General features: G+C 42.4%; 1 protein-coding gene and 2 non-coding genes across 5 annotated transcripts; all 3 read left to right on the top strand.

The window, feature by feature from the left end:
* The first annotated feature begins 84,312 nt into the window (after window positions 1-84,312).
* On the top strand, window positions 84,313-245,138 carry NLGN4X (neuroligin 4 X-linked). 3 transcript variants are annotated; one of them, XM_029079791.2, is made up of 8 exons: window positions 84,313-84,705; window positions 113,023-113,110; window positions 132,586-133,420; window positions 166,149-166,208; window positions 169,969-170,121; window positions 223,153-223,338; window positions 226,840-227,629; window positions 241,471-245,138. In XM_029079791.2, exons 3-8 carry the CDS (start codon window positions 132,949-132,951, stop codon window positions 242,318-242,320), a joined length of 2,511 nt encoding a protein of 836 aa, XP_028935624.1. In that variant the 5' UTR covers window positions 84,313-84,705; window positions 113,023-113,110; window positions 132,586-132,948; the 3' UTR covers window positions 242,321-245,138. The 3 variants fall into 3 exon arrangements, with proteins under 3 accessions (XP_028935624.1, XP_001516372.1, XP_028935625.1); XM_029079792.2 differs by lacking the exon at window positions 84,313-84,705 and adding an exon at window positions 110,455-110,525; XM_001516322.4 differs by lacking the exon at window positions 166,149-166,208.
* On the top strand, window positions 146,520-146,627 carry MIR1398 (microRNA mir-1398). The gene has a single exon (NR_034865.1). It is a non-coding gene; the product is annotated as a microRNA mir-1398 (primary transcript).
* MIR1397 (microRNA mir-1397) lies at window positions 147,436-147,551 on the top strand. The gene has a single exon (NR_034864.1). It is a non-coding gene; the product is annotated as a microRNA mir-1397 (primary transcript).
* Window positions 245,139-288,358: the final 43,220 nt, after the last annotated feature.

The raw sequence follows: 288,358 nt of genomic DNA, 5'->3' as shown, positions 1-288,358 counted from the left end.
GCAGAACCCAGAGAGACAAAGCGCTTCAGAAATCCCCGGCTCCTAGGCTGCTCTAGGCTCTGATGAAGAATGTACTCTTCAACAGCAACTCTGAAGAAGAGCAGTTACTTCTCATGTTGGATTCGAGTGTCAGTAACTCAGATCTTCCCCAGACGAATACAGAGGATGGTTTTGAAAACTCTCATTTACCCTCTTGCCATTCTTAAAAATCTTTAGTCTGTGTTCTGAATCCCTTCAGTACTCTTAGGTCTCAGACGAAGGTGGAGGGAGGGGGAAGCGTATTTGTTCTCCACTTGTCAGGATGAGAGAGAGAGTTATAGTCACAGGAAATTAGCTTAAGTCTGTGAACCGAAAGGACCTAGAGTGGAAACTTCTTTTTTTTTTTTTTTTTCCCCTGAGGCAGTTTTATACCTTTATCAGGCCTGGCACTTCCACCCACTTTTGATAAGTATAATTTGCCATTAATATTCCAATTCATTTGGACCCTTTTCTTTGTTACCGGGCAAGGAGAGAGGGCAATTATAAAATGTATGAAACACGGGAACCATACTGAAAGCACTCATCTTGCAAAACCTGATCTCGTTTGTATAGTCCCAGTGTTTATTGAAAGGATTTTTCTGGTTGAAATATCTATTTCTGTCCACAGTCTGCCCAGGGAGTAACTCTCCTTCCAGTGCCAAATCAGCAGTCTGGAAGGAGACAGCAGACAAACCTAACGGTTTTTGCTTTTATGGCAGGCACATTGCCTTTCCTCAGAAACTTCTGCAGGGACACCCGGTAGTAACACCTGCCTGATTATTTTTCTTTTTACACTCTACCTCACTGTCAGTGCCCATTGTGGTTGATCACATCCTGAGAACCAGCATGGCCTAATGGAAAAAGCGAACGATTGGGAGTTAGACCTGGTCTCTAATAATGATAATAATAATGATGGTATGTGTTAAGCACTTATTGTGTGCCAAGCACTGGTTTAAGCACTGGGGTAGATACAAGGTAGTCAGATTGTCCCACGTGGGGCTCATAGTCTTAATCCCCATTTTCCAGATTCAGGATTTCTCTCTCTCGAACCCCAACCCCTGCCAACCCTAGCTGGGTTGCATCCACACTTAAGAACTTGGCTTCTCTGAATATGTGACAGGCAGTATTTTTTAAATTTGCCTTGTTCCTTAATTGCAGGGTGGCAAAACGTTTGAGATAAATACAAGTCGTAGTCAAAAACTATCCTTTGGGGCTGCTTCACATGTTTCCTGAGCCCAAAATAATGGTACCATTGAAAAATGAAAAATCCCAATGCTTGATGGGATTTTTAAAGTATCGAAGGGAATGTGGAAATGCATGGATAGAAATTTACTCAAATCCTAGCAAGCCAGATCCATAAACCCCCCCAAAAATAGTTATTATATCATAAAGTCACCAATGACTTGAACATTTCAAGGACAGAGATATTAATACTGATTAGAGAAAAACACTCCAAACAACTCATTAATGCATATGAAAATTAGATTACAAACCTAAGGGTAAATTTTGCACATGACACTTAAGAATTTTCAGGATGTAATTTCCTTGAAGAAAAAGAAAGATTTTTGTCATGTCCAATTCTCTGCTCACTGAACTAAAAATTTACCCCTAAAACCTCTCTAAAATGGTAATTATATTTTCATTTTAATCTGTGATACTAAAATGGCCTTTTTCATTATCTAGTTATTCCATTTGTTATTCCCTTCTGAAGCTAGTGTATGATAGAAAATATACAGTAGTTTTCTGTGATCCATTTTACAGGTACAAATGCTTAATATATAATGGTTTTATAATTTTCCCTTTTATAATTGTCCTACCCTGATGGAATAGGTCACATTATTTTAAGTAGTAGTTATTCTATCCAATGTAAGAACTTTAACATCTTGAGTAGAAATGTGTTTCATTGAACTGATTCCTTTTCTCTCTCTGCTGAATGATGAAACCAAGTCCTTTGCAAGTGTTGCCTCATTCTTTCATTTATTCACTTGTATTTATTGAGCGCTTCCTGTGCGAAGAGCACTATACTTTGGAAAGTACAATTCAGCAACAAATAGAGACAATCCCTGCCCACAGCGGGCTCACAGTCTAGAGGTTGGTCTAAAAGTTCTGAAGCAGAGATGTCATGGTCACCTAGTTTATATTGATTTTCTTGCTTATCACACCAAATATACGAGAACTATAAATAGAATTTGTTCTCAGTGCCTCAGTTACCTCATCTGTAAAATGGGGATTAAGACTGTGAGCCCCTCTGGGACAACCTGATTCCCCTGTGTCTACCCCAGCGCTTAGAACAGTGCTCGGCACATAGTAAGTGCTTAACAAATACCAACATTATTATTATTATTAGTCACTGAGGGCTTACCTTGTGCACACCACGCTAAGCACTTGGGAGAGTTGGTAGATGCGTTCCCTTCCCACAACGGGCTTATAGCCTGGAGAGGGGGAGACACACAACTAATATGAACGCATTCATTATGGATATGGACATAATAATAATGTTGGTATTTGTTAAGCGCTTACTATGTGCCGAGCACTGTTCTAAGCGCTGGGGTAGACACAAGGGAATCAGGTTGTCCCACGTGGGGCTCACAGTCTTAATCCCCATTTTACAGATGAGGTAACTGAGGCACAGAGAAGTTAAGTGACTTGCCCACAGTCACACAGCTGACAAGTGGCGGAGCTGGGATTCAAACTCATGACCTCTGACTCCAAAGCCCCTGCTCTTTCCACTGAGCCACCGTGGGACCGAGAGTGGGGTGAATACCGAGTTCTTAAAGGGTACCTCTTAAATGCAGAGGTGCCGCAGAAATGAGGGCTTAGTCAGGGAAGGCCTCTTGGAGGAGGGGTGATTTCCATAAGACTTTGGAGGGGGGAAAAGTGTCATTCTGTCTCATATGAAGGTGGAGGAAGTTCCAGGCCAGAGGGAGGGTGTGGTCTTTCAGAATATAAATGTCTTCATCACTGGAGTGAAGAATGACAAAGGTGTTGAGAAAGCTTCAAAGGAGTTCCCATGTCAGGCGTTACTAAAGTATTCGGTGCCGTCAAGCTAATCAATTTACAGAACAGGGTAAAGAATGTTGAAGGGGTGGGAAACAATGAAAGCACATACTAAAATATAGTAAAAAAAAAATTCCATGTGTGTAGCACTGATGTGCAATTATCAGAACATTCATTCCATTGTATTTATTAAGTGCTTACTGTGTGCAGAGCACTATACTAAGCGCTGAGGGCAGTCAGAAGGAGCAGCAGCTGCCCTCAGCAAAAGCCTACAGCACCCGGTATTCCCAGGTGATCTCCCATTCAAGTACTGACCAAGCCCGACCCTGCTTAACTTGCGAGATCAGGCGCGTTCAGGGTGGTATGGCGCTTAACAAATACCATAAAAATTAATATAGCTGTCAACTTGGTTTGTCAACATAATACTATTAAAATCAGGCTTCCTGCCACTTTTCCCTAGTCAACCATAGTTCCCAATTTTTTAAAAATGTTACTGGCTAATAGAGGCTTTTATTTTTTAACAATTTTATTTCAAAGAAAAGAAAGGAATAATTTAACTTGATGAGTACCCATAGCAACCACTTCAAAATTGGCGGCAATGTCAGGCCCTAATAAAAAGGCTAGAAAATACAGCGGGGGTTTGATCTAATACGCACCTGCATTCTTTGGTCCTCTGACCCTGCTCTGTAGATCCTGCATTTTCTCCCCCAGAAAACAGTTGTGGAGTTGCTTTGCTGCTGGTTGCCCAGAGGATACCATCACGTTAATGTGGAGTGTTAGAAATCTAAGCATTGTTACCATGGGGAACAGGTACTTCATTCTGATGGGTCACCATCTACTCTTTGTTCTAATGGGAATGAAGAAGCATGTTGTTTCCTGATTTAACCTTGAGAATTCAGCTCCCATTGGAATTTTCTTTTTCATTTGCTCTTGCCAAATCCTTGGGCTTTATTTTTATTTTAGGCCTGGCTACCTCAGGACCCAGCTGAGTTCATGCGTTCTTTTCTTATTTTTTTCCTCCTATTAATCCCTTTCACTTCCAGAGCTTTTTGCTCCAACTTTATGACATTCGTATTGAAAACCTGGCAGTCCAGTGTTGTCTCACTGGGGAACCAGCAATGGAAACCATATCAGCTCTGCAATTGGCCTGCTGTGTGACCCTGGGCAAATCACTTAACTTTTCTGGGCCTCTGTTATGCAGCTGTAAAATGGGGATAAAATAGATTCGGAGCCATGTGGGACAGGACTGTCTCCAATGTGGTAATCATACCTCTCCCCCAGCATTTAGGTAATAACAAATAGTAAGAAATTAATAATATAAAATAAAAATTTTATAACACGAAAGACCAGGAGAGGCACAAGATGTTGTAGGAGTTGGAAACTTTGCTGGGGGAATATTTTTGTTTTTACTAATTCATGACAACTTGACTAGAGAGAAGTCTCTTCTGGGTGGGATTTACCTGTATCATGGCTGTGATGTTTGAACTAAGCAGCCGTCTCAAATTCATTTGCGATAAGGGGTGGAGCTAATCCTCTTCAACTCCTCAGCTGCCTTTGACACTGTCGACCACTCCCTTCTCCCGGAAACATTATTCAACCTCGATTTCACTGACACTGTGTTCTTCTGTTTCTCCTCCTATCTCTGTGGTCGTCTCTTTTGCAGGCTCCTCTTCTGCCTCCCATCCGCTAACCGTGGGTGTCCCTCAAGTTTCAGTTCGGGGCCGTCTTCTACACTCACTCCCTTGGAGAACTTGCTCACTCTCCCATGGCTTCAACTACCTTGTCTATGGGGATGATTCCCAAATCTGCATCTCCATCCCCGATCTCTCTCCCTCTCTGCGTTCTCTCATTTATTCCTGCCTTCAGGACATCTCTACTTTCTGTCCAGATTTCCCTTCTCCTCAAGAACCTCCAGTGGTTGCCATCCACCTCTGAATCAAACAGAAACTCCTTACTGTCGGTTTTAAATCACTCAACCACCTTGCTCCTTCCTACGTCACCTTGTACAGCCCACCACAACCCAGCCCAGACACTTCACTCCTCTAATGCCAATCGACTCACTGTACCTCGATCTCATCTATCTCGCTGCCGACCTCTCGCCACATCCTGTGTCTGGCCTGGAATGCCCTCCCGCTTCATCTCCAATAGGCAATTTCTCTCCCCGCCTTAAAAATCTTGTTGTGTGCTTTGTAACCCTGGGCAGGTCGCTTCACTTCTCTGCGCCTCGGGTCCCTCATCTGTAAAATGGGGATTAAGACTGTGAACCCCATGTGGGATGTAGACTGGTTGCAACCTGACTAGCTTGTATCTACCCCAGTGCTTAGGACGGTGTCTGGGACATAGTAAGAGCTTATGTGTGCCATCAAAAAATCTAAGAAATGATGCTTATTGGTGTATACCTACTTATGCATTTTATCCATCATCTGATGAAGAAGCAACCCGAGAGTATTTAAAATGTGAATTCTGTAAATTCTGAGAAATGTTGATTTGAAGACATAGTGCCAGAGTAAAAACAATAGTACCAAGCTGTGAGGGTGTATCAACATTTTTTCATGAGTCACAGCCACTGATCCTAAGTGGATGGGGATAGATTAAGAATACTCCTATTCATGAAACAGTGGAGAAGTACTGTGCATTTCAGAATTTCAAAGTACACATTGAAAACTTCTAATTAAATGAGTTAGCATTTTGCGTCAAAGTGTACTTACAGATAGACGTTTCAGTACCTTGAATTTAGTTTAAATGCTTTTGCCTTGAAATTTCAGTCTCCCCATTCACTCTAATAAAGACTGTTCCTTTCCTACATAGACAGGAGCAAGCTGCATTTTAAGTGGTCGCCCTTTATTTGGGAATGATCATATCTCTCTCTCCAATGTTTTTCACCTTAGAAAATTCAGCTCTCCAAGTGACGGCTTGAAGCCCAAGGCTTCAGTTGATGTTTCAATGATTGAGCATACATGCGCAGGATAGGGTATAAAAGATCACATTAATATTAAGAATATTAACACAGCAGAAGTCACATTTTTCTAAGAGGATCCTAAAAAGTTCATTCTGAATCTCTCATTAATACCAAAGTCCCTATAAATCTGTACCTGAGTAATATAATGCAAGCTAATTGTACGGAAACCTGAAAAACATTTCAGTCACTGAGGTAATCATGTTATGTTCTGTTATGATCACTCAGATTTGCAAACCCTGAACAGGTTCGTGAAGGCTAAGTCCTTAAAAATGGCTCTTGTAACTAAAAGGGTCTAGGGAGGTTCAGAAATGTACTGACATTTCCGTGTAAACGGACCCACTGAATCATTTTACTTTCATGATCTGACGAAAACATGAAACCGCCTTTTATGTACCAGGTAGACACGCCACAGCAGGGCTTATGTGAGGCGTTTCCTAGTTCATTCTAACTTTTAGAAAAATATAATGCAGAAGGAACTGAAGTGGCTGGACAGAACATGGTTCTAGGACCCTAGGTGAGATGCGAATCAATCAGTTAATGGTGTTTATTGAATGCTTACTGTGTTCAGAGTACTATACTAAGCACTTGGGAGAGTCCAGTATGACATGTTCCCTGCCAGCAATGAGCTTACAGTCTACAGAGGGAGAGAGAGACTAATATAAATAAATTAGAGATAAGTACATCAGTGCTGATGAGGTTGGGGTGGGAGTGGTGAATACAGGAATCGTCGTTATTCTCGAATGAGAATTTGGCACTCAGTTCACTTCTTCAGGAGGTTGCAATCACTTTCTGTACACACTAGACTCTTATCCACTAGCCTGTATCTGCAGTGTTCCTGGGGTTTGTGGGCCAGCCGTGCAGATCGGGACCTGAACTAACGTTGTGGAGGGATATAACTTCTGAGCCACCTTCAAGAAGAAATGAGGTGATGGAAGTAAAACTTCCCTTCTTTTCCGGTAGAAACTCTGCAACCCTCTCTGCCATCTGAAACCAGTGGATTTCCCCTCCAAAACACACACGCACACAGTCATGGTAGTCGTTAAGCACTTACTGCGTGAAGTGCTTTTCTAAACTCTGAGTAGATACACACTAATCAGGGTGGACAGAGTCCCTGTCCTCCATGGGACTCACAGTCTTAATCCCTATTTTACTGAGGAGGTAACAGAGGCACAGTGAAGCTAAGTGATTTGCGCAAGGTCACACAGCAGACAAGTGGCAGAGCCAGGATTAGAAGTCAGGTTCTTCTGACTCCTATATGTAAAAATATTTTAACAGATAGAGTTTGATATATGAGGGTAGCCCCAAGGTGACCTACTTAGAGCTCACTTCAACCAGGTTTCAGTGGATTCTTTAAGACAGCTCCGTGTGCCTTGGTGACTGCTCCCTGGCTCTGCCTCTAGCTAACACATCTCCCTAGGGGACAAGAAGAAACAACGCACTCACAGGCATCAGGGGTTGAACACAGTGAACCATACGATCAGCGGCAGGACAGCACTCTTTGAGCAGAAGGCCGAGCCAGGCCGGCAATAGCCCTGCTTAGAAAACTATTTGGGAAAAGCCCACTGAATTTTAAAAGAGGCTGGTCAATGACCAACGTTCTGACACATACATAAAAATACCAAGTGTCTGAAGAGGTGCAGGCTATCTTTCATCCCAGATGTGCTTCTGTAATACATTATACAGTAAACCAAATTCTCCAAAATCCAAGTTACTCCAGAAAAGCACATTAATAATAATAATGGTATTTGTTAAGCGTTTACTATGTGCCAAGCACTTTTCTAAGCACTGGGGTAGATCCAAGTTAGGTTGTCCCATGTGGGGCTCACAGTCTTTAATCCCCATTTTCCAGATGTGGTAACTGAGCACGTAACTTAACTTCTCTGTGCCTCAAAGTCACAGCAGACAAGTGACAGAGCTGGGATTAGAACCCATGACCTCTGATTCCTAAGCCCGGGCTCTTTCCACTTAGCCATGCAGAAGCACTATGGCTCAGTGGAAAGAGTCCAGGCTTGGGAGTCAGAGATCATGGGTTTGAATCCCGGGTCTGCCACTTGTCAGCTGTGTGACTGTGGGCAGGTCACTTCACTTCTCTGGGCCTCAGTTACCTCATCTGGACAATGGGGATGAAGACTGTGAGCCTCATGTGGGACAACCTGATGGCCCTGTATCTCCGCCACTGGTTAGAACAGTGCTCTGCACATAGTAAGTGCTTAACAAATACCAACATTATTATTCTCTAGCAAATCTGGGAGTTGGGTTAACTCTTCAGAGCAATTGAAGTGTCTTCGGTCATAGTGCTCAGAAAGAGATAATGTTACTCCAAAAATACTTAACATACCACCAAAGAGTCATTTACATAGCGAGAAAAATGGCCTTCAGAGTAATGATCTTTTGGAGATTTGTTACGTTTTCCTTTGCCCACTTAGAGAAAGATATAGTTACAGATGGCAAGGTGATGATATGTGTACTGTATATATGTAATATGTTCATATTGTTTTCAGCTTTCTTTTCAATTGTAAGTTCCCCAGGCAACTATTCCACAATGGCCACTTCAGTATATGCTGTTTGTAATTTGTGAATTGTGAAAATATTTTAATAAGCTTATTTTTCAGTGAAAGATATCACATATGAAAATATCACATATTAGGGAGAGTCTTAAAATGAATGACCTCAGATTTTTTCCAAAGCCTATAACTTTGATTCACCTGTAAATTTTGAGATGTGATCAGTAATATTTAAACCAAGTAATAGGGTAAATGAGTAATATTTAGACCTCCTGATAATTTCACCTCAAAATAGTTACACTTTAATCTCATCCTGATGACAGTATTGATAAGAATATTGAAGTTTTCAAAACTTGGGTAGCTCATTAAATAAACTACTACAAATAGATGGTTATGGCACTTTTTAACTTCTACCTAAATAATGGACACTATTAAAATAATATTTTTGGCACAATGTCACTCAAGCCATATGTCCTAGTACACTGAAGCCTAGAGTCTATTTAAAAGTTTTACTATTTTGGTATCCACTTTTACAAAAAGTCTTGCCTTGTATATTCACTTCACTGAGAGTTATTTGAAACTACATTTGATTCCAGTTCAATTCCAAAGTATGTTATTATTAGACTAATCAGATACAACATTCACACTTATATTGGTATGGATACGTTGACCCACGTGTAGCTAAATGTAAGTATACATTTACCATGTATGCGGGTATATCAATGAAAAGAGACAGGGAAAATGCAGATAACTTCCTTTTCCACCGGATCCGTACTGCAGTGCAGCTGATGCTTAATGGAATTAAGTTCATCTGGGACCTTTGGGTCTAACTGCTGTTTGGGTCAGTGGCTGGCAGAGGCAGAAATGCCTCAGATAAATTTCAGTTTTAAATATGCAATTGCATGAGCTCTAACACTCGATGCCTACAAATCATGGTATCCAAACCCTGCTGACACATGAACAGGTAGCATTTAAAAAAGAATTTGAAGTAGGTAGTGAGAAAGTTAGATGCATAATTACTTCCAGAGTAGAAACAGTCTAATGACAAGTCTAAGTAAAAATACATTCATTTGAGTAGCTGGATAATTTGAATTTCTCTGACAGAGATTTTTGCATTTATAATTGAAAAATTAATTAATTTGGCTTTCAATTTCCCCAGGGAGTAACAAAAAGCTTAGATTCTTGAAGAAAAGAAATCTCATTACAGTGTGATTATAGACAAGTAGTGAAAACAATCTCCCTAAAATGTTGTTTAATTATTTGGGATTCTAGACTTTTAATTAATTGACCGATTAATATAATGCATTGATGATGTCGTTTTATTTCTTCAAAGGGGATTTCCATACCATATTGAATATACTACACACATGAAACCAAAATCAATAACTGTCCCTCACTTTGACTTTTCTTGATTTACTGTCAGCTTCTTAGCTGCTCTGTAACTCAAGAAAATTTCAGTCAATTTTTTTTTTTCCCCAACAGTTACGTACATTTTCCACGAGCCCAGAATTTGCCCTTTTTGATTTCTTATTTGGGAGAATCTTAACAAATCATTTCCTGAAAAATGTCTTTCTAAATGAAAAAGAGAATGACTAAAAGTTCTGAGGTGGCATCTCCTCCAAACAGCTATATGTGTTACTAAAGTTCCAGGCAAGGCCCTCTCCTCTTTATCTTCCAACCATTTCATTGAAAAATGAGATCGTCATTGTCATCAATGGTATTTATTGAGCACTTACTTTGTGCAGCGCATTGTACTGAGCACTTAGGAGAGTACAGTACCTCCTAGTTGACAGACACTTTCCCTTCCCAAAGTGAATTTCCAGTCTAGAGGGGGAGACAGACATTAATATATGAGACTTGAAACCTGTGAATGTTACGAGAACTAATTTGTCAGCTGATTTGATCATCTTCCATGAATTTTCCTTAGATTCTCATATAAATGGCATTTTTTACTACACATCTTGGATTGAACACTGAGCGAGAGTAGTAATTGTGATATTCGTTAAGCGCTTACTTTGTGCCAAACACTCTACTAAGATAATCAGGTCCCATATGGGGCTTATAGTGTGAGTAGGAGGGAGAACAAGGATTAGAAAAGAGGAGAAGTTCCAGGTGTTAAATGGTACATGAGCTCGTTGTGGGCAGGGATATGTCTACCAACCCCAATACCGTAATTATTAAATACCATCATTATTATTGATAGGGTATGAGACAGAACTCAAAATGCCTAGCACAGTAAGTGCCACTGATGAATACTGGGTACCAGTCACAGAGGAAAGTTTAAAGTGACCAAGATGGCAGGCGGAGAAGAGAAACTGTTTTTATTGTGGCACAATTGCTCTGTCTTCTTGGTGGGAGACACTAAGTGAGAGCGTCCTACTGTTTACTTGCAGGAAGGAACTGAAAAGCAAGGCAAATCAGGCCATCTTCCCTGGCAGCAGAAATTCCCTGCAGGAATGGAGCCATTTTACAAAGCTTTAGTGGCAAAGAAATAAACTACGGAGTCCTCCCCTTTTTACATAGCAGCTAAGGATATAATCCCAGTAACTTTTTTTCCCCAAGAAAGCTCTATGGATATACTACCAGAACGATCGCAGATGGAGGAGGGGTGTCCTGGGAGAGATGTGTCCATGTTGTCACTATGGGTCGGAGACGACTCGACGGCATAAGAGAAGACCAGACCTTTTTCTCCTGGACTTCCATAAAGAAAAGTACATTTTCGTATAATTAAAGAGCTGATTCCAGGATTGCAGATCTTGAGTTAAAAGAAGGAAGGGTAAACATCCTCTGCATATCAAGGTCCAGTTTTCTGATAATTTTTCTGTTTGCTGGGGATAAAATCATGAAGTGAGTGTTCAGAAATGGTTCAGAGAGCAAAGGTACAGGCTAGGAAGACTGAGGCGAGAGGAGTTTTTGAACCCCCTCTATCCCAGGACCACCAAGAGCAGTTCAGGGCTGTGCACTTTGGGGCTTCATTATCAACATGATTGAGGAATCCTAATCTCTACTGAGCACCCCTGATTTCTCAGCCAAAGGTGGGAGATGTCAATTGTCACAACACTTTTTTTGGGACCATAGAAAATAAGTTGGATGAGACAAACTAAAAGACGGATTAATTTAGAACTGAGGAGGATCTAGAGAAGGATAGCCAAGATGATCAGCTGAATGGGTATGTCCTCTAGGCAGAGAGACCAGCGAGGTGAATACTGAAAGGGAACTTGATTGACTCCCAACTACATGCTCTACCCACTGAGATATGCTGCTCCTGGGGTAGATACAAGATAATCAAGTTGGACAGTTCTTGGCCCACATGGGTCTCACAGTCTAAGTAGGAGGGAGAACAGCGTGGCCTAGTGAATAGGCCATGGGCCCCGGAGTCAGAAAGTCATGGGTTCTAATTCCTCCTCCGTCACTTTGTCTGCTGTGTGACCTTGGGCAAGTCACTTAACTTCTCTGTGTCTTAGTTACCTCATCTGTAAGATGGGGATTCAGACTGTGAGCCCTATGTGGGAGAGGGGCGGTGTCCAGTCATATTTCCTTGAATTCCCTCCCAGCGCTTAGTTCAGTGCCCGAAAGTAAGCTCTTAACAAATGCAACAAGGAATTAAAAGGTATTGACTCCCCGTTTTAAAGATGAGGAAGCCGAGGCTCAGAGAAATTAAGCGACTTGCCCCAGATCACTCAGCAGGTGACTGGCAAAGCTGGTCCTCTGATTCTCAAGTTTGTGTTCCTTCCTCTAGGCCAGGCTGCTTCTCACCCTGTGCCTTTAGTTGATCTGCATCCCTTTCTGTTAAGGTTATTATGGGGGCTTTTTTAAGTTTGATTTTCATGTACTTAGCAGCAGTGTCTTTGTATAAGCTCATTTCCATCTCAATGATGTTTACTCTACATGCTAATTCCTGTATTTTCACACCTTTTCATCCGGGCAATTTAGATAGTGTGGGCAAGTTCCAAATCTATCAGGAAGATCACTGTACCACCCTGTGTCCTTTTTCAATCTTTGTGGAACTCAGATTGTTAAACCTGAAGCCAGCTCACCCCATTTACTACCTTTAGATAGTAGACTGTGAGCCCGTTGTTGGGTAGGGATTGTCTCTATCTGTGGCCGAACTGTACTTTCCAAGCACTTAATACACTGCTCTGCACACAGTAAGGGCTCGATAAATATGATTGAATGAATCAAAACTGCTTTGATGCACAAGACCCCGTAGTCTTTAAGAATTTCTTCCCTTGGATCTCTTAAAATCAGTCAATCACTTGTATTTATTGAGTGCTTACCATATGCAGAGTGCAGTATGACAGAGTTGGTAGACACATTCCCTGCCCACAAGGAGCTAGTCTAGAGGGGGAGGTAGACATTAATATAAAGAAATTACGGATATGGACGTAAGTGCTGTGAGATCCTCAGAAGATTCGCATCACTAACTGGTATTTGGTATATTGCCGTGGAAGGACGGTTTTAATGGTGAGATTCCTGGTTTCTCCTCACGTGTTATATTGTACTCTTCCAAGCATTAGGTACAGTGCTTTACACACAGTAAGCACTCAATAAGTAGAATTGACTGGCTGACTGATAACCCCTTGTGACATGAGACCACAGAAATTTTGCTTGTGTGGAATTTTACAGAGCTGATTTCCTGTTCTCTAACACTACTGCTCAGAAAATTAAGTTCTCAGGGCCCAGTTTGTATCCTCTGGCTGTGTGAGAACTCCCCTGACTGAGCTCATTGAAGTGAAGTGATTGAAATAAGGGTGACGGAAAATGGGAGCGTTTTCAAGGGAATGCAGTAAGCGCTCCTCTACTTGGGAGATGTTAAGGCGCTGAGGAATCTAGATATTAAGGATTCCCCCACTTTCTTGGGTGGCGGGGTGTCTAGAAAGCCAAACTCGCTCCTCACTCCACCCCCAAAATAAGTAAAGCTGATAAAGGGGCTTCTAATAACTAAAACATAGACCAAACCAGATTTTAGACTCTCGCTTGCTTCATTGTGTATATTGAGCGCTTACTGTGTCCCGAACACTGTACGAAACACTTGGGAGAGTACCGTACCGCAATAGACAGACACATTCCCTTGCCCACAGGGAGATTCTCCATCTTTTTCCCCCTACAATCAGCTTTGAAATTCAAGTATTCCCTTTGGAAATGGAGCCTCTCTGGTTTTCTTTAACCTGAGGCAGAGATATTAATTCGTTTGGCTATTTTGGAAGTAAATACCCAGAGACTGTAGTGGATTCAGTTCATCTAGGAGAGGACGTGTTTTATTTGCATGAGGAGGCTGGCGTTTCTTCTAGAAAGAAACAGATGTGGTTGTGTTTACAAGCCACTGCTTGCTCAAAGCAAGGCTTGAAATGGAGGTAAAATCCTCTCCCCTGGTGCCATGGGTAATTTCTCAGCAATTAGGTCTCTGGTCCCAGACTAGCAGCTACATGAAAATACTGCCATCCCAATCACACATTTGACTGCACTCTGACCTTATTTTTTCCATCACTTTAATCCCTGAACTCGGACCGTGGTGGCAGTGGGATACCGATGCCAGCTTTTCTAATGGGTTTAAATGTGATTTGCAGTCAGGATGCAGTTCTGATAATGGCTTCCATCTAGCACGTTCTGAGGTACCCTCTGGACTCGTAACAGACCCCATCCACGGTGCCGGCATCCTCAAAGGAATGGGACATATAGGGATTTAGCCCCGGCGGTCAAGATTCCCATCTGGGAAAGGAGTGAGCATTTCAAAATACATAGCGAAAAAGTATTTTAAAGGTACGTGCCACCTCAGGTCATCCGCTTGAAAGACGGAGAACAGATATAAAGAATGGTCAGCTCCCTGATATAGGCATGTGTTAAGATATATTTTTTAGAAACGGTAGGCCAAAACTACATTAGTGGCACATCTGTGTTTTTTTAATGGGCAAGTAGTAGCCTTGGGTTCTGTCTCTTTATGGGGGCAAAGCCCTAATTCCGAGGAGCGTGGGGCTGTGGAGCATCTAGTACAGTGCTCGTCACATAGTAAGCTCTTAACGAATACCATTAGTATTACTGTTGTTATTATTGAAGGGAGGGAAGTTCGCAGGGATAATAGGCCTGCAACCGATTAGAGTGGAGAAATCGGACCCAGATAATTCCCTAAGTGAATACAACACTCACTGCACTGGAGAACTAGCTTTCCCTCCAAATAAGATTGGTAACTTCTGGGAATAAATAAAAGTTGGCCTCTGATGGCCATTTTTTTCCTGGAAATCACCCAATAAAATTGATATTCTAGATTGGAGAGAGCTTCCTATTCCCAACTTATCCCAGAGAAACGTTTACAGTCTAATCCTTGAGAATATCAGTAATCTATTTGAAGGAACAAAAGGAAGTCTGGATGAGCAAGCATATTAAATTTGTGTTTTATGTGTGTGTGTATGTATTAAATGTATAATATTTGTGTTTATATATTTTAAATTATATATATGTGTGTGTATGCATGATACACATATTATATATATAAACACACACACGTGTATATATCTTTAAAAATCTACTCGAAGGAAAATCAAAGCATCTGGTTCACCAGAGACTCCTTCAAGACCAAATTTCCTAAAATCCCAGGCCCCAGGAAGAATATAGATTGAAATCTAGCGAAGCTGTTTCCAATTCAATTGTGAAGCCTGGATCATTAGCATAAGTAATATAGTTAATCACAAGCAGGCTGCAAGAACAAGTCAGATCTACAATCAATATGCACCTGTGCTATCAATACCTGCTTCTAAATGAGGCCAGCTGCCAGATCAATTCGAGATCCATAAAAACCCTCTTCCCCATGTGCAGGAAAGAAGCCTATAACTACTTCTCTTCCCCATCAGGAATAGTCACATGTTTTAATGGTTCACATAAACATTATGAAAGGCCTTTCTCTGGACCTCGTGAACGCACGCTCAGTTCTGCCAGGGTAATTATACTTCAACAGTGCATTTTGGAGAGATTATGGTGACAGAATTAAGGAAGATTGTGTTTGGACAGACATTGTGGGGATGCAGAGTTACGGGATGTCTGAAGAAGAGGTTGTGGGCCCGCGTGTGGTGTCTGACCCGGAGTACTGCTTATCGTCAACTTTGGCAAGAACGCAGCACCACATCACAGAAGAACTGTGTATTTACTGTGCGTGCTGAAGAAGCAGATTGTGTAGATCTTATAAATACAGGTAGGGTAAGGAAATATATGTATTATAACCATAAAAGGTTTCTTTTGAGGCATTTGAGGAAAGAAATGGATCAAGTAGGGATAGATTCTACATTGTAGCGAAAAGCCTATCATGTTCTCCTTCAGACATTAATGATGTTGCCAGAGTGAATCAGTTGAATAAGACAAGAAGGGGGAATTTTTATGAGCCCAAAGCCTGGGAGTATAGAAAGGGCTATAATAACTGTGGTAAGGGCTAAGCACCAACTTGGTACCTACTGCTATACTAACTATAAGATAATCAGATCAGGCCCAGTTTCGGTCCCACTTGGGAGTCCCGGTCTAAAGGGGATGGAGAACAGATATTTAAATCCCCATTTTACAGATGAGGAAACTGAGGTCCAGAGAAGCGAAGTGACTTAGATCCAGCAGGGAAATGGTGGAACCGGGAGTAGAACCCAGATCCTCTGGCTCTCAGACCTGTGCTGTGGAGCAGTGTGGCCTAGGAGGAAAGTATGTGGCTTGGGAGTCGGAAGATCTGGGTACTGGTCTCTTCTCTGCCACTTGCCCACTGCGTGACCTTGGCCAAGTCATTTACTTCTTGGTGCCTCATTGGCTCATCTGAAAAATGGGATATCAATGCCTCTTCTCGTTCCTATTTGGACTGTGAGCCCCACAGCGTAAACTAGAAGAACAGACGATGAGAAGATTTTACAGTTAATGGCGAAATTTTCTATTTAGAAGATGTCACCTAGATGAGAAAGGTAAAGGTGAACTAACTGATCAAAGATCATCTGACCACATTATCCTTCTTTATGCTTCCCCTTTAAATAGGAAAGATTAATCAGCATGGCCTGAAGTTGGAATTTTGAGTTGGGAAACAATATTACTTAGTATGCAAGGGACTGGTAGATGAAGAATTTTGTCAAGGTACAGCAAGGTGACCGACTGGCATTTTGGGTAGGGATGAATCCTTACACTATGGTATTTACATTATGAAAAGCAGCGTGGCTTAGTGGAAGGAGCAAGGCTTGGGAGTCAGAGGTCATGGGTTCTAATCCTGGCTCTGCCACTTGTCAGCTGGGTGACTTTGGGCAAGTCACTTCACTGTGCCTCAGTTACCTCATTTGTAAAATGGGGATTAAGACCTGATTACCTTGTATCTACACCAGCACTTAGAACAGTCCTTGGCACATAGTAAGCATTTAACAAATACCATTATTGTTGTTATTATTGTTCACACGAATAGGCCATCTGCTTTGTATTGATCCTCTCTAACGTCTTTGATGTGTCTTAGCCAGGTTCGAACCCCTTAGCTTCTCACCGAATTCACTTTTTTAGGAAGAGAAACTTCAAGTTTGTCAGTCTGTTAAATGACCTAAAATGGCTCTGACTTTTCTCCATTCCAACGTCCTATTTCAAAGGTGTGGGCAGTTTTAAGAGGCTCCTTTGGCTCATTTGATTTCAGCTTGGGTCCACCAGCTCCCCATCTGTCCCTTTCATGGAATTAGCAGCAATAGAAGTGTGATCGACGGAAGGCAGCAGTCAGCACAAGTGCTAATTTGCTACTGCAGGCTGGTAGAGGATCTAGAAAAAAGAAAAATGGCAGAACCCAATGAAGCTTTGAAAATTGAGGGTGTTATCTTTAAGCGAGAGGTACAGGAAGTGGCTTTTTTTTTCTTTGATGGAGCTGGAACTGTCCTTTGCCTTCAGAGATGTCACTCATGATGGCGAGATCCTCTCCGTTTGCGCAAGCGGGACGGAAAATTGCCCGACATTGCGTGCGGGCAAAGAGCACTTCCCACTGCACTGATATGTTTGCTCCTTATTCTGCTGGGTCTCTTTGTGTTTTGGAGTCTGTCGTAGTGCCAGCCTCTCAGTGAGCGTCCGGCATATTCTCCCCGGTGAAGAATAGTCACCCTTGTTAGAAGTACTTGTAAGTCCCTGATGGACTCGGTCCAGATGTTCAGGCATACGGTGTGTCACCATTTAAAAGCGGTCCCCTGGGATTAGGACAACTAAATATCTTCTCTGAAGTTCCCGGAATGTGTCAGGGAGGCCTTTGATCAAACACGAATACATCCTCAAAGGATGACCGTGCTTATTTCTAGTTACTTTCCCGTTCGCTTCTCTCAGACACTCTATTTGAAATGAGAAATCGTATGGTAAATCGTAATACTAATGTTAAGCAAAAGAGGGGACACCAGGATGTTTTATTATCTATGCAAGGGATCACTGATCAGTGGTATTTACTGAGTATCTGCGTTATGCAGAGCATTTTAAGTAATGCTTGGGGAGGTATGTTGACGATAACGACCGTGGTATTTGTTAGACATTTATAAAACACTTAGTACTCTATGGTAAATTAATCCATTCATATTTATTGAGCACTTACTGTGCAAAGCACTGTTCTAAGTGCTGGGGTAGATAGAAGGTCTAAGACCGTGAGCCCCCTGTGGGACAGGAACTGCATTCAAGCCGATTAACGTGCATCGGCCCCAGCGCTTAGAATAGTGCATGATGCGTAGACTGTAAGCTCGTTATGTGCAGGAAATGTGCCTGTTAATTATGTTGTATTGTACTCTCCCAAGCACTTAGTATGGTGCTCTGCACAGAGTAAGCATTCAGTAAGTACCACTGATTAACAAATACCATTATTATTACGAGGAGTAAGATGCGTGAGATTGCAGAGGAGGAGAGAGGTCCGGTAAATTTGAGAGTCACCCACGTAGAGAGAGGCGTTCCAGCCATGATAACTTATTTACATTAATCTCTGTTTCCCCACCTAGACTTTAAGCTCCTTGTGGGCAGGGAATGTGTCTACCAACTCTGTTACATTGTACTCTCTCGACCGCTTAGTACAGTGCTCTGCACACAGTAACCACTCAATAAATACGGCTGAGTGCTAAGAATGGCACTTGCTGTTGTGCTGTGTGTGTTTAAGAGAATGGTCCTTTCCCACTTAATGTATTTAACCCATTTTGGAACTGTCTCTATTTTTGGTAGGCCTGACCTTCGTGATACCTTTGATCCTGGGAGCAAGTCACCTCCCTACTCTAGCAAAGGACGTATATATGTGAAAATTATATCGACATTTCTATCAGGGGAATTTTGAGTCTGTTTCAGCCTCCTCTGATATCTTTTAAAATAGGGTAGCTTCTTTGTACTGGGGCACGTAGACGGACTAGATTTCCTTCTAACTCTGGGACTCTACACTGTTGCTGTTAATTATAGAATAGTGTCAAAAATTCCACTTGCTAAATTGTTTCCCTTAGGCACATTTGGACCATTAAACCAACTGCTGATGGTTCCATTTTACCGGTTGATTTGCCTGTGTTGTCTTTAGAAATCACGCATTTTTGGTCTGTACAGTACTTTCCCCAAGCTATGCAGAGCAAGTCATGGCAGATTCAAGATTCAATTCCATCTAGGTAGCAGAAAATGAAAATAAATTTAACTCATTTTGACAAACTACACGTCAATCTCCTCTACTGCCTCAGACAAAGTAACTATGGCTCTAATTAGGCAAGCAGGAGCTTAGGAAGAGCAAACCCGTTACTCAAAATGGAGCTGTTACTATTTTTAGAGTGAAGGACCTCTGTTCTCTGAATGGTGTTACCATTGTTTTAGTTCGCTTTACCTTCAGGTCTAAAGCTGAAATTCCGTTCGGCTTTGTTCTCGTCAGCGGATGCCTGACTTTGGAGAGATGTTATTTTTCACCATCAAGATGTTTTACAAAAAGCCCTTTTGTCACTGATGCAGTAATGAAGAATGGCAAATTGTAGGGGATGTTAATGAATTGCATTCCCCCCCCCCCCCCATGGGCTTGTGTTTCTTTTTGTTCCCAAATTTTAGTCCAAGAAATGCTTTTTATTTATTTATTTTTTGGTCTCAGCTGTTTTTCCTCCCAAAACATACAACTTTAGAATTAGAGTTAGTAAAGAAATGTTATTTCGGAGGGACATGTCAATTAACCCTAGTGAAACTAGAGGATCATCTTGAGAAGACCGGCACCATTCATTTCTGCCTGGCTCTCTCGCCAAATGCCTGGAGCTGCACTATCTAGTCCTCTGCCGTGTCTTGTAGCGTTAGCATCATGAGCGGTGCTCGCTACAGCACATTCCTAGGGGAAGGGATCGTTTTAGCCAGATCTTACTTGAGTTCATTTGGCTTTCTCACATCCAGTCCTCATCTCCATCTTCTTTTGTTCCTCTGGGAGGTGAATAGCGCCATGCTCTTGCAGCTCGAAATGGTGGCCTTCCGCATAATGAGCCCACCAAAGTAGGTAAATCCACTCTGTTGGCCCGGATTGGGTTTTTCAAGTGGCATTTTTTTCGTAAAGCTCAGTTCTCTGTTCCAGTTTCTAATTACAAGTTAGGCTAAACAGTTAATATCTTCAATATCAAAATCTTCTTTGAATTTCTATCTAAACTTCAGGTACTTCTATCTTAGTTGCGGGTCCAACTCCCTCGACGATAACTCTTTAGAGCACACTTTGCCGTAGTGTTAATGAACTTGTGAATAAATTGTGCTTCAACAGCACTTGCTCTGAACAGCTGTATTTCTGCACCCAGACTCCCATTGTAGATCACCACACTTTTTGTTTTGACTGTCCTTGATGCTTCATCCCCTTTGATTACCATAAACATCTCCAGCTTAAAGACAAACTGTAGCACGTCTCAAGAGAGGAAAAATAATGTGGGACGAGATGATATTTTCTTCTTTCGATCAATAAAATCACCAAGACACTTTCTCCTAAAAATAAAAGCAGAAACATCAGAAACGTAGGTGTTTTTTGGAGAACAGTTAGTACACACTAGCATTTGGTTTATCTTCCCACCAGTGGGGTTTGGCAGGAGGTGGTCGCATCTACACAACGCAAACTTGTGGTTCTTTGTACAGTGATGATACTGTACCTCCACCCAACCACCCGCTCCTCACGTAGGTATGTGGTTGTTTTAGGTGGCCTGTCTTCCGTGGACAAAACGTGGGCTCTAGTTCTGAGCCAACTCAGGAACCCAAGCCTTTGATGACCTGGCTCTTGGAGATCTCTTTGGTGAATACAGTGTGGCCTGTCTCTTCCGGAGACCTTTCCTGACTAGGCCCTCCTTTCCTCTTCTTCCTCTTCCTCTGTGTCACCCTAACTTGCTCCCTTCATTCATCCTCTCCTTCCAGCCCCACAGCGCTTATGTACATACTTGTAATTTATTGATTTATATTAATGCCTGTCTCCCCCTCTGGACTATAAGCTCTTTGTGGGCAGGGAATGTTTCTGTTATATTGTATTCTGCCAAGCGCTTAGTACAGTGCTCCACATCCAGTAAGAGCTCAATAAATATGATTGACTAGTGAAAAGAGCACAGGCCTGGGAGTCAGAGGACCTGGGTCCTCTGGACTGTAAGCTCGCTGTGAGCCGGGAATGTTTCTACCAACTCTCCCAAGTGCTGAGTATAGTGCCCTGCGTACAGTAAGCGCTCAGTAAGTACCATTAAAAGGCAGGTGGATTGATTCCAGTTCCGCTCCACCACTTGTCTTCTGTGTGACCTTGGGTGGGTCACTTAACTTCTTGGTCCCCGAGTAACCTCATCTTGAAAATGAGGGTTAAGACTGTGAGCCCCATATTGGATATGGACTGTGTCCAACCTGATAAGCTTGTATCTACCCCATTAACAAACACCTTTTTTTCGTAAAAAAAAAAAAAAAAAAGGATGCAGGACAATGCAGTCGATTATCACATCCCCCTCACATATTGACTCCTTTGCTGGAAAGATGTATGTGAGCCACAGGACGGAGATCAGAGCTGAAATTGAAAGAATAGTCTATTGAACAGCCCTCTAGCTGTCATTTAATACTCAGGCTATTCTGATCCTTGTATAAAACAAGGCAAGCTGAACAAATACAACATCATTAACATGACTTACAGAAAGGGGGTAGGAGGAGGGAAGTGGGTTGTTTGTGTCTTCGTTCCATCTGGGTACTAACGTCAGTTAATACGAATATGTTTCATCACAGGAAAGAGAGGAAGGGGCACTGGGTGTGAACCCGAAAGGAATGATAAGATTTCTTTCTCTGTCCTCAGAGAAACTGTCCTCTAGAGAGTTGCTTGCAATACTTGCATATCATTTGGACGTTCCAAATTGAATGTGTCTACCAACTCTGAGGGTACTCTCCCAAGCGCTTATTACAGTGCTCTGCTCCCAGTAAGCGCTCAATAAATACCATCAATTGATTGGTGGGTGTATAATTTTTCAATTTTAGTGATCAGGAATGTGGAAGACTTGAAGGATCTAGCCATTTATCAGACACTGCACATTCATTCAGTGTTTCATTTGGTTATTAAATTACTTGATAGAGCAAGCTCTGTCTGCTATCCACTCATTCTTTAAGGATGAAAGTATGGGGTAACCACGTTCATTTGGACCTCAGTGATTCCATGTTAATTCAACCTCCTGTTTCCTTTCTTGCCTTCCTCTATTATTGCCAAAGGAAACCAGGCTTTGCTCTTAAGAGGCAACTGGTGTATACTCTGGTTAAAAAAAAAAAGAGTGCAACGAGTAGGAGATGTGTGAGGAGAGAGACTCTTCTTGAATCTCCATCTGGCCTAGGCAGATTTAAAGAGACAGTCAGAAATATCCAGACTGGTAGTTCCTCAAGGCTGGGGAATGTGTTTTTTTTGCTTCTCTTGGACATTCTCGAGCACTTAGTTTAGCGTTCTGAACCGAATAGGCACTGAAATGCTGAGGTCTGTGATGATGTGAGCACAAAGACTCACAGATACACTGAAGAAAAACTGAATTTGGATAAGTAATTCTGCAATTCAGAGCGACCTCTCCCTTTAGTCTGAATTAAGTGAATTTTTACTAAATCTGGAAGAAAGTCTGGTTACATAATCAAAATTCTTTCCCAAGTTCCTATGAAGTTTTTTCCATGTAACAAATCCTAAAAGGGAAGGAGGGAATATAAAATAAATAGCAAATGCCGTAGAATTGTTTTGGATCCCCAAAGTCTATGTGAGAGGAAAAGGACCTTCATACAATGAAATTAAGAAATAATAGTGAGTGTCGTGGTTACTATTGCTGCCGTAAACATCGGATGAATGTATGTCTCCTTTTTAGGAATTAAAATGTGTGTGTGTCTGTTTTCCCTTCTCAATGCCCAGAGTCACTTTACATATGACGTGTAAAAATATGTCACTGGAGGCTACTGTAAGCTAATGGATCGATACTGTTGAGTCATTATCAAAGATGCATTGGTACAGAGCCCTTCCTTTTTCCCACGCCCCCATAGTAAGTAAAGAATTTAAGAAGTAGAAGTTGTTGTAAAGGAATTAAGTTGTAAAGGATTGTGTGTCGAGCACAGTATTAAACTCTTGGAAAGAGTCCGTGAGTAGAAATCACAGTTCCTGGTCCCTGAGCTCACAGTCTAAGAAAGATATGAACTCAGATAATGGTTGAAGCTAATAAACCAGAAGGCAACATTATTGGAGAGAAAAAAAACAGAATTTTTCATTTTAAATCCTACATTCAAAATGACCTTGAACATTGCTCTAAAAGACATCTTTATGTCCTGAAAAGGTTAGCATGCATAATTAGGTTAACCTAACTCATAAATTAATATTCTTGATAGATGTTTCTACAGAAAGAAGCTGCTTCTGTACAGCATTTAAATAGAACTTCTTTATTTTTGGTTGGTGTCCCATTTACTTCTCTGAAAATTCAATATATTGTCTAAAGAATAATTTAATCAAGATAAACTCCATTTTGACATCAGACTGCTACAGGGGATTCAAATTAACTGTGAATACAGGTCCTAGAAACATGAATGTTATTCCTCGGTACAGTTCTGTGGGGGGGTGGGTGGTTGGCCTTTGGTTTCATAATGGCTTGCTTTTGGGGGGGGGGGTTTGAGGTGTGGAAGTATTGAGAGAAAAGAGGGTAAGGCATTAACAAACTCAAATAGAAAGGGTCAGATCATTTAATAGCAGAGAAAAAATTCTCCAGGAAACACTTCACTAATACATCATCCTAATCTAAGCAAACTCTATCTAGAGTGCTCCGGAGTAATTAGAAATTATAGTCTAATTACTTATTCTCTTCTTTAGAAAGTTATTAGGCTCATTTCTTTAGAGCTGCATAAATAGTGGCTCAGAATGGCCTAAATCATTTCTTTGGAAAAGAATAACTCTTGCACAACAGAATTTCTTTACTAGTAATTATTCAAATAGGACATTGTTATCAGTACAGTAGAGCAAAAGTGAACATTCTTCAGGATACAAAAGGCATCTTTATGCAATTTGGAGAATTGCTTATTCTTCTCCATGATGGACTTGGTTTATAACCAATCAGTGAAATTTGCCCTTTTTTTACACAAATGCTCAGAGAAATTTGAAAATGATCTTTGACCGAGCGATAGTGCATAAGGACAGTAGTCTTCAGAGTATTTGGCAACCCTCTGGTTGTCAAGCTGCAACTTTAGATAAAATTTAGCTTTTCCTTTCTAAATGTTGAGTATGAGTATCCTCAAAAGACCCCAGGATGGACTGTGCCAGCCTCTGAAGTAGCAACACTTTTTTGAAAAGCAACCTCTAGACCGGAAGCTCGTTGTGGGCATGGAAAGTGTCCACCAACTCTGTTGTTCTGTACTCTCCCAAGCACCGCTCTGCATACAGTAAGCACTCAATAAATACCGCTGATGATGAGGAGGAGGATGATGAATTGCTCAGATTCTTCTCATTCTACTCTCTTTCCATGGCATAGGCCTACGTTTAATCCCTGAGTTATTCATGGAAGGGAGAGACACCTTTTAGGTGAGCCATTCCTTCAGTAAAAATTATTTCTAGACTCTCCTGGCACATGAACTGTAGCCAAGTTGCCACTCTCAGTTGTTTTATGAAGATGGTCCTCTTCCTGACAAGATTTAAGAGAGCCAGTGTGTTCTGGTGGGTAGAGCACAGGCAAGGGAGTCAGAGGACTTGGGTTCCAATCCCGGCTCCACCACTTGTCTGCTCTGTGACCTTAGGCAAGTCACTTCACTGCCTTGAGCCTCAGTTGTGAGGTTTATAAGTGATTTGTTTTCTATTTCACCATGGGAAGTTAAGGTAGTCAACTGCGTGAAATTGTGCCCCATATTGAACCAGCTTAGGGCTAATGTGTACATACAACATCCAAACTAATTAGGTTTACACCAAGGACCCAAAGTAAAATCAGTATTTTAGAACAATCATTCTAAAAGTATTTAATCGGTCATATATGGGACAATGTGATTGAGGAGACTGAGTCTGAAAAGAAAAAAGCAATGGTTAAAAATGAAATTGGTCAAATCCAATATTGTGATGAGTAATCTTTACCATACCAAGCCATGATGAATCATTAAAAATATTTGATTTAGTGACAACCCTGAGAAAGTGTGTAAATGAATGGTTTACTAATCCTTCTCTAGATTGAACATTAGGATTTATAAATAATTTGCATTCAGGTACATTGAGTGAAATATAAAGCCTAAGTAGGCCATGCCAAGAGAGAATAGTGTATCTTTCACGTATTAATTAAAAAGCTGTATTGACTGTGGAGAGTGGCTAACAAAAATTCCAAATTTGGGGGTAGTTTAGGCCAAGTTTCGGTGGGTTGGATTTTTCTTTCTGAAATAAGCCCAATTTGGTTAATGAACACCTATTTTAAATTCATGAATTCTGCATTCCAGTGGAACCCATTTGATATAAATAAAGTCCAGCTTTCTCAGTTTGGATTAGGGATCTAATTAGGCACCTAGTCCTGAAAGTGAGCCTTTCCAATTAAAAATGGAAGGCACAAGGCAATCACTAATAAAAATGATTGAAAAACACTTTGCAAAGGCACACTATCTCTACTTCAGGATAGTGGTAACAATAATGATTATAGGGCGGGCTCTCCTACAAATACTATATGCGGTCTATGAAAAAGTAGTAAATGTTTTTCTAGATTATTAATTTTCATTTTACAGTGTAAACCCATTTTTCGTTCTTTTGTATCTAGATGCACGTTATGCCTAAAGTCCAAGAAGCATTTCTTACAGAATTTTCATTCTCTACTTCTTTTCTTCTGCACTAGCATTTCTTTTGCTTGTGCCGTTTCATTTTGAATACCGAAACAAGTATAGGAGAAACTCATCCCCCCAGAATATTATCAGGCCAGTACACCCACAAGAACACCTCAATTGCTCAGTGATGTATTCATTCATTCATTCAATAGTATTTATTGAGCGCTTACTATGTGCACAGCACTGTACTAAGCACTTGGAATGAACAAGTCGGCAACAGATAGAGACAGTCCCTGCCGTTTGACGGGCTTATGGTCTAATCGGGGGAGACAGACAAGAACAATGGCAATAAATAGAGTCAAGGGGAAGAACATGTCATAAAAAACAATGGCAAGTAAATAGAATCAAGGCGATGTACAATTCATTAACAAAATAAATAGGGTAAAGAAAATATTAACCCAGAATTAAGAGTTTAAATGTTCAGGAACTGCAACCTAAGATTTACGCACCTCACTGATATTTGTGGCAAATAGCAGATATTTGGAAGGTGGTCTTTAGGTCTTGAATCATATTGCTGTTCACACAATGACTCACATTATCCAATTAATGTAAACTTGAATCTCATTTCACCTAACCCATGTTTTAGAAAAGCTCTATTAAGTGTGCTTATATTTTCCCTCCCTCTGAGTTCACGTTGCATTTATTCATTTGACCAGTGTAAACATATTATGGATGCTTGTAAACATCAACAATGAATGCCATATCCAGCATGAAGCTAGGCTCTCTTTCCACTTTCAGCACATTCTCCGAAGTAAAAATTATCTGTTTTTCAGAAAAGGGTGTTCCGATAAATGCAGCCATCATCGCATAGTAACCAGTAAAGAGATTAGACACCAAGATCGAGTTCTGAACATTTCTTTCTAAGCAAGAGGTACAACGGTTAACAGACCCGTCGACTCTAAACCGAGAAGCAGCGTGGCCTAGTGGAAAGAGCCTGGGCTTGAGAGTTAGAGGTTGTGCTTTCTAATCCCGCTCTGCCACTTGTCAGCTGTGTGACTTTGGGCAAGTCACTTAAGTTCTCTGGGGCTCAGTTACCTCATCTGTAAAATGGGGATTAGGACTGTGAGCCCCACGTGGGACAACCTGATCACCTGGCATCTCCCCCAGCGCTTAGAACAGTGCTTGGCACATAGTAAGTGCTTAACAAATACCAACACGATGACAACTGAAGCTTTTATCCGATTCTCTGTTCACTTACCCGTGATTTTCCTTCTTTCTCATGACTAGTATTTTTCAGATTCCCCCTCTGTGAAAGCTAAAATGACAATACTTGAGTGCTTACTGTGCATGCGATACTAAGAGCTTGGGAGAGTACAACAGAGGTGTTAGATGCGATCCCTGCTCTTAAAGACCTTACAGAGTAGCGGGGGAGTCAGTTGTTGAGATAAATTACAAATGGAAGCAAGAGCAACATGCCATCCCCTGTAGACTCTAAGTTCCTTGAAGGAAGGGATTGTGCCTGCCAACTTTATTGAATCGTACTCTCCAGGCGCCTGCATACAATAAGTGCTCAATAAATTCCATGCATGAACATAATTTCCAGGAGCCTTGCAGATAGCCATTTGCTCACATGGCTTGACTGGTGGAAAGCTGGTTCTAGAGATCATTGCTTCTGCATATGTTGAATTACCGTGAAGATCCGTGGATGGGCCCAGCAAAAGCGTTGTGTGTACTTCGTTCTTTTGCAGCGATAAGCGTTGCAGTAGGACTCTAGATAATGATTTTATTGTTGATTTATAGATTAGTTAGGATCACTGGGAATTTCTGCTAACGTTCTAAAGAACACATTTCTTAAGTCATATCCAACAGCTTAGTACAGCACTCAAGCGCACAGTACAGTGCTTTGCACACAGCACTCAATAAGAGATTGAATGAATAGCGTAGGTGATCATGAAAGAGAAACTGCATATTCCCAAATCCCCAAACTCATTCTGAGGCGACAATTTGGAGAACCTGGCTTGTAGATCTTTAGTGCCTGATATTAGGTGTTATCATATTTCTTTAGTAAGCGCCTAGCAGATACCATTATTATTATTAAATAAGAAAACTTTGGAACACATTAAACTAAATCCTTATAGTGAATTAGCCCATCTCCCCTGATCCTTTTCAGTAGCATTTCAGCAGAACATCCTCCAGGAACTTAGATTAGATTTTTTTTTGTCACAGTCCCACCATCACAATGTCCAGAATCCAAAAGTTCTTTGATTCTTTAGCAAATGTGCTGTGCCCTGTTTTAAGGAAGTCTCCTACCCCGAATGAATTTCTAAAATATAACTTCTGAAATAGGAATGATTCTGCACTCTTCCCCTGAGCCATTGGATCTAAAGAGTGCCCCTGCAATGCTGACCAGAGCACAGGTGCTCTTTTAAAGTGTCTAAATTAAAAACCGATTTCACATTTTGGTCCTTGTAAAAAAAATGCTTAGGGATTTTTTAAGGACCGTCACACTCGAAGTCCGGAAGAGTTTACGATGCTGATCGTAATTGCAATACTTTAAAGTTCTGACTTATGAAACCCCATGCCTTGTGATCCCAAGTGCAAAATAGGGGTTTGTAAATCAAAATTTAGCCTTCAAGATTTATTAGTAGGTTTAAAAACCTGGGGAAGGTTGTATAAATGAAGTTTCCTGACTAATGAGGCCACATACCTTAACTAGCACTGGCATTTAAAATGATGATTTCTAAATGAAAATGCTGCGGTAGATTTATTAGCTGGTTATATAAATCAGGAGCCAGATATATAGTTAAACTCGTAAACTTACAGATTTATGTATCTTTGTCATAAATCAACAGAAAAACAAGTATCTGCTAAGTCCATTTTCCTCTCAGTCTGGTCAGTTGCTGGGTAAATAATTCATATGTTTCGAGCCATTCACCACTCCTGATTAGAACTCATTTATTCAGTTAATATCTGTGCATTTCTGGCCAACCTAAATGAATGTGTTCAAAGGAACTTGGGAGTTTCCCTGCATATTAATGGCTTATAGTAGCTTGACTAATGCCATTGCCTAGATGGTTTTCAAAAGCGAGTATGGAGAAATGACTGTAAACAAAGTATTTAAGTGAAGCATAAGGATTTGACGGGATCCGTTACAGCTTTCCTTCTCACGGATTGCCTGATCGGACCTGGGTGGTCTAATAATAACAATTCTGGTATTTGTTAAGCGATTTCTATTTGTCAGGCCCTACACTAAATGCTGGGGTAGATAGAAGCAAATCGGGTTGGACACAGTCCCTGTTCTCCATGGGGATCACAGCTTTTTTCAATCCCCATTTTATTCATTCAGTAGTATTTTACAGATGAGGTTACTGAAGCCCAGAGAAGTGAAGTGATTCACCCAACGTCACACAGCACGTGTGGCAGAAGCGGAATTAGAACTCGTGACCTCTGACTCTCAGACCTATGCTCTCTCCCTTACACCATGCTGCTTCTCTCTGCCTTCATCTCTCCCCCGCCTCAGGGGACAACCAAGGCCACCATGTCAGGTGCGTGAATCAAAGGGGGCGGAATCAGTTGACCGATCATATTTATTGAGCACTTTTTATGTGCAGAGCAAGTACTAAGTGCTAGGAAGAGTACAGTCCAACAGAATTAGCAGACACATTCCCTGCCCATAACAATTTGACAGTCTAGAGGGTCCATGGTGAATTGAAGATGAGGTGGGGCGGGTGAGGAAGACTACTTAAAGAATTATGCTCCTCCCCCATAATATTTTTCACTGCAAATATGATACATGACATCACAAGGAATAATCTATCCATGGTATTTATTGAGTGCTTACTCTGTGCAGCGTACTAGACTAAGCACTTGGGCAATTACAGCATAATCTTGGAAGCAGAGCATTCCCTTGTGCCCAGTGGAGCTGGAACTGTGGAAACCCCATTGTTCATTACATCCATCCATGCACTCATAGGTGAAACATCACCCTTAGTAATTAGGGAGGCCTGAGTCAGATGACCTGGGTTCTAATTCTGGCTCTGCAACTTGTCTGCTGTGTGACCTTGGGCAAGTCACTTCACTTCTCTGTGCCTCAGTTACCTCATCTGGAAAATGGAGATTGACTGTGAGCCCCATGTGGGCCATGGACAGTGTCCAACCTGATTGTCTTGGATGCACCCCAGTTCTTAGTACAGTGCCAGGCACATAGTAAGCACTCAACAAATACCATTAAAAAAAAAGAGGCGGAGCCAGGATTAAAACCCAGGAAGAGATCACTATCCCTTTGGCCGGCTATATTTTCTGACCTGTGCTCTGGAAAGTTGGGGTGCTTTTCTGAAACTGGCAGAATTCCTGGCACTCTTCGCTGTGAGTCACGAGCACAATTCATAGGAGAATGCCAGGATGGATAGGATTTTTATCAGTGGCACTTATTGATCAATATTTTCTATGGTGGTATAAGGTTGAAACATAAGCCATTCATTATGCTGTTGATGGTGAGATTGCCTCGATTCAAGAAAAAGCTCAGTCTTCAAAGCGACTTACCCTATATTTCTTAGTTGATTAGAATCACTCTTTGCAGCAGCACTGAGCCTTTCAGGGCACTTGACCGTCATTTGAATAAGTATTTGGGTCCATTAAGGAAATTATTTCTTCCAGTTTATTAAATGACACGTTACAGGTTTCAAAGAGTTAATCCCTCTAAAATTGAGGGATGTGTGCTCTTCTCTTCAGAATAATCAGGGTTGTTGAAGGGATCCTTTGCAGCTTCCTTTAGCAAAGGCATCCAACCCAGAAGAGAGTCTGGGAATCAGGAAGCCCCGGATAGTTCCTCTTTGTAGCTTTCCCAAGTTATCTGATAGTTCAGATTCACCTTAAAGACTCCTCATTTCCCGAGTGTTTTGGTTGGCTGTAAAGGATTCGTACAATAAAAAGGAAAGCAGCAGTTATTTTTTCTGAATTATAAAACTGACCACTTAATAAGTGCCAAGGCCCCTCTCAGGATCACACGGGGAGAGTTTCCAGTCCTCTGCCAGTCTCGGCAGTGGGAGTCAGAGTCAAGCAGAGGCCTCTCCATTCCATTCCTAGCTTGGGTAGTGGCTAGCGAGTGGAAGGCCATCTGCTACAAGTCAAAACTCACCTGTGCTGGGCAGCAGCGGCACAGGAGGGAGCCGAGGATGGAAACTCAGGTTTACTTTGTGGAAGAAGGGCTGTATTTTTCCCAAGAAGACTCTACGGATACACTCCCAGAACAATTGCAGATGGAGGTGGGGCTTTCTGGGAGAGATGTGTCCATGGAGTCGCTGTGGGTCGGTGATGACAGCGTAAGACGAGATGAGGTGCCAAACACTTTATGAAGCACTGAGTTAGGTATGAAATAAGCAGGCCAGACATCATCATCAGGCTCACGGTCTGGTTGGTAGGGAGAACAGGTATTTAATTCCCATTTTTACAGGTGAGGAAACCGAGAAGTTGAGTGATTTGCCCAAGATCACGCAGGTGGGAGGGATTAGAACCCAGGTCATCAGACTCCCAGGTCTGAGCTCTTTCCTTTAGACCACACTGTTTCCTTATTCAAAATGTTGCCTGACCTGTGTATTTTTCCCCCTCCACTTCATCCAGGGCCCTGCACACAGTAAGAGTTAAATAATTTCTACTTAGCCCTTCGCTACAGCTATTGAGACTAGTGCTTATTGTCCCTCGCTTGAGAAAAATTTATGCATATACATTTTCGGAAGCAGATATGGGTCAGATGATTTATCGAGGGTCAGAATTAGCTGAACCTTAACTAATAATAATAGTCATAGTGGTGTTTGTTAAGATATCACTGTGTCCCAAGCCCCACATTGAGGGCTGAAATAGCTACAGTTGTAACAGATCGAGCACAGTCCTTGTCCTTCATGCGGCTCACAGTCTAGACCATTTGTTTGTTGTTTGTTGTTGCATTGTACTCTCCCATGTGCTTAGTATAGGGCTTTGACCAGAGTAAGCGGCCAATAGATACGATTGAAGGAATGAATGAAAGATAACGGTCAACAAACCAAGGTATCAGTGGCAAGACAAGCAAGAAAATACATCTTGGAAGTGAGAGGCATCATGGCCAAATGGAAAAAGCATACACCTGGTAGTCAGAGGACCTTGGGTTCTAATGCCGGGTCCGATCGCTTATCTGCTAGGTGAGCTTGGGCAAGTCATTTGACTTCTCTGGACCTCAGTTTCCTCCTCTGTAAAATAGGGATTCAATCCCTATTCTCCCTCTTGCTTAAGCTGTGAGCCTCATGTGGGACAGGGAATGCGCTCAACCTGATTATCTTGTGTCTACCTCAGTGCTTAGTATTGTGCTTGACAGAAGATAAATACTTAAGTGCTAGTGCGGGTTCCCCTCGCCTCCAGTGGTAAAGAATCTATAGTTCATTCATTCAGTCATATATTGAGCACTTACTATGTGCAAAGCACTGCACTAAGCATTCGGGAGAGTACAATATAAGAAACAGATATTCTCTGCCCACAATGAACTTCGAGTTTAGTACCAACAGTAGCAGTCTCCCATTGACTCTAAAGGGAATAAAGGTGTCCAAAGAAATGTCCTAATAAAGGAGGAATATGGGGAATCCCTGAAGTAGAAATGAAAACAATGAGTTGACCATTGCAGCACTATCAGATTTTCTACGTGAAGGGATCACAAACCATATTTAGGAATTACTGAGAAGTACCATTAGAAACAATGGAGGTGATTAGCAAATTCCAAAGCCAAGCGCTGTTTTCTCAAAATGAAACCCATGGTGCACTTTTAATGGAGAGAATAGAATGGAGAAAAAATGTGCAGAATGCAGAGGATGGGTTGAGTACCTCAGATAACGCTCTCCTCTTAAACTAAGTGATTGAAAAGAGATTCTTACTAAATACAAGAAATCATGAACTGAGGGAACGGGTGCAACATTTTGTAGCTAACTCAGAAGCTGGTTGAATACTAAATTTGATGAGAAGTTAAGTAACCTTCTAGAGCACTCAAACATATTTATCGAGCCCTTACTGTGGGCAGTACACCGTACTAAGTGCTCAGGAGAGTACAGTATAATAATGACGATGATGGTATTTTTAAGCACTTACTCTGTGCCAGGCACTGTACTCAGCGGTGGGTTGGATAAAAGCAAATAGGGCTGGACACAGTCCCTGTCTCATGTGGGGTTCACTGTCTCCGTCCCCATTTTAGAGATGAGGTAACTGGGGCCCAGAAAAGTGAAGTGACTTGCCCAGAGTCACACAGTTGACAAGTGGCGAAGCCAGGATTAGAACCCATGACCTTCTGACTACCAGGCTTGTGATCTATCCATTACTCCAATGTTGCTTCTAACAAAATTGGTAGGCATATTCCCTGTCTGCATTGAGCTTACAGTCTAGAAGGGGAGACATCTAGTCGCTTGGAAGAGGAACCCAGCAATTACTTTCTTGCATTTCAAATTAAATGAAAGGTTTATTGTCAGAATTGGAACCATTCTGTCACTGTACCTTTGTAGCAGCCATGAACTAGACCTGGGCTCTAAATCCAGAAGTCTGTAGAAGTGAAGGTTGAAAATCTTCCTGAGAAAATCCAGACTTCAGAATTCAGTCCACGGAAATGATAGGACTTTGCCGTACTCGAAAACATTACCTGTAGTAGCACAGGGAAATAGACATAGCAAGAATCGATGGGCTAACAGTAAGTTGGGTGAAAAAAGAATACCATTTGCACAAGTGGTGCGAATCCACGGGACTCGGTTTGCCCCAAAACCACTTGGGAAATGCTGAGCGTTTATTTCATAAAAGAAATCAGAGCTGGAGCAAAGCATTATAGATATAATAAAGACTGATTTTGGATAAAAGCACCAAAACTCCATTTGAGTTAGAATGAAAAGATGCCAGGTGTGGTCCAGAGAACCGGAGAGTCATTCTATTCTTAGCTATGCAGCTGATGATGGGTTTTTTTTTCCATTCGATGGAGCGCCCCACTAACCTTGGCACGTGTTCCAGCCTTTCACTCACCCCCACAGGGACCAGTATCTAGCTGGGGCAGTGTTTGTAGATCAGTCTTTTATGGGAGTGGGAGAAAGCAGAGGGTTCTTCAAAGGGAGTGATCCAATTTGGCTGTTGCAGTGCTTAAAAACGAGCAGAAAACCCATCGGGAACCAAGCCTATGTGAGTCCTCTGCCATTTCATCAAGGTCACTGTGGGAGATGAGGACTTTATCTCAGCCAAGAGTCATGGTAGTAATAATAATAATAATGATGTTGGCATTTAAGCACTTACTATGTGCCGAGCACTGTTCTGTGCACTGGGGTAGATAAAGGGTAATCAGGTTGTCCCACGTGAGGCTCACAGTCCTCATCCCCATTTTACAGATGAGGTAACTGAGGCACTGAGAAGTTGTGACTTGCCCAAAGTCGCACAGCTGACAGGTGGCAGAGCCGGGATTAGAACCCATGACCTCCGACTCCTAAGCCCGTGCTCTTTCCACTGAGCCATGCTGCTTCTCTGCAGTGGTTGTAGCCATAGGGTATTTCTTGAGCATCTACTGTGCACTAAGAACTTGGAAAAGCACTGCAGAAGCCTGAGACACATTACCCGATCACAAGGTGCTTATACTCTTAATGGGGATGTACAGATAGTCCCACTGGGGTAATCAGATCACGATTGGATGTACAGTTAAAGGTGTGGGTGTTTGAGGGGGATGACAACACTGTACTAAACGCTGGAGTAAGTACAAGCTAATCAGGTCAGATAAATCCTACATGGGCCTTACAGTCTTAATCTTCATTTTACGGATGAGGTAACTGAGGCCCAGAGAAGTAGAGTGACTTCCCCTAAGTCACCCAGCAGACTAGTGGCAGAGCTGAGATTTGAACCCAGTTCCTGTGACTTTCCCTTTCCATGTCCTTTCCCTTTCCGTGTTGCTTCGCAGTGTGCCCTCTCTGCAGCACACCATCCTGTGCCAGTGATTTTAAGAAAAGCTACATAATGTTACGAGAGGTATGGTTATGAGGCCTATGTGCTTTTTGTCCTTTCAACATGCTATCAGCAAAGGAAATATGGGTGCCCATCTTGAATGGCAGTGAAGATTAGCTGCATTTTGCCAGGCCATAACTTATTGGAGCGATATTTCTCCTAAGGTCTCTGTAGTGTAAATACTTTCGATGTTACAGCTGTTGTCTTTTCCTTTACCATAGTGCGATGAGAGTTATAGGGAGGATAAATCTGCTTGGCAATCTGTTTAGTAAATAATGAAAATTATTTCTAATTTGTGAAAATAAACATAAAAAAAATTCAGCAGTGTTTTGTGACAACACTTTTTCTCATTTTAGAGTCATTGACAGTTGCCAGTGCCTTGGAAAATAAATGTCATTCAAAAGAATACTCTTCTTTGAAAAACGCATCATCTGTTCTCATCTTGTGTAGTGTGTTTCAGATTACTGTCATTGCCATGTAGTTGTCTGTCTTATCCTTGGAGTTACTTTAATGGGAGTTTTTTCCCCAAAGTTTTTTGCTACCACATGTTGTCTCCCAGAAGATCCCCAAACAAATCACTCTTTTATTCTTTTGTGCATTATTTGGCATACAGGATTGCATGGAAGTACTTACCTGCCAATCAAGAAGGCTTGATTCTTTATTTCAATTGTGAATCGACAAATGGAGTTTATTGATCCTACTTCGTAGTCTCCTAGCATTAGGTTTTTTTTAAATACGAATTTCCGATGTTTTCACTTCAGCAAAAAGTGCCACTAGTTGATCTGGAAGAAAAATATCGCTTCACCAGAATATATGTCGAGTTGTCACACGGTTCAGGGTAGCACAAACTGTCCAAGGATTGGGAGATTTCCTTTCTAAGGAATTGAGTTGGCCAAGGCATATTTTCCGTTGTTCTGTTTTATGCCTTTGTTTTCATTTTCAGTTTATTTCTGTGGAAAGCGGGGGTCCAGTTGTGTTAGCAAAAGGGCACAGTACTGGAAGACAGGGGACACAGACTCTAGCCCCGACTCCGCCATCGGTTGCCCCATGACCTCGGCCAAGTCACTTGAGCTCTCTAGGCCTCAGTTTCCTCAGCTGTAAAATGGGAATGAGCTCTATTGTTAGCCCAGTTTGACAGGTCCTCTGACCCATCTCATAAGCTTGTGTCTATTTTAGGGCTCAGCACAGCATAACAGCTTAATAAAGGCCTGTATCGGCATAAAGGTAGAATGCTGTGCCTACTACAGTGAATGGCTCTATTGAATTGCGTTCCTTCCAAACTCTTAAATTTCACCAAACAATAGTATAAACAGTCTAAAATGACAGCTGATTCAAACCCAGGAGGAAACTGCAGTAATGTCTTTTGCCTCCGGTAATTTACCTTGACTCAGCTAATTTAAAATAAAAGATGCTAAAATGTTTTTGTTTTGTTTTTTAATCACCACCTGTTGTTAACTCAGTATTTCTCTGACTTGGAAAAGCATTTTAAATGATCACTGATCAAACACCAAAGGGAGGGCTGATTGGATGACATCTGATTCCAGTGCGATGCAATGAATGGAGATGCATCCTGGAATCAGTCAGTCCGTCACATTTCTGAGTGCTCACTGTGTGTAGAGCGCTGTAATAAGCACTTGGGAGAATAAGATACAGCAGAGTTGGCCGACAAGTTCCCTGCCCGAAATGAGCTTACAGTCTAAAGAAGGTTAAAAAGTGAACAGAGATAAGAAGGTCTTTAATAGGCAATTCTAGGATTCTTCTCAGTGATTCTCCTTGAGGTAGCCATTAATTCAATCAATCAATCAGTGGTATTTAGAGAGAGCTTACTGTGCATAGAGCACCATGCCAAGCACTCGGGAGAGTACAACAGAGTTGGTAGACACGTTCCCTGCCCCCAAAGAGCCTACAGTCTAGAGGAATTACCCAACTGTGAAGACGGCAATTAAGCTAAGTCCCAGCTACATATCTTCTGGTCTTGTCTTATACCGTCGAGTCGTTTCCGACCCACAGTGACGCCACGGACACGTCTCTCCTGGAATGCCCCGCTCTCCACCTGCCATCGTTCTGGTAACGTGCTCGTAGAAGGGTTTATGGGCTCTGGTTTATTGAGAGCGTACTGTGTGTAAAGCACTCTACAGAAGCACTGGGAAAGCACGATACAGTAAAATTGGTAGACTCCCTACCCTCATGGAGCTTGCAACCCTGTAGGGGAGACAGACAGTAAATAAATTACAGCTGGGAGAAGCAGTGGAGTTTTAAAATCTGGACATAAGTGCTGGAGTGTTGGGGGTGTGGTGAGTATCAAAGTACTTAAGGGGTGCCCACCCAGTGAGAGATTAGTCAGGGAAGGCTTCTTGGAGGAGTTGTGATTTTAATTGGGCTTTGAGGATGGGGAGAGTGGAGGTTTGTCAGATGTGAAGGTGGAAGGAATACATGTGCTAGTGATATAGTTATCTTTTTAAGAGACAAAATCAAATGGGAAATCGCTTAAAAGCATTGAAATTGCATTTTATCTTGCAACCCAGCTGATTGCATGTCTAGAGCAGTCTCTCTGCACCAGCAATCTTGTGCAGATTGTACCTAATAGGTGACCATTTAAGATTTATTGATGCTTTAAGGAATATGGCCACCTCTGCTGTAATAACAGCTGCCTTGGTAGTTAAATATTCAGAATTCAGTCAGCCAATCTGATACTAGCCCAACAATTCGTATGAGTCATATATGCAATATTTGGAAGCCGGCTGATAGTTATTGGGTTTAATAAATGGTCTTCAAATAGCAACAATTTATTACTACATGTTTAATTGGCAATAGGTTCTCGCTATATCATTTTGAAAATTCCTTTATAACGTAGCACTTTAATTCTTTGATGATCAATAAATCATAAAAAAACTCATACTTTCTTTCTTGGCAGTGATCAAGAAATTATAAATACCATAGAGATAGCCGGCAATGCTTGTACAACATGAGTTTAAAAAACCGACAACCACTCTGAATGAAGTTACTGCCTTTTATTGTTTGTTTATGCTATTATAAATGGTTTAGATAGGGTCAGTAAATCATTTATGTTGAAATGTCCAAATAAAAGTAAATGCATTTGTAGTAGAGTTGTTGTTGATGAGTCGTAACTGTTAAAGTAACCATTCATAATAAAATAAGAGCTGACATTAGTTACATCATGATTAAATAGACCATTTGTAATTAATATAATAGCCCATTGATAATCAAATGTGTTTCCTGTAAAAATGCCCTGAGTGTATTTGAGTATTTGATTTAACACAACATAGGTCCTTTACCAATCCGGATATTATACTCTTACCTCAGATCTTCAAACATCGCCGAGGGGAAAGCACAGAGATACAATTCCACATTCAACTAATCGCCTATATTAAGTTGTGCTCTGTAAGCGTTTGGGGAGGTCCATATTCATTCAGTAATTCCTTCGTATTTTTTGAGCACTTACTGTGTGCAAAGCAGTATACTAAGCACTTGGGAGAGCACGGTGCAGTATGATGTCAGTCCATCTATTCAGGAGTCCAGGTGATGATAATATCAGTAATTGTGGTATTTAAGTATTTACTATATGCCAAGTCCTGTAATAAATTCTAGGGCAGATATATGGTAGTCAGGCTTTTTTGTAGGTTTTTTTTTTAATGCTGTTTGTTAAGTACTTACTATGTGCCAGGCACTGTTCTAAATGCTGGTAGATACAAGCTAATCAGGTTATTCACAGTTCATGTCCCATGAGGGGCTCACAGTCTTAATCCCCATTTTACAGATGAGGTACCTGAGGCAGAGAAGTGAAGTGACTTGCCCAACATCACACAGCAGACAAGTGGAGGAGCTGGCATTAGAACCCGGGTCCTTCTGACTCTCAGGCCTATGCTTTATCCATTAGGCCATACTGCTTCTCATTGAGCACAGTTCCTATCCCACAGGAAGTTGAAAGTTGGCATGGAATTTTCAGAGAAGGAGATGGAAAAACTACATTTCCCAGGAAGCACAGGTGCTGTCACAGAATATGCTGTTCTGAGCAGTATCAAGCTTCCGGAATTCTCTTGGAGGAGGCAGATGGGGGCTAAAGGGGAGGGTGAAGTTACTGTCTTCTTTCCTGATTATTGTCCACAAAGGTTATGTGACCCTCCAGCCCCAGCTCCCAATCCTGGCCTAAGGCCAGTTGGTGAGGTGCTGTCTTTGCTTAATCAGTACCTGTGGAAAGATAAGCCAGAAAAGTTGTGGTTTATGATTTAGTTGTTGAGGTCAGTGCTTAGGTTTTCCCGTTCTATTCATTTACAAGCACAGCCTCAGAATAATGCCCTGCCTGTAGGTTTTGGGCTTACTTCATAGTAAAAAAAACCCAATATCTTCAGTAGTTATCCCCGAATTCTCGGCATCCAGGGGGGTTTCCTCTTGCATACCCATTAATTGTATCTTTGAGCGGAAAAATTCGTTGCTGGTTGTTAGTTTTGTCTGGGGAAATATTCTCTCACATCATGTCCCCCAAGACCTCTGGGTCAGATTCAAATCCTGGTCAGGTTCTTCATCTCCCTTTGTCCTCCAAAATTCTCTGGATGCAGTCTCTCTGACTGCTCAGTCTGAGTAAATTAGCAAGAACCAGTCAGAAGGTTCCCATCCCCAAAATCTAAGCCAAACAGCAGTAGACGTTAAACTCAAAAACCAAAGGTGATGATGCAAGGCAGCCCCTGGAAACATCTGAACATAACCGGATTCCACATCCTGCTATTTGCTGACACTGCTCTAAAGATCCTATTTTGCAAGAACTGACCTCCTTCCTGTTCTGAACGAACTCATTCATCCGATTGTATTTATTGAGCCCATACTGTGTGCAGAGCACTGTACTAAGCAATTGGGAGAGTTCAATATGACAGATAAACAGATACATTCTGCCCCCAACGAGCTTACAGTCTAGCGGGACCTCAGAAAGAATCCATTTCCATTCCAAAAGAAACAAAAATTAGTGATCACGTTGATTTAGTACAATTGTGAGAATTTATTATTGAATCAATCACAGTTAGAAGTCTGACTGAAGGTACCTGAATAAGGAGAAAATGAAGGAAAGCTAATCTTATTCTCCTGTAGGGGAAAAGGTCGCATTAATCGCTGCATATAATTGTGAGCCAAGAAGAGATTAGAAATGGAAGGCCAGGGGTCTGAGTGAAAGAGTTCCCAGTTCTTTTTGTGATAACAAAGATGTTATCTTTGTTGGCAAATGGCATTTCACCACTGTTTGTAATGGGTGCATTAATAAATTATGTTTGTTAAAATCATTTATTTTAACGTTAAGCCAGTATTTTAAATAATGGCTCATCCTGCCAAGATTAAAATTAAATCATTAATCTTATTTTTAATTCAAGATTCCAAAAGGCATATGCAATTAAACAGTTCCAGAAGAGTTTAACACTGTAGCATTAAATATGTAGAACAAATGAAACGGCCAGGCTGTGCTTTCAGCATTTCCGAGGACCAGAAACCGGAATAAATTGTCCTTAAAAGATGAGTTAGGGCAAATGGAACAGGAAATTTTGCATTAGCCTTCATTCTAGAGCAGCAGTGCAAGGCCTAGGATCAAAGTTACCCTGCTCTTTCAAATAGGATTGTTTGGAATTGGGGTGGGGAAGAGGAAAGGGGAATGTGTCTTTGACATTGGTGTAGTGTACTCTCCCAAGGGCTTAGTACAATGCTCTGCACACAGTAAGCGCTCAATAAATATGGTTGAAAAAGATGAAGGAAAGGGATGCCCAGGTGGCAGCCTAGAGGGAGTTCTCAGTGAAGTCCAGAAAATCAAGAGACATTCATGCCTTTTCCTACAGTGACTTTTTGATTTCCTAACCAGAAGCAGCAAGGCCTAGTGGATAGGCATAAGACTGGAAATCAGGAAACCTGGGTTCCAGCCCCAGCTCTACTGTTTGCCTGTGGTGTGACCTCCGACAAGTCACGTAACCTCTCGGTGCCTGCTTCCTCATCTGGAAAACGGAAAGGAAATACCTGTTCTCCCTCCCACTTTGACTGTTAGCAGCATGTGGATTGGAGGCAGACTTACCACATTATAGGTTTCCCAGCACTTAGCACCGTGCCTGGCACATAGTAAACTTAACAAATACCAAAATCATTGTTGTTATTAGCAGTAATAATATAATGATTATCATTATTATTACTAAGCAGCTGCTGCCCAAATTCTAACATCTTCCATTGACAGAGGAAAAATACTCCCCATACATCCTTATCTTTCTCCATTCCCCCACAGAAAAGCCAGAAAAAGCACGGAAAAAGTAGTAGGTATGGAATTTGAGAATTGAGGTACCGTAGGTACTTAAGAACAGCTCCCTCTGACACCCCCACACATCTGCACATGCGCACACACACACACAAAAACCCCCTCACTCATATTGTTCTTGTTCATTATTTGGTTCTGGCTGTCTCAGGATCCATCTTTCCACACCGGGTCTGCTGACCTAGATTGTGGCATATAAAGCTTTCTATTGTCAACCAATAGAAAGGAGCTTTATTCTTCAACAAAGGCATCTATTTATCTGCTCATCACATGCATCATCTTTAAGGACTGTATTCAAAATTAGTCAAGTTTATGCAGAGGCTGCTTCATGAATACGCCTCTGAAATGTATCAAGACAGTTACTTCATCATGGAAAAAGCAGTGTGGGAACGAAAAAGGTAGAATATTGAGGATACAGGAATCTGAAGACATTATAATAGGCCAGAGCTGAATGATTAACAGGCTTGAAGGCTGTCTCTTTGGAGATGTGGCAGAGCATATTATTTGCGGGGGGGGGGGGGGGAACATACCTTATTTTATCCACAGGCCTGGCAGTCTTTGTTGATCATCCATATTTGCTAGAAAGTATCATATTGTTAGGGATTTTAGCAACAGATTTTGGAGCAAAAGGCACAGTCATTTATAAAACTTGTCATTTTCTGACTCAACTACCACATCCTTGTAGGCCTCTTTTTCTGTCCATGGCCTCTTGTGGAGTCTGTAAAGCCACCCACGATCAGCCGAATGTCTCCTTAGGGTTCGTACCTCCAGTGCACAGGTACCAGAATACAGCAAATGGCCTTTTCAACCACTTAGGTAGGACTGAGTGAAAGCTTCAATCAGTGCTATTGATTGAGGGCCTACTAGGTATGGAGCCCTGTACTAAGCCCTTAGGGGAATACAGTTGAATAGAATTGGCAGACATGATCCTCAAAGACCTTACGCTTTGGTGGGATGTGTCACCTTTGGGTAGTGGGTATTGCATGCCCCCCACCCAACCCCACAGCTGTTATGCATGTCTCTTTAAATTATATATTATAAATTATTTATTTACATTAATGTCTCTCTCCCCCTCTAGGCTGTAAGCTCGTTTAAGGGCAGGGAATGCGACTGCTAATTCTGATGTAATGTACTCTCCCAAGCACTTAGTGCAGTGCTCTGCACATCATAAGCGCTCAGTAAATACCATTGATTGATTATCATTAATAATTTATCAGTGGGATTGCATTACAATCTAATTCATGAATTTAAAAGTATACCATATACGTGTGAAAAGTATTGTGGAAATGAATAGAGTAACCCAGATTTAGTAGAATTGTTTTCTTTTTGCAAAGAAGAAATTTCACAAACACCCTACACTTCCTTCCTCCCAGCAAATTAAAAGTCCTACATCCAGGGAGAAAGGAAAATATAAAGTTAAGAAGAACTGCTTTTATTTTGTTCTCTTACTTTTGACTTGAATTGAATGTGAAACTTTTAAATAGGATCTAACGCCTACTCTGATTTTCTAGAGATTTTTTTACTCGGTTGAAGTTGCTACATTTGACCAATTGGCTGGTAAAGAATTCAATTTTCAGATGTAAAATCTTGTGCATAGCCCTTCTCAAGAGCCATAAATTCATGTGCTGTGGACACCTCCTGAGAATCGTTAACTACACCCGACTCCAGTAAGGTCCCCCTGAGAGCCATGATTGGAAATACCTGTTCCCATCTCAACTTATCCCGTCCATTCGGAAATGTTCTCTCCTCTGTTAATGTTACTATTCAGGTTTTGCCAGAAATGCTCCTCCTTGAAGGGGACAGGAGAGATGATTCGATATGAGAAGGGTAGCAGAGATCAGTAAATAACCAGACTAAAAACATAAAACACTTAGAGTGTTTCATCACTGAAGGTGAAGTTCTGCCGAGCTTTTGAACTCCTCATTCTGGGTGGAAACAAGAGAATCAGATTGTGCCCCTTCTCTATAAAGCTGATTTTGTGTTCAAGAATGACTGCAGCCCTAGTCCCTTCTGCGCCGCCCTGACTTGCTCCCCTTGTTCATCCCCGCTTCTCAGCTCCAGAGCACTTAGGTACATATCTGTAATTCATTTATTCATATTCGGGTCTGTCTCCCCACTTGTAAACTCATTGTGGGCAAGGAATGTGTTTGTTAATTGTTGGGTTGTACTTTCCCAAACGCCCAGTACAGTGGTCTGCACATAGTAAGCGCTCAAATATGAGACCCATGGGACAGGGATTGTTTTTGACTAGATTAGTTTGATTGTATCTCATCAGCTAGTAGAAAGCGTGGCCTAGTGGATAAAGCATGGGCCTGAGAGTGAAAAAGCACTAGGCTCCAATCTTAGCTCTGCCATTTGTCTGCTGTGTGACCTTGGGCAAGTCACTTGACTTCTCTGTGCCTCAGTTCCCTCTGTAAAATGGGGATTAAGATTGTGAGCCCTATGTGGTAGAGGGACTGTGTCCAACACAATTATCTTGTCTCAACCCCAGCACTTAGAACAGTGCCTGGCAAATAGTAAAAGCTTAAATGCCACATGTATTATTATTATTACAACTCAGCCCATAGTAAGCACTTAACAAGTACCATTATTATTCCCCTCTAGTCTGTAAACTCATTGTGGGCAGGAAACCTGTCTACCAAAGCTATTGTATTGTACTTCCCTGAGCGCTTAGTAAGAGCTCTGCACACAGTAAGCACTCAGTGAATCCCACTGATTGACTGATGTGTTTCTTAATGTGAGATTCTGCCAGAAAGCAACCTCCTCTCTAAGAAAAGTTCCATCAACTTCCTCAAGTGCACATGAAAGAAATGTGCACTCTCCTTCATTTGGCCATCTGGGCTTTCAACTGATTTCCATCATTTCAAAATTAACAGGAAGGGTTATAATGCGGGTGTCATCGGCCAGTGTATTTTGAGGGATGTTGTTGCGAATCACATGTCTAGGAACGATTAGACTTTGAAGTAAAGTGCCGTCACTTAAAACAAACCCAAGGAGGTAGATTTTAGGCAAACGTAGGCTAGAGGTGAGAATATTTAATAAATTCCTTCTGGACGCAAACCTGAAATCCCTCTATCATGGATGAATAAGGATTTTATCTTTTAAACCAGTTTTTATTGACTGGATCATTTTCACTTTGTAGCTCATTGTAACTCATGAAATCCCTTCCTTCAAAGGATACTCTTCTGAAGGTTTTTTTTTTTTTATATCTTTGGATTTTTTAATGTGACCTAGATTTTTTGAGACGGGACACGCTACACAGAATGTTGAATCAGGTCTAAAATGGTGGAGAGATGATTCATATCTCTTGATGAGGGTTCTCAATTTTGAATATTTCAAAGTCCCCTAATTACCACTGGGGGGTCCGGAGGCCATTGGATAGAAGGGAGTCCAGCCATGTTTTAATGAGGGCTTTTCATTAAGATCAAATGTCTTTATTTTTATTAGACTGAGCTTTTGGTGATCTAGAGTGAATGAAATGTTCTGTCAGAATAAATTGTTAGCCATGTGAGAGAAAATTCTCTCCATGAATCCTCTAAGCATTTTGTAAATGCCCTCTTATAGGGACCTAGTTATTACCTTCCCGCCCATAAAGAGTGAATTAGCTTTTTGAGGCAACAATCTCAGCCATCATTTACCTCATCCTGGATCATGACCATTGATGATTATGAACATCACTCCTAATAACAGATGATTATCTTATCAGCCAGCCCCTTGTGTCTGTAGAGGAAGTTGCCATCAGTACTCTCACCTGTGTCACCCAAAATAGAGTGGTGGGTGGACATAGAATGAGACTGTTCAGTAGACATATAACTAGGTGGAGGAATCTGGGAGAAAGACTGTGAGACAGGAAGTCAGGAGACCTGAGTTATAATCCCGGCCCCACCACTAGCCTTCTGTGTGATGTCACTTAACCTTTCAGGACCTCAGCTTCCTCATCTGTAAAACGGAGATGATAGATCGTGAGCCCTGTGTGGGACCGTGTCCGATCTTATAAGTTCGGGATTTACCCCAGCGTTTAGCACATGGTAAACGCCAAATCAGTGCCGGGGTTAGATACAGGTGAAAGCATGTGCTTTTGAGAGAAGCAGCAAGGCCTAGTGGAAAGAACACAGGCCTGGGAGTCTGAGGAGCTGGAATTGCCTCGTCCAGTTGACTGCTGCGTGACCTTGGGCGAGGCCTGTAACTTCGTGCATCAGTTACAGCTTCTGCAAAATAGAGTTATATGCCATAATATATCTTTTAAAAAAATGACTCTTTGGGGGAAAAGTGTGAAGGAGGTCATTTGTCAGTACTGTGTCACACCTGTGACTGTCACATCTTTTGGGAAAAGCAAGAAATCTTTAAACCCCTTCCCTCACCTTCCCCAGCTCTGAGCACAGAACGTGCAGTGTGCCTTATCTACCATTTGTCTGCAGTGTGACCTTGGGTGAATCACTTAACTTCTCTGTGCCTCAGTTACCTCATCTGTAAAATGGGATTAAGACTGAGTCCAATGTAGGATAGGAACAATGTCCAACTGGAATAACTTGTTTCTACCTCAACCCTAGGTACAGTGCCTGGCACCTAGTAAGCACTTAACAAATGTCTTTAAAAAATCCGTAGGCCAGATATGTCTGGTGCATGGTCATAGACAGTCGTGTCACTTTTCTGTGCCTCAATTTCCCCCTTTGTCAAATGGGAATTAAAGACCATTTTAGCTCCTGCTTAGATTGCAAGTCTCTTATGGAAAAGGGGCTGTTTCTCTTCTATTTCTGTTCTTCTATCTATATTCCCAGTGCTTAGGACAGTGTTGGCATCTAAGAAATGCTCAACAAATCCCATCCTTCTTAGGAGGAATGGGGGGAACCTCAGGATATATGCAGCCCAGCAGAGGTAGAATGTGGCTGGAAAAATGCTAGAGGATTAATTGAAATGTAGCTTGGGCCAGAAGAAAATGTAAGCTAAAAACCATGATATTGGTGTTGCCGTAAGAATTCAAAAGAAACACCAATGGGTGTTGATGAGCCTAGAAGCTGGCACAGAATAATTTACACATTAGCATCCATTTACAGCGGTGTGGGAGCTCGTTGTGGGCAGGGAATGCGTCTGTTATATTGTACTCTCCCAAACACTTACTACAGTGCCTTGCACACAATAAGTACCCAATAAATACCACTGACTAATTTAAAAAAATTGAAAAATGTACCAAATCATTTAATAAGATGTTTTCCAGGTGCCAGATTTTGAATGAAAGGCTAGAAACAGATAATACATTTGGTTATGAATTCATTAATTTCGGGGTAAACATTTGAGATGGGTGAAACAGAAGTCAACACATCAAACCCTGTGACTTGTAGAAACACTGCACGGTAGAGCCTGAGTAGAACACCTTTTGCCCTGCTTGCCATCATTTGGCTTTGTCCACATTCATCATTTTTATAACTATCATCTTCACTGTTATTTATTTTGTGCCAAAAATACATTAGGCCCATATGAAACATGCAAGTGGTTATGATTCACTGGGCTTATTGGAATCAGTTCACAGTAGTGCAGATTTCCTGGTACACTTCACAGTTCCCAATGAGACTGCCACTCTTGAATGCTTTCCAAATGCTTTGTCTTTGGGAATGAATCACGGGCTTTAGTGATAGAAGAGGAAGGGTATGTGACCTTGACTCACCAATTCCCAAGAGTTTACTGCTGTGATTTACGCAGTCCAGCCAGGGATTGGAAAAAAAATTGATCCCCCGACGGGGATGTCAAGTATGTCAACAGCCCAAAGAAAGAATCAAAAATAACCCAGTAAAATAGATTTGTTCCCATAGCATAGCCATTCAGATGGGACCCAAGTGATAAGGGTGAATGGATCCTGGAGTGGAATGGATTCCATATATTGTAAAGGTACCTTTGGGTGCCCTGTGAAAGGATTTCTTTTTAGGATAAAAAAAGAGTTTCAGACTAGTGGTTTACACCTCTAGACAGGAAGCTCAGTGTGTCTACTTTGTTGTATTGGACTTTCCCAAGTATTTAGTACAGTGCTCTGCTCACAGCAATCAATGAATACCATATATTGATTGATCGCATGCAGGTCTGGGATGGCGGGTGTTATAGGCACCGAGCCCGGAGAGAATTGCAAGTGTCTTTTCTCCTCCCTGTGAGAAGCAGCTTGGCTTGGGGGGTAGAGCACGGTTATGGGGTCAGAAGGACCTGGGTTCTAATCCTGGCTCCTCCACATGGCTGCTGTATGACTGTGGGCAAGTCAGTTCACTTCTCTGGACTTGTTACCTCATCTGTAAAATTGGGATTAAGAGTGTGAGCCCCATGTGGGATAGGGACTGTGTCCAATCTGATGAACTTGTGTCTATCCCAGAACTTAGAACAGTGCTTGGCACATAATAAGCCTTCACAAATACCATTGTTATTATTATTATTCTGCCACTGCCCTCAGCTTAGCTCTCATTTGCCATCAATCATATCTACTGAGAGCTTACCATATGCAGACCTCTGTACTAAGTGCTTGGGAAAGTACAATATAACAGTGTAACTCATTTGGTAGACACATTCCCCTTTCGACTTTAAGCTTGTCGTGGATAGGGAATGTTTCCGTTATTTTGAAATATTGTACTCTCCCAAGAGCTTAGTGGAGTGCTCTGCATACAGTCAGCACTCAATAAATACCATTGACTGACTGCTCACAATTGGCTTACAGTCTAGAGGGGGAGACAGATAATATAAATAAATTACGAATTGTACATATAAGTGCTGTGGGACTGAGCAAGGGGTGGATAAAGGGAGCAAAACAGGGCGATTCAGAAGAGAGTGGGAGAAGAGAAAATGAGAAATTGGAGAAGGCCTCTTCGAGGAGATGTGCCTTCAGTAAGCAATGGGGTTGTTCACTCTACCAAATCCTTGCATAGATATAAGATCATCAGGTTGCTCATCCTCCCTGACATACTTGGGGCTCACAGCCTAAGTAGGAGGGAGAAAAGGTATTAAATACATATTTTACAAATGAGGAACTAAGAGAGTAACTATTTACTTACAGTTGGGTGTGAGCATTATGTGCTTAGATGGAATGGAAGTTCCTGAAGTGGCAGGGAGGGAATATAGTGATTTCATTAGTAATTAATAGGGGAAGACCTTGAGGAGATGTGATTACAAAGGGGTTGAAATTGGGGAGAGATGTGACCTGTTTGGATATGAAAAGGGAGGGATTGCCATGCGAGGAGGATGTGAGCAGGAGGTTGGTGGTGGGAGAGATGAGAATGAGGCCCCAGGAGAGGCTAAGCTTGAGAGGAACAAAGAGCACAAACTGGAGTGTAGCGGAAGGAGAAAGCAGATAAGTAGGAGGGAGAGAATTGATTGAATTCCTCAAAACCAATGATCGCAAGCTTCTGCTTGGTATGGAAATGGGATGGGAAACCACTTTTGGAGGGGTGGGGAGATGGGTGCCATCCAACATTTTAGAAAAATGATCCAGGTAGCAGAATGAATATGGACTGGAGAAGGGAGAAACTGGGCAGAGGGAGGGAGGTCTGCTAGGAGGCTGAGAGAACTGTCATGTCGGAATATGACAAGGGCAGCGACTCTGTAGATGGAGAAGATTCGTTCCACATTCTTACCCCACAGTTCTCAGAAATTTTTTTTTCCATTTTGTTTTTATTTACTACTTCCCTTCTCCTTAGATTACAGCACATTAGACACTAAAGATACGTCTCTGGTTTTATTAGTCATTTGAACATTATTTCCAATATTTCTGCTAATGAGTGCAACAAAACCCCTTAAGTGGATATGGACCCCTGCTAAATAATGATTTCCTTTTCCCCATGTAATTTGCAGAGACTGAAAGGCAGATCCATCATTGGACGCCCCTTTGACCAATACTAGATTTAATGTTTTTCAGAGGCCCTTACTTCACATAGGTCAATTTCATTTATTTTCAGTGTAAACATAACCCTGCTGGGCTGTAGAATGCAATTTCTATAATGAATAACACTTTAATCAGATCAAAGAGGTATTATTCTTTATCAAAGCAATTATGGAAGGACAGGGAGAAAGGAAATGTCATACAAATGAATACCAGAGATACTCCAAAATTTCCAGTGGGGAAAAAAAGAGGGAAAATGGGGAGTATGTTTAGTGGGAGTGGTGGTAACTGGAGTGATGACATTTATTCAGAGCTATAATGTGTGAAGAACTGTGTGAAATACTAGAGAGAAATAGCTAGCATTTTTAGGTAGATAGAAAAGCAGCCTAGCCTAGTGGAAAGAGCATGGGCCTGGGAGTCAAAGGATCTGGGTTTTAATCCCAACTCGGCAAGTCACTTAACTTCTCTGCACCTCAGTTACCTCATCTGTAAAATGGGGATTAAGCCTGGGATCTCCATGCGGGACATGGATTGTCTCCAATGCAATTATTGCATTGCTTAGTACAGTGCCTGGCACATAGTGAGTGCTTAACAAATGCCATTAAAACAGCAGCAAAAAACAAGGGTATTGATTGATTTCCAGAACCTACACCTGTCTCCTGATTTACAAGGGGGAGAGAGGAAGCATGAGAGAGTGAAACCCAGAGAAATGACAATGATAAATTAAGCCAAAGCAAAATAAATACATAAAAGAATAAGAACAATAACAAGAGAGAAGTGAAGTGACTTGTCCAAGAGCACGCAGCAGGCAAATGGCAGACCCGATTTAGAACCCAGGTCCTCTGACTCTCAGGCCTGTGCCCTTTTCACTAGACCACCAGTTTCCACCCAACCTTAAGGACTGTGGGGGTGGGGGAAGTGAAAAGGACAGCCACCATAACTAGGTTTTAGAGCAATTAAAACACATAAATTCAATTTAGTACTAATCCACTAATATTCTGTCTGTCTCACTCTCTATACCCTAAACTCCTTGTGGGCAGGAAATCCATCTCCCAACTCTGTCGTACTGTGCTCTGCAGAGTAAGCACTCAATAAATGTGTTCGATGGTTGGAATCTACATTACATTGACTACCTAACCACCTAATACTCATCGATCCAGTTAAATCCGGTTTTCCTTCTCATGGTGTTGTCCAAGAACACAATATGGTACATGGAAATGCAATTTACAAAAGATATTTCGGTTTCTTAAGCTGAATCTTTAAACCGAGCCTCATCAGACCCTTAAAAATAAAGGCTTACAAACTCTGTTTCTTTGTATCCCGGGAAGATTATGCAGCCTAGAAAGAAGATAGAAAAGTGAAGGTTTGAATTGGAATTTATGTAATGTCTTTTTTCAAAGTATTTCAAAGCCTTTAACTAACATTTCTAGCGGGAGCTGGGTGACTTTGCCTCCCTCAGTTTGCAGGCTGGATGCAAGTTTGCAGGGTCTTCGGCTTTCACCTGAACATGAACTTCAAAACTTCTTCAGGTCCTGGTTTTACGTCAGCACCAAGGCTCTGTTTTCCTCTGAGGGATGAGCCCGGGCTGGGTCACCAGTTTATAGACTGGGGCTTCTTATGGTCTCCTTCATTCATCTGAATAAACAGTGGCAGCCCTAACGAACCTCCCAGATACCCAGAGAATTAAGTCCCTATTTTGCGTCTGCATCCTCACCTCTTCTCTCTTGCCATTCCAGTCCATACTTCGCTCTGCTGCGTGAGTAATTTTCCAATGAAAACAGTCAGTCGATGTTTCTCCATTCCTTGAGGACTCCAGTGGTTGCCCGTCCACCTCCGCATCAAACAGTAACTCCTCACCATTGGCTTTAGAGAACTCACTCCACTAATTCCATCTTGCCTCACTTCACTGACCTTCTACTGTAGCTCAGCCCACACACTCCGCTCCTCTGGCATCAATCCATCAGTTGTATTTATGGAGCACTTATTACTGCTCACTGTGGACAAGGATCTTGTCTTTTAGTTCTGTTGTATTGAGAAGCAGCACGAGGTAGTGGATAGAGCATGGGCCTGGGAGTCAGTAGGTCATGGGTTCTAATTCCACTCCACCACTTGTCTGCTGCGTCACCTTGGGAAAGTCATTTCACTCCTCTGTGCCTCAGTTCCTCATATGGAAAAGGGGGATTGAGACAGTGAGCCCCACTTGGGACAGGGACTGTGCCCAGCTGGATTTGCTCGTGTCCACCCGGGCACTTAGTAGACTGTCCGGCACATAGTAAATGCTTAGCAGATGCCATAATTTTTATTATTGTCCTTACTCTTCCAGTGCTTACTGCAGTGCTATACACACAGTAAGCATTCAATAAATACCATTGATTGATTGATATGTCATCTAATATTTGAGTTCTAACCTCGAAAAACTTGGTCACAGGGCGTGCCCAAAGACCCTCAGATGAACAAAGAACACAATCTAGTAATGGAACTCATCAGACAGCAGCTGAACAATTTTTATGTACAAGCTTTCAAGTTTATTTGTTCAGAAAGTCAGAATTAATGCATTTTAGTAATTTAATCTATTTTGGGGGTATTAATATGCATTTAATTTGAACTTTTTATTTGCCTAGTGTCTTCCAATTAGTTTTATTTGCTATCTTTCACATCGTCCCTGTGAGTTAGACTATTTCATTTTCATTTTCACGTGAAAATTGTGCCCTCTGCTCATTCCACCTTGCGGCTCGGGATGCGGGGAAGCTTGATATTAATGAAAACACACACAGCAGCAACAGCAATTCATAAAGCGTAAAATAAAAATACCCGCTTCACCTTACTTTCCCATTAGGTCATACCTGCAGAAAACCATCAGGTAAACAAATAGTCTGTCTCCTTTAGGGCCGCCAGCCCGTGTCCTCCCGCAGATATGTCACAGCCATAATGATCGAGCCTCCAGATGTTGCCCCATGGTGGTGTGGATGTGAAGTGGGATGAGCAAGATGACATGAGCCGGTGAGGTGGTGTGTTTTCTTTCAGGGTCTTAAACCCCGTCTGCCTTCCCCTCCTGTGCTTCCCAGGCCTGTCCTCTTTCCATTTGGCCACGTTGCTCCAGCTTGTAAACTCCTTGAAGGCAGAAATCATATCAGTCAATCAGTCATATTGAGTGCTTACTATGTGCAGATCACTGTATTGAGCACTTGGGGGAGTGCAACATACCAGCGTTGGTAGACACAGTCCCAGCCCACAAAGCGCTTCCAGTCTAGAGACGAGTTCACACCAACTCTATTGCAATAATAATAAGAATAATTACGGTATTTGCTAAACACTATGTACCAAGCACTGTATTAAGGACTAGGGTAGATACAAGCTCATCAGATGGGGTGCAATCCCTGTCCCATATGGGGCTCAAGTACTCTAGACTAAGCTCGATGTGGGTAGGGAATATGTCTGTTCTAATGTCATATTGTAATCTCCCAAGTGCTTAGTAAAGTGCTCTGCACACCGGAAGTGCTCAATAAATACCACTGATTGAAGGAGACAGCTGGTAGAGAGCCTTCTATTCCCTGGTGAGGTCAGTATGGAGAGAAATGGGAAGCCATTGGGAGCTTTGTGGTGGAGGGAAGTGCTGTCCAAACCGCAATTTAGGAGCACGATCCCAGCAACAGAACATAGGATAGTATTAAGCTGGGAGATCAATGAGGGGACTGATGCGGTAGTCCAACCGGGAGATGACAAGAGCTTTGGACCCCAGTGGACCGCAGAAGGGACAGATCTGGGAACTACTGTGGAGGAACTGGCAGAACCGAGAGACAGACTGCATGTGGGAAGTGAAATTCAGAGAGGAGTCAAGAAAGACGTCATGGCTGTCATCTTCTGGAACACAGAGGGTGACAGTGTTGACGATGATGATGCTGAGCGAGTTAAAGGGAACTCGGAGATTTAGAAGGGAAGATGAGTTTTAGTTGCTGGGTTATGTTCACTTGGACATGTCCTGTAAGCCGGAGGAAAGCAAGATGATTAAGAAAGCGGCATTGATGTTCATAGTGCCAGGTGGATGTTTTCTGGTATAAAGTAAATAGATGACAAAGAAAATTACTTAGGAGTAACTGTTATTGTTATGAAATATTTTCACTGTTACCCCGGGGAGCCTTTTCAACTAATTTCAATGGCTAAAAGTACCAGAGTGCATAGCCAATGGAAACTTTACAAATCTGGTCTTATTCCCAAGGGTTAGCTAGTGGGGTGTGTTGGTTAAAAAACTGTGAAATAGCTGTTTTGTTGCTTTTGTGTTTGCAGGTGCGAAATAGTATATCCACTACCTCTTTGAGCGTTAGGGGTGTTTTTGTATGGCTATGTTTAAAAAAAAAAAAAGGGTCGGGTAAAAAAAATTTACAACCTTCACATGGCAAACTCCCAAAAGAATATGTGCTGGGCAAGAAGGAAGAAAGGGAAAATGGTGAAAGAGAAAAATTTTGCAACTTATTTGATTATTTAAACCTTATGTTTCCATGACTTTACCCAAAAAGATGTTTCATTTAAATTTGGATCTATCATTTTATGGAGCCTTTGTCCCTATAACCAAGTTCAGCTCATATTATTCATAATATAAAGTAATAATAAAATATTGCAGCTCCCCTTGATAATCACAAAACCTCCGACTGGTTATGCAGATTGAGCTAAGGAACGTATTCATGACTCAGTGGTGTTTATTGAGCACTTACTGAGCGCAGAGCACTGTTCTAAATGCTCACGGGAGTACAGTACAATGGAACTGGTAGACACGTTTGCTGTCCACAAAGAGCTTCCAATCTAATTGTGTATATGACTAGTGAAATATCCTGGGAACATGTCGACTGCCACCAAAAGAAAGACTTTTCTATCATACTGTAAATTTCCTGTGGTCAGGGAACATGTCCTTTCTTTGTTTTGTTCTTCCTAAGTACTATGTACAATGCAGTGAACCTAATGGTTGCTTTAATTATATCATCGCTACCATGGCTATTACTGTTACTCATCACTAAAGAAGCTTTTGAGGCTCTATTCTCCCCTGGCATTTCCAAAACACTCAGATGAGACAGTCCTCGTGACTGAGACGGAATCTTCCGTGGTTGGCAAGAGCATTATAGCGAGGGCCTGATTATGCTTTCATTCGATCAATGGTATTTACTGAGCGCTTACTATACGCAGAGCACTGTACTAAGCACTTGGGAGAGTACAACAGAATTAGCAGACCCGTTCCCTGCCCAGAACGAGCTTACCATCCAGAGGGGGAGATGGATACTAATAGGAATAATGAATGGTATGAGTAATATCGCTCCTTTGATGAGCGAGCCCTTCATAGCGTTGAAGAAGGGCCAGAATGGCCAGCCCCATAACCGTAGTTCTGCCCTTTGAGGCAGTTACTTCTGCAGGCAAAACTATGAAAGTTGATCAGATTTTTTGGCATGATGGCACATGCCTGTTTTCTCTGTGATGAGTCCACAACTCTTGAGAAAGCTGAATAGACTCCATTCTTCGAATCAGGGTTGAATCAGGTGGATGGGAAAAAAAAGAAAACGTTAAAAATAAAAACATTTCTTATTACTACCTATCTCCCAAGGAAAAGGTTTGATTTCTTGATTGTGCCCCATGCCGGGAGGGATAAAGGGAGCAAAAATCATCAAGATAAAAGAATCCAAGATGCAATTCACATCATTCAGCCCCCTGAGAAGAAGATGAAAAGAAGTGAGTAGAATATAAAGAAGGTAGAGATGGGGTGTTAATAAATGGCGAGGACCGTAAGACAGGGTGACCTTTCCCACTTCGTACCTGGCCAGGACTCTGACAAGGCTTTGTGACTGTGTCATTGCCTTCGAACCCATTTACATTTCAAGTCTTAGAGAGCATGTCAGGTTTAAATGTTCCAAGTAACCATTTTAATGACATTTTGAAGGTGTAATTCTGGTGGCTATCTGACTCAATAAGGTTAGGGGACCTTTGAAACCAATTAGCCTTGAAAGGTAGCATTTTTTTGCTGAAAGAATCAGAGTAAGAGAAATAATTTTAATGTTAATGTTGTTTATTAGTTGTGAAACTCACATTTACGTCATGTCTACCTCCTACTTCAGAGGTGCTAACCGCAACGAAACTTCCTTTTTAGCTAAGAAAACCCTCCATAGAATCATTTAGAGCAGACATGGTGGCTAAGAGCAAGGGCTTGGAAGTCAGAGGACGTGGGTTCTAATCCTGGCTCCGCCACATGTCTGCTGTGTGACCTCAGACAAGTCACTTAACTTCTCTGTGCCTCAATTACCTCATCTGTAAAATGAGGATTAAAAGTGTGAGCTGCACGTGGGACAACCTGATTACTCTATATTCCTCCCCCCGCCCCCCCCGCCCAAGCACTTAGAACAGTGCTTGGCACATAGTAAGCACTGAGCAAATACCACAATTATTATTTATTACCTCCTTCTAGGCCATGTCACCCACACAGGAAGTCCTCTGGAAGTAGAAGGACATAGTAGTAGTAAAAATAGTAACCATAATAATAGTGGTATTTGTTAAGCACTTACTCTGTGCCAAGCACTGTTCTAAGCTCTGGGGTAGGTACAAGCTAATCAGGGTGGACACAGTCTGTCCCCCACATGGGGTGCACAGTCTTAATCCCCATTTTATAGATGAGGGAACTTAGGCACAAGGAAGTGACTTGCCTAAGATCCCCCAGCAGGATTAGCACTCAGGTCCTCTGACTCCCAGGCCCGAGCTCATTCCACCAGGCTACACTGCTTCTCTGTTGTACTCTGCCAAGTGCCCTGCTGAGAGTATTCATTCGATCGTATTTATTGAGCGCTTACTGTGGGCAGAGCACTGCTCAATAAATCCTCTTGATTGATTGTCCTCTGGGACAGTTTGGCTTCTGCTTCACAAAGCCCTGGCACAACCGGTGGGGCCGGATTGGCATTGGGAAGCAACATGGCGTAGGGATAGAGCATGGGCCTGGGAGTTAGAAGGTCATGGGTTCCGATCCTGGCTCCATCTCGTGTCTGCTGGGTGACTTTTGGTCAGTCACTTCGCTTCTCTGGGCCTCGGTTTCCTCATCTGTAAAATGGGGATTGAGACTGTGAGCCCCACGTGCGAAACTGACTGCTTCACATCTACCCCAGCGCTTAGTAGTAAGCGCTTTACAAAGATACCTTCATTATCTGGCATTGGCAGAAACCCTTAGACCTCCCCATCTCATGAGAAAATCCTAAGAGGTCTGTTTCTTCCCTTGTGAATGAGAGATGTCCTCCTATAGTCATGACTAGAAGGAAGGAAATCTGTTTCCAAGATTATATATGTGCTTCATTTACATCGTCCTGCAATAGAATGGGCCAGGAGACTAGCTTGTCTACTTGTGCTGTATATTGTTTAATTACCTAAGATGATGTACTAAAAAGTAGTGAGATGTAGGAAAGTCTGTAAGTTGCACACCTAAATCACTGATTTGGAGGTAAAGGTGAGTTTTATTAAATAGGATATGATTTAGAGGGTAGCTAAGGCATAATGTGTATGTGGTGCATGATTATAATCAACAGTACTTGTCATCTAACTCTGTTGTTACTCTCCCAAGCGCTTAGTAGAGTGTGCTGCACAGAGTAAGACCTCAGTAATATTGTTAATTGATTTGAGGCCACCCTCAGCCCCGTAGAACTTATGTACCGATTCATAGTTTTTTTTTTTTAACGTCTCTCTCCCTATCTGGATTGTAAGCTCTTTGTGGACAGGGAATGTGTCTACCAACCCTCTTATGTTGTACTCTCCCAAGTGCTTAGAACAGTGCTCCTCACACAGCAAGGTCTCAATAAATGCCATCGATGGACTGAGTGATTACTGAATAACGACTCTGCGGGTAGATCTTGGGGAAAACAGATAAAGAATAAGACAGAGTGTCTCCCTCTGAAGAGCTTGCGATCCAGTGGGTCGAACCTAAGCTTTTTAACATCGATCTTTCGTATTTACTGAGTGCCGACTGGGCACAGAGCATTGTACTAAGTGCTTGGGCGAGTACAAGCAAAAGAGTTAGTAGAAACACGCCCTGCCCAAAACGAGCTCAGTCACCAGCCTGGACTGAATGCCTAGTAAGTATAAAAGAGCACATGGACCTCCATCGTAGGAGGATTCAGAGGACAAGGGAAAATAAAATCAGCTCTCCCACTTAATGATCTTACCGACTGATGGAGTTTGCAAACTCTAAAAGTCAGAGGTAGACTGTAAGCCCGTCAGTGGGCAGAGATTGTCTCTATCTGTTGCCGAATTGTACATTCCAAGCGTTTAGTACAGTGCTCTGCACATAGTAAGCGCTCAATAAATACTATTGAAAGAATGAATGAATGTGGATGGTGATATTTAAATGATCAACTGCTTTCACGGTTTGTGCAATTTCTGTCTGTGGAGCTCTTACAATCAGCATTGAGCTAGATTGGCTTAGCAATCCCAGACTTTAGTTCTAAGGACTGTAAAACTGTTCCAGTTTGAGTCCATTGACAAAAAGAAAATCCATTGACTGTACTTGTGTGTGTTTACCTAGTGTCCAGGGAGCTGTTTTTCTACAAACAATACTTGGGTTTTCCGAATGCTCTCTTTAATCTTCCTCATTTAAGTATCTGTAGGGAAAGAGGGCACAAGGAGGAAGAGGAGCCTGAAAATAATGATCTGACAATCACTGAGAAGCGGGTAGGAGTGGCAGTTTGGCCACATGAGCGGTAGCTGCGTTAAAAGGAACATATCCTGCATGATTTTTAGAGCGCGTCTTCCCTCTCTGCAGCCTTAAACCCAGTTGTCAGGGCTCTGCATATTTCCCGATGTGCTATATTCCCCAAGGAGTAGTGTGGCGTGGTGGGAGAGCTGCGCCCCTGGAAGTCCAATGTCCTGGGTTCTCGTCCCGGCTCTGCCACCTGTCTACCCAATGGCCTTGGGCAAGCCGCTTCACCACCCCTAGTCTCAGTTTCTCCAGTTGTCGAATGGGGCTAGTAATACCTGAACCCTACCTTACGGGGTGTTGTGGGGAGTAAATAAAAATAACCAGTGTAAGGTCCTTTGGTAACAAAAGCATCAAACAGAAACGCGGAGAGGCAGCGTGGCCTAGTGAGTAGAGCAGGGACCTTGGAGTCCAAAGGACCTGGTTTCTACTCCCAGCTTCACCACTTCTCTGCTGTGTGACCTAGAATGGGTCATTTCACTTCTCTGTGCTTCAGTTACCTCATCTGTAAAATGGGGATTAAGACTGTGACCCCTATGTGAGACAGGGACTGTATCCAACCTGATTCGCTTGTATGTACCCCAGTTCTCAATACATTGCCTGGCACATAGTAAATGCATAACAAATACCATAAAAAAGTCAAAAAATAAAAAGGCGTCTGGTGGAAGCCTAAGCACAGCTCAGATCTCTGTGTAAGGGAGGCTGAAAATTGGAGCGGTCCTGGTACTCTTTTTGCTATTGCTGCCATTCTGGTGTTTTGATCACTCAGTCAGTGAATCATATTTATCGTGATTAAGTTGTCTTGTTTTTGTCCGGCGGTCTCCCCCGATTAGACTGTAAGCCCGTCAGTGGGCAGGGACTGTCTCTATTTGTTGCCGAATTGTACATTCCAAGCGCTTAGTACAGTGCTCTGCACATAGTAAGCGGTCAATAAATACTATTGAATGAATGAATATTTATTGGGCACTTACTGTGGGCAGAGCACCTTTCTAAGCACCTGGGAGAGTACAATATAACAATAGACACATTCTCTGCCTACAACAAGCTTACAGTCTAGAGATAGAGACAGACATTAATATAAAAAAAGTATATTATCCATTGTGCTATTGGATGTACACGATTCTGGCAGTATTTCATTGGGAAGACAGGAGTCGTCACGGAATGCAGTCCTTGTAGTGTGTTTAGAATTGAATTGATGGGACATGAAAACCCAGGACAGCATATGGTGAGCAAAGGAGAAAGAACTCTACCGTGGCTCTTCTCGGCCTCTTGGAGACTTTGAGTACAGCGGATCACTCCTCCCTCCTGCACACGCCATCTAATCTTGGTTTGTCTGGCCTAGTATTTTCCTGGTCCTCCTCTTAACTCTCTTCCCAAGATTAGGCAGTGTCCTTTCATGGGAATTCAGTTAAAGGACTGAATGAACCGAAAGCAGGTTTTTACGTGCTCAGTGACTCAAATGGGAAAAGGAGGTCTTTCTGTGAAGATCCACCCTGTCAGGCTCAGGAGTGCTGGAGTTGTCCTCCTAGTAATTACTTAATTCAATCAATCAATTCTATTTCCCGAGCACTTCCTGTGTGCAGAGCATTATACTAAGCACACAGTACACAGAGAAGCAGCATGGCTTAGTGGAAAGAGCCCTGGCCTGGGAGTCAGAGGTCGTGAGTTCTAATCCCGCCTCCGCCACTTGTCCCCTGTGTGACTTTGGGCAAGTCACTTAACTTCTCTCTGCCTCAATTACCTCATCTGCAAAATGGGGATTAAGACCGTTAGTCCCATGTGGGACGACCCGCCAACCTTGTATCTATCCCAGCGCTTAGAAAAGTGCTTGGCACATAGTAAGCACTTAACAAATACCATCATCATTATTATTATTGTTATTATCCAGGAAACGCTCAATAAACACGATCGAATGAATAAGTCCTTGGGAGAGTACAATATCCCAGCTCCACCGCATGTCAGCTATGTGACTGTGGGCAAGTCATTCACTTCTCTGTGCCTCAGTGACCTCATCTGAAAAATGGGGATTAAGACTGTGAGCCTCACGTGGGACAACCTGATTACCCTTTATCTCCCCGAGCGCTTAGAACAGTGCTCTGCACATAGTAAGCGCTTAACAAATATCAACATTATTATTATTATTATTATTATAACCAAGTTGTCAGACCGTTCCCTGCCCACAACAGTCCACAGTGTGGCATATTCTGTAATTTATTTGAATAGCCATTTAAAAGGACATGGTTTTATCACGTCTTGTATGTACGGAACTATGAACTGAAGCAAGTGTCCAGCAGGGATGAGAGGAGGTGAATATTGAAGCGTGACTATATAATGTTGTTTGTGGACTGGCGATCTAAGTTGAATCAAGGACTTTAGGCCTCAACACTTGCCAGCTCTCCACATGGTGTTCCAAACCAACTTCACACTCTTCTCCATGCCCTTTGTTTGGTGGGGTCTATAAGCAAAAGAATAAAATTAACGTTTTTTGGAGAACCTGGACCGAATGTAATCAAAATATTCAAATCCGACGGAGTGGCGGTTATTAAAGCACTCATTTTACACCTTAAACCGGAATTTAGATTGCCCTGCTAAAATTGTGGAGATTAAGTCATTACTCTCAGGAGCATCGACAGTATAGAACTTAGTGACGGAGAGGGCTCTATTGAGATTATACATTTTTTATATTGCCTTCAGCCAAACCCGCTCATGGTGCTATCGGTCTGTAGTTTATAAAAACAATGTTATAATGGCAAAGGGAATGACATAATCCCCTGGATTATTTTATCTTTAAATGATACTGCAGCTAAATCACTCAAACTCTATTTCTTGTTGTATTATCTTGAGTTTGATGCTGCAGAAAAGGATATCATCTTGTTTTGATTTCTCTTATTTCAGTGAAGGAACACCATTTGGAAAACCAGAGTAAAACCCTGTACCGTTCCTACTTAGGTAGATTGAGGATCATTTCTGCCCATGGAAGGAGATTTCCTCTACCATCTCCACGGAAATAAAACGTCTATGCTATTTTTGCACATCAGCTCAAAAAGGCTCCCAGGCCGTAGTATTTTCTCCAGTCTTTCCCAAACTTGATAGGGCTGTAATTAAAAACAATAATTGTGGTGCTTAGTTTGCCAAGCAAGATTCAAGATAAGCAGGTCCCACAAGGGGCTCACACTCTAGGAGGAAGAACAGGTATTGAGTCCCCATTTTGCAGATGAGAGAACTGAGGCACAGAGATGGTCAGTGATTTGCCCAAGGTCACACAACAGGCAACTGGTGGAGCAGGACTGTGCTCTTTCCACTAAGCCGGGAATGTGTCTGTTTGTTGCTATAGTGTACTCTCCCAAGCTCTTAGAACAGTGCTTTGCACACAGTAAGCGCTAAATAAATACGATTGGATGTATGAATGAATGAATGAATGAATAGGCCATGCTACCTCACTGCTTTAGTGGCGATGTAGCTGAAGGAACAGCAGCGTGAAGGAGTGAAGAACAAACGCCATGGTCATAATTTCATGTTCCATTAAAATTTGGATTAAATGAATCGACGGTATTGGTCGAGCACCTACTGAGTATGAAGAACTGTACTAAGCGCTTGGGAGAACATAGAGGAGGAAAAATATAGCACTCTCCCTTCGAGAAGCTTGCAATCTAGAACAGTGCTTGGCACGTAGTAAGCGCTTAACGAATACCATCATTATTAATGGGGTAAGACAGGCGAAAAAAGAATTATAAATAGTGGGAGCTGGAGGAAGAACCAGCATATATATATGTAGAAAACCATTTCCGTTAGGCTCAGCCTAATTTATTTCTGCCCCATGGCATGTTTATTTGCTAATCTGTATGCTTGTGTTGTGCCCACCTTGCTTTTGCAAGGACCTGGATAATGTTTATTTTGCAAAGTAAACTGCGAAAGTATTTTGTCTGGGTTATTTCCTGGCTCGCCTCCAGTCCCTTTCCATCCCTGTTTCTCACCATTTCACGGAGTCTTTTGTTTTCAGGGAGCTTTTCAATAGTATTTATTGAGCACTTACTCTGTGCAGAACACTGTACTAAGTGCTTGTGAGAGTACAGTAGAGTTAGTAGACACGAAGCCTACCTGCAGAGAGATTACAGTCTAGCAGGAGAGACAGACACTAAAATACATTACTGATGGGGGAAGCTACCAAGTTTGAAGATAAATTCTCAAGTACTTAGGAGTTAAACAGGAGGGAGGGAAATAAGGTGGAGAGGTAGGAGACAATGCTTGGCATATTTAGTTCCTTTTGGAGAGCAACGTAGCATCTTTGAATAGATTCTCATTCATCTTCTGGACTCTGTGTTTTTGATTTAGGTTAAAGATATTTTTAACTGCCTACTGTGTGCCCAAGCCCATTATAAGTCCTGGGCCAGATAGAGGCCAGTTGGGTAGGATGTGGCTTTTTTTAAATGATATTTGTTAAGTGACCACTGTGTGTCAAACAGTGTTCTGAACACTGGGGTAATCCGCTTAGACATGCCCCACATGGGGCTCACAGTCTCAGTAAGAAGGAGAACAGGCATCCCCATTTTTCAGATGAGGGAACTCAGGCCCAGAGAAGTGAAGTGACTTGCCCCAGATCACGTAGCAAGCAGTTGAATTAGAATTTAGAATAGAATTAGAATTAGGTCTTTCTGACTGTCAGGCCCATGCTCTTTCCATGAGCTCCCACTGTTTTAGCTTGATGATGTTGTCTTGTTTTTGTTTTGTTCTGTTTTGCTTTGCTGTCTGTCTCTTCCATTTAGACTGCGTGCCCGTCATTGGTCGGGGATTGTCTCTATCTGTTGCCGAATTGTACATTCCAAGTGCTTAGTACAGTGCTCTGCACATAGTAAGCACTCAATAAATACTATTGAATGAATGAATGAATGAATGCTTTCTGTTCTTCCTTTATTCCACCTTATCTTTCCCCTTAAACACCATGCTTCTTTCCCCTGCAAGAGTTCACCCTAGCCTGGGGCTGATGGGGAGCACGTTAACTCCTCCTTTGTTATCCCCAGTCTAGGCCAGATCTGGTCGTGGAGCCAAATATTTTACGGTCATTAAACATCCACATCTGTCCCAGAACCAGTTTGGGAAAGGCAAATTCACTATTTTGAGAGTGGTTTGTTTTCTGGAAACCTGCTCACCTATCCTACATCAGGCTGCGCTGTCTATCACAACCTCTCCGTTTAAGGAAACCGAAAGATAGCCCTTGTTTAGAGCGCTGCTCGCAGGCTTCTGACTTTTCCAAGGGTGAGCGTGACGGTCCTACGTAGGCTTTGATTATTGGACTCTTTAAGGTTTGAGTCATTTTTAGTATAACTTCTTTAGGTAATGTATTTATATGGATGAAGAGAAGCAGTGTGGCCTATAAGTCAGAAGGACCTGGGTTCTCATCCTGGCTGCTCTCTGACCTTGGGCAAGTCGCTTCACTTCTCTGTGTCTCAGTTCCCTCATCTGCAAAATGGGAATTTAGAATGTGAGCCCCATGTGGGCTGTGGACTGTGTCCAACCTGCTTAGCTTCTATCTATCCCGCTGCTTAGTACGGTGCCAGGCACATAGTAAGCGCTTAACAAATTCCACAGTTATTATTATTAACTTTTGTCTGTTGATTTCACTCTTGAATAAAATGCCTTTAAAATAAAACGTGGGCACACAGGCGAGAGGATCTTTCTCTGCCCACCTCCAGAGCTTCCTTAGAGAATATCAATCCACCATTTTCCTCTGCCCGGTGTTAAAAATCCATCCGAGAGCACAATGGCATCCTCAGATTCTGTCCAAAGTGCAAAGGGCCAATGGACCGTTAATGCTCAGGCTGCTTTTAAATCTTCATCTGACAAACGCATTGAAAGGAAAGTACTTGACATTTCATTTTGCTACCTTTGAAAGGATGACTAATCACCATCAAAGATAGGATCATAATTTATCGTGAAAGAGTATAATGACAGAGTCAGAATTTGGAAATGGTGGTTTGAAATACATTGAAGCTCTCACAGTAAAGTGTAGGTAGCAGATTTAATGGGGGAATCTGCGCTCCCAAGGGTTTTGAAAAAACTGGGTAGCAGTAAAGAATGTCAGTTGGCCCTCAGTAGCTTGGGTCTTTGATGGAAACCTTTCAGTCAATTCCAAGTCCCAAGACTTCAACACTGTGCTCTCAATAACATCACTGTCATCATCCCATATGTACTTAGCCATAATTTATGTATTTATATTAACGTCTGTCTCCCGCTCTTGACTGCAAACTCGCTGTGGCCAGGGAATGTTTCTTCTAACTCTGTTGTATTGTGCTCTCCCAAGTGCTTAGTTCAGTGCTCTGCACACAGTATGTGCTCAGTAAATCTGACTGATTGATCATCCCCAGCCAGTCAGTGGTATTTATTGAGTCCTCATTTTGTATAGAGCGCTGTACTAGAGAAGTAATTAACAGGAGGTAATATCAATGAGATCTAACCTGGCTTGCTTTTCTGTATTGTATTATGAACTCTTTTACTCTCCCAAATACTTTTGTCAGCACAGAGTAAACAGTCAGGACCAGTAATTGATTAATTGATAAGTGACTCTTTGGGTTGTCCCAGAAATGAACCAGAAAACCATCTTTCTATATCTAGGGCACCAACACTACTAGAGCCTGGCCTAGTGGTTCAAGCATGGGCCTGAAAAGTCAGAAGGACTTGGGTTCTAATCTCCACTCCACCACTTGTCTGCTGAGTGAGCTTGGGGAAGTCACTTGACTTCTCTGTGCCTCGGTTCCCTCATCTGTAAAATGGGGATTAAGAGTGTCAGCCCCATATGGGACGTGGATTGTGCCCCACCTGATTAGCTTGTATGTACCCCAGTGCTTTGATCAGTGCCTGGCACATAGTAAGCATTTAACAAATACCACTTACTCAGTGTTGCTTTCAATGAACAAATTCTGCAGCTTGATACCCTGTAATGACCTCATCCATAACATTGGTCCAGATCAATTCCGTAGTATATTTTCAACATAGACTCTGTTCTGTTTTCCTAAAGTTGGTTAGAAAGTTTCAGTATGTAGTGATTTTTTTTTCCAGGTGTCCTTTGACCAGTTTGTAAAGGGCAACATTTTTTTTAAATCTGACACACTGAAACTAGTAGTTTCCATGGTGAATCTGTCAAAAGGTTTAAACAAACAAAATAAGGCAGCCCCGCTGAATGTACTGTACAAATAAATGGCATTTTAAAATAGAGAAACAGAAACATTTCAAAATGTAACAATATATTTGGCCAGTATATTTGGAATGGATATTTAGACTAAACTGAATAAACATTACAGGCACCATTCCTCTGTGGTGTGTTATACCAATCCTTATCACTTGCGTATATCTGAATATTTTATTAAGTAATCAGTCATTTATTCGGATATTTCATCCTGACGTTTTCAACTGCTACCTATAATTTCTTGTTCTCGCTCCCCGTAGTTGAAGTAATTCTTGTCAGCCGTCCCTGAGCTCTTTGAGTGTTGGGGCCGTATCTTTAATTTCTTCTGGGCTTTCCGTAGGGTTCAGTATGGCATTCTGCACTCTGTAGGGACTCAATGAAGACCAATGACCATTGACCATTAGCTACTAGGTCAAAATATCTAGAAGGTTTGGTACCCATTAATTCAGAAGCTCATCGTGGACAGGGAATGTGTCTGCTCAGTACTGTATTGAACCCTCCCCTCCCGCCCCACAATACGATTGAATGGATGAATGATTAAGATGTTTGTTAAGCACTTGCTATGTGTCAAGCACTGTACTAAGCACTAGAGTAGGTACAAGTCAGATGCAGTCCGAGTTCCACATGGGACTACAGCCCAAATAGGATGGAGAACGGGTCTTTAATCCCCATTTTACAGATGAGGAAACTGAGGCAGAGAGGTGAAGCAGCTTTCTCAAGGTCACACAGCAGGTACATGGTGGAGCTGAAAATCGAACCCAGATCTTCTGACTCCCAGACCCAGGCTCTTACCACGAGGTCTTTGCTTCTCTCTGCCTTCTTTTACGAAACATGATGAAATATAGACTGTTTCTACTTTTATTCTTTTCTCGTCCCTCCATCCCCAGGCATTAGGCCATTATGTCAATGCTTCTGCACATTATAACTCAAATAAAGTATTCCTTTCTGCCTATTTTGACAGTGCCCTAATTAATCTAATAAACTTGTACCTTCCTGAGGGTTTAGAACATTGTTTGACACATAGGAAGCCCTTAACAAAAACTATTAAAAAAATACCCTATTCCATCCTTTGCGTACAACTCACTCACACATTTATTTTCCATCCCTCAGGACTGCCTTTAGAACAGAGCAATTAGGGTGGGGATGTGAGATGAGAGAAATGAAGAAATATAAACCCAAACCCCAATTATCTATTATTATTATTATACTTAAGTGTTTACTATGTGCCCAGCACTGCTCTGAGCACTTGGTTAGATACCAGTTAATCAGGTTGAACGCAGTCACTGTCCCACGTGGAGCTCACAGTCTTAATCCCCATTTTACAGACGAGGGAAATGAGGCCCAGAGAAGTGAAATGACTCACCCAAGGTCACGCAGCAGACACGTGGCAGAGCCGGGATGAGAAATCGGGACCTTCTGATTCCCAGGCCTGGGCTCTTAAGCCAGGCTGCATCACCAGGTAGTCACCCATCACCTCTCTTTGTCAATCAGTGGTATTTATTGAGCACTTACTGTGTGTAGGGCACTGATCTAAGCGCTTTATGTCTTGTTTGTGTGACTTTATTGGGATTATAAGGCTACAGGGTAGTCTCTTCCGTTTGTTCTCTTTACAGTCAAGCACCCTTGGTACCAGCACACGTTATTATTCCTCAAGGTCCGATAGTGCTTATTCATTATACCACATTCTAACCGCTCGTACATTCATGTTAATAATACATGTCACAACGGAAGGGAGTAATATTTTTGGACTGTAGCGTGAGGTAACTCCAAGAACAATTACAGTGTTATTAAGACCAGTAGTATCAATTCCGAGGGTTTTAAGAATAAGACTGTTAATATATCTAGATGATGGCTTAATAGTGGTTCTATCAGTGGACGCTCTGTTGGTTCACATAAAGGCCACAACTCATTTATTAAAAGCCTTGGGCTCTGTAATAAAAGAGGGGGAAAAAATCGATCTTTTCACTTCAAAAATCAATACATTTCCTAGGGTTTGGTGGGAATGTTGAATGCACATCATTAGTAGTAGCTATAGAGAGGAAGGTCCTTATATTTAAACCTGTCCAGAGACTGAGAAAAGGCGCAGAGCATATGTAACCAGACAAATCTCTCTTGTCTTGAAATTTGCGCTCCTTCTCTGGCTTTCTGGGATCTGGACAATGCTGTAGATCGGTGTTTGGAAACTTTTAGACATCTAGGTACTTGGAAGTGTGCGCTACGGCTCCGATTCCACTTGTAAACATTTGCTCATTTGTATATATCTTTTTACCCTGTTTATTTTGTTACTGAGGTGTACATCCCCTTGATTCTATTTATTGCTATTGTTTTTGTCTGTCTGTCTCCCCAGATTAGACCGTAAGCCCATCAATGGGCAGGGATTGTCTCTATCTGTTGCCGAATTGTACATGCCAAGCGCTTAGTGCAGTGCTCTGCACATAGTAAGTGTTCAGTAAATACTATTGAATGAATGAATGAATGCTCATCATCCCCAATGGTATTTATCGAGGGTTTACCGGGTGCAGAGTACTGTATCAAGCGCTTGGGAGAGTACTGTACAACAGAGCTGGTAGACATGTTCCCTGGCTACAAGAAGCTTACAGTCTAGAAGGGGAGGCAGACACTAGTATGAAAAAAAATGTTTTATAGAGATGTACGTAAGTGCCGTGGGGCTGATAGGGGGCCAATCACCAACTGCCCCAGGGTCACAGATCCGACTGCGTAGGTGAGGCAGAAGGGAGAGGAAGCCGGGATGAAGAGGGCTCAATCAGGGAAGGCCTCTTGGAGGAGGTGTGGCCTTGATAGGATCCACTGGTTAGCGTCCTTCATGTTGAAGGAAAAACAACAAACCTCCGTCCCTGTCCCTGGCGGAAGGCTGTAGCAAATCAGTAACGATTGCCCAAGTCCTGGGAAGGTGGGGAAGCAATGTGGCCTAGTGGAAAGAGCTTGGGAGTCAGCAGACCTGGGTTCAAATTCCCCTCTGCCACTTGTCAGCTGTGTGACTGTGGGCAAGTCACTTCATTTCTCTATGCCTCAGTTCCCTCATCTGTAAAATGGGGATTAAGACTGTGAGCCTCAGGTGGGACAACCTGATTATTCTGTATCTACCCCAGCGCTTAGAACAGTGCTCTGCACATAGTGAGCACTTAACAAATACCAACATTATTAGAGAAGCAGCGTGGCTCAGTGGAAAGAGCACGGCTTGGGAGTCAGAGGTCAAGGGTTCAAATCCCGGCTCTGCCACTTGTCAGCTGTGTGACTGTAGGCAAGTCACTTAACTTCTCTGTGTCTCACTTAACTCATCTGTAAAATGGGGATGAAGACTGTGAGCCTCACTTGGGGCAACCTGATTACCCTTTATCAACCCCAGCGCTTAGAACAGTGCTCGGCACATAGTAAGTGCTGGACAAATACCAACTATATATATATTATTATTATTATTATTTCCTGGAGATGGTCCAGCTGGAATCGTAACAGCCCTGAAAACTCTTCTCTCCGCTGGTGAAGATGATGATGATGATGCTTGCTCACCATTTACTATGTGCCAGACACTCTACTAAGCACTTGGGAGAGTCCCTGCTCAGAGTCGCACACTGAGCAAGTGGAGGAGACAACCTAATCCTGGTCTCCTGACTACAGTCCCGTGCCCTTTCCACTATTATTATTCCCATCAGAAGACTGGGAAGCAGCGTGGCTCAGTGGAAAGCTCATGGGCTTGGGAGTCTGAGATCATGGGTTCAAACACCAGCTCTGCCACTTGACAGCTGTGTGACTGTGGGCAAGTCACTTCACCTCTCTGTGCCTCAGTTCCCTCATCTGTAAAATGGGGAAGAAGACTGTGAGCTTCAGGTGGGACAACCTGATTACCCTGTGTCTACCCCAGAACTTAGAACAGTGCTGTGCACATAGTAAGCGCTAAACAAATACCAACATCATTATTATTACATTATATACGAACACTATTCTCGGAAAGTACAGGAGAAACGCAAGACACATCCTTCAAGTCTATTTGCAATGGTTTAAGCACCAACATCTCATCATTCTTCCATTGTATAGCTCTTCTTTTGAGGAAGTGCAAGTTTAGTTCCATACAGATCATTTGAATTTATTTTAAAGAGGCCCGGATATTTGTTTTCCTATTTAATGACTTATGGTGATCAATATATAATTTCCTTTTTGATATTGTCCTGCTTTGTTCTAAGAAAAATGAACTCTTCAGGAAAGGCTCAAACCTGCTTTCAACCTCAGATTTCCTTTAACATACGGGAAACACTCAGTACTCAAACAGAAATGTTTAATTAAACTTTGTGATTCTTCTCCACCACCCGTAAGTTATGGTTATTTCTTTAGTTTGGCATTAAACATAACTTGTGAAGGATTGATATATGACAACTGCATGGAAACACCTCAAAGAGGAAAAAAAAACCCAGCAACTTAAAATAGAAGCTATCGGAACATACAATACAGATGCCTAAGAAGTAACGGCATGCAAATGGAATTGTAGATTCATGATTTATCATCATCGGGGACATTAATTGGACTCGTCTGGCACTTGTTGATTCTCCTCCGTATAAATATGCAGTAATGGAGCAAAAATGAGATTTTAAAACTGGGAATTAGAAGAACATGTCATCTGCAATCGTTGGCTTCGTTTTTGAGGTCATCGTCATGTGATGCAAAATATCACGAGTCTAGTGACCCAGTGGAAAGAGCACAGGCCTTGGTACTCTTAGGGACCCGGGTTCTAATTTCAGCTCTGCCACCTGTCTGCAATGTGGTGTTGGGCGGGTCATTTAACTTCTCTGGGCCTCGGTTGTCTTGTCTATAAAATGGGGATTAAAATTGTGAACCCCATGTGGGGCATGACCTGCATCCAACAGGATTAGTTTGTACCTACCCTCTCCAGCATTTAGTATAGTGCCTGGCACATAGTAAGTGCTTAACAATTATCATTTAATTAAAGAGTCACTTACATTCCATGTAGCTCAGTTTCCTCACCTGTTCAATGAGGATTAAATCCTTCTTAGACCATGTACCCCATGTGGGAGAGGTACTGTGTCCAACCTGGTTATCTTGTATCTATCCAGCGCTTAGTACAGTGCTTGGCACGTCATCATCATTGATGGAATTAAGCACTTACCATGTGCAGAGCACTGTACTAAGTATTTGGACGTGTACAGTACAACAGGGTTGGTAGACACGTTCCCCACCCACAAGAAACTTACAGTCTAGTCGGATAGTGGGCATTTAAGTTCCATAATATGTAGATAGAGTATATATGCATTTATATATATTTGAAACTATCAGACATTTTAAACGTAGACAATCTAATGACTCTTAAGGGAAAGAGGCTTTATCTGGGGCCTCGAGGTTACTTTACAGGGGTCCAATTTTTAGCTCCATCTGCATTTTAGGGAATCTAACTTATGACTTTCCACTGGAGACTCAATTAAGCATAGTACAAGCAAAATACTGAAAGCGGAGAGATGAATCAATCCCATTAACCTCAAGCAGGGCCTTCTCTAATTGTAAAACTTTGCTTGTTGGTGTTTTTTACTTGTCAAAAATGTTTGGTTTCCATAGATGCTTTCCATAGAATAATGGAATTGTGGTATCTGTTAAGTGCTTACTAGGTTCCAGTCACTGTTCTAAATGCAGGGATGGATAATGCAGGGATGGATACAAGCAAATTGGGATGGACACGGTTCTTGTCGCGCATGGGGCTCACGGTCTTAATCCCCATTTTACAGATGAGGGAACCGAGGCCCAGAGAAGTCAAGTGACTTGGCCAAGGCCACACAGGAGATAAGCGGTTGAGCCGGGATTGGAAGTCAAGTCCTTGTGACTCTCAGACCCGGGCCCTATCCTCTAGGACATGCTACTTCTGTAATAATAATAATAATAATAATAATAATAATAATAATAATATCAGTATCAACAAAGCATTGGAGTAGGGAATACTCATGTTTTACATTGTATCAAATCTCCAAATCCTCGTCCATCTAATGATTGAATGAATCTAGACATTTCAAGAAAAGCCTTCCCAGACGAATTCAAAGCCATCTAATTACATCAACCCAAGAGGTGACACTCATAGTACTTGTGCATTTTATTCGTATTCTCGGTCCTTTTGTACATATGCATATTTTATTTGTATAGTCATATATATATATATATTTAATGGTATTTAAGCACTTACTGTGTGCCAGACACTGTACTAAGTGCTGGAATAGGAACATGCAAATCATATTGGACACAGGCCAAGACCCACATGGGGCTCATGGTTTTAGTCTCCATTTTGCAGATGAGGTAGCTGAGGCACAGAGAAGTGAAGTGACCTGCCAGGTCACACAGCAGACAAATGTCGGAGCTGAGATTAGAACTAATGTCCTCTGACTCCCAGGCCTGTTTTCTTTCCAATAGACCATGCTGCTTCCCAACATTCAACTGTTCATTTGACTGCACAAGAACAATACTAATAATTAGTATTATTACAGTTATTATTATCATTACTGTATTAAGCACTTACTATGTTTCGGCACTGTACTAAGCGTTGGGGTGAATACAAGCAAATCGGGTTGGACACAGTCCCTGTTCCACATGGGGCTCACAGACTCACTTCCCATTTTACAGATGAGGTAACTGAGGCCCAGAGAAGTGAAGTGACTTGCCCAAGGTCACATAGCAGACAAGTGGCAGAGCCAAGATGAGAACCTGTGACCTTCTGACTTCTAGGCCTGTGCTTTATCCACTGTGCCATGCTGCTTCTCAGATATTTAACCAGACTGTTTGTATGTACTGCTTTGACATATATCCTTGTTCTCCCATGGCTGTCACTCTTTGTAAAAAAAATGGTGTACACATACATAGTCTGTCACCCCCCTCTCCATTAGATTAAGATCTTTGGGGGGGGGGGCGGGGGATCTCCCAACTGCTTAATTCAGTGCTCAGTCCTTAATAGGTATTTAATTAATTAATATTGATATTTGTTAAGTGCTTACTATTTGCAGAGCACTGTTCTAAGCGCTGGGGTAGATACAGGGTAATCAGATTGAACCAAGTGAGGCTCACAGTCTTAATCCCCTTTTTACTGATGAGGGAACTGAGGCACAGAGAAGTTCAGTGACTTGCCCACAGTCACACAACTGACAAGTGGCAGAGCTGGGATTCGAACCCATGACCACTGACTCCCAAGCCCACGCTAATAGATATCACGGATTAATTGCCTGGAGAAGAGTAATAAAATGATTTATTTGGAAATGGAAATGGCCCCAGGTTTCATTTTATGGCAAATAGTAACACCTCCAGGAGTTTGCTGGTGAATTAGCCATATGAATGGAGCCACTTTCTTTTGGCTTGGGAGAGATTGAGATGCAAAAGGCTTTGATTTAGGGATGCAAAAGCTGATAGGCAGAAGGAAAAAACAATCCCACATCTACAAGGTCATTTACATTTACTTTAAGAACAAGAATAATTGTCAAAATGATTTTTTGGAAATATTTGGAAAATTATATGGCATACAAAGACTTTACAGAGACAGGCTCTCAGGCCCATTTCAAGAGAAGGCAAACAAACGATATCAAAGATCTTTTTTGGGAGCAGTTATGACAAGCGTGTTATTCTGTAAATAATGTGTCTCCTTTTAACCGTGATTAATGGAATACAACTGACAATTACACTGATCATGAAAATCTCAATTCTTCTGTCATTAAGATACAGGATAGTGAAGCTGAACAGAGATATTGCAACACTTTATCACTGGGCTTTTGAAAGCACTGATTGAACAAACTGAAGCTCTTGGGAGGCTGAAATTCAAATGACTAAAGCCTAGTCAATCCATCAGTCGATGGTATTTATTGAGCCCTTGCCTTGTGCAGAGCCCTAAGTGTACTAAGCGCTTGGGAGAGTACGATACGGCAGAGTTGGTAGACACGTCCCCTGCCCGCGAGGAGCTTACAGTCCAAAGGGATATCGTCTAGGAATATAAATTACACATATGTACTTAAGTGCCTTGGAGATGAGATTAGGGCGTGCACATCGATCTTGAAGGGTACAGAACCGAAGTGCCTGAGCATATTTCCATTTGACTCCGCTAACTTAACAGATCCAAGTCTGCTAAATACTGAATTATTTCCTTTATTGGCATACGATCATCCTTCAGTTGTTCTGAAATAGATTTGAAAAAGCGGTGACTATATACATGGATCTCATCATGTGATGAAGTGGATGCTCTGTATTACGTCATTTATTGAACAGAATTACTCTACCCACTTACTCTCATACTTTATATGCCAGCAGACATGATAATAGCTACCTGTGTTTTATTTATTGAGCACCGAGACTTGACCATAAGCCAAATGGGAAGTGCAAAGGGAAAAATATTGACTTTATTTTGTAGGCTCTTTTCCTATTAAACTGCAACCAACCAACCAACCAACAAACAAAAAGAAAAAGACTCAACGTAATAGCTGGGGAAACATAGCTCCTACCCATTCTCCATTAGCATTTGCATTTTGTACAATGAATAGATCCTTAGATCACTTGCTCAGTGTTGTTCAGGCCTGCCCAGAGTAGTAAAGGTTCAGATCTCCACAGCCAAAGCCAAGTGGATAATTAAACCCCTTAAGCCTGTTAATTTAAGGATAGGATTTACTATGTGCTTATTGTGTGCAAAGCACTGGGGTAAATAGAAAACACTCAAGATTGGACATGTTCTCTGTCCCACACAGAGCTCATGGTCAAAAAAGGAAGAACAGATATATTTTATCCCCACTTTATAGTTGAACACACTAAGCCACAGCACAAGTTATGTGACTCGCCTAAGATCACACATCCGGCAAGTGGCAGAAGAGAAACTAGAACTTGGGTTTGCTCATCCTTGGTCTATCCTCTTTCCACTAAGCCCCAGATGGTCTACATGAGTTGAATTCCGCATTTCTTAATTTTGCTAGATCCATTAACACTCATCTCCCCAAAGTGCTTAGAAAAGCGCCTCTGAGTGTACCATCTAAAAGCATTGCAGAGTAGGTAGACAGTTCCCTGCCCACAACAAGTTTACAGTCTAGAGGGAAAACCATATTCACCCAGAGACCAGATCTCTGGTTAATCTCTGGAGGCTGCCTTCTATGTTTCTGAGGACTTTGACATGAAATGTGGACAAAAGTCACACTACGAATTCTAACCTTTTTTTTTAAAAAAAAACTATATGTTAAGCACTTACTATGTTCTGGGCACTGTACTAAATGCTAGGGTAAATACAAGCTAATGAGATTGGACACAGTCCTTGTCTCACATAAGGCTCACGGTCGAAATCCCCATTTTACAGATGAGGGACTGAGGCACAGAGAAGCGAAGCGATTGCCCCAGGTCACACAGCAGACCAGTGGCAGAGCCAGGATTAGAACCCAGGTCCTTCTGACTTCTAGGCCCGTGCTCTATCCACCAGACCATGCTGCTTCTCTTCTGAGTGGAAAACAAAAATGTTCGCACTTGTTTCATTTTTAAAACTGTCAGTTTTTGAAGAGTATTGTATGCTAAACAAAGCTTTCAAATGAATGCAAGTAATGTCATATGTGACCTTATTGAATCACACCTACTAATTTTATTCAAACACCTTCCGAATGATATGTTTACCTGCCTTTTTTCCCCTGGATTAATGGCTGCAAATGTGAAATGATTGCGACATCATGCTGAAATACCAGATCCTCTTACTGTGTTCAAACTCCAGTGTACTGGAAGAAAACGTTGGGGTCACACAACGATTCATTTTTCAAAATGAGTATTCATTCTCTGCATACAGTAAGCGCTCAACAAATACGATTGAATGAATATGGAGTGCATATTGTGTGCAAAGCACTGTGCTAAGCACTTGGGAGAGTATAATGGTAAACGGACACATTCTCTGCCCACAGTGAGATTACAGTCATGCTGTTCTACTCTGCTATGCACTTATTGTGTGCAAAGCACTGGGGTGAATGGAAAATACTCAGATTGGACGTGATCCCTGTCCCACACAGAGCTCATGGTCAGAAAAGGAAGAACGGGCATATTTTATCCCCACTTTATAGAGGAAAAGACTAAGCTACAGCAAAGTTATGTGACTTGCCTAAGATCACACAACCGGCAAGTGGCAGAAGAGAAACTAGAACTTGGGTATTCAGTACATAGAGCGTATCTTAGGCAGATTCCTTACCCCTTTTCATTGAGTGGGGGCGGGGCTCCCCCACAGAGGTGGAAATGACCCAAGTAAAATACTACTACTACTAATAAGGATATTTGTTAAGGATTCACTATCTTCATTCATTCCGTCGTATTTATTGAACGCTTACTGTGTCTGGAGCACTGTACTTGGGAGACAATACAACAGTAAACAGACTCATTCTCTGCCCACAATGAGCTTACGGTCTAGAGTGGACAAGACAGTATTTAATATAAATATCAAATAAAGTACAGCCATGTACATAGGTGCTGTGGGGCTGAGAGGTGGGGATGAATAAAGGGAGCAAGCCAGGGCGATACAGAAGGGAGCGGGAGAAAGAGAAAAGAGGGCTTAGTCGGGGAAGGCCTCTTGGAGGAGATGGGCCTTCAATAAGGCTTTGAAGCGGAGGAGAGTAATTAAGCGCTTGGGTAGATACAGGTCAGACACAGTCCTTACCCTACATGGGACTCACAGTCTAAGGGGGAGGGAGAACAGGTACCGAATCCCCATCTTATATAAGGGGAAACTGAGGGCCAGAGACGTTAAGCGACTTGCCCACGGCGACTCAGCAGGCAAGTGACTGAGGTGGTAGGCTGATCCCTCCCCTACACCCGTGGTTTTTCCATTGGCCTAACATAAATTGAATATTATCACTGATGCTCCCCCACAACTCATTGTGCCTCAAGTAATCACTGGTTCCTCCTACACTCTGGCTACAATATAAAGAAGATAAAGTCGAAAATTGGCTTTGCTTTAAATATTTGACCATTAAATTATTCACAATGTGCAAGGCAGTATGAAAACACAATACTGAATCTTCTTAATATGCTTGATTAAACTTAGTTTTATTGAAGCAAAGATTAAAACGGCGATTCCTTTGCTTTGCTCTACATTCAGACCTAATGTACTCACAAATCACCTTGCAGTTCACTGTCATGCTAAAATGACTCTAGAAAACCCTACATCTGCACTTAGTCTTCACAACATGAAACTAGTCCAAATAAGGAAGAGCCAGAGTCGCCTCTTTGATCCGAGTTGTTGACAGTGTGAGGCTTTTATCTGCTGATCCTCTCCTTTCAGTGGGGGCGATTTGAAAACAGTGAGGTGCTTTGGAAATCAGAGGCAACGAAGTGCATCTGATATGAGTGACAATCCAAGCTATGCCATCATGCAGATGATCACAGGCCTCTAAAACCAGGCCCTAGGGGACCCTGGTAGTGTTGACAGAATAAGCATGTAAATGAAAATTTCATCTAATAAATATCTTAGGGGCGCTGCCTCTTAAGTGCTATGGCAGGTTATTAGCCACATGTTTTTTTAATGGTTTTTGTTAAGTGTTGATTCTGTGCCAGGCACTGTACTAAGCGCTACGGTAGATACAAGCTAATAATAATGTTAGTATTTGTTAAGCGCTTACTATGTGCAGAGCACTGTTCTAAGCACGGGGGTAGATGCAGGGTCATCAGGTTGTCCCACGTGAGGCTCACAGTTAATCCCCATTTTACAGATGAGGTAACTGAGGCACAGGAAAGTGAAGTGACTTGCCCACAGTCACACAGCTGACAAGCAGCGGAGCCGGGATTTGAACCCATGATCTCTGACTCCCTTAGCCCGTGCTCTTTCCACTGAGCCACGCTGTCAGGTAGGACACGGTCCGTGTCCCACGTGCGGCTCACAGCCTCAATCCCCAATTTCCAGTTGAGGTGACTGAGGCACAGAGAAGTGAAGTGACCGGCCCAAGGTCACCCAGCAGACAAGTGGCGGAGCTGGGATTAGAACCCAGGTCCTTCTCACTTCCTAGTCACTAGGCCACGCTGTTTGGTGTGGGACAGCCGATTGGCTAGAAGGAATGGAGTCGCAGGTGGAGTCCCCCTGCTAAATCGTAAGTTCCTCGAGGAGAGGAATCGTTATGAACCGAGTTACTAACTCGGACGTACTCTCCTAAGCACTTAGTACTGTGGTCTGCAAAGAGCCAGCCCTCAGTAAATATTATTGATTACTTGATGGCAACTCTGAATGGCCTGGAATTGAAGGATTCATGAGTTTCTGCCGGTTTAAAAGATAATCCACCGCACTGGCCGGGGATATAATCCCTGTCATGTGTTACTAGCCTGCTTTCCCTGTCAAGTCCGTTCTGCAGTGTTAGTTTTGTGTTATTTTGTTTCTGGTGGTGCTTTCCTTCGTGCTCATCTCTGGTGCCATTCAGCGAATCCGCTGTCAAAACTCAGGCCCAGCAGGACTGCCTTTCTGGTAGGAGGTTGAGAAGACTCCGTGCTCCTCAGACAGATTGACTAATTGCTAATGGAAGAGAAATCGCAGCCAAAACAGAGAGAGAAAACCATAGTCAATAAGCAGGGTTAAAGACCAGTAAGGTCTCAAAAAGGAGGCAGCATTCCACAGCAAAACCATGGCGATAAAGAGCTCAAGACAATTGGAAATCAGATTTTTATCAGAACCAAAAGGGAAGTCAACCACAGACAAGAGGTTAATGAGGCAAAAGTCAGAGAGTACTTGAGGGTAGTGCCAGAGAGATTTCTCAACTGTGACTTGGGAGTCAAGTAGTAGTAATTGGATTTATTAAGTGAATGCTAGGTGCAGAGCACTGTATTAAGCGCCCGAAGAGAGTATAAAGCAGAGGGAATTAGATGTAGACTCTGTTCCCCGTAGGACCATACCCACCTCTCGTCTCTTGGGGCCTTAGGGCACTTTGCTTCTCTGGGCCTCAGTTTCCTTATCTGTAAAATACTGTGGGCTGAGCACTGTGCTGACTACAGCAGAGAACTGTACTCTGTGTCGTATGCAGCATACTGTACTGAACACCCACTCTGTCAAGAACAGGACTATGCGCTTTCTAAGTGGCTAGCAGCAGTGTACGATCTTGTAACGAGAATGGAAAATGATCCTCGTCTCTGAGTTTGCCCCGCTCCCTGTCCCAACCATTTCCAGTGACAGGTTGGGCATGAACTCTTCAAATCCCTAATTGGATCACAGGCAGTTGTGGAGCTGCGGAATGGCTGAAACAAAAGGCGAATGATCAGCCAAAAAAGGGGTGATGAAACAAGAGGCGAATGATCATGGCTCAGTGGAAAGAGCACGGGCTTGGGAGCCAGAGGTCATAGGTTCATATCCTGACTCTGTCAGCTGCGTGACTGTGGGCAGGTCACTTTACTTCTCTGTGCCTCAGTTCCCTCATCTGTAAAATGGGGATGAAGACTGTGAGCCTCATGTGGGACAACTTGATTACCCAGTATCTACCCCAGTGCTTAGAACAGTGCTCTGCACATAGTAAGCGCTTAACAAATACCAACTTTTTTTTTTGATCAGCCAAAAAGTAAACGCGGTTCTTCCTTGCTGAATTTTTTGTCTTTGGACTCAACCTAAACTGAACCGTCCCAATTCTTAGACTCTGATCAAGGTAGGGCATTCCTATCTAAAATGTTTTTACAGAACATTCAGCCCGTACTGGTTTTTCTGCAAGAATGAAACCTTGACCAATAAAATACCCATTGTTCTTTCTACCACTTTTCAAATATGCTGTAAACCCACATCTGTTGACATGAAAAAACCAGCTCTAGGGAAGTGATGCTTCTCGAAAAAGTCCAGCATTTGGTGTTATCTTATTTTGTCTTTGGTCTTCTTATCCTCTTTCCTTCTTTCCACAGCTCTTTTTTTTTAATGGTACTTGTTTAGCACTTAGTATATGCCAATCACTGTACTAAGCACTGAGGTAGATCAGACTGATCAGACTGATCAGACTGGACACAGTCCCTGTCCCATGTGGGGCTCCCAGGATTAATTCCCATTTGACAGATGAGGTAACTGAGGCCCAGAGAAGTGAAATGAGTTGCCCGAGGTCACACAGCAGATGAGTGGCAGAGTCAAGATTAGAACCCAAGCCCTTCTGACTCCCAGGCCCATGTTCTAGCCACCAGACCACACTGTTTCTCGTTCAGTTTAGTTGAGCTGCAGTTCTCTCTCCATCTGCTGACACTGTCTGGGCCTCGGAGAAAAGAGGACTTAGTTCTGCTCTCCTGAGAAAGTGTGAAAATACTTCTGGCACCATATTGAGAAAAAAATTCAAACCTCCTGCCTTGCCACTAACACTATTGCACTATTACAGTTAGGAAAAGGCATCTGATTCGCTGTTCTCCAAGCAGACACCCCTCCCCGATTTATGACTTAGAACTGGTTTTATTTGATTCCCAATATCTCAGTTACTCCTCATTAAAACGTAGACAGATAATTATAATGGCATGTTGGGGAAGTCTTAAAAAAAACACCCTGTATGAAAGACAGCATACAGGCTCACTTTGGGCAGGGAATGTGTCTGTTAGTATTGTTATATGTCCTCTCCCAAGAGCTTAGTACAGTGCTCTGTAGATAGTAAGTGCTCATTAAATACGGTTGATTTGTTATTATCATTATAGTTATTATTCAGCATTTATTCTATTAATGTTATTCATCATTGCTAATTATTAATCATCATTATTATGAGCACCCTCCTTTCCAAACCTTGTCCAGTATACTGAGCTTGGAGAAACTCTTCAAGAAAACCTCTCATTTCCCTGTCCAGATCCAGACTATCCTTTCCAAGACAGATTCCTGGACCGCTTTACTGAGACCTTAACCCAGGCTTGATCCACGACCGAGCCTCTGATTCTATTTTTTTCATTTGCGTGTGTGTGTGTGTGTGTGTGTGTGTGTGTGTATCCTTGAGTGAAGCATTCCTGTCCACTTAAGTACTCTGCCGTATTCTTCCAAATACTCAGTACCGTCCTCTTCACATAGTAAGCCTTCAAGAAGTGCCTTTGATTGAATGACCCCCAACCTCCTCTTACCCCCTTGGAACTCAGGGGTGACTCCTGTCCTCGGATCTTTCAAATTCCCCTATTTTCTCTCCTTCTTAACCATGAATTCAGCTTTGAAGTTTCACTTTATCTCCTTTTATGTCAACTAGGTGACTCTCCTTAAAAGGTTGTGGGTTTATAATAACCCTTTCAAAGAGGGTAGGGGTGTCTCACTCATTTGGATTAACTGTGAGCCTCACGTGGGACAACCTAATTACCCTGTATCTACCCCAGTGCTTACAGTAGTGCTGTGCACATAGTAAGTGCTTAACAAATACCATCATCATCATCATGTCCCCAAACTGCCTGACCTGATCGGGGTGGGAGGGGGAATGCACACTTTGGAGAGGGATTCAAGAGCTAGGTAGAAGGGGGAGCAATTTGGACAGTGGGAATAATATTTGCCAATGAATTATAAACTAGAGTGCTTGGTAGAATCGTCTGGCCTGAAAGGGCAGAACTTTCCAAAATTCCCCAGATGTAGTTTATTTAGGCCCCGGGAAAATCTGGCTCAACACAAGTAAACTATTGTAATATATTCCATATTCTGAGTTTAAATTCAAGGACTCACCAAAATAATTATTTTTATCAATTCTGGTAGGGAACAGTAGCAATTAGGCAGTATCATTGTCCTTTGGAGGCTATGGAAGAAAAATGCAATGTAATCAATCAATTGTATTTATTGAATAGCAAAGTAAGTGCAGTAAATGAGTAAAGTCATCTGCAGTTTATTTTGCATTTAGGTAGTGGTCCAGAATCAGTGTCCTTCTAATGGTTTCACATGTTCGATCCTATCTGAATTTTCGAGGTGCAGGATTCCAGAAGATCTAACCATCTCCCTTTTTTGTTAATGGTGTTTGTCAAGCGCTTACTACCTTCCAGACACTGTACTAAACACTGGGGTATATACAAGATAATCCAGTTGGACACAGTCCCTGACACACATAGGGCTCACAGTGTTAATCCCCATGTATCAGATGAGGAAACTGAGGTACAGAGAAGTTAAATGAATTGTCCAAGGTCACACAGCAGACAAGCGGCAGAGCAGGAATTAAAATCCAGGCCTGGGCTTCTTCCACTAGGCCACACTGCTTCTCAGCAAGACTGTTGGCAAGAGTTTTCTGAGCCTTCAAAGTAAGTTACATAGTAAAGATGAGACACGGCTTCTACCCTTGAGGATACAAAACAGGCAGTCACCACTGGACTAGATCTTCCTGCATGCCCAGTGTATTAAAGATCAGAGTGGTTTTAAAACTTCACAGAATCCAGAAATCACCTTTTAACTTCTTTCCAGATTCAGCCTCCACTTTATTTGACACTTTGGCAAGCTCCTGCTATCCATTGAGGGAAAATGACTTTTTTGACCAAAATGAATCTAAATAACATTAATAACATCGTTTCTGGGCCCAGGTTGTGGTCCATCCAGTGCAGTGTAACAGGCCGTTAGAGACACGGCAACAGGTTGTTAGAGAAACACCTACAATCTCACAGATTTTTCCCTTTAACATCCTAATTTTCCCTCCTGTGACCCATCTTGGCCCACTTGGCCCTGAATTTTCCCTAACCTCCCTTGAATCTGCACAACTTCCTATGGGAACAATTTCCATTTGTCTACTACCTACACTGGGAAGCCATGTTTCCTTTGGTAGGTTTTAAACCTATCACCCACAAGCTTCATCGAATCAGTCAATCGATCGTATTTATCAAGTGCTTACTGTGCGTATTGAGCACTCGGGAGAGTCCAGTACAACAAGAGTTGGTAGACATGTTCCCCTGCCCACAACGAGGTTACGGTCTAGAGGAGGAATATTCCAAATCCTGAGTTGTGGCATTTGGCGAACAACAATTCCAGGTTTTGATCATGAGTTCATATACTTTGATTATGTCCTCCTTAATTTTTGTCCATTCCAGACAAAAATTGGCTTCTTAAAGACGGTGTCAATGAAGGAAAACTGAAAGACAGAGTTGAGAGGGTCATCTGATGAGTAGAGTCAGGAAAATGCTCAAGTTGGTGAAATTTTTAGGAGTGTTCTAGACTGGTTGTGTCCAAAAAGATCCTCTTAAGGGCTGGGAGTTGTACTACAGCAGTTGTGGCGACTTTAACATTGCACCAGTAAATCAAGCAGACTGACGGGACTTTTTTAATGAACCGATCAATAGTATCTATTGAGCGTTCACTGTGTGCGGGGCGCTGTATGAAGCACTAGAGAAAGAAAGTATGATACAACAGAGTTGGTAGACACGATCCCTGCGCATGAGGAGTTTACAGGCTACAGGGGGTGACAGACATTAAAACAAATTAGGAATAGGGGAAAGTAGTAGAGTATAAGGATTATGCACGCAAATGCCTTGGGGCTGGGGTGAATATTAAAGTGTTAAGGCAAGTGTACAGTCGATACAGAGGGGAGGGCAGGAAGGGGAAATGAGGGTTTAGGAAATCGTAACATTTGAAATCTTGGCCTTATGCCATCTTTGAGAATTTACAGATTTTCTAAAATTTGGATATCAATCAGTGGCATTCACTGAGTGCTTACTGTTTGCAGAACACGGTACTAAATGCTTAGGGAATCGCAGTAGTATTTGAGTGACTCAGAGGTTGAGTGCCATCGTAGATGTTTCAGTATCCTCCCTAACATCTCTATTGGGTTCAGAGGTAGAAAGCTGGCAGGGTGGGTGTGGATGAGGGAGACAGACAGGGGCAGGATCTTCTGTTACTTCCTCCTTGAATCAAGACCCAACAAGCTATGGCCAAACCAGACACCCCATGGCTCTGGAGAATTGGCCACATGGAAAATTATAAACGCAGCCTCATCAATCAGTGCATGCTCTCTGGAATTCTCCCTTCAAACTTTCATGTTGTGGCGATTTTCAGTGCCAATGGAGATTCATTTATCGACAAGCAGTTTGAAGCGGAAACACCTGACCGCCGGCTCTAAGGCACTCACTCAATCAGCTCTCTCCCCCCTGTTACTTTTCCTTGCTCCTCTCTCTACAGCACGTGGACACGCTTCACTTCTCTCAAACCCATCTACTCGCTTTTCCTCCTCCCTGTGTTCTCGCCACAAGTCTCTGGCTCACGCCCTCCCTGTTGTCTGGAATTCCCTCCTCTTTTACATCTAGCAGGCCCCCGCTCTTTCCATCTTCAAGCCCTCCTAAAATTACACCTTCTCCAGGAAGCCTTCCCCGATTAATAACTCCTCTCGCCACTACTGCCCCCTAAGCATTTGAATATTCACGCTCTCTCCCCCCATTCCCTCATTGCACCTAAGAACATATCTTTAAACTCTGTTGCTTCCCCCCTCACCTGTAATTTATTCCCCTGCTAGATGGTATGGTGCTTGAGGTTTAGGGCTCGGGTCTATTAACTCTACTCTCCCAAGTGCTTTTTCCAGGGCTCAGCACAGAGTAACAGCTTCATACAGACTATTGGTAGATGGACACCTTATCAGGGCTAAGAAGATCCTCAATCCAGTGTGATCTGATAAAAATAATGGGGTAAATCTGCTAAGTGAATCTGGATTTCTTACCTCCTGGCTAAACTCTCAAATATTTCTACGTACCAAGATATATACCTATATATCTACGTATAGGTGTATACTCACGTACGTAGAAGCAGCGTGGCGTAGCGAGTAGGCCCTGGGAGTCAGAAGGTCACGGGTTCTAATCTTGGCTCAACCACTTGTCTGCTGGGTGACTTTGGGCAAGTCACTTTACTTCTCTGGGACTCAGTTACCTCATCTGTAAAATGGGGATTGCAACCGTGAGCCCCCCGTGAGACAGGAACTGTGTCCAGCCCGCTTTGCTTGTATCCACCCCGGTGCTTAGTACAATGCCTGGCACATAGTAAGCGCTTAACAAATACCACAATTATTATTATTATGATGATGTGCATATACGTATAGGTACGTATAGATGTATGTCTTGGTAAATAGAAATATGAATAAAATGATATTGGATAAATATAAAATGTGTATACACTATATTGAAATAGAAAGAAATAGGAAGATATATGACAGTCTCTGCCCCCTTCTGATGAATACAGTTAAACAGACTTCGGAGGTTCTATTTTAGCCGTGTTTCACTGCACTTTTTCTGGTTTCCAAAGGTTCGCCGCTTCCAAAAATGTCTAGGTAAAACCGGTCAGCTCCTTTGTTGCTGTTTACAGCCGCCACTCTTGGCAATTGGGAAAAGCAGCCCAGCCTTAAAGCGGCACCCGGCATTTGCAGAGAACCCCTCGGCGGGGTCCCCGAAGGGTAACCCCTCGGCGGGGTCCCCGAAGGGTGACCCCAAGGGCAGTGCCAGGCCGAGGCCCCGTCCCTTTTTTTTTGGTCCCTTTTCTTTTCCCTCCCTTTTGCCCACCCCTGCCCACCTGTTGAGCCACAGGGGCACCCCCGGATAATCCCCTTCCATTGGGATGCAGGAGGATTTACCGGCCCTTTACATTAGGTGGTAGATGGAGATACGGTTTCTCTAGCGATGGGGCAGACTGCGGAGATCTATTGGCTGTTGGCTCTGCAAATTTCATTCAGTTTGGTCCAATAGCAGAAGGAGAGAGAGTGGCACAGCCTGGTCCTCTCTCCCTCCTCCATCTCTCCCCCCTTTTGCAGATCAGTCTCTCTCCCTGTCTCTGTCTCTCTGCAAAGGGAAACAGAGCTCTTCCTCACCGCCCGGAGCTCTCCCCGCCTGCCCTCATTGCAGCGAATTTTCTTCCTCAATGTAGGTCATTTGCCACAGCCTCCTTTGCCTCCAAACCCCGTGGTTTTGTGTTTTTCCTTTTTTTGTTGTTTTTGGTCATCGCTGCATTCCTCTGGACAAGAAAACCTGGTGGATTCCAAAAAAAAACAAAAAAACAAACAAACAGAGCGAGAGAACAGCCTGGATAGACTAAATCCTTCTGTGTCACATCGTCAGTTCGGATTCCTTGGAAGTCTTTGGCTGTGTTTTTTTAAAAAAAAGAAATAAGAAACGAGGTTTCACGCAGAGGCAGCATTGCCACCGGGAAGGTAAGTGCAGATTTTAGATTTTGGGGGTCGGTATTTTTTTTGGTCTCCCCCCACCACCTTCTGAATTTTGGGGGGGCTGGCGATTTTTACCATAGCAGAGGGAACCCCGCCTGCCGACCGTCGCCGTGGTTTTACTTTTCTTGACATTTCCCCAGCTGCGGGCGACACTTTGGCGCCTAGACCCCTAACCCCTCCAAAGAGAAAACCACAAAAAAAGAATTTTGGGGGGGAAAAAAACAAACCCCTCAGGGTCCAGCTCGGCTCGTTCGGGTCCTTGCCAGGACCGGCCCCGGGTGCTGGAGAGGATGCCCGGCCAGAAAGAGGACCATCGCACCCCGATGCCATCTGCATTTTGCTTTTTGGCCGGACCCCGCATTTTGCTGCAATCAGCTATTTGCGGGGCCCCGGGCGATGGGTGGACAGAAGTAGCCTCGGCCTGCCAGGCAGATAAACCGAAGCGTGGTGGAAGAAAAGAGAGGGTGGACAGGATGGACAGGGTGGGGAGGAGGTGGGGGGGGAGAAATATCTGCAGTAGAGGGAAGGAGCAGACCTTCAATTTTCTGCCAACCTGCAGGCGAGGAGGAAAGCGGTTTCTCTGTGTGTCTCTTGTGTGTGTTTGTGTGTGTGTTTGTGTGTCTGGGTGTGCATGTTCCTGGGAGAGGCTCTGGGGCTTTTGATTTTATTTTTGGTCTCTAAGGAAAAGCCAACGGGCCCCGGGATTTGGGGTCGCCGAAAGGAGGGGGGGGGAGAAAAAGGGGGTTTATGTGGCGTGAAACTCTTCATCTTGTGTGGGCTGTGGGCAGAGGAGGGGTTTGGGGTGACGCCTGGGCCCGGCCTGAATGGGGCTGGCATTTTGGGGGGGGGGGGGAGACCCCGGCGGCCTCTGCAGAGGGCGAGGGGCGGGGGCAGGCTCGTTTTGGCCCCCCCAGCTCCCTTTCTGTCCGGATCCCCGGAGGAAGATGGGAGCCCCCTTTCCCAGCCCTGCTTTTCCCCACTTTTCCTTTCCCCACCCGGCCTGGCCCCGCCGAACTGTGCATCCCAAGCGCCTGGAGCAGTGCTCTGCACAGAGGAAGCGCTCAGTAAATACGATCGAATGAATGAATGTCCCCGGTGGGGGGGGAAAAGAAATCCAGTTGCCCCCGGTCCGGGGGTCCAGACCCACCCCCGACCCCGGACTGTGCACCCCAAAAAACCCCCAGGCCCCCCGCGCCTGCAGGGCTGAGCTCCTCCCGCAGCCCGGGGTGGGGCGGGGGGCAGCGGGGACCCCCCTCAATAAAAGATGAGCTCCTCCTCCAAGCCCCCCCTCCCCCCGACGCACCCCTCCTCCCCATGTGGTCAGCAGCGCTTGGCCGCAGGCCGCCCGGACCCGCAGACCCCCGGGGAGGTGGGCAAGTCCTGGGCCGGCTCTCCGGATCGGATTGATGGATGGGCCGGGGGGATGTTTTCCCACCAGAACTCCCCCCCCCCCACCACCAAAAAAAAAAAGCCAGGGAAATCGAGTTGGTGCTGAAAAGGAGGGGGCGGCAGAAAGCCCCAGCCCGCAACCCCAGCCTCCGTCACCCCAGCCCCAGGCTCCAAACCCCCCAGTCCCAGCCTCCAAACCCCCAGCCCCTGCCTCTAAACCCCCAGCCCCAGCCTCCAACCCCCAGCCTCCAAACCCCCAGCCTCCAACCCCCAGCCTCCAAACCCCCAGCCCCTGCCTCTAAACCCCCAGCCTCCAAACCCCAGCCTCCAAACCCCCAGCCCCTATCTCTAAACCCCCAGCCCCTATCTCTAAACTCCCAGCCCCAGCCTCCTTCCCCCAGACTCCAGCTCCCAGCCCCAGAGTCCTGCCCCTAGCCCCCAGTCCTAGCCTCCAAACTCCCACCCAGGCCCAGCCCCAAGCCCCATCCTCCAAACCCCCAGCCCCTGCCTCTAAACCCCCAGCCTCCAACCCCCAGCCTCCAAACCTCCGGCCCCAGCCTCCAAACCCCCAGCTCCAGCCCCACATTCCAAAGCCCAGCCTCCAGCCCCCCATTGCAAACCCCAACCCCAGCTTCCAATCCCCCAGCCCCCCATTCCAAACCCCAACGCCAGCCTCCAAACCCCCAGCCCCACATTCCAACCCCAGCCTCCAAACCCCCAGCCCCACATTCCCAACCCCACCCTCCAAACCCCAGCCCCCCAATTCCAGCCTCAGCTCCTGCTCCAGCCCCCAGCCTCCAGGTCCCAAATCCCAGGCCCAGTTCCAGCTCCAGCCCCCGGCCTCAGCCCCCGACCCGACAGTCACGGGCGGCTCCAACTTTCCCCCTGCGCCCGGGGCCGGGGGTCGGGGCCGGGGGCTGGGGTCGGGGGCCGGGTCCAGGTCCACTGGGAGGGGATGAGGTGCCGCTCTTGCAAAAAGAATCCACAAGGTGGTAGTGTGGACACTTCCTTCTTTCCATCCTTCCATCCTTCTCATTTTCATTTTCTTTCTGTCTCAGGCCAGTCGTGGGCAGGGAAAGGGTTTCTGTGTTCGTGTATATACATGCCTAGCTATATATACATTCGTTCGTGTCTGTGTTCTTTGCTCGAAAGGCCCCGAGGCAGGTGGGTTTCGGAAGGAGAGGCGACAGGGGCTTCATCATGGTGAAACCCGAGGGCGGTGGGCGCATCTCACCCCAGGCCTCCCCTGCCCTCCTTTTGCAAGAAAAGCCAGGACGGAAAGGAAAGTTTTCGGTCGGGCCTGTCTCAGTCCTCGTGCCGCGACCCGCGAGGAGGAGCCACCGGTGTCCCGAGCCAGGGGACCTCACGGACGTAGCCGAGGCCTAGGATGGAGATGGAACGGATTGGGTGATGCCACAGAGGACAGGCCGAGGCCGAGGGGCCTGACCGGGGTTCGTCGAGACCCGCTTAGGTTTTGCCGGAGCGGAGGCCGAGGTGGCCGGGATGAGACGACGGGGATCCCGGTGAACGTGCTTCTGGAGTGGCGTCGGTTCACGGTCTTCCGTCCGGCCTGGGGGGAGCGATAGGAAAACCCCCGATCCCCAAAGATTAGAGTTCCGAAAGAGGATCGGCCGACGCGTCCTACCGTCCTCGAGTGAGCGGGCGAAGGCACCCGGGTGAAATGGATGATCTGAGGAACGTGGGTTTATGGCTCGGGTGATGCCCGAATTACCTGGCGCAAACATTCCGCGTCTTTTTGGCGTCCGGTCGGTGAACTCACGGACGACGCAGATGCGTATTTACTGTTAGGCCTCTTCGTGGCTTAGTTTTATTAGACGTGCCAAGAAATGACACGGGAGCGTGGAAGCGAGCCGGTACTTATTTGGTCCGTTTGAATCCGGTGGATAAAAGTCAGAGGTTTACTTCTTGGACACCGTTTCCATCGCGGGTTCGAGATTAATCGTGGATTTTAATTACAGTTTTATAGGAGGACCGTTAATCCGTAATACTCTGGATGTTGTTTTCCTTTTGGCGGTTATTGCTTTCCTTTGTAATTTTCATCCTTGCCAGAGAGGTGACGCTGATTAGCGGCCCTCGTTTCGAAGGCCCTGTATATATGTTCATTATCGGCGACATCCCAAAATGGGAAAATAGTGAGGTGGATCTGTCTATCCCTCCGTGTCAATCTGTTGCATGCAAAGCAGACATTTGGTGATATTAAATTAGCAAATGAATAGATGGGCATAAAGGACTTGAAAAATCTTGTACCCTGTCCAGGAAAGGAACAAGGAATTCATTTAAGCTTAAGATTTTCTTTTTGTTTGAATTTGGGAACGTTGTAAACATCATTAGTGAAAAGCACTGAGATTCTGAAAATGTGTTTGTAGAATGGATATATGTAGATAGATGTATATGTATATAGATATCTCTGTCTAGAGATGTGTATGCCACAAGCTCATTCCAATTTCCAAAGTGTCTACTAGCTCCTTTAGAATCCTTGATATATGCCTTCCAGGATAACAGAAAACAACTAATTAGGGTCAAAAGTAAAAACCCAGAAACATAGAAAAGGAACCTGAGAAACAACTTACAGTTGTGCCATTTTTTGGTCTTTTCATATCCTCTGCCATTTTACGTGATCCCAGTGAGGAGTAAGTAGCCTTTCTCCTTTTTAAATGATAAAAGGACATGAGTAAAGGAACGCGTGTGTGATAAACGAGACAGAATGGGGCTGGACTTGAAAATTGTCTGAGACATTGAGCCATGCACATATTTCCAAAATTCCTTTGTTGGGTAAAACAGGTATTTCAACAAGCACCGTTTGGCTTGTCTTTACAGAGTTGAAAGTCGGATCTCTTTTTAGCATTCTCCTTAGACTGAGTTTGGTTTCTGCTCAGAGTGACAGTCCCCAGAAAGCTTTTCCTCAGGTTACGGTGCCATTTGTAGTTCTCCCAATGAGCTCATGGTTTTAGAGTTGTGTTTTCTTGAAGTAACTTCTGCAAGGTTTTCTTCTGAATGGTGCTCTCTGGCAAGGATCATCAATGTCAGGCTACTAAATCTGAGTGTTTGCAAACGACCCCACTGGCCGAAAGATACGACGAGAAAGAGATTTATCAAAATGTCTGCCATCGTGTCCAGATCGCCACCAAAGGTCATTCCCGTTCAGTTAGAGGAAGGCAAAAGGCAGATATAAAGAGCACAGGGTTTGAGAGTTAATCAAGTATCTTAGGTGGAAACAGCCTTCTGTGCTCTGTAACACCTTTTGTTCATGGAATATTTCCTCAATACCTGGTTTTGACAGCTCCTTCAGGAACCCAGGCTTGGCTTTTCATGGGGCAGGCTGTCCTTTTGAGAATGAATGACGGGCTCAGAAACAAATCCACTTAAAGGGTGTCGACAGACCCCCAAAGAAGAGCCATACTGCCATTTGCAGCCCGTGAACCCCCATGAAACGTGAAAGCCTTGTCTCGTGAGTGGCCAGAACTCGTCTCTCTCGCACACTAGGAGGAGAGCCTGAAGAAGAAAACCGTATAGAAACCGATCGATGCGGGCCTCCAATTTAGAAATGCCACTATTCCGTGGCACGGTTCATCTCAGGTGTCATCCAGCAGTGTTCGGAAACCATTCGTGTTTGAGCTCTCCCTGGAGCTGACAGGGTCGCATACTTAACTGTGTCACCACTGTATTAGAATGGCCTCGCTTGCCTTAGACCCTGAACGTAATGCCTCATCCAGGAGGCCTTCCCGCCCCTCACCCCCAATCAATCAATCAATCAATCAATGGTATTTACCGTGTGAGGAGGAGCACGGTGCTAAGCGCTTGGGAGAGTATGATACGGTCCACAGAAATGTTGGGCCTGCTGAGTTCTGATCCTGGCTCTTCTACTTGTCTTTTCTGTGAGCTTTGGCAAATCACCTCCCTTATCTGTGCCTCAGTTACCTCATCTGTAAATTGGGAATTAAGACTGTGAGTCCCATGTGGGATAGGGGCTGTGTCCAGACTGATAAGCTTGCATTTACCCCAATGCTTAGTACAGTGCCTGGCACATAGTAAATGCTGAAGAAATATCGTATTTTTTAAAAAAATCTCAAATACCATTATTCCTGTAAAAGACCAGCTCTTCAAATTCATTTTGATAAGTCCAAGAAGGAAGACGGAGGTCGGAAGAAAGGAGCGGGACTGACTCTCATTTTGGATGGAATTCAAGGAGAGGAAGTCTACTTGAAACTGGTCTCAATCCAGTGACGTAGGACTTCGCAGCTCTTTGGGAATGTGTGGAAATGTCAGAAAGTTTTGTTTGGGTTGTGATATTTCAAATAAACATCGTGTAAACAGTGACATATGACATCAGTAAAGTGGCATTGGTGTGATGACAATATTGCAGTGTTGTTGGCGATGGCCACGATTGGGATTTCAGTGTCTTCGGCTGCACCCTGGTCGACCCTAAGCTTCTTGTGGGCAAGGATTGTGTCTACAAACTCTATTGTATTGTAGTCTTCCAAGTGCTTAGTACAGTGATGTCGACACAGTAATTCCTCAGTACCCTTGATTGATTCTTAGCCCTAAACTTTTGACAGTGTACTGCTTTGGGAAATATAACAATAATAATAATTGTGGTACTTAAGTGCTTCCTGTGTGCCCAGCACTATGTTAGTAACAGTAGTGGGGATGGTATCTGTTAAGTGCTTATTGGTCCAGGCACTGTGCTAAGTCCAGGCAGAGCAGACGCAGTCGCTGTCTGTCCCCCGTAGAAATCTCAGCAGAAGGGGGAGGGAGAACAGGTATTTAACCCCCTGTTTACAGATGAAGAAACAGAGGCACAGGGAAGTTAAGGGACTTGCCCGAGGTCACACAACAGACAGGTTGGCAGATCCGGGATTAGAACTCGGATCTCCTGACTCGCAGGCCTGTGCTCTTTCCACTAGGCCACTCTGCTTGTCATTGTGATGGCTATTTTAACTTCTTTCGTAGATATAATGGAGGGTCATTCCACTTCCTAAAGCTACTGCCCCAAGCAGCAGATTTTACTTAGGATCTCCATTTGCAACTCTCTTCCTCCTGTCCCACTCCCTCACTCTCCTTCTTCACCTCTCCCTTTCCCAGCCCACAATGGCCCACTAAATTCTCTCCATGTCAGGCAATTTCCAGTATGTTCAGCGTCCTCTGTAAAGCGTGAAATCTTCCTGTAGACTGGAAGCGCCTCGTGGGCGGGGATTGTGTCTACCAAGCGTGGCGATTCTCGAGCCCCGCGGGCCCCCCGCAGATGGCCCTTGGGCAAGGGAGTGGTTAAAATCATCTTGAAATTGTCATAACCACCACAAACCACCACCTCAAATCTTACTAGCCTTTCTGCTAGTAGCATCTTGGACTTCTGTACTTATGCACACTCACCCATAAGCACGTACGTTTACGTCTATTCGATCGAACGTTTCATTTTACACACTCTGGAAATACATATCTATCTCCCCCCATTTGAGTGGGCAGGGAATCTGTCTTAGGTCCTTTTTTATTTCCCAGTGATAACTTTGGTATTTGTTAAGCGTTTACTACATGCTAAGGATCGTGCTGACCTCTGGGGTTGATTCGGGATCTTCAGATCGCATAAAGTCCCCATCCCAGGTGGAGCTCACGGTAAAGAGAAAAGATATTTCATTCCTGTTTATCGGATGAGGAAACTGAGACACAGAGAAGTCAAGCAACTTGCCCAAGGTCACACAGTAGACAGGAGTCAGATCTGGGATTAGGACCCGGAGCCTTCTGGCTCCCGGATTTGCACTCTTTCCATTAGGTCCGGCTGTCCCTGAGCAGCTAGTATGGCACATTATACTCAGTAGGCATGCAATAAATACCGGTCCTCTCAGTAATAACGGTTGTAATAATAATAATGACAATGGATCGTGATCGTGTCTGGGTTGTAGGTTTCAGAGACAGAAAGGATGGCGTCATTATTCACTGTGATGGGAAAGTTAAGTGGAGGAGAAAGCTGTGTGACCAGGGGGAAAGAACACAGGCCTGGGAGTCAGAGGTTCTGGGTTCTAATCCCGGCTCTGCCACTTCTTTGCAGTATGACTGTGGGCAAATGACTCCACTTCTCTGCGCCTCAATTTCCTAATCTGTAAAATGGGAATTAATTCCTGGCCTCCCTTTTGCTTTGATTTAGAGCCCCATGTGGGACAAGGACTCCGTCCAACCTGTTGATCTTGTACCAATAATGATAATGATGGTATTTGTTAAGCACTTAGTATATGCAAAGCACTGTTCTCAGCACTGGGGGGGGGGGTACAAGGTGATCTGGTGGTCCCATATGGGGCTCACTGTCTTCATCCCCATTTTACAGATGAGGTAACTGAGGCACAGAGAAGTGAAGTGACTTGCCCAAAGTCACAGAGCTGACAAGTGTACCTACCCCAGTGCTTAGTACAGTGCTTGCTACATAGAAGGCACTTAAGAAATGTCATTATTAGTGCTGTCATTATTTTTATTTTAGTAGTAGTAGTAGTAACAGTATACCTAGGTGGCTGAAATACTTGGTTTTTTTCTTATCTATATATCTCAGGTGAATTATTCATTAACACATATGAAAAAAATGGACTGTATTGTCATTGTGGCCAAAGAATAGGGGAAATTTGTAATTTCTGAAATTAAATTCTACCAACGTGTGTCAGAATAATCCCAATTAATGTGAGAGAGGATTAATTCACATCCTAATGATTCAGATTCATGAGGACCAAGTGAGTTGCTACAGTTTACGTTTATTACTCACTTTTTCACCCCCAAGAAAGTTAATTACTTTGTGGAAGCAGAGTCAGTAGAGTGTACAGAAACATTAATGATTCTAGTTTAACATCTGACAGCTCTTGCACAGTTTCTTGACTATCCCATGGGACTGCGTCATTTCTTTTTTACTTACAGGATGCTGTTATTTATGGGATGCTGTTTTCAATTTTATTTTGATATAGACTCGGAACCCTGGGTTTCAATGCCCATGAGAGGATTTGGTTCTTCACTCTGTTCCGTATTTAGCAAAATCTCTATACAAGTACCTATTTTCACAGATGCTGTAGGCTATCCCAAAAGTACCAAACCAAATACCAGAGGCATTTAGTCACACTTGTTTAGCTACCTAGTTTAAGATCCCCACTCTGATAAAGCCGTCTATTCAAATTCAGATGCCGGTATTTCTTATTACAAAGAATTTATAGTCCAGCTGATATTTATGGGAGTGAATTTAATAATAATGATGATAATAGTGGTATGAGGCACTGTGTGTCAAGTGCTGTACACTAAGCATTGGGGTAGATGCCATGCCATCGGGTCAGATGCAGTCCTTGTCCCACATGTGTTTCGCAGTCTGAGGGAGAAGGAGGACAGCTATGGAATCCCCTTTTGGCAGATGAGAAAACTGAGGACCGGAGAAGTTAAGCGATTCACCCAAGGTCACACAGCAGGCCAGGGGCGGAGCCGGGATTAGAACCCAGGTCCTGGGCTTTACCCAGGGGGCCACTACGCTTCTGTGGCACCTCAAGCAGTTCAATCCAGAGTCTGGCAAGTAGGTCCATAAATGGGCAGCTCCCAACCCTGGAATTGATCAGTAGGGAAGCTTCGTCCCATTGCTCCTATTCCCTGCTGGTGTCATCCTGGAAATATTTGGTACATACCAACTTTGCCAACCTTCTCACTGTACCCTGATCTTGTCTACCTCGCCGCCGACCTCTCTCACTGATCAGTATTCATCAGTGGTATTTATCGCACACTTTCTGTGTGCAGAGCACTGTACTAAGCACCCCTCCCCGAATCTACCTCTCGAGCCGTGACCTCTCATCCGACCTGCAGTGTCACCTCTCCTCCCACCTCTGGGACAACTCCTTTTGCCTCCAGTTGGATCAACGTCATGGGTATTTATCGAGGGGCCGCTATGTGCAGAACACTCTACTAAGCACTCGGCAGACACTTTTCCTGGGTGCTGCATCACCACCCCAAACGTAACTTATTCAAAAACAAATCATCTTCCCTCCTAAATCTCCTCCTCCTCCTCCTCCTCCTCCTCCCAACTTGCCCACCTCAGCCAGTAACTAATTAAGCTAATGGCTGAGGCTAATAGACAATAGTGGATGGGACTGTTATTTTTTGTGGCCTCGTAGGGTGGGGGAACTGCTTTCTCGAGCTTGCAGCTGCTGTGGCTTCACGTGGGATTTAGGGGCACGAGAAAGGAACAACAGTCAGTCAGTCAGTCGTATTTACTCAACACTTACTGTGTGCAGAGCAGAGCACTGTAATAAGCGCTTGAGAGAGGAAAATAGAACAATAGCAGCATGGCCTACTAGATAGAGTACGGACCTGGGAGTCAGAAGGACTTGGATTCTAATCCCACCTCCGCTACTTGTCCACTATGTGACCTCGGGCAAGTCACTTCCCTGTGCGTCAGTTACCTCAAGTGTAAAATGTGGATCGACCGGGACCCCCAAGTGGGACAGGGATTGTGTCCAACCAGATTATCTTGTATCTACCCGAGCGCTTAGTACAGTGCCTGGCAAAAAGAAAACACTTAAATTCCTCAATTATTATTATCGTCATTATTACAGCCCCTGCCCACAATGAGCTTACAGCCCAGAGAACACGGGAAGGGTGAAGCTCTCTCACCTACTTCTATCCTTTCACAGCCTGTCCACTCAGTCAGTGGTATGTATTGAGTGCTCACTCTGAGTGCTCACTCAGTGCAGAGCACTGCATTGAGTGCTTGGTAACATCCAAAAGAGCTTTAGTGCTTGGTAACATCCAAAAGAGCTTTCCTTCCAGTGGCGAAGTCTGGCATTCACATAAATACTTGAGGACTGGGGGAGAATGAGGCTCAGTATCTGCATTAATAGTGAGCCTTCCCTCTGTATAAATCATCCGTTTGCTCTGTTATATCGTTTTTAATTTAAAGCCACTTGGCAGAAAGATAAAAATCCATCAGCTAACAAAAATATTTACCAGAGTGCAAAATTTAGTTAGCTCTTGGTGGGGCCCTTAGCAACGCTGCATCTGTTGAGGAGAAATCAGTACCCTGAGGAAATATAAGACTAGCCAGCCCTAAGTATTGTGTTTCTTTTGCCAGATGCTTGATTTCAGGGTCTGGATTTTGGCCTGTGCTAATTTGGGTGGCCGATTTAAACTCAGAAAATAAAGAAAAAATACAAACCAGAGCTTAACTGGCATTTATCATGCTTCCAGTAAACTAAACACATTGAAATTCATCTTATTTTATTTCATCAGGGTTAAATGATTGTTAACCTCTTTATAATAATTGTTATAGATTTTGACCAAAGGAAACAGGTCGGTATAACCCGTGCAATCTCTTTAGTTAGGTGGTGTCAACAAGCCGATTCATTTTCATGAAACATAATTTTAACTTTAGCTTTTTTTCCATATCATTCTGATTTCTTTTCATTATTAGCCAGTAACCTCTGACTTATAAAGGTCTCACGTTCTATATTTTTTTGAGAAATTGACATCAGGTAGAACTGAGTTCTTTTGAGTGCAAGTCATTCATTCAATTGTATTTATTGAGTGCTTCTGCTGATAAAAAAAAACACACTTATGTTTCTGGGCATGGAATTTCATTTAATGCCACTATGACCTCTGTAAGACTTAATAACATTTGAAAGTTATAGCATCTTATTTAAGTAGGATGACAAGAAAGCAAAATGGTATTTGGCAAGTTCAACGGCCACTCCCAAGTCTGATCAGCCATCTTAGGGCAGTGGTTTTCTTCCTGCTAGCCACCCAAACTCCCCTTGCTATATCTTAAGCTCGGTGCAGTCAAGTCTGTGGTATTTATTCAATGCTTCCTGTGTACCGAGCACTGTGCTAAGTGCTTGGGAGAGTGCACTGTAACCGAGCTGGTAGGCACATTCCCCGCCTGCTCAAAGTGAGCTTACAGCTTCGTCTCAGTCGATAGAATATCTAGCTTCCATACACAGCGTCAGAACCTGGACATGCATAAATCAATCTTTCGGTGGTATTTATTGAGTGCTTACTATGTGTAGAGCACTGTGATAAGTGCTTTATTAACATTAAGTGTTCTTTAATTGCTTCTCAACCTTCTCTTCTACAGCCTAAAGAACCCCAACTCCTTTGCTTTTAGGTCTTTTTTTACCCTCTTAATTGCCCTTTACTAATACCCGTGTGGCAAAAATCAGTACTTCTTCACCAGAGGTATTTGTGAAAGAAGCAGAGATAAAGCTGTAAACTTGAAATTTTGAATATAGAATGGATTCTGGATGGCTTTCAGAATTGCATTACAATCCATCTGTTGAGCCTTGACCTCAGAGTGAGAATTTTCGGGCATCGAAGTCACACTTATTTATATGTTTACAGTTATGCTTTATATTTATATTAATGTCTCTCTCCCCCTCTAGACTCTATAAACTAGTTGTGGACGGGAAATATGTCTTTTATATTTTTGTATTATACTCTCCCAAGTGCTTAGTACAGTCCTCTGCACACAGCAAGTGCTCAGTAAATGCGATCGACTGACTGACTGATACTTATAGGGCCAAAGTGAAGCAAAGGATTCAATAGTTTATCCATTAATAAAGTACTCTGGCAACCCCTTGCCACTTAGTGAAGCTGTAGTAAGAAGAACATTGACCCTTCTACAGTCACTTTGGCGGTAAATGAGTTTTGTACTTAAAATCTTTGTGGACACTTGACCGTGTGCCAGACCCCTGCCCACCATCTTGCTTATCACGCCCACTGCCCCAACAGAAGCACGACTGGCAGAGACTAGAGAAGCTGCGTGGCCTAATGGAAAGACCGCGGGCCTGGGAATCAGAGGATCTAGATTCTAATTTCGGCTCTGCCACCCGTCAGCTGTGTGTCCGAGGGTCAGTCCCTTGGCTTCTCTGTGGCTCGGTTACCACATCTGTAAAATGGGGATTAAGACCGTCAGCCCCATTTGGGCATGGACTGTGTCCAACCTGATTAACTTTGTATCTGTCTACCTCACTGTTTAGTCAAGTGCCTAGCAGAGAGTAAGCTCTAAACAGACACCATTAGGAAAAAACAAAAGGAATGATGCATCACAAAAGGCCGACACTGTTATCGATTCCTTTGCCCAGGTCTTTGTGTCCGGACGGAGACCTATCCATCCTTTACAACAGGTCCCGTCTCCTCCAAGAGGCCTTCCCGATTTTTCCCGGGACCCTCTTCCCTCTGCGTCGTCTGCGGGATCTGTGCCCTTTGGACATTTGATATCTGCCCCACCTTCAACCCCACAGCACTTAAATATCTATCTTTACATTACATATTGGAAGTTATTTATATCGATGTCTGTCTCCCCCTCTAGACTGTAAGCTCATTGTGAGCAGGGAACGTGTCTGCTAGCTCTTTTGTATCGTGCTCTCCCAAGTGCTTAGAACAGTGCTCTGCACTCAGTAAATACCATCGATCGATCGTTGGACAGGCAATCCCATTGGTGACTCTCCAGCAAATTCAGGTGGTGAAGGCACCAGTTTGGATAATTCAAGTAAAACAAAAGTCTAGTTTGAGAGTGGGTAGGGTCTAATTGAGAGCAAATGAAAGAGAATGAGATAATTTTGCTTTTTTCTGTTTCTTTTTAATAGGAAGTGGTATTTTTATCCAGCTTCGAGGGTTTTCTGGCAAAGGAAAATGAAGTGCCTTATTAGAAAAAGAAAGTTTTCTTAGTCTCTTTATAATAAGTGCACAGTGAGAACAATATTATGTACTAGGAATACAGCTGGAAATGACTTATCTTTCTAAATATACTGTGCTGAAAGCCGTTCTTTCATGAGAAGAATGGGGGGGGGGGAGGGGGGGGGAGTGAGTTATAAAGGGAATGGTTTACAATGCATTTTAATAGCTAGGAGGACGGAGTAGATTTATATAAGTGATAGCCTCTGAACAAAACACTGATAAGGCGATAGGCAAGTTTATCTTTTAGAGAAAACTGCACAGAGAAATGTAGTCGGCTTATCTTAAAGGAAAGAGAATGTCTCCACAAATGAAAGGGCGAAAGATTGGACCTGAACTTTTGATGTGCAGGGTTTGATTTACAGTTTTACAAATGTGTATAAATCGGTGAGTAGTGTGTCACTTGTTCCCAAGTTAATAATCCCTAAGCTATGAAACTGCCAAAAGTATTTCGTTCAGCAAATTAAACTTAAAGCTCACTGAAAAAAATATTGTTCTATCTTGCTCCAGAAAAGTCACTTTGATTAATTAGAGTTATTTTAATTTCTCTCGATCCTTGAGTAAATAAGAAGCTTTAATATTCTGGGGCTGAATTTATAGGAAAGAAGACTTTTGAAGTTAATGGTGTTGTGTTAACCTCTGGTGCCTTTTGAATATATGTCATTAACCCCAAAGGAAGCACTGAAATATTTACACCAGTGCCTTGGGAAGAATTTATTTGCTTTCATGTGGATTAGGTGTTTCTATTTGAGATTCACATCTGATGTTCCTTTTTACAATCCATTTTTATAGGCCTGGCTGGAATGTATCCTGTGGATGTTAATTAAGCTGCAATTTCTCTCCCCTCTCTTGCCCCAGCCCCCGCCCTCTTCACCCCCCTTCCATTTCGGCCTGCTCCCGGTCCTGCCAATCAATAATGATTATGGTATTTGTTAAGTGCTTACTATGTGCAAAGCACTGTTCTAAGTGCTGGGGGCGGGGGATGCAGGGTGATCAGGTTGTCCCACGTGGGGCTCAATGTCTTAATCCCCATTTTACAAATGAGGTAACTGAGGCACAGAGAAGTTAAGTCACTTGCCTAAAGTCACACAGCTGACAAGTGGCGGAGCCGGGCTTAGAACCCACGACCTCTGACTTCCAAGCCCATGCTCTTTCCACTAAGACACGCTGCTTCTCCTTAACGATCAAATATATTTATGTAAATCTGCTTTCCTGGGCTGCTTCAGGGATGTTTCCAGAGGCCGAACTGTGATGGTTTGGGGACCTGATCAATCTCTGGATGCACTCAGCTACCGGTCGTGCCCCACCATCACCCTCTGACTGCCTGGTCAAGACCCAGCGCTTAGAACGGTGCCCAGCACTTAGAACAGTGCTTTGCACATGGTAAGCGCTTAACAAATACCATCATTATTATCCGTTCGGTTCACAAGGGACCCAGACACAATGGGAGAGTAAATCTCAAGGTCTCCATGTCATCCTGGCTCGTGTGGGTTTATTCTTCTCCTTCACTGGCGTAGGGGCGAGCGGGAAACTTGGTGAAAGCCAACTGGAGCCCATCGCTCCCCGCCTTAAAAAATCTCGCATGATTCCCTCTTGAATTAAAAAGAAAATGCCCCTGACTATGCTTCAAGGGTCTCTTAGCCATTTTGTTTTTCCTACTGGCCCTCATTCTCCCAATGCAGCCCATTGGTGCTCTTCATTATAATTCACACACATTACCTCATCTGGAAAATGGGGATTAAGACTGTGAGCCTTATGTGGGACAGGGACTGTGTCCAATCCAATTCCCTTGTATGCCCAGTGGTTGTATGCCCCAAGCCAATTACATTGTATGCCCCTGTGCTTCATATCCTGCCTGGCGCATACTAAATGCTTAACAAATACCACAGTTATTATTATTATCATTATTCTACACGTACAATTACACACACATCTCTTAATGGTAAACATAATGACAAACATTTTAGAAGTAGCATGGCTTAATGGAGAGAGTTGGCAAGTTAGGGGATTTATATTGATGCCTGTTTACTTGTTTTGATGTCTCCCTCCCTTCTGCTAGACTGTAAGCCGGGTGTGGGCAGGGATCGTCTCTTTCTGTTGCTGAATTGTACTTTCCAAGCGCTTAATAGATACTATTGAATGAATGAATGACCCAGGTTCTGATTGATCCCGGTTCTGCCGCATGCCTGTTGTGTGACCGTGGGCGAGTCCCTTAACTTCTCCATCCCTCAGTTTGCTCCTTCCTAAAATGGGGATTAAATACCTAATCTCCCTCTCCCTAAAACTATGAGGCTCCGTGTGGGAGGGAAACTTTCAGATCTAATTGCATTATATCTACCACAGTGCTTGACACCTACTAATTGCTTAATACATTCACTTGCATTACTAGTGGTAATGGTAGTTATTGAATGCCTTACTTTCAATTTCCTCACCCTCTCCCTTTAGCTTGCCTCTTTGCCTTCTATCCTTCCCCTTTCCTTCAAAGTCATTCTTAAAAAACATCACTAGGAGTCACTTCCTCTTTGATCTGATCACCCTGCATCTACCTTGGCACCTAGTAAGCATTTATCAAGTACCACAATTATCACTTTAATTTTTTTAAAGGGTATTTGTTAAGCACTTAGTACTTGCCAGGTACTGTACTGAGTGCTGGGATAGGTACAGGCTAACGAGGTTGGACCCAGTCCCTGTCCAACATGGGGCTCAGAGTCTTAAACCCCATTTTACAGAGATAGTAACTGAGGCACAGAGAAGTTAAGTACTTGCCCGAGGACACAGAGCAGGCAAGTAGCAGAGGTGGGATTAGAACCCAGGTCCTTCTGGCTCTTCTTAATACTTCCACCAATCTGTTAGTGCCACTCCCTTAACCCCATTGCACTTGTAATCGGCAGAGGTATTTCAATGCAGTTATGAGTTTGTGATTTATTTACTTATTTACATTTACTACCCATATCTATTCTCTGCATTTTAACTGTTGGGTATTAATCAGTTTATAATTTATTATATTCCCCATTAGATTGTAAGCTCCTCAAAGCCAGGAGTCACGTCTTCGATTTTTCTTCTGCATTTCCTCCCAAATCCTAAGGCAGTGGGCTCCACACAGAAGGGACTTAGTCACTGAGGAAGATTGTGGTGGTGAAGATGGTGATGATGGTGATAATGGGAGAAGGAAGCAGTAATATCCATATTAAGTCCCAAAATGGGACTTTAGTATTTCCAAAAATGGAATACCTGTGAATGAATGCCATTTGAATTTAGATACGCATATTTTCCCTCTTCTAGACCTAATCAGTTGATCACACCACATTCCCCTCAACTCTGCTCATTTTAGATTTTATGAAGAAGTTTTAACAGATGTGCTTCTGAGGCCATTAGATGAAAATATGGCGTGTCTTCCCTTAAACCTAGTCTCCTTATATGGTTTCTATTTTAGCTGGAATTTAGAGACTTTCTCTACACCAGGCCAAGTTTGTCCCATATTTTTAAAAATCCTCTTGACTCTAATGGCAGTTCCATGACAGAAAGGAGGGTTAAAATCTTTGTAATTAAGCCTGTGACTTGAAAACTGCCCATTTTTTAAGCTGATTAATTATTATAATAAAATGCTCCTACTGTAACATCAATACACTTCATCGTGAGTCAGTGCAAGTCAGACTATAAATACTCTTCATTTTAGTGGAATTTTACAACTGAAATGGAATAATTCATTTTTAATAAATTAGATGATTGGAAATGCTTGCAAAATATAAAGCATCTTAGACAAGTACCATGAAAGCACACACACACACACACACACACATACACACACACACACAACCAGCATTCATGCCAGAAAATGTGATATGTTAAAAAAAAATGAGAATGGACAATCATGACTATTTTTTTTAATTAAAATGAAGGCTCGATCTCCCTTTCGGGGAACGTAAGCATTAGGCAACAGGTGCAGGTGGGGTCGAGTTGGAATCCAATCACTTGTATTTATCAAGTGCTTACTGTGTGCAGAGCACTTTACTAAGTACAGGATTTGGGGAGGCTGGAAGGGCAACTATCCCCCAATCCCATCTATGTCTTTCCTTCTTACCCTCAGCCCCTTCCCTGACTTGTATAAATTACTAAAAGCAGAGACCCTGCCAGCTTTTCCCAGTGTAGTGTAGCAAGCCATTGTTGTCAGAATCAATACATCAGTCAATAATACTATTTATTGACTGCTTCCTCTGTATAGAGCACTGTACTAAACTCTTGCGGAGTATAGTGGAGTAATACCTGTGGTCACTGTAGAGGAGATAGTAAGGGAGGTTTAGCTAGTTGTCCCATCTGTCCCCCACCATGAGCCAGAATAATGAGGCTAAAACATGTGTGACATTTGATAGGGGTTTCTTGTGAGCTAAGCCATGTACTAAAAAACCCTGGGGTAGATACAAGATCATCCCATCAGACCCAGAGCCTCTTTCACATGCAACTACCAGGCTGAGTGGGAGGGTGAAGAGCTGTTGAAACCCCATTTCACAGATGAGGAAATTGAGATAGACAAGTGAAGTGACTGGCCCAAGGTCACATACACACAGACCAGGCAAGTGGCGGAGCCGGGATTAGAACCTCTGGACTGTGAGCTTGGTGTAGGCAGGGAACAGGTCCGCTAATTCTGTCGTATTGTACTCTCCCAAGTGCTTGAAGCAGCGTGGTTCAGTGGAAAGAGCATGGGCTTTGGAGTCAGAGGTCATGAGTTCGAATCCCAGTCTGCCACTTGTCAGCTGTGTGACTGTGGGCAAGTCACTTAACTTCTCTGTGCCTCAGTTCCCTCATCTGTAAAATGGGGATGAAGACTGTGAGCCCCACGTGGGACAACCTGATTCCCCTGTGTCTACCCCAGCGCTTAGAACAGTGCTCTGCACATAGTAAGCGCTTAACAAATACCAACAAATACCAACATTATTATTATTATTATTAATAGAGAGTTCTGCACATAATAAGTGCTCAATAAATACCTTTGATTGATTGATTGACACCTACATTCTCTGAGTTCCAGGCTCATGCTCTTTCCACTACTGCTTGCAGCTACTGCTGGCCCACCTTCACCAACACTGCATTGACTTCTTAATACAGATGAATCCCCTCACCCTCCTCTTCTTGCCACCAGACACCAAGCACTGATCATTCTGTATCTACTACAGTGCTTAGTACAGTGCTTCGCACACAGTAAGCGCTTAGAAAATGCTGCATTTATTGTTATTGTTATCTTTTGCCACCACCAGTTGAAAGATTTCCCATAGATGACCTGGTAGAAAAGTATTCTTAAGAGGGATCCTAGGGGCTTATAGTCAGGCTCAGTATCAATTTTATGATGGTCTAGTTTGTAAAGAATTTAGATTGATTTTCAGTCTGGTAGGAGTGTGAGATGGTTAAAAATACTTATGGGCAGTAGGAGAAGTTATTGGATAGCATCCCGACTAGATGAAAGTCGTCTTATCCTCCTCAGTGTTTTAATTATTTCCATGAAACAGAATGGGAAGTAAAAAAAAATTAAAATTTATTTTCACATAGTATATATGTTTAGTGCAGAATGTATATCCAAGATCCAAAGCTGTTACCCAAAAGTCTATAATGTTTTAAAACAGCAGTGATTTCAAAACACGATAATTACATGATCAGATAGCAATACAAATATATTCCAGAAATAAAAGATTTTGAATTAGATGTTTTTATGTTTTCACATGTAAATACGGTACTTAATTTTCAAAATAGGCTCTTCATATCTTTTTCAGCTAATAGGGCCCTTTCTAACAGATTAGATGTGTCATCATCTATGCAAAGTAGAACTACCAATTTTTATGCTAAATTGAAATTGGCTATAATCGCTCCAGTTTATTCAGTCAAAATACTTCAAAGGGAGATATAGAGAAGTGCTTAAACCAAGGTGAATTTTGCAGCTATCTCAGTGAGGGAGAGAGAAGATGAAGAGGGAGAGAACACTGTATTCCTGGCAGACTATAAACTCCCTCTAGACTGTAAATTCGTTGTGGGCAGGGAACATGTCTACCAACTCTGTTTTATTGCACTATCCCAACCTCTTTGTCCAGTTCTCCGCACAGTCAGCACCCAGTAAATATGGGTGATCGATTATTAGTAGTCAACAGTTCAAGAGTGCTAGAAGAGATGATAATCTACAGAAATAGAGGTGTGAACTTCTGTCCCTGGCTGCCAAAAAGAGAGGGGGACTCTGCATGGCTTTTTTTTTTGGAATTCAGTCAATCAGTGGTATTTTTTGAGCACCTACCATGTGCAGAGCACTGCACTAAGCACTTGGGAGAATACAATATAAGTTGATAGACCTGTTCCCTCCCCACAAGGAGCTTAAGGTCCAGAGGGGGAGACAGACATTAAAATAAATTACAGATATGAACGTAAGTGCTTTGCGGCCGAGGGTGGGGTGAATAAAGGGTATTCAGCACTTAGCTCAGTGCTCTGCACAAAGCAAGCACATAATGAATACCCTTTCTACTACTTCTGCTGTCTCTTTACCTCAGTCTTTTCACTGGCTTCTCCTCCTCAATCAGGGAATACAGTTCCTGCCCTTATGGAAGTCCTACCCACTACAATTGTTTTTGCAAGTTATATTAACCAATACCGTTTCTTTTTTCCCTCTTTCAGAATGTAATGAGTTACTAGTCATCCAATATATAATTAATTAGTAATTTCCTGTTTTCATAAGTGCAGCTCACATAAAAACGTATTACTGCGTATGTGGTCCCATCTATACGAATGAGTTTAAAGTGTCCGAGCGAAAACATTTTTGTAAAGAATAGCTTTGGGTTACTGCTGGTTTTGCCCCTGACTGGAAATTGGAAGGTGATAAATTTGGGGGAAACCTCAGGATTTAGGGTTCAATCTCTTTAAGTATTTTGTGTAAGCTGTAAATCTGCAGAGTTGCTTTGTTCATTCCCGGTAGCTTGATAGATGGATGACTTTGTGTGTGTCTTAATTCTGTAACAAGGGACCAGGTTAAAAATTTGTAATCCATGCTGAGAGACTGATTTCCTGACATCTGGTCATGAATTCAGGATGCTGATGTGAGGTGATTTGGGAAAGTGGTGTTACTTTAAATTTAATTTTCCATTAATTTGTATCCATCTTTTACTATATTTTTGCATTATGTCTGGTATTCTTCTCCTCCAGTGAAATTATCTTGCCACTCTCCACAATCCTAAAAATAATGTCTATGCCCAAACGTATGGAAATCTGAGTTGACACTAAATATCCATGTAGAAATTCAAATTAGATTTTTTTTAATGGTTTTTTTAAGCGTTTACTATGTGTCAGGCACTGTATTAAGTGCTGGGCAGGTACAAGCTAATTAGGTTGTCCAATTCCCATATGGGGCTCATAGTCTTAATCTCCATTTTATAGATGAGGTAAATGGGACTCAGAGAAGTCAAGTGTCTAGCCCAAGATCACAAAGCAGACGAGTAGTGGAGCTGGGATTAGAACCCAGGTTTTTCTGACTAAACAAAAATAAAATCGTGCTTTTGGGGAGGGAGAGTCTAAAAGCAATTCAAAGGAAGGTTGGGGTATCTTACTCCTCTCCCATTCTGCTCCCCGGATATGACTCTTAAGATCAAACCCACTTGAAATTTATTTTACTTGTCTCACCTATTTCAGCATCTAATGGAAATAAGGAGGAGAGTTGAAATTAATCACATTTTGTAGAAAGACATCTATTCTCTAAGTAGATGTAGAAGATTATTAACATACAGTGGAAACAACAGTAACATTAGCCTGACCTTATTCTAGATGACTATTTGCTTTTTGACAATAAAAATATAAAATTGGGGGCCAAATGCCTTTTGTCTCAGTTTCTGTATTTGTAAAGGATTGGGCCAAATGCCTTTTGTCTCAGTTTCTGTATTTGTAAAGGATTACTGATACTTTCATCAGTCATACGTGATTAATTAGAGAAGCAGCATGGCCTAGTGGAAAGAGCCTAGGTCTGGGAGTCAGAGGACCTGGTTTTTAATCCCAGCTCTGCCATGTGTCTGCTGTGTGACCCCGGGCAAATCAGTTAACCTCTCTGTACCTCAGTTATGTCATCTGTAAAATAGGGAGTCAATCCTACTCCCTCCTCCTTAGACTGTGAACCTCATGTGGGAGAGGGACAGTGTCCAACCCGATTATCTTGTATCTACCCCAGTGCTCGACTTAGTAAATGCTTAACAAGTATCATAATTATTGTTAATATTATTATGACTCTTTAAATAATGTATTTGATTTTGAGACATATCATTCTCTTCCTTAAAAGTTCCCAGTGGCTCCTCAGTTCCTCTTGACCTGAACCCAAACCCTTCACCATTCACTTCAAAATTCTTCGATGATCAACAAATTCCTTTGTTAGTTTATTCATCTATTTAATTGTTTACTCTTGTTTTCATCCTTGTATCTAGACTACTATTTTATCTATCTTCTAAGCAGCCTAGGGTTGCTTGTCTCTCTGATTAGACTAGAAGGGCCTCGAAGGTAGGGATTGTGTACTTTCCTTCATTTAATTCATCAATTATGTTTAATGACTCTCTGCAGAACTCTGTAGTTAGTACTTGGGAAGGTATAAGCGATAGTGAACATGATCCATGCTCACAAGGATCGTGCAGTCTAGAGGGGGAGAAGACACTAAAATGAACTGCACGCAGGGGAAGCAACAGACATCAAAAATATGTACCTGAATAGTGTGGGAGCCTGCCTGGGGGAGTAGGGAGTGACCCCAAGATCAGGTGATGTAAAAGTGATGGAGGGGTGTTTGAAAAAAAGGCAGAATAATGTGTGGTGGTGAGAGATTAATCAGAGAAAGCTTCCTGGAGGAGATGTGGCTTCAGAAGAACTTTGAAGATGGGAGGGAAGTGGCCTGCCAGGTCAGGATGGGGAGGGATCTGTATGTGAGAAGGAAGCCCGTGAGCGAGAGGGAAAGGTGAGGAGGCCCAGTGAGAAGAACGAAGGGTGAGAGCCTCTGCCTGCTTTTGATGTTGTCTTTTGGTATCCTCTGTGAAGGCTTGGCTCTAGGGCATCGACCCTCTCACAGCTGCCGTTGAATTTCTCAAGACCCTGAGTTCGCCTACCAGTTTCCAGAATCCTGGTCTATTGATGATGTCAGATGCTTTTGTAAGGTCAAGGAACCCAGCGTAGAGGTCCGACTGTTGCTCTCTTCTTGTTTCCCATATCTAGTCCGGGGCGAAGATCACATCTGCAGTGCTGCGTTTTGATCTGAAGGCACTATGCAATTTTGTAGCTCGCGCATCGCTAGGGTCATCCACAGGTTCACCAGTCAGATTTCTGTCTAAAATCTTTGCCTTTAATAGAAAGCAGAAAGATTCCCCAGTAGTTTTGCCCATCAGCCCTTTCCTCATTCTCCTTAAAGATGTTGACTAAAGTGGTATCCTTGTGGTCTTCTGGCTTTTCCTCATGATCTAGGGAGAAGCAGCGTGGGGTAGTGAGAAGAGCCCGGGCCTGGGGGTCAGGATCTGGATTCTAATCCTATCTCCCCATCTTGCTTGTTGTGTGAACTTCTCCTTCTTTCCCATTAATGTGTAAACCGCTGGGAATCTATCACTTGTGCATTTTGTGTTCCCCAAGTATTTCCTAGAGTACATTGCCTCCGGTAGGTGCTCAGTACATCCTATTACTGTTAAAATAATATTAATTAATATATTTATATATGACTATTAATATAACTCATATTACCACTATTTCATGCAGAGGCTAGCCCTCAGTAGGTGCTCAATCCAGGACTTAGAACAGTGCTTTGCACATAGTAAGCACTTAACAAATACCATGATTATTATTATTATTATGAGGGCCTCTGATCGATTGACATCCACCAATAGCCATCCTGTGGCCAACAGGGAAAGTGGCTTATATGGCATTTGGTGATGAGTGGTGAAGGGATATTCATGATGTAGGTAGTTTGGAGTGGTTATAAGGAACAATTTATTTTAGACCATCACTAATCTTCAAAGCTGATGTTTCAATCCTGTCCGTGTGGGAAGAGGAGAGCTAAAAATAAATCAAGTGTGACAAACTCTCTGATACTCTGAATGTAAGCAATGATAGGATTGGTCATACTGTGCATTTGATACTCGTCACTGTTTTCAGATCTCCCTCTAGTCTGTCCCCAAGAAGAGGTAGCCGTTTGTTCTTTTTTAATGGTATGTAAGCACTTAGTTATGTGCCCATTGTATGTTCTTAATTCCATTCCTATTACTATGATTTTCCCCTTTAGCTTCCAGACAGCTACCATTTGGGGAAACGGCCCAGGCGGGTTTGTTTGCCCTGCTGTTCATTTTTCCCCTGTTCACTTCTGCCTGAACTAAGTAGAAATGGGGAGTGAAGGTGGAGAAAGGGAGGCAGGAGCGGAGAGGAGTAAAACTGGTACCCGTTGGCCAGATGTAATATTTGGCTGTTCTTTCCCTCGGTCCCAAATAAAGTTGCATAAATTAGGTCATGGAAACCTTTCCTATCTAGGATTAGTCATGTCCTATGTCTTGTGTCCTAGGTTTTGGGGAGCTGGAATGGCCATGACCATCTATCCGAACTCTGAAATCTTCAGATGCAATGATGACAATTTGTGGAGCGAGTTATTTGAAACGTTATTATAGCTCAGATTAGAAGGTGTCCTTACCTCAGCATCTGATGCCTCAAAGGTTGTATTTGCACTATTAATTATAATAGCAGGATTATTTTAAAGGCCCAGAATAGGAGTTTTTGTCAGAATGTTCTCACTGGGTGTCTACTGATACTTCTCAAACATTGTGTGATGGAATTTTTCCATGGTCTTCCCATCCCTACTTAATCCCCAAACAACTAGTAGATGACAGTTCTAGTCTCAGAGGTAACCAGTTCAAATTCTTTCTCTCTCTCTCTCTCTCCGTTCCAGATTCTTGCTCTTTTTTTCACCTTATCCATGTCTTTGTTTTCCTCTCTCCCTTGCCCCCCACCTCTGTCTCACTTTTTTTTTTTTGGTCTTCATTTTTCTCTCTCAGCATTCACCTTTAAGTCTATATGATATTCCTTGAATCTCGTATTCTTACAAAAACTCTGTAAAGGGTAGGGAATGTGTCTGTTACATTGTTATATTGTACTCCCCCAAGCACTTAGTATAATGCTCTGCACACAGTAAATGCTTAACAAATACGATTGATTGAAATAGAATTTTACTGAGCTCCTACTGTAGACGAAGCAGTGTATTAAGTGCTCAGGAGATAACGATAGAATTAGTATATATGATCTCTGAGAGCTTATAGTGGTTGCAAAATGTGTTTTTAAGGAACCAGGTAGGATTTTTTGAAGGGAAAACCATCAAGGTTACAGAAAGATTAATTCAGTTTACATAGCTCAATAAAATGAAGTATCAATCCTTAAGACACTTTGGAATCACAATACCTCCTCTTACTAAAAGTCTTGCTGCTCATCTCCTAATCACGAAAAAGATTTCCATCTTGTGATGTTACTCCCATTCCCTACTCACCATATTAGCATATTCACCATCACATTAACCGGGGTAGTTATCAAAAAGAAAGAGTATGTTTTCAGGAAATAAGATTGTGCTGGATTGACATGGTCGGATGCTAAATGCCGATCTTATTTCTTTAAAATGCATTTTATTTGCTTCAATCGAATTAGGGAGTTAGAAGAGTTCAAGCTCATTTCACCTTCATCCTATGTGGTTTGAGCTTTGATTTATAGCACAAAGCACTCGTCTTTAATGATTAGCCTAGAACTAAATGCCAAATGGAATTAATGGTTTTAGGCATGTTTATAAAAGGAAGAAAGAGGAAGAGAGACCTATAGGCGCGAGAGCCCTCTGCTGTTTACATTTTCACATGCTTAAATATTTTCAGTTTTGCTTGCTCAGTATGAGGTATCAGCATTTTACAAAGGAAAGAAAAGTGTTCCTCATCCAATCTCTCCCCAACTGCGGTGGGTGTGTGAGGGTGGGTGTGTTTTAATGTTATTTTAGCACCTCTTATGTGTCAAGCATGGGCCTTTGGAGTCATCCAGTCTCTCCCAAACTGGGGTTGAGGTGTAGGGGTGTGGGGTTGTGAGTGAGAGTATTGGCGGGGGGGGCGTTTTAATGGTATTTAAGCACCTACTTTGTGTCAAGTACAAGCCTGGGAATCAAAGGACCAGAGGTCTAATCTCAGCTTGTGTGACTGTCTCTGTGTCTCACTTCCCTCCATTGTAAGATGGGGATGAAATGCCAATTTTCCCTCTTATTTGATGATGATGACGGTATTGACGAGAAGCAGCGTGGCCCAGTGGAAGAAGCCCGGGTTTGGGAGTCAGAGGTCTTGGGTTCTAATCCCGGCCCCGCCACTTGTCGGCTGTGTGACTTTGGGCAAGTCACTTGGCTTCTCTGGGCCTCAGTTACCTCATCTGGAAAATGGGGATGAAGACTGGGAGCTCCACGTGGGACCACCTGATTGCCTTGATTACCACCCCCCCCCCCCAGTGTTTAGAATAGTGCTTGGCACATAGTAAGCACTTAAAGGCCATTATTATTATTATTATTATTATTATTAGGTAAGCACGGGAGGGCCAATGGGAGTCGCTGGAGCCGATAGGGGCGGGGCTATGCAAATGAGGGCCGCATAAAACCGCCCCCCGTGGCTGCGGCCCGTCCTCAGGGCGCAGGTTGGGCCGCTGCTGGACGGGCAGTCCTGACGAGGAGGAGGAGGAGGAGGGTAATAAACTGGGATCTATTAAGCGCTTACCAGGCGCCAAGCCCTCTCCTAAGCGCTGGGCTCCATAGAGAAGCAGCGTGGCTCAGTGGCAACAGCCGGGTTTGGGAGTCAGAGGTCATGGGTTCCAATCCCAGCTCTGCCCCTAATCAGCTGGGTGACTGTGGGCAAGTCACTTCCCTTCTCTGGGCCTCGGTGACCTCATCTGGAAAAGGGGGATGAAGACTGGGACCCCCACGTGAGACAACCTGTTTATCTTGTATCTACCCCAGTGTTGAGAATAGTGCTTGCCACATAATATGGGAAGCAGCGTGGCTCAGTGACAAGAGCCCGGGCTTGGGAGTCAGAGGTCGTGGGTTCCAATCCCGGCTCTGCCACTTGTCAGCTGGGTGACTGTGGGCAAGTCACTTACCTTCTCTGGGCCTCGGTGACCTCATCTGGAAAATGGGGATGAAGACTGGGAGCCCCACGTGAGACAAACTCATCACCCTCTACCTACCCCAGTGCTTAGAATAGTGCTCGGCACATAATGTTAAGCGCTTAATAAATACCAACATTATTATTATTACCAGGTCAGCAGGTGGTACCACGTGGGGCTGGCAGCCTTCATTCCCATTGGACGGATGAGGGAACTGAGGCCCAGAGAAGGGAATGACTCCCCCAAAGTCCCACCCAGCTGACAAGTGGACAGAGGCCAGACTAGAACCCACAACCCCCGACTCCCAAGCCCGGGCATTTCCCCCGAAAACATGCTGCTCAGGTGCTTAGGGGACGGGAGCTCGACATGGAGCGTGCTGTCATCTTGGTGTTTTCCAAGCCACACTCCTCAGAGGCTAACAGCTGGAGGATTTGTGAACTTTGTGGTGTTTGTTAAGCACTTCTCCAAGCCACCCTCCCCAGGGAACGACCATTATATATAAATGACAATCGTGCTACCTGTTAAGCACTTCTCCAAGCCACCCTCCCCACAGAACAGTAATTGTAGTATTAATAATAATCGTGCTATGTGTTAAGCACTTCTTTAAGCCACACTCCGCAGGGAACAACAATTGTATATTAATGACAATCGGGCTATTTGTTAAGCACTTCTCCTAGCCACCCTCCCAAGAGAACAACAATCGTATATTAATAACAGTCGTGATACTTGTTAAGCACTTCTCCAAGCCACCCTCTCCAGGGAACAACAATTGTAGTATTAATAATTATCGTGCTATTTGTTCAGCACTTCTTTAAGCCACACTCCCCAGGGAGCGACATTTGTAATGCTGATAATAGTTGTGGTATTTGTTAAGCACATACTCTGTGCCAAGCACTGTACTAAGCGGTGGGGTCGATAGAAGGTAATCAGGTCTTAGTCCTTGCCCTAGGTGGGGATCACAGCCTAAGTAGGGGAGGAGAATGGGTATTTAATCCCCATGTCACAGAAGAGGACAGTGAGGCACAGAGAAGTTAAGTGACTTGCCCAAGGTCACAGAGCAGACAAGTATTGGAGCCAGGATTAGAACCCAGGTCCAGCCACTGGGCTGTGATCATTTGCATTGATACCTGTTTGCTTTGAAGACTGTAAACACAGAAACAATCCCGGCTGTGGACCCAGGCCTACATAGGTGTACGCATTTGCGTATCCCAGTATTTCTCCCCTGTTAGAGATAGCTCGCATAATGGCCTGACTTGCGACTTATTAATGCTATTTGCCACATGACCAAACCCTCTTAATCATCCCCCCCGAATTTCCCTGTGATTCTCCCTCACTCTGCAATGTATCCGAGTAGAAGAAACACTGTTTCTTATGGCTTGTTTATCATCTTGGGTCATGATGGTGCTATCACAACTTCACCATGCTGGCACGCGTAAATGCCCAGGAGAGAGGAAGGCACAGTTGGGTGGAAGAAAAGGGAGAAAATCCTTAGATTTTGAGAGAGAATTTTTGAATGATTCAAGGGCAGTAATACAAACCATTAGATTATTGGGATTGCATAGAAGGCTCTACTGGGGTAGGATAAGATCTGTCCGTGAGATCCATAGAGCCTGACCACACAATCCACCGTGCTTTGGAATATTTTGGATGGCTTCTGCATTTTGCAGATTGGGGGAAACATCTGAGTTTTTGACTAGGTGTGACTGGTAATCGACCTAAAAATTGATTTCTCTCTCAAAGGCAGATCTATACAGGAGCCCAGAAAAATACAGATCAGAAGCAAATTGCTAACCTCAAGTAGATTCCATTTAATTTGTATTCCCCCATGGAACAAGTCATAAAATGGTTCAATTGCAAATCCAGACTTAGTGATGACTTTGCAGTTGTCCTTTCTCCACTAGTTGTTTGACTTAGAATGTTTCTTGCAGGAGGACAGAGGGGGAATCAGTTCTTCTTGTTAATTTTCAGCTCTGGTTACTGCCCCCCCCAAAAAAAATACAGTTATGGGGACTGTAGCATTCATTTTGAGTTGACAGTATCATTTGTTTTACTGAATGCTGCAATATGCCTCTTTTTTTCTAGGAAAAGACATGTCCTGGAATTGAAATGACACCAAGCAGCTTCCCGTGGAGGGAATTTTGGTGCTTCGTCTTTAAGCGTTAATATAGTGGTAAGTGCACATTCTATTTTTAAAAGCATTTGCTAATCCTTGTCCTGTGTTACCTGCTTTTCAGTTCTTGAGTATAGCACCATCACTTCTTCCCAGTGGCATGGCTAGGAATGAACATTTTCCCCATATGGGAAACAAGTAGGTTTTGTGCAGATTATGAGCAAATCAAACTCCAGCTGGTCATCCCCTGGCTGTGATAATCACCTGGACAATGATCGATCAATCAGTTGGTGGTATTTATTTACAGACCACTGTACTAAGTGCTTTGACGAGCCCAATACAGGAGAGTGTGTAGATATGAGCCCTGCCCACAGTGAGCTTACAGGGGATGCGGGCATTTAAATAGAGTATAGATCCTAAAATAGCAAAGTCAGGAAGTTTTCAAGGGCACCATGTGGTCCTTTTCTTAAAAAAAAATGGTACTTGTTAAGCACTTACTATGTGCCAAGCATTGTTCTAAACATGGGGGATAGGTGCATGTGAATCGGTTTCTGGATTCACTATCAAAAATCAATGTGGGTTGGTTATTTAAATTGGACTTTATATGATTGAGTGACCTGTCAGACCTCTTTCTCTCTCTCTCTCACTCTCTCTCTCTCCCTCTGTCCCTGAAACAACTGCCTCACCACCTTTATCAATAGCAAATACGTATGTACTTATAATTAAAAAATTGACCAATCAGCTACCTGTTGCAAGCAGTTAATAGATCTTCTTTTTTATGATGCGGACGTTCATCTCACTTATCGTACCACTTAGGGGTGCCATACGTAAGGTAGTGCTAAATAAATTAGTAAGAGAATAGTAGGTGGTTCCCAATCTTCTTTGTGCACTGAATACATCTGACAGTTTCTTTAATAGCAGAGGGCATTAATAAATAGGCATGCTGTGCTTTGGGGAATGTGTGAGTCCTTCTCCTGGCACAGCTTGCTTTTGAAACTGTAAGCAGATGCAGCTTTTGCTGAATTAATACTCCATAATAATAATCATAATGATAATGGCACTTGTTAAGCACTTACTATATGCTAAAGCACTGTTCTAAGCACTGAGATAGGTTCAAGTTAGTCAGGTTGGACCCAGTTCCTGTCCCACGCAGAGTTCACCATCTAAGTAGAAGCAAGTAGAATTTAATCCCCATGTAGCAGATGAAGAGACTGAGGCACAGGGAAGGTAGTTGGCTTGAGCAAAGTCTCCCAGCAGCCATGTGGCCAAGCCAGGATTAGAACCCAGGACCTCTGACTGCCACGCCTGAGCTCTTTCCATTAGGCCACACTGCTTCTTGAATCATTTAAGTAGCTGCTCGGCAGTGAGTGCTGTTTTGTATAATCAGCCTGCCTTGTTTCATAGGAGAAGCAGAAGTAATAGGTCCGGGCATCCCCCTTTCAGCAGTAAATGAGCAACAGCTCATTCTTTGACACTTATGTGGTTCAGCTAAGGGGGTTATTTAAAGGGCACCTGTCGGAAGAAGGTAACACAAACTTCGACAACTCGTGATTCCTTTGTATGGTTTAGTCTTGTGCATTTCCACTCCCTTTTCATTCACAACGGATTCAAAATGGAATTCCACAGAATGTGGTCTGTTGATCGATCTCACAGACAATTTCCTTTTGGAAGTAATGGGGAATCCCATTTCGTAAATCCCGTCAATGGGCATATGCAGTGTCTGCCTCCCTTCTGGATTTTAAACTCTTTGAGGACATGGTTGGAGACTACTACTTCTATTGTGCTCTCCCAAGCGCTTAGTAATGGTGCTCTGCGCAGAATAAGCCCTCAGTAAATCGATTGATTGAGTTTGACTTCTCATAAGGGCCTCGTGTGATATGTTATTAGGTTGTCTAGTGACATCATCTCAAGGATCATAGTAATTAAAAGAGGCTGTCTCTAATTCCTATCCGTGTGTTCTCTCCCAGCACTTTGCGCATGGTAAGCACTTAATAAATACTATCAGGGCCACTAAAAGCAAGTTGTAGTATAAGGAGATCTCATCTTCAAACATCTAAGCTACTGTTTATGAGGTTTTCCTTTACCTTAATGAATTGAATCTGAACCTTGCTATGCAACGAAGATAATCCAGGCACCAGTTTGTTGATCAAAATGAAGATTTCCAAGTAGAGAAACCCCAATTGTTGTTTGTTTTCCATAGGTTTCCAGTGGTAGGCGTTCCCGTTTTCTATTTTCAGACTAGATATAAAGTGGTAGAAGGACTCAACAAATTGGAAGGTGTTGGTACTGTGGAATTTAAAATGAACTAGCAGAGCAGTGAGAGAAGTGGGTGATGATTAAGCAGATTTAGCCAAATGTTTCAAGGTCCATCCATCATTTAATCAATTCCAAACACATCCTCTATTAGTGATGCTGACGGTATTCTGTTGCACAATAGCAGTACTTGTTCTGAAATCAAATAACTAAATGGGACTTTCCAGTGGTTAGACCAGGACGGGTGTAGCAAAGACAGCATGGAACACTTCATTTATAAAATAGGCCAAGATGAAATGGGGCAACAGAATCAACTTGTATTGTTTCGTTCTCCTTCTCCACTCATTACTTGGATTTTCTTTGACATTTCACATATTTCAGGGTGTGCAAAAAAAGGTCATTCTCCATTCATGGTAATCACACGTGAGAAGCAGCGTGGCTCAGTGGGAAGGCCACAGGCTGAAATCCCGGCTCCGCCGCTTGTAAACTGTGTGACTGTGGGCAAGTCACTTAACTTATCTGAGCTTCAGTTACCTCAACTGTAAAATGAGCATTAAGACTGTGAGCCCCATGTGGGACAACCTGATTATCTTGTATCTACCCCAGCGCTTAGAACAGCGCTCGGCACATAGTAAGCGCTTAACAAATACCAACATTATTATTATATGGCTCATCGATATTAAGAGAGAGTACCTCACTTTTCTGTGCCTCAGTTGCCTCATCAGCAAAATGGGGATTAAGACTGTGAGCCCCATATGGGCCAGGAACTGTATCCAACCTGATTAGCTCGTATCTACCACAGTACTTAGTACAGTGCCTGACACATAGTAAGCGCTCAACAAATACCATAAAAACAAAAGAAAGCCACAAAACCAACCCTTCATTTTCCCATCTTATTCACCCTCCGCTTTGTGTTTCTTATGCACACTTGGTCATTCGTTCATTCAATCGGATTTTTTGAGTGCCTACTGTGTGCAGAGCACCTTACTGAGCACTTGGAATGTACAATCCCTGCCCTGTAGCCACTTAGCACTTTGTTACCACACCTCCACTCCCACAACACTTGCGTACATGTCCTAATACTCTGACAATCAGCCAATGGATCGTATTTATTGAGCAGTTACTGTCTGCAGAGCTCTGTACTAAGCTCTTGGGAGAGGACAATATACCAGACACATTCCCTGCCCGGTTTCCTTATCTTGAATTTACTTTATTACCTGTCTCCCTTTGTAGGCTGGGCAGGGATCATGTTTACCAACTCTCTAGTATTGAGTGCTCCCAAATGCTTAGTACAGTGCTCTGCGTGCACCAAGCTCTCAATAAATATCACTGATTTATCGTTTGATTCCCTGGATCATTTTTCAACAGGTACCTTTTGTCCACATCTCCCCACTCCTTAAAAACCGCCAACGCTTGCCTGTCCACCTCCGCAACAAACAGAAACTCTGTACCATTGGCTTTAAGGCAGTCTTATCAGCTCTCCCCAGGCTTTATCTTGCTGACCTCCTTCTACAATCCAACCCACACCCTTCATTCTTCTCTTACCAACCTATTTTACTCCACCTTGATCTTGTCTTTCTCACTGGTGATCCTGGATCCACATCCTTTCTTTCCCTTTCCCTTCATACCTGGCAAACTATCATCCCTTCCCTGCTACCCTCCCCCCCGCACCAAAGCCCTACTAAAATCACATCTTCTCCAAGAGACCCGCCCCGACAAACCCCTCATTTCCCACCTTATTATCTTGGACCTTAAACAGGTCGCTTTAATTTCTTTAAGAACACTGTTTTAAGTGCTGGGGTAGATACGGGGTAATCAGGTTGTCCCACGTGGGGCTCATAGTCTTAATCCCCATTTTACAGATGAGGTAACTGAGGCCCGGAGAAGTGAAGTTACTTGCCCACAGTCACACAGCTAAGTGGCAGAATGGGGATTCGAACCCTTGACCTGTGACTCCCAAGCCCGGGCTCTTTGCACTGAGCCATGCTGCTTCTCTAAGGAAGATAACTTTTACCAAAGATTATGAGAAATCAAAATAGAAGGAACTGAGGGGGGAATTTGGCGCACATGAAGTTTTATTTTGAGATTTTCAGAGACAGAGGGGTTCTAATCATTTTAGCATCGACTTATCTGTAATTTAGTCTTCTAGTTAAAACCTTTCATTTTTCCTGCTACGTTTTCTGCTCAGTTGTTTGGAGAGTTAAATCTTCCTTGGGGAATGTTTAGTCTTTCATTTGTCCTTTTAATGTTAATTGATTGGCTCGTTCAAATTATGGTGTTCTGGAAGAAAGGTCGAGAAATAAAACTTGGCAAGGCAACAAGCAAATTACGTAAAATGATTGGAAGAATATTGTTTATCAAGAGAAATGTGTCCCCATAAATAGCATTCTTTCCAGAGGTGCTGATTCACAGTAAAGTTAATTAAAAGTGAAGAACACACTATTCATTAATTTAATTCTTTCAGGCTATTATTGGGGATTTAATCTATGAGCATTTAATTTCATGTTTTCTCTTTTTATGGGCTTTTTGGAACAGGAACTACGAAATGATTTAATATTTGAATACATCCTGAATGTACATAGAGCTTCTTCTAGTTGCCCTCCAATCTCCTCCTATGGGTGCCCAGATTCTTCAATTATGCTACATACACATGTTGCCTCCATTTTCTCATGACCACATTATTTTTGATCACCCTGGCTCTTCTTTCTTCGTCACCCAAATAAACTCTCTTGCCAAGCTCATCATTGACCACCTCCTCGGCAAATTCAGTGGGTTCGTCTTTGTTCTCGGGGTTCTAGACCTTACCGTTTCCTTCTGTGGCTACCCTCCGTTCCTTTAATAATACTAATGATAATTGACTGTATTTGTTAAGCCCTGTTATGTGCCCAAAACTGTACTAAATGCTGGGGTAGATAGATGATCAGGTCCCACATAGGGCTCACGGTCCAAGTAGGAGGGCCAACGGGTTTTGAACCCCCATTTTGCAAATGAGGGAACTGAGGCCCAGAGGAGTCAAGTGACTTGCCCAAGGTCACATGGCAGGCGAGTGACAGAGCTGGGATGAGAACCCAGGTCCTCTGACTCCTAATCTCACGCTCCTTCCACCGGGCCACACTGCTCTATTTTTCATTCGGCTTCAGACTCGGCATCCTCTCTTGCTTCACCTCACCGTCCTACAATCCCTTCTCTGGTGTTCCTTTCGCAGCAGTAGCTCAATATATACGATCGATTGACTATAGTGTGTTCCCCAAAGAACGATTTCTCCCTGCAGTGTCTCTTTTTGCCCTGGACATTGTCTTCCGCAGTTTCCCTAGGCTCCTTGGAATCTTTGGACTCGCTGAGTTCCCACAAGTAAGTTTTTACCCAACCTCTTTGAGGTCGGTTGAGAGCAAGTGTGATCTGGTGGAAAGGTCATGGAATGGGAAGCGTTTGGCTGAGTGGCAAGAGAGTGGGCTTGAGAGTCCGGGGACTTGGGTTCAATCTAACCCCTTGTCTGGAGGCTGACCTTTGGCAAGGCATTAGCTTCTTTGTGCCTCAGGCTCCCTCCTCAGTCTCCCTCATCTGTCAAATGCTCTTATGTGCCTATTCTCCCTCCTCTTTAGACTGATCCCTCTGAGGGGCAGGGATTGGGTACCGTCAGCTCTTTGTGGGTGGGGAATGTGTCTGTTATATTGTTGTGTTGTACTCTTCCGAGTGCTTAGCCCAGTGTCCTGCACAAAGTAAGCTCTCAATAAACACGGTGGATTGATCTGATTATCTTGTGTCTAGCCCAGTAAGTAGCCAATATGTCCTTGCTATCAATATTGTGGAGAATCAGAACCGCTGGGTTTTAATCCCGGCTATGCCACTGACCAGCTGGGTGACTTTGGGGGAGTTACTTAAGCTCTCTGGGCCTCAGTTTCCTCATTTGTTAAATGGAGATGAGAAGCCTGCTCTCCCTCTTAAATTGTGAGTTCAGTATTGGACCGAGACGGTGTCCAATCCAATCACCCCGATGCTCCAGTGCTTTGCATGAAGTAAGCCCCTACAAATACTATTTGTATAATAATAATAATTCTGCTGTTTGTTAAGCGCTTACTATGAGTCAGGCACTGTAGTAAGCACTAGGGTGGATACAAACAGATGGGGTTGGCCACAGTCCATGTCCCACACAGGGCTCACAGTCTTAATCCCTATTGTACACAGGAAGCACTGAGACACAGAGAAGTCAAGTATTATCGTTAATTTTGTGTCTCCCCTTATGCTGGTGGGGAAAAAAATGAAGCAGTGATTTACTTCTGTCAGGGAGAGTCAGGACTTGAATTCAGACATCAGATCAGTGGGTCATGTTACCTTTCAAAGCTGATGTTAATTGGTCTAGAGTTATCCAGAAAATGAAATCAAAGGGTCTGCGATAGAACAATGAATTAACCATATGGTTCAAGGGAGAAATTGCAGTGTGGACCTTCGTAATGAGTTGAAATGATTAAAACTATTTTCTGGAAGACCTTTCAAAATCAATCAACTTCCCAAAGTCATTTATTAAGAAAACCTGGCCAATGATCATCTCATATATTTGGTATTCTGCTAAGGCCCAAGACATCTATAAATTTTTCTTTGTTTCTTTCTCCTAGCCATCATTTGGAGGTATTTAGGCAGGGCATTTGAATCATACGGTGCATGTCTCTCCTAAATATGTGGCATCAACACTACACAATAGAATGCTTATTCATTTCGCTCTTACGTGCTTTTGTTCCTTATAATTCTTTCTTTGGGCCGCGGAGATGCAAGTTGCCATCTAATCTCATTTTATGCAGTGTCAGTTGAGCATGCCTGTACAAGACTCCAACATCAGCCTTGATGAGCTAAAAAAGACCTTGAAGATGCATACCCCTATGTTTCTGCCGCTTTCTAGGAAAGTTGCGGAGGAAAAGCAGACAGGATTTAGCGGTAGACTTTATAGGGACCGTAGACTGTGAGCCCCTCTTGATGGTAAACCCCTCTAGCCTGTAAGCTTCTTATGGTCAGGGAACATATCTGCCAACTCTGTTGTACTCTTCCAAGTGCTTAGTAGAATGCTCTGCATAAGGTAACCACTCAGCAGATGCCCTTGATTGATTGAATGTAAAAGGACTCAATCGTGTATATGTGACATGGGTTAAACACGACAGGTTGCTAGACAGATATGTGGAAAACCATCAGTGAACACGTTACAAGTCGTAGAATTCCATTAAGCAGTTTTGTTTTGTGCAAACCCACAATGAATACACTGCTACTTGAATGTTAGTCAATCCCAGCTCCATTGAAGTTTTGTGAAGCAAATGATTTTACCAAGGTAGTTGGAAAAAAACGCAACAAACTTCATCTCCCCTAAGTAGTGAGTGATAGTTGAGCTTCTTTCAAAAAGAGAATCAAGTAACTTTACATCACTAATGCCTTTTCACTTCCTTACAGAAAAAATTTGTTCTTCCCTGTTATTAAATTCTAATGCTAGTATGGGCGTGATGATGAACCAACCGATAGGCTTGTGGAATGAGAAATGGTTCTTCGGGGAACCGACTGTCGTCAATCAATTGTGTTTATTGAGCTACTGTTTATTTACTTATTTACTGTTATTTTCTGTTGCTCGATTGGGGGAGTACAATGTAACACTATAACACACATCCCCTGCCCACAGTGAGCTTTCAGTCTAGAGGGGGAGACAGATGTTCATATAAATAAATAAGTTCCAGTTATGGACATAAGTGCTGTGGGACTGGGAAGCGGGATAAATAAAGGGACTAAGTCAGGGCGACACATAAAGGAATGGGAGAAAAGGAAAAGATGGCTTAATCAGGGAAGGCCTCTTGGAGATGTGTCTTCAATAAGGCTTTGAAGTGGGGCAAAGTAGCTGTCTAAAGGATATGAAGAGGGAGGGTGTTCCAGGCCAGAGTTAGGACGTGGGCGAGAGGTGGCCGCGAGCTAGACGAGATGGAGGTATAGCGAGTAGGTTGGCGTTAGAGTTGTAATAGGAAAGTAGCGAGGTGAGGAACGAGGGGGCGAGGTGATCGAGTGCCCTGAAAACAGAAGAAGGATCGAGAGAGAAATGGAGGTCAGCACAAGAATACAAGCCAACTGTCAGCAAAGAGATCATCATGTAAAGTGTATAGAAACTCTGCATTTCTATTCTATTGCATTTTAGTATGTTTTATTCATGAGGATGCATCTTACATTAGGGTATATTTTGTTGTATATTAAAACTTAACCAATCCTTTTATCCTATTATATAAATAACTCTCAGCCGAGAACTCAAGGACACTCAATGACAAAGGATTTCATCAATTTGTTCATTTTCTTCCTCTATTTTCAGTTGAAAATAAGTTTCAGAGAAACAGTGTTAGCTAGTGGATAGAGCAGGGGCCTGGGAGTTAGAAGGACCTGCATTCTAAGTTGGCTCTGCCACTTATCTGCTGGATGACCTTGGGAAAATCGCTTCGCTCCTCTGGCCCTCAGTTTCCTCATCTGTAAAAGGGGGATTAAGACGATGAGCCCCACGTGGGACACAGACTCTGTCGAAGCTGATTTTCATGTATATTCCACCCCAGCATTTAGAATAGTGCCTGGCACGTTGTAAGGACATAACAGATACCACAATCATGATTATTGTTAGTATTATTATTCAACAATAATATTAATAATTGAAAGGTCTTCCAGAATTTAACCAAAGAAGATAAAGCTCAAAGAACTATCAACCCATACTTAAGAAGGTAAAATATTTTATTTTGATGTTACTCAATTATAACTCTCAGCCAGAAATCACCAAAAAAGCATCTTTTGGACATTGCCATTTTAGCAAAAATAGCAAAGGACTAAGAATGTACTTTGTAGTCATTCTCTTGTTCATTTCCACTTGTTTTTCCCAGGTTTTTTTAAAGAAGGGAAGTTGTCTGCCAACTCTGTTGTACTGCACTCTCCCAAGTGCTTAGTATAGTGCTCTGCTCAAAGTATACTTCTAGGCCCAGGGTCTTTCCACTAGTGCTTCTTGGCAGTAGGACTTTCTGCTGGCGAGTCACCAAACTCTCTCAGGATGTCCTAATGTTCTCAACTTCATTCATTCAGTAGTATTTACTGAGCGCTTAATATGTGCAGAGCACTGTACTAAGCGCTTGGAATGTACAAATAGGCAACAGATACAGTCCCTGCCCATCGACGGACTTACGGTCTAATCGGGGGAGGCAGACGGACAAAAACAAGACAACTTAATCGCAATAAATAGAGTCAAGGGGATGGACACCTCAGTAACAAAATAAATAGGGTAACCATTGACAAAATAAATAGGGTGAACTTCTGCAATCCCTCCCAAAAGCTTCCTTAGGCCACTTCTTTCCTGGACTTTTCTACCACAATTCAGTTGAGCATGCTGAGTGTTGATTAGTCAGAAAGTGCTTTCCACTTTGTCAGCACAGCCCTTTTAGAACGCCACCCGCCATCCCTGATCCATTAAGAGAGGAAATGGATTCCACATCTCGGAGAAAGATATTTGGAGTTGTTTTTTTCTTAATTGGACTTTCAGAATTAATATTGGCCGTTTGCTGCCATAGAGATCCAGAATTCTGATGTACATAGCATTCAGGCCAAGAAAATTAATATAACATTGTATATTGCCACGGGGTTCAGTGAAATGACGGTGCTAATTTATCAAATTAAAACCTAAGATAGCATTGCTTTTTCCAAAAAAAAGGATGGCTGGGAACTCGCAATTATAAGACAAAATGTGTGAGATTCCCTCATTAGGTTGCCCCCCCACAGGCATAGAAATCAGAAATAGAGTGGCTCTCTTGGAGGAGAAGTTTCATAAAGATTGAAACATAAAAAGGGAAAAATGAAAATGGCGGCAAGCACTGTTAACCGCTTATTATATGCCAAGCACCGTACTAAGTGCTGGGGTAGATTCAAGATAATGTGGTAGGAGATAGAACTTGTCTCACTTAGGCCTCACCGTCTTAATTGATCCTGATTTACAGATAAGGGAACTGAGGCACAGAGAAGTGCAATGACTTGCCCATGGTCACACAGGAGACAAGCGGTGGAGCTGGGATTAGAACTCAGGTCCTGTGACTCCCAGGGTCATGCTCTTTCCACTAGGCCTTACAGTTTCTTAAGACATACTTAAGATACACACACTTGAGTAACTTGCATTGCTCAAGACTTCGCTAATTATAGCTCTGATACTTTTTACATTGCCCATGTAAGCGTGACTCTTTCATTCTTGAAGACAAGAAGAAATTCATTAATGAACTTGGATTTTGTATTCATTTCTCTCCCAGCTACTGCAGAAACAACCAGAAACCCACCGCTAGAAGTAGAAGAATATTTTTGTAGTCCGGTGGTCATATTTTATATCTCTGAGAATCAGGCCTCTTTTCTCAGTAATCTCTGTCATCTCTTCTGACTGGAAACCAAAAAATCTAGATCAAATTAAAATCTCCACATTATTGTAAAATCACCTCTAATTCAAGTTTCCCTTCTAAGAAAATAGAACCTGACAAATTATGTTTGGAAGACCTTTTCCTGAAAGGAGAAGCCATATCCTACTCTAAGACTTCCGGCTTTATAATATCTAAACAAGCTGGTGGAATTTTGTCGGGGGATTCTTGTTAGAATTTGAAAGTCAGGATATCTTCTTTATATATTTGTTCAATCCCCCTAGAAAAGGATGAGAGCGCTTGCTATTTTAAATAAAGACAGTTTGGAAGAATGTGTTAAGATATCCTTAAATAAATTTCTAGACTCACAGGGGCTGGGATTTCTTTCTAAATCTTCCCCGAGGTTAGAAACATAAGCAGCTCGCACTTTCTCTCCGGCCCTGACTTATTCAGCCTTTGAGAAGCGGCCTTCTACGTGGACATCCAATTCCTGGAGATCTCTGTCTCCACGGTCTTTTTTTTCTTTAAACTCTCCCCTTCTAGGATAGGAATGTGAGCTGCAAACTCAGCGCTGTATTAAGGACTTGGGAGAGTTCTTTACAGGAGAATTGGTCGATAAAATCCCGCCCCCCCCAAGGAGCAAACGAGTGACTTATTAATCCCCAGATTTGTAAAAATTGTCTTGCTGTGTGGTGTAGCTTTTTATTTGTTCATGATGTTAGCTAGCGGGTGATAAAAAAAAAATATGTCCCTTATGTGCGTGTGTGTGGGCGTGTTTGTAATCATTCATTCAATTGTATTTATTGAGTGCTTACTGTGTGCAGAGCACTGTATTAAGCACTTTGAAAGTACAACTTGGCACAGAGACAGTCCCTACCCAACTACGGGCATATTGGCCATATTTGTATTATTATATATTTGCTCGATGTGTGTACATGGCATGTGTGTTGCACTGTGCTGTACATCTGCTTTGCTGCCGTCTGTATGTTGTGGGCATATATGGGCCGGTGAGTGTTTGAAGCGGGGGTGTGTGGGTGGGTGGGGTGTGTGTGTGTGTGTGTGTGTGTGTGTGTGTGTGGTGGTAGTCCCAGCTTGTCATCTCTTTATCTCCTTCCCATCTTCCACCATCTCATGGCAGCCCATCGGCGCCTTCCGTGTCTTACTCCTCCCATCTGGTCCTCTGGTTGCTTCGGGGAGTCCTGCCAGTCTCGCCGGAAGTCCCTCTTCCAACCCCGTCCCGGTGTCCCGTTGGCCTGCCTCCCCTGACCTGGCTGCTTTGCCGCTCCCGCCAGGCCAACCCTTTTGCCATTGACTTGGGTTCCTGTGTGATTTCTCTGGTCCCAATCAGCTGCTTCCTCCAGGAGTCCCTGAGTCACATCCACAGCTGTCCTGGCCAGTTTTCCCACCGCTGCCATCCATGGCCCTTGGTTGGTTTCCTCAGGCCTCGGGCGTCCTCATCATATCGGGCCCCTCCCACTCCCTTTTGCATCACCCTGACTTGCTCCCTTCATTCATCCCCCTCCCAGCCCCACAGCACTTATGTGCGTATCTGTAGTTTACATTAATGTCTGACTCCCCCTCTACACAGCAAAACTCATTGTGGGCACGCTCTGCACCTGTTAGCATTTGTCTATAGTACTCTCCCAAGCGCTTACTGGGGTAGATACAAGTTAATCAGGTTGGACACAGTCCCTGTCCCACAAGGGGCTCGTACTCCGGATCCCCATTTTACAGATGAAGTCACCGAGGCACAGAGAAGTGAAGTGTCTTTTTCAGGGTCCCACGCACACAAGTGATAGAACCGGAATTAGAACCCGGGTCCTTCTGAGCCCCAGGCCCTTGATCTACTGACTAAGCCTTGCTGCTAACCTCATATCATGCCTCTTGAGATTGGAGGCAGAGATCAGGAGACAGATATTTGGAGGCAGATTGAATTTGGCGCGGTAGCCCGAGACCCAGTTGCAGAAGGGACAGCATTTTTTAAGAGAATAGCTACAGTGCCGTGTTGGTTTTTATTGAGAAATCACCCTCTGATTGAGAAATGAATCCCATAGTTATTATTTGAATAAGGAGAGCTGTACCGATGTAGCTCTCCTGATCTGAGGAACTTGTAGATTTTTTTTCCCAGGGGGAGGTGAACCCTTCTAACTTTCAGGCGACATTAGTAATTAAGTAAACACGTTTGTTTCCTCCTAGTGGTTTTCCACTTTGGATAGTGTGCCACGTAATAGAAACTGAATGTATTTGCATCCAATTCTCTGGGTTTTAGATACCATCTGCTGTGGGAGAAGTGAAGAGAGACATAAAATGACAGAGTATTTTCAGGATAATTAAACCCAGGGAAAATAGGACAATCAGGGAGTTGGATTTAATTGGTTTTAATTGTGTTAAGAGTAATAGGCCAGGCTGAAACGATAGATCTTAATATAAGGTCTGAAAGGAGCCAAGGAGACCAGGAATTGCCGAAAGCCTGTTCCGGTTGATCAGTGTAGTAGGAAGAAAGAAAGGACCTTACCAGGATGCCCACAGTGACAGCTATCAGAAGGGAGTATCCCCAACACTTATATTTAAGGAAAGGATTGATCAGAGAGTAGAAAACCGGCACCCAGATTGATGTGTGCTTTCATTAAAGAAGAGAATATCCTCTCAGAGGTTTTCTGAACACTAAAATGTCGTCACGTCGACATAATAGAAGAATGGATGATTTTGTCTTGCCGCAAAATGATGAGATGGCTATTGACATTTCAGGAGTGTATGCGAAGGTTTAATCTGAAGGAGAGCTAATCGACAGTGTCCCCAAAAAGTCCTTTATCAACGCAAAAAGATTTTATTGAGAAGAAATTCTAGATTTTATCGGGTGTCGTGATCAGGGGCTGATTTCACGACTGGCCCTGTAGGCCTAGAGTTGCGGAGCGGGGAGGGTGGCAATTGAGTACAATGGTCTGCACGCAGGATGTTCTCAAAAAATACCATCGATTGATAGAGTGAAACCTAGTGGAATTTTGACCCCCTCTTTGGGGAGAGTAGTTCGGGATTTCTATGGGGAAGCACCTTTTGATTGAAAACAACATTGCTTGGGCCTCTCGCTCTCTCGCTCAAAGGAGCAAGGAATGCAGTGGCTTTTTTTTGTTTGTTCTTCATCAGGAATTGGAGGCACTGTGCCACACCTGGATGTTTACACTTCAGGAGTGTGTTAACTCAACTTGGGAAAAGAAATCTCTCCCAGATGTCCCTTGTTATTTTGAGAAGCCCTATAGAGGGACAGATTTCTGTCTGGAAGGTGAACTCTTTTTGAGGGGTGCCACATTGATTCATTCATTCAATAGTGTTTATTGAGCGCTTACTATGTGCAGAGCACTGTACTAAGCGCTTGGAATGTACAATTCGGCAACAGATAGGGACAATCCCTGCCCATTGACGGGCTTACAGTCTAATCGGGGAAGACAGACAGACAAAAACAAGACAACTTAATTGCAGTAAATAGAAACAAGGGGATGTACACCTCCCCTTTCCCGAGAGACAAAATGGTTGAAATAAGGCAGTAGTCATACTGTTTCCCAGGTGGTGAACAGAAAGATGAACTTTGTTCCAAATGTGGAGTATTTCATAAAAAGTCTTGAAGACTTAAAATGCCTTCTATTAATAGAAAAATTGAAGCATCACAGCTTTATGTATTTGAGTCTGGCAGTGTTTCCTTAATAGCTAATTTTATCAGGTCATGGGACATTTTACTTCATCATCTTATCATTTTAGCAGCCAACATTGCACATCAAAGCAAAATTAGGTCCTTCCCCATTTTCAGTCAGCAAGGACTAATATGCATCGATTAGAATAATGTGATGTGTCGGAAAAGTGTGGAAATCCATGATGAAAGTTTTCATAATCGCTTTTAAAGTTAAAGTTTGGGGTTTTTTTTTTTAGACAGCATGCATGTGCATATGGATATAGGTGCATGGGATTGTGCAGATTTTTGTAGTCTTTGATAGATCAATAGACATATTTTCATGTTTTTGGTTTAGGGGGGAATTATTCCTCTGGTAGGTTTATTCGAAATTGCAACTGGGTTTTAGAAGATTGTTTTTAAAGTGGCTGTGGAGTCAGTGCTTCTGTCTGGTGCCCCTTCAGCTTTAATATGGTTGTGCTGTCTTGCTTTTGGTATTCACAGATTGCACTGTTACAGGCTTGGTGCTGTGCCATTAGGCACTGAAAAAATCTTGCTCTTCTGTTAGGGCCTTGTCCGGTCCATTTGAATGAAACATAAATTCTGCTGCATTTCATACCCAGAGGTTAGCCACACACCTAGTTGAAACTAAACCCTTTAGACTGTAAACTCCTTATGGGCAGGGATGCGACTGTTTAATGTTGTGATATACTCTCCCAAGCACTAGGTACAGGGCTCAGCACACAGGAAGCGCTCAAAACAAAAAAGATGGAATGAATGAATGAATGAAAGAAGCAGCAGTAGATAGAGCACAGGCCTGGGAGTCAGAGGACCTGGGTTCTAATCCTGGCTCTGCCACTCGTCTGCTGTGGAACCTTGGGCAAGTCATTTCATTTATATGAGCCTCAGTGACCTCATCTATAAAATGGGGATGAAGACTGTGAGCCCTAATGTGGGGCAGGGACTACATCCAACCCAATTATCTTGTATCGACCCCAGCGTTTAGTACGGTGCCTAGCACACAGCAAGCTCTTAACACTATTTAAGAAAGCAACAAGAAAAAACAAAGCTGAAGAACTGGCAACAGGGAATACCGCAAGGAAGGCAGAGGAAGTCTTTTAGGGACAGAACAGAACAAAACTTCAGGCAAATGCTACAGCTCAGCTCAAAACCGGGAGTCCATTGCTGAGGTTAGCCTGACGTGGCGCAGTGTGATCCAGAAAGGAGTGGCTCTTTTTGATCCAAAGCTCCTTGAGGAAGAAGAGACAAGGAGGCAAAAGAGAAAACAGTGCTAAGTCCCGCAAACATCAAATGTGACAAGAGAACAGGGTTGTCACAAAAAGATAGTCTTTTTGTGCCCACAGTGTGACCCAGTCTGTAGGTTCCACGTTGGCCTTTTCAGTAACACACTCACGTATGGATGAATTTCACTGTCTGTAGAATCTCCTTCTAAGACCCGTACAGCCTAAAGAGAAATAACGGAAATCTTAGCCAGATCCAAATAACTACCCATCCCTAGATAAATAGATTTTGTTTACTCGAGTACCGCTACCCTATTATTATTGCTTTGATAATTACTACTACTAATATTAATAGTATAGAATAATACTCACAATAATAATAAAAATTGCAGGTTTTGCTGAGTATGTACTATGTCAAGCCGGGCTAAGTACAGAATAATCTGAGCAGAAGCGTAAGGTATTCCCACGAGCGCTGCGAGAGTTTGAGGGTATTTAAAAATGGCATCAAAGTTCTGAAGTACCATCTGGGGGGCTGTAAAATGGGGAGATTGAAAATTAATCTGGAAATTCCTCATGGAGATGGGATTTCAAAAGGGCTTTGAAAACGGGGAGTGCTGTGCAGTTTCCTCATCTGTAAAATGGGATTGATGGCCTGTCTTCCCACACTGGGAGTCCCATGTGGGACAGGAACTATATCCCTCATTATCTCGTATCTCCCCCAGTGCTTAGTACAGTAATAATAATAATAATGTTGGTATTTGTTAAGTGCTTACTATGTGCAGAGCACTGTTCTAAGCGCTGGGGGAGATACAGAGTATTTAGGTTGTCCCACATGAGGCTCACAGTCTTAATCCCCATTTTACAGTCTTTCCACTGAGCCACGCTGCTTCTACCTTCAGGATTTGAGATGGGAAGATAAGTTGTTTTAGAACCAGTGCTCTTTTAGAACCAAATATAGTCCCAGTGGTTTGTTCAGTGCCATTCAAACATGGCTTAGTGGAAAGAGCCCGGGCTTGGGAGTCAGAGGTAGAGGGTTCTAATCCTGACTCCACCACTTGTCTGCTGTGTGACTTTAGACAAGTCACTTCACTTCTCTGTGCCTCAGTTACCTCATCTGTAAAAATGGAGATTAAAAAATGTGAGCCTCACCTGGGACAATCTGACTTTATCTACCCCAGTGCTTAGAACAGTGCTCTGCCCATAGTAAGCACTTAACAAATACCATAATTATTATTATTAAGTGTGCTGGTTTCTACCAATCATATTTTTCCTGGGGCAGATAATATTAAAAGTAACAGTAATCTTGTTTGTTAAGCTCTTACTATGTACCAGGCACTCTACTAAGCCCTGGGGTGAATAAAGCAAATCAGGGTGGACACAGTTCCTGTCTCATGTGGGGCTCACTGTCTTGATCCCCATTTTACCGATGAGGTAACTGAGGCACAAAGAAGTGCAGTTACTTGCCCAAGGTACCACAGCAGACAAGTGGAAGTTGGGATCAATCAATCAATTGCATTTATTGAGTGATTACTGTGTAGGGCACTGTATTAGAGCAGCCTAGCCCAGGCCTGGGAGTCAGAAGGACCTGGGTTCTATTCCCAGCTCTGCCACATGTCTCCTGTGTGACCTTGGGCAAGTCTCTTAACTTCTCTGGGGATTAAGGGAGTGAGCTCTCTATGGGGCAGAGACTCTGTACAAACTGATTAACTTGTATCTATCCCAGCACTTAGAGCGGTGCTTGCCATATAGTAAGTGCTTAACAAGTACCAAAATTATTATTACTAAACACTTGGGAGAGTACAGTACAGCAGAATTAGCAGACTTGTTCCCTCCCCATAACGATCTTACATACGCACGAAAAGCGAAATACAAGAAAGACCTGGATTTACTCGTAAACGAGGCTCTGCCAACAATGTTGAAGGTAACGAAGATCAAATATGCCTAAATGCCTAGAGAGACCTTTCTATCGTAGTTTAATTTTTCTATTGTTTGGAAAAAGTGGGAATGATAATTATTATGGTACTTGCAAACTGCTCATTCTTTCAGAAGGCTATTCTTAATTGTTGCCCATGTTCCCACTGTCATATTTGAAGGCTTTAAACTTTTTCCTCTCGCTTTCAGATCTTTCCAAATTTCATATCGAATTATTTCTTCTTACTTAGCTACATTACTCATATTCCATTAAGAGTAGTCTTTAAAGTATATGAGTGTAGCCTAAACAGAGCTAAGATATAATTAAGGAAATATGACAAGGACTTTGAAAGCTTACGTTCTAAAAGAGACCAAGCATATATGTGCAGTCAAAGGCAATTTCCAAATTTGCTCTTTCTTCCTTAGATCTTGGATTTCTAAAGCGTGCATCTTTTTTTTTCCTCCAAAAAGTATTTTATTATGCAAGCCTGGTAAACTGAAGTGTTGGTTGTTCCTGATTTCCAGGAAATGATTTGAACCATTAAAAAAGAGACAAAGAGGCAGTGATGCCATATCTTTAAGTGAACAAAGGACTTGAAGAAAGGACTATTGTTGGTTAAAAGGCTTCTTTGCTTTGAGGGATGTTTAACTAGTCAAAGGTATTCTGTCATCACCTGCATCTTTTGGGACTGTTCATTAACTATTTAAAAGTTGGAGATGATTAAGGCAGGGATTAGAACAGTCGCTCCAGCCAACCATCATCCTGTCTACAGAAGCCAGCTGCTTTTCAGGTTCATTGTTCTGGTCATGATTTTTGACCCCATTTTCTTTAACTTAGGAGGACATCGTCAAGCACTAAAACCTCTTGCTGGAGTTCGGTCCACTGGAGAGTTTATCCATTTTTTAATCGTTCTGATATAATAATCACTCTATTGGGATCAAGAATGTTTTTTCTCTTTTTTTCTTCAAAAAACATGCTTAATTCACATGAACTGTTTTCATGTGTATTGTCTCTATGCTTCAGTCCTTGGTTTGACACCCTAAACTTTTCCATTTTGATTTCCAAATACAGAACCCTTGGGGTGGATAATGTTGTTTAGTTCATACAACCTGCACATTTCCAAAATGAATAAAGTTGAACTTAGGACCTCCAGATACCTAGACTGTCGTCAGAAAGGCCTCCATTTGTAGGTGAGCATAACCCATCACTGGAGAGTTTTTCATTTAGACCTAATTGAAATGGGATCTAGGAAACGTCATTTAAAAATGCTTAGGTTCATTAAAAAAAAAGACAAATATGTAGCGATATCCAGTGTGTGATTGAAATTTAGAATGGGCCCTTTTTTTCCCAGCCTTCCTAACAAAATGAGAAGAAAGTGCACACCACCTAGGGAAGAATTAATGTAGCCTATGGAGGGGTATAGTCACATTCTATTTATCACTATTGTTTTAATGATATGTACATCCCCTTGATTCTATTTATTGCTATTGTTTTTGTCTGTCTGTCTCCCCCGATTAGACTGTAAGCCCATCATTAATGGGGAGGGACTGTCTCTATCTGTTGCCAATTTGTACATTCCAAGCGCTTAGTACAGTGCTGTGCACATAGTAAGCGTTCAATAAATACTATGAATGAATGAATGAATTCTGTAGATGGGTTCTAGTCACCAGGTTTTCGTTTGAGCATCAAAATGGAACAGTGGTATTTATTGAGCAGAGCCTTGTACTAAGCACTTGGGAGAGGTCAGTACAATAGAATTGGAAGTTGTGATCTCTGGCCACAAGGAGTTTGCAGTCTAGTTCATCCGTCTCTACTATAAGACATCTGGGTGCAGCATCACTTTACAGTTGACGAAACCAGGTTATCAATCAACCAATGGATCAGTGGTATTTATTGAGGACTCACCGTGTCCAGAATAGTGCACTGAGTGCTTGGGAGATTACAGTACAATAGAGTCGGTAATTATGATCCCTGCCCACAAGGAGCTAGAAGGGCTTAGAGTCTGTTAATCGACATACACAAGGCAGAGGTGTTGGGCTACTGCATTTAGTTAATCTTAATTTTGTGTTTTCACTTTCCCTTAGGGAGCCACTCCAGGCTTGGATTTATCTGGGCGAGACTCGTTGTCCTGGTGGAGCGGCGTGACAACCAGGATCCACCCTTTGTTTCCCAATTCTGTTTGTCTGCCAAGGGAGTCGAGATTAAGGTGGGATTACGTTCTGGGAATGGGATGCAGAGAAGAGGACTCCCGTGTTTTTCTCCCAACGGTGGAATCTGTTTATGATCAGAGTCTTTGAGTTCTCCGCCCGCCGCGCAGTTCCAGGTGGGTGTTGGGACCTCCATTACCCGAAAGAAGACAGCCTCCTGCCGGCCGGCCGGTTTTCTCGACCGCCTTGGCTCTCCCCTGGTCCGCGGAAGAAGGAGCCCCGCTAATGCCGCTGTAAACAATGTCGAGGCCCAAGAGACTATTATGGCTTCCACTGGTCTTCACCCCCATCTGTGTCATGTTGAACTCGAATTTCCTACTTTGGATAACAGCTCTCGCCATCAGGTTCACGCTGATCGACAGCCAAGCACAATACCCCGTTGTCACCACAAATTACGGCAAAATCCGGGGCCTGAGAACACCACTGCCCAATGAGATCCTGGGCCCCGTGGAGCAGTATCTGGGGGTGCCCTACGCCTCTCCCCCCACCGGAGAGAGACGCTTCCAGCCTCCGGAGCCTCCGTCCTCCTGGACCGGGATTCGCAACGCCACCCAGTTTGCCGCTGTCTGTCCGCAGCACCTGGACGAGCGATCCTTGCTTCACGATATGCTCCCCATCTGGTTTACCGCCAATTTGGATACCTTGATGACCTATGTGCAAGATCAAAATGAAGATTGCTTGTACTTAAATATCTACGTGCCCACCGAGGATGGTGAGTACTTTCTCCAACTAGACCCCCAAAAGTCTCCGCGAGTGCCCAGCGGTGCTAAAAGGCGGGGAGATTTAGGATCCAGGTGGGAAAGGTCTCAAGCTTCTCTCTTCCTGTACCCCATGAGAAGCAGCATGGCCTAGTGGAAAGAGCAGGGGCCTGGGAGTCGGAGGATGTGGGTTCCAATCCCAGCTCTGCCACGTGTCTGCTGTGTGACCTTGGGCAAGTCGCTTCACTTCTCTGGGCCTCAGTTCCCTCGTCTGTAAAATGGGGATTAAGACTGTGAGTCCCATGTGGGACAGGGACTGTGTCCCACCAGCTTGCCTTGTCTCTAACCCTGGGCTTAGAAGAGTGCTTGGCACATAGTAAGTGCTTAACAGATACTCCAGTTATTATCATTATTATTATTATCATTATTCCTTTACAGCAAATGCAAATGGGGTCAAATGAAGCTGGTAAGAGTTACAGCTTTTATTCATGTATTGTGATTGGATTGCAGTTCGCCCTGTCTAGGATATTTGGAATCATGTACTAAAAGGCAGGGGAATAGGTAAAGTAATCCTATAGAAAATCATTCCCACGGCTCCATTGCGGAAAGCAGGATTTGGGGCGTTTTAGTATTAATTTATCCCACCGATTGAATTACTTGTTAGCAGCCTCAAAAGAGAGAGAGTTGAGAGAAATGGGTTGTTTACAAACCAGCTGAAAAATACATTAGACCTTTTTGGTAGAGAACCCGGGGTTTTTATGCTCCTTGTCAATTTATAATTCATTTTAATCAAATGCAGATATGAGGAATCAAAACAGGTGTAGCCCTTCTGTGTTCAGAACTCCTCTTGTCCTTGAAAATTCCTGGTGCAGAGTTTATTTTAAAGAAGATGGTAGAAAATTTCAAGACCAATATTAGTCATTAGACTCTTTTAGTCACTTTAAGTCAGCATTATCTGGCATTATTGACATTCATGTCAATGTTCCTTTTATTTCAGATAAAAGAAGTGACTATTGAAGGGTTTCCAAAAGTACAATTAGAATCTTAAGCTTCCGCTTTCCACCTATATGTTGCTTTAAGACTAGAGTCAAGGGCCGTCATTATAGGAAAAATTCAGATGTATCAGAACAGTCAAGGCAGGCAGAGTTGGCTATTACTAGCAATAATGTAGGGGTGGTTTAGTGAGTGTCTCTTGCTCTGGGGGGGTATTTAGTGTGGCTCTCTTTAAATGGAATCGCAAGAAGTTGACAGGAATATGATCGTTAATTTAAGATCCTCGATTCTTAAATTAACAAGTGCGTTGTTATATTAATAAATTAATTCATGCAGACTGTGGTGACTTGGCTTCAGAAATATTATTAATCCACTGTGCTGTGTGAACGCGCAAGCGATTGTCCAATATTAAGTACAAATTTTAAAAAAGGGCGAAAAAAAGCAAAGCTCTAACAAAAAGCAGACCTAAAATTGTGTGTCGCCCAAGCATAGTTAAGTGAAATTACTGTAAAGAGCTGCTCACGGAATCGGATTAAGCATCCTTTGCCTCATTATATGACTCTCATCTGGCATAAAGTTATCTGTGTTGTTATGGAGACCGACCACGAAATTAGATTGGGTAGCCTAGGTCTGAAAATGACTCAATTGGTTAAATTCACGTTTGGAGCTCTTGTTTAAGTAAAGGAGGCCCAAAGTGCTCGTCTTTATGAGCTTTCTCAGTAGCCTCTTTGTGCGTTTGTGAATACGTGGGCTGCGCTCCCCAAATCCAATTAGAGCTCGGATTTGGAAAGACACCTGGGTCAGAGTCTCTGCCTATTTGAAAAGAAGTCCTGAAAGAAAAAGGACCCACCTTGATTTTAACAATTCATCTTCTGGAGGAGATCCTAGGGTGGGGAACAACTAACCAATAGGCGCCGCTCTCAGAAAGCCCAGTTACACAATGTCGGGGGACGGTGCATAATTGACAGAAGCTTCGTGAAAGGCAGAGAAGAGAGGCTCTTTGCAAGTAGATTGTTATTGAACTCTGACAATCGCGACCAATAAGACGTTGACGAATAGGCAACAGAGTCCTAATCCCAATATGAAAAAGAAGCATTTTAAAAACAAGCTGAACTGAGAGTTAAGTTTTAAGGCACGGGAAAGTCTTCGCAGCCAACCTTTGAAAATGTACCACTTATAACCTTAATTCCAGAAAATGTGTCTTAAAAGGCACTTGAAGTTATTCCGGTTTGCAAATAATATTTATCTACGGCGTATTTCAAGACATACTTCATATAGCACATGTATGAACGTTAAGATGTAGTTTTAAAATAATGGTGAAATGCTTTATGTAATGTGGATTTTTCAACAGAGAGAATAAGAATTTAAATCTACATTTAAAGTCCTGACTAAAGGCTGCTCGGGTCATTTGTGTTGGTAAGATGAAGGGATTTTAATATTAGTCCTTTTTCTCGAGGAGCAATGACCCAATGATGTCAATGGGAAATGAAAGCACATAACTGCTTCTTATGAAAGGTTTCCACTGACATTCCTTTTCCAGAAATGTCAAACATTCTCCTCAAACCATTATTAAAACCACACACACAAGGAAAGTCTAGCTTCCTCAGGACTTGCTAATGAAGAACAGGTGTAAATTTTCATTCTCGTGATGGAGAAGATGGAGGCTCAGAATCTTTAAGATTTCCTCTGCTCCTGTCTGTCTTCTTCTTCAGAATGCAAACCACTGGAGCTACCTAGGTGAATGCTAATCCTTGACCTATCCAGATTTACCTCCTGGTTACAGAAATGATCAGTTAACAGCTTGCATGGACCTTAAATATCAAAACTCTAATGTTACCTCCGATGACTCTGGTCCCCATCAGGTAAGGTGCTGTCAGTCAGTCAGTGGTATCGACTGAGTGCATATCGTGTGCAGAGCGCTGTGCTGGGCGTTTGGGAGAGTTCAGCACAGTGGGGTTGGTAGCCCGTTCTCAGCCCCCAACAAGCTACAGTCTAGAGGGCTATCACGTAGAAGATATGGACTCTGGCAGTCAAGGTCATCAGTATATAAGATGCATGTAGAGAAGTATATAGAGAAGTAGCGTGGCTCAGTGGAAAGAGTCCAGACTTGGGAGTCAGAGGTCATGGGTTCGAATACCCGCTCCGCCACTTGTCAGCTGTGTGACTGTGGGCAAAAGTCACTTAACTTCTCTGTGCCTCACTTACCTCATGTGTAAAATGGGGATTAAGATTGTGAGCCTCACGTTAGATAACCTGATGACCCTGTAAATCTACCTCAGTGCTTAGAACAGGGCCCTGCACATAGTAATCACTTAACAAATACCAACATTATTATTATAAGAGCTACTGACCTGCAAGCAGGCATACGGTTGGCAAGGATGAGAGTGTGGATGGCACTGCCCAAAATATAGGAAATTCACGAAGGGTTTTTAAACCTCTTCCCACTGGTTGTTACAAAACCGCTGCCTTTCTATCATTTTTGGAAAGGAGGCTGCATCATCTAGACTTTAAGCTCCTCCTTTAGACTGTAGGCTCCTCCAGAAGACTGTAAGCTCCCTGGGAACGTGCCTACCAACTCTGTTGTACTCTTCCCAAGCACTTAGTAAAGTGCTTTGCGCTCAGCGCACACCTAGTAAGTGCCACCGATTGATTATCTTTGTCGACATTGTCCTACTGCTCCATATTGGCAGTTTTTCTTCTCCTGCTCCTGCCATTACTGTCCCCTCTCCCAGTAACAGTGGCATTAGAGAAGCAGCGTGGCTCAGTGGAAAGAGCACGGGCTTTGGAGTCAGGGCTCATGAGTTTGAATCCCAGCTCTGCCACTTGTCGGCTGTGTGACTGTGGGCAAGTCATTTAACTTCCCTGTGCCTCAGTTCCCTCATCTGTAAAATGGGGGTTAAGACTGTGAGCCCCACGTGGGACAACCTGATTCCCCTATGTCTACCCCAGCGCTTAGAACAGTGCTCGGCACATAGTAAGCGCTTAACAAATACCAACATTATTATTATTGGTGGGGAAAGGGGGTAGTCAAAGCTTGGAGTCAGAGGTCATGAGTTTGACTCCCGGCTCTGCCACTTGTCAGCTGTGTGACTGTGGGCAAGTCACTTCACTTTTCTGTGCCTCAGTTACCTCATCTGTAAAATGGGGATTAACTGTGATCCTCACGTGGGGCAATCTCATTACCCTGTATCTACCCCAGCGCTTAGAACAGTGCTCTGCACATAGTAAGCGCTTAACAAATACCGACATTATTATTATTGTGACAGGAAATCCCTTCAGCGAGCTCCGTCAATAGAAGGGAAGTCACCACAGTGGCTGCAGAAGCAACCGCAGCAGCAGAGAGCCCTGGATCCTTTTTTTTTTTTTAATGGTGTTGGTTAAGCATGTACTATGTGCCAGGCACTGTACTAAGCACTGGGGTTGATAAAAGTTATCGTCACCCACAGACAAAGGTGGCTAGAGAGCATTTGCAGTGAAGGCCAGTAATTTTCTCCATCATACACAAGCGGCATCGAGAAGCAGCATGGCCTGTTAATGAAAAGAGCGCAGGCCTGTGAATCAGAGGACCTGCATTCTAATCGCGTCTCTGCCGCTTATCTGCTCTGTGTCCCTGGGTAAGTCACTTGACTTCTCTGTGCTCGTTGGCTCATCTGAAAAATGGGGATTAAGACTGTGAGCCCCGTGTGGGTCAGGGACTGCGTAGAATCCTATTATCTTATACCTGCTCCGGCGCTCAGTGCAGTGCCTGGCACACAGTAAGCGCTGAACAGGTGCCACTTATTTTTTTCAGTAAAGAATTCTTTACAAGAAATCATAATCATCTTTCCATTGATACATGGGGTAGTCTACAATGGGTTGGAGTGATTTTGATGTTAATTTAGATGGAACATATCACGGGTGCGAAATCACAAATTAGACTCTGCTTTCATATTTGAATTGAACGGCAAGCTGTGTTGCCGTCAGTCGCCGGGTAGCGTAGACATCAGAAGCATATTTTGAAGTCAGAGTTTTCGCCTGCGGTTTCCTATTCCGGCACAGATGCCTTTCCCTTGTCCCTTTCTGTTGGTCGTGTAAGGAGCCATTTGCCAGTTAGCTCAAGAGGTGATATTGAGGGCAACCTATTTCTGACAGCACTACTCCCAAATGGCCTTACCAGAAGGGACAATTTTAGAACCAAGAGGTTACGGACTGATAATCCTTGGAGTCTAATCCCAACCTTGTATCTTTTTGAATGTGCGAGAACTGGAAAGGGAATTGCCGGCTAATACCAATGCAGAAATGGAACAGCAAAGAATCTTCCATTTTCCTTCCTTCCAAGACTAGCTTAAAGCGATAATAACGTTGAAAACCATTTAATGTAGGAAATCACTAGGCTCCATCTTACCTTCCCCAGGATGTTTCCGTGTGCTTGATGGACATCCCCCTAGAGACGGTCCGCAACCCCGTCAGCAACAGTTGTCGTAGATCCATCAACCAGTGGTCTTTATGGACCATCGACTGGGTGCAAAGCACTGTACTGAGTGCTGGGGAGACAGTGCATTACTGCAGAGTTGGTAGACTTGATCCCCACCCATCAGGAGCTTATACTTCAGTGGGTGTAACTAAGGTCTCTGTTTTGTTTTAATGGTCTCTTCTAAGCACTTACTTTGTTTCGAGCACTGTTCTAAGGTCCTGAGTAGATTAAAATCAATCAAGTCAGACCCAATCCCTGTTCCTCGTGGGGGCCTCAGTCTAAGCCGGAGGGAGAACAGGTATCGAATCCCCATTTTACAGTTGAGGAAACAGAGGCCCAGAAAAGTGTCGTGACTTGCCTGGGTAGGTAAGAGGTCAATCAGGTCAGACACAGTCCCTGCCCTTCACTGCGCTCAAACTCTAAGGAGGAGGAAGAACGGGTATTTAAGTTAAGTAAGTTAAGTGACTTACCCAGAGTCACACATCAGGCAAGTGGTAGAACGAGGATTAGAGACCGTGCTTCCCAGGCCCCGTGTTCTTTCTATTAGGACCAATTAATGAAGATAGAAATAATACAAGTTAATTTGTTTCTTGCATGAATAAGTATGTATAATCATAATGTGTTAGTCTTTAGGCATCCAATAAGGTCGAGAATAGATTTGATCATGATCAGAACCTGTATTATGCTTTATCGAATGAAAACCACATTGTATTCGTCACTTCTTTGGCTCCCTTTGGGGGAAAAGTGCCTTATAATCATTTACATATTAGTAATGCTCGAGTACTTTTGTGAGGTAGGTGGATTCAAATAACCCCATTTTACTGTTGGGGAAATGGAGGTCTGGGAGTATCACAGAGAGTTAATGACAGAGCACGGATTCAGTTATAAGAGACCGGCCTGTTGGTTAGCCCACTTCGCCAAATTGGTTCTGTCTGTGTTTCTTCTGCATCGAACACTAGTTTAAAAAGAAGCAGAAAAGAATAATGAAGGGCCACGGCAATTCCGGAAAGAAGACATAACTGGAAAGCGAGAGCCTGAGTTGAAATGCTGGCTTTCCTACCTGCCTGCTGTGTGACCTTGGGCAAGTCACTCCACTCTCTGGGCTTCAGTTTCCTCAACGGTAAAATGGAGATGAAATATCTGTTCTTCCCCCAACTCCCTTTAGACTGTGAATTCAACTAGGGGACAAGGACTGTGTCCGAGCCGATTGTATTGTATCTACCCTAGCGCTCAGCACACTTCTTGGCCCAGAGTAAATGCTTAGCAAGTACAATAATAATTAGGATAATTATTATTGATAACAAAATCCCAAATTAGGACCCGCTGCAAAGCAAATCACAAATGTCCTTGTGGAGCGGAGAATGGTAGATGTTTAGAATTTGTCATTCAATAAAAGTTTAATTATAGATAATACTGTCTTTCTCCACAGAGAAATGGGGGCAGGTCGAAATTTCCGTTAAAGAAGTAAAAGATAAAATTCAAAGTGTGTGAGTCCTTAGAGGCTGTTTCATGGTCACCGATGGTTTTTGTTGAGCACTTGTTGTGGCGCAGAGTATTATACAAAGCGCTAGGGAGAGTTTCATACTCTATGTAGGGCACGTGACTTGCGTTTCTTGTTCAGAGACACCGCAGCCTTAGAAAAGAAGAATTGTCTGTCTTCCACGGTGAACTCTCAGCTTAAAGAATAAAACCGTGTGCTATTTTTCATTCCTCTTTTTTCAAATCCTGGCTGCCTCGTGACCCCAATAGATGGGTCGGGAATCTAAAAGTACCAGCAGTTTTGACCCTTGAGACTAAACTCTGGTTTCCGACCAGTTTCTAAGTTCTTTTTGTTCCTCATTTCACAAAAGAGCAGTCCACCCCCCCAATAAAGATTGACCTTTCAGCCTGGGCCCTGTATAAGCTAAGCAAGAAAATAGTCCCTGAGCTCAGAATAGAGAAAGCGCCCTACCGATGTAGGGAACAAAAGGAGAGCGATTTGAACCCACAGATGCAAGGAATACAGTTAAACTGAGGAGGAGCCAGAGAAACAGCCCAGGAGTCAATAAATGAAATTATGGACTGTCTTCCAGATCTGTTGACTCCTAGTGGCATCCTCTTTCCGTAGGACACGCTGCTTCTCTTCACTCATTGACAAGTCTTTATAATAATAATAATAATAATAATTATAATAATGACACTTAAATGCTTACTATATGTCAAGCACTGTTCAAAGTGCTGGGATAGATGCAAGCTGATCAGGTTGGATACAGTCCATGTCCCACGTGGGGCTCACAGTGTTAATCCCCATTTTAAAGTTGAGGGAACTGAGGCACAGAGAAGTGAAGTGATTTGCCCACAGTCACACAGCGGACAAGTGGCGGAGCCAGGATTAGAACCTAGGTCCTTCTGACTCTCATTCATTGATTGATTCGGTCGTACTTATTGAGCACTTAGTGTGTGCAGAGCACTGTATGGTGCGCTTGGGATAGTACAATATAAGAATAAGCGGGCACATTCCATGCCCACAATGAGCTTACAGACTAGAAGGGGAGACGTAGGCTGTGCTGATTCCTTATGTACATAAGATGAAGGTCTAGCAAGGGCTGTGTAGAAGGAAGACTCCCCCGACCTCCGCCACCTCTCTTTCTCCTCTCTACCATGGTCTCTGTAGGAGGAAGGAAGATATGACCGCAGGGTCAAAATGACCCTTTTTCTAGCGACGGGTAAAAGGGCATCCCCAGCAGTAAGGACATTTTCAAATCTGGAAAGGAGAAAGTGGCGACAACATTCATTCATTCATTCAATAGTATTTATTGAGCGCTTACTATGTGCAGAGCACTGTACTAAGCGCTTGGGATGAACAAGTCGGCAACAGATAGAGACAGTCCCTGCCGTTTGACGGGCTTACAGTCTAATCGGGGGAGACGGACAGACAAGAACAATGGCAATAAACAGAGTCAAGGGGAATCACATCTCGTAAAAATAATGGCAACTAAATAGAATCAAGGCGATGTACAATTCATTAACAAAATAAATAGGGTAACGAAAATATATACAGTTAACAGAATGTTAACAGAATATACAGACAACAGAATGCCCCAATCACCTTCCACTCTCCTCCTTTTCCAATATTGACCAGTGTCCTATTTTGTAACACGTTTTAACTGGCTTTCTTTGGATTAAAGGAACAGAGAATTGACAGGTAACTGGCAAGATCGTGTTGTGATTTAGGGCTGCTAGTCAGCGGCCTTGGGACAGCAAGGACTAAGGAAAGAACGTTCAATGTGGCACTGTGGATTTGTTCCTTTGACAGTCTCACACATTGGAAAAAAAGGATGATTTACAGTTTTAATATGTTTTTCATGCACAATTAACAGCCAGTCTTCTCTCCCTATCCAGGAAGCCCGAGAACAGCATTGACATAATTTATAACAAAACCGTGAAACCGAACTAATGGGAAACCCAGTATTACTCCGATGCGCTAAAAAGCCAGAGCGCAGAGGTGTTAAAATGAAAACATGAAATTTGGTGTTCTTGCTCGAGGCAAGCGCCTGGGGGAAATTAACTCTCTTTCACTCAAGGCGTGTGTATTGTGTAAACATCCTTAGGGAGCTTCTGAAGATCCTTTTTCTGACGGTTCATAGGGCCTCAGGCAGTTTGTATGCTTGGCCAGTGATCCCATCTTCCTCCCTCTGATTTTTTTGAGTTCAGCCAGGTGTTCTGATGGAGTGGGGCGTTCAGTGTGAAACATTATAACTGTACCTGGGCCAGATTTCCGGGGCTCGAGCCCCTGTCCAGCCAAACGTTAAGTTAAACCGTCGTCATCAATTGTATTTATTGAGTGCTTGCTGTGTGCAGAGCACTGCGCTAAGTGCTTGGGAGAGGATGATACAGTTAATAAAGAGGTTTTGTTTGATGCCGAATGGGCAACCTCTGGAGATTCTTGAGGAGTGAGGACATGTGAACCCAATGGGCTTTTGCCGAGGGAGCAGGGGGTGGTGGTTCATTTTTTTTAGAAAAATGATCTGGACAGCGGAGTGATTGTTATGAGTGTCAGGAACTAGAACATCCTAGTAATGCTCTTCAAGAAATAAGCATTCTAACCAATCCCTCTAGACGTGATTTCTTTCTTGAATTCTCAAGACCAGGCCTCATCCCTGAGGGGAACTCCTCCAAAAAAATGTGCAGACTTCATCTGAGAGGCTTGATGTTTTTGATAGATTCTGATCATTCACAATATGAACTTCCTGGAGCAGTGGAGCTTAAGGGACAGAACATGGAACTGGAAGTCAGAAGACCTGGGTTCTAGTCCTGGTTCTGCCCCCTGCCTTCTGTATGTCCTTGGCAAGTCACTTCACTTCTCTGAGCCTCAGTTTTCTAGGCGTCTAGCCCAGCAGCCTCCCTTGTAGTCTTCCAGGAAAACTCTGGACTCTCTTCTTGGAGTCTCATTGTGAAAATTAAGCTGAAATAGAGGCGAAAATTGATTTTGTTCAATTAAATGGCACCTGACAAGTTCACAGACCGAATGATCACCATGTAGTGTGACGTAACTGTATTTGACCCGATTATCTTCTCTCTACTCCAGCGGTTAGTACAGTGCTCGGTACTGTAAACACGTAGAAAACACCACTATTATATCATTAATATTCCTGTTCTTTGCATTTTCTGAAGTGTTCTCACTGGGAAAGATGTGATGATTGGAAAGCTCGAGACAAGATGGCTTTTAAAGCCTTCAGAAAGTGAATTTTTCAGGCTCCCTCAAGAAAGTCTACTTGCCAAGGAATGAGTGTATGCTTAATGGAAGGATTTCAAGGTGTTTTGTAGGGGAGAAAGGCTTTTTCAACTTATGGAAAGTTCTGTTCCACATTCATTAAATCTTATATAACCTTTCTTCCCAGGATATAATTGCATAAAATACTTATCGAAAAGAGACTTTAAGAGGCAGAGTGACTATGTACCCTTATATAAGCACACCTCCAATTTTTCTCTTCAAACTTTTCAATCTGCCTCAGTCTACTCCTTCATTCCAATCATGAAGGAGATAGAGATGTGGCAAGATGATGCACTTGGTAGAAAAGCAGTTTTCCAGTAGTCAATTAAATTCTGGCAGAAGAGGCATGAGCACGTATTCTTATAAGCGTTGATCGAAAAAAATAAGGCTTCATTTTTAACCTTACAATCAGATGTCATAGAAGAGCCACAGAAGGTCGTACTGACCTCTTCCCCATTTTAAATGGAACAGGACTGTGGTGTTGCAAGGAGGAGAACTACATGTTCGAAACGAGAGCCTCATTGGATGTACGTGTCAAAGGAGAGAACGATGATTAACGATTTGTTGTCACAGATGCCGTTTCTGCAGGGAATATTTGTAGGCATTTTAAAGACGGGGTACAGTGACTTTATCCCAGGCGTGGCACTTCTCCTCGTTGGAAAGAGCACTTTCCAAGGAGGGAACAGGGGTAGGTGACGAGCTGGAAATCGGTCAGCCTTTCAGTGGCGAGACCCCCAGGAAATCAAAATCGAATCGATCCACTCATTTAATGAATGAGAACACCTGAGTTGTGTGAGTGATCAGTCAGCTGCTCCTGGGCAGATAACTTTTCTACCGACTCTGTTGTATGCGCTTAGTTTGGTGCTCTGCACACAGTAAGCGTTTGGTCAATACCATTGATGGATTGTTTAACTTCTCTGTGCTTCAGTAGGTGAGGAGGTTTTAAGCCTTTTTATGAGTCAGTAGCCAATATATATGAAGAGTTTAAATGTGTAAAGAACTGGACTCTTTTTTAGGGGGTTTTTAAATGGTATTTTCAAGTACTTATTCTGTGTCAGACACTGTACTAACCTCTGGGGTAGACACAAGCTAGTCAGGTTGGAAGGAGATCTCATCTTAAAACATCTAATGTGTATGAGGTTTTCCTTTACCGTAATGAATTGAATATGAACCTTGCTATGCAACGAAGATCATCCAGGCACCAGTTTGTTGATCGAAATGAAGATTTCCAAGTAGAGAAACCCCAATTGTTGTTTGTTTTCCGTAGACTTCCGATGGTAGGCATCCCCGTTTTCTGATTTGAGACTAAATATAAAGTGGTAGAAAGACTCAACAAATTGGAAGGTGTTGTTACAGTGGAATTTAAAATGAACTAGCAGAGCAGCGGGAGAAGTGGATGATGATTAAGCAGATTTAGCCAAATGCTTCAAGGCCCATCCATCATTTAATCAATTCCAAGCACATTCTCTATTAGTGAGGCTGACGGTATCAGTAATTGTGTTGCACTATTGCAGTGCTTGTTCTGAAATCCAATAACTAAATGGGATTTTCCAGTGGTTAGACCAGGATGGGTGTAACGAAGACAGCATGGTGCACTTTCCCCAAAGACACATGGTCCAATTTCATTGGAGAACAGAATCAAATTCTACTGTTTGATTCTCCTTCTCCACCCATTGCTTGGATTCTCCTTCACATTTCACATATTTCAGAATGTGCAAAAAAAAAAGTCATTCTCCATTCATAGTAATCATATGGCTCATCGATATGAAGAGGAGTAAAATGGGGATTAAGACTGTGAGCCCCCTGTGGACCAGGGACTGTGTCCAACCTGATTAGCTTGTATCTACCACAGTGCTTAGTACAGTGCCTGACACATAATAAGCTCTCAATAAATACCATAAGAACAAAACAAAGAAACAAACACCAATCCCACATGGAGCTCACAGTCTTAATCCCCATTTTACAGATGAGGTAACTGAGGCGAAGAGAAGTTAAGTTACTTGCCCAGGGCCACACAGCAGGCAAGCGACAGAACCGGGATTAGAACCTAGGTCCTTCTGCCTATCAGGCCCGTGCTCTATTTCATTAAACCATGCTGCTTCCCAGTGCATAGGAGCTGGGAAGAGTTCATGGGTATTAATTCATGTGCCATCGCTGTGCATAAGGAGCTCATCATTTGAAGGTGGTGGAGAACAGAATGGGAGAGAACAGAAACAGAAGAATAAGTCCACCACAGGGAAAGTTAGAACCTGCTGATGGGCAAGGAATGTGTCTGCCAACTCCTATATTGTTAGGCTGTACTCTCCCAAGTGCCTAGTACAGTGCTTTGCACATGGTAAAAGCTCAATAGGTACCACTGATTGATTGCCCCAATTCTCAAGGAGCCCCGCCATCACCCAGCGGCTCAGGGTTGTCGGATGAACAAGTAAGAACGTAGTGGAAAGCGGTAGGGATTTTCTACCGTATGTCTGTAATGATGAGAGTGGATGTCCATGTGCCAATATTGGAGCCAGATACTTTGCTCTGCTCTTCTACTGTACCGATCAAGTAATCAGGCAATCAGTGGTGTTTTTTGAGTGCTTACTATGTGCAAAGCGTGGGACGGGACCTTCGGCGGAGCAGAGTACAGCAGAGTTGGTAGATAGTTTCGCTATCCATGATGATCGCAGAGGCCAGAGACAGTCATTAATATAAATAAATAAATTACAACTCTGTAGGTAAGTGCTGCGGGTCTGAGAGTGGGCTGAATGTCAAGTGGCCAAAGGATACAGATCCAGGTGGCCACTGTAGTGGAGTGGGCCCTAGATAACCAATCCCCAAAAGTTGAAGCGGCCCTGCTTGTGTCAGTCAGTAGCGTGAGAGAGCACTGTATCCTAGCTGTCTCGTAAAAATCATCTTCTGTTTCACACTAACATGGCAAAATCCATCCTCTCAGCCCCTTTGTCAATTACACTGCGGAGCTAGGGCAGCAGTGTTGTCGACTAGAGGACCGAGGAGATGGAACTTCGGGAAAGATGGGTCAGTGGTGAGCTCCCAAGCTCCCTCATTAGGCACAGAGAAACATTTCAGAGGTTATCGGTATGCTTATCTGGACTCCGCCTGCCCAAGGAGCAAACGAATTAATCTTTCATTACATTCTCTCCAGATGGGATTTCCCCATTGCAGTTTCCTCAGCCCCGTCTGCAATGTTGTGTTAACAAATGTATTTCAAATCGCATGCATCGAGGATAGTGTTAAGAAGGCCTAGAACCAAATTAGCGTTGGGGCCAAAAATAAAAATAAAAATCAAGCAATGAGAGAGAGGTGTCTGAGCTTGAAATGGTGGTACAAGGTATCCCTTCCATATTGCAGTGGTGAATGGAACAAATATATGGATCTTTTTCTTCCTCTTCATTTTTGGCAGCTCCTTACCCAGATAGGCAATCAATCAACCAGTCATACTTATTTAGCATTTACTGTGTGCAGAGCTCCAAGCCAGAAAGTTGGTTGGATGGGTAAGTGTTTGGAATATATGGCTTGTATACATGGTGATGTGTCTTGAAATCAGACCTAATGAGTTTTTATAGAGCATGAGCTGAGGGGACAGAGAGGGAGGGAGGGTGTGATAAGAAAGGAAATATTTTGGGGGGTAAGAATTTTCCATTATTGTTGAACGGCACATTTCCGAGACTCACGTCTTCGTTTCATAATTTCGATGTGACCCTTGGTTCTGCTTTCACCGTGAAACGTCCTGGCTCCACTGCTTGGGATTCCAACAGCTCCGACTTTTCACTTGGGTGAGCTTTGCCCCGATGGGACAGCTGGCCCATCGGACACAGGTGCTATTCCTTTAAGTCCCTGACACACTGCGATGTGTGCATTGCATTGCGACGGGTTACATCACTGGACGTAGCATGATGTAACCCAACGCAGCATGATGTAAGCGTCGTCATACTTTGGAGATTTAAAGAAAAAGCAGTTTTCGCAAGTTCTTCCTCGTCTCGGTCGGGCTCGCACTCCCTGGCTTCTTAACTGTGTGAACATGCCAGTATTCAGTCCTCAAGAAAATTACCAAATGTATCTCTTAATTGCATTTGTGAAACTGTGGGGAAAGGCAACCCTGATTTATTTGGGAAGTGTTGATACTTTTTTCAAATGAAAATGTCTGTTTCCCCTTCTGTAGGATGACTGAAGCCTACTATTCTCTTCATATAAAGATCGTCACTCCGAGCTGACTTGGACAAAACTATTGCTCTAATAATAACAATAATCATAAAGGTAGTAATTGTGATATTAGGTGTTTACTTTCTATCGATAGTATTTATTGAGTACTTACTATGTGCAGAGCCCTATTCTAAACGCTTAGGAGAGTACAGTGCAGCAGAATTAGCTCACTACGTGCTAAGCACTGGGATTATAAGCAAAACTCTAGTAATTGTGGAGTTAGGTGTTTGCTATGTGTCAAACATCATACTAAAGGCTGGGATGATCACATCTTAGTCCCTCTTGCAGTCTACGAGGTAGGGAGAATCCAGAGGTGTAAAAATTGCATTATTATCATTGTCATTATTGGTAGTATTATTATTATTATTATTATACTAGACACTTACTGCATGTCAAGTATCACTCTTAGCGCCAGGGTAGATAGAAGTTAATTGGACTGGACAGAGGCTCTGAATCACATGGGGCTCACAGGCTAAGTGGGAGGGAGGGCAGGAATTGACTCCCCATTTTACAGATGAGAAAACTGAGGGCCAGAGACGGTAAGTGACTTGCACAAGGCCAAACATTAGACAAGTGGCGGAGCTGGGATTTGAATGCAGGTCCTCTGATCCCAGGCTGTGCTCTTTGTGAAGTGATCCAAAGGAATTACAGTCCTTCAGAGCTCAGTGGAAGTTGAGGAACATCAGTGGTTTAAGTGACTGAGTGGCTCTAAAAACTAAAAGAGCCATAGCACTCAAGAGTTTCTTGTCCCCCTTTTCATCATCAAAACTACTCATCTCCCATTTCTTACCACTCTACTGAGGACTCTCTCCTAACATCCGATATCTTCAAGCAGAGTTGTTTCTTAAGGGCATTTCCTAGTGATCAAAATTAAATTTTTTGAAGTTGGAGCTACATGAACAGGTAATAACTATTGAAATGTAAATGACCTGAAAGTACCTGAAATTGCATTCCATCACTCATTCTCTTGAAAGTGCATTTCAAAAATTAGCTCTGAGACTTAGACTTTTTTTATTCATTTGAGATTTTGCACATTTTCATCTGTAAGAATGATCCTTATCATTTATAACAGAAGAGCTAAAGTTACAAAGGACAATAATCTCCAAAAATCAAAGTCAGTCATAATTTGAAACAGGGCTAGAGAAATATTAATGCCTGTAGGTAGCATTAAAGAAGCAGCTGAAATGATCAAATCATTTAGTTCCATGTTTCTTCTAGTAAATGCTTGTCATCAGTGGTTTCACATCACCGATTGGTTGGATTAAAACAAAATGAATCACCCAAGTAGAGAAGCAGTGTGGTCTGGTGGAAAGAGCGTGGACCTGGAAGTCAGAGAACCTGGGTTCTAATTCTGGCTTCGATACTTGTCTGCTGTATAAACTTGTGCAGGTCACTTCAGTTCTCTCTGCCTCAGTTACCTCGTCTGCAAAATGGGGATTAAGGCTGTGATCTCCATGTGGGACATAGATGGCTTCTAACCTGATTAGCTCCTATCTAAGTGAGCTGCTCATATCTAAGCACATAATAAGCGCTTAACAAAGACCATTTTAAAAGCAAGACACTTTAGGTAGTTTGGTGTATTCTCCTCTCCCAAGACCGTAGTGCAGTGTTCAGCGCACAAGAAGCACTCAATAAATATCGATCCATCGACTGACATTCTTGGTAGCCATAGATGTGTGTTAAGCTAGTCCCCCTATGTAGGTCATGCAATATAATGCGTTGTCATAAGAACACGGAAAAGGTTACATGTGGAAATCTGCAAAACGTTGAGCATATCTCCCTAGGGATCCTGCCCCTTTGTCTTCCTTGAGAGCTCTGACTTTTCCCATGTGGCTTTTGCATCCGTGGAGCCGCTGCTGAGCCAGGTCTGTGTCCACAGTGGATCGATCGGTGCTATTTATTGAGCGCTTACTGAGCTTACCAGAGAGCCTACAGTAGAAGTGGTAGACTGATCAATCGGCGGTATTTAGTGAGCCCTTACTGAGCATATAGGAAAGCCTCCAAAAGAGTAGGTAGGTCAGTCAACCAGGGTATTTACTGAGCGCCTATTGTGTGCAGAGCACTGTACTAAGCGTTTGGGAGAGTACAATCCCACAGAGTTGGCAGGCATGCTCCCTGCCTACCACCAGCTTACGTAAGGGGCAGACAGGCTGAAGACCGGATTGTTCAGCATGAAACCAGAGGAGTGGCCACCTCAAGTGGAAGAGGCTAAGGCAGTCATTCTGATGATTTCGTAGCCACCCCAACAGTTAGTACAGCGCTTGGCCCAACTTAACAAGTGCCTTCACCAGTCCTGGTCTCATCAATTTCTCTGGCTCTGTATCGAGTATCCCCTTTTATATCGCCGGAGTAAGGGACTCTGTTTTTAAAATAGACTAGACTGTGAGCTCGCTTTGGGCAGGGAATGCGTCTCTCAGCAGTGGTATCTTGCACCCTCCCAAGCGTTTAGTACAGTGCTGTGCACCGAGTAAGTGCTCAACGAATGCCACCGGTTGCTTTTAATAATGATGGCTTATGGACTGATACGATCAAGGGTCAGGCTCTGTTGTCTTTTCTGCCAGAAAGACCCAACTGTGTTGCCTCTTGAATCTGGATAATTCAATGCTGTGCTTTGACTCTTTACTTTCTGTGCAAGTACAGAGACCTATTACTGAATGTGTAAGGGATAAAAACAAATGTACGTATGAGAGAAAAATCTGACAGGCTAAGTGCTGTCTGCATTATTGATGTTTCCCTGATAAATCATTTTATTGACGATTCTTCCCATCATCAGTGACGGGTTTATCATAGTCCGTATGTGGCAGAGTGACCTTGAAAAATGACCTCCACGGTGGGTGAGAGAGAAAACGGAGGGCTTTGAATTTCCTTTTGACATTTCCTGCTATTGTGAAAAAGGTCAGATGTGGAATTTATAATGCTCCGCACGTGGTGCAGAACAAATGTCACCTTCAAAAGTGAAACTGGGGAAGTGGTCTTTCTGGCAGGTTTCCAAAGGGATCTGTTTCTCACTTTTTCCCTCTTCCAGGGAGATGTGCACATCTGCCTCAGTTAGCAAGCAAGCCCTACCAATTGGGACTGCTCTCTAGTCCATTTGCAGTGACGGCCCTGCCTCGGGGTCCTCGGGAAATTGCAGCTTGTGACTCCATCCATCTTTATCAACGGGGCTCACCGACCTTGATCTGGAAAGACGATCACTCGGCGCCTAAATATAGAACGGGGAAGAAAATATTCCCGACTTGCCTTTTCGGAGAGTCATTGTGCTCAGGCTTCGGGGTGTGACTTGTCCGAATGGAAATGGCCGGGAAGAGGTACCGCCGTAGGGAGTAGGGACTACTGGGGGCAAACGTTCTTATTATCTACCTTTCCTTACTAGAATCTAGTCCTGTGGGTTTGATCCTACACCGTAAGCTACGTGCAGATCTCTCCCACGCTCTTTTCTTCCCTGTTTCTCCTGCTTTTCTCAGCACTCCTTTTCTTTCTAGAAATGGCCTCCGCCCCCACTTTTTTTTTTCAAGTAGTATCTGTTAAGCACTTACTCTGTGCCAGACTCTGTGATAAGCACTGAGATAGGTATAAGATAATCAGGTTGGACAGTCTGTGTCCCCCAAGTGCCTCACAGTCTTAATCTCCACTTTACACATGAGGCAGCTGAGGCACAGAGAACTGAAGTGACTTGCCCAAGGTCACATAATAGACAAGTGGCAGAGCCTGGACTAGAACCCAGGCCCTCTGACTCCCAGGCCCATGCTCTTTCCAATTAGGCCATGCTGCTTCTCTAAGATGTCCATGCTTCTCTCAACTTTTCCTTTAAAATAAATAATAATAATAGTAGCAATTGTGATGTCTGTGAAGCACTTACTGTGCGGCAGTCCCTGGGGTAGATGCAAAATAATCAAATTGGACACTTATGAATCTCAAGTCTAGGATGAAGATGAGAATCTGAGGCACAGAGAAATGGAGTGAGTTGCCCAGGGTCACACACAGGCAAGTAGAAGAGCTGGATAGTGACATAGTCAATGTTCCAGAATGATTGTATCATTTTAGAGCCTTAATCAGCTTAAATTAGCTTCTCCGTCCATTTTCTCATTCAGGTTAATTCTTTAGAAGTATATCGTTCCCTTTCTTCTTCACTCTCAGTGACATTACTGCCCCTCATCTTTTCCCCTGAGTTGTAGGAGAGCCTCATTCTCCTTTGAATTCCAGTTTGTAAATGTTTCCTGTTCCGTCTGTAGCCCAATGTTTTACCCCTTGTTAGAGCTTAATAAGGGTAACGATTGATCGGATCCGTCCTTTTCTATTTTAACCTCATGGGCTCAGGTTGTCTCACTCCATTGTAACCACCGTCGTCCTCAGTATTTTCCAGTGAAAAATCCAACTTTATCATCCTTCCTCAATTCAGGCCAACTGACAAAGTTGGTCACAGTGCTGCTTGTCTTTTCATTTTCTTATCATCCTGTCTCTGTTCAGTGGCCTCTTCCCTCATCTGTCTCTTTTTGAAATTGGTTTGCAGTGTATTTCTAGACTCCCCTGCCAAGTGATGTTCTCCCCAGATAACCATCACAATGCCAAAGCGTGTTTGGCTATTTATCAATGCGAAACGGGGTCTGTCTCTTGAATCTTTTGATGTTTCAAAGTTATCTCTCAACAATCTTCATTCTGTTTGCCGCTCACCCATTTGACTGAGGGAAGCTCAAACTGCGAGTGACACACAGGACCACACTCAGCTCATAGTGGAAGTTTAATAAATAGCACAATCAATCACTGGGAATTCATAGTCCATTGCAGAACTTTAAATTCCATTTATCTTTACCTAACACGGTATTTCCTCATTGCCGAAATAGGATGAATTCAGATGACTCAGTGTGTCGTATTCAGTTTACAAATTTCCTGAAGGTTGGAGTGGGATTTAATAATTAAAATGTGTTTTCCCGTCAAGTATGAAAAATCAATTTCCACCTTTGATCAAGATCTCAGTATTTCTTGATTTATTGCTGTCGTAGACAACATATTTGTTTTTTGTATCTCCATAAAATTTTGCAGTTTTTTTCATTAGGTATTTATATATATATTTAAATACATATGTATGTGTCTATAATTATGTACATGTACACATATATGCATTTAATATCTGTGGTATTCGTTAAGCTCTACCTATGTGCCAGGCTCTCTACTAAACACTAGGGTAGATACAAGATAATCAGTCAGACACAGTCCCTTATCCCACATGGGGCTTGCAGTCTTAATTCCCATTTTACAGAGGAGAAAACCAAGGCACAGAGCAGTAGAATGACTTGCCCAAGGTCACGTATCAGACAAGTGACAGAGCCGGAATTACAGCCCAGGTCCTTCTGACTCCCAGGTCTGTGCTCTTTCCACTAGACACGCTTTAGGTGGTTGTTAATTGTTTCTAATGGCACCTTCTCTTAATCTCTCCTTATATTTCTCCGTAGTCAAAGAACGTTCATGTATTTACACTTTGCCATTTTAGGATGGCCTAATATGCTTGATTATACTTGAATAACTTTGTATTATACTTCCATTATGACTACATCCCCAATGGGTAATGTTCCACCTTGGATTCCAGAATGTGAAGTGAGCAAGAAGAGCTAGGAATCATTCTGAGATAGGCTGAGCAGTGTGGAGACTCATTCCCTGAAGGACCTGTCCATTGCTAATCGCTTGCATTTCTCTTTGACCTTGCAGTCTGAAAAATGTTAGTGGAAAGTGATGAAATTATGTTGATGGGGGTGGGGGAGGGAAAGAAGCTGTTTTGAATAGAAAGGCAAAGAGAATAACTCTAAGGAATTCAATGTGTCTGAAAGAACATCCGTGAGAGTGTTTTTGAAAGTTCGGTAGTCGGGCGAAAATAAGAGACGAGGGTGAAAACGAGGCTGTGGCTAGAGCCTGTTTAGAGTAAAAAGAGAAATGGAATCCAGACCCATGAAACAGGAAAAAGAGTAACCTTTAGAAGGGAGAGATGGATGGATTCAAATATGTATGTATGAGGAGAGAGTGAATGAAAAGAGTCAGATGCATTCTAGAAAATTGGAAAGCACTCAAGAAGAACTAGGGGTCAGGCAGTGCCAGCTGTGTGCGTACTACGGTGGAGGGAAGTGGCTTGAGACTTCCCAAATGTTTTTTCCAGCCAAGGACATTCTTAACAGAGGCCAGATGCTTGACGCTGAAAAACGAAGTGTATGATCGGCAAATGTGCCTTGGACGCTAACTCTCTTTTCCTGCCCCATCCTTGAAACGTATCATTTTTTGCCACCGAGGGTATTTGGAAGTCAAAGCTGCCATAATTTTTGGAAAAACATACCTTTCCAAAATCAAGGTGATCCTGAATGATCTTAATTATCTTAGCCCTGGGCCGTTCCTGTTTACTGTAAATCCATCAGTTAATCAGGGGTATTTATTGAGTGCTTAATGTTCGCAGACCACTATACTATGTGCTTGGGATGGTACAATACAACAGAGTTAGGAGAACATGGTCCCTTCCCACAAGAAGCTTTCGGTCTAGAGGGGGAGGTACGTGCTAGGATGTAAATGCTAGGATGTCTACAGAAGGACCGCTGATACTTCGCTGATGTCTCTCAGCATTCTGGAAGTTGTAGTGATGCAATATCAGAATCTAGGAGCAGGACCAAAATTATGCATCTTTTATGAGCCCTACCAAGGTGGCTACCAGCATTCCCAGTGCTCCAGTAGAATTTTCCTGGGATCTCTGTGCGGTTAGTGTTTGCCCTGGGACAGGCAATTTAAAAAATCAGGGTGCTATCAGGTTCTGTAGCTAATAAGTGGAAACAAAAACTCTCAGGATGAGACCCTATTTTACCAATTAAGAATTTGGATGATTTAATTACGGTTAGCTTGAATTTGGAAACGCCATGGAAGATCATCAAATTGAATTTGTAACAATCAGCCGTTACAGAAGATTCCATCAGAGGCAGATTTGGGGTATAATATCTTAAGGAAAAAAGCAGGTGGAGAAAATGGAGGTGATGATGATGATGATGATGATGATGGTATTAAGCACTCACTTTGTGCCAGGCACTATTCTAAGCGCTGGGGTAAATACAAAATAGTTGGATTGGACACAGTCCCTGTCCCACATGCGGTTCACAGTCTTAATGCCCATTTCACAGATGAACTGAGGCCCAGAGAAGTGAAGTGATTTGCCCAAGGTCACACAGCAGACAGGTGGAGGAGCTGGGATTAGGACCCTGGGCCTTTTGACTCCCAGGCCCATGCTGTTATCCACTTGGCTGTGCTACCTGAGTAATCAGAACTCAAAAAAAATTGCTTCAATCATCATCATCAGTGGTATCTATTGAGCACTGTACACAGCGTGTACTATTTACACAGTATTCAGTACACGGCACTAAACACTTGGAAGAATACAATTAGCTGTTGATTTCATTTGAAAGAATTGTGTAGACTGCTTTATTTAGGTAATTCCATCAATCACAAATAGTGGTATGGTTTGTGGAGAAATCTCTCATGTTCAATTTTACGTAGTTTCTGAATGTGCCAATAAGAGATGATACTGTAAACTCTGTTCCTTCACAAGGATGTGTGAAGGGAAAATAAGGTGGTATTTGTAGATGTTTCTTGCTAGGAAGCTCCTGGAGGACAGGGATTGTTTCTAATGACTCTATAGTAATCTCCCAAGGTCCCGTCACACTTTGGTAAGTGTTCAATAAGTAATACTGTCTGATAATAGAAAGGAATGGCGTGAGACCCAGCTTGAATTGTGGTGTCATTTTATAATAATAATAATAATAATGTTGGCGTTTGTTAAGTGCTTACTATGTGCCGAGCACTGTTCTAAGCGCTGGGGTAGACATAGGGGAATCAGGTTGTCCCACGTGGGGCTCACAGTCTTAATCCCCATTTTACAGATGAGGGAACTGAGGCGCAGAGAAGTGAAGTGACTTGCCCACAGTCACACAGCCGACAAGTGGCAGAGCTGGGATTCGAACTCATGAGCCCTGATTTTATGGCCAGGTCCTCAAGGCAATTGAGAGGAGGATGTAGCTGGTTTTACATTTTAACTCCTTTGCCATCCTGATCTAAATAGCCACTCATTATTTAAATTAGCATGCATATTTTTGCAAATACACCTGTGAAAATGTCAATCCAATGATAGGCAGTATGTCACATTCTATATTTATGACTCATGAGGGGGTGGAGGAAGAATGTAAATTTAGAACTTTAATGAGGAAACAAAGAAGGAACCTTAATGTTTGGAGGAGGATTGAATTCATTTTGAAATTCGATTACATGTAAAAGGCAGGAATGGCGTCCGTATCGCTGAAAAATAGTGTGTGGCCCAGTGGAGAGAACACGGGCCTGAGAGTCAGAGGATCTGGGTTCTAGTCTCGGCTCTTCCACTGCTTGCCGTGTGACCTAGGACAAGTCACTCGACTTCTCTGCACCACAGTAAATGTGGATTCAAAACCCATTCTTTCTCGTATTTAGATTGTGAGCGCTCCCATGGGACAGGGACTGTTTCCAACCTGATTAACTTGTATTTACCCCAGCACTTAGGACAGTCCTTGACTAAGCCAGAAAAGAAGAGCTCGTGCCTACCTATTCTATTGTACTCTCTCAAGCTGTAGGATGCTCCATGAGGTCAGGGATCTCGTCTATCAACTCTCTTGTATGTTACTCTCCCAGAGACGGAGTACAGTGCTCTGCACACAGTAAGCACTCAATAAGAACCACGAATTATAGTATGGTTCACCAATTTCTAGGCTATCTCTGCACCTGAAATGGCTGAGCCGGGAAGCTGGCCCACCCGGAAAAGGGGATCGGGTTGATATGCCATCAAGGTGAAACATAATTCACCCTACTGTAGGGTGAGGTTTTCAGATATCCGTACATTTTAACTCTATATAACTAGAATCAATCAGTAGTATTTTTTAAGCACTTTCTATGTGCCAGGCACTGTTCTAAGCCCTGGGGTAGATATGAGGTAATCCATGTAGTCCGTGTCCCACATGGGACTAACGGTCTTAATCCGCATTTTCCAGATGAGGTAACTGAGGCACAGAGAAGTGAAGCGATTTGACCAAATCACTTCAGCAGGCACGAGACAGAGCCAGGAAGAGAACTCAGGTCGTCTACTTTTTCCACTAGTCCCCACTGCTCCCCAATGAGACTGTGAAGCTTGCCGGAGGAGACCTGAGAGGACTGATCTTCTACTTTTACCCTGCTCCCTGGACATTAGAAACCGGGCAGATAGAAATTGAAATAGGGATGCAGAATGCCTAGCAGATATTTCAGAGCTTTTCCATTTTCACGAGCAGAATGATTGCAGATGGAAGTGGGGCGTTCTAGGAGAGATAATAATGTTGGTATTTGTTAAGTGCTTACTATGGGCAGAGCACTGTTCTAAGCGCTGGGATAAATACAGGGTAATCAGGTTGTCCCACGTGAGGCTAACAGTTAATCCCCATTTTACAGATGAGGTGGCTGAGGCACAGAGAAGTTAAGTGACTTGACAACAGTCACACAGCCGACAGGTGGCAGAGTCAGGATTCAAACCCATGACTTCTGACTCCCAAGCCCGGGCTCTTTCCACCGAGCCACGCAGCTAGAGATGTGTCTGTGCCGTCGCTATGGGTCGGACACAGCCTGACAGCGTAAGACAACAACAGCTGAGGGGCAGGGAGAGGGGTGAAGAACAAAGGGAGCGAGTCGTGGTGACACAGAAGGGAGGGGGAGCTGCGGAAAAGCAGAGCTTAGACTTTCTGTGAGTAAAGAGAAAAGTGCCCGGAATTTAGAAGTGATGGCAGTCACTATTAATTCACTAAGCTTTGGCCAGGTGTCTCGATCCAATGTTTGTACCACCATCCCATATGTATTTTATTCTTAGAGAGTCAAATCTGGTGGTGGTCTTTTCTTTGAAATATTGGGCATTGGACATTAAGCATAAAATATTAGTGATCACAGATGTGACCTTTAGGCAAATCGTTGTGTACTCGGTGAAAATCCAATTTGGAGGCATTTATCTTAAGCTCGTACTGGATATATGTAGATGTTAAAACATGGAGGTGAACTCATAGTAAACATTAAAATTGATGTTTAATGTTTGCTCTTTCCTCTACTCCCCCTCCCTCCCTTCCTCATTGTACTTAGATCTGTACCCTTTTAGCACTTGATATTCTCTGCCCCCTCAGCCCCACATTCCTTATGTCCTTTTCCGTAATTTCTATTAATGCCGGTCTCCCACTCTGAACTCTGCTCTCCTTGTGGGCAGGGGATGTGACTTCCAACTCTATTGTATTATACTCTCCCAAGTGCTTAGTACAGTACTCACTACACTGGCCACTCGACTAGTCAGTTTGATGTTGGGGAATTTGATTGCTATAGATGGAAAAAAAAAAAACGGCAATTTGCTCGTAGTAGTACCCAAACCTGACTTGAAGCCAGACTTTTCCTCCTGCTCTGACTCTGTTCCTCCCAATGGACCGGCAGTGTTTTGGCTACTGCTTCCTGGCAGTGACCCGGAGTTCTCTGTGGCCCTCTGGGACTGTTCTGAGCGGGAGAATGCCAGCTTGCTCTTTGCGTTTCAGTCTGCCACATAAACAACAAGTGGGAAACACGATCTTCCTAAATTACCGGCAAGCTGTTCTGTGAAGGATTTGTGTTCTCTCTGCGTTGCTGCTGCCAACTGGAAAGCTGGATTCCGCCTTTGGTAAATCTGCCTCCGGTAGAGTGGAAACGTACAGAGTATTGGAGGATGCTTTTGGTTGGGCAGCTCCTTGATCGTTTACTCTATTGATGCAGCCAGAATTTCTGCACGGAAAGTCCGGAGCTTTTCCAACCAGGAAGATCCGCTCCACGGGGCTCCTTCCTTATGTTCTCCTCGGAATGGTGCTCCCCTTTCTGCCGCTTTATAGGAGAATTTGCTCACTTATTCATCGGTGGTATTTATTGAGGTTAACTGTGGGCAGAGTTCTGTGCTAAGCACTGTATTGGGTCTGCCCTGATTAACCTCTCTCCGCTTGACTCCTAATAAGTGCTTGACAAATACCGTAATCACTCTGATTATAAAGGGGACCCAGAACTGGACCTTGAGGCCCCCTCGTAGTTCGAGGGCGGGAAGCAGAGTAGGGGATCTGAGAAGGAGCGGTCAGGAGAAAGCAAGAGAGGATCACGTGGGTGATGCCGAAGTTCTTAGGTCCTGTTTCCCGGAGAAGGAGTTGGTCCACAGTGTTGAAAGTGGTAGAGAGGTCAAGTAGGATTAGGATGGAAGAGTGGCCTTGGGATTTGGCAATTAGGAGGTCGCTGACTACTCAGCTCTGAGAGGAGGTGGAGCAGAAGCGGAGTTTTGGTACAACGGCTAGGGATTTCCTGCCTGGTACTCTGACTTGACGAAGGGAAGACAGGAATGATCTTTCTTGACATCTTTCGCTCCCGCATCCACAGCTATTTGACACAATTTTGTGACAAGGGGTCACCAACGGCATCACAAAAACTTCTATCGGCTTCAAGGCTATCAATTCACTGACTCCCTCTTTCCCATCTTTTCTCTTCTCCCACTCCACCCCACCTTGGGCTCTCTGCTTGTTTTCAAATGAGTCTCCTGGCTCCTTGCTCCGAAACCGTCGCCTATTTCCCCTATCGAGAACACATTCCTCTCTAGGATTCACCAAACCTTATCCGTCCCCCCCTTCAGTCCTTGTAAATTCATTCATTGAATCATATTTATTGAGTGCTTACTGTGTGCAGAGCACTGTAGTAAGCGCTCGGAAAGTACAATTTGGTGAAGGATAGAGACAACCCGTACCCAACAAGGGGCTAGAAGGGGGAGACAGACAACAGAACGAAGCAAGTAGGTGGGCATCAATAGCATTAAAATAGATAAATAGAATTATAGATATATTAAATAGAATATATTAAATAGAATTACAGATATAAATATCCACAGATCACAGATATACATATCCACTCCATATCCATATAAATATCCACTCCCTTTAGGTAGCTGTCCCTTCTTGATATCCCCACCTTCCTCACTCTACCGTTCCTTAAGCCACCCCAACATTTTATGACTTTATGGAGAAGCAGTATGGTCTAGCGAAAAGAGTGTGGGCCTGGGAGTCAGGAGACCTGGGTTCTGATCCTGGCCCTGCCACTTGCCAGCTCTATGACCTTGAATAAGTCACTTAATTTACCTGGGTCTCAGTTTTTTCATCTGTAAAATCTGTACCTGTTCTCTTGCCCCCTAGAGTGTGAACCCCATGTGGGACAGGGACTGTGTCTAATCTGCTTATCTTGTATATAGATCAGTGCTGCGCAGTGCTAGGCTCATAGTAAACAGTTAACAAATGCCACATTGACTACTGTTATCGTAGTTCATTCGTTATTGATTTAGCACTTGTGTTTTTTCTTTTCATACTCGCACTCTGAACTATTTTAAATTCATCAATATATTATTGTTTGCCTCCCCCATTCATTGAAAGGTCCTTTTGCAGCAGAATCACATGTTATGTATTTCATCTGTGTGTGTGTGTTTTTAAAATGGTATTTAAGTGCTTGCTAGGTGCTAGGCACTGTAATAAGTGCTGGAGTAGATGCAAGCTAATCAGGTTAGACAAAATCCATGACCCACATGGGGTTCAGTCTTCATCCCCAGTTTACAGATGAGCGAACTAAGACCAGAGGAACTGAAATGACTTGACAAGGTCACACAACAGATAAGTGGTGGAGCGGGGGTTAGAACTCAGGTCAGGCCCATGCTCTACCCATTGGACCACACTGCTTTCTCACCGCTGTGTTCCCCAAGTGCCTCCTGCATTTTTCTTAGCACTTTGCACATGAGTACATGCTCAATAATAATGGTGATAATGATGCTGACTTAAGAAAATGTGGCCAGTTGGCCCAGAGGAAAGATGAGGCCTAAATACGGGGTAAGAGAGATCAAATTCACTCTTGATAGGTCCTTAGACCTTAACTTAAAAAAAAAAAAGGGGGGGGAGTCCAGATCTGGGCTCAAGGCTGTTCCCATTGGCTCAATTCAAGGTCAACCTGTCCTTTTTCATTACTTCTAAAATGGCCTCCTTCCCGTTGGTGCCCAGAGTGAAGGGGAAAATCAATTGTGGAAATGAAAAAGAGTCAAGGAAGCCAAACCCAAATATTCTGTATCAGTTAGGAGCTGCAAGTTAAAGATAAGGGCAACCAGCAAGCCGAGGGAATTGAAACTTGCAAAAGCAGTTAAGATAAGAAGATCTAGAGAAATAATGGGCAGAAAGACATAACTTGGATTCGGAGGCCTAATGTTGGACAATTCTAGATTGAATGAGATAAAAGAATCATTTTAAAATAAGTTGTAAATGAGGAAAAAGAGGTGGGTAAGCAAGACCTAGAAAACAGCATTTCATCAAGGATTTAACGAGATGCGGGAGTGGTGGGTTTTAATCAGTCTTAAAATACATGTGAATATTTGAAGAATTCATGCAATTGTTTGGGACTTTTTAGTAGAATAATGGATGAATAATTGGGTCAATAGATTAAGTCTGAAGGGATTACCCCAGTCCTGAAAATTGGATCTGTTCTTCAAAAAAAAAAAAGTCACTGAGTGAGAAATAACATCTGGAGTTCTGATATCCGAGTATAGGATTTTATAAACCGAGGGAATCCATATTTGAATAAATCAGTAAGTATCTAGAGGACCTCAGTAAGATCAGCAAGAAAAAAAGTCACAGAAACTTTATAGCTTTCTGGTAGAATTGCATGATTAGATTTAGGGATGCTGGGAAGTTATTGGGATTTCAGTCCAAATATATAATCATCCCTCAGTATCATTATCAAAATGCTGTCAGGTTAAAGTGACATTAGTGATGAATCGATGAATTGGAAATTCCAGGAAGAATATAAATCCTAATTATCTATTGGCAATAAAGAAGTCTTTATAGTCTGCTGTTTACAGAGGTATCAGCCCTGGAAATACGTCATCAGAAACACTGGTCAAGCCACCTGACTAGTAATTACAACTTTCTGTGTATTTCACTCAGGAATATTTGATTCTCATGCATGGAGCAGTTTGCGATGACGGGCCCTCAGTGCATAGAATTCGTTCTTTTCCTCAACATTTTGAGCATTATCATGTCTTCTTTCCTGGCAGTATTTGGAAATTCAGGTTCTTATCGGTCTGAGCTGATTTATTCTCAATATTGCCTGGAGATGGGGAGATGCAGTAGGCGGCTTCTCACCGTCCTTTCCGGCCTGAGTAATAAATTAATGGTTGAAATAGCTTTTTTTCTGTTGCCCAGGGGTTACTCTCCTGTTAGGCACACTTACTTTGGGTGAATTTGTCCTTTTGCTTTTGAAAAAAAATTCTGAATACATAATTTACCGAAAAGGGAAATGAAAGAGCCAGGCATTCAGAAAAATAGAGGATTGAAGTGTGAAAGGTGTTAATTGCTACCTGCATTGTGAAAAAAGTCTTAAAATAATACTCCCTTAAACAATACAACGATAGAGCCTCCCACCCAGCCCAAATATATGGTAATTCCATGTGTTGAACTTTACCGAAGCAAGCTTATCTGTTCGTTTTTTTTTTCTTAACCAATTCAACTTACACTGAGACATATTTAGGAAAATATTTCTGCACACATTTGTGCCACTGATTCACATCAACATAAATCTGTGAATAACATGGCCTAGTTAAAGTTCTCAGATGTAGTGAAGAAGTTGGCCAATGTAGGTGGCACAGCAGCCTCTTTTCTTTCCCTTCCTGAAGCATCTTGGAGCCGGCTGACTCCTCCTAAAAACCTCTGCCCATCTTGGTGCTCCTCCCTCTGGCAATTTTATTCAATCAGATTGACGCAGTCATAGGCTTTCTTGAAAATGGATGCAAAACTTTTTAATCCCCCACTTTTACCTGTTGGTGGAAAAATCCCAATGACATCATCATTGGTTTGTAACAGTTTAATTAGGTCCTCTTTGGACTACGATCTTCCTGAAAGAGTTTCATATAACTCACACCTGCGCGTCCCATTTCTAAATTTAGTTGCTTCCCCGTTCAGCACTTTCTTTGATTTATGTGCTCAGGAGCCTCTCCAGCTCCTTGAAAAGCCGACATATACCGTGGGTAGACCTTTCCCCCGAATCCATTCAGTGTTGCCTTCTTCATCTCAACTAAGTGGGAGAAATGTTAGAGAGGGATTTACCTGTGGCATTCATTGGGCTGAATTGTTGGTGATGGATTGGCATACATATGGGTGCATTAAATAGTATTTTTATGGTATTTGTTAAGCACTACTGTACTAAGCGCTGGGGTGCATACAAGATACTCAGGTTGGACACAGTCCCTGTCCCACAGAGTTTACAGTCTTCATTCCTAATTTACAGATGAGGTAATTGAGGCACAGAGAAGTGAAGTGACTTGCCCAAGTTCACGCAGCAGGCCTGAGGAGCGTGTGGCCTAGTGTATGGAACACCGGCCTGGAAGTCAGGAGGACCTGGATTCTAATTTTGGCTCTGCCACTTGGGTGCAGTGTGACCTTGGATAAGTCACTTACCTTCTCTGTGCCTCAGTTGCTTCATCTGTAAAATGGGGATTAAAACCATGAGCTCCACACAGACCATAAACTGTGTCCAACCTGATGAGGTTGTATCTAACCCGGCGCTTAATTCAGTGCTTGGCACATAGTAGGCACTTAACAAGTACCTGAAAAAAAATGGTGGGAAGGCTGGGATTAGAACCTAGGTCCCCTGCTCTTTCTACTAGGCCACGCTCCAGTATCAGTTGTGTCCTTGGGTTATTTGCATCATGGGGTGGTTATAATTTGGTGTATGACTGTACTTAATTTACCATTTCAAGGACAAAGACAAATGAAATACATTTCTTTGGAGCTTAGATATATTTGCATCTGAAAATGGAAGCTAAACCAACGGGAGCAGTTGCGTTTCCCATCCTGGATGAGATTAAAGATGGGGATGAGAGAATAAGAATCGAATCCAAATCAGATTTATTATACCCTACCGGCCGGTGACCACATTGCATAGCCGTGCTATGCCGAGGTAAAATTGGAATGCGGTCCTTAACTTTGCAGATTTAAAGACAGACCTTGAAGATATAATAATAACCATAGTGGCATAAAGAGAAAGGAAGGAATTTGGCCATCACTCTGATGGGTTTTTGGGTGGTTCGATTCACTGACCTGGCAAAAGTGTCTTCCGTGTCTGCCATTTTGAAATCTAGACTGTTTTTACAGGGCAGCAGGGTCCCTAACTCACTAGGAGGAGTTTGCCTTAAGTGGTCGCCCAACTGGAGCGTCACCCTCTATCACCCTCTAGCACTCAGTACAGCGCTCAAGCATTTAGTACAGTGCTCTGAATGCGGTAAGCACTGACTGACTGGACTCCTGGGAATCTCTCTCTGCATGAGAGGCCGGTGATAGAGAAGCAGCAAGGCTCAGTGGAAAGAGCCCCGGCTTGGGAGTCAGAGGTCATGGGTTTGAATCCCGGCTCTGGCACTTGTCAGCTGTATGACTGTGGGCAAGTCACTTCACCTCTCTGGGCCTCAGTTACCTCGTCTGTAAAATGGAGATTAACTGTGAGCCTCACGTGGGGACAACCTGATGACCCTGTATCTACCCCAGCGCTTAGAACAGTGCTCTGCACATAGTAGGCACTTAACAAATACCAACATTATTATAAGAGGACTTTCTGTTGCCCCAAGAGGATCAATTGAATTCCTGGGTGTTTTTGCGTATCTTAAAAGCTATATCATTTGTATTGACTTTGGAGGGCTTGTTCTGATGTTTCTGTTTTCAGTGGTGAAGCAAAAGAAAAATCTAGTGCCTGGTTTCTATGACTCTCAGTATCCTTTTTATAACGAGATGAAGTCCATGATTGATTGATAATTAGGTAGAAAGCATTCTACCTCGGTGGTGCCCAAGGAGTTTTCCCTGAGGGAGGGAAAGACACATGTTCTCTATGTTGCCTGTGCCGCCATCTCATGTTGTAACCGGTGCTGGCCATCTAAAACAAGATGCTAACAAACAGGTGCTGCACAGGTGCACTCTGAGGGCCTTTAATATTCGTCATGGATCATTGACACCAATCAGGGTTGACATGTCTTTGAAGAAGTGGCCTAGGAGAAAGTACACGGGCCTGGGAAACGGAGGATATGGGTTCTAATCCCTGCTCTCCCACTTGTCTGCTGTGCGACCTTGGGCAAATCACTCTACTTCTCTGGGCCTCAGTTCCCCCATCTGTAAAAGGGGAGCCCCTTGGGAGCCATGGAGTGGGTTCAACCTGATTATCTTGTATCTATCCAGCGCTTAGTACAGTACCTGGCACACAGTGAGTGCTGTACAAACACTAGTTTAAAAAGAGAAACGTGTACACGTTCCTTTGGCAAGTAAATTACACCTCCTCCGCACATGACCGCTACGTGCAAATTGGAAAGTGTCTCTCGTTGTTCTTCGAGTCATTATATCTGGCTGGCTACCTACACAAGAAACTCTTCACTAAACTGGTCTTAGAATGAGATTTCTCAGATACCCAATCCCATTCTTTAAACGCTTAGTAATAAATTGATTCATAGTCCTTTTCACATTTGGAACTTGCTGGTGTTGAATTCCTGGGGAAGCTTTTGAAACTGCTTTTTTTTTAGTAGGTGGAGCCTGTGCAGTATGGCTTAGGATACTGCGAAGGGCTAATGGCTTGGAGTGGGTTTTCACAATGGGGTCTTCCATTTGCAATTTTGTGAAGATTCCACAGTGTGGGACACAACCAGAAGAGGAAGGAATGAATTCTCGTGGAGCAGAATGTAGGACATTCTGGCTGGAATCAACCCCTATTATGTGCATAACTTTCCTAAAAACTGTATTTTCTCCCCAAATTATATTTTGAATCGTATTACGGCTTGCTTGACTGCTAAATGACCAGGTTTAGAAAGTGTAGTATTTGGGCCCGGAATGTTATCATTTTTAAGTTGGCGTAAAAGGTCCTTACACGATATGTATTATTATGTACTGAGAATTTGGAGAAACATTTATACAGCTAATATTTTGATTTAATCTTCTTAATCTTGCATTACCTTTGTTTTTGCAGCAATCACACTTTTATCCCCAAACTGCATTTTCACAGGATATCTTACATATTTTTTTCCAGTGACATTTTGAATTTGTTCTTCTTGACATCTTTATGTTTCTCTGCATTTTGCATCCATTTTTTGGAATTCAAATGTAACAGATTTTTACTTTTTGTGTTACATTTTTGTTTTTTTTGGCTAGCGTCTCTCTCTCTTTTTTCCCAAATCTGCTGTTTTTGAATTCTCTTTTTTTCCCTTTATTTTCCCTCCTCACTATGACCCCAGGAGCCAACACAAAGAAAAGCGCAGATGATATAACCAGTAATGATCGTGGTGAAGATGAAGGTATTTTTTGGTTTTTTCAAAGCTCGACCCCCCCGATGCATGACTATGAATTTTTTTTTCTTTTTCATTTCAACTTGCTATTTTTTCCTATATTTGAAAAAAAGTGCACGTTAGTGTGCTTCTTTACTTTCTTCTTCTATGGAGACCACTTCCATTTTTTTCCTCCAAGTTAGCACATAAATGACTGCAGTCTCTTTGTGAGATAAGTGTAAAGGTTATTCCGAAATATGTGTCAAGTGAGAAACTAAATAATATTTACTTCAAAATGCTCTTACATGGGAAGAGAAAATGGAAATTGATAACATGCATGCGTTCTTCCTTGCCCTCCTTCCAAAAAGTATTTTGTAAGTGCACCTTGAATTTTTAAACTCAAGCACTATCTCACATCTTTTTTTCCTCCCTAAAACACTATTTTTCCTTTTTTTTTTTTTTTTGCAAATCCTCCAGTGCTTTCCTTTACAAATAGCCTACTTCTAAAAATATCCCTATTGGTATAGAAAGATGGTAGCAGTTCACAGTAAAGCACACCAAAAAGTGGTAAAATGAGTTATTATTGACAATTTTCTTTAGTAGCATTTTTAACAAACATAGGGTATTCTAAGAATTGGGAAAGGTTGGAAAAGCTAGCTCTATTTCTCCTTTTCACAAGAAAGATGTCTGAAAATATTTTTTCTTCTTGAAACATCCTTTGTTACTAAGGAAAATTTCTTCTTGAAGGTTCTGAAATTGCTTTACTGCCGCTAGCCAGCACTGTTGATATGCAGCCATTTTGAAGGTGGAAGGTCGGTGGACTCCGTACAGAGAAATAGACCATCACCATCTGCCCCTCACGATGAAGAATGGAAGTATCTTTAGGGTAGAAAAATATCAGCCCCGAATTCTCAAGAAAGTTCTACAAGTTAGATGGGAGACTTTTTTTTTCCTTCTCACCACTCACCTCAGTAGTAAAGTACTTGGCAATCAATTTATTTACCTCAAAAAAATGAAGGTTTCAGAGTAACCTTTAGCTCTAGAGGAGAGAGGTAGTTTCAAGGTGATAAAGTAGCCCAGTGTGTTACACCCCCTAGCTGGGTTGACTCCCTCGCAAGCTATTTTTTATCAATTGCTCATTTTGCTGCTCCGGTTGGTTTAGTCTATAAATCAACTCGTGCCTGAACAGAGGAATTGTACCCACCTTGCTTTCATGCCCCGTCTTTTCTTACCATTATTTCTTGACTTGTCCCCGAGTTCATTGGTTTGACATTGACTCACTTCTATACTGCCTGTGTAGAGTAGTTGCCTGATACAGTCAGTTTACTTCTTGACCTCTTTGTCCGGGAGTTCGGAACCATGGTTCCCCTAACCTTATAGAGACCAGTGTTTCAGCTTTTTGTCACCTTTACTATTCTAATTAGCCTCCATAGGGCCTTTCCAGCTCAATAACTTTCTCTGACAAGTTTTTGCACACAGTATTGAAAATGCAACTTCACTGCAGAAGTTTCAGATATTTTGCATTTAATGTCAAAGACGTGCCATTTTTAATTGCTGTGGCATCTGTGGGATTACCAGCTGGGCTCTATTGTACATTCCCAAGCACTTAGTACAGTGTTCTGCCCACGGCGCTCAATAAATACCATTGATTGACTGATGGCTTATGACACCTTCAACATTAAAAAAAGGACCCCTTTGGTATTTTTCATTAAAGGTAAGAGATAACAGTCTGATATTTTTCCTAAAGCAATGTGGAGAAACTATTTTTCATCTTTTTAAAAAAAATTTGGTCAAGTGCAGCAAAATGATTAATGTGCATTCTGAAAATGTCATATTAGTTCAAAGCAGGTGAGAGATTGAAAGCAGCGTGCTGAGAAATTCTTTCCTTCCTTCATCTGGCTTTAATGATAAAAGAAGTTATCAGGAAATTATTTTTACTTCTTCAACTTCTAAACCTCACAATTCCAAAATGGAAACTATTTTATTTCAGTTGTCAATTTGTCACTCACACTCTTTTCTGTACTTTACTGTGAACAACACTCTGTATATATCTATATCTGTGGCATTGATGACTTTTACTGGTGCCCAGCAAACCATTGGCACTGAACAAATAGTAATTTGATGATATTCTTTAGCAGTTGCTGCCATTTTTTATCTTGAATGTAGTGTGCAGTCCTAATTTATTTCCTCCCAACAGGAATAGAATATTCATCACAGTAGATTCATATAAACCATAGAAAACATCACTGATATAAACCTACTGTAATCAGTATAGTGAATATCTTCAGCCTATATCCACGAACACAATGAAAAAACCTCTCCCAGGAGCTGAACTCCGCATAAAATTCTATTTGAAAACTTTCACATGTTCACTTTATCAGGTTGTAGGACAAACATTCAAAAGTGAGAGCATGTTTTAGAACATGTAAGGAAAAAATTCATGAGCGATAGCACGTTTCAGAACACTTAAAGGTGAAAGTAATGCACGTGAGACAAAACTCACTGTAATGCTCTCAGAAAGTCCCATCATTTGTTTTCAGTAATAGCAGATATGTAATTGAATAACTGGAATTCATGCTCATTCTCTAAATTTGATCAAAGGTATTTTGTTCCTGTATCTATTTCAGTAAAGCCCATACTAATTATCAATAATCTCTCAACTTTAACCATTAGAGACCGTTTACAAAAAGTTCTTCTTCCAGTTGCCTCCACAAGTGCATCACTACCGTCTCCTCTAGCATGAGTAGTATGATAACACAAGTGTATTTTTCAATGAGAAAATGTGCTATTTAATCAGGTCCAACTAAATACCTGGAATACTTTGCCCTTGGATCAGTAGATGAAGAATTTTGGGGGATTTCAGTTCCCCCAATTCAAACTTCAAACTTGCCCCGGTGGAAAAAAAAAACAACTCACACATGCAACATTGGGAAACTACATTATAATGAACAATTTGTTTTAATCTGGTTCCAAGCTGGTGATAACTAGTGATTTTTTTTCCCTTATAGTGCTTTTTTAAGTGGTGTTCATTAAGTGTTTATTATGTGCCTGGCACTGTACTAAGCACTGCATTAGATTCAAGGTACAATCCCTGTCACACATAGGGCTTACCCCATTTTGCAGATGAGGTAACTGAGGCACAGAGAAGTTAAGTGACTTGCCCAAAGTCACCCAGCAGATAAGCGACAGAGCCGCAATTAGAACCCAGGTCCCCTGATCCCCGGGCCTCTGCTGTTTCCACTGAGCCCCACTGCTTAGTGGTCACCAACCTCCATGTAAAGAGTGGTTAAAATGTTTCCAATAGGATCTAAAAGATGATATTCTAAACTCTGGAAAACTGACTGCTCTGTTGTAATAAATTCAAGTTTTACAATGGCAGGGGGCTATTTTCTCATGAAACTGGTCCTGTGCAGAAAGTTCTGGTGCATCCTCAATCTTAACAAGCAATAGAAGAAGAAACATACAAAAGAAAAAAAAAAGTATTGACCCTCAGACTAAATTTCCCTGAATAGTACCCTCCCCCCACCTCCAAATGTTTTATGGGTTTCCTACATGAAAGATATTTTTTGTGTCCCGGATTATTTATGTTTATAGATATCACATGGCTCATACGGGAATCTCCCAAAAGCATGAATCACATCATTTGAGTAAATATCAGCAACTGTAATTTGCAAAAAAAAAGCAACCCCAAACTGCCAAGGCAACATCAAGTCCACAATTCAAATATATACCTATATCTCTATTTTTCTTGTCGTCATTTTCTTTACTTGTATTCTTTTTCCAACTCCAGATATCCATGATCAGAACAGTAAGAAACCAGTTATGGTCTACATCCATGGTGGATCTTACATGGAGGGAACTGGCAACATGATTGATGGCAGTATTCTAGCAAGTTATGGAAATGTCATTGTTATAACCCTCAACTACAGGCTGGGCATTTTAGGTAAGTGACTCCTTCTTCATTGCAGAAAATGTCAATCAGAGGTCACAGTAACTCATCCTCTTTTTAATTGCTCAGTAAAATGTTTTCTTTCATCTCGACTACCGACCGTTCACCGTCACTCTGCAGAAATGAGTGAGCTTGCCGAGGTAATGGAGGTAATCGTTTTGAACATCACTGCCCTCATAGTATCTCCCTCCATTCCTGCTGTGTATCTCAGAGCTTTGTCTGGTAGGCACCTTAAAAATAAACCGAGCTTCACATTGCCTTTCTGTTCTTGGCTCAGGGTTGCTATAACCTGTTGTGTCCCTAGAGACAGTGGACGTAGTGGTCAAATAATAAGAGACATCGAGAGAAAATAATGCTCATTTTCCACAGTATGCATATAATCCACTGAATGAAACAGTATGTAAAATAGCGTACTTCATTTCCTGAGTAATTGTACGTTTGGAGGATGAAATCAATTCAGTATTGTGGGCATGGCCACATTGAATGTATGTGTTTTTTTAAAAAAAGCTTTACTGGAATGAATAGGGTATCAAACACATTCAGAGTAATACATATCCTTTATACCGATAATGAAAAGAATCTGGTTTGTTTTTGCTATTTTGCTTAAAGAAAAAAAAAAGGTTTTCTGGTTACCATGCAGCAATTTCCAAGATCAGAGGAGACACACACATTTCAAAGTGAATATGTCAGATATTAATGCCTCGTTCTATTCTAAAAACTTAATTTTATATATATGAATTACTGTGCAAAGCTTAGAACTCTCCACTCTTGTGCAACCCGTTCAGAACAGTGAAAATCCTTTAGAGGTCATAGCCAACCACGTGACTGAGGGAAATTGAGACATTCCTGTTTAGTTTAGAAATGTGAGAAAAGGGATGCCACATTGCCATTTCAGACAGGGATGAGTTATTTAAAATCTCCACTTGGTTTTCTTTCCAAAGCGTGCATGGTGCCAAGAATTTTTTTCCCTTCTTTCTTTCTTTGATTTTTGAAGGAGCCAAACATTTCAGGATATTTTTTTTAATGAATTTTACAGGATAGTTTTTCCTTGACTATTGGTGTTCTTCACAGAGGATTTTGCCAGGTTAAAAGAGTTCTTGTTATTGCCTTGCCCATTCTGTAATTGAAACAGGAACTCAAGTTTCTTTACTACATTTTGTACAAGAAGGATCATTTGAACAAAGACAGAGAAAAAGAACACAAGCTTATAGGGACACTTTGCAAACCTATTCCAAAGAGAGAGCTTTTGGGCCCTCTTTTCTAAGCAAGGAGATAGTTTGTTAAGGAATTGTGGGATTAGTTTGGAACAAAGTCTTCTGATGTACAGTTGAAATAGTGTTATCATTTAGAATGTTGGATGTCAGAAAATTTATTCTCTATCATATCTTGTTTCTGAACAGTCTCGCTGCTTCACAGAAGCTATAGCACTATTAAAAATTTATAAACTTTTAGGAAAAAAATCACCCATCGATCTAGACAGTCCAAATTGAGTATCTCATTAAGACTTTTACTTCTTACTAATCCCAAATCTTAAAAAAAAAAAAGGTACACATGCTAAAGTATAGACTGCTAGAATGTCTTGGGAGCTATGGTTTAACAAATAGGAAATTAAAAGTTTACATTCCATATATCATATTCCTGTATTTGAATAACCTAAAGTATTGTGTTTTTAGGCTTGAATTTGGGGCTCTTGCTTTGTAATTTGGATTAGAGGTTTTCAATCTTCATTTTAAGAAGTGGACTTTAAATTCAAGAAATGACCATTGACTGGACTGTAACAAGATAGTTTCAATTTCTTCCAAATCCAGGAACCGTATCATGACCATATATTTCAATCGTTTGCTATCCAAGTCATCTATGAATTAGGTTTTATAAGATGAAAAATATTAAGTGGAAACGAAAACATGGGATAAATTTGAGTTAGACATGAAATTTTACCTTCTTAATCCTTTCGAGGAAGTTGAACAAAAACAAGAAATTGAGAATGTGAATTCGTTTAAGTTGTCAGGGAAAGAGTTAAGATATTTTATATCTTACATAGAAGGGGTTTGTCTGGTTGTAGTCATCATCATCAACAAAGTCTGTGGCCTTGTGGCAAGAGCAAAGTCCTGGGAGTCAGAGGACCTGGTTCTAATCCCGGCTCCCGCCACTTGTTTGACGTGTGACCTTGAGCAAGTCACTTCACTTCTCTGTCCTTCGGTTACCTCATCTACAAAATGAAGATTCGATACCTATTCTCCCTCTGACTTAGACTGTGAGTCCCATGTGGGACCTGATTATCTTCTGTGTACCCCAGAGCTTAGTACTGTGACTGTCACATAGTGAGCACTTAACAAGTGCCATTTAAAAAACCAAACCAACAAATAAGAACAAGCAAGTGTGCGTGCTGTAAGTAATGTTTCCTTAGACTTTTAATCTTCATCCACATTGGTTTCAGAGGATTCTGCTAGGTCTATTTTCAAAGGTAAAATGCAAGTGTATTTTTGACTTTGGAGTGCGAAGAGCAAGAGAAAGATCAAAATAATAGTAATAGTAATCATAATAATGGTGTTTTTTAAGTACGTATTTGTCAAGCACTGTTCTAAGCACTGGGAAAGATACAAAATAATCAGATCAGGCACAGTCTCTGTTCCATACAGATCTCACAGTCTAAGTAGGAAGGAGAACAGGTATTGAATCCCCATTTTATAGATGAAGTAACTGAGGCCCAGAGAAATGAAATAATAATAATAATAACATTGATATTTGTTAAGCACTTACTATGTGCAGAGCACTGTTCTAAGCGCTGGGGTAGATACAGGATAATCAGGTTGTCCCACGTGAGGCTCACAATCTTAATCACCATTTTCCAGATGAGGTAACTGAGGCATAGAGAAGTGAAGTGACTTGCCCACAATCACAGAGCTGCCAAGTGGCAGAGCCGGGATTTGAACCCATGACCTCTGTCTCCCAAGCCCGGCTCTTTCCACTGAGCCATGCTGCTTCTGCCCAAGGTAACCCAGCAGGCACGTGGGAGAGCCAGGATTAGAACCCAGGTCCTCTGATTCCCAGGGGCTTGCTCTTTCCAGTAGGGCACGCTCCTCCTCAAATGAGGAAATGTTTGCATTTGAAGATGATAGGACCGCTGGTGAGATTTTCTCCAGGCACTCCAGAATAAGCAAAGAGATCAAAGTGTGTGCACAGTGAAGCGTATCCTTGGTTAGATTGACTCGCTTCATTGCCAGAGAGTGCCCGGGGCAGTTTCCAGATTTCCCTCTGAGAGTCCTGATCTTCAGTCAATCAACCAGTGTTATTTACTGAGCACTTAACCGTGTGCGGAGTGTACAGTACGAATCAGTTACAAGAGCACAACCGAGACGATAGACATTCCCTGCCCACAAGGAGCTTCATTCAGGGATTATGTCGGAGAGCAATGTGATTGACACAAGTGTGTTTGGAAAAAGTGATGTGTGACTTACTGTCTTTGCACGCTAGGTAGCCGTGAGTAAGAGCCTTTAACTTCTGATGACCTCTAGCTACTCGTGTAAGCCCATCACTGTTTGCCCAGCTGCCTCTTAACGCAACCGTGCCTTTGCTCTAAGGAGTTCTAGCAACTGAACCAAAGTTATCCGTTCAGTGGAGAAACAGCATGGCCTAGTGGAAAGAGCCCAGGTCTGGAAGCCAGAGGGCTTGCGTTCTAACTCCTGGCTGTGCCATTTTCCTGCTGTGTGATGTTGGGAAAATCACTTCATTCTCTGTACCTCAGTTTGTTCATCTGTAAAATGGGGGCGTGGTGCCTGTTCTTCCTCCCACTTAGGCTGTGAATCCCATTTTGGATTGTGTGAGAACAGATTATGTTCTGTCCACCCCAGTGCTCAGTAGAGTAGTGGAACTAATAAGCATTAAATAAATGCCATTATTATTTGTGCTGTTGTGTCCCAGAGATAAGCTCAAACTTTCCCTTTATTGTGCCATTAGGGCAGTTCTTCTGCCAGAAATCTTCACTTCATCTTGCCAAACAGCTGCATGTCATCTTCCCTGTGTGACTTGTCCAGAGGGAATGTTTTGAAACTAACCATCTCTTAGATTCTTGTGGACTTCCTGTCTTGGGCACTTCATTATTGGATTTCCTTTTTCAGCATTTAAGGTTAACTATTGGACAGTTTGCTCTGTAAAGCTCCTAGAATACCAAGTTTATAATATATCCCAAGGCAATGATGGACATTTTTATTTGGTTTTCTGGTGTGTTTTTTTTAATATATCCAAGAACTGCCTAAATCACTTTCACCAGCTCCATATTTTGGATGAAAATAGTTTATGACTTTAATTTCCTTTTGGGAGGTTAATACATGATCTTAATCTTCCTCAAGCCTATTGTCAGTCCAAAACACTGTGCTGACTATGCCTAGGGTACTCTAATATTTTTCATATCTTAGTAAAAGCTCGCATGCGATTCCAAGCCATCAGCATATGGGAGTTCCAAAATGATTGCCCAGAGGCCTTCTGATGAGATCAGTTGCTATTTTAGTGGGAGAGTGGCCTTCTCTGGCCCATCTTTAATCGCTACAGAATCAAGAGCCTGAATGAGATTAGATCTACTATGTAATGCAAGTCCTGCTCCAAGGATTGCATCACATGCTTTGAGCAGATCAGTGAATACAAGATTGAAGTTGTGGTAATGTTCGTTGCACTTCTCAAAGATCCCAGCCATTGTTTTTCCTATGGTTTAACTCCGCGTTTCCATTCCGAAAATGCCCAGTTGAAAATGTTGCACAGTAACCGACCAGAGTTACCACAGTTATGGTGGCACTTTCCTTTTCCTTTTTCTTAAGGATGAGGACTTTTAACAGATCCTCATGCCTCGCTGGCTGGCAATTTTAGCACCTACATTTTCAGCCTCTCTCGGTCCAGCCATCCTTCCATCCATCCATATCTATTAACCTTTTGATCTTGATCCACAAACCCCAGCCCAGGTTCCAAAATACACCTAAGTGCTCTGGACCGAGAGAAAAAGGCTAGAGACATCTAAGCACGAGGGACCGTTCTCATTCGTAGACTGCTTCAAAAACTCCTTCTGGCCTGGGTGCTTTACCATTCTCTCGTGGCTTTGACTGCAGCAGATACTTCCTCAGAAGTTGGCATAAAGCACATGCTTGCACAGCTCCCCTCTACTTCTCCAGAGCCACGTTCGTACTGGTACCAGGTTTTTCTCAGAATATCACTGGAGCGTTGCCATCATCTGCAGGATTCTCACTCCGCTTTTAGTGCCAATGGGGTAATGGGGAAAGGACTGTGGAGTTTCTTTCCTGATGCTTAGAAGTTCTGGATTTCTTCAGTCTTGACGCTCCAGCCCTGGTCGTATATGGCTTTCATTTTGATCTGTGCGTCTGGAGGCCTTCTGGAGAAATATGAGAACCTACCAGGTATTTGCAACCTATTTATTTTGGTCCATCTTTGATGTTGGGCATTATTTTCATTAAGCCAATCGGGTCGGGGGTACTTTGGCATAGTCTTAATTGCCGGCTACCCAGTATATCAAAAAGGTGGCCATTCACCATTTGTTTGTTCCAGTAAGGCTTCTGAGAAATTTTCATAGACCTCTTCCGGAACTCTTCCACTGGACTGCTGTGATGGCTTGGTTGCTCTTTTGTCCTGTATTGGTCGATCACTAGCGGGTGTATTAGTCAAGTCCGTCCATCCCTTGGTATCTCATGGGGTTCCAGCGATCCGTTCATCTCTCAGGTTTGGTTAGAATTAATACTGCACCCAGTACTAAGCATCGCTTCTTTCTCTTCAGTTTGTGAAAGAGCAGTGCTAGCGAAGCGTCGTGGAATTCATTTTACCCAAAGTGGTTTAACATAATGACCTTTATTTTTCTTTCAAGCTTCCCAAATAATGTCAGAGTGAGAGTATGGAGGAAAAAATGTGTCTAGCAGCAATGTTTAAAATGTGTTAGAAGAATAGTTGGTATTTTTACTGGTTGCTTTGGCTCCTTTGAATTTAGTACATTTTTCAAAGCCATTCAAGACTAACTTTAAGATGTTTTCAGCAGATTTTTATAGGGATGGCTTGCTAAATGGTATGTTTTTGAAAGGAACTGCAGTTTTCATTTCTTAATTTTTAAAGCACCTTGAGAATTAATTCTCGTCTCCTTTGTCCATTCTATTCAGGTAAATGTACTCTGTCTCCTGAAGCAATCCTCTATTTTGAAGTTCACATCTTTCTTCCAATGTATAGCCTAGATTTGAATAGCTCCTACAGCTGATTTGATGCCAACTTTACCACCTTCTAAGCCATCTTAAATTCTACTTCCACCCTAAAGCCGCTGGGATTAAGTGGCAAGACCTTCTGGCTTCCTGACATAGTCAGCAAGTAATTTCCCTTAACAAGAGGGATAGTGTATAAATAAAGAACATATAACTCTAATGATTATGTTTACTCATATCCATTAGAATGCAAGTTCCTTATGAACTGCATACCTAAATTCCTTATTGCCTCCATACATGAATTATCCTAAAATGGGTGCTGTTTGTAAACAGTAAAATCCCAACTCATTTTAAGTTAACAAAGAACTACTCTATAGGTTGGAGTGTTTCACCCAGGAATAGAATTTTGAAATGGAGAGAAAAGGAGATCTTTGACTGCAAATATGCTGGGTTTGAAAAAATATATATGTTTCTGAGCTGTATGGAGCTTTATGTATAAGCCGGGAATATTTTCAGTAGGAAAATAAGTAATAATAATGATGGTATTTGTTAAGTGCTTATTGTGTGCCGGGCACTGTACTGAGCCCTAGGGTGGATACAAGCAAATGAGATGGACACAGTCCCTGTCCCATGTGGGGCTCAGTGCTGGATTCACTGTTTCCATCATCAGATGATTCCCTGACCACAGAGTTCCTTGGGGAAAATGTTGCAGTTTCAGTATCTTCATGAGACACTCATCAATTTCTTGTAGCGTGGTGTCAGGTTTTACAGTTGGAAAGTGGGATTGTGTTCTCAAAGCAGCGTATCTGGTTCCTTTACTCAGTCACCAACGGAGCTGGAATTTTATTTTAATTGCTCTTTTAGAGTCCTCGAACTTCACGGATGGTTGAAGTTGACAGGTGTGGGACAGCTGAATAGGGACAAACTGGCAGTTTTTCCTTTTATTTATTGAAATCCTTTGCTCCGTGCATTGATGCCCTGTTGTACAGATAGATGCTCTTACTTAATTTCAGAAGGTCAGAAAAGATATAGGGGAAAAGGGTCAACTGTGGAGCAATCTATCAATCAATCATATTTATTGAATGCTCATTGTGTGCAGAGCACTGTACTAAGCACTTGGGAGAGTGCAATATAATGGAATTGATAGGCATGTACCCTGCCCACCAGGAGTTTACAGTCTAGAGGATCCTCGTTGTTCCCTAAGATTCCAGCGTCGTACTACGAAAACATGACTACTTCTTTCTTGCTGATGAAAATCATGTTTGAAGACCTGGAGTATCTGCTGAAGGTTCTAATTCCAGCACTGCCACTTGCCTGCTCTGTGAACTGGGGCATGTCTCAATTTCTCTGGGCCTCAGTTTTCTTACCTACAAAATGGGCATTCAGTACTGTTCTCCCTCCTTTTAGACCTGAGCCCCGTGTGGAGACGGGGCGGTGTCCAATGAGATTAGTCTTATGGCTATCTCAGCGCTTAGTAGAGTGCTTGACACATAGTAAGCACTTAGCAAACACACTATCATAAGGTTGTGGCGGTCCCACGAGGGACTAATGGAAAGAGCACTGGCCTGGGAGTCAGAGGACCTGGGTTCTAATCCTAGCTCTGCCAAAGGTCTGCTGGTGACCTTGTGAAAGTCACTTAACTTCTCTCTACCTCAGTTATCTCATCCGGAAAATGGGGATTAAGATTGTGAGCCCCATGTGAGTCAGGGACTGTGTCCAACCTCTTTGTCATATATTTACCCCAGCTCTTAGAACAGTGCTTGGCACATGGAGAAGGAGCGTGGCTCAGTGGAAAGAGCACGGGCTTTGGAGTCAGAGGTCATGGGTTCGAATCCCGGCTCTGCCACTTGTCAGCTGTGTGACTGTGGGCAAGTCACTTCTCTGTGCCTCAGTTACCTTATCTGTAAAATGGGGATGAAGACTGTGAGCTCCACGTGGGACAACCTGATTCCCCTGTGTCTCCCCCAGCGCTTAGAACAGTGCTCTGCACATAGTAAGCGCTTAACAAATGCCAACATTATTATAGTGAGCACCTAACAACTACCACAATTATTATTATTATTATAATTACATGCCCCCAGATATAACAGGAGGAGACTGATACAATCTGAGTCTTTCCACTTCCTGCAACCTTCTTTACCTTCCTTGGAAACGTTAAATAATTTCTACGAATTCTCATTTTCTAGTAGCTGTGGACACATTGATTTTTTCAGCATGAAATGCATCTAGGTCCACGGAAAGTTAAAGTGTAGAGAGAGAGGAAGAGGCGAGTCCCGTAGCAACATGAAGAAAAAAGGAGAAGATGAAGCAACATAGGTTATGAGATGGCCATTAGCCAAGTGTTTCAAAGGGAAGAAACAAAAGACATTGAGAGGTCAAAACAGACTGCTAATGAATAAGGAAAGGTTATATGCAAAATAGGGAAGAAAGGGACTCAAAAACGGAAAGTAATAAGCGGTACAAGATACAGAACAGACAAAATGTAGACTAATTTCAAAAGGAGACTGGACCAACAAGTTAAATCTTTAAAAAGAGTGATATATAAAATTACAATGTGTGAAGGGGTTTTTTTTAGTTCATTCTTTTGCTTCTCAAGACCAGCTCATTAAAAAGATTAGCTAAATGAATGAAGAGAATATTCAGGATAAATGATAATGTTATCTTTTAAAATGTAAATAGGTTGGTGTGAAAGTTAGACATTAAATTTATACATAGCACTTCACTCATTTTAAAAGTACACGTCTCTATTCAAAGAAGAGATTATGGTAAAGAAGTTCACAAGTATTGAAGGAATTTTTTTTTCCAGCAATCATGGTTACTGGAGAGGTGAATGTAAAGGAGATGTCAGTGGGTTCTTCAGCCTTAGGTGGAAGCCTTGTCATACACTGTGATACCCACAACACTTTATGACTTAATAATAATAAATCTGGTTATTGTTAAGTGCTTACTCTGTCCCAGGCACTGTACTAAGTGCTGGAGATAGATACTAGAGAATTGGATTGGCCACAGTCCTGTCCCATATGGGGTTCACAGTCTGAATCCTCATTTTACAAATGAGAAAACTGAGGCAGGGGAGTGAAGTAATTTGCCCAAGGACACACAGCAGACAAATGGCAGATCCGGGGTTAGAACTCAGGTCCTCTGACTCCCACGCATGGGTTTTTTTTTACTAGGGCATGCTGCTTTTCCATAAGATAGCAGCGTGGCTCAGTGGAAAGAGCACAGGCTTTGGAGTCATAGGTCATGTGTTCGAATTTCCGCTCTGCCACTTGTCAGCTGTGTGACTGTGGGCAAGTCACTTAACTTCTCGGTGCCTCAGTTACCTCATCTGTAAAATGGGGATTAAGAGTGTGAGCCCCACGTGGGACAACCTGATTCCCCTGTGTCTACCCCAGCGCTTAGAACAGTGCTCTGCACATAGTAAGCGCTTAACAAATGCCAACATTATTATTATCTAGTTGTCCATTTCTTCTTCAAGCCCATCTAAACCTAGGATCCCTTAGCAACTGCCCGGAACATAGTAAGCACTTAACAAACACCACAACCACCCCCCCCCCCAAAAATAAGGGGAAAAATAGCACCCAGTGTCATGACACATCTGAGGTGGTTCCCTACATCTCCGCTTTTCCCTTGGAAAATGTTGAATCCAGTTCAGAAGTGTAGGAAAGGATGAGCTGTCCAAGGGGGCTAAATGGAGCACTATGCACACACCATCAGTTACATAAAGCAGCACTGCTGTCTGTTGATGACTGCGCTCTTGAGGCACATACACGAGAAAAAATGCAGATAATTGTGAATCACTTGGTAGTTTTGGCACAGCACTACAGGCTGACAATAAACTGGAAGATAAGCGAAGCCTATAAATGAAGCCTAACACAGGGAAGTTCTACACACAAAAAAATTTTTTCACTCATCACAGGGAGAATTACGCTGTCACGTCATTCAGCTGCCTCGTGCATACGCTAACCTTTCGTGAACAGACTAGGGAAAAAATGATAAGAAATCCAGACTAGCTACTGAGATTGCCCTCAAATACTCAGTACAGTGCTCCGCACAGAGTCATTTTTCAACAAACCCTACTTAAAACTCACCTCCTCCAAGAGGCCTTCCCAGACTCAGCTCCCCTTCTCCCTCTACTCCCTCTACCAGCCCCCGCTTCACCTCTGCGCAGCTTAACCCTCTTTTCCCCCCATTTCCCTCTGCTTCTCCCCCTCTCCCTTCCCATCCCCTCAGCACTGTACTCGTCTGCTCAACTGTATATATTTTCATTACCCTATTTATTTTGTTAATGAAATGTACATTGCCTCAATTCTATTTAGTTCCCATTGTTTTTACGAGATGTTCTTCCCCTAGACTCTATTTATTGCCATTGTTCTTGTCTGTCCGTCTCCCCCGATTAGACCGTAAGCCCGTCAAACGGCAGGGACCGTCTCTATTTGTTGCCAACTTGTTCATTCCAAGCGCTTAGTACAGTGCTCTGCACATAGTAAGCGCTCAATAAATACTATTGAATGAATGAATGAACAGATACCATCGAATGCTTGATAGAGTGTGGGCACAAGAGTACATCAAGTATCTCTGCAAAGGAATGTCCCCAAAGCCGTAGAGAAGCAGCCCGGCCTAGTGGAAAGAGCACAGACCTGGGAGTCAGAGGGCCTGAGTTCCAATCCTGACTCTGCTGAATGCTTGCTTTATGACCTTGGGCAAATCACTTAGCTTATTTGTGTCTCAGTTCTCTGGTTCTCTCTCTCACTTAGACTGGTGAGCCCCATGTGGATCAGAGACTGTGTCTAACCAGAGTCACTTCTGTCTACCCTACCGCTTAGAACAGTGTTTGACACATAGTAAGTACTTAACAAATGGCATTTAAAAAAAACAGTAGTGGTGTCCGAACTGTGGCCGTGAGGGCTATATCAATTTCAGAAGGCAGATCCAGCTTCTGGACCATTTTCACATCAGTGAACCATCCTCCTCCGCATCAAATGTCAGGGCCAGTTTATTGACAGCTCTTGGTTGCACCAGCATTGAAACAGTGCTTTCAGAAACACAGTAACAGTAGTAATAATTATAGCATTTAAGAGCTTACTATGTGCCCAGCACTGTACTAAACACTATACAAGCTAATCAGGCTGGACACAGTCCACGTCCCATGGGGGGCTCACAGTCTTAATCCCCATTTTCAGATGCAGTAACTGAGGCCCAGAGCCAGCAAGTGGCAGAACCCCAATTAGAACCCAGGTCCTGCTGATTCCCCGCCCTGTGTTGTATCCGTCAGGCGGCACTGCTTCTCTAGCAATGTCCGGGGCAGTACGTTGGGAAGAATGGTAGATAGCGAGTTAGCCAAGGAGCTGTTCTCTGCTCAACTCAAGCAGGATAAGTGCTGGTGGGGGTTGTAGGCCAAAGTATTTTAAGTAGAGTGAAGTAAATCTGAAACAGTGATAGCAGTCTAGTACAGAGAGAGCACTGTAGCAGATATTGGGGAGCAATGGAGAGAACAGTCGTTGAGTGGAGCGTTCCCCAAGATTGGATCCCAAAGGCCGATCTCAGCTCCTTTTTCTTGAGATCTTTGGATCAATCAATCACATTATTCTTGTTGGGTGCAGAGCCGTACACTAAGCTCTTGGGAGAATCCAGTGTAACAGAGTTGGTAGTCACGTTCTCTTCCCACATTGAGCTTACAGTGTAGAGGGAGGGAGACAGACATTGATATAAATGCATAAATTAGGGCTATGGACAAAAGTACTGAGGGGCTGAAGGAGGGGTGAATAAAGGGAGCCAATCAGGGTGACTCAGAAAGGAGTGGGAGGAGAGGAAATGAGGGCTTAATCAGGCAAGTCCTCTTGGAGGAGATGTGCCTTCAATAAGGCCTTGAAGTTGGGGAGAGTAAGGTCTGTCGAATACGAAGAGGGAGAGCGTTCTAGGCCAGAGGCAGGATGTGGGTGAGAAGCCTGGGGCAAGATAGACGAGATGGAGTTGCAGTGAGTAGATTGACATTAGAAGAGTGAAGTGCACAGGCAGAGGAGAGGAGCGAGATGAAGTAGGAGGGGGCAAAGTGATTTAAAGCCTATGGTAAGGAATTTTTCTGATGTGGAGTTGGACCGGCGACCCCGGAAGGTTCTCGATTATCAGGGAGGATTAGCTGAAGTCCACAGCAGCCTGACTGTAATCACTCTCTCAGAAAGTGGAAGCTGATAAAGCCCTGTGCTCTTTCCAAAGGCTTCCTTGGTATGTGGGAATTTGGGGTATGAAAAAGGAAATCTTCAGGTGCAAAACTGGTAACAAATGGATTCACTTTTACAAGGGAATCATTTTATTTTTCCTCAGGAGTTATCGGTTCCCGTGCAATTCAAAATTCATAGAGAGAATTGAGAAGTTTTTCATCTAGTAGATTCTTAAAAAGGAGTATTTGTAAAAGGGCAGGAAATAGGTTTCTGCTCTTTAAAGGCATTTCAATCATTAGAAGGCTCCAGTGTTTTCAGGGATTCAAATAGAAAAAGAAATTTTTCATAAAGCAGAGTGGATTGAAATGGATGGGGAATGGGAGGCAGGGACCTCAGGTTTCCTGACTCTGCTACTTGCCTGTTGCATAACCTTGAGCAAGTCATTAACATTTTCTGTGCCTCAGTTTCTTTATCATTTAAAGTGGGGATAGAATATCTCTTCTTCTTCCATCTTAGATTGTGAGCCCCATGTGGGATAGGGATTGGTTCCAATCTGATTTTCCTGCCTCTGCCATAGTTCTGCACATAGGTAGTGCATAACAAATACCATCATTTCCGACCATAACTTTCAGGTAATCATCATAAGAGGTATATTCTGAGACCTTATTCTATGCAGAGCACAGTACTAAGCTCTTGGGAGAATACAAAATATTAGAGTTGGTAGACACATTCGGCTGTCTTATATTGAATGAAAGTCAATGCCTTCTTTTATTTTCCAGGAAATCAAACAGGAGATCACAGTGATCACACTAAATTTTTTTGCACTGTGGTTTTTCATTTTTATATTCAACTTCACTTATTCAAGTCATGGGGATGGAGTGGGAATTCAAAGAATCCATCTTGGATGTCCGTTTTTCATGGGGTACATGGTTGTATCATGCCATGACAGCAAGTCAAAGTAAATCTCCAAATATAACCTAAGACTATGTCTAACTGAAAATTTTATTCTGTGGGGCTTTGCAAAATGACCTTTTTGTTGAATTCCTGTTATAATAAATAAGAAATGTGTGCCGAATTAAATATTTCATTTTTTCCACCATCTTCACTTTCCAATAGAATAATCAAAGGGTTTTTGCACCTTCCTACAAACCAACTTCTTGTTATCTTGAAGGTTTTCATTAATTTAAAGCATTGCTGTGTTCTTACTATAGAGAAAAAGGAAGATAATGTGTTCTCTTTAATTACATTGATCGGTACAATATATACTTTGTAACTTATGGGAAGAATTTATGTATTGGGAACCACTAATGCTGCAGTGATAACTTTGTTGTCAAATTACCAACTGATTCTATTAAGAATTTGTCACAATGGATTCTTTTTTAAATACTCTGGCTTCATCTCTGACAATGACATCATAGCATTTAATAGTGGTAAAGGTCAATGGGGGAATAACTGGAAAAATATTGAGTGAATCAGGGCCCTATTTCACGATGGATGTAAGTGGATTCTTCAGCAAATATCTGTAGGTAAAGGTTAGGAGTTGAGCAGAGTCATCAATTTTCATCTTTTCATTTTGCTTCTTAATCGAAAATGATGACTTTCACATAAGGATTGGAATGATGTCTTTTGCAGGCATTTATTATTGCTAAATATCTTACAGTTGCAAAGCTTCGTTTAAACCTGAGATTGATTAAAGACGAGTAAAATAATGAGGGATGTAATGAAATTACATTTGGGAATGGTAAGCAGACTTGGTTCAGAGAAGATAAAGACCAGTCGAAAATTCATTTTTACAGCTTTCTCTCTCTATTGACCAACTTCCACCATCTTCTAACATTTTCCCAACATTTTTTCCCCAAAATGCAATAGATTGAAGAACAAGCATGCCAAAACTATATTTTAATCTTCCTAAAGCTTTTAGAGGACCTGATGAGATTGAGAAAGGCACATGACCTCCCCTGTGGGTAGGATGCGGAGTGTACTGACCTTGATAAGTCCTTAGAAAATGGACATTTCAGTCCAGTGCTTTATTCTGCCATTCTGGCCATTATTTGCACTTAGAAATGTTAGCATTTAGCATTTTAAATGGTAAAACCCCATTAGCGAAAGGTAGCGAACAGATAAAAACAGTGATTGTTGAGGAGCTTATTTTTCTTAATCTTTGGTCAGCAAATGATATTAACAAAACGTAACATGGTTACCCCAGGTCCATCGTCCTTTTCTGGTACAGAATCAACCAGTCAGTCGGTGGTATTTATCGAGTATTTACTGTGTGCCAGAACACTGTACTCAGCACTTGGGTGGGTGTGAAAGAGTAGGTGGAATTGATCCTCATGCTCAAGGTGCTCATTGAATGGCTCAGGATTCTAGGGAATACGTAAGTAATGATTTTCACCCCAGGGCCAATCCCTATCCTTCATAAGTAATAATTATGGTACTAATAATTATGGTACTCAATTTCTCTGTGCCTCAGTTACCTCATTTGTAAAATGGGAATTAAGACTGGGAGCCCCACATGGGAAAGGGACTGTAACCAACCTGATTATCTTGTATCTACCCCAGTGTTTAAAACAGTGCCTGGCACATAGTAAGCACTTAACAAGTGCCATTTTTTTTAAAAAAAAAAAAGGTATTAGTTCTAGGGGCCAAAATACTTTGGGCTTGATCTTGGTGGCCGGGGTAGGAGGAAGGAGGCTGGGAGCGGCGTGTGGTCGATTAAATGGCACTGCCCCATCCTCAGCCCAGGACTGCAAAATGGAGGATCCCTGAAACAGTCTGCCATTTGTCTTCCCCCTTCTCCTACTTTCTGAAAATACTGTTGGGAGGGATTTTTATTTTGTAACCCTTTTCCTAAACTACTTCATTTTGCTTGTCCCTTCTTCCCTTTGTGTGATCCTGTTTTTTTCTCCCCTCCTGTTTTCGCTTCTCTCTGTATTTACTATTCGTTTCCTTAACATTTCTTTTTCTCTAAAGAAAAGCGAGTCAGATATCAACCCCTGCTAACCAGAGAATCTTCTTTCCAGTCCTCTAACCAGCTGCGAACACTTTTGAAAATCATCCCAGTAATAGCAGGATGTTTTTATTGTTTTAATTTAACGTCATTGATGGGATCATTTGGAAACCCGAAAGACAAATTACATGGTCGGTAATTACTGGCTATTCAATGTACTGCTAGGGAATTTTTTTTTAATTGTAAATTCGGTGAGCTCATTGTGGGCAGAGAATATGTCTACCAACTCTGTTGTATGGTGTAATGGATGGAGCACAGGCCTGGGAGTCAGAAGGTCATGAATTCTAATTCCAGCTCTGCCACTTGTCCTCTGTGTGACCTTGGGTAGATCACTTCACTTCTGTGGACCTCAGTTACCTCATCTGGAAAATGGAGGTGAAGATTGTGAGCCAAGGACCATGTCCAACCTGATTTGCTTGTATCCACTCCAGCGCTCAATACAGTGCCTGGCACCTAAGTGTGTGCTTAACAAATACCACAATCATCATTATTATTAATCACTCAATAAGTGCTCAATAAATACCACTGATTGCTTGATTAAACTATCATGAAAACTGATGTCCTCCCTCCTGAAGAGTTGAAATATCTTTTTGGCTGGCTCCAAATTTGTGAAGGTTAAATTAGAAGGAGAAAACATCGTCGTCTTTGATAAAGAATGGGGTGGCTGCTTTTTATGCCCACTTTTGATCTGTTACCTATGGTTCTGATAAGTCTTCAGCTAAATGAGTTACTGGTGCAATTTTCCCCTGAGCTCAGACAAGCCATTGCCCAAGTATGGAATGTTCCGAGTTCTTGTTTTGAAGCCCCGGCCCCTCAAGTAGTAACAAGACTCTAAGGTCATTCTTCTAGCTGTGACCAAAATGGTGCACTTCAAGCATCACTTTTTTTTTTATCCAAAGATCAAATATGTTCCTTCTGAAAGGTTTTACATCTAAAACTGATGGAAGTTTTCTTCTTGCATTAGCTTCTTTCAACAGTGCAGAATCTTTCTTCTTTCAAAACTATCTCTTTCATTTAAATGTGAATGAGTACTGTACTTACTAGACAATAGAGAACTCTTTGTCATCTTTCTATCACAAGTGTGACAATTCTAAAGGTTTCTGTTGAAACTGTAAATAGTCTTACCAACCTTTTGTAAAAAGTAAAGGAAAGGGCCTAAGTACTTTCTGTTTTAACCTTTTGATTGAGGCCCGTATGAAATATTCAGGTGGATTTTCTTGTCACAGTTTCTATCTTTTTCTACTCTACACGAGTCTTAAGTGGGACAGGGATTGCATCTGACCTGAACAGCTTGGCACATAATAAGCATTTAACCAGAAACACCATAGCCTAGTGGATAGAGCATGGGCCTAGGAGTCAGAAGGACTTGGGTTCTAATCACAGCTCTGCCACTTGTCTGCTGTGTGACTTGGGCAGGTCACTTCACTTCCTGGTGCCTCAGTTACCTCATCTGTAAAACTATCCAAAGGACAGTTGATATTCACCCCAACCCCACAGCATTTATGTACAAAGCTTTAAATCATGTGTCATAAATTACTTATTTATATTAATGCCCCATCCCCTCTTCTAGACTATAAACTTGTTATGGGCAGGAGACGTATTTGCTAATTCTGTTGTACTCTCCTAAACACTTAGTACAGTGGTCTGTACTTAGTAAACTCTCAGTAAATTGACTGATTGATTAGCATCCTCTAAAATACCGTGCAAGCACTAGAAGAGCCCCATACTTTATCATCGAATAACCTAATTGGGTGTTGCCATCAACTGTTCGGTAAGCACAGTACCATTCCAGATTCCAGGGTAACAAAATTTCTTGATGGAACTAAGATTAAAAAAATTCAGGGTAGAAAGTATTTGGAGAGATACCTTGTCATCTCAGTTAAATCCTAAAGGCCTCTTTTTGGGGAGATTTAGTTCACCAGCAGGCGGATCCGTGCAATTCAGATTGGTGTTATTCTGAAGACAGCCAGGACCATCCGACAGATTTGGAAGTATCATGAGCATTTTTTTTTTTTTAGCAAAGACCACCTGGCTGATGATAGCAGCCCTCATCTCCCACTGGAAAATTGGCCCCAGCCCAGGAGAAACATTAAGGAATCACAATGAATAGTAACCAAAATGATAAAACTACCTTGCACACATGAAGGGCATTGTTAGTTTCCTTCCAGCTTTAAGAACAGATCACTGATACCTTACAAAATAAGAAAATGTACAGCTTTCAAATGTTTTAAACATAAGAAACATCACTTTTCCAGAGCTGCCCGTGCTGAATGTACATTTCCCGTGTCTGCCGGAATCTCACAGTTATTGGTGTGAATGTGCTAGCTATTGAAATTGAAAAGAAATATTTCTCTAATGGACCCCTTTTTCCATTTTAAACGATTTGCTTTTCTTCTCTCTGCTTCTGTTTATTGGCACATTTTCACTTTTGTGATAGACTTGAAGGTGAAGGCCAGAAATATCCTTTTGCTTTGAAGAGAAAATTGATATTTTAATGGAAAAATCTGCTGGGACAAGCCCTGTGAATGAAACTGTCTGCTTCTTATGCCAGATTATAATTTTTTTTCTTTTTCCTATTTGATAAAATTGCTGTAAAAAAGATAATTATGATACTCAACTGTGCAAACAATTTCTACTCCCCTTGAGTCCATTTGAGTTGACAAAATCTCCGTAAACTCTCAAAGACAGAAAACTCCCCATTATCTACCTTAGTTTCTGGCTCAGGTGAAACAGAATTCCATATCAAGCAATAGTATTTGTTGAGTACATGCACTGTGCTAAGCATTTTGGAGTGTTTAATAGAATTAGTAATAAAAATAGTAGTGTCTGTGGTGTTTGTTCATCTCTTACTATAGGCCAAGCACTGGAACGGATTCAAGATAATTGGGTCAGACAAAGTCCCTGTCCCATATGGGGCTTAAAGAGAATGATGTGTGTAGCCAAGCGAAGTGTGTATTAGGGAGGGAAGAACCTAGAGGAAGGGAGGTCATCAAGGAGGCTGAAGCAGCAGTCAAGATGAGTATGAAAAGTGCTTGGCCTCCAGTGGCAGAAGAAGGAGGAGATCCTGAAAACGTAGGAGAAAGACAGGATTTGAATGTAAACTGGATATGGAAGTTGCAAGAGAGGGAGGAGTCAAGGATAATGCCCAGATCCTTGTTTGCTGATGGTGTCGGGAAAGTTTAGTGGAGGAGAGGAAGGGAAGATGAGTTCTGTTTTGGACATGTTGAGTTTGAGGTGACAGAGAGACATCCAAGTAGAGATGTCCCGAAGGCACAACGCAATGCAAGACTGCAGGAAATGAGAGAGGTCATCTGTGTGGAGGTGGGAGTTGGAGCTGTGGCGGCGAATGGGAGTGGATGTCAGAGTTCATTGTGGACAGGGAATTTGTTGGTTGTAGTGTATTTTCCCAAGTGCTAGGCACAATGCTCTGCACGTAGTTAGCGCTCGATAAATATGACTAAGTGCTTAGAAGAATACACCAGAGCCAGCAGACATGCTCTCTGTCCTTTAGGAGCTTACGATCTAGGAAGGGACTTAGTCACTCAACTGTGGTATGGGGTGATTTAGAGCCAGTGCTGGCTTCTTTGAGAAAGGTGAAGCCGCCGGTGCTGTTTTTTCCAGTTCCAGCTCAATTCTTTATTACCATGCCCCCACCACGGGGCCTCCCTGGGGTCCCTACTATAAAGAAGTGAGGAAAAGCCACGGGAGACGGTAGAAATGCCCCCAAACTCCGGAAGGGCAAAATGGAAGCCGGTAGGGCCGTGGCAGAACTGAAATGGCTTTGGCATCCAGCCTGCGTGTCAGAGCCCTGGCCAAGGCCAGTGATTGCAGCCAGACACAAGGGCTTGGCATGCCACCCCGTCAGGTACCCTGGAGGGATGCCAGAAGAGGAATTAAAGAAATCCCCAAAGCACAGTGTGTATGTGTGGAGAAGAGACAGTGGTGGAAGGGAGTGAGGGTAGGTCAGGTTAAGAGAGGAGCCCTTCCACTTCCATAATCTCCTAATCACTCAGGTTTTAGCTCTCTTGTCTGTTTGCTTTGCACATATTCACTTGTGACTGTTATTTAGAACTCTTCCCTTACTCTGAAGTATGGACTGTCAACAGATCATGCCTACACTTTCTCCTTTTAAAGTGTAAGACAGGAAATACACCTCTTACTTCTCTGTAGACCCCAAAGCATAGGCTTAGTGAGGGTGGGCCTGCCTATCCGATTTACCCAGAACAAGGATTAAAAATGGAAATAATAAAGGTCCTGGGGACGAGATGAGGTGGGGTATAGGAGAGGCTGGCCTGAAGTGGTTTGCTAACTCTGCTAAGGCTTCGATCCCCTAAACCTTGGTACCAAAACAGATGAGTGGCCACAGCCAAGATTGAATCAGTAATACTCCTTGGCAAGAAAACCTGAGCGACGCGACGACTGAGACTTCCCGAATGAGATTTTAAAAAGCTGAGGTTCAAAGCTGCGGAAATCCCCTTTGCACTCTGAATCTTGTTGTTTTTGCCCTTTCCTTCTCTGCAATTTCCTGCCTAGCTTGCAGTCCAGACCTCTTGTGAGGGATTTTAAAACCCACCGATTAAGCCCTGTCCTAGTCATCTAATACTGATAACATCGAGAGGCAGTGTGGCTTAGTAGGAGAAGCAGCGTAGCTTCACGGAGAGACCACTGGCCTGGAAGCCGGGACTCCCAGGTTCTAATCCCAATTCCACCACTTGTCTGCTGTGATCTTGGCCAAGTCATTTCTCTGTGCCCCAACTACAAAACCCAAATAAGATGCCTGTCCTCCTGCTTAGACCATGAGTCCTATATCGGTCAGGTTATGTGTCCAGTCAGCTTAACTAGGTTTTACCCCGGGGCTTGCCACTTAGTAAGCCCTTACTAAAAACCATCATTATGATTGTTATTTCTACCCCAGTACCTAGCAGAGTGATTGACCGAGAGTAAGGTCTTAATAGATATCTGTATTATTAGTAGTAGTATTATTAATAACAGTAAACAAATAAAAAGTCACCCTTCTATTTTTATTTAGGGTGAAAACAGTTGAGGAGATTGTTATATTACAACTGCATTCTTGTAATGTCAGCCCATTCTCCTCATTTTCTTCATGGGATGCAGAAAAATGTAAGTCCCGTTCTTCTCAGGTTAAAAAATATTTTAGATTGTTAATCTTTGTTTAAGAAGACGCTTCTTGATTTGGGGATTTTATTTAAGATCTATCCCGTTCCAAGATTCAGTGAGATGATAGTTCCATTAAAATTCTACTTCAAACACAGTAGTGTACTCTCTGAACTTGGAAAAAATACTTGATTTCCACTGTATTTTAAAATTGTTTTTCTTAAAAAGCTATTCAAAAGTAGACCTTTTAGATAATTTATTGAAAAGTGCATCATCTAACATCTCAAAGTGTGTGTATTTTGTGAATATACTTTTTTTGTAAAGAAACCACTTGAAAACAAGGTGGAAGTTTTGAAAGCATTCTCTTTGAAAGCTGTTGAATACAGCATTCTATTTACCATCCAATTTTAACCTGAACTCATCAGGCCCTAAGGAGTTCTGTGAGAAAGAAACTCTTCATATGCCCCTAGTGGATTGATCCTCATTTTTTTAATGGTATTTGTTAAGGACTTAATAATAATAGGCATCGAGCACTGTTCTGAGTGCTGGGATAAGATCCAAGATAATCAGGTTGGGCACAGTCCATGTCCCACCACATGGGCTCACAGTCTTAAACCCCATTTTGCAGATGAGGGAACGGAGGCACAAAGAAGTGAAGTGGTTTGCCCAAGATCAGAAAGCAGATGAGTGGCAGAGCTGGGATCAGAACCCAGGTCCTCTTGACTCCCAGACCCGTGCTCTGCCACTAAGCCATGGGGTTTCCCACTAAAACAATGCTCGTGGAACTCCTTTAAATGATTTAAATCATTGGGCTTCTAGGCAGATTCACAGCAACCGCTCTGTAAGAAAGAACCGTAGCTCCAAGAAGCAATGTGTACTAGGAAAGAAATTATAATCATGGATGGGATAAGTCAGCACCGCAATATGAAATATTTGATGAAAATAACAAAGTGATGAAGAAGATGCTTACCACCAAGTGAAAATCACACTGACACTATTTTACATCTTTTTGTCATTGAATAGAGGCCTGTAGCTTTTGTCCAGGGGGGTGCAGATTAAGCTAAAGAACAAGTGTGATGAGTGAAGGGATGCTTAGTCTGAAGAGATCCAAGGGTACGCAGACTGTTGTACTTGCAAGGACTTTTAGTCATCAGCAAAGATAATAAGAATAATAATTATGGTATTTGTTAGGCACTTACTATGTGCCAATCACTGTTCTAAGCGCTGCAGTAGATAGAAGGTAATCAGGTTGTCCCGGGTGGGGCTTACACTTTTAGTCCCCATTTTACAGATGAGATACCTCAGGCCCAGAGAAGTGAAGTGACTTGCCCAAGGCCACAGCAGACGAGTGGCGGAGGCGGGATTAGAACCCACTACCTCTAACTCCCAAGCCCATGCTCTTGCCACTAAGCCACGCTGCTTCTCTGGTTATGTGGCTCTTCCTTCGGGTCTGTGTCTCACTCTCTCCATACTCTTCTCCCCTGTATATTTCTGTGTTTATATCACACCTACAAGAAGCGCAGGCTTTCTGCTTAGACTGTGAGCCCGTGGTGGGCAGGGATTGTCTCTCTTTGTTGCCGAATGGTACTTTCCAAGGGCTCAGTACAGTGCTCTGCACACAGTAAGCGCTCAATAAATATGAATGAATGAATCAAAGAATCTAGTTTGTAGATCAGTTAGTTTCATCAACACCCAATAATGCTCGATCTTTTACCACCCAAACATGTCTATTTAAAAGAAAAGGTGACTCAGTTTAAGGTACGCTAACATGCCAATTGCCTTTTATGATTCTTTAGAAGTTAGCAAACCTATACGAGACATTTAGGAAGTCCAGCAGCAGTTTAGCTTAATGTATGTTATGTAAGATTGTTTTTATTGGTTGGCATCTTAGAAGAGATGAGTATTTATTGCATGACCCTTTAAATGAGGTACCAGATAAAAGGACTTGATTAGAACAATTTGGATTTGAAATGCAGATTTTTTTGGCACACTAAAAAGGAAGAGTGTACAATTATTTACTTTTCTCACTTGGGTCTGCGTGTGGGTGTATGTTTCCCATTTGGGGAAAAGCTGAAAGACAGTGTATCGAAGCAAGATGAAGCACATATTCGTAATTTGTACTTTAATCACATGAGTCAAACTAACTGAGATTTGGGAGCTGAGATTGGAGAAGGAGGGCAGTAGAACCAGCGATGGTGGTGGTGGCGAAGGGAGTTCTTCTGGCCCCGCCACATCTCTGCTGTGTGACTTAGGGCAACTCAGTTGCCCTAGTGAGAGCTCATCTCCTCCAGGAGGCCTTCCCAGACTGACCCCCCCTTTCCCTCTGCTCCCCCACCCTCTGCTCTTTCCCCTTCCCCTCCCCTCAGCACTGTGCTCATTTGTCTGTATTATTTCTTACCCTATTTATATTGTTAATAAGGTGTATGTCGCCTTATGTTGTCTTGTTTTTGTTTTGGTCTGTTTTGCTTTGCTGTCTGTCTCCCCTGTTTAGACTGTGAGCCCATCTTTGGGCAGGGATTGTCTCTATCTGTTGCTGATGTATACATCCCAAGCCCTTAGTACAGTGCTGTGCGCATAGTAAGCGCTCAATGAATACTACTGAATGAATGAATGAAGTCAGTTGAACTTCTCTTAGCCTCAGTTAACTCATCTGTAAAATGAGGATTGACTGTGAGCCCTATATAAGACATGGGGCGGGTCCAAGCTGATTAACTTGTATCTATCCCAGTGCTCAGTAGAGTGCCCGGCACATGGTAAGCTTTTAACAAATACTGTTTAAAAAAAGGGAGGGGGGGAGGGAGGAGACTTGGGACCTTCTCTTCTGAGCCCTCCTTCTATTAACCCTTTAATCTGCACTCCACACCCTGCCCCTCAGCACTTAAGTAGAAATCCTTATATTCTGCCAATTGCCTTGTCTCCACTTTTGTGATATCCTGACCGTGCAGCAACTGTTCTTGACTTCTCATTTTCACAAGGACCAGTTTTGTCTAACAGCATTCGGCAGAATTCTGGACTATCTGAGGATTTCTCTTATATCGTCAATGCCCCCAAGCAGTCCCAAATGGTAATTTTAAAATGATATTGGAATATATCTGTATTAATCTTATTTGCTTATATTACATAAACAAATAGAATTGCAGAATTCTTCATCAAATATTGCTTAACCTTTTTTTTTTCTTTCCTCTTTAGCTCTGTATTTCTTAAGAATGGATCAGGAGATATCTGGATACTTAAACTTTTTTGATCATTCAAACACATTCATCATTTGTAGGTTATATCTGTAGTAAACAGTAAGATCTTTATCTCACCTATTAATGATGGTACTCATTAAGTGCTTGCTATGTGTCAAACGCTGTACTAAGGGCTGGGGTAGATATAAGATTAATCAACTTAGACACAGCCCTTGTCCCAGATGCGGATCACAGCAGTCTAAATAATGGTAAGTTTTGTGGAGTTTTTTTTTTCCCCCGGTGGTATCTGTAGAGTGCTTACTGAGTGCAGAGCACTGTACTAAGCGCTTGGGAGAGTACAATCCAACAGCATTGGTACCCTACACGAGCTTACTGTGGAGGGGCTTACAGCCCATTCATAGTAAGAAATATCCAGTGGTATAGGTAGGCAAGAATTATCTCCAGAAATCTACCTGCTGGTAATTAAATCCCCAAGCAGGGAAATGATATGCTTCCCTGAGTAGCACATCAGAGTGATTCATTTCAGTATTTACTGAAATCTAAGTTAAACCTTCACAGGACTCCTCATCTTCATCCCACTCACGCTTCAAATCTCTTTCTTTACCTTCCAAATGATAGCTTCTAGCAGAGCAGTAAATTAAAAATATGATCTGTCATTTTCCATCCCGACGTGGGCTCAAATAAACACAGTTACGAATGTTGATGAGTAACTATTTTAACATTACGAAGCCAGTGCCTAAAAATCATGTCTTTTGGGTGTTCTTGAGTAATAGTAATGCTGTGAACAGCACCCCCTGATTGCACATTAAGGCTGACACGGTTCGTGTTGGAAACCCCTGCAGTGCTTGGGGTTGGAGTGTAATTCATTTGCTCTTCCTGTAGCCAAGCCCTTCTGCAAAGATTTCAAACCCAGCCGTGGGTGTTTCCTAACAGCAGCGAGTTCTTACATTCCTTCAGCCTGATCTTAAACCTATTTCTAGAAGCCCTTCTTAATATTGATTCTGGTATTTAGTAGAGTGCTTACTCTATGCCAAGCACTGTACTATGCACCAGGGTAGAGAACGAGATAACCAGGTCCCATTTGGGGCTCACAGTCTAAGTAGGAGGGTGAACAAGGATTAAATCCCCATTTTTGCAGATCAGGTAATGGGGAGGCTCTGAGAAGCAAAGTGAAGTGACTTGCTCAGGGTCACACAGCAGATAAGTGGCGGAGCTGGGATTAGAACCCAGGTCCTCCGACTCCCAGGCTGGTGGTCTCTCCGATAGGCGTCGCTGCTCCTTCTCCTGGGTATATGCATCTCTTCATCTTCAGATCAATGAAAACTTATCGTTCATTCCCCTCAGCTGCCCTTCCTTTTGGAACTTATAGAACTGATTTTCGTTGATGATGTCTACGGTTCTTGTGCTGATCCCATTTGTCTGTGGGAGCCTGAGTATGGCACAGAACATAAAGGATAGTTTTTCTTTTTCAGACAGGTAGATTGTTTCACTTCTCCTGGATTTTCAGAAAAAATACTACTGTCCTTAGACTTAATAATAATAATAATAATGTTGGTATTTGTTAAGCGCTTACTATGTGCCGAGCACTGTTCTAAGCACTGGGGTATTCATTCATTCATTCATTCAATAGTATTTATTGAGCGCTTACTATGTGCAGAGCACTATACTAAGCGCTTGGGATGAACAAGTCGGCAACAGATAGAGACAGTCCCTGCCGTTTGACGGGCTTACAGTCTAATCGGGGGAGACGGACAGACAAGAACAATGGCACTAAACAGCGTCAAGGGGAAGAACATCTCGTAAAAACAATGGCAACTAAATAGAATCAAGGCGATGTACAATTCATTAACAAAATAAATAGGGTAACGAAAATATATACAGTTGAGCGGACGGGTACAGTGCTGTGGGGATGGGAAGGGAGAGGTGGAGGAGCAGAGGGAAAAGGGGAAAATGAGGCTTTAGCTGCGGAGAGGTAAAGGGGGGATGGCAGAGGGAGTAGAGGGGGTAGACATAGGGGAATCAGGTTGTCCCACGTGGGGCTCACAGTCTTAATCCCCATTTTACAGATGAGGGAACTGAGGCACAGAAAAGTTAAGTGACTTGCCCACAGTTATACAGCCGACAAGTGGCAGAGCTGGGATTCGAACTCATGAGCCCTGACTCCAAAGCCCATGCTCTTTCCACTGAGCCACGGTGCTTCTCTAGACTTGGATTGTCATGTAGAATTTGATGGCACGCTATAGGAAAATTCAGATGGTTTGTCTATCAGGAGATGCGGCGACTTTATTGAAATGAATAGTTACAGCCTTGTGGAAGGAGTATGTTGTAACACATTTCTAAATGGTGTAACTGGGATTAGAACCCAGTTCTTTCTGACTCCCATACGCCTGCTCTCTCTCCCTCCTCCTCTCCCTCTCTCCCTCCACCTCCCTTCCTATCTCTCTCTTTCTCTCTCTCTTCCTCTCTCTCCCTCTCTCTCATGTCTGCCCATACACACACAGGCATAAACCATCCTTGGTCTGAAGAGCCACAGAAATTGTAGGAATAATAATGCACTTCCTCCAAACTCATTTTCCCCTTACTAGTTTTATCTTGGGTAAGGTTTTATCTTGGCACTGCCAGTTGGTCACTGGAAGAGGGAGGCAGTATTTTAAAATGGTTCTTGCCTTGAAATCCTTAGGGAAAAAAAAATTCCTGAATTGTGTTACATGTGATAACGTCCAGGCTGAAACCAGAACAAAATCACCTCAAGCTATACATTTCAGCTCTCCAAAGGTAATTTTTGTGTGTGTATTGGAGAACCTGATGATTCATGATACTGATTTAATCAGTGACACTCTTCTCCGTAATTTAATTTTAAAACCATTTTCGGGAACTCTTTCTGATTATACCTTCTTTCAGATTAAGTATCAAGTCAATATATGCTTTTCTCTTCTCTTTTTTTTTTTTTTTTTTGGCTACCATCTCATTTTGACTTCAGCTAATAGGACAGATTAAATACATCTAAATTTCCCTACCTACAAAATGCTAGAAAAAATGTGTAGCAAACTTTATGAGATAATGTGAGGTTTCTTAACTTTCAGTAAAGCATTGGACCAAAGATGTAAGAATCAAAACTCAAACATGACTCTTCCTCTGTGATTGTGTTTGGCTTTGAGTTGATGAAACCCAGGCCTGTGGGAAGTCCTAATAATTAGAGCTCTAGTTTCTCTTCTCTGTCTACTCACATGAACAGGTTGTAATGTATTTCTGGACTGGAAGGGGACAGTTTTCATTTTATACTAGATATAGCTGCATCTGGATGCTAGGGGCAGCTTTGCGAACTCTGCCTTTGCATCAACTTCAAAATGAATGGAGGAGTCTCAGCTCCTGTTGCAACATAGTAGGGAGTGTGGGGGGAAGCAAAAGGAAAAGACACTGTGAAACGTAGAGCGAGACATTGGATAATCTTTTTCTTGTGTTTTTCTTTCATTCTAAGCTGCAGTCCTCGCCTTACCATTTTACTCAGTTAGTGGAATTAAGATCATGTTCAGTGATACGTTAGCCAATTCAAAGAACCATAAATTAGCACAACAAATCATGAAAGATTGAAGAGTTTCCAGGTAATAAATCCTTCTCAAAATCTATGTTGGAGGCTTGTAAAATATAAAATACCAAAAAATTTGGAGTTGGAGATGACTCATGCTTTTTAGTGAGCATACCTTTTCAAACATCCATTAGAAGGATTTTAAAGTGACTGACATTTTAGCGTATCAGAATCAGCTTTCTTCTACTGCTAGGCCCTATGTAAATGTAAACATAGTTTACATTTCATAGAACCTAATATGAAATGTTACCATTGCCATTTTTCAGTTTTGAAGGGGTACAGAGGTTAAGATAAAGCCTTTATCATTCTTCTGAATGTGTAAAAACACTAAATTCTAAAATTCATGTTCAGTGATTCTGGTCATTCTTTCGATGAGTTTGAAAGTGATGTCTCTGCCTGAGAATTCTAAATTTAGCTCTGATCAAAACTATTGGAAGTTAATGGAAGCCACTAAAGTATCTTGGGAAGATCGGGCTTCTGAAAAGAGCAGCAGATTTTTTTTTCATTTTATTTATATGGATGCCAAAATATTGAAATTGTTAGCCAAGTTCTCTATAAGTGCATCAATGCTGTATTCAGTTTTAATTGGAAATTGTATGAAGGAGAAATATTCTTTCCATATCTACAAGCTCTCATTAAAGGCCATATTGGGAATGCAGTACTGAATAGTAGCAGAGTTCAGAAGGCTTTTACACTAACTCTATTGTATTGTCTTCTACCAAGTGTTTAGTACAATGCTCTGCACACAATAAGCAATCCATAAATACCGCTGACGATGAAAAACATTTCCAAAAATGTTAATACAGTTGTCAACAGCATGAGAGAGGGCAGCATTTTCAGTTAAAACATGAAAAAGAGTCCACTGGCAGCACTCAGGTACATAGAATGATATTTACTAAATCATCACAATCAATCAGTGGTATTTATCGAGCACTTCCTGTGGGCAACACACTGTACTAAGCTCTTGGGAGAGTATATTACAGCAGAATTAGCAGACACATTCCCTTTCCATAACAAACTAGAGGGGGAGGCAGAATTTAATATGAATAAATGAGTAATATATACTATGTGATTTAGAAATGTACTTAAGTGCTGTGGGGTTAGGGCTGGGGCAAATACCAAATGTCCAAAGGTCTCAGACCCAAGGGAGAGTGAGTTAGGAAAAAGAGGGCTTATTTGGAAAAGGCCTTTTGGAGGAAATGTGATCTTAATAATGCTTTGAAGGGAGAGAGAGTGGTGGTCCGGGGTTTGTGGATGGGGAGGGAGTTCCAGGTGGGAAAAGGGGTCAGGTGCAAGATAGACAAGATCAGGGCCCAGCGAATAAGCTGGTGCTAGAGGATCGGAGTGTGCGAGGTGGGCTGGAGTAGATCAGTAGGTGAGGTAGGATGGGGCGAGCTGATCGAGGGCTTTAAAACCGACGGTAAGGAGTTTCTATCGGATGCCAAGGTGGATGGGCAACCATTGGAGGTTCTTGGGGAGTGGGGAGACATGGACTGAATGTTTTTGTTGATAAATGATCCATGCAGCAGAGTGAAGTAAGGACTGGAGTGGGGAAAGACAGAAGGTCAACGAGGAGGTAGTTGCAGTTGTCAAGGCAAGACAGGTATGGTATGGTAGCAGTTTGGATGGAGAGGAAAGGGAGGATTTTAGCAGTTTTGTGAAGATAGAACCAACAGGATTTGATGACTGATTGAATATATGGGTGGGATGAGAGAGAAGACTCGAGGACCACGCCAAGGTCATGGGCTTGTGAGAAAGGACGGAGAGTGGTGGTGTCTACATTTTAATCAGTTTATTCTCCTTGCTAGTGCATCTGCACAGAAACCTAAGGAGGCTTTATTAATTGTTGAAACAGTGGTACTGTACGACGTGCTGGGGTAGATAGAAGCTAATCAGGTTGGACACAGTCCATGTCTCACATGGGCTTCACAATCTTAATCCCATTTTACAGCTGAGGTAACAGAGGCCCAGAGAAGTGAAGTTACTTGCCCCCCATCACACAGCAGGCAAGCAGCAGAGGACAAGAGAATGAGGGGGAGAGGAAGAGAAAATGAGGAAATGAAGAGGGAATGAGAGAGCAAGAGAAGCAAGGGAGCAAGAATGAGGGGGCGAGAGAGAGAGGAGAGAAAGGGAGAGAAAATGAGGGAACAAAACAGAGAGAATGACAGAGTAAGAGAATGGGGGAGTGAGGAAGAGAGAATGAGGGAGCAAAGAAAGAGAATGAGGGAGAGAGAGAATGAGGGAGCGAAGAAGAGAGAATGAGGGACAGAGAGAGAAAATGAGGGAGCCAGGGAGAGAGAATGAGGGAGCCAGGGAGAGAGAACATCTCTAAGTGTGCTTTTCTTGCTCCCCGCTTAACCTCCTGCCTCTGAATTCAATTCTTTCATCTTCAACCTATTGCTCATATTATTTCTCCTCTTTCTCTGTTCCTCCACTCAGTTTCTCCCCAACATGTTCTTTCCCTTCCTCAAGGATTCACTTAAAACCTTCCTCCTGCCCAAAATCTTCCCTATTTGGACCTCTTCCCCTTTAACAGCCCAGAACTTGGCTTCTAATACAACAGCCTCAGCATTTACATTGGCAATATTTGTGCATATTGATGTTCTTGCATTTAATCTAATTGCATGTTGGAAGCTTGTAGTTTGGTTAGTCATCGTCTTCATTAAATTATAAGTTCCTTTTTCTTCATTTGGATATTCCCCTTTTAATAATCATAAGACTAGCAGCATGGTCTAGTGGAAGGACCATGAGCCTGGGAATCAGAAGATCTGGGTTCAAATCACTTTTCTGCACCTCTGTTTCCTCATGGGCTAAATGAGGTCTAAATGCCTTTTCTCCTTCCCTCTTAGGCTGTGAGCCTCTCTTCAGAAAAGTACTGTGTCCAACCTCATTGTCTCGTATCTTCCTCAGTGCTTAGTAGAGTGCTTGGTACATAGGAAACACTTAACAAATATTAGGATTGTTAGTGGTGTTCGTTAGAGTGTGTACTGTGCTCTCTGGTGAGGGAGAGACAATACAGACAAATCATGTACCATCCCTGACCCACATGAGGCTTACAGTCTAAGGGGGAAAGAGAGCAGATATTTTATTCCTGTTTTAAGGATGAGGAAACAGAAACGCAGAGAAGTTAATGTCTGTCTCTCCTTCTCGACTCTAATGGGCGGGGAACACGTCCACTAACTCAGTTGTACTCTCCCAAGCATTTAGGACAGACCTTGGCATATAATCAGCACTCAGCACTGATTGATTGTTTGAAGTTAATTTGCCTAAAGTCATAGAGCAGGCACCTGATGGAGGCAGGCTAAAAATCCAGGTCTTCTCATCCCCATTTCTATATTCTTTCCACAAGGCCATGATATTTCTCCAGAAGTTCACATTACAATCTTTCCAGCAGATAAGAACAAAGCACACAGTAGAAAATCCTTTTGGTTCCAGAGAAAATCAGTGCTCTCCTCTCCAGTCCATGCTGTTTCAGGCCTATGTGTTTTCACATTGTGCTATGTGTTTCTGTCCACTTCAATTTAGACACACTGGACAAGCTTCTTGACTTTGCACAACCTTCCCCTCATTTCCCTATCGGGCCTGCAGTCAGGGTAGCGCTTAGGCTTTGTGAGGCAACCCTAAAGCCCAGAGTCTGAGTCTAGGAATGGTGAAGATATTTTCCCAATTCACTCACTGGAGGGATCCAGAACTCTCTCTTCCCAAGAGTTTATGACAGCTTACTTTCCCCTTATAAAAAGGAAAATTCGAGCCGATGGAAGGTTTGAAAAATAGGTGGAATCTAACTTTGGAAATTTCTAAAGCTCTCATTATTTCACTGGATAAGCACTTAATGTTATTCAGTAATGCATAGTTCAGGATTTATTTTTAAAAGCAGCATAAATCCATTTTACGACCGCATATTTGAAGGAACAAAAAAGAAACTTTCCTGAAAGAAAATCAACTAAAAAGAATAAGTAATTCTGAGCCTGCAAATAAGAACATAATAAGATTCTGTCATCATCACTGGGAATGGGACTGAAACAACCAGGTTCATAAAACAGCCCACACAATTTCCAAATATTTCAGAGAGGCTTACAGTTACCCTGGCGGTGAAGAGGCTTTATTATTTCATGTTGTTGCACTTCCCTGAAAGTAAATTCCTTCCAGCCATCTCTTAAAATGAATTTCAAACAGCAGTCTGAATTAAGTAGATAGATCAGAACATTGCCCTCTAGGCTGTAAGCTCGTTGAGGGGAGGGAGTGTGTTTTTTGTTGTATTGTACTCTCCTGTGGACTTAGTACAGTGCTCTGCACACAGTAAGTGCTCAGTAGGTATGATTGAATGAATGAATGGCTGCATGGCTGGATAGATGGATGGAGAGATGGATAAGATAGATTGTGTAGCTTGATAGATAAGTCAGGTAAAGTAGATTAGAGAGATGTATAGATAGGTAGGACAGATAGATAAGATGGATAGAAGGATAAAATAGATTCTGTAGATAGATATGGTAGATTAGAGAGAGAGCAAGATAGTTGTCCTTTATATTTGAAGACTCCACTGGCAATGAAATTCTCTTATGAGTGTGTGGGGCGGGGAGGGTTAAACAATCCAGGTCACATTGGGCTAACAAAGAGGTTGTCATTGTGTTGTTGTGCTGAATGTAGGGCTGGGTGGTGTTTACTCTTTTGTTCCTTCATGATTTTATGCATTTCACTTCTCTCCCTTTTCAGTCTTCTTTCCGGATAGCAATTCATCCTCTTTTCAGTCCCCGCCGACATGGAGCTACTTTTAATATTGGCAGCCAAATTCAGTAACTCACATGAAGAAAGGTGCATTCTGGGGCCTTGAATACTCAGATGAATTATCAACATAGAGAAAATATACCGCAAAAGTCCTCAGTCCCACGCCTTTGTAGACTCATCCTCTGAAAGAAGTTTTAGTACATTACAGTTGTAGTAGTGTCATATTTAATTCATATTTCATATAAGGATTTGAGTAAAATGTTTACAAGTATGTAATTAATCATCATGGTTCTTTATTAGGCTTGGCACAGATACTTCATATATAAATTATAAACAAACACGTTTTATCTTTTGCCTTATAATCCTTCCTTTTTTACTTATGAGAAATGAATCAACTCTTGGTTTGCAGTTTCTTCTGGAAACAACATTTTCAAAAGTAGAATAGTCTCCAGAACTAGAAAAAAGTGTATTTTTCTAGCTTCTTGACAGTTAGTGTCCAAAAGCAAATTTTGCAACCTCCTCACTCCTTTAATCAACTGTAGAATCCTAATCGACTCTTGTACGAGCTCATCGGGGAGGTTTATTTCCCTATTATGTAACCATGTTATTATGCACTTACTTTTGTCTCAAGTTTCAGTTCCTCTTGGGCAGTGTCTTTGATTTGGACAATATTCTTCAAATTGTCTTTATTCAGGGTCTGTATAAGAAGTGGTTGAGTCGGCTTCGAGATGTGGATTTCAGACCCCGAATCTTGCACGTACTTCTTCGGTGCATAGAGGGTAAATAGGACAAAAAAAAAAACGGTCATCCTCACTGTTTTCCTTTCTTTGCATGTATTTCTTTATAGTGGGGAGATGAATGGAGGATGAGATGCAGAAAAGAACCCAAAGAGGTTCTGCCTGTGCTTTGTGTTCTGGAGGATGCTCGTAACCCGTTTTGGCTGACGCTTCCTCTAGAAGCCCTGGAAATGAAGACCGTGAAGGTCCCTCCCTCAGGCTTCGGGTTTAGGGGTGACAGGGTGTCTGATCTGGGTGACTTGGAGTGACTCCCACTGTCAGAATGATCACCGACTGCTACTCTGGGCTGTGTTAGCATCGGGGTGACCAGCTGTAATAAACTAACCCAAATCTGACCCTGAGGCTTTCCATTAGGTCTTTCCCCTCAGCCCCTGAGGCAGTGCTGGGGAGACAGAAAGGGCCGGGTGTTTGGGTAATAAGTGTCTGTGAACAGGAAGCTATAGAAAACTGAGAGTGTGGGTTCGGTCCATCTCCCTCTGATGGTTATATATAACCTAGATACCTCTACCTCTTCCTTCAGCATCCATTATGACTCTTCTTATGTTCTTTTCCTTTGACTCCTGTTTTAACATTCTGTGGCCTCAACTGTAATAATAACGATAACAATGTTAATTAGAACAGTGGTATTTTGTTGAGCGCTGACAAGCTTATCAAGTTGGAAACAGTCCCTGTCCCATGTGGAGCTCACAGCCTTAATCCCCATTTTACAGATGAGGGAACTGAGACACAGAGAAGTGAAGTGACTTGCCCAAGATCACATAGCAGCCAAGTGGCAGAGCTGGGATTAGAAACCAGATCCTTCTAACTTTCAGGCCCGTGCTCTATCCAGTAGGCCAATGCAGTTGCTTTGCTACAAACCTTCCATCATCCATTCTCCTTCCCTTCCTCCCCTTTATTTAATACTGCGTCCACTCTTGTTTGCAATCACAGAATTCTCTTCTGAAGTCTTCATTCCCTTTCCCATTTTCCAATTTAGACCTTGACTTGGGACAGGAAATAGGCAAAGCGCATCTCTCATTCACTCTGTTGCGGACTGCTCGCTCTTTTCACGACTAGTGCACTCTGTTTCAGATTAGCAAGGAAGAGCTTGAGTCTCTTGATGAGATCCTACATCTGATTGCCTTTGTTTCCTGACCTCCTTTTTGTTTCTGCTTCCTCTCAACATAGAGCAGTTGCTTATGAATCCTGCTCCCTTGTCTTTCCCAGTGGAGTTGTGTTGTGTTTTCGAGTGAACTGACTGTATTTCCAACATCTCGTTGCCGATGATTTTGTCCCCCCATTTGATGTTGAGAATGGTATCCAGTCTTAAATAATGCAATCTAGCAGAAGGCTATTTATCCATGCTCCTGGTCCCACTAGAACCAGCTGACACACTTTGCTCCTCTCAAACCGATCGACCTACTATTCCTTATTCTTGCCTCTCTCATCATCAACCCCTCCCCATCATATCTTCCCTCCTGCCTTGAAGTCCCTCCCACTTCACATCTGGCACACCACTCCTGTCCCCATCTTCAAAGCTCCTCCCTTTTTTACTGTATTTTCTAAGTGCTTACTATGTGTCAAACACTATTCTAAGGCTCTGGGGTAGGTAGACATTAATTAGGTTGGACACTGTCCCTGCCCCACACAAGGCTCACAATCTAAGTAGGAGGGAGGTCAGATTTTTTGATCCCCATTTTACAGTTGAGGAAACTGTGAGGCACCGAGAAGTTGAGGCTTGCCCAAGGTCACCCAGCATACATTTGGCAGAGTCAGGATTAGAACCCAAGTCCTCCGACTACCAGACCTTCTTTCTTTCCACTAGGCCATGCTGCTCCTCACTAAGCCTTCTGAAACCTCATCTCTAGGAAACCTTACCTGATTAAAGTCTCATCTCCTCACTCTATTTCTCACCTATTATCACTTCAAGGCTTCCACATCACACGCACCCCCGGCAAAATCCTTCCCAAAAGTGCATGTATCCTGTGCTGCCTTTGTCATCATCATCACCACTAGAGGGATTTATTGAATGCTTACCGTGTGCAGAGCTCTGTACTAACCACTTGGGAGCATCCAGTATAACAGCACATTCCCTTGCTCACATTCCCAGCACATTGAAGAAGCAACGTGGCTTAGTGGAAAGAGCATGGGCTTGGGAGTCAGAGGTCATGGGTTCTAATCCCGGCTCCGCCACTTGTCTGCTGTGTGACTTTGGGCAAGTCACTTAACTTCTCGGTGCCTCAGTTCCCTCATCTGTAAAATGGGGTTTAAGACTGTGAGCCCCACATGGGACAACCTGATCATCTCATGGCCCTCCCAGCACTTAGAACACTGCTTTGCACATAGTAAGTGCTTAAAAGTGCCATCATTATTATTATTCTCTGTGTCTCAGTTACCTCATCTGTAAATGGGGATTAAGACCGTGAGCCCACATGGGACAACCTGATAACCTTGTATCTTCCCTAGTGCTTAGAACAGTGCTTGGCATATAGTAAGCGCTTAACAAATGCCATTATTATTATTATTCTCTGCCCACAACAAGCTTACAGTCCGGAAAGACGTGATTCACTGTTTTTTGCCACTATTATTTCACTGCAAGATAGCATCCGGTAATACTAACACATCATCACAACAAACAACCTAATTCCGTTTTGTTGTTGTTATTGTCGGTTGTTTTTTTTAAGACGCCTTTGCAAAGATGAGTCATATATTGCTTCTTATCTGAACCTTATGCCATTTCACTTTATTCCGGGATTTTGAATCACATCTGCTTCAGTGTCATTCACAGTGAGTTAATTATCAGCATCTTTGAGTAGAACTCTCGGTGGGCATAGGCTGACCTATCCCATAAATCTTCTTCCCGAACTTTCCTTTAAACCTGTCACCTCTATACCCTCTATTTTTCAAAGAATCTGCATAACACCTCCTCTCAGCATGCACTCATTTATTTCTAACTGGCACTTTCTAGTCAACTCCCCAGAAACAAAAGACATGTGGTGCTCTTCCTGACACAATGTAAAATCTCTTTACAGTATCTGTTCTCCGTCTCCTCTTTTCTCTTCCCTTATCTCCTTCGTTCCCGCTGTCCCTCTCTTTTTCTCCTTCTCTCTCTGTCTCTTTGTTTTCCTCTCTCTTTCTCTCTCCTTTCTTGTCGTTCTCCTCCAAGCCCCCCTTTCTTCACAAACTCAAATGTGTCCACCCTTCCACTCTTGCCCATCTTAGTTTAGCTTTATACAGTGAAAGTAGGGAGCCTGGGAAAAGTTACTTCTCAACCATGCAGACTTCCATTTTGCTTTGTTTTCATTCGCCAACATTTTAAACCCTCTGTTCCATTTTTCACTCTTTGATGGGCTCGGCAGATTTCCACAACCTTTAATCAGCACTACTGTCTCATCCTCCTGCTCACATTTCACTCTTGCATCCAGGCCTGAGCTGACCCTCTGGGATATGGGGGAAATCCCTGGGAGCTGAGGTCTCTGAAAGTGTCCTGCTCCTTTCTGTTCATTCAGTTGGACTTAAAGGAGATCTCCCACCTCAGAAACCCACATTTCTTCACTCTTGCTGGGTGTATATTGGGATTTCCCAGGAATCAAGCAATCTGTGGTATTTATCAAGCACTTACTCTGTGCATGGCACTGTATTAAAGGTTGAGGAATATATGATAAAGTTGGTATGAATTCAGAACCCATCTAACCCGGCTACAGTTCCTTCTCCTCTTTGTCTCAGAAAACTCTATGCTTATAAATGGCAAGTAACAGGAGGGGATTAGAGTGGCACAGTGGATAGAGCACAGGCCTAGGAGTCAGAAGGACTTGGGTTCTAATTCTGGCTCTGTCACTGTCTGCTGGGTGACTTTGGGCAAGTCACTTCACTTCTCTGTACTTCAATTCCCTCATCTGTAAAATAGGGATTAAGACTGTGAACCCCATGTGGGAAAGGGACTGTGTCCAACCCGATTAGCTTGTATCCACCCCAGCGCCTAGAACAGTGCTTGACACATAGTAAGTGCTTAACAAATACCATTATTATTATTACTGCTACTCTAGTAGCAGCAATAAGTGGTAGTAGTAGAATAATAGTAGTATGTAGCATTAAGCATCCACATAAGTCTCACTTAGCACTGCTGTAAAATATTGATTTCTATTGTTCACTTTTTATTGATTTATTCATTTTTCTATTCTCATGTTTCTAGTTTTCTTCCTTTTCCCAGTACATGTATCCCATTTACATATGCAAGACTGTGAGCCCGTTGTTGGGTAGGGATTATCTCTATCTGTTGCCGAATTGTCCTTCCCAAGCACTTAGTACAGTGCCCTGCACACAGTGAGCGCTCGATAAATACTACTGAATGAATGAAGTAATTTCTCCCCCATTGGATTGTGGTATCATCAGCAACCAGTGCACTGTTCTTCAATCAACATTTGAATTGGTTCGTTTTCCTCAAAATCGACACCTCTCCTAGAGGAATAGCTCCGACAGGACAACTCCAGTTTGTACGTGTGAATTGTACTCTCTGAAATTGAATGCTTTGCATAGATTCAGAGATTTGTTTGTCTTTGTTTTGTCCTTGTAATTTTTTTATTTTTCCTTCTTCGGTCAATATTTGCATTGTCTGCATTGGGGAACTGAGACACTTAGCAGTGAATCCATCCACCCCACCGGGATGTTCTATGGCCAGTCACAGTACCTAATTGCACTGGGCCCCAAAATTTCCTTCACAGACATGGCACGTTTCACTTGTCATTTTACATTTGTGGTTGAAAGTTCCAGGTGATCTCTTCATGTTTAAAGCCCTATTGTGTTTCACCCAAAGGGATTACTTAATTTGTTATAACATTCAGCCCTCACAAAGAGATAATGTCATTCTGTCGTTGGTTTTAGTATGATGCATATCATCAACAAGAATCATCGGCAGTTCTGCATTTTTCTGTTAGAAAATAGCACCTTTCATTTTTCTATTTTTTCTTCATAAAAGATGTCATCATGACATCTAGCTGGAATCGTAATTACCTAGGAAAATAATTCAAATCAAAAAGAACAGTTTAAAATAGATACCAAACTAGAGAGGGAATATACATGATCCACTTGGAAAATGCTGTGGTAGAAGGTGAGCCTTGACTCATCCACAGAATCTTCTGTGGATTTTGGAGGTCAAAGAAGAAAGACGCCAGGAAAGAAACCTTAACAGAGGAGCGATCATAAAATGTGAAAGTGACTTTTAAATCTGCCACTGTCGGCATCTAGCAGACACAGTGGGTGTGAAGTTATAGCCACTGAGCAGTGGGGACTGAAAAGCAGAGTTTATTGCCGTTAGAGTTGGGTTGATATATCAGATGCAGTTATCTGTGAATGTATGAGCATTGTAACAAATGCACAGAAAACGTTAACTTCCAGGTTATTTAACATATAATAGTGCATGCTTAGCATTACATCTGAGTCCAGTGAGCTGAAGAAGGAAAAAAATGAGCCATCACTTCTTATCCTCCCATTTATTTGAATTTTCTCATTCCCCAAGAGAGTTTGGACTTCAATCTGTGTTCCAGAAACTGACATTAGATAAGAACAGTAGATATTAGAGGATCATTAAAAAGTTAACATCTAAGCAAAAAAAGCAGGTGTGCCTTGAAAAATGAGGAGTCTGCGGCTCTATCACCCAAAACCCAGAATTCTTAGCAGGGCTTTCTTCATTATGTTTATCTCTGTGGGAACACGCAAGACGGCGTTAGTCTTCTCTGTTGACAAAAATGGTGAAGTCTCCCTGTGGCTGCTCAGTATGCAGGCATTCTCCACAACGAAGCCATGATGTGTTTCTGGAAAATATGGCTAAGTCGTGGGGTATATTTTCCCATAGATTTACTATGTTATTAATTGCAATCCATTCCATAATCTATAGAAAAATAATATGAAATCCTTCGATGGACTCTAGACTATAAGCATCACTAAACTACAGTGTATCTCGAGTTAATATGATATGATTCAAAGCATAACTAAATGAGGAGATGTAGTGTGATGATGAATTTTTGCACGAGCCCACAAATGGAGAAATTTGTTCTGCTGGCTGTGGGTGGGGATTTTTCATTCAATGAGGAATTGGTCCAATTTAGATTGAACAACAGTCTTCTTCTTGCCTTAATAAAGTACTTATAAGCAGATCTAAATCTTCCAAATATCTTTTCAGACCTCCCTCCTTCCAGACCCTCCTCAATTATTTTAAGTAATTCCATTTTCTTTAAAGTTGATGAAATATTTTTTATACCCCAATTTTAGCTCTAACCAATTGTGCCTTGAACTGTTTTGGGCATCTTTCAATAATGCATTGGGTTGTTGAGATGTCAAGCAATAACAGCTACATCCCTCTATAGAGGCTGCAACCTGGAGCAAGATATCACCCCACAGTGACTGCATTTCTGTGATAGATGCACATATATATCAAAATAGATATATATCATGGGGCTCAATCAGCTTTCCCCAATTTATCCTCACACCTCTCCCTTATATCCCAGCTCACAGGCCTCGCTGTCACATCCTCCTTCATGCCTGGAACTCCCTCTTCCTTCATGTCCAGCAGACGACTGTTCTTCCCATCATCAGAGGCCTTCTCTAAAGTCTTCTCCAGGAGGCTTTCCCTAATTAATCACTCATCTTCCCACACCGTTCTTCTACCTATCTTTAGCCTAGAATGCCTCCTGTACCTATAATTTATTTTAAGCATCTGTCTCCCACTCTAGATTATAAATTTCTTGAGGGCAGAGTTTGTGTCTTCTGACTCTATTGTACTCTCCCAACTGTTTAGTACAGTGCTCTGTACAGCGTAAGGGCAATCCAGAAGTCACCAGAGAATCCATGTCTAGTGATTGTGCTGGAAAAAAAATAATAATAATAATGTTGATATTTAAGTGCTTACTATGTGCAGAGCACTGTTCTAAGCGCTGGGGGAGATACAGGGTAATCAGGTTGTCCCACGTGAGGCTCACAGTCTTAATCCCCATTTTTACAGGGCACAGAGGCACAGAGAAGTTAAGTGACTTGCCCACAGTCACACAGCTGAGGTGGCAGAGCCAGGATTAGAACCCATGACCTCTGACTCCCACGCCCAGGCTCTTTGCACTGAGCCACGCTCCATGGTTGGGTACTGTATAGATGTATAGCTTGGCTTCATTCTGAACTTAGAAGTTCAATGACACCGTTATTATCAGGCAGGTATATTAAACCAAGCTGTAAACTTTCAGGAGAATCAGCCATACATCAAGGCTAAGAGCATGCTATTGCTCTAGAATGAATAGGGGTAGAAATTGATATGGATACTGTACATTGATTTTGCACTCTTGTATTCTTGAAAGCCGTGAGGTATGAAATAGTTAAGTAGTACATGCCATTGTAAACTTCAGGAACCATAAACAGGCTCACTTCACCGAGAGTGTGAAGTGTTTTTCCCCTATAACACTTTTAAACCATTTTGAAAGCATTCGGCGGATGTGTTCAGCTGAAGCAGCAAGTTAATTATGGCTTGACAGATTTGAACAGGCCACACTTTCTTGCAGATTAATAGTTTATTCTTACCTAGGCAACTGTAGAATAGACTGTTTTTAATCTTAATCAATGAAGGTGTTTCTTTTTTGAGAAAGGGTATGAAGGTACCCAATCACCATGTTTTGGCACCATACCACTGCCTAAGGAACTACAGCTCCTAAGTATTAGATTTTAAAAATGTGAATAACCCAGATTTGTTGGTGCCATTCAAAGTCAGAGCACTAGTTTAAGAAATAATGATGAGACTTAAAAAGGTAATGTTAAGATATTTGTTAAGCATTTAGACATCGTATTAACCTCTGGAGTCGATGCCAGCTCATCAGTTTAGACCCAGCCCATTTCCCACATGGAGCTCACAGTCCAGATGAGGCAACTGAGGCCCAGAGAAGTGAAGTGACTTGCCCAAGGTCACACAGCAGACAGCGGTAGAGCTGGGATCAGACCTCAGGTCCTTCTGACTCCCAGAACTGTAGTCTATCCACTAGGCCAAATGCTAAGTCATTTCAAATTCTTCTCTCTAATCAGCCCCCGTCTCTTAGACCAGATCACAATGTGCATATCCTGCATGTGCGTTCTGGACAGTTGGCTTTGATCATTGGTGGAAAAGTGACTAATCATAAGGACCCTGAAGCCACCTCCCCCCTTCCCCCCCGCCCTTAGAGCAGTTCAAAATGTACATGTCACGCATGTGCGTTCTGGACAGCTGGCTTTGATCATTGGTGGAAAGGCGTCTAATTCCGAGGAGCCTGGAGCACGTCGTTTAGAGTCATTTACTTCTCACAGGGGATTCACAAGGAATCGCAGGCAATCGTTTCTAATAGCGCCTGGGGGCTTCACATGCCAAAGGCTCAGAACGGATGTTAGAATCTCAAGCCAAGGGTCGACGTTCTGAATGGGTGCCTGCTGCCAGTAACAGACAGAAAATCATTAGCACAGTTAATACTCTTGGTTCACTGTCGTATATCATTGGTTTGTTCTCAACTGCTGGGTGGATAAGGAGATCCAGAGAAATCAGAAGTTAACCAGTGGTACTTACTGAGCACTTACTGTGTACAGAGCACTGTGTTAGGGACATTGGGGTTTGAAGGAGCTGGCTTTTGGTTTTCATTTTTGAGTCTTTAATATGATCCAGGCCAAAGGAGGTGAGTCACTTTTAAATTCTTAGTGGGTGGAAGCTATTGGGTGTTGTAGTTCTGGGAATGTAAATCATTTCTCCCACAAGACAAGCAAGTTGAGAAGCAGCGTGGTGTAGTTGATACACCGCAAGCCTAGGAGTCAGCAGGACCGGGGTTCTAAGCCTGGCTCTACTGCTTGTCTAATTTATGACCTTGTGCAAGTCATCTCACTGCTCTGGAGTTCTGTTCCCTCAACTGTAAAATGGGGATTAAGGCTGTGGGTCCTATGTGGGATATGGACTTTTTCCAACCTGATGAGCTTGAATCTGCCACAGGGCTTAGTACAGTGCTTGGCACATAGCACTTAAGTACCATTCCAAAAAGAAAAAAACCAACCACCAAGGCATTGCTTCTGAGATCATGCATCTCATATGATTCCGCTGCCAGTGGTGAGAAGGGATGAGATGTTGGGGGGAGAAGATTCTGTGATTGTAATCTGTGGCTAGGCGGGTTGCCGCCTGAGTCCTTTTGGGCCTGGGAGTCGTGGCCTTGGGTTCTAATCCCATTTCCAAGTACCTCAAATGCAGAGCTGTCACACGAGGGAGGACAGAGAAGAGAAATGAGGGTTCAGTCGGGGCACGTCTCATGGAAGTGGTGTGATTTTAGGAGGGTTTTGAAAGTGGGGAGAGTGGCGCGCTGTCAGATGTGGAGGGGGAGGAAGTTTCAGGCCCGAGGAAAGACATGGGCATGGGGTCAGCAGAGGGTCAGGCGAGATTGAGGTTCAGGGAGTAGGTTGACTTTAGTGGAAGAAAGAGCTTCATTTCTCCTTTGGAGGGGAGAAATGGAAATGGCTTGGGGCTTCACGGACGGGAGAAAGAACACCATTTTCTGGAACTCACCAGGAGCCTAATTAGGTGGATCCAAACTCCCATGGAAGCGTCCCTTGTCACCTGCCCAAGTTTAATGGGAAGTGGAACAGAAGCCACAGCAGCCTGGCTGGCGGGTCATGTCTGAGTGAGAGCCGGTACATTTAGTAACGAGAGCTAAGTTGGGTAGGCAGAGAGGATTGGCCCAAACCTGACTCCAGAGAGTTTCAGGTGCATCGGCCTTGAATCAGAAACTCTTCATAAATCAGAATCCGCAAGACAGTCACTGCAGATAGCCATGGAACCTTTGGGATTTTACTGGCAGGGAACACTGCCAAGTGGAAGAATGGTTATACACTAACTTCTTCACAGATCACTTTCCTGAGAAAATATGTCCAGTAACTAAACATCCACTGGACTTGCCATGGATCCAAAAAATGCCATAAAAGATGGAAAAAAAAAATGTTGATTTTGGGACCTGGGGGGGCGGGAAAGATGCAAAGCTGTTTTATAATTTCAGTATAGTCCTTATAGCATGGCTTATGAAATTTTAAATGCCAAACTTGCTTCATTGTTCTCTTATCCACTTTTATGTTCTCATTTCTTTAATAAATAGGTAGGCAGAAACTGTATTGTTTCATCTATACTATTCATCTACTAGAAACTCATAGGAAATAAATAAATAAAAAAAATACTTCAGGCTAGGCCCCAAATTTGATACCAAATCAATATTTTTTAAGTTTGTTGACAGATTGTGCATCTCCACAGATAATTTGTTCCCCAGTGTTTCTAAGAGTTACTACTTAGACAACCAATCCATCATAAATTGCCTGAAGAAGTCAAAAGCAGACAAACATCAGTACTTCAAAAGTTTCATTACCAGTAAAATAGAGCTTTCTTTTAGTTCTAAAGTGTTTCCACCATCACAATACCCTGTTTCCCAAGTACCTGTCTACCTCTCCTAGATAGTTGTCCTCCTACAGCATCTGACACCTAATTTTAAGTAATTCAGTGCAGCTTCCTTGATGTTTCTTTGGACTTTCACTTGGTTTATTTTGGGCAAAAAGGCCTTGTTTGGGTAGATTATTCTATGGCTAGCTTTCTTTAACCAGGGCTGGTGAGTGCCAAATCTGTGTTAATAATAATGACAAATTAATCATATGTGTTCTATGCTTATTTTGTGCCAAGAACTGGGATAGACACGAGATAGTCAGGTCGGACCAAGTCCCCATCTAAGTAGCGAGGAAAAAAAGTATTCTCCATTTTCCAAGTGAGAAAACTGAAACACAGAAAAGTTAAGTCACTTGATCAAGGTCACCCAGATGTGGGTGGCAGTGCTGGGTTTAGCACTCAGGCCCGTGCTCTTTCCACTAGACCACATTGCCTAGAATGTTAACAAAAACTAAGAGAAAGCTGACCGTGCCCTGCCTTAAGGACATCTCTGTGCTTTCCCAGTGCTTACTACAATGTTTAGAACACAGTAGGCACTATTAATTCTGTCTGGTATTACCTATAATAATAATGATGATGATAGGTATTAAGCACCTCCTATGCACCAAACATTGTGCTAAATACAGGATAATTAGTTCGGGCATAGTCCTTGCCCTATACGGGACTCACAATTTAAGGAGAAGGAAGAAATGGCATCTCATTCCCATTTTACAGGTGAGGAAACCATGTCACAGAAAAGCAAAGTCACTTGCCCAGGTTCATTCCTTGGGCAAGTAGGGAAGCCAGGGCTAAAACCAACCAATGTGACTTAGTGAAAAGACCACTGGCCTGAAAATCAGGAGGCCTGGGTTATATAATCCCACCACTGCCATTTGTGATCACTTAACTTTTCTGGGCCTCAGTTTCCTTATCTGTAAAATGAGGATTAAATACCTGTTCTCTCCTCCCTTTAGATTGCGGGCCTCCCATTAGCCAGCCTCTGAGCCTCTTACTTGTATCTACCTCAGATCTTAGCACAGTGTTTGCCACATAGTAAGCATTTGAATGCCACTATTGTTATTATTAGTATTATTATTATTACTATTATAGTAATTACTTGTCCTGTGCTCTTTCCTCTAGGCCATACTACCCCCTTGAGAATAGGGATCTTACCTTTTACTTTTATTGTGTGCTCCTAAATGCCTAGTTCATAGTAAGCGCTTAATAAATATTGTTGGTAATTATACCAATTTTTATATTCTTGAAATTTTCTCAGTTTTCTGCCATTTGAGTTGTTCCATTTTAACACTTAGTGAAAACAGGTTTTCAGTAGTTGAAGTAAAATGTGGTAGAAGGAAGCCCCTCCTTGCTTTTTTTAAAGGGCATTATAAAAATTCTAAGGGCATAGTGAACATTACTACAGCCAAAAAATAAAAATGGAATATAAATGAGTTACACTTAGCTTTCCTTGAACTGAGGTGACTGATGTCAGGCATATACCGTTTCAAGGCTCTTACATTAAAAAAAAAATAAGTTTGAAGTTAATAAACATATTGTTTCCATGATGCTCTTTTGACTGTCTCCTGACATTGCTGCTCCCAGGGTTCATTAATTTCAAAGGAAATTGGTTGGAAAGATGGCTACGTTATTCAAATGAGCATTTTGTTCTAGGAAAAAAAAAGCACTCAGGTGGAGTTTAATTTGAGACCCATCTTCTCATTTTGATGACAGATTTCTTAGTATCATGACTGGGCTTTTCAATAAGGGATAAATTGTTCATTTAGCTAATGAAAGGGCCTGATCCAGAATTCATGACACAAAATAGATATTTTAGTGAAGCAGGAAAAGGATGACTTAACAAAAGGTCATTGGTTTCATGCAAGGCTGAAGTGTCGAATTCAAATTTAAAAGGATATTACAGCTTTGTGTTTATGACAATGAAATCTGGGGTACTCGTGAAGTTTTCAGTAGACGGGCTGCAGGTCAAATTTAACCTGCATGCTGACTTTTCATTCTTGATATGAGAATATTTATTGTTCCATTTGATCTACTTTTTGCATGCATCTCCACCATCTTTAAAATCTGCCCGGCATTCAACTTTCCCTTTCTGTGTGAGTTTTAAGGGGATTTTACTGTGATTTTATTGAATCTCTGCCCCTTGCTTGGTTGAAAATTGATTGTTCTTATAAAAGGGAGGATGAGGAAAACGAGGAAGGGATTTAGGAGACAAAATAAAAAAGTTCTCTTTTTGCCAGGTTAAATATAAGCATGGCCTAGTGGATAGAGGATGGGCCTTGGAGTCAGAAGGACCTGGGTTCTAATTCCAGCTTTGCCACTTGTCTCTTTTGTGACCTTGGGCAAGTCACTGATCTTCTCTGTGCTACAGTTCCCTCATCTGTAAGAAAGGGATTAAGACTGAAGCCCCACATGGGACATGGACTGTATCCCACTTGATTATCTTGTAATAATAATAATAATGGTGGTATTTGTTAAGCATCTGTTGGGTGTCAGACACTCTACTAAGCGCTGGGGTGGATACAAGCAAATCAGGTAGGACAAAGACCCTGTGTCCAGTCCCTTGTATCTACCCCAGAGCTTAACACAGTGCCTGACCCATAGTAAGTCCTTAACAAATACCATAAAAGAAAAAAGCTGGCAAACATCCATATGGAGATTTCCTGGTTGCAAGAGGAAATGCAGCTTTGCAGTATGAGGCAAATAAAGAGGTGGGGGGTGGCAGGGTAAATTTAGAAGTCACCTGCAAAGCAATGCTATCGAAAGAAATGTGTGTGGATGAGCTTTCTGAGAGACTGTGTGAAGAAAGAGAAGCAAGGGGTGAGGACCGACACAGTGCCTTGTGAAGGAAGCTAGAGAGTTAATTCTAATATAGCAGTATTTGTAAAGCGCTTACTGTGTTCCAAGTACTTATAAGTGCTGAGGTTAGATACAGGATAATCAGGACAGACGCAGCCCCCGTACCATGTGGAGATCACAGGCTAATTATGAGGGAGATCAGATAGTGAGTCCCCATTTTACAGTGGAGAAAACTAAGGTACAGAGAAGTTAAGTGACTTTCCCAAAGTCACACACAGCAGAGGTGGTGGAAAGGAAGTTAAAGTAGAGGGTGCGGGCAGCTCATACAAGAACTATGGATAGGCGTGTGAGGAAAGAGAAATTGGATGAACCCTGGAGTTTGAGGTGGCGCAAGAGAAGGCTTTTTTAGTGTGGAGGAAACTTGAGCAGGTTTGAAGCCAAAAAGGAGGGAGAGAGATGAAGATAGAAGTAAGATCGGGGAGGAGAGTGAGAGCAAGCCTTTTTGAGAGTTTAGAAGGCACAGGGCTCGTGGCCAAGGTAGGAGTTTCAGATTTGAAGAGCAGACAGAGAACCGCCTTCAGACAGGTGGCTGTGAGGCAGGAGACCGTCTAAGTGGGAGAGAGCGCTGACCAGGCGAGGATGGTCCTTGGTAAAGTTCCCAGCTGACGGCCTCCTCCTTGCCTACCGAGCAGTTGATGAGATCACCAGGCATTAGGGGAGGAGGTAGGGCTCTCGAGGTTCCCAAAGGGAGTTAAAGTTTGGAATATGGTGAACTGAAATTGGTTAGGTGTATAGAAGGTTCACAGAAGAAATGCTATGAAGCCCCAGCGAGGCCAAAACCCAGACAGTGTGGTGACTGTACTGGATCAGAGGCTACAGGAACAAGAGAAAGAGCGTGGCTTAGTGGATAGACTAGAGTACGGGCCTGGGGGTCAGAAGGATCTGGGTTAATAATAATAATAATAATGATAATGTTGGTATTTGTTAAGCGCTTACTATGTGCAGAACACTGTTCTAAGCGCTGGGGTAAACACAGGGGAATCAGGTTGTCCCACGTGGGGCTCACAATCTTAATCCCCATTTTACAGATGAGGGAACTGAGGCACAGAGAAGTTAAGTGACTTGCCCACAGTCACACAGCTGACAAGTGGCAGAGCTGGGATTCGAATTCATGAGCCCTGACTCCAAAGCCCATGCTCTTTCCACTGCGCCACGCTGGGTTCTAATCCCAGATCTGCCGCTTGTCTGCCATGTGACCTTGGGCAAGTCAGTTCACTACTCTGCGCCTCAGTTACCTCATCTGCACAATGGGTACTAAGCCCGTGAGCCCCATGTGGGATAGAGGCCGTGTCTGACCTGATTTATTTGTATCCATCCCAGAGTTTAGTATGGTGCCTGACCCAAATATCACAATTATTAGTATTATCATTAAGACACCAACAGGAAGAAACAAATAAGTCAGTCACTGTGATTAACAAATGCAACAGTGCAGCAGGAGGCAGCCTTTCTATGTACCTAAGGTGGAAGAGACTCTCCATCATGTCTTTTTTTTTCAGCCACTAACACTGTTGAAAATCTCCCCATCAGTTGACCTTCTTGAAGTCTGTCAACTGACATATTCTCTTGCACACAAGAGACTATCTCTTAAACCCCCTTATTACCCACAAATTACCTTCCATTCAATCGGTGGTATTTATTGAGGACTTACTGTGTGCGGAGCACCATACTAAGTGCTTGGAAGAGTGCAGTAGAGCAGAGTTGGTAGACACGTTCCCTCCCCACAACGAGATTACAGTTTAGAAGGAGCTATGAGTCCCGAGGTACATCTTCTGTGATTCCCACTCTGCCATCTCATTTTCCCTCTTCTTGGCACTTCAGGTTGGTTTGTCTCTGCTACTCCTAACCTCTCCCCAAGGTATCATGTTGATCCCAAGAAAGAGACTTCCTTTAAGTGTTTCGGTCAAATACACACACCAAGACACAAACACGTGCACAGACACTCATAAGATAAGATGATACATCTGAATGTGAAAGCTATACTAATAATTGTGGTGCTGAGCTCTTCTACTATGTGCCAAGCGCTGTACTAAGCACTGGGGTAGTCACAAGATAATCAATTCCTGTTCCATACAGGGATCGCAGTCTAAAGTGCAGGGAAAAGCTCACTGTGGAAAGGGAATACGTCTACCAACTTTCTTGAATTGTAGTCTCCCAAGTGTATAGTATAGCGAAGCAGCGTGGCTTTGGAGCTTTGGAGTCAGAGGTCATGGGTTCGAATCCCAGCTTTGCCACTTGTCAGCTGTGTGATTGTGGGCAAGTCACTTAACTTCTCTGTGCCTCAGTTACCTCATCTGTAAAATGGGGATTAAGATTGTGAGCCCCACGTGGGACAACCTGATTCCCCTGTCTACCCCAGTGCTTAGAACAGTGCTCTGCACATAGTAAGTGCTTAACAAATACCAACATTATTATTACAATGCTCTGCACAGTCAGAACTCTGTAAATGATGATGATAGAGCCTCATTTTTACAGATGGGGAAACTGATAGCTATGTATTCAAACAAACAAGTCATGGAAAAACAATAATTTATCTCAACCTACTTTACCTAAATTATCCTTGAACCTAATCAAATAGGTGTCTACATAAGATTGTTCATGGTACCAGTCAAAAAAAGTTGAGGTTCATAGCATCAGAAAAAAATTGTACTAGTTTTGGGGGCATTTTTATTTTTAAAACTAGTTGGACATTGTGAAATCTATGTGTAAATCCCAGTAGCACAGAAAAATAAATCAAAATTCCCTTTTGGCTTCTTTATCTCCCACTTTGAATTATGTAGGTTACAGGCTTTGGTCTTAAAAGCTGGAGTTTAAAATCTTTAAAATTCAGAAGTCAAATACTGTATTGGCTGGCTTGCTGGGTATTTTCAGAGAAATGTGTTCTTTTAAATGAGGAACCATCTGTTCAATACCTTCAGCTTTAGCCACTCGAGCCGTCTGTTTCATTAGCAGGGAGAGAAAATCCAGCAAAATCCCAAACTCTATCTTCTACTAAGAGCCCAAACCAATGATGGCAAGGACATTACTGAATCCATCAATACATTTATTGGCGTCTTCCCAGTCACCTTGGTGGGTTTTGAAATGAGGTTGAAGTTTTCAGGGCAGTTTGGCAATTTCCATCATGGGAGGCTCTGGAAATTTTGAAGCTATTCTGGCTCTGAAACAGCCTAACGAAAGCTTTTTTTTTCTTTCTTTTTGCACATTTCAGCTGCAAAACAACTAGGGTTACCCCTACAATCAATCAATCAATCATCAGTATTTACTGAGTGCTTACTGTGGGCATAGAGCTGTACTAAGCACTTGGGAATATACAAGTTAAGAGTTAGCAGACATCGTCCCAGTCCTCAACGATCTTACCGGCTAGCAGGGGAGACAGACACTCAAGTAAATCCTAAATAGGAGGAAGCAGTAACATGTATTTGTAAAAAACAATTATAATAATAATAATGATGGTATTTAAGTGCTTACGATATGCCAAGCTGTGTTCTAAGCACTGGGGTTGATACAAGGTAATCAGGTTGTCCCACACGGGGCACGCAGTCTTAATCTCTGTAACTGAGGCCCAGAGAAGTTAAGTGACTTGCCCAAAGTCACACAGCTGACAAGTGGCGAAGAAAAAGGACGGGGGCTGGCCACTGCTTAGGTCAGTCAATCAATCAATTGTGTTTATTGAGCACTTATTGTGTGCAGAGCATTAGACTAAGTACAATAGAACAGAGTTGGTAGACACATTCCAAAATGATCTTATAGTCTAAAGGGGATGTGAAAGTGCTGATGTGGCAGTTGGAGGGCTATGAAGTGGAAAGATTAGGCATTACCCTCACAGAGAGTTTTCTCCCATTGGCAGGATGGGAGGTAAGATGTAAGTAAAACCAACAAAAATTCCCCTGGAAGCCTTCCAAACTCTCTCCCTGCCATATTCTCCTTTTGTGGTTTTATCATGCTTAATAATTCCAGACATTATGACTCCTGCTGGTCAATACCAACTTCCTTTCTCCCCGGTTATTAAATACCTTCAGCAAGAGCCTGAGGTGGTCCTATTCCCCACTGTCCCGTTACAGCCCATGAAGAAACTGGACTTTCCAGGGTGTAGAATGGCACAAGTTCAATCTCCCCAATATTTATGAGAACCGGGGATCCTAAACCACTTCGTCAACCACTTTCCTGGAAAGCCCAGTTTAGGAAAGTAGATAGATTTTAAACTCCTTCTGAACAGGGAACCATTTCTACGGACTCTGTTGTTCTCTCCCAAGTGCTTATTTACAGTGCTCTTCACACAATAGGGGCTCAATAAATAGCATTGATTGATATAGGTATAAATATCCATCCTTCATTTTCAAAGAAGATGCCACTGAAACCAAATGAGTAGTGCCTCTGTTGTATTTTCCAAGCACTTAGTCAAACCAGCGCTTAGAACAGTGCTTGGCACATAATAAGCACTTAAGTATCATTATTGTTATTATTATTATTAGTGTACCATCCATACTTTTGTATCATTACTACTATATTACTACTATCAATCAATCAATTAGTATTATTACTATTGCTACTGTTTTCTTTTCAGGGCAGTACCCCCTCTGATGAAAATGAGTTAAAAATGAGAGCTCCTCCTCCAGAAAAAAGAAAAAAAATATTGTCTATTCTCTGAATCATCTGTGTCAGCAGTTCTGCTTTAGTTGCTGTCTTCTGTGATAAAAAATGCACAATTTCCAAAAAATGTGGACCACATCAAGAACTATGGAAACAATTCAAAAATTATTTTTCATTTGTGTAGCAGCAGGTATTCATCAATAGCATTTTCCCTTTATCACCTTTTAGTCCATGTAGAGGAGCTCACACATGCTTAGGCTTAGAATATTAATTACCCTGCTGCTTTAAAGGTTACCACAGTCACTGTCTCATAAGGAGGTCAGGGTTCTGATTTAATAAAGGCTTAAGATTTACAGAATAGAAAGGCACATTGCTCTTCAGGGCAGCACCCAATCAGCAAGTAGGTCATTCTCTGATACCCTGAAAAATGCTGAGAAAAAGACAGTTATTAAAGGACAGTGATCAAGAAAGAACCGAGCCTCTCCCACAAAATTATGGATCCATTTAAAAATTCATCACATCTTTCTCCAGAATAAATGGACAGGAGAAGATAGTCGTATTGTTCTAAGTATTAGGCTTATTACTATTGGAACCATCTCCATTGGGAAGCTTACGGAAGGGGACATTTCTGACTTGTACAGCCTGATTTATTCCGTGGCAAATCATCACAATGTTTCTCTGATAAATGCAGTTGCTTCTGAACACTTGTAGGCATTAAACACTAATTAGACTTTCTAATTAAATGGCAAGGGGCAGGGAGAAAACTTGGCATAGTCATCTGGGTGAATCCTCAACTATTCATCTGTGCACCTTAGCATAGACGCTTGCAAGTGAAATAATTCAAACTAGGCATCCTCAATGCGTTGTGTTCTCTGGGTTGGTAATGGGTGAGTCTTGAGGCGTTTACAAAATTGTGTTCTTATCTAGATTCCAAATCTAGGTCTGATTAGGACCTGGAGCCGTGAGGTGAGGGCGAATGCAGAGATAGAGACTTGGGGTGACATGAAGGGAGAGATGCAGGGGGGTGGCCAGAAGGGGAGCGATGAGGGACGGGCAGAGATGGAGCGAGGTAGAGAGAAGAGAGTCACAGATCCAGAGACAGAAAGAAAGATGAGGAATAGAGATGGAGACATGAGGGTGGTGACTGAAAGGGCCATTTCTAACTTGGGCAACCTGCTTCATTCCATGATAAGTCGTCACAAAGTCTCTCTACAAAATGTAGGTGCCCCTGAACACTTGTTGAATGCCTGGGGTCCAAATCTAGGTCCAGTTCTAGGTCCAAATTAGATTTCTAAAGCTCATCAGATAAAAACTCCCTAGTTAGGGATTAAGTGTTGCCTGAGTGGACATATCATGAGATCATTTCTGATTTAGAAGATTATAAACCATGGGCAGCGTGATGTGTCCCCAATCCACAGAATCTCTAGAGGGCCAAGCCTTCTGTTACTGCCCAGTATGTAGTCTTTAATGGATGATGGAATAAAATATCTCCTGAAATGTCACTGAAAGAGATTATGCTGTCTTTTCTACTAAAGAGCTCTTAAGATGATTGCAGTGGTTCTAGTCTCTCTGCAGTATGAGAGGGCTTTCTGGGAAATCATTCCAGAAAATCTAAACAAATCACTGTCTTCTGGCATTCACACTATTCTGCATTGCAATAATAGTAGGAGAGATGATGCACTCCCTTTTAAAGCTATGATAATTGTAGAATTAACAAATTTAGACTAGCTATGAAAGCAATTTCTAAAATGAAACTGATTTTTTACATATATCTGGAGGGTCAGTGCTGAATTGCTATAAGATTTCTGCTTTCTTTGTAAAATAAATATTGTTCAGAGCAGCATTTTTTTCCAACAGGTACCCTTGGCTTACTTTGACTGAAAGGATTGTAATTAAGGGAGTTTCAGTATATGCCTAACAAATGCATAAAAATCTCCTAGGAATATTTGCCAGAAAAAAATTTTGCTATACTCCTTCCCATACTGCTTATATAATACAAATACAGTATTTTGGTTTATATTTCCTGTGTATTATTTGTATGTAAAATCTCAAACTTTCAAACATTTTTATTCCTGCCTTGAAATATTGCATTAGATCTAGTAAACAGTAATTTTCACCTTCAGGGTGGATTTATAAATAGGTGGGAAAAAAAATCCTTAAATTTTGTGTACAAGGATTGCATTGGAGGTGTTCTTTTGCTGTCAATCAATCAACCAATGACATTTATTGATCACGTACTGTGTGCAGAGTATTGTATCAATTGCTTGGGAGAGCACAATACATGTTGGGAAAAGAAACTCGCTATAAACTACTTCTAAAAAAAAAAAACGAGGGAATTAGTAATTCTGTGACACTTTTTCATTCCTTTTTGCAGGTTTTTTAAGTACTGGGGACCAGGCGGCAAAAGGCAATTATGGTTTGCTTGACCAAATCCAGGCTTTACGGTGGATTGAAGAAAACATTGGATCCTTTGGAGGGGACCCGAAAAGAGTGACTATCTTTGGCTCAGGAGCCGGAGCATCTTGTGTTAGCCTGCTGACCCTGTCTCACTATTCAGAAGGTAATAAAAGTGTCACCTTGGTCCAGATCGCGGGATTGAAGTGCAGAACTGAGGGCAAGCAGAGGAAATCGCAAATCTTGATAGGAAACCGTCAACCCAAACTTAAGGGGAGAGAACTGCACATTAACTTCCAATGGTTGCCTCGTGTTTTCCTGGAAAAAAGATGTTTCTTTTCCATTGATAATAATAATTCAGGTGTATGTTATGCTCTTACTATGGACCGGGCTCCGTACTAAGTGCTGGGGTAGGTACATGATAATGAGGTCAGGCACAATCCCTGTGCCACATGGGGTTCACAGTCCAAGGTGGAGAGAGAGCAGGGATTTTATCCCCATTTTACAGATGGGGAAACTAAGGCATAGAGCAGTCATGTGACTCACCCATGGTCACCAAGCGGGCAAGCCACAGAACCGGGATTAGAACCCAGGTTCTCTCACTCCCAGGCAACCGAGATAACAGAATAAGCAACCGAATAAGCGGCAAGCCACTCATGGCACCCACAACAAGCATGTGTTTGTAGATCAATAAAACATAAAATAGCTCGTGTTTTCTTGCCACAGTTGAACGCTGTGGGGGAATTAGGGAATATTTTTGAGACAAAGCATGTCGGGATAGAATGCTATGTGATATGAAGAGAAGTACCTCTGAAGATGCGTGTGTTGTCAGTGAAAGGGTAAGTACTATAATGCAAGGCTCTTTAGGAACACAATCACCCGGTTATAGGAGAATTGGCTGCATTTAAGTTTTATTTAAAAGACATTTCCATTACTCAGGTCTTGCAGAAAATCCTAATACAAACTGTTGACACCTAAAATTGAAGGAAGAAAGAAATCTGAAAGAGAAAATGTCCCCTATCTTGTCATTCCTGTATTGTGTACTTGTTTCTACCAAGTAATTATCCAATTTTGAGCAATTATAGCAAAATCAAAGCATTTTCCTGGGAGGTGCCAGAAAGTCTCATTATATAGAATGGTTTTCTAAAATAATAAAATTCTTCAGCATCGCCTTATCTTATTTAGTGCCGGAAGGTGTGTCCCACTGAACTAGGTATAATTGAATTAGATGGCACAAGGGAGAAGATATAATAAATTTGTAAAATTACGCTTACTGAGAACCTTTGGGGAAAAAAATCTATGTCAAGCCGTTGAAACCTTTATCATTATAGAGTTGTGAATGTACAAATGTAGTAAGTGAATGATAGACTGGATCATTATATTTTTTTAGTCCCAAGATCTCCAACACATGGTTTTCTTCCTGCTACTTTTTCTCTCTTTCTAAGCAGTTATTTTTATTACATTTGTTAGGCACTTGCTAGGTGCCAGGCACAATACTAAGCACTGGGATGGATGCAAGATAATCGGGTTAGACCCAGTTGATATTCACTTGGCACTTGGAAGAAGTGACTGTCTGGTTTTCCAAGTGCCTATTTGCATCTATCACAAAAATCTTTTCTCTCAGTTTGAAAAAATGTATATTTTCAATGAAATTTTATGAAAGTTACTTGTTTGTTTTATGCTACTTGGTAAGTGCTTACTGTGTGTCAAACACTGTTCTAAGAATAGGGGTGGGTACAGGTTAATTAGGTCGGACACAGTCACTGTCCCTCAAGGGGCTCACAGTCTTAAGTAGGAGGGAGAACAGGTATTGAAATCTCATTTTACAGTTGATGAAAGTGAGGCATAGGGAAGTTAAATGACTTGCCCAAGGTCACACAGCAAGCAGTTGGCAGAGCTGGGCTTAGAACCCAGGTGCTCTGACTCCCAGGCCTGTGCTCTTTCCATTAGGCCACACTGCGTCTCAGCACTGCTTCACCATTTTCTCTAAGTAGAACTTCCCAACATTAGAGGAATTCTCTAAGTTATAATTTTTCCACGTGAGTCCTCGGAGAGGGTTGAATTTGGTTGATTTGCTCCATCCACAGAGTGACTTTTGTGAACCTCTGTGCAGTGCCGACGGAATAATGCACCAGTAAAGAGGCCCCAAAAAGTTAAGTAACTTGTCTCCTGACCGATGCACCCCCTGTAATAATCCTACAGTACTGATTATAGTCATGCCTCTCCCCGATTGATTGCTTACAAGATTTTAAAAAATGGCCCTGCGCAGCCTCCTGAACCCAGAGATGGATGATTTCTGCCTTTTGCAGCTCATGAATTGACGTCTGCTAAATTCCTGCTGTCACTCAAGGAGAAAAGGCAAGATAGTAAACAAGACATTGTGATTTTTGCAGTCCTGTATCTCCTGCCTTGTCTTGTTCAGAATTGGGGGTTTTATACTTTTAGACAGGCTGGCTGTTGGAATAAGACATCGATTTATATTGTTGTATAAACTCAATCCATCATTTTATTGAGCGCTTTCTATGTGCAGAGTACTGTACTAAGCACTTGGGAGAGTACAAGCTCTCATTTCTCCAACTCGCTCTCCCTTCTGCGAGTGAGAATCTTCCCTCTATCTGTGATCTTTGAGCACTTGATATTCTCCCTAGCCCCACAGCACTTATGTGTATATCTTTAAATGATACATTATAAATTCTGTTTATTCATATTAATGTCTATCTCCCCCTCTAGATTCATTATGGACAGGGAATATGTCTAATCGCTTTGAACGGTGCTCAGCACATAGTAAGTGCACAATAAATGTGATGTATTGATGGATACAACAGAAATAGCAGACACAGTCCCTGCCCAAAACGAGTTTACAGTCCAGAGGGTGGGACGGCCCATTGAAGCCATCTCAACAGCAGCGGGCTGGTCCCACATCTTCCTGGGGCATTTTTGATGCTTGTGCAATATGGGAGAAGGAGCCAGTGTCACTTTCAGTCCAGCTTTTCAAATAATACTCACAAGCGCCGTATTCAAATGAAGTATTTTCATTAGGAGTGGTTTGAATATGTCCTTTCATCAGAGTTGTCCCAGAGAGCTAATTTCCATCCGAAGTACATCTTTAATTTGTTCAAATATTCCGGTTACTGAAGAAAATCCGAAATAGGCCACACAGAATCATTTCAGAGCAAAATCCTCCTGAACTTTGAATTTATTAACTCGATTTTACCTGAAATTTAAACAGTGACTTAATACCCAGTGACTGAGGTGAGCGTTATGTTTATTGTTGACCTTTTAATATGTGAAGAGCATAAGTGCAGGGTAAATAGGATGCGTACATTTGTGGTTGACCCTGATTAGCGATAGCAATTTGTTGGAGTTTAGAATTGGTGAAACAGGGGTCCTGTGGAATGGGGGAAATGGGAGAGGAGAGAAGCTCTGAGAAACTTGTCAAAGAAGTTTCATTTTCATTAAAACACTCAATTAACCTCACAAGTCCGTGTCTGGACGTGAGTTCTACTAGCAACGAGCGTCCCAAGATTTCAGAATGAGTGGAAATCTGAGCCCTACTGTACCAAGAAATTCACATCCCTGCTGTACAATAGAAGCATTCTCTGCTCAGTAAAAGCTGCTTTTTTATATTTTGGATTTTCATTTGCATGTACACAATTTGCACCTGCAGGTCTGTTCCAAAAGGCCATCATACAAAGCGGAACAGCATTATCCAGCTGGGCAGTGAACTACCAGCCTGCCAAGTACACTCGGATTTTGGCAGATAAAGTCGGCTGCAACATGCTGGATACCACCGACATGGTTGAATGCCTTCGGAACAAGAACCACAAAGAACTCATTCAGCAGGCCATCACTCCAGCGACGTACCACATTGCTTTCGGTCCCGTGATAGATGGTGACGTCATCCCAGATGACCCTCAGATCCTCATGGAGCAGGGGGAGTTCCTTAATTATGACATAATGCTCGGCGTGAACCAAGGCGAAGGCCTAAAATTCGTCGACGGCATCGTGGACAACGAAGATGGCGTTTCGCCCAACGATTTTGACTTCTCCGTCTCCAACTTTGTGGACAACCTGTACGGTTACCCCGAAGGGAAGGACACCCTGCGGGAGACCATAAAGTTCATGTACACGGACTGGGCGGATAAGGAAAATCCCGAAACCCGGAGGAAGACTCTGGTGGCCTTGTTCACGGACCACCAGTGGGTGGCCCCGGCCGTGGCCACGGCGGATCTCCACGCCCAGTATGGCTCCCCGACATACTTCTACGCATTTTACCACCACTGCCAGAGTGAGATGAAGCCCAGCTGGGCCGACTCCGCCCACGGAGATGAGGTCCCCTACGTCTTCGGCATCCCCATGATCGGCCCGACGGAGCTCTTCAGCTGTAATTTCTCCAAGAACGATGTCATGCTTAGCGCGGTCGTCATGACCTACTGGACCAACTTCGCCAAGACCGGGTATGTTTGGCTCACTGTCTTCTTGGTCTCGTGGAGTCTAGCCTCCCCAAGGGAAAGCACTACGATACTGGCCCGGAGCACTGCATCTTTTATTTTTTTAATGGTATTGGTTAAGGGCTGACCGTGTGCCAGGCATTGTATTAAGCATTGGGGTAGATACAAGCTAATCAGGTTGGACACAGTCCATGTCCCACATGGGGTCATGGTTTACATCCCCATTTTGCAGATGAGGTAACTCAGCCACAGAAAAGTTAAGTGACTTGCCCAGGGCCATACAGCAGATTAGAATCCAGGTCCTTCTGACTCCCAGGCCCATGCTCTCTCCACTATGCCACGCTGCTTTTCCAACCGTAGTTGAGCTGTATGACTGAAAACAAATTTCCTATCAAAGGTGAATGGAGCCCAAATTGTTTCTCTAAGGTTACCGTTCTCTTTATCGAGGGCATTTTTCTTAGGGCTCTGATTGCGTAATAAAAAAGCGTATGCAGGGTTTCCTCTTAAGGTGATGGAAGAGCAATTAGAAAGAGTAGTATTCTTCAGGTAAAATGGGAATCCCAGGGTTTCCGAACATCAGGTAATGTCAGGGTTTTAAAATCGGGTCCTGTTCCCTGAGAGAGGAGGGTCCTAGCGGAGGGCTTATCCCCAGGAAAATCCTGCAATGAAGATTCAGAGAGAGGAAAAAAAAAAAGATGCGTGGAAGCAAGTCTTCTTTTACGTGTGTGTGTGTGTGTGTGTGTGTGTATGCATGAATAAATATATATAAATAAATGAATACATATATAGCAAGGCAAACCTATTTGAAAACATTTGAAAAGAGGAGAGCACTATCAGAATCAATTTTGAAGGTTGAATAACATGGGGAAGCCCTGCTGTGGGGATGTTACACTTGGAGATGAGGAAGGAAGAACCCCAAAGTAACTTAAATGTCTGTTGTCAGAATCTCTTTACTACACCTCTTCTTGCATCCTTCTTTTGAAAAATAATGCTCTCTTTTCTATTCCACCATCGCAGTTTGCTTTTTTTAACCTTGAGTCTCTGGAATTGAATTAAAAATGAAGGCGCTTATGGCTCTAAGGGACAGTAAATCTTTCCAATGACCGTTTAATGGCAGGATTAGGCTCTCAAAACTGCAGCTGTACTGCAGTGCAGAGAACAGTATACAAGCAGTAGAAGTCAGAGATGTCTAGTGTTCAAACAGGGGTTTATTGGCATTTACAGTCTTTACTGAATCAAAATCATGTTTGAGGGGCAGAAGGTGAGAGAGATTTGGTGGTTTCAGCAGAACCGGGGACAGTCGTTTGGGAGAAAAATATGCTGGGGGCAGGTTGGCTGGTCTGGCCAGACAGTGAGTGCAGAGACTATCAGAGGAACAGTTAATGGGCTTTAGATGAAGGTTTTCAGCCCAAATAGATGCTGGGCTTTTAAATGGTTGAAAGGGAAATGATTGACCTTTTGGATGGGCACAGTGTTCAAGGAAAGCCGTTTGCATAGCACCAGGTGGACTGCGTCACGTGGCCCGATGACTCTAAACCACTGACTGCAATATGAGCAATTGAACAGAGATTATTATCCCTGTTCCTTCAGAACGTTAAAGAGTCAGGGAGCCCTGCAGTGACTCAAGGTTTACACGAGGCCTTTCAGACCCATCTGTCAGCATTACACCCAAAAACGATGCTGGAGCTGGTTCCACAATTCCCAATTCACACAATTCCTCATGGTTGAGGTTTCAGTCCTCCCAATTCCTTTCAAGCAGCTCCATCGTGGCCGACCTGCCCAACCAATAATACGGTCAGTAAACAAGGAATGGTCCAGGAATATCACACCTATTCCACCGCGATGTTGCTTCTTTCGGACATCCTAAAACAAAATGAACTACAGGTATTTGTTCTGATCTTCCAGCCAGGGTTTAAAGTTAGGGACTTTTTTTTTAATGGTATCTGTTAAGTATTTTACTCTGTGCCAGACACTGTACTAAGCACTGGGCTAGATACAAACTAATCAGGTTGGACACAGTCCGTGCCCTTCGTGGGTCTCACAACCTTAATTCCCATTTTACTCATGAGGTAACTGAGGCCCAGAGAAGTTAAATGACTTGCCCAAGGTCACAGCAGACGAGTGGCAGGGCTGGGATTAGAACCCAGGTCCTTTTATCTCCTAGGCCCATGCCCCATTTACATGCTCAAAACAAGAGCCCTAGAGAGTCAGAAGAAGAGAAAGTAGTTCTGGGAATGGGAGATCGTACTGAATCTAAGGATTGGCATCCTTACTTGGGGTCAGTGCTTGAAAGCAGAGAAGCACTTGGTTTTCTCCCTGAAGAATAGTGTGAAAAGCTGCCGGGATTTGGAATCCGACCTAGGGAAGATGAGAGAAGTGTCAGAAAGACAAAGGAAATTAGCTAAGTGGCAAATTCATAGCCGATAAGAGATTAGCCACTTCTCTGATTCAAAAGGAATTCAACACCCCCATTCCCCATGTTCATGCTTAACATGAAACCTAATGCCCTAAATGATGTTTATGTATAAACAGATTTCAAGGAAAGGGTTCTATTCTGTGGACAGAGAGAACCTGCTTTCCATATTGCAGTATGTCTTTGCTAGGGAGAAAAGGGGAGATGATTTTGCCTAGAGAGGCATGAGATGTCAGTCAGACAGAATGTTAGGCCACTCTGAGGCCATGTTTGAGTCTGTAATGCCAGCAGGGAGAAACGTAATCTCTCCTGCATGGAGCAAATGGCATTCGGCCAACTCGTTAAACTGCAGCAGTAACCACCATTTTGTAATTCACCACTCAGTGATTTGATAACAAGGTTGAAAACATCTCCACCGTAAAGAAACTTGAAGCTCCGAGCGGTTTTTAGGAAATGGATAGTTATTTAGCTCTGAGCAGACTCCTGCCATTGTGGTCCTAATGCCAAGCAGATCGAGTATCAGAACATCTTCTTGAAATTAAAGCACATCCATTCTTCCTCTCTTCTATCCGACGTGGTTTATCCCTAAAATTCAAATCCCTTGGTGCATTTTATCATGTTAAATATTCTCCTTTGCCTGACTAATCCCAGATATTATTGAAGAATTGTTTCTTGCATCAGTAGCTACAGTAAATCAGCCTCCTCTTGAAATACAGCAGCACTGAAGATGTGCCAGAGTCTGAAACTCTTGTTGTTAGAGTGGGTTTTCCTTTTCCCTGACCATTATTGACTCTTTCCAAAGCGACTTCAATTTTCCATCCCTAAGCAGTATTTGCTACCAGTGGTTTCATGAGTTCACACCACCATTGCTAAAAAATGCACATCATCATAATAATAATAGTGATGGTATTTGTTGAGCGCTTACTATATGTCAAGCACTGTTCTAAGCACTGGAGTAGATAGAAGATTGGACACAGTCCCTGTCCTACATGGGGCTCACAGTCTTAATCCCCTTTTCACAGATGAGGTAACTGAGGCACAGAGAAGTCAAGGGACTTGCCCGAGGTCACACAGCAGACAAGTGGCAGAGCCAGGATTGGAACCCAGGGACCTTCTGACTCCCATGCCCGTGATCTATCCACTAAGCCATCTTGCTTCCTATGCTGCATCATTTTTGGCTGAACTTTGAAAAAAGGCCAAGGTTGTAAAATCAGCACAGAATCTTGAAAACTACCTTAGTTTTTCACAAGTGTCAGTGATGGACGTTATAGTCTTAGTCATGACAGTGATGACCCATTTGGATCAGGAATTTTTTTTAATAGTACTAGTTAAGTGCTTGCTTTATGCCAGGCACTCTGCTAAGCACTGGCAAGCAAATCAGATTGGACACAGTCCATGTCCCACGTGGGGCTCACAGTCTTAATCTCCATTTTATAGATGAGGTAGCTGAGGCCCAGAGAAGTAAAGTGATTTGCCTAAGGTCGCATGGCAGGCAAGTGGCAAAATTGGGATTAGAAACCGGGTTCTGCGACTCCCAAGCCCGTGTTTTATCCACTAGGCCGCACATCCACTCTTTAGGTCGGTTATGTTTCTTTCCATTTGAGAAGTGGTTTTTAATGGGCATTCCCTGGGTCTTTATAGTCTTTTCTAAAATGGCGTTGGTTAAGTGCTTTTGAGCCAAACTTGTGTTATTACGAGCATAACATAATATGCGTTCAAGGTTGGGAATGTGGATTTTAATACATTTTGAAAATGACACTTCCATATATTTTAAAAAGTAATGCAATTTACTTTATGGCTGAAGCTCTTTTCTCTCCCAAATAATATTTGAAGATAAAACTTTAAGTTTATGTTAAAAATACATCTTCGTAGTTCGTGAAATGACACTCAACTTCCCCCTCATTCTATTCTGTCTCTCTCCACCAGGACACATATTTCCTTTTGAAACCCAAATCTCTCCAAACCTCTCCTTCTCATCCGTGGCCCTCCACATCCACTCTTCTGTTGGATTACTGCCAGTTACAACCAGGCCATTGTTAGTTGCTGCAACTGTACTTGCCTTATAATAATTCAGAATAATTGTGGTACTTGTGAAGTGCTTACTATGTGCCAAGCCCTGTACTAAGTGCTGGGATAGATATAAGACAGTCTGGTCCCAGGTAGGGGTCACAGTCCAAGGAGAAAGAAGAATGGGTATTAAATCCCCGTTATGTGGAATAAGAGGAGTTTTCTTTATTGGATTTTTATTTAAGCAGTTTTTTCATCAGCAGTTTTGGTCAGTTTTGCTTTTTTGCCTGGCAGAAAGGTGAATATCAACATTGTTTCCACCCTCTAAAGGCTGAAAGTTGGGCTTTAAAATAATGGGGAAGCAGCACGGCCTAGAGGAAGGAGTATGAACCTGGGAGCCAGAGGACCTGGGTGCTAATGCCAGCTCCCCCATCTGTCTGCTTTGTGACCTTAGGCAAGTCATTTAACTTCTCTCAGCCTCAGTTACATGATCTGGAAAACAGGGATTAAGACTGTGAGCCCCGTACGGAACATGGACTGTGTCCAATCTATCTTGTATTTACCCCAGCACTTAGTACAGTGCCTGGCACATAGTAAGTGCTTAATGAATTACATGAAAAAAAAAAATGGATCCCAAGCATCTACACCACTGCCTCCAGCCCCCTCCTCTGCACCCCATCCTGCTTCACAAACAACCAAGATAAGTTCTGGGAAGTGTGCTGGGGCTTGCCAAGATTGGTCGTAGTGGGCATCTTCCTGGGGTCACAACTGGGTTCTAATCCCATCTCTGCCACTTGTCTGCTGTATGACCTTGGGCAAGTCACCTGACTTCTCTATGCCTCAGTTACCTCACCTAGAAAATGGGGATGAAGACTGTTAGTCCCTAGGTGGGACAGAAACCATGTCCAACCCAATTTGCTTGTACCTACCCCAGCGCTTAATACAGTGCCTGGCACATAGTGTTGCTGCTGCTGATGGTATTTGTTAATAATAATAATGTTGGTATTTGTTAAGCACTTACTATATGCAGAGCACTGTTCTAAGCGCTGGGGGAGATACAGGGTAATCAGGTTGTCCCACGTGAGGCTCACAGTTAGTCCTCATTTTACAGATGAGATCACGAGGCCCAGAGAAGTGAAGTGACTTGCCCACAGTCACACAGCTGCCAAGTGGCAGAAGTGGGATTAGAACCCTTGACCTCTGATTCCCCAGCCCGGGCTCTTTCCACTGAGCCACACTGCTCTCACTATGTGCAAAACACTGTTCTGAGCACTGGGGGGGTGGATACAAGGTGATCAGGTCACCCCATGTGGGGCTCACAATCTTAATCTCCATTTTACAGATGAGGTAACTGAAGTGCTTATCAATACCACAATTATTATTATTATTATTATTATTATTATTATTATTATTATTAAGACACTCCAAACCCTCAGTCCTTCCCTCTTTCTCTCTCTCCTTTCCTCTCTCCATGACTCACCAACTCCCAAAGAACTTAACAGTGCCCAAATACCAATAGAAATAGTGCACTGATCACACTTTTAAGGTAGCATCTTATTAAAATGAAACACGAGTACATTTTTAACATGTCAATTTGCCATTCTTTAAATTGAAAAGAATCCCCTTTGTCCCTAAATTTTGACCAGATGTCCTAGAATTTTCAGTTCTCGGCTTAATTACATAATCCTTTGTTCACAGTGGCTCTGTCAACCTGGCTTCAGGGTTACCCTACTAGCCATCAAGGAGACAGTAATACAATTTAGGGCCTCTGAAATTGAATTCAATGTCCTGTCCATTAGATATGCAGCCTGATCCCTGAAGGGAAACAATTGTTAACTCAAAATATAATCACCATTATTGTTGAAATAATTACCACCAAATATATTATTGTTATGCTTTTCCATTATCTTTTTATAGTCCAGTATCATCATTTTAATCATTTATTCAAAATTCTTCGAAGCATTTGCTCCTTGCCTACAAGTCCCTCTTTAGGTCTTGGGCTTCTCTGGTACTGCAGTTGTTTCTCTCTTCATTGGAAGACTGCTTTCCCCTCTGTACATTCTCAGAGGGATCTTTTCCCTTCGGTGGATGAAATAAAACAGTACCTATTTATTAAAAACCATGGAATACCAGTAGTTGCAATATTGTTTAAGCTCTTACCTTGAGGCAAGTGCTGGGCTCCATTTAAGATAGTCAGATCAGACACAGTCCCTTTCCCGTTATCTAGGAGGTAGAGAAAGCAGATATTTCTACCCATTTTGCAGATGAAGAAACACAGGCACCAATAAGTCACCTCGCAGTCCAGAATCAGTAAGCTCCTTGTAGGCAGGTAACATGCCTACCAGGTCTTGGAAGCAACACGGCTTAGTGGCTAGAGCCCGGGCCTGCGAGTCAGAAGGACCTGGGTTCTAATCCCAGCTCTGCCACATGCCCGCTGTGGAACCTTGGGCAAGTCACTTCACTTCTCTGAGCCTCGGCTCCCTCTTCTGTAAAATGGGGGTCAGTGAGGGACAGGGACTGTGTCCAACCTGATTACCTTCTATCTACCCCAGTGCTCAGAACAATGCTTGACACATAGTAAGCACTTAACAAGTATCATGATTATTATTACTAACCACTCTTATATTGTTCTCCCCCTTGTGTCTAGTATAGGGCTCAGTACACACTCAACACTCAATAATTACGACTGATTGTTTGAACTTGGGCTAGAACCCAGGCCTTCAGACTACCAAGTCCATGCCATTTCCTCTAGGGCATGCTGCCTCACAACTGAACGTATCTGAGCAGTTCATTACCGAGTTGAAGGTCAAATACAAAATGTTAAGGAGGAACAGTGTTTAACATGGACTAATTAGACCCTTCTTCTAGACTCTCAACCATTATTGGTCACTGCATTTTAAAAAAGATAGAAAGAAACTGGAAAGGTTCCAAAGAAAAATGGCAAAAATGATTAAAGACTGTGAGAGAAAAGGTTCCAGAAATGTAGGTTGTTCAATCTAGGGAAAAGGAAGCCAAGACGATGATGATGATGGTATTTTTTAAGTGCTTATTATGAGTCAAGCACTGTACTTAATGCTGGAGTAGATAAAAGATAATTAGGTTGGACTCAGCCCCTGTCCCATGTGGGGCTCACAGTCATAATCCCCATTTTACAGATGAGGGAACTGAGGCTCAAGAAGTGAAATGATGTGCCCAAGGTCACACAGCTGACAAGTGGTGGAGCCAGGATTAGAACACAGGCTTTTTCTCCCAGGCCCGGGCTTTATCCACTAGGTCGTGACACAGATCAGTTATTCTTCAAGCCCACAGAGGTCTGAATAAGGAGACCTGGGTTTACATGAAAGAAATGGAGATGATATTGAACATAAAGAAAAATTTTTTTGCTGCCCAGGTGATCAAACACTGCTTTGGATGGAGATCTTCAAGGGAGAAAATAGAAATCCATCTGTTCTGGACGATTTAGACATTTCATTCATCTCCCTGGAGACGGGGACTGGCCAAAATGGTCTCTTGAAGTTCCTTCCATTCGTAACTGTCCTGACAAATGAAACTCATAGAATTGGTAGGACACCAAAGAGTCTACTTCTCTGCCCTTTGGAGTCTCTTGGGTCTCTTGCCCTTGGTGTGTGAGCTGGTTAGGTTCCATCTCTCCCTCTCTTGCCGCCTCTTTCCCCTCTCACATTTTTGCCCATCTTTGCTTTCTCTCCCCTTTTTGCCATTCATAGCCTCCTTCTGCTTGTGCTTTACATATAAGCATCCACTTAGATCCACTTAAGGCACAGGGTGAAGTGGACAGCCGGGGATATGGAGAGAGGCTGAGAAGAAGTGGAGATGGGGAGAGGAAGTGAAAAGACGGGTATATATAAAGATCATAGAGCTCACAAAGAGATCCTGTGGTATTTATTTCTGGAGAAAATTATACCTTGAAAGTAACAGCGTAGCCTAGTGGAAAGAGAACAGGACTGGTAGTCTGAGGCCCCAGGTTCTAATTCCGCTTCCACCTCTTGTCTGCTGTGTGACCTTGAACGAGTCACTTCACTTCTCAATGCCTCAGTTCCCTCATCTGTGGAAAGAGGATTCAATGCCTGTTCTCCCTCCTACTTAGAATGTGAGCCCCATGTGGGACCAGATTATCCTGTATCTACCCCAAAGCTTAGTACAGTGCTTGGTGCATAGTGACTGCTTAACAAATACCAGAATTATAATTATTAGAAAAGTTAATGGAAACGGATTGATGGTCCTTAGAATCAACAATACCAAATAGCGTGGTCCCTGCCAAAATGATCCAAATTTAGATTATCTTTACTGAACTCCCTTGGCATCCCCGAAGAATTCTAGGGAGTCCCCCTAGACTGTGAGCTCCCTGTGGGCAGGGAACATGTCTACCAACTCTCTTCCTCTGTACTCTCCCAAGCACTTAGTACAGTGTCCTGCACACAGCAAGCTCTCCATAAATTTGATGGATTGATTGATCCGAAAGTGTCATTCCTTCAGATTCTAGCTCTGGAACACCTACCTGCAGCCTTTTTTCGTGAATGTCCTTCCTGTCCCCAGTATATATAAAAATCAAAGTCCAGAAAAGCAGAACAGTTTATAGTGAACCACTTTACTGCCTGTACCCACTAATACAACAAACCTTTAAAGTTTACATGGTGCTAAAAGAGTATTTCATTTTCCCAAAATTTCAGAAATTCTCAGCATTTCATAAAGTGCATCAATATTCCAAGCTCTCTTATGGTTTAAGTGTAGAAGAAGTTTCTTTCTCCAGGTCCCTGTGGCTGCAGAGAACTGGGGCTTCTAACATAGGAAAGTGGGGAGGAGGGGGAAGAAAGGCAAGCCAGGGTAGATTCACAAACCTCTTTTTTACTCCACAATGCCAAGACCAACCACCCAAGTATTTCACCTACCACTAACGTGTGCTGTGCCCTTCTCCCAAGTCCTAACGTAACTGAACAATGTTCTTTTCTTCCACAATTGATTAATCAACCGCTGGCATTTAGTGAGTGCTGACTGTGTGCAGGGCACTCTACTAAACACTTAGCTCTGGTTGCCTTTCTTAATCCTTCAATTCTCATCTCTCGCTGCCCATCGTATTTAGTTCCTGCACGTTGTCATGTTCATCATCAGTACTTATTGATCTCCTATTGTGTATTAAATACTTGGGAACGTAGAGTAGAAATAAATGATGTGGTGCCTCACTCTAGGAATGTATAACATCTAGAATTACATTTGATTAATATTCTAACTGGTCTGGTTCCATCGAGGTACTTGGTCTACCAGGCTTCAGAGAAAATGATGCAAGGGGTATTTTTATAAGATGATGTCAGAGCTGTTAGAGAAACTACATGGCCTAGTGGAAAGAAAGTGGACCTGGGTTCTAATTCTGATGCTGCCACTTGTCTGCTGTGTGACCTCAAGCAAATCACTTAATTTCTCTTTGCCTTAGTTTCCTTATCTGTAAATAGGTGATGAAACACCTGTTCTCCCATCTACCTAGACTTGGAGCCTCAGGTGGGATAGGGACTATTTCCCACTGGTTATCTAGTGTATACCCCAGCACTTAGAATGCTTGGCACATAGTAAGTGCTTAATAAATGCCATAATTTTTATTATTGCCAGTTGATCATGAAATCTGTCCCAAACATTCACTGAAGGCGGTAGGGAGAATGGCTCACTATGATGGGGTTTTTGGGTTTTTGTTTTTTTTTTTGCTTTGAGGTTTTTTTTATGGTATTTAAGTACCAAGCACCGTACTAAACACTTGGGTAGATATACGATAATCAGGTTGCACACAGTCCCTGTCCCACCTGGGGCTCACAGTCTTAATCCCCATTTTGCAGGTGAGGTAACAGAGGTCCAGAGAAGGAAGTGACTTGCCCACTGTCACGCAGCAAACAAATGGCGAAGTCGGGATTAGAACCCAGGTCCTTCTGACTGTAAACTCTAGACTGTAGACTCGTTGGTGGGGGGGAATGTGTCTGTTTATTGTTGTACTCTCCTCTTCCAAGGGCTTAATATAGTGCTCTGCACACCGTAAGCGCTCAGTCAATACGATTGACTGGCTGACTTCCGACTCCCAGGCCCGTGCTCTATCCACTAGGCTGTGCTGCCTGTCTTGAGGTAGCCTGAGATGTCACCCTGGTGTGGTGTGGAGAAATTGCCGTTACCTCTCGGCACTGTCAGACCAGCCTTTCGCTTCCCCATCACCACAAATGCCCTTGCCGCACTCCCCGTCCTTGAAGAGTAGAAGGCGGAGACTTCAGGGGAAGAAGAAGGTGATATAGAGCACGGGCTTGGGACTCAGAAAGTCATGAGTTCTCATCCCGGCTCCTCCACTTGTCTGCCGTGTGGCCTTGGGCAAGTCACCTCACTTCTCTGGGCCTCAGTTACCCCATCGGTAAAATGATAATAATAATAATAATAATAATGTTGGTATTTGTTAAGCGCTTACTATGTGCAGAGCACTGTTCTAAGCACTGGGCTAGATACAGGGTCATCAGGTTGTCCCACGTGAGGCTCACAGTCTTCATCCCCATTTTGCAGATAAGGCAACTGAGGCACAGAGAAGTTAAGTGACTTGCTCACAGTAACACAGCTGACAAGTGGCAGTGCAGGGATTCGAACCCATGACCTCTGACTCCCAAGCCCGGACTCTTTCCACTGAACCACGCTGCTTCAAAATTGGGATTGAGACTGTGCGCCTCAAGAGGGAGAGGGATTATGTCCAAACCGATTTGCTCGTATCCTCCCCAGTGCTTCGTATACGGTGCTTGATACATAGTAAGCGCTTAACAAAGACCACAATTATTATTGTTATTATTATTAATAATAAACATTTATGAGAAGCAGCATGGCCTAGTGGAAGGAGCACAAGCTCGGAGTCAGAAGACCAGACTGTAAGCTTCTTGTAGACAGGAATCCTGCCTATCAATTCCATGTATTGTACTCTCTCATGCACTTAGTACTGTGCTCCGCACACAGTAAGCACTCAATAAATACTGCTGATAGATTGATCCCGGCTCTGCCACTGGTCTGCTGTGTGACCTTTGGCAAGTCGTTTAACTTCTCTTTGCCTCAGTTTCCTCATCTGTAAAACGAGGATTCAGCTCCAGTTCTCTCACCTACTTAAACTGTGAGTCTCATTTGGGACAGAGGCAGTGAGTGACCTGCTGATCTTATAACAGAGAAGCAGAGAAGCAGTGTTGCTCAGTGGATAGAGCCCGGGCTTGGGAGTCAGAGGTCATGGGTTCGAATTCCGGATCTGCCACTTGTCAGTTGTGTGACTGTGGGCAAGTCACTTCACTTCACGGTGCCTCCTTCTTGGTGCCTCAGTTACCTCATCTGTAAAATGTAGATTGACTGTGAGCCTCACGTGGGACAACCTGATTACCCTGTATCTACCCCAGCGCTTAGAACAGTGCTTTGCACATAATAATCGCTAACAAATACCAACATTATTTATTATTTTATTTACTCGAGTGCTTAGTACAGTCCTTGACACTTAGTAAGTGCTAAGCAAATGGCGGGGGGGCGGGGGGGGGGGGGAGGCAAAGTTATCCCAAAGTCTCTTTACAAATGAATATCAAAAGGAGTTTATCTCAGTCTGTAGCACTTTATAGAGTTTGTGTGTATGTGTGTGTTGGGAGGGGAGGTAAATGCATTGTTATGTGCGGAAGACAATCAGGGTATTTTAAGGAAAAGATTTACCTTTAGGGCTGGTTTTCCTGATTCTTAATTTAATGAGGCTGGAACAGAACAACCGATTGCTAAAGAGGGACACTGGAAGTCTCAATCAGTGGTATTTATTGAGGATTTGCTTGTGTGTAGTACAGTAGGTAAGCATAATCCTTGCCCTCTAGAGCCAATCTAAAAATAAGACCCTGCTTTGAATATGTAGTGTTTGCCAGAGAAAAATGTCTGGTACTTTCATAATCTCTCTGAGTTTACCTTGGTTTTAGAATGCCGACTGCATTCTGAAGAACTTAAATAGATATACCGTATCAGCCAGTTCTTGCTTATCACACTTTTCCAAATCCTCTGTTCTATTCTTTGAGAACAAAATGAGTGCTTTTCTTTACTTTTCAAATGCATGTTGAATGCCTTCCAAGTAGCTTTATATTAGAAATTAATCTGACCCTTTTTGGAAGAGGAAATTCATGCCCTAGCAACAAACACAGCCCAACGAATCCAACAAATACAAACCTAGTTGAGGAATAATGCCTATAAATACAGCTTTCTCTTTTTGTAGGTGCTCAAGGTACACTGGTAATGAAGAATAGAATCATCTTCATCTTATTAACATTGAATTATAATATTCGCATCTCTGTCCCACTCAGAAGGAATTTTGTTGAGTATTCATGGGACCTAAAAAATATTTAAATAGGCAATTTTTGAAAAGAAACTTCTTCCAGCATAATTTTAGGTCAGCAATTTCCCCAAACTAGAATAACACGTTTTCTAACAAAATGAACTTTCAGAGACGTGAACAAGTAGATTTGGGAGTGGAGAATCAAAGGCTCCATTAGATGAAGGCATTACATCATCTCATACATTGTGAATTAAGAAGGATAATTTATTGAAAAGCATATTGGCTAAAGAGGGAATGACCTGTGCAGCTACCTATTTGCTGGGTAGGCCATTTGCTAGGTAGGCCATTTTAAAATAAATGCATCTTTGGTTATTTAAACTAAACTTAATTCTAAGCCATATTTTTGAGGAGATTATTTCAGTAAATCTAAAATTGTGAAATTGTATCCACACATTTTTGAGGTTCTCATGGAAGAGTTGCAGAAAATTGAGACCACAGATTTTGTTTATGACTCGTTTAACTTTGAATAAAAAACACAATTATTTTCCATACTTATTCACTCCCCCAACCCCATTCTCTAGTTCCACAAAGGATTTCTAAATGTTTTTGTTTTTGTTTATGATAGTATTTGTTGAGTACTTACTTTGTGCCTGGCACCGTACTAAATCATGGGGTAGATACATATTGGACCCAGTCCATGTTCCTCCCACATAGGTGTCACAGTCTTAATCCCGATTTTCCAGATGAGGGAACTGAAGCCCAGAGAAGTGAAGCGACTTGCCCAAGGTCACACAACAGACAAGTGGCAGAGTTAGGATTAAAACCCAGGTCCTCTGGCTCCCAGGTTTATGCTCTTCCCATTAAGCCACGCTACTTCTCGTTGAGGTATGACCCATCTGTAAGGGAAACTACTTTGAGATGTAGAGCTAAGCGGCCACTTTATCCCATCACTTCATAGACGATCTTCTTACGGGAGCATCTGGTGCGTTTCTGCATGGCTGGGTCGGTTTAACGGAGACACATAGGAAATTGCATTTGTTTCTCCATAAAGCATCGCATAAATTCCAAAAATTTCCATCTCTCTGTAAACTCTACCATTTATTGTAATTTCTGTTCCAGGGATCCCAACCAGCCCGTTCCCCAGGACACCAAGTTTATCCACACAAAGCCCAATCGGTTTGAAGAAGTGGCGTGGTCTAAGTATAACCCCAAAGACCAACTGTATCTCCACATCGGCCTGAAGCCCAGGGTGAGGGATCATTATCGAGCGACTAAGGTGGCCTTCTGGTTGGAACTGGTCCCTCACTTGCACAACCTGAACGAAATCTTCCAGTACGTCTCGACCACCACGAAGGTCCCGCCTCCCGACATGACCTCCTTTCCCTACGGCACCCGGCGGTCTCCGGCAAAAATCTGGCCAACGACCAAGCGTCCGGCCATCACCCCCGCCAACAACCCGAAGCATTCGAAGGACCCCCACAAGACCGCCCCGGAGGACACCACGGTCCTCATCGAGACCAAACGCGATTACTCGACCGAGTTGAGCGTCACCATCGCCGTGGGGGCGTCCTTGTTGTTCCTCAACATCCTGGCCTTCGCGGCGCTGTATTACAAGAAAGACAAACGCCGCCACGAGACCCACAGGCGGCCCAGCCCCCAGAGGACCGCGACCAACGACATCGCCCACATCCAGAACGAAGAAATCATGTCCCTGCAGATGAAGCAGTTGGAACACGACCATGAGTGCGAGTCCTTGCAGGCCCACGACACCTTGAGACTCACGTGTCCGCCCGACTACACCCTTACCCTGAGACGGTCCCCCGACGACATTCCGCTCATGACCCCCAACACCATCACCATGATCCCAAACACATTAACAGGAATGCAGCCTTTGCATACTTTCAACACCTTCAGTGGGGGACAAAACAGTACTAATTTACCCCACGGACATTCTACCACTCGGGTATAGGTTGGCCATTTCCTCTCCGATGCCCTTCCTCTCTTTCCCTCAATACCTTGGAAGAAAGAAAAATTTAGGAAAAAAGAAACAGACAAAAAACAAAAAAAAAAAACAAAACAAAAACCCGGAACGTTTCTCGTCCGACGCACTTCGCCAACGAGGAGAAAGGGAGGTCGCTATTTTCTTATCAGTCCTTCCCAGACGGACTCTCCGATATTAAAGGTCAACTTCAAACCCTGTGAAATGTGAAACGTGTACATCGCTGTTACAATACCGCTTTAAGATCTCATCCACTCCAGCCGAAAGTGTAATGTGGATAGGGAAAGAAGAAGAGTCACTTCAACGACCTGGATGCTTGGAGTGTCACAGATAGAAGCTGAATCTTCTGGAACACAGCCAGGGATTCTACAGTGGCATTTGGGTTCTTTTTGTTTTTAAATCAAATGGGGGAGAAAAAAGTTCTTTATGTGCCATACCATGAATGGCCCCTCTTAAAAACAAAGACAGCATCTTGGGCTTTTACCCAGCATACAGAGCTGTAATCCAGAAGGAAGGAAATATTAAGGTTTCATTATTAAAAAAAAAAAGAGGACTGACTATGCAGTAAGACGTGTATAGTTCTGTGCAAAGAGATGGTTTGCCACCGTGAACTATATTTAAGAAACTCTGTAAAAAGTGTACATAGCTGTGGGTTTAAAAAGACAAGCTTTTATTGATGTTTTCAGTTTGAAAGAGCTTTTAGAAAGATTGTGCTTTCAGTTGTGATCTATATGTATATATATACATTATTCATATCACCTCTGTTTCCTCCAGACCGACAAAGGGGGCGGGAGGGGTTTCCTCTTAATTAGTTGTGGTAAACAAAGAAATGGGATTTTCTAACATGTTTCATTTGCAGGAGGACACGGTGTCACGCAGAGAATACGAATGGTCGGTGTGACCCGCGTATTTCCGCTCACAGGTTACACAATTGCATGTCAAAGCATTCTTAGGAGGCAGTTATTTTTAGAAAGTTTTTATTTTTGTGTGTTATCCTTCATTAAGTTGCAACACAGAGATGGATCCAGAAACTGGAGCAACAGCAACAAAAATATTTAAAGCTTGTTGAATTGAAAAAAAAACCCACAAAAACCACACAAAACAACAACAAAAAAATAAAAGAGAAGTCCAGTTCTGTAGTTCTGGTTATTTGAATATGTTAGGAAGAGATGCCTTCCAATCTAATGCCCTGCCAAAAAAAGTAAAGAAAGCCTGTCTTTGGGCAAGTCTTTTTTTCCAGTAAATCTAGCTCTGTATTCATGAGCAGCTGTGGGAGAGCACTGGCTGAGAAAATATCCACTCAGCTTTGCTCATCGGAGGAAATATGCAGTTCGGAGGAAGAAATGTTGCTTTCTTTTTCTAAAGGGTAAAGTTCTCATCGATCTGTCGGCGAATATGTTTTGTATCCCATCTTTCCATTTATGTGATCAAGCTTATGCCTGTCTGGAAACAATAGATTTTTTTTTTTTATTTGGCCTGTTAGTTCTGTGGCAGTCACAAATCAGTGTGGATAGGGAAAAGGAAAAAAGGAAAGATCCCACAGATGTGCTCCGCACGAGTCTTCCCACAACTCCGGATGGCTTCGACTTCAAGTTATCGTGTGGAAATGATCGCCTCCCAGCCCATTGGGATGGGAGAGCCTGGGCCAAGCGGCCTTCCCTCGGAAAGCCCGTCAGTTTTGTTTTATTTTCAAATTGCTTCGAGGGTTACCAGACGGAAGTAGACGATGGTTACCGGAGAGTCCGTCCTTTGGAAGGCACTGCGTCACCGAGAGAGAGTAGCCAAAGATATCTGAAGAGTCTTGCTTTGTGCTTGAATGTTCCAATTCCGCAGGCCAGTGTTTTCATCTCGGCGCTAAACTGTAGATCTTCCTTCATCTCACCTCTACCCCAACATCCCTTCTCCCCCTAACCCCAGCGCAGAACCGAACGCACCAGCCTCCGTGACCCTTTCTACTAAAGCCCTCGGGATAGCCAACCCCCGCTAAGAACGTAGGCTTAGTCCATCACCGGCGTGAGTTTCTCCCCTGTAGATGGAGGAAGCGGATTCCCCGCCAAAGTGTTAACCGCCAATAAAAATCACGACGCGAGGGTAGGGCTTGTCTGTGTAAGGTAGAGTTCCAAATTAGCAAGTGGTGAAGCGATACTTGCAGGTAGTAATGTGGAAAACCGTTCCCTCTTAGCTTCTGCATTTTCTTGAAGTTGACTCTCTTAATAGGCCATTTCCATGAGCTCTGTGCTGCCTCAGCTGAGACACAGCACTTAGGCTCTTCATGAAACTAAAAAGGCAGTGATGCTTGGCATCATAATCATTGGGTATGTTTGTAATGTGAATTACGGTATTTGTTTAGTACTTCCAATTGTCTTCTGCTAGCAATATGTACAGTAATGTGTCAGGCTTGTGACATTTGGGAAAAAAAAAAAAGAGTTCCTGTAAGTGAATGATTTTAGCTTTTAACAATGATTATGATCATTCCGTTAAATCCATCTGAAATGACGTCCAATTTCTACAAGGAAAAATGTCATAGGGTTTCGTAGAATTCTATCATGAAATAGATCGCAGTCCGTAAAACGCAGAACAAAACAAAAAACCCTTTTCCCAGGCTTATATTCTTGACCTTAAAAGGCACGCAGGGTTTAATGGTTTATTTTATTATTGTTTTGCGATTTTTGTTTTTGCCTTAAGTAATGAGAGAAGATATATATGGCTGGACACATATGTATAAACTTTTCAGCAGCATTTTTAATAATAAAATATCACGGTATTTTCTAATGCTTTGTGCAAAGAATTATGTGTGCCTCCTTTTTTGTAGGAAGTCTGTTTTTGTTTTTTCACTCTTCAGAAGCATTTACAGTTCTCAGTTGTACAAGCTAAATGATATGGTGTGCCACGAACTAATTACTAATGTAATTAGAGATGGATGAATCTGTAAAAGACAGAGCCAAGAATCCTTATCCAACATCCAACGCAACAGAAGCTCGGCAGCCCTCTGTTCGGAGAAGTAAGTTTCTGGACTTTGAAGTTCAGAATATCCTGAAGGCGCTCTTTGCACAGAACTCGCCTTATGTTTATTGCTTACAGTCTCAGAATTTCCACTGAACTTTGTGTTTTGTCTGTGTTTAACATTATTATAGATCAGAGTGCCGGAGGGAGAGCATGCGTGAATCTCTGCCTAGGTAAATTGAACGCCAGATAATGGGATTTTCATTTTATTTTATAGAATATGTGGGTACCTAAAGTAAAATTCAGAGGCTTCAAATTCAAATGTAACAACTTCTGTCAGATGAAGAGGACTTAAAAATAATTCTTCTGTAATGTTTCTTCTAAGTGATATCATTTTAAATATGATGTTTAGGTAGGGCCCTTAAACATATTGTAGAGTCTTAGTGATAAATAGCATGTTGTTGTCAAAGGATGTGTGAGCCATCTTCAGGCCATCTCAGAATCATTTTTTTAATCTGGACCCCTGTCGGGAAGAGTTTAGAAAATGGGGAATCTTTATGCAGTAAGCAAGATGTTTCACTTTTCTTCCGAAAGGGTGACTGTTGCATTTCGTTTGCTCATTTGAGACGCCTCGCCATCTTGCATTCTTAAAAAAGCCAAAAACAAAACGTAAAGTCACTCATTATTCTTGGGGCATATAATCAGAGCTGGATGGTTGGAACCTGAAAAAGTTGTGCAGCAACCATTTCCCCTATTTCTTGATCACAACTTTTTCTTATAGTATTTGTTAAGCACTCACTGTGTGTCAAGCACTGTTCTGCACGCTGGGGTAGATACCAGCTGATCAAGTCAGACACAATTCCTATCTCAGAGGAGGCTCACAATCTAAGTAGGAAGAAGAGCAGATACCGAGTCCCCATTTTACCCGTGAGGAAACTGAGGTGCAGAGAAGTGACTTGCCCAGGCAAGGTCACATAGAAGGCAAGTGGCAGAGCCCAGATGCTCAGAGTCCCAAGCCCGTGTCCTTTCCCCTAGGCCACACTACTTCTGGCTCAACCCAGGCGGCTGATGCTCTGATCCTTTGATCTGTCTTCCCAAAGAGGGAGGACCTGGAGTATTTTATGGTTCTCCCAATCAGTCGTATTTATGGAGTGCCTACTGTGTGCAGAGCACTGTACCAAGCGCTTAGGAGAGTACAAATGAACAGAATGCATTCCCTGCCCACAAAGAGCTTACTGTCTAGAGTAATCTGCTTTTAGTTTATGGTGCCTTCGATTGCCTCTCGTTCTGTTCTGTTGGTTTTTCCCTATGGTATTTGTTAAGTGCTTTCTATGTGCCAGGCACTGTACTAAGCTTTGGGGTAGATATAAGCTAATCAGGTTAGACACAGTCGATGGCCCACATGGGGCTCACAGTCTTAATCCCCATTTTACAGATGAGGTAACTGAGGCACAGAGAAGTTTGATCCTGCTACACTCATTTCCTAAGGGTAAGTGTCCTGTTGGGAAATTATTTCATTCCTTTGATTTCCCTCCTCAGAATCTTAACTTTCTTTGCTTGAGAACAAAAAACAATCAAGAAACAGTGAATTGTTACTGCACTGTTATTGATCCTTAAGCATGTATAGAAGTTAAAATCTTGGAACTCCTAAATAGGCGTTTCTAACAATCATTTTAAGTGAAGTGAATTTATCATTTATCTTTTAAAAAGTTGTCAGATCTGTGTTGGAAGTGTAATGCATTTCTAAAAATATTTTCTCACCCCTCTTGATGCCAAATTTTAGAATATGCCTCCACCTTATTTACACTGATGGTGAAACCCACATTTCCAGTGAGGGTTAATGAACTGTTGAGTGCTTACTGTATGCAGAGCACTGTATCATACACAAAGCCTTACTAAAATCTCATCTCCTCCAAGAGGCCCTCTGGGCTAACATCTCATGCCCACCCTAGTCGCCCTCCCTTCTACATCACCCAGGCACTAGGGTCAGAATCGCTTCAAGCACTTTGATCCTCGCCTCGCCTCAGCCCCGCGTCACACTGAGTTAATTAAGCACTTGAATGCTCATCCCAGCCCCCTGCACTTGTGTCCATATGCTTCTACTTTGCCATTTCCCCTTGCTATAATGGATTTTAAAGTCTGTCTCCCCCACTGGACTGTAAAATCCCAGAAGACATGAATCCCGCTTTCCCAAATCTAATTTCTTATCCTCGCCCAGTGTTTAGTAAAGTGCTTTGCTCATAATGTGTGCTCAGTAAATATCATCGATTGCTCCAATGCAATAGAGGTGGCAGACACAAGATCTGCCTCATGGAGCTTAAAGTCCATTGGGAAAGGTAGACTTTAAAATAAATGACAGGGAAAGCGGAAGAATATATGGACATAAGTCCTGTGGGGCTGGGGGTGGGGTTTGCAAGTGCCTGAGGCATCCAAGCAATGCAAGTGTCAGTTCCTTGTGGGCAGGGATTGCATCAACCGATTTTGCTTTACCCTACTTTCCCAATCATTTAGTACCGTGTGCCTTGTTCAAAGTAAGCACTTAAGTGAATACGACTGATCGATTGGTAGGGTGGGGAAATGTGTGGTTAGTCAGGTAAGGCTTCTTGGAGAAGATGCACTTTCGGTAGGGGCTTTGAAAACGGAGAGAGTGGTGGTCAATTACATATGAAGGAGAAAGGAGTTTCAGGCCAGAGGGAGGATATGAGCAAGGGGTCATCTATGAGAGAGATGAGATGGAAGTACCGCAGGTAGGTGGGTGTTTGAGAAGTGAAGCCTGCGTGCTGGTTGTAGGGGGAAGTTAGGTGAGGGAGGAGGGGCAAAGCCTACTGAGGGCCTTAAAGCCGAAAGTAAAGGGGGTCTGTTTGATGAGGAGATGGAATGGGTATCCACTGGAGGCTTTTTTTCTTTTTTTAAGAAGAATGATCTGGGCAGCAGAGTGGAATATGGACTGGAGTGGGGAGAGACAGGAGGGAGGGAGATCGGCCGAGAGACCGATTCGATAGCGAGGTGGGATATGATAGGCACTTGGACCAGTGTGGGAGCGGTCAGATGGGAGAAGATCGGGCAGTTCCTAAAAAAAGATGTAGAGTCAGTACAATAGGAGTGACGCATATCATCAAGGAGACGCAAGAATTGTAAGTTCAAAACACAAAGTGTCAGCAGCAGAGTGCCAGGCCTGGGACAGCATTACTACACAAGACACTTAGGTGGCTGCTGCAGTCTTCACCTCCCATGTTCAGAATCGCTGCTGACACTGTCCCTCGTGGTCACCACGTCCACCGTGCGAGGTGCTTATTCTTAGTCAGAAATCTTCACCATTGCTGGCAGTCTGCTGTGGGACCTTGAGCAAGTCACTTTTAACTTTTCTGTACCTCAGTTTCCTCAGTAAAATGGGGCTACCTGTTTGCCCTCCTACTTAGACCGTGAGCTCCATACAGGACAGAGATTGGGTCTGACCTAATTGATATAATAATAACAGTAATTCTAGTATTTGTCGTCCTATCTTCCTATGTGCCAGACACTGTGCTAAGGCCTGGGGTAGGTACAAGGCGACTGTGGTGGACCCAGTCCCTCTCCCACACTGGGCTCCCAGTCTTAATCCCTGTTTTGCAGATTAGGTACCTGAGGCCCAGAGAAGTGAAGTGACTTGTCCAACATCACACAGCAGACAAGTGGCAGAGCAGGGATTAGAATCCAGGTCCTTCTGACTCCCAGGTCCATGCTCTATCCACTAGGCCATGCTGCTTCTCACCGAAGTAGAAACGTGGAAACTAGTGAAATCAAGAAAGGAGCTGTGTGACATCAAAATGACTTATAAAACCATGGTTATTGTGAATTTATTTGAGACTTGTGATAGATGAAGCAGCAGATTAAGTAAACCAATCCATCAGTGGTATTTATTGAGCACTTACTATGTGCAGGGCTAAGCGCTTGGGAGAATACAATACAACAGAAAAAAACAAGACACTTTCACTTCTACCTTTTGACATTTGTACCAGCTCTTACCCGAGTTGGCTTTTCTTTATATTGAACACTATTTTCATTGATCCATTTAAAATCCGCTAGGCCAGCCTGACGGAGGAATTCAGAAACACCCAGCGCTAGCATCAAAGATATTCAAATAACACAAGGAAACCTGACCATTGCTTGGAAATTCCTGGTTCCTGGCAGGAAGAGCTGTTAAGGTAAGTGCTTACACAAACAGGATCCCTTTCGAGAAGTGAAATGTGGTCCACGAGTTTCAGTCGTCTGAAACTGTAGTTAAAAGTACAGTGCTCTTCCCACAGTAAGCTGTCGGTAAATGCCATTGATTTATGTCGACAAATAAAGTCTTTCCTGTTTGCCGGCAATGAACGGGATTCTTGGGTGTTAACATTCCTGTGAGAAAAAAGAAAACATAGTGATCACTCTCCTTTTTGTAGCAGTCTTCCTCTAGGTAAGTGTGGTACTTTACCTCTTCTCCCTTTCAAGACAGTTCACACGCTTATGCTATCTGAAAGCAATTAAATGCATCTAGTCTGACAAGTTGCACAATTAGGTGTTCAAAGCAAGTTCACCTCTTTAAGGTAATCTTACCTCTAGTCACTCTTGCACGTTTAGGTTGCACCTCATGATTTTTTTTGGAAACTGGAAAAAGAATAGTGCAATAGTGCCTATCTGTATTTGTTAAGCACTTACCCCATGCCTGGCACTCTGCTAAGACCCAGACAGAGACCAGGGAGGTAAAACATGGAATTCATTAACACAAGAAATTGAGGCAGTTGAAAATAGTGAGTTTGAGAAGGCTTTCCATGGATAATCAGAAGCTAAGTGTACCTTTTGGATCAACACATGCACTGTTAAACTTATCAGCGTCACTGAATCTGAAATTCAAGTCCTGGCTCTGAGCCGAAATTTCTTGAACTCTAATTGAGCTCTTCCTCTGTGCACTTTTATTTTAGAGGTAGCTAAAACCAAATCCCCCCGTGGTGATTTTTACACTGGTAGCATCAAAAGTACATCACAAGTACAAAAATGTTATTAATATTATAATACTAGACCTTGCCCCTAAGTCCTGAATTTGGAGCCGTGATGCACATCAGAAAGTTTAAAGCCGCATAGTTGACTGGCAATTTCTATGTCATCCTAATCAACAGACAAAATGACAATTTTTGTTCACTCAGGGGAGTGGTTATTTACAATAGCATATAATGGAATTGATCACACACACACACCTCTAGGAATATATGGCGTTTAAAGTGTAATTAAATTGAAGTGCATTTTTCTAAGTTTTCATGGCCTCCAGATTTTTCCCATCTTGAAGAAAAACATGATATTATGTTCTGCATACTGCCTCTGATAATTAATTTCCTTCCAAGTAGCAGTTTATGTGTGTTGATCTTTATGCACGAAGATGTAACTTATGCTCCAGCAGTGATGGCATCCCCATTGTGGTTAGAGCCAAGCAGAATAGCAAACCTTTTGGTTCTGATTGCAGTTCTGCTCCTCATTTGCCGACCGACCCTCCGTCTCAGCAGATAGAAACCGAGAAAATGTATAACGTTTTCAAAGATGCTGGCATTTTCACCCATTTAGGCAATACAGTCCCAATTTTAAGCATTTGTAGACTTCTTTAAATTTGCTGGTGCCAGCCAGCAAAAATTGGAGACTGTCTCAGCCAGGCAGCAAGTCAGGGAGAGAACAAAGCTGCTTGATAAATCAAAAACTCTTATGGCATCTTTGTGGGATAAGCTCATGGAAAATCCAGCCTGGTGAACTTTTATTTAAAGCAAAGTCTAAAATAGTATTTTTAAGGTCTCCCAAGAAAGAAAAGAAGAAAACCGTAGTACCCAAAAAACATTAGAAGGAGCTAATCCATCAATCACTGGTATTTTTTGGGTGCTTACTATGTACTAAGCACTTGGGAGAGGACAGTATAACAGAATTGGTAGTCACGTTCCCTGTCCAAAACGAGCAGGCCTGGGAGTTAGAGAACCTGGGTTCTAATCCCGGCTCCACCACTTATCTGCTGAGAGACTTTGGGCAAGTCACTTAAATTCTCTATGCCTCAGTTACCTCATCTGTAAAATGGGGGTTAAAACTGTAAGCCCCCTGTGGGGCTTGGACTGATCCCACCTGATTAGTTTTAATCAGAGCAGTTTCTGGCACATAGTAAGCGCTTAACAAATACCATAAAAAAATGAGCTTACAGTCTAGAGGGGCTAAAAGAAGGTATCCTTCAGAATGACATTTGATATAATTTTGGGGTACTCCAGGGACTGAGTAGGGGACCTCTTCTGAGGCTCTAAGCACGTCGTGGGCTGGGAATTTGTCCACTAATTCTGATGTATTGTGCTCTCCCAAGCACTTAGTAAAGTGCTCAGCACATAGCAAGTGCTCAATAAATAGTGATTGAATGAGAGTTGAGGCTTTAAATCTATGAAACTGGGGAAATGGAGGAAGAATTCTGGGGGCTGATGAAAAATGACATCGCCAGAGGATAGTCATTTAGGCCAAAGGTGTTTGTCACATAGAAAGCACTTAATAATATAATTATGTCAGCTATCTGGGTGCAGTGTACTCCCTCGGCCTGTTTCCATGTTAGAAAGATCTTAGTGCTATTTTCCCTTGCAACAAAAATTGATTTGCATGGGATGGATGACATTTGTGCACAGCATGGAAAGGAATCTTGACCATTCATTTGTCTTCCCAACTATAGTTGAAGATGTGAATATAAACTTTCTGCCAGTAGCCCCACCCGGAAAATGAGGAGCTGCTACCTATACAATGATAACATCTTCTACCCACATAAAAGTTGAAACGTAGAGAATAAACCAATTACGTTAGCAGGTGATGCTACTGAAGGCAAGATCCAACTCTGTCGCCATGTGTGGCTCAAGACTCTTATGTGACATCTCTTCCCCACTCATATGTGGCATTTATATATTATGTGGCATAATGGATGGCATGGATCGAGCACGGACTGTGTGCAGAGCACTGCATTATGCATTTGGGAAAGTACCTAATAATAATGGTACTTTTTAAGTGCTTACTATGTGGCAAGGGTTTTTCTAAGTGCCAAGGTAGATACAAGTTAAGTTGGACCCAGTCCCTGTCCCACATGGAGCTCATATTCTAAATCCCCATTTTGCAGAAGAGGGTACTGAGGTTCAGAGAAGTTAAGCGAGTTGCCCGAGGTCAGGCAGCAGACCTGTTGTTGAGCAGAATTGGACAACAGAGTTGGTAGAGAAGTGAAGTGCTTACTGTTTGTCAAGCACCATGCTAGGCGCTGGGAGTGATTCAGGATAATCAGATCAGACACAGCCCCTGTCCGAAATGGGGTTCACTATCAAAGGAGGAGAGAGGATAGGTACTTAATCCCCATTCTGGAGAAGAGGAAACTGAATCACAGAGAAGTTAATCGCCTTGCCCAAGGTCGCCGAGCAGGCAAGTGGCAGAGATGGGATTAGAACACAGGCCTGTGTTCTTTCCACTAAGTTAGACTCCTTAGTATTTTTCTTTTCTCCCAGTGGGGAAGATTCCACTTACAGACACTCGCCTCCATTAACAAATGGAAGACAACCTGTAGGGTTTAACTTTCCATAGGGCCCTGTATTCATTCTGGCAGATAACTATCAAATTAGCCTCCCTTATCTTTTGCCTCTTTCCCAAACTTCCTTCTATTCAGCTGGAAATTGTTTTTCAGTATATATCACTTTGAAACACTGCAGAGGAAATTAACATCTTCCCCTGATTAAAAAAAAATACAAAATGCCTCTGGACCACTCGCAGTATTTGTCCTCCTCATGTTTATCATCTGTCACCTTCTCCCTCCCACTTAGGCAGTAAACTCCATGTGGGTTAGCGACTGTATACAATCTAATCCTCTAGACTTTAAGTTCCCTAGGGGCAGGGAATATATCTGCTAGTTCTATTGTAGTGTATTCTCCCAAGCACTTAGTTCAGTGCTCTGCACCTTGTAAGCGCTTAGTGAATACCATTCATTGATTGTTTATCTTGTATTTATCTCAGTGCTTACTACAGTTCTTGGCACAAAGTAAACACTTAACAAAGATCATCATTTTTAAATTATTATTACTAGGTGAACTGTTAGACTGTAACAACCTCCAATAGCCAGAAAGCCCCTTTGAGAGCAGGAATCATGTCTACCAACTGTATTATTTTCTCCCAGGCCCTTAGGAGAGTGCTCTGCACAAACAAAGATTTCAATAAATACAATCCATTCTCTTTTCAGTGATCCTTTCCCAACCTGGAGATATGCCTGTGATCTAAACCTACACTAGGAAAAAAATGTTTTGTTTCTCCCATTGTTGATAGAGGCATCCTGCACAGAGATCCCCCAATCTATAAGGCTTAAAGCATCATTATTCAGCTGGGAATAGTAATTCAAATCACTCCTATGTATCGCGATACAGCAGTGATGTATGTTGAATGCCAGCGAGAATCAGTAGTGTGCTGGGTGGCTATCTCCAGTCAGGTAGTCATATTTTTCTTAAAACAGTTGCTCCGCAGCCTAAATTCATTTACTGCCTGACAGTGCCCTCCCCACTCGAACCCTGTGGGCCTGCTCTAATTTGATGCCTGGATTTATATAAGGGAATGTGGTAGACGGCTATTTGCTTGGATTTCGTCAAATGCTATCTAATATCTGGTCCTTTCTGAGGACTATATTTCTTTATATGGCAAATATTGAAATTCAGTGTCATCCACTTCATATATTTTCTCAGTGTTAAGTGCGAACCCTTGAACTTTAAAGGACTCTTTTGAAATCACATCTCCTCCAGAAGGCCTTCCTGGATTCATTTCTCATCTTCCTACCGTTTCTCTCTTCCTTCTGTCCATCTGGCACTTCCTCATTACCTGAGCACATGGGCATACTCACCCCACCCCATTGTATTTAGGTGCATATCTTTAGAGCTATTGCTTTCCCCTATTTGTAATTTCATTTAGCGCCTTTTTCCCTGGCTAGACTCTCAATTCCTTGAGGGCAGGGATCACATCTTGTAACTCTCTTGCACTCACCCGAGTGCTGAGTAAAGGGCTTGGCACAGAATAGGAGCTCAGTAATTACTGTTGACTTATTGTGAAGCAGAATCACTCAGCTTCAAGGAGGGCCAGGTATTATCGCCGCCATTTTCCGAAGGGAAAATTGTATTGAGGAGAGATAAAGTGACTTCTTCCAGGGTAGATAGAGGCAGTTTGGGAAACTAAACCAGTCTCCTGGCTTCCAGCCCAGGGCTTTATTCACAAGCTCACATATTTTTCTTCTGCATTTCCTCTTGCCCGTCTCCTGTCGAAACTGAAATAGCCTCTATTTATGCAGAACTCCTGCCATGCCTTATAGAAAAATGCAATAATGGTATGTGTGATCTCCACAGAGTTCACATTGAAATATAGATGAAAACAGAATGCCCTTTGCTATTTAACAGTAAATGTGATTTAGGCCTGAGTTTCATAAATCAGTTTGGTATTCATCTCATGGAGTAAGCAGTTCTGAGCCTGTTGCTGCCGTAATGGATGAGGAAGTTGGAAGATCGAAAGGATGAAGGAGCGTATTTAATTTTTTATTTGGTGCAATCCTCTATCTGGGTAAGAGTTCTGATTAAAAGAGCAAGAGGCTATTGGCATAAGTTTGCTTCTGACTGTATTTATAGCCTCATGAATGGATATCTCTCCAGGTGTATGGCAAAGATGAATTAGAATTGTCGGAATTGGATGCAGGGGAGAAGGGTTAGTGATTTTTATTTTTTAATGGTGTTTATTAAGCCCTTTTTATGTGCTAGGCACTGTGCTAATCAGGTTGGTTATAGTCCATGTCCCACATCGGGCTCGAGATCTTAAACCCCATTTAACAGATGAGGTAAGACTTGCTTAAGGTCATACAGCAGACAGGTGACAAAGCCAAAATTAAAATCCAGGTCCTTCTGACTCCCAGGGGACTGCTTTTATTTTTAAAGGTATTTTATAGGTTGCACAAAAGCCCTCAACTGAAAACAGGGAGAAAGCAGGATTGTGGTGGTGGTGGTGTTTTTTTTCTCAGTCGGGTAGGATTGTGTAGAGGGAATTAAGGGCTTGGCATCATCAGGAAAGCTCCCCTTTAGGTACCCGATGTACACCCAACAGCACTTAGGTCCACAGCCGCAATTTATTTCTATTGACCTCAGTCTCCTCCTCGAGACTTCAACTTCCTTATGAGTAGAGAATGTTTCTACCTACTCTGTTGCACTGTACTTTCCCAAGCGTCTAGTGCAGTGCTCTACTCACTTTAAGAGCTCAATAAATGCCATGGATTGAACCCATCCTTCTGTGCCCCTTGACCTGCCACAGATCAAGGAGCCTAGAAGCTGCAGCGTGCCTTAGTGGAAAGAGCACTGGCTTGGGAATTAGAGGATATGGGTTCTAATCCGGGCTCTGCCACTTGTCGGCTGTGTGACCCTAGGCTTGACTTAACTTCTCTGTGCCTCAGTTACCTCATCTGTAAAATGGGGATTAAGATTGTGAGCCCCACATGGGACAACCTAATCACCCTATATCTACCCCAGAGCTTAGAACAGTGCTTGGCACCTAGTAAGCACTTAACAAGTACTGCAGTTATTATTATTATTTTTATTCAGGGATGAGAAGCTTCTTTCCTCTACCTGGGATTGTTGGGGAAGAGGGACAGAGAAACCCAGGAAGGCAGTCCTGCTTGCTAGGGGTGTGTGTTTGTTTGTCTTATGGTATTAAGCACTTACTGTGTGTCAAATGCTGGTCTAAGCATTGGGGTAGATACAAGTCCATTTAGATCTTACACAGTCCCTGTCCCACATGGGGCTCACAGTCTAAGTAGGAGGGAGGACAAGAGAACTGAGGCACAGAGAAGTTAAGTGACTTGCCAAAGGTCACACAACAAGCAATTGGCAGGGCCAGGATTAGAACTCAGGTCCTCTGACTTCCAGGCCTGTGCTCTTTCCAAGAGGCCATGCTGCTTCTCATGAGTGAAAGCATGGAAAGGGGTAGAAATTTCTCATCCTGGCCCCGTCTGTAGGATCTTTGTAAATGGATAAAAAGAGCAGGGAAGAGGCTTTTCTTTTAGCCTCTGCTTTTCAGCTGGTTTGTGCCACGGCACTGTTGGGAGTTTAATGAATCTTTGATTCCCGCCAAAGTTAAATGAAAAGGACGAGAAGCTGGAAATCAAACAGCTAAAGGAAGCAAGCACCAGAAGAGCCGATTAGAAAGCAGCGGTTCTGGGGTGGATAGTTCAGATCCCGCTAACCAGATTCTTATCTGCCTAACCTCTCTGTTTGTAGATCAACCACTGATACCTCAGGAAGATGATCCCCAGGGAGGGATGTGCAAAAAACAAACAGATAGAAAACCAGTTCTATATTTTTAGGAATGCAAAACAGACTACAACCACACTAGGCAGTGCCATGACTTATGGCTGGGAAATTCAAGGGCTTAAGCTTAGGAATTTAGCTTAAGCTCAAAATCAATGGTGCCTGTTAGGAGCTAACATATCGAACTCAAGATACGCCGGACAATCTCACTGCTGTTACCACTGAATATTTGTCAAAATTCCCCATTCGGAGATGTCTGTGGCTTAGAAATGTTGGTCCCCGAACCCAGTCTGAAGGACATTTTTAGGCTAAAAGGAAAATCAGAAGTGAAAACTGGGTTTTGGCATTGAAATCCAGAAAATGTAGAAGAGTATGGGTAGGAGATAATGACATTAAAAATTAGATGAAATTTTAATTTAAATTATTAGATGAAAGCATAAAAATTAAAATAGCATTTTAGAAGCTCTGCACTGTTCCGGAGGCCGTCCTTGAATCGGTGACACGCTTTGGTTCTGAAACCTGCTTCTTTTGTTGAGAAACCCAGATCCTCACAAGAAGAACAGAATGAGTGTGGGGGCGGGGAGTTGCATCTCTGCCATAGAAGGAATGAAGTCTAATAATTTTAAACCCAATTCTCTGTTTGTGAATCAAGGGCTGCAGTTATGTGCATCCTGAAGCGCATTGCTTTCCTCCTCCTTGTCCTTGCCCCTTAAAACAGAATGCGTCTGCAGTACCACTCTACTCTTTTAACCGAGGGCCGTTGTTTCTTGCATTCATTCAATCATATTTATTAAATGCTTTCTGTGTGCAGAGCACTGTAAAGCGCTTGGGAAAGTTCACTACAACAATAAAGGGTGACAATCTCTGCCCACAGCAAGCTCCCGGACTAGAGAGACATGGCTAGCAAGAAGGTGGGTGAGAAGTAGCATGCCCTAATGGAAAAGAAGTGGGTCTAGCAGTCAGGAGACCCGAGTTTAAACTCTCCTCTGTCACTGGTCTGCTTTGCGACCCTGGTCAAGTCACTGACCTTCTCTGTGCTTCAGTTTCCTCATCTGTAAAATGGGAATTAAACCTCTGTTCTCCCTCCTTAGGCTGTGAGCCCTATTAGGCACAGAGACTGTATCTGGTAGCATTGTAAATACCCCCAGCACATAAGACAGAGCTTGGAACATAGTAAGTGCTTAAGGATGGCACAGTGGCTAGAGCACAGGCCTTGGAGTCAGAAGGATATGCGTTCTAATCCCAGCTCTGCCACTTGTCTGCTGTGTGACCTCAGGCAAGTCACCTCACTTCTCTGGGCTTCAGTACCTCACCTGTAAAATGGGAATTAAAACTGAGCCCCATGAGGGACATGGACTGGTGTCCATCCTGATGACTTTGTATCTTCCCCAGTGCTTGGAAGAGTGCCGGACACGTAGTAAGCGCTTAACAAATACCATTTAAAAAAAATGGAATGGACATCTCCAAGGCCAATCACAAGACTTAAAAATCATCAGGCTCCCGAAACAACACTCAATCAACAGTATTTACCGAGTGCTTACTGTGTACAGAACACTGTACTAAGTGCCTAGGAGAGTATAGTTCATTAGAGTTCATAGAAACGATCCCTACACACAAGGATTTTAGAATCTGCAGGACTCTCGTCTGCAGTCTGCACCCCTAAAGTCAACTCAGTATTGTCACTTGCACCCCAGCACAAAAAGCTGAAAACCAAGAGCACATTTAGAGAATATACACCACTTACACTCTATAGTGCTGACAGCTACATTACACATTCAGAGGTGGGACAGAGAAAGAAGCAGCTATTTTTAGTTTTGAAATTATTTTCATATCCTTTGTTTCCTGAAACACTTAGCACTATGACTTGAACATCATTAAAGCATTTTTCCGCTGCAAGTATTTCCCCCAAAGAGATGTTCTTCTATCACAGACTGATAGAACCTTCCCAACCGCATAGAACATAGTAAGCAAATGTAGACGTCTTTTGATCCGTTAATATTATCAGTAATGTAAAGTAATGATCGTTAGTGTTGCTACAGCAACTTTCTTTTAAATATTCTCAGATGTTCATTTATTTTTTCCTCTGAAAGCCATCTAAAGTAAGTTAACAGTTTCTCCAAGGTGCATTGCAGAGGCTGAGGCTGAGAAGTTAATTAGGCTCTCAGCATCTGTGAAGTATATACCATTCCTCAGGTGGGCAATCAACATAAAATGAAGAAATTTTTCATTTTGTTCATATCTTTTCTTCCTGACTTATGGGGATCAGCTCTCCTCCTCCCCCTATCTAACTTCACTCATCTCCCACCACAACCCAACCCTCTCCCCCTCCTTAACAACTTGCTTAGTGCTGTAGCAGATAGAGCATAGGCCTGAGAGTCAGAAGGACCCAGGTTCTAATTCCAGTCGTGCCACTTATCTTCTGTGTAACTGTGGGCCAGTCACTTCACTTCTCTGTCCCTCAGTTTCATCACCTGTAAAATGGGGATTAAGGCGGTGAGCCCCATCTGAGTCATGTACTGTGTCCAAACCTGGTTAGTTTGCATCTGTCCCAGTGCTTAGAACAGTGCTTGACACATAGTAAGCACTTAACAAATGCCATCATTATTATCATTATTGTTACAACTTCTAACACCAACCTATTTACCCTACTTTGATATCATCTCTCTCACCTCTCTCCTGCCTGGAACTCCCGCCCCCTTACTAGCCAAGAGACCCCCCACTCTCCCCATCTTCAAATCCCCACTTAAACCATAACTCCTCCAAGAAGCCTTCCTTGACTAACCTCTTATTTCATTCATTCAGTCGTATATATTGAGCACTTACTGTGTGCAGAGCACTGTTGTAAGCACTTGGGAGAGTACAGTATAATATGATATTTTCCCTTCATTCTGTATCACCTTGGTATTTGGGTCTGTACCACAAATCCACTCTGCAACTCACCCCACCTCCATCCCACAGCACTTAAATACATATCCTTATACTCTGCTGCTTACCCAGTCTGTAATTTACTTTAGTGTCAGCGTCAGCACCTGCATGAATACTTTCACTTCTCATGGGAGGTGTCTTTGGAAGAGTTTGTTTCCATGTTTATTGTTCCCTTCCCTGTAATTAAACATTAATAATAATAATAGTGTTGGTACTTGTTAAGCGCTTACCATGTGCAGAGCACTGTTCTAAGCGCTGGGGGAGATACAGGGTAATCAGGTTGTCCCATGTGAGGCACACAGTCTTAATCCCCATTTTACAGATGAGGAAACTGAGGCACAGAGAAGTTAAGTGACTTGCCCACAGTCACACAGCTGACAAGTGGCAGATGCGGAATTCAAACCCATGACCTCTGACTCACAAGCCTGGCTCTTTCCACTGAGCCACGCTGCTTCTTAAGGCAGAAGAAGCATAAGAAGTGAGCCTGGTAAGATTTCATGCATAGGCTGAAAACAGTGTCAGTCATTACAAGAAAGAGCATAACCCTGGAGGCAGGGGGCCTGAATTCTAATCCCTGCTCCACCACTTGCCTGCCATGAGGCCTCGGGCAAGACGCTTGACTTCTCTGCTCCTCAGTTACTTCACCCGTAAAATGGGGATTAAGGCTATGAGCCTCATGTGGGACATGGACTATGTCCAACCTGATTATTTTGTATCTACCCCAGCACTTAGAACAGTGCCTGGCACATAGTAAATGCTTAACAAGTACCCTTAAAAAAAAATGACTTGCCCAAGGTCACACAGCAGACAAGTGGCAGAGCCAGAATTAGAATCCAGGTCCTTTTGATTCCCAGGCAGGTGTTCTATCCACTAGGCCATGCTGCTTCAGAATTTTGTGCTATTTTAGCAACATCCAAGAAAGAAAGAGTTTGATTTCCTTTAGACTTTTGTATTTCTTCTAATTTTCTCCCACTTCCTTGTAATAATTGAAGTTAGATGAGAAATCAAAAAAGAAGGTCTCTAATAGTAATCTAATTTTCATTCTCATTTAAGAGGGTACTGTTCACTTGAATTTTAACAAGGAGAAAACCTATTAGAATGGTATGTAATAAGTATGACTGTTTACTTATACTTTGCGAAACTCTCATAAAATATTGATTTATTGATTATGGAGTATATACACATATATTTTTGTATCTTACCAAATGATCTCTTGTAAAATGCTGTATGAAATTTGAATATCCTTTTCCACCTAAATGAGATTAGATTTATTTTCTCTTGCTTAATCCCCATTTTACATTGCTTTTCCCATTTTTTCTGTGGCTGCATCTAATTAACATTACATATTTCTTAATTTCTTTCCGGATTTGAGTATTTTAGCCTTATTAGCACTTCAGAAATCAGACTGAGAATTTTGAGCAGATTGCTTAATTGCAAAAGTAGTTAATTTGCTATTCCTGAAAAATCCATACATAGTAAGTGGTATTTAACCTTTAAAATTTTCATGTGAAAATTAGAGAAAAAATGCCTAAAAATCTTTCTTTTAATTAATTGTTCTTCATACCACTCAAAAGTGAGCAGATGCTTTCATTTTCTACTTCTTTTCATCAAAGCATGATGCATAGCCCTTAAAGCCCACTATCTCTGTCTAATTCATTCCAAAATCATAGTTATCTACCACAGTGTCAGGTGGACAGAGATTCTCTGCAAGTAACTAGCTTGTTGTGAATCTGAGTTTTATCCCTCTAGGAATAAGCCATGACAAATATCTGCCCTAAATCTTTATTCCTGAAGAATATAATCTGTTCACTTACAAATATGCTACCTCTTTGAAGCTCTTGAAGTATATTGTTATAGTGTCTTGTGCATACAGAAAAACCAATAATTCAGTCCCTTTCCTGAAACAGAAGTATCATGTATGCATTTTATCAAATGTGTCATGAAGACTCCAGTCTTTAATATTTTGAAGATGAAATGTTTATTCAGGGAAAGCTTTGAATTATGGGTTTTTAGACTATTTCTGGGAGGCCTTTGGAGTTTATATTTGTGTTTCCAATGTCAGATGTCCTGTTCTGGTTCAGAAACTGGAGTTTCACCTTTGGTCCTCGAATGGAAGGGAAAAAAAAATCATGTGCCAGTGATAAGGGATGAAGTATTATAATGATTTTTCATTCCCATGTCAAAGAACAGTGCCAATCCTGTTCCCAACAAGGCCATGCAAACTTAAAAAAAACGCCATTTATCAAGTACGTACTATGTGCCAGGTGCTGTATTAAATGCTGGAGTAGCTAGAAGATAATTAGCTTGTCCATGACTCAAGTGGAGCTCCAAGTCTTAATCCCCATTTCACAAATGTGTTAACTGAGGCACAGAGAAGTGAAGTAACTTGCCCAAGATCACATAACAGACAAATGGCAGAACTGGGATTTGAACCCAGGTCTTCTGAGTCCCATTCCCAGGCTCTTTCCACTAGACCATGCTGCTGCTTCCAGATATTTACATAACCTGAACCAGATCTGAAAGTCTTCCTAGATGATAGTCTTTCATGTCTAAGAAGAACCAAAGACTTGTACTTAGTAGGTCAGTCTCTAAGAAATTATCTAACCATTTGTGCAAAATTTTAAAAGCTTTTAACGTAGCTTTCGTATTCTATCCTTGCCACAGCTGCTGTCATCATCATCAACAACATAGTCATCTTCATCATTATTTTCACCACTGCTATTGGCCGGAGGACTCTCTAATGTACAAAGAACAGTCGAGATAGAGAAAATATGAGGGTTATTTCTAGTGAAGTGACTTGCCCAGGGTCACACCATTAGACAAGTGGCAGTGCCAGGATTAGAACCTTGGTCCTCTGAATCCCAAGCCCGGGCTTTTCCCACTAGGTCCTGCTGCTGCTTATTAACCTTTCTCTCTCTCTCACTTTCTTTTTGCTTTGTGTCTGTGTGAGTAACCTCTAAAATGGTCTTTATAATGTCACTGCCTGCAATGTGGGTGTATGGTATACAGGATTGTGAATTAGAATATGTTGACAGGGTTTTTAGCAAGATGTGAGACATGGGGATTGCGATTCAAGGTTTATGAGGGAGGGTGGCATTGATTACTATCCAATTTCTTCAGTATTTCCCTCACCTAGAAACTTCTCCTGGCGCAAGGAGACGAACAATTAAGTACTTTTTCCATTTACTTGGCTTCCCTGATTATCCTGCCTCAAAATTTGGGTAAGATCCTTTGCTCCTAGGAATTCAAGGATTAATTTTTTTTTCCAATCCCAGAAGAAGTGACTTCCAAGGTGGCTTGTCTCTCATTCTGAGTCCATGTTTTAGTTGGAATTTGCTATTCTGGTCTGTGAACTCCCTCATGTAACAAGGACAGGCCAAGACTTCAGTTTAGCAATAGCCTTTGATCATTCTCCAGGTGAATATATTATCTGTGGAAAGGAAGAAGCTATTTCCAAGTTGCGAGGCGTGGAAACAGAACCCAGCCAACAAAATATACTCAGGATCTTCCTAAATGCCCAACAAAAAAACCCCAAAAACACCTATTTTCCCCCAAAAGATGCGTTTTTGAAAGAACTGAAGGACAATTTCAAAATGGGATTTTATCGCATTTCCTATCTGTAGCCCCAACCCAATAGTTAACCCTTTCCTCAATGTGTCTTAGTTGTCTTTTTCCAGCTGGAATGCCCGTTTTCTCCTGTTAGTCATTCGCTTGCATCCACATTCTAATTGTCTTTTCCTGGAAAACAGTTGTCCCAAAATGTTTTGCTTATTTCAGAGTTTTTTAGCCAAAGCAAACTTTAATTCCTCTGCTCTCAACCATCCTTCAGAAAATTTTCATGGTTCTTCAAGTAATCTGTGAAACATTCTCACACGCGAGTTTGTTTAGAAAAACACCTATTCTCATTCAGCAGTTACCCATATTCTCATTCACTGTGGGTGTACTTGTAATTGTAAGTAAAGGATGAATCTCTTAATGCTTGACAAAGTGTTTGCCAAAAAGATCCAGTTATACAAACCAAGCCACTGTTTTAATTTTTTTGTGACTTGACAGAATGTGATTGTGCTTCAGTATTGGTAATTGCAACACAGCAGAGACAATTTGCTGATGGCCGTTAAATTATGACAGCACAGTGTATCCCATCACATTATGCCATGTAGCTGCTGAAGAAAACATAATTATAGTCACCCAAGAAGAGCATACTGTAGCCAATTGCTGTAAACATCTGTTTCCGAATGACTAGATCCCTTTTCATATACTTACTGCTGATTCTTGGTAATATAGTAGAATGGGAAGTGCCGTCAATATTTAAAACCCTATCGAATGTACCAGTGGTTCATTAGTATTTCAAAAAGATAGAGAACTACCTATCTTCAGGAGACCCTTAGAAGTATATAGTGTAGGGCTGTTTCACCAAGTGCCTTTACTGCCCTAAATAATTTCAAGGCCAAATTAGTACTCCAGGAGAGAGGCATATCATCAGCCCCTTTAAAACCACTTAAGCAGCACAAAATAAATCTTCAGTTATGCTAATGGACTGCCAGGAGACCAAACGTCCAGAAATGACACACAAATCCAGGAAGAGTGTTGGACTGTCACTAAGCCAGATTCCTCAGTAGCACTTTCATTTGTTCTCTTGGGATATCTGAGTTAGCTGTTGGAAAAATTGCACTCGTCCATGTCACAGGTTAATTGCAATACGCTGCTTTTGTTATATTTTAAATAAACCCTGCCTCATGGATGTGTTGCGATGGTATTCACAACATTCCTTTAGATTAAAAGAACTTCTTTTGTCAATTCATCTAAATACACACATTCTCTCTCCCTTTCTCTCTCTCTGTCTCCCCATCCATCCATTCTTTCATCCATCCGTCCTTCTTTCTAGCTCAGATAGGGCTGAGGAGGGAACCTCGGAGTAGGAGGGACCTAGGAGAAGGAAAACCATCAAATCCCCATGCCCAGAGAAGTTAAGTAACTTGCCCCAGGTCACAGAGCAGACAAGTGATGGAGCCGGAATTAGAACCCAGGTCCTCTGACTCTCAGGCCCGTGCTGTTTCCACTAGGCCTTGCTTCACATGAAGTAAAGGAAGACATGTGAGTTGTTGGGGAGCCCAAATGAGAGTTGTTTCACTCCTTATTGCTGCTCTTATCAGCCAGATGAAATCCAGTCCTCTTAGGGGCCTCAGATCATTCTGAGAGTAGTTGAGTTCATTCTCTTCAAACCAAAAAATAGTAGCAGTTTAGTTTCTATTTGATATAGTACTTTTTTTTTATTTTCAATTTAAATGTATTCTGTTTTCTCTTCCTCCAGGTCCTCTTCCACCTCCCTCAGTTCTTTATTATTCTACTCTTCCCTTCCTTCTCTTCTTCCTTCTTACCCTGGTCATCCTCCTCCCCCTGCTCCCTCCACTTCTTCTTTCTCCATTTCCTTCCCTCTTCCTCCTCCACTTTTTCCTCCTCCTCCTTTTCTTCCGCCTCCTTTCTGCTCCCTTATATTTCTTCCATAATAAACAAGGAAGTTCTGTTCTGAAGAGGAGAACGGAAACCTTAAAAACTTTGCAGTCTCCCCCAGAGCTTATTAAAGCTTTCCAAAAACCCTATAAAAGCTATTTATTTAGTACTGAAATCTGGACAGATCTCTGTGATGCGGTCAGACAGAATTCTTATTGCCATATATAAAAGTGAAGATGTCTGATTCCCAAAGCCCTCAGAGCAATTTGTATCCGCATGTTGTTGGATAGCATCATTAATATCAGAATGCAAGTCTTTGATCTGTATCAGCAGTGTACATTAGAGTCATATTAGCTTTGTACCGCAACACTAAACTACACAGATCATATCGATAATCTATAGACATTGATAAATAAACTGTGACAAACAATGGAAGTTATTTATGAGCCTCATAAATATTATAAAGACCTAAAGTATAAAATGGATCTGGTGGAATGAGATACATTTTTCTATCAAACAGGCAGTGTTTCCCTATCTCGGAGGCAAATATGTAAATAATATGGCTTCTCTTCTTTTTTAACTTCTGAACAGCAACAAAACTACCATGGCTGGGTGGAAATAAGCAGCATGGCCTAGTGGAAAGACTGTGAGCCCGTCCCTTTTAGACTGTGAGCCCATTAATGGGCAGGGATTATCTCTGTCTGTTACCGAATTGTACATTCCAAGTGCTTAGTACAGTGCTGTGCACATGGTAAGCACTCAATAAATACTATTGAATGAACAGAGCATGGGCCTGGGAGTCAGAAGGACCTGGATTCTAATCCCAGATCTTCCACTCTTCAGCTGTGTGACCTTCGGCAAGTCACTGCATTTTATTATGCCTCAGTTACCTCATCTGTAAAATGGGGATCAAGACTGTGCGCCCCATGTGGGGCATGGATTATGTCCAACCTGATTATCTTTTATGTACTCCAGCGCTCAGTACAGTTCCCTGCACATAGTAAGCACTGATCAAATTGTGGAACTAAAAATCAGAAGACTAAGGTTCTAGTCCCAGCTCTTCCACTGGCTGATAGTATGACCTTGAGCCAAGTGATGGCACCCCCTTGGGCCTCAGTTTCTTCATGTGTAAAACGGGGCTACAGTACATTGTGAGCCGGAAGGGATTGTGTCCAATCTAATAGCTTTGTATCTACACTAGTGCTTAGCATATATTAAGTGCATAAAATTGTCCGTGTTAATTTTAATAAGCTCTGTGGCCTCCATCCAACATTTCAAGATGCATTTTGACTTTTTCATATCAATAAATACCAAGTGGTCTTTCAGATAAATCCAAGGCCATGTTTCAGTTGTACCCTGGTTAAGGCCACCCAAAAATATAGGTAAGCATCTTCTTTCACCTCTTATATGTAATTTTTGTAGTATAAGGGATCGGCTGAATAATTGTTTAGACTGTGAGCCCGTCATTGGGCAGGGATTGTCTCTATCTGTTGCCGAATTGTACATTCCAAGTGCTTAGTACAATGCTGTGCGCATAGTAAGCGCTCGATAAATACTATTGAATGAATATGTTTGCACATTCTACTACTAATAATAATGTTGGTATTTGTTAAGCGCTTACCATGTGCAGAGCACTGTTCTAAGCGCTGGGGTAGATACAGGGTCATCAGGTTGTCCCATGTGAGGCTCACAGTTAATCCCCATTTTACAGATGAGGGAACTGAGGCACAGAGAAGTGAAGTGACTTGCCCACGGTCACACAGCTGATAAGTGGCAGAGCGGGGATTCGAACTCATGACCTCTGACTCTCAAGCATTCACCCTCGTCATACAACCAGAAACTGAAGGTCCAAAACTCAAAAGAGGTTCTAGAGCCAATCAGAAGCTAGTTTATATTACATTTTTCACAGATCATTTCTCATCTTTTCTATTCTTTAGGTATAATTCTAGATTTCACAGGTGGACCAAATATAGTAAAAAGTACTGTTAAATAATCACCAAAGGTCATAACATTATTTTGGTAATTTTAAAATATAATACAATTGTTAGATAATATGCCTTATCCCTATATTATAATTTCTTTACCAAATGCTTGGTCCTCCTAACTAAACTCGCTCTCCTGCTTTCTTTCAAGTAAGAGTTAGGTGCAAAAGTTTGTGTTTGGAGATGTAAACTTCCCCACTAGATTGTAAGCTCCTTGAAGGCAGGGATTGTGTTTACCAACTCTGTTGCATTGTATTCATTCAGTTCATTCAGTAGTATTTGTTGAGTGCTTAGTATGTGCAGAGCACTGTACTAAGCGCTTGGGAGAGTACAATATAACAATATACAGTTACCTCCCCTGCCATGATGAGCTTACAGTCTAGAGGGGGGACTGCTATCCAAGTGCTTAACAAAGTGCTCTGCACACAGTAAGCGCTTCATAAATCAATGATGTTTATTGAGCACTTACTGTATGAAGATCACTGTAGTGAACGCTTGGGAGAAAGTTGATGGAAACGTTCCCTGCCCACAACGAGCTAAAGTCTTACCATTGATTGACTGGTGACTGTGGGGATGCAGAGATTCCTACCAAGAGAGGGTCTTCCACAGGGTACCCATGAACATTCAGTAAGGACGCATGTCTATGGTCCTTGCTCAATCAGGGTGAAATTACAGTCCTTTTACCCTAGTTGATAGATCGGTTCTCCGAGACCAATATGATTTTATCTTCATTATCCAAGTGTCAGTCTCTTTAAGGTGGAAGTGTTGTAGAAAACTACTTGTTTAAAGAGGAAAATGATAGTGGACTGAGTCAATCGACCCATTAATTGTGTTTAGTGAGCACTTACTGTGTTCCCAGAGCATTGTACTGAGCATTTGGGAGAGTTCAATATAATGAAGGTGGTAGTTATGTAATAGAGTTGGTAATTATTAGACATGTGTCTTGTCCACAAGGAGGTTACAGATTAGTTGTTTTGAGCCCAGCCTAGGCAGAACCTCACAACACGTGAACGACTCCTGAATGTCTTGATTCTTTTTTAATAGTATTTCTTAAGTGCTTACTATGTGCCAAACACAGTACTAAGCTCTGGGGTAAATACAGGTTATCAGGTTGGACACAGTCTATGTCCTACATAGGGCTCACTATCATAATCCCCATTTTACAGATGAGGGAACAGGGGCACAGAAATCTGAAGTGATTCCTATGCTCTAGTGGATTTCAGTGAGCCCATTTTAGGTGACTCACCTGAGAAAGCTCTTCCCACTTTCCTTGGAGGCTGAATCAAGGATTTGATCCATCCATTTCAGACTACACAACCAGATCTGCGAGTTGCTGATCATTACCCCTACCAAAGAAAAATAAAGATCCTGTTTTTACCATCATTAGCTCTGCCGAAAGAGGAAGAGTAAAAAAAAGAAAAAGACCAAAATGTAGGATGACCATCCTTTTGTACATTAGATCAGGCTGGCTTAACAAGTAAAACTGCATTTTCAATGGCTTTATTTAAGGGGCTACTCTAAATATTCACAATCAGAAATGACTTGTTCATGTGCTGTGTCTAGTCTTCTGCCGATCTCCCTCCCTAACTAGCTTGATATCTGTGAGGAAGTCACTTTATATTTGCACATTTCATGCCCTCATCTCCGAAAGGCTATGCACAAAGGCGTGGTGAGAAATCAGTAATGGGTGTGAAAGTTCAGAGATAAAAGGAGCCATGCACTAACAAGTAATCTTATTATTATCCCTGTTCATGTTAATTAAGTCCAGCTAAATCCAGTGAATGCAAATCAGAATATCTCCCAGCATCAATTACTAGATCAGCTTGATCATCACCTCATTCTCACACTGGTATCACAATATAGCTATTTTTCTAAATGAGTCTAATTTTAAAACAGGTTAAACCATAAGGAGTAAAAATTTGAATCTAAATAATTAATGGCATGTTGAATATGTCCCTCATAATTATAAAATCTAACCTGCAATAGGACAGCGCTGGAAAGGGAGAGAGCAATTGCTTTCATGGGTAAGTGGTTAATTGTGCAGGGAAGAGGAAGCTTCTGAAGTAGTCATCTAGAACAAGACCCAGGGTACAGTGGAGTAAGGAAGGAAAATGGTAAAATATGGGCTTTCGATCAAAGGTATTTATTGAGCACTTCTTGTGTGAAGGGCAATGTACTAAGTGCTTGGCAGAGTGCAACAGAGATGGTAGATGTGATCCCAGCCCATAAAAATTTTGCATTCTACCCTTTTCCAAAATAATGTAATCTCTTCAACTACCCTACCCAGTGATTTCTTTCACAGAACAAAGCTTTGTGCTCTCAAAAAAAAGCCAAAAAACCTCTGTGTTGTGGGAAAATCACATTAGAGGTGTTCCCTGGTTTCTGACCATGGAAGAATAAGTGCATGGCATGTATATACCCTCTTTTCCTCCTTCCTCCTAGCTGTAATTAGTTGTCACGAACCTGAAGGAAAAGAGAGTGCAGGTGGGACAATTTAGGGAACAAAAAGGGAAATACTGAAATAACTGATTATTAGAGGTACAAAAAAGGCTTCCTTTTTCCAAGTGCATAGAACAGTGCTCTTTTCACAGTGGTGGACACACTGTAAGCTCCTTGTAGTCAGGGAATGTGTCTTCTTCCTTATGCTGTGTCTCCCAAGTGCCCCCACCAAGGGGATATTCAATAAATGCTGCTGCTTCAACAAGTACTCCTACTAATCAATTAATCTGTCAATCCATCAATGGAATGTATGGAGCGCTTACTGTGTGTGGAGCACTCTAATACGTGCTTTGGGAGGACAGTATAACAGAGTTGGTAGACATATTCCCTGCGCACAATTAGTCTACCGCTGTTGAAGAAGAGCGTGTAAAATTTATGTTTATTAGTTGAGTAGTGTTTATCCCCTCCCAGAAACATTTTCCATGAAAGTTCAAACAAGAATGTTATCTATAATAGGAAGTGTGGTTGTCAGGGATATAGGTGTGATATTCCACTGTTGTCATGTCTATATTACAATGTTTTTTGTTAGTGCATATTAAGATGAACTATCTGAGAAACTTTTCTGTGGTTTGGATTTTCCATCAAACTGGAATATCAGTCAGTCAATCAGTGTTCTTTATTGAGCACTTCCTGTGGTCAGAGGAGTGTATTAAGTGCTCGGAAAAGTACAATACAGCAGCATTGGTAGATGTGTGCCCTTCTTCCCACAAGGAGCTTACAGTCTAGAGGGAGAGAGTAGAATCTCTTCTCTTTCTGTTTCTTCCCCATTCCATCCATTGACCCAGCATGAGTTTTATAAAGGCTATTTTAGAATCTAACATTGGCAAGCACAACAGATATCAGGGGGAGGGAAAGAAGTGTCGAAAGGATTGAGAGGAGAAAAGGTAGCTCTGAGGCTTTCGAACTGATCTGATGCTTTTCTCATAGAATTTCTCTTTTATATTTAGATTTTTCTGTTCCCTTTTCCCAGCTTGTCACATTTGAAGACAAAAATTGCGTTTGTCTTTTCAACATGAATATTTTAATGTGTATAATTAAATCATTTATTTTAATTATGCACTCTAATTTGTAAAATATTTAATCTTTCGATGAAAATGCTTAAGCTCTTAGATTCCAGGGTAAAATACATAATTCACATCAGCTCTTTCTTAAATTGGTGGTAAGAACCGCCACAGGGTTTTTTTTTTCCTAGGTGCCAATAAAAATGAGGCACTTAGTGAGGATGTTTATGGGGAAATTTTGCTGATAAAATGTGTGTATGATTAGTGCATAAATGGGGTGGAATCTCATATCCAATATCTTATCTTTGGGGTAAAGGGGGTTGCAGTTGAGAAATTTGACGTCTGCCGACGGAAGGCAAGCTGCACTTAATGTTTTACAGCGAAACTCTAATTATGTCATGAATGGTGGTAGAATTTCCATAAGAGTCCTATTTCTACATCTTGAAGGAAGTATAAATCTAGTTCTGTGAGATTTGGGTTAAAGTGTTGGAGAAAACGTTGCAATGTTCTGGGTTAAAATTCCTTTGCCCCCACACAACCTCATTTCAGTGTTCTCTGATACATTCCCATCTATATTCACTCAGTGGTCTTTATTGAGCACTTATTATTGGCAGAGCACCGTACTAAGCGCTTGGGAGAGTTCAGTTACACTCCGTTGTCAGCATTCACCCTATCAGGATTTCCCCCTTCTTCCCACCCTTTGTTGGGAGGTCTATCCAAACACTACTTTAGAGCAGTTTCCAAGCCCTTTCCCACCAACATAAAGAAAAGTGGGTGGATGTTATCTTTGGCAGCCCAAAGAAAATGCGTGTGTATGTGTGTGTTTTCAGATGTGAAACTTTCAAAATTGGGTATCATCATGTTAAGTCACTGGCAAGCATCACTTTTTAAGATAGTATTTGTTAAGTGCCTTTACTATGTGCCAGACACTGTACTAAGCTCTGGGGTAGAGTGGGGATTAGAACTCAAGCCCTTCTGACTTCCAGACCCATACTCTACCACTAAGCCATGCTGTTTTGAAGGCCCAATGTGATCTGATGTGGGATTGCTAGGCTGACAGTAACTCTACTACTCTTTTCCATTCCCTGTAAACACATATATTTCTTCTTTACGCCTTTTTGCTGGCTTAGAACAGTGAACACAAGTCCCATTAATTCAGTATTTGTGCATTATCTTAACTGTACACAACATGCCATACGTTGCTTAATTAGTTATTTCCATTTCCTTTCTATTCACACTCTCACTATTAGATATGCCTTCTCATCACATTATCCATTTTCTGAGATTTCCCCGAAGACCAAACTTCATTTACCAATTCTTGTTAGTCGGCATTTCATTTTCTACTGGTTTAGCTTCACTTACACCATGGAATTTAATTCATTTTTTTAAAACCCAACTGGATTCTCTCACTGCTTGCATCAGGGAAGGATTTGGCATTTTTTTGGTCCACAGGCAATGCACTTATTGCCTCCCCTTAGTTTCTGAAAGATAAAATTTTAACTAATGATAAAATTATTATTCTGAGAATGTATACTATGCTTTAAATTTTGAAATTGCAAAGCCCACTTCACCTACCTTCGGCAAAGGGATCAGTGAGCTAGAGCACTCAGAGAAGCAGCATGGCTTAGTGGACAGAATCTGGGACTGGGAATCTGAGGATCTGAGTTCTATTCCCGGCTCCACCATTTACCTGTTTTGTGACCTGGGGCAAGTCATTCACTTCTCTGGGCCTTGGTTCCCCCATCTGCAGTATGGGAATTCACTACCGCTTCTCCCTCCTACTTAGACTCTGAGCCCTATCTGTGTAACCTAATTATCTTATATCTACCCCAGTGCTTAGTACAGTGCTTGGCACACAGTAAGCAGGTAACAAATACCACAACGATAATAACGGTGGTAGTAATTATAATTATTACAATTTAATGGTTATTTATTATTTTTATTACTTTGGGGAGGCTGTGGCTATTTTGGACTGATCTATTAGGCTGCATTTTTACTCCACCTCAACTCCCTTCCTTTCTTTTTCCTGCTCAATACTGGGAAACTCTCTGTTTCAACTGCCCATAACTCTGTTATCTTTACAGAAAAAGCAACTCCCATGTATCGGCAAGCCTACTGTGGATATACGGTCATAATAATAATAAGATTAATTGTGGTATTTGTTAAGCACTTACTATATGCCAAGCACTGTACTAACCATAGGGTTAGATAAAAGATAATTGGGTTGGATACAGTCCTTGTCCCACATAGGGCTCATGGTTTTAATTCCCATTTGACAGATGAGGAAGCTGAGACCCAGAGAAATGAAGTGACTTGCCCAAGGCCATACACAGATAAGTGGTGAGACCAGGATTAGAGCCCAGGTTCTTCTGACTCCCAGGCCCAGGGCTGTAGCCACTAGCCCACTCTCCTTCTCTATTCAATCTTCAGTGCATTCAGTATTTCATATCCAGAAGTATAGGAAGCAAATTGAAAGTGGAAACAGCTATGCTCGCCCATAAATTGTCTATCGAAGGGAGAAATATTTGCAGGCACCAACTGTACAGGTGGCCAGACAAAACAGGAACCGAGAAGTAATTTCTTATTCAGAAAATATTTTATCAGTGAGGCATACCCAACCAAATATGCACTCACGGAAATCATACAATATATATACTATGTTTCAATGCAAAGAATACCTTGGAGAAGAGACACTTGATAAATAAAATCATTACACGATAGAATGCACCAGAAGTATTTACATAAGCAGTATTCACATGGAATTTCAAATAGGATTCCAGACAGCAAATTTCTGATTAAAAATTTGAATGAAACAGGTGTATTATTTATTGACATAAACCCTTTCCCCACATTCGTAGAATTTAATGAAGTTTTTGTCGCTGATTAAAAGCTTCCCATCACTCTGCATATGTTCTTCGCACCAAAATATCTCATTTTGTCTGATCTCATCATTTTGCTAAATAACATAGCCCTGGAATATTTAATAAAATCACGTTAAATAATTCATTAAAAATAAAGGGTTTTTATTTAAAACGCAGCTATGTAAAACCGCTTTGCAAAAACTAAGATACTTTAAGTAATCAAGGATGGTGTGGTTAGACCTGACTTAGAATTTATTTGGAATGGAGAAATTAATTGCAAATTCACACAGGGGAAGCAACGTGGAATGGGAGTCAAGTGACGCAGGTTCCAGACCCGTTTACGTCACTTGCCTGCTGTGAGATCTTAGACATGTCAGACTGTAAGCTCACTGTGGGCAGAGAGCAGGTCTACCAACTCTGTTTGATTCTCCCAAGTGCTTAGTACAGTGCTCTGCACAGCGTAGCTGCTCAATAAATACCGTTGATTAATCGATTTATAAATGCTATGCATTCATTTCCTCATGAGGAAAGTAGGGATTAAAAAGCTGTTTTCCCACCCTCTCAGAAAGTGAGACCTGCTGGGAATAGAGGCTTTGTCCAGTCTGATTACCTTTCATTGAACCCAGCACTTAGGACAATACTTGGTATACCCTAAGCATTTAAGTACTGTTGTTGTTATTATTATCACTGTTATTATCATTATTACTATTATGTAGCATGGTCCTGCACAAATCAAGTAAAATGGATCCTACTAAATAGTTCTGTTGAATAACAGTCGGGGGAGAGGGGACATTGATTCGGAAAGAAGGAATAGGGGCAGTGGAGAATAGGGGCAGAAGTCACTGGAGAGATCAATCAATCCAGAGCATTTATTGAGCTAGAGAGCAGCACGGTCTAGTGGATGGAGCAAGGGCCTGGGAATCAGAAGGATCTGGGTTCTAATTCTGGCTCTGCCACCTATAATAATAATAATAATGTTGGCGTTTGTTAAGCGCTTACTATGTGCCGAGCACTGTTCTAAGCGCTGGGGTAGACATAGGGAAATCAGGTTGTCCCACGTGGGGCTCACAGTCTTAATCCCCATTTTACAGATGAGGGAACTGAGGCACAGAGAAGTTAAGTGACTTGCCCACAGTCACACCTGTCTGCTGTGTGTCCTTAGGTAAGTCACTTCCCTTCTCTCTGCCTCGATTCCCTTATCTCTACAATGGGGATAAATCCCTGTTCTCCCTCCCCCTGTAAAACCCATGTAGGACAGAGAGTGCACCCGGCCCAATTACTTGAGCGCTATCTGCCCCAGTCCTTGTGAATTAGACCCTTGTGAAAGTCCAATCGATGAAGAAGACAGAGCTATTAAATTCACTTGAGGAGTGAGATTTCATTTCCTCTTTCTGCCCTGTCATTGGGTTTTAATGTGCTGCTGCTCCCTCCAACTGGTGGAACCATGAATATACAATCGTCAAGCAGGGGGTTCAGATCTGGGAAATGTGATTCCATTGAAAAAGATGAACTGGTTCTCCATATTTCTGTAATTATTAAGCCTGATGAAATTAGAGAAATGGAGTCATTGGGGTTTAGATTTCCTCTCCTATTATTTCTCCATGTACAAAATCTAAATCACCATGCGTGCCTGAGAGTACCAGAAAGTGTGGAGCAATCGTGAATTCCTTTCATGGCCCCTCCAATGTTAACTTTGATAGACTGGCTTTCGGAGAGCATTAGATGTGATTTTGCAGAGCCTCAAATCTAAGATCTCTAAAACTTTACAGTTTAAAACAGGCTCGGTAGTAAATAATACCTCGATTGTATTTAGTGTGCTTCTCCCAGTGCAGTGCTAAGTACCATGCATGCAGATAGCATTATTGATACATTATTGATTTTATTATTATTTATGCCATTTTGTCCCCTCAGCTACCCTGTGAGGTAGGGAAAGACAGGCATTCTTGTTCCCATTTTTCAGGTGCGGAAATTGAGGCATAGAGAGGTTAAGTGACTGTCTAGAGCCCCCCAGCAGGCTAATGGGGCTGGTAGTAGAACCTGGGTCCTCGTTCTCTTTCCACTCCACCATGCTGCTCCAAGCAAACTGATAAATGAACACCGAGAGCAGTGTGGTCTAGTGGATAGAGCACAGGTCTGAGAGTCAGAAGGGCCTGAGTTCTAATCCCGGCTCTGCCATTTACCTGCTGTGTGATGGTGGGCAAGTCACTTGGCTTCTCAGGGCCTCAGTTACCTCATAATAATGTTGGTATTTTAATATTTACTATGTGCAGAGCACTGTTCTAAACGCTGGGGTAGATACAGGGTAATCACATTGTCCCACATGAGGCTCACAGTCTTAATCCCCATTTTACCTCATCTGTCACTTGGAGATTGGGGCTGTGTGCAGGACATAGGATGATTATCTTGTGTATGCCCTAGGACTTAGTGCAGTAGGTGGCACATAGTAAGCTCAAGTGTCAAAAAAAGTACTCACAGAGAATTATGAAATGCATTTACTGAAAAAAGCAAAGCAAGGAGGCTGTGAAATCTCCCTATCTAGAGATGGTTAAGAAATTAATAGACATAGATCAGTTTCAGAAAGGTCATCATTTTCCTGCCTAGAGTCAGGAGGCTGGTCCAGGTGATCTCTGGAGAGCCCTTTCAGTTCTACTATCCTATTATTCTGGAAGACAAATTAATTATGAATATGGACTCTTAATGGTCAGCCTAAAGTCTTGGGCATTGTAACCTTGTAATTCATTGAGAGCAATTCCTCATTTGTGGAAATAGAGCAATCAGGCTCAGTGTCCACCCAATGAATAGGCCCCATTCATCAAAATGTATGCTTATAATGGAAATCACTAGTATTTATTGACTGTCTCCTTACATTTGGGAGCGTATGCTAGAAATAGAAAACCTGGTGCCTGCTTTTAAGAAGTCACCAATCTGATGGAGGAGCTGGCAATGTAGTATTTATCACGTGGAAATAATGATTTGCACATGATATGACTTCAGAAATCCTCGATTTGGGGTCTGCTGAAGAGAGTGTTATGAGCCCCGTGTGGGACGGAGACTCTCCAATCTGATTTGCTTGAATCCACCCCAATGCTTAGTACAGTGCCTGGCACATAGTAAGCGCTTAACAAATACCATAATTATTATTATTACTAAGCACTGGGGAGAGTACAGTATAACAGACACATTCCCTGCCCACAACAGGCTCACAGTCTAGAGGGGGAGACAGACATTAATATAAATAAATAAATGACGTGTGTATACAGTGCACTGTTTTGTCTCAGGCAGCGACAACAGGATGCTTTCAGAAAGTGGGGGTGGAGTGTCCTTTTATCAACCAGTTTTCTGGACAGCCACTGGACAGTTTTTGAGGAGGGAAAAATTGTGAGCAGAATGACATTTTAGGAAGCTGCTCTGACTAGCAGGGATCAGTATTGACCGAAGAGGAAAGTGACTGGAAGCTGGGAAGCCAGTGAAAAAGGCTGAGGGAAAAAGTAATATCGTTGAGCGACGGCGAGAATTTGAACTATGGTGGTGGCCATTTGGTTAGGAGAGAAGGGGAAGAGCTGAGAAATAGGAGAGGAAGAATTGGCAGGATTTAGCAATGGGTTGAAAGCACGGTTTAAATTATGTATGTGTATATTTTATGATATTCTTAAGAGCTTACTATGTGCCAGGAACTGTATTAAGTGCTGGGTACTGAACTAAGGGCTGAGTTGGAAGGAGTCAAAGATGACACTAACTTTGTGGGCGTGGTGAAGTACCATAGACAGAATCACTTACTTTTTAACTGCAGATTTTCCTGAGCAACCCTTTATCTTAGGTCTAATTCCCTTGTCTAAGCTGAAATGTAAAACAGATGTGATAGGACCTTTTGTGTCTTGGAAAACACCTCCCTTGTTCTAAGCAACCATTCTAGATGAAGGTTTTTAAGGTACTTCTAATATGCATCCACAATTCAAGTGCCTTCAAAAATCTCAAATGTTTTTTTAAAGGCAGTGCAATAAGGCATGTTGGGTAGGTAACTTCTCTATTAACTAAGATCATCGGAATTTTTACCAGTTCAGGTAAATCTGTAAACAAACAGGTAAGGTATTAAAATTGCCTAGCAATGTGTAAATGGTGGTCTTGGCACTAATCAATAAATATAGGGATTTTGATTTAGAGTGTTTAATAACCATGACTGTTAGTTTTAAAAGCAATTTCCACAGCATGGATTTACATTTTATTTTATGTAAACAACGCAGACCTGATGTCTCTTCTATTGATTTGCATTAAGGTTAAGCAGAGAATTAAGCTTGAGACAGGAAATTAATATGATGACACATAATATTTCCATTAATTGATGACCCATTAGTTTTCATCCATTGGGAAGATATGTCAGCCCTAAGCTATGATAATCAGGCTCATGAGAGATGTAATTTTCAACTTTGGGGAAATGGAAAAGATGAGAAACTGAGCATGATGTTAAAAGGTTGTATTCACTGGGTACTTAGGGAAGAGGGGCTGGTAACAGGGGGGCTCTGGCCAGAGAGCGTGGATGGCTTTGAGCAAACCATCACCACTAGTGGGGAAAAAAACACCAAACCAACCCTCAAGCAAATGTGCTCCTAATGGTAGAAAATCTAATCTTACCTCTGAGCAGAAGATCAATAAAAGTAGGTTACTAAAGACTGTGCTCTTTGAGACCATAAGCTCGCTTTGGGCAGGGACTGTGTCTATTGTACTCTCCCAAGCACTTAGTACAGTGCTCTACACATGGTAAGCGCTCAATAAATATAATTGACTAAGGGTTGCTGAGGTAGGAGTGTTAGGGGAGCACTTTGAATGTCCAAGCAGCCTTATTTAGAAACACACAATTAACCCCAAATAAGCTAGGTGTAGAAAAACTATCCTAATCATTGTCTGCCTCACCAAACTTAAACCTTTTATGTTGCTACATGATTAGGATTTTACTGTCTGCAATCTCATCTTTAAAAACAAATGATAAGGAAGTATATGACTATATATATATATATATATATATATATATATATATATATATATACATGTGTGGGTATATGTGGAGAAAGAGAGGGAGAAAGAGAACAGAGAAGGAGAGAGTGTGTGAGAGGTATTTTTCAGTGAATAGAAAAGAGGATATGTTATTGTTTGGATGCTATCATGAAGAGACTAATACTCCATCACTTTAATTGCACTAGCAGGGAGGAACCCAAGAAATTAATTTACAGAATGAGAAAAAAATAAATTTTAAACTGAACTATTCTAAACAAATAACCCGAAGTCAGAAGATATTTAATCCAGGTACACTTAGAAATAATTGAATTAGATATAAAGGTCAAGATATGCAAAGATTACATTGCATGGTAAAGAACACCAGGATTCTGTCATCCCATTAAGTGTTATTCAAGTGTTTTTTCATAAAAAGTCTCTTAATAGAATGCAATAAATATGCTGAATATGTTTTGAAAATTAAAAACAAAATCTTCAGTTGGACCCTGAGTCCTTTCAGTTATCTGAATGCAGGGCAATCAATCAGTCACTCAGTGGTATTTACTAACTGCTTACTGTGCACAGAGCACTGTACTAAGCACGTAGGAAAGTAGTTGGTAGTCATGTTGCCTGCCAACAATGAGCTTATAGTCTCAAGGGCAAAGGCGTTAGTAACCCTAGAGAAGGAAGACATTTTAAAAAATCAGGGAGAGTGTAATGTAGTTTTGAATCTCCCTTGCTTCTTGCCTTGATTCAGCTTCACAGATGTGTCTAGAGCAGGAAAAACAAAAATAGATTTGAGGCAATGGCACTTTTAGGGCAACCTGGCAAAGGAGCTGGTAGATATGCTAAAGGTTCCATCAGCCTGCCTAATTATTTCCTGAAAAGCACAATAAAGCATCTTCTCCCTTTGCTCAGTCTGCTCAATGCATGGAAATTGCACACCTTTGCAAACTGCAATAAGTCTGCCCCGTCACTAGAGGATCCTTTTACCTTCTGAAGCATTCATTTACTAAATGGCAACATATCGGCTCTTTGAGAGTTGTGATAGGAGAGATAGATAGCATCATACATATGGACAAATATACTGTCCTTGAATTTTCTTTGCATTTCTGAGAGAAGGGGCGATGCTAAGAATGCTTCTTCGGGTATTTTGAATTTTAAGATATTTAACTTAAAGACACCGGCTTATTAATGAAACAACAAATATTTTTGGGCATCTAGAGGACGGAACACAGGAGCAGAAGGAGAATGCATGATTAGCCACAGTTGTGATGACCTGTAACACATTCAGGAAATGCTGAAGTATCACTCTGTGGAATATCAATATAGCTTGAATGATTTTGGTGCTACATTCCACGGTATAGAGGAAATCAGCCTATGAACTTTTTACACTGTAAATAAATCACAGAGACATTCAATCACTATGCAATTAGAAATCATACATTAAAGCTTTAGAGGTTCATAGATATTTAATATTTGAGGAGAGCCTGCAGCAAGTGATTTAGAAATCCATCAGTTGTAAGAAATACTGACCTTTAATGCATGAGGCAGAGCGATGACTTTGTAACTGGATAATGATGTCTTCTTCGATAGCAAATATCCAAACATTCTTTATCTTAATCAAGAATCTAATTAGAAATGAACATGGGGTTAAATGACAGTGGCACCTTAGGCTGTGTGGACTATTGAGGTGAAGGATTAAATTTTGCAGCTGGTGCAAAAATCATGGCTTTCTTATTTATGGTTAAATGAAAGATGATCCATCTTCATGTGTCAAGGCATAATCTCAAAAGTAACTGGATTGGAAAAAGAAATCTGCCATTGTCTGCTCCTCTACTATTATTCAATCCTCAAATTAAGATTTTATTATAATTATTACTGTATTTGTTAAGTGCTTACTAAGTGTCAAGCACCAATCTAAGTGCTGAGATGGAAACACATTCATCAGATTGGACACAGTCCCGGTCCTTCAGATGGCTCACAGCCTAAGTAGGAGAGAGAACAGGCATTTAATCCCCATTTTACAGAGGAGGAAACTGAGGCCTCGAGAAGTTAAAGTGAATTGCCCGAGGTCACACAGCAAGCAGTTGGCAGAAGCAGAATTAGAATCCAGGTCCCCTCTCTCCAAAGCCCATACACTTTTCACTAGGCTACACTGCTTCTCCATGCTAATCCCCTATGGCACTAACCTAGACATGTCCTCAGAGTTGGAATTAGGTGGCTACCCTGAACCAAGATTCTAGTCTGATGGTGAGTTTGGGTATTTTGCCCAGATGGTTGTAACTTTCCGTTCCTCTGAATTAATTCCACAGTGCTTCAGTGTCTGTTTATTGTTACATTGTACTCTCCCAAGCACTTAGTACAGGCGCTCAATAAATACAAGTGAATGCATGAATGTAGGCTTTTTCCAAAGCTAGTGAAATATCAACCCCTTAATTCTAATCTTAAACCAGGCCCTCAGAGCGCCAAGCAGCAATTGAAGCTAATGACAGTATTGATTGACTCTCTTTGGTTATACAGCGCACTGTACCGAGTGTCTGGGGAACACAAAATAGAAGTAAAAAACACAGATTCCTGCCTTCAAGGAGTTTATAATATAAAGGTGAAGGGAGTAGACCTAAGGCAGTGGTTTGGGCTATGTAGGCAATCCATCCAAACACTCAGGGCAGGGATTGTCTCTATCTGTTGCCGAATTGTACATTCCAAGCGCTTAGGACAGTTCTCTCAACACGGTAAGCGATCAGTAAATACGATTGAAAATGAATGAATTTAAACACATATATCTCATTTCATTTAGCTTAATTTTATATTGGGGAGAAATGACCATACATGAATGCCTCTGTCTCATGACTGGAGTTCCATGAATGATGTAGATTTTCTTTGGGGAAGAGCTTTACAATTAGGGCGTATATTAAGTTCTTCCAGGAAATAGCATGGGTGAGTGAAAGACCATGGGCCTGAGTGCCAGAGGACCTGGGTTCTAATCCTGGCTGTGCTCCTTGCCTGCTGTGTGACCTGGGGTAAGTCACTTAGCCACTCTGTGTGTAACTTCCTCTTTATCTTAGTCAAGAGTCTCATTAGAAATGACCTTGGGGTTAAATGACAGTGGTACCCTAGCCTATGTGGACTATTTATGTGATGGACCTAAAATTGGATTCTCCCTCTTACTTACACTGCAAGCCCCATATGGGACAGGGGTTGGGTTCAAACTGATTAGCTAGTATCTGCCCCGGGGCTTAGCGTGCATGATATATAGTAAGTGCTTAACAAATAGCACAAATAGTATTACTAAGTACCAAGCACTCTGCTAAGTGCTGATATTGATGAGACGATCAGAAGAACAGTGCTTGGCACATAGAAAGCCGTTAACAAATGCCATCATCATCAGACGAGATACAGTCCCTCGTGCATTCAGAGCTCACAGACTAAAAGGGAGGGAGAACCAGCATTTTATCCTCATTTTACAGATGAAGAACTGAGGCTCAGGGAGGTTAACTGGTTTTCCCAGATTCACACAGCAAGACAGAACCAGGATTTTAATCTAGGTATCCTGACTCCCAGCCCCATGCTTAATAATTACAGCGTTTGTTAAGCGCTTAGTATGTGCAAAGCACTGTTCTAAGCGTTGGGGAGGATACAAGGTGATCAGGTTGCCCCAGGTGGGGCTCAAAGTCCTAATCCCCATTTTACAGATGAGGTAACTGAGGCACAGAGAAGTTAAGTGACTTGCCCAAAGTCACAGAGCTGACAAGCGGCTCAACTGGGATTTGAACCCATGATCTCTGACTCCCAAGCCCCTGCTCTTTCCACTAAGCCACGCTGCTTCTTCCACTAGGAGCAGTGCAATTATACCTGAGAAGAGAATCTTTACATGTACATATTGCGTACATTTGTGAATTGTTACTTGCATAGTTGTCATTTCTGTGGAAACATTGCTCAGAAACCTGGAGTCAATCCATGATGAACCAGTTCTTCTGATTTGGAAATTTGACAGTTTTTGGTGTGTTATTGGGTGCTGTTTGGTTCAGCGATGAAGAAGTTCATAATTATCACCAATAGCTCTTTTAATTCCAAAGGGTCATGTTTCTTTTCCTCTGGGATATTGTAACACAGTCTGACTGTGGCTTGACTGTAAGCATAATAAAGGTTAAAAACTGTCTCCCCCCTTCACCAAGATCTCAGTGGAATCCAAAAGGTTACCTCTGAAGGTTTTTTTTTCCTGATTGATGAAACACTTCAACCTCCTAGCTCCACTTGTTCTTTGAATTTAAAACTATAGTACTTAGAAAAAGTTGCACCTGCTTAGTTTATTTTGAGCAAATTTTTAAGCTCCTGTCTGCTGCATCACCTTAATTAGGATGGCTTTTGCATCTTCCTAGGAATAGAGTTTCTTCTAGATTAGTAGATCCTTAAAAACAGGGGCCAACCACAGCTTTTACTTCTAGTGATGGACTCTGAACAAAAAAGCTGCTCCATCAGTGCAGTTGAGGTTTTTTTGTTGTTGTTGATGGTATTTATTAAGCACTTACTATGTTCCAGAAACTGTACTAAGCGCTCTGGTAGATACAGGATAATCAGTCCATGTATGTCCTTCACAGGGCTCACAGATTTAATCCACGTTTTACAGACGAAGGAACCGAGAGGCTGTGAGGCCTAGTGGATAGAACATGGGCCGGGGAGTCAGAAGGATCTGGGTTTTGCCACCTGTCTGCTGTCTGACCTTGGACAAATCACTTAACTTGTCTGTGCCTCAGTTACCTCAACTGTAAAACAGGAATTAATACTCTGAGCCCCGTGTGGGATGTGGACATGGACTTAATAAATACCACAATTATTGTTACTATGTACCAAACAGTCTGCTAAGTGCTGAGATTGATGAGTTAATTAGAAGAAATGCAGTCCCTCTTGTATACAGAGCTCACAGTAATAGAAAAGAAATAATGAATTTTAATCTGAACTCTCTAAACAAATACCACCACTATTATTATTATTAGGCTATTTGTTAAGCACTTACTATGTGCCAGACACTGTACTAAGCGCTAGGATGGATACAAGGAAATTGGGTTGGACACTGTCCCTGTCCTGCATAGGGCTCACAGTCTTAACCCCCATTTTACCCATGAAGTAACTGAGCCACAGAAAAGTGAAGCAACTTGCCCAAGGCCACACAGCAGACAGGTGGTGGAGCCAGAATAAGACCTCATGACCTTCTGACTCTCAAGCCGGTGCTCTATTCACTACACCATGCTGCTTCCCTGAAGTCAGAAGATATTTAATCCAGTTATACTCAGAAATAATTGAATTAGATATAAAGGTTAAGAATTTGCGAAGAGTACATGCCTGGTAAAGAACATGAAGATTCTATTATCTCATTAAATGTTATTCAAGTGTTTTTTTCAAAAATAAATTACCTTTTAATAGAATGAAATAAATATGCTCAATATGTTTGAAAATTAAAAACAAAATCTTGAATTGGACCCTGAGTCCCTTCATTTAGCAGAATGTGGGACAATCAATCATTGGTATTTATTGAGCACTTACTGTGTGCAGACCATTGTTCTAAACGCTTGCCCTGTCCAAAATCTAGGGAACCTGGCTTGGACTTCAGTCCTAGCTTTATCTTTATCTTATCTTATCTGGCTTTATCTTACAATTGCAATCCTCTGGATTCATGACATCTATATTCTGTTCCCACTAGCCAGAGCAGAATCTACATCATTGGGATGAAAGTAGCTTGGTAGAATGGATAGAACACGAGTTTGGGAATCAGAAGAACCTGGGTTCTATTTTCTGGCTTTGCCACTTATTTACTGTGTGACTTATTTGCTGTGTGAGCACCTACTATGTGCAGAGCACTGTACTAAGCTCTTGGAATGTACAATTCGGCCACAGATAGAGACAATCCCTGGCCAGTAACGGGCTCATGGTCTAAATGAGGGAGAAAGACAGCAAACCAAAACAGAACAAAACAAAAACAAGACAACATCATCAAGATAAATAGAATCAAGAAGATGTACACCTCATTAACAAAATAAATATTCTTGATAGCCAAACCTCCCACACCTAATGCATGTGCCCCCACACTAGCCCTTCTGCCCCCAGGGAAGCATCTCATAGTGTGCAGCTTGCTACTAGTTAAGGTCTGTGTTGCCTGCAGCCATCTGTGGAGTCTATTAACCTATACCTGTCCATTTCTGTGAAGACCCCTGCGATTCCCACCCCCACCACCCTCACCACCAGAAGAGGGGTCTCACTTGATTTTCCTCATATTCTTCCTCTCATACAGGAGGGTTTGAACCAGGGCAAGCCATGCTTCATGGATAAAACTTAAGCTCCTTTAATAATCTGCTCTTGTCTAAAGCCAAAAAAAAAAAAAAAAATTCCCCAATTATCTGAACTGACAGGGCTTTTGTTGTTTATACTTTGAAATTGGGTACCTTGTAGGAGGAAGAGAGTCCCCAGAGCACATGGGCTCTTTTTCCTCATTTCTGTTCTTGCAGTGAAGCCAGAGAAAATGAGTAGTCAGAAGCTGATGCCAAGAGCAAAAAGCAGGCTGATTCTTCTTCTCCCCATCTGATCCTTATCACGTCAGAAGAAAAGGTTAAGCTCCTAGGCCCTGTCTGAGCTATTTATGTTATTTGAAGAGATCTGAACTGATACATTTCATCCATATTTCATTCAGAATCATCTCTTGGTGGGAATGTTTGGAATTTTCTTTTCTGAATTGGTTTGGATTTTCTCATATCTCTTGTTTCAGATCATACAAGGAAAATCCCTTAATCTTTTTTGAAGGGCATTTTAGGATAGTCACAGAGATTTCTCCCAAACCAGTTGCATTTTTTTACAGTCTCAGAAAGATTTCATCTATAAATATACTGGAAAGAATCCCTAAAATATTCAAAGTTACAACTGCAAATATGACTTAGAGGGTTTAGAATTCCCAGCCAGCTATGACCTTACTAATTAGGTGGATGCAGGATAGAGAGTGTGGTGTAATTTAGAATCTGAATGATAATGCACAAGTAGAAAGGAATAATGTGCATGAGTAGAAAGTACTGCTTGCTGTCCATTCTTGGGAGGTCAGTTTTGTGTCCGTTAGAAAGTGGGAATGTCCGAATGTATATGTACCATCACGTGTAATGTTTTCTATGATCTGAGGATGGGTTTTTTAGGTAAAATAACAGTTTTTTAGCTAGAGATTATAGTAGTCTAATTTTGATATCCTCTCTCTGAATCCTTTTATTATATAACATGTATGACATAAATCTGCAGGTGTTGCTGTTTTTTTTGAAAAGCATATGATATCCTCTATTGTTTCCTCCCATTGTTGTTTTCTGGCAAATCCGATTTCCACAAAAGATTGAATATTAATCCTCCAGAAGAGCTACCTGAGACTGTTCCATTTGGATTTATGTTTCTTGTTTTTCTTTCATGGCAGCATTTTTCAGTAGCCGTTCATGATTAAATGTATTATATCCAGGTTTCTGTGCAGTCCCGAGGAAAGATAGAACACTTGACCAAAGGGATTATCTAAATAATACACAAAAAGCAAGTCCCACAAGAGCACAACTGGTGCACTGTCACAATCAAAGGATTTAATTGCAGATTTCTTTTCCTTTCATTGTCTTGAGAAGAAGACACCAATTTTGGGTGGATTTGAGAATTAAATAGTAATAATAATGGTATTTGTTAAGCGCTTACTGTGTGCCAGGCACTGTTCTAAATTATGGGGTAGATACAAGATAATCTGATAAGAAATCTTTCCCAAAAGTGTAGATGTTGTAAAAATAAATATAAGCAATGAAGTAAAGGATTTGTATTGAGCAGCACTGAAGGAAAACAAACCCAAGCCAACATTTCAGTTTAGTTTAGTGGAAAGAGCACAAGCTTGGGAGTCAGAGGTCGTGGGTTCTAATCCCCACTCCGCCACTTGTCAGATGTGTGACTCTGGGCAAACCACTTACCTTTTCTGGGCCTCAGTTACCTCATCTGTAAAATGGAGATTAAGACTGTGAGCACCACATGGGACATCCTTATAACCTTGTACCTACCCTAGCGCTTAGATAAGTGCTTGGCACATAGTAATTGCTTAACAAATACCGTTATTATTATCATTATTATTATTATAACCTTGGGATCGTAAAGGTGGTGAACCGTAAGAAGGGGTTTACTGAGTCATCCCCTCTCTGTCGAGTTTGAAAAATTGGTTTTAAAGGTTGTTAGGCCAAATGCCTAAAATTAAAATTGAGAAGCAGCGTGGTTTAGTGGAAAGAGCTTGGGTTTAGGAGTCAGAGGTTGTGGTTTCTAATCCCAGCTCTGCCACTTATCTGCTGTGTGACCTTTGGCAAGTCACTTCACTTCTCTGTGCCTCAGTTACCACGTCTGTAAAATGGGGATTGAAATCGTGAGCCCTAATGCAATTTGCTTGTTTCCTCCCCAGTGTTTAGTACAGTGCCTCACACATAGTAAGCGCCTAGTGAATACCATAATTATTATTAAACATGGGAGCATTAGACAGTGGCATTAGAAGAATATTAAGTTCCTGACCATTCAAATGGGGCCACAAGAGAGATGGGCCAGATTTGTGTCTAACTCCTGCCTGAACTTCTGAAGGGATTCCTCCCAGTCATAAAGACAAGGGAAATGTGACTGGAGTGTGTCATTTACACCCCTTGAGGGCATTCTAGCCCCAGGATTGTCTGTACATCTAAAAACTTCCACAGCACCAGTAGACAGAAAATGTTGAATATTGATTTTGGTGAGATACAGCCCATCCTTGATTATTTCTGATGTGCTGATATATTTCCTTCTCAGTGGGTGCGTTTCCTATTCTGTGGCCTACTTTTCTAGACCTAGGGAAGAAAGGAGTTCTTAAAACATCCTGCCAAAAGCAGCTCTAAGATATCTGTTGTGGTCTAAGATGTTATATGATTTCTTTCGTTAAGTCACTTTTCCCTTCCTCACTTCCTTTTCTTTAAATTGTGAACCCCTCATGAGCCAAGGTCTGATCCGAATTCTTATCCTTGCATTTTCTCCAGTGCTTAAAAGAGTGCATGGCACAACAAAGTAAGGAGAAGAACTAGAAGGTGACAGTCATTCCATCAATCTGATGCATTTTTATAGTAATGGTGAACGTTTTGATAGAGGAGGAAGTTGAAGCTATCAACTAAAATGGTTCATTTTTGTCACCCATGCATTTCTTTAATCCCGGTTGTCTCGCTCTTTGAAAAATGGATAACAGAAAGTTGACTGTATGGTTCTATTATAATAGCAGTTCTGGTGGCATTAAGTGACACGGAAAAATGCATTCTAACGTGAGAATTGTTTACATAAACATCCACAGTTGCTGTAAGATTTCCATTTTTGTCTATTTGGGAGGACTTTTCGGGTTAAATAGAATGAAGAGGTAGATCAATGTTCCCCAACAAGAGTTTCAAAACTCATCTAGAGATGTCATGCCTGAAGCCCTATCCTCCTGTGATCTATTGTATTAGACAAGATGTGTTCACCTGTGTGAAAATTCAGAAACTGCTGTGAGAAGGAAACTCCCCCCCAAATCACAGTAATCTATTATCCTGGGGTTTCACTATTCCAGCAATCCTGGATGTCTGAATGGAAAAAATAATAATAAAATAAAGGGATAAGGACAGTTTACTTTAAGTATAAGGCTTCAATTAATACCTCCTGCTCTGTTTGCCAGGGAGGGACTTTAAATTCGTAGGCATTCATTCATTCATTCAATAGTATTTATTGAGCGCTTACTATGTGCAGAGCACTGTACTAAGCGCTTGGAATGAACAAGTCGGCAACAGATAGAGACAGTCCCTGCCGTTTGACGGGCTTACGGTCTAATCGGGGGAGACGGACAGACAAGAACAATGGCAATAAATAGAGTCAAGGGGAAGAACATCTCGTAAAAACAATGGCAACTAAATAGACTGTAATGGGCAGGGACCGTAGTGCCAGTTGTATTGTGTTGTACTCGCCCAAGCGTTTAGTACAGTGCCATGCACACAGAAAGGGCTCAATAAATATGATT

The sequence above is a fragment of the Ornithorhynchus anatinus genome, chromosome 15, assembly GCF_004115215.2.
Source record: "Ornithorhynchus anatinus isolate Pmale09 chromosome 15, mOrnAna1.pri.v4, whole genome shotgun sequence".
In the NCBI taxonomy this organism is placed as follows: domain Eukaryota; kingdom Metazoa; phylum Chordata; class Mammalia; order Monotremata; family Ornithorhynchidae; genus Ornithorhynchus; species Ornithorhynchus anatinus.
Note: the sequence above shows the minus strand (reverse complement) of the source record. Positions and strands in the feature narration are given on the sequence as shown.

What these genes read in the sequence shown, in the direction of transcription:
- NLGN4X (XM_029079791.2), top strand. Translation starts at nt 132,949, where the DNA reads ATGTCGAGGCCCAAGAGACTATTATGGCTTCCACTGGTCTTCACCCCC. An exon ending in CTACGTGCCCACCGAGGATG is followed by an intron (nt 133,421 to 166,148) that starts GTGAGTACTTTC and finishes CTATGACCCCAG; the next exon opens with GAGCCAACACAAAGAAAAGC. An exon ending in CCTGTCTCACTATTCAGAAG is followed by an intron (nt 223,339 to 226,839) that starts GTAATAAAAGTG and finishes TTGCACCTGCAG; the next exon opens with GTCTGTTCCAAAAGGCCATC.